This window comes from Diadema setosum, chromosome 1 (genome assembly GCF_964275005.1).
Source record: "Diadema setosum chromosome 1, eeDiaSeto1, whole genome shotgun sequence".
Taxonomy (NCBI): domain Eukaryota; kingdom Metazoa; phylum Echinodermata; class Echinoidea; order Diadematoida; family Diadematidae; genus Diadema; species Diadema setosum.
Genome location: NC_092685.1, coordinates 35,137,905 through 35,402,216, shown reverse-complemented (window position 1 = coordinate 35,402,216; position 264,312 = coordinate 35,137,905). Strand labels below are relative to the sequence as shown.

General features: G+C 38.3%; 3 protein-coding genes across 3 annotated transcripts; all 3 read right to left on the bottom strand.

The window, feature by feature from the left end:
* Window positions 1-8,500: 8,500 nt before the first annotated feature.
* LOC140235714 (ubiquitin carboxyl-terminal hydrolase 34-like) lies at window positions 8,501-113,821 on the bottom strand. Its single transcript, XM_072315729.1, has 77 exons — window positions 113,761-113,821; window positions 102,323-102,398; window positions 97,021-97,591; window positions 95,711-95,761; window positions 93,360-93,509; window positions 89,958-90,025; window positions 89,065-89,257; window positions 81,373-81,431; window positions 80,799-80,877; window positions 80,015-80,233; window positions 79,432-79,600; window positions 78,471-78,589; window positions 76,622-77,415; window positions 74,186-74,553; window positions 73,341-73,471; window positions 72,756-72,883; window positions 71,101-71,190; window positions 70,184-70,282; window positions 69,737-69,819; window positions 68,922-69,076; window positions 68,418-68,531; window positions 67,406-67,505; window positions 66,739-66,901; window positions 66,093-66,219; window positions 65,561-65,866; window positions 65,007-65,195; window positions 64,203-64,331; window positions 63,324-63,584; window positions 62,727-62,792; window positions 62,089-62,163; window positions 60,416-60,502; window positions 59,452-59,670; window positions 58,923-59,031; window positions 58,223-58,347; window positions 57,316-57,456; window positions 56,528-56,724; window positions 55,125-55,245; window positions 52,368-52,551; window positions 50,171-50,334; window positions 49,514-49,726; window positions 48,663-48,719; window positions 47,583-47,660; window positions 46,895-46,989; window positions 46,231-46,400; window positions 45,528-45,751; window positions 44,681-44,734; window positions 43,783-43,917; window positions 42,752-42,892; window positions 40,926-41,039; window positions 40,329-40,409; window positions 39,594-39,676; window positions 36,237-36,318; window positions 35,691-35,777; window positions 35,111-35,185; window positions 34,001-34,195; window positions 32,985-33,089; window positions 32,428-32,472; window positions 31,789-31,887; window positions 31,041-31,185; window positions 29,693-29,790; window positions 29,100-29,181; window positions 26,925-27,010; window positions 24,159-24,242; window positions 23,475-23,581; window positions 22,577-22,754; window positions 21,629-21,783; window positions 20,963-21,041; window positions 19,807-19,933; window positions 18,181-18,288; window positions 17,298-17,405; window positions 15,792-15,916; window positions 15,272-15,395; window positions 14,301-14,380; window positions 13,852-13,995; window positions 13,017-13,151; window positions 11,674-12,064; window positions 8,501-10,587 (listed from the first exon to the last, which is right to left on the bottom strand). Exons 1-77 carry the CDS (start codon window positions 113,819-113,821, stop codon window positions 10,094-10,096), a joined length of 11,523 nt encoding a protein of 3,840 aa, XP_072171830.1. The 3' UTR covers window positions 8,501-10,093.
* A 21,632-nt stretch (window positions 113,822-135,453) lies between these two features.
* LOC140229976 (GTP-binding protein 2-like) lies at window positions 135,454-165,305 on the bottom strand. The gene is made up of 12 exons (XM_072310176.1): window positions 165,115-165,305; window positions 161,071-161,097; window positions 151,185-151,369; window positions 150,049-150,160; window positions 149,167-149,364; window positions 147,731-147,917; window positions 147,016-147,232; window positions 145,937-146,072; window positions 141,970-142,028; window positions 140,060-140,228; window positions 137,856-138,017; window positions 135,454-136,065 (listed from the first exon to the last, which is right to left on the bottom strand). The coding sequence occupies exons 1-12, from the start codon at window positions 165,202-165,204 to the stop codon at window positions 135,907-135,909; spliced, it is 1,701 nt and encodes a 566-aa protein (XP_072166277.1). The 5' UTR covers window positions 165,205-165,305; the 3' UTR covers window positions 135,454-135,906.
* A 10,471-nt stretch (window positions 165,306-175,776) lies between these two features.
* On the bottom strand, window positions 175,777-240,505 carry LOC140235722 (uncharacterized). Its single transcript, XM_072315737.1, has 24 exons — window positions 240,391-240,505; window positions 227,988-228,155; window positions 218,254-218,340; window positions 217,621-217,770; window positions 217,169-217,213; window positions 212,316-212,483; window positions 207,833-207,955; window positions 205,876-206,028; window positions 199,468-199,609; window positions 198,471-198,631; window positions 197,662-197,927; window positions 194,028-194,202; window positions 192,717-192,836; window positions 191,140-191,271; window positions 188,640-188,801; window positions 187,821-187,880; window positions 186,994-187,080; window positions 184,426-184,619; window positions 183,457-183,661; window positions 181,621-181,813; window positions 179,791-179,876; window positions 178,403-178,504; window positions 177,718-177,761; window positions 175,777-176,643 (listed from the first exon to the last, which is right to left on the bottom strand). The coding sequence occupies exons 2-24, from the start codon at window positions 228,138-228,140 to the stop codon at window positions 176,526-176,528; spliced, it is 3,126 nt and encodes a 1,041-aa protein (XP_072171838.1). The 5' UTR covers window positions 228,141-228,155; window positions 240,391-240,505; the 3' UTR covers window positions 175,777-176,525.
* Between the last annotated feature and the right edge of the window lie 23,807 nt (window positions 240,506-264,312).

The following is a 264,312-nucleotide window of genomic DNA, read 5'->3' as shown; positions in this document are numbered from 1 at the left end:
AGCTGAAAATGTTGTGAATGCAATAATTTCTATCTAGCACAATCACCATGTAAAGCACAATTTTCCCTTTTCTGTGGTAACAAGGTCTAAGTTCTGATGAAATTTTGTATGATTCATATAATTTGATACTGTGCATGATCAATTTGTGGCATTACTGCATATCACAGTTACTATGCGAGCTGAAATTTTCGCGAATTGCTAAATGGAGGACACTTTCGCGTGTTGTTAATTTCGCGGTTGCAAGGGTATTGAACTTGGCTATTCGCGCGTTATTTTCGCATGTTGTTATTTTCGCGGTTCAAAGGCGATTCGTGAAATTTGCGAAAATAAAACCACCACGAAAATTTCAGCTCGTACAGTACTTAATACACGTGTGCCATACTCGTGTCTTCATATTCTGCTATTGTCAAGGCAATTTCAGTAAAGTTACAACACTGTGTCATTATGGCAACATTTACAGTGAAACTTTGTTATAGAATACCACAGTGTGATGCCGTAGCCAGTGCTTTACACTAACTTTTTTTTTTCTCCCGGTGGCCCATTCAGGCCACTAAAATCAATCTGAAAGTTGAGTGGCCCCAAAGGAGAAAGGTAGTTGGCCAAAATGAATAAAAATATTAAATCCATTTCGAATCTTATGTAACAGATCGGGCCACCAAAGGATAGCCCGTTTGAAAATTTGGTAGCCCGACATGAATTTTTAGTGGCTTCTGGCCATCAGGCCACCGCTAATGTTAAGCCCAATCATAGCCATTCATTACTATGGAAACTGGTTCTACACAGCCTCATCTAACCGAAGTGTTTATGCTTGCACCTGATTCCAACCTGAGCAAGAACAAAAGGGTATGACGTCACTTTAGCAGTGGTCAGTTACAACAAAACCCTTTTCAAAACAACATATTTTGCAGGTCCCCAACTCTGTTCATTTCTTTGTTTTCTATTCTGATAGAATGTGAAAACTGATCTAACAAGGTAATTGTCATAGTCTTTACGTCATGGTTATAACAAGGTTCCTCAGTACTGTTACTCGACCTGGCACAATGGATACTACCTCAACTTACTGACCACACCCAGATTACATCTTACGTGTGGGAAGAATTGATTTATCACTTTGAAACATTAGATATTGGACAGAGACTTGTTCTAAGATATCTATTAAGTAAGTGTGTGATTTATTGTAAATATTGTGATTACATACCATTGTACATTTTGTATATTTGATCTGATTATGTCAATTTCATTGTGAAATAAATTTTGTATTCTGTGCAGTTTTATGCATAAACACATTTTAAGTACATGTCATTATGTCAGGCAAGACATATTTTACAAATTTCCGTCAAGCTGGGCAGTACTGCTTGGCTCTTTTTTTACAGGACTGTGACTTGTGAAATGATGAAACAATATCTTTGTGGAACATTTAGCCGAAAATTGGCATGTGTACATATGCTTGTAGTCATGGTTCTGGGGGGTGTTGCAAGAAAGTTGCAATCAATTGCAAATAATTGCTAATTTTGAAACAACCATTTTGATTGGCTCAGGGTCTGTCCTATTAAGAAGACATACATGCCACAATGATTTTGATTGGCCAGTGACAATCAGTTGCAAGTTGCGTTTAAACGCAAAGTTTCTAGCAACGGGGCCCAGTTCATAAAGTGGACATGCAGTTGTAATTTGTAAAGTTTGCAAATCTCATGGCAACAAAGGAAATGTTCAGGGCAATTGTTTTGGACCAATTTCTTGCCATGCTCACATTTACTTTAGGTATCTATTTGTCATGAAATGTGAATTTTACAAGGACCAATGATTTTGTCTTTGAAACATGCAGAAGGTACAAGTGGCCAGTCACCCAAAACATGTTATTAAGAGCAGGTGCTTTTACCCGTGTGGTTTCAAATGGTAGAATTAAATGCGACTGGATCCCCCCCCCCCCCCTATAGGGCTTGTCTATTGATGTCAAAGTTCTGTCAAAACCAAGTACGTCACATTGTACTTCTAATTTTCATCTATATGGCAATGTTGTGGAAATTAAGTATCTTACCTTTTTTTCACAGAAGTACGTGTATTGCAATTTACACTAACATCTTTGATCTTGCAAATAAAAGTTTGGACACAACATTTCCCATTGAATGTGTTCATGCCAGTGTCCATGCATTTGTGATTGCTAGTGTATATTGTCCTAGCACAGGTTAAAACTATTGATAAATCAAAAATGGAAGAAACATTTGATCCTGTTGCAATAAAGCGAGTTTATTCAATATACACATTTCATCTCAACACATATTCAAGAATGGCATGTGCAGTGCTTGTCAGTGTGCATACAGTATGGCCAAAAAAAAAAAAAAAAAGTTCAAGATCCCCTTAGGGAAATATATTACAAGGTTTCCAACACTAGACAGAGCTGCTGACTATTGGCATGGCAGATACTCAATACTTAATCCTTTGAAACGCTGCAGAATCTCCTTAAAAAACACTCTTCCCTCACTCAAGATACATGTACTTACTACAATGTAGTTAGGTGTTCGCAAGCAGTTTATGATTCAACACGTAACATCCACACTGCCATGCTACCACCTGTGCTTCAATAGATATTTGTGCTATTAAATGAGCTAGTGCTACGAGTGGCTTACCACTCTTAGCAATAGAATACATTTAGATAGCTGAACAATACTTGGTTGAAAGTCATTAGGGCATTTGGTGTAAATTTAGTGTCATGTTTGCCTCTCCACATGCTATACAACTTAAAATAATCACATAACATCCCAATAACATTCCAGTTGTTCAGACAATGGAAATTCAAAGCTCTTCTAAACAGGCAACATTACATCATCTCTATTATCACATACTGTATACGCCATACATTTCGCGAGTCTAAATTTTTGCGAATCAGGAATTCCCGACGATTTCGCAAGAAGTTAAATTCGCAATCGTGGAGTCCTGTACTGAACGGAGTTCCGTACACGCGTATGTCACATTCACATCGAGATCAGAGTCAATATTTTCGCGGGTCCTTAATTTTGCAAATAGCACCTGACTCGCGAAATTTGCGAAAATAAAAACCTCGCGAAATATTTGGCGTATACAGTATTGTCACCGTGATCGATAAGGAATATAACCAAAGGGTAGATTTCATTGATACAGGGACCTCAAACAATGACATATAAAATCTTGTGGCAATCATAAGAGGATGGTAACTTGCTGTACCAAAACTTGGTATCTGTAATGTTACAAAAAATTGTCAGAAGTTTAGCCAACAGATTTCTATCTCTACTTGCATAGTTACATTGCTGATGAAGTAAAAGAAATTGTTTTTTTTTTTTTTTAATCACGACAAACCTGGATGGCAAAATATCCCAAAGGTCACATTGCATTCTTTAGACCTTCACTTGCAGTTATTTCAATTTTTCCTAAAAGCAATTACTCTGTCCAACACTCCACAAAGGTTCCCACCCTTGCAAACAAACAGTGCAAGCTAAATGCAATCAAAAGTATATATTCTGCAAGGATTAGTGGGCTGGAAAGAGATGACACCTAGAATAAAACTGAAAGCTCAATGGATAATACATTGCTTCAAGTAGGGTGACTCCTTACACTGCATCTTTACATATTTTATATGCCATATCAGGGCTACATACAAGGGCCTCCCATACTTGTCAGTCTCCATACCCTAGTGCCTCTGTCTGTCCTCCGCCCAATTACACTGAATGGCTCGACTCCATTTAGCCATAGAGAGTACAGAATTCATTTTTCACATGCATTGCAGAAATAATACTGTAGACCTGTACTTCCACATTTGCAAGGAGTGAGGCTGTATGAAGACTAATAAACACAGTGAAAGTTATCTGACAGTACAAGGGGTTTCCTGTGAAGTAATACAAGTGTAGTACACAACTCATGATGTGTGTGACAGTTTCACACTTTGATTCACATTAGTCATTACCTCTAATAACCCCTGATATACAGAGAGTGGTAGCAATCTAACTACCTAGGTATATCTTATTTCATTCCCTTGTTTTGCCTTAAATACAAACTAAAAGTTCATTTACCTGGTACATTAGCATATCTGAAACTGGCGCCAAACACATGTGCAAGGTGTGAGGAAGACATAGAAAACTAAACCAGGTTTATGCTTTGCATGGCAGTAAATTTTGGAAACTCATTATACAACTGTCAAATAGATTCGGCCCACAGTAGTAGGGAAATATGCATGCATAAATTCCATTTTAACTCACTTCTCGTATCAATAACAGTGTAATAACTCACTTTGTGGTGCTTGAAAACTCGGTTGGGAATGAGTCTAGAGAACACATCTATACGCAGGATGTTGTACAAAGACCAGAAACCTTTGACCATGTTTAAAAAGTACAAAACAAACCACCTCTTTCCATCCGCACTTGTGATTTGGGTCAAAGGAGAAGGTAAATCTTTGTCTATACAAGCCCAGATCCTGTTCTGCTTGCTCACTTAACTCAACGGCTTTATACATCTGGTTCTCTAGCAGCACAATGCACAAACATGCCTAAGTAGAAAATACTCTGCAGAGCGACATGCAAACTGAAGACATTTTGAAAGCAGCATACATACACCCAAAGCTTGTATCGATGTGCTTTGAGTTATTTCGGGGCCTGGAATGTTGCACTATTAACCTTCAAAAGAACATAGATATTACTTGACATGAACGTCAAAAAGCAATTCTCTCACTCTGCACTGTACAGGTCCCCACAATGAGCTTCTGTATAACAATGTCTGACTGCAAAATGTTATCTGAACAGAGAGATACACCTGAAGCATTGAATCACTCCAGTGGTTGCCATCATCATTTTCAACATCAATTGTAATGCTTATCTAGTACATGATAGTGTGAGCATAAAATGGAGATACCTACATATTGAACGCAAACTTCATAGTGGTTCACAACTCGCCACAATTGTTCACAGAAAAGCTCATGTTCAGGTGAAATATACAGAGCACAATCTTAATCTTACACATCTGATACAGTCATACGGACAACAACAACAACAAAGACATGATCATTTGAGCTTATCCAAGCATTATCATACATTTCCTGCTCAAGTTTTCCATTGCCATACATGACCCACCAACCAGAGGAGAGGACGAAACACACATCCCTCCAATGTAACACAGATACTCTCTAAGGCACATTAAACTTATGCATTGCAACCATCTGTGACTCTAGTCTTGGACACAGACATTCACCTTAAAAATTCACACATGTAGGCAAATACAACTGATGTATCAGCAAAACAATGCAACTCTCATAAAGATGTGTTGTAAAAAATAAATGACAAAAAACCCCCTCAAAAACAATAATACTATCCTCCATGCAGTGGTGTCATATGATGAATGCTTCTCACGATTTTGTAGGCATTTCAAAGATGGCAACTTGCCTGTCTGCATTGGGGGCTTGGAGTCAATTTCACCTGCACACCTAACTAATTAGGTGAGCTCAGCAAAGCCATGCTATTGCTTACCAAAGTCACCACACATCACCTACTTGTTCTCATACCAGGTGATATAATACCCTTTACCATCGGGCAACAGATTCCTACACTATCTAGTCTTCTTTTCTTGAACAGGAGAAAATGACATGGATGCCAACTGGCTACATGGAGAGAGCAGAAAAGTGTATCTTATGTAGGGCCATGCTGGACTGTGTGATTGCAAGGCTACATTATATGGCCCATCTTTCTGGGGCCCGTTGCATAAAACTCCAACCGGATTTTTTTCCGGTTGAAATCACAAAATTCCGGTTGGAAGCTCCCAACCAGAGTTTTTATGCAACGGATTTTACATTCTTATGTTAGCAACCTTAAAAAATTCAGGTTGGGCAAATCCCAACCTGAATTTTTTAAGGTTGCTAAAAAAGTTTTATGCAACGGGACCCTGGTCGCAATGTAGCATCAACTATTCTGACCCACCCTTGGGGCTTTATACTAGTATCAAGAGCATCATTTGCATCATTTAGTACTATAACAACACAACTATGAGGACTTAATCTTCATCAGTCTTCCAGTGGCAAACATACAACCTTAAAGTCACTTGAATGCCCTCTTTTGCACCCCCATTTTTTTCCCTTGTCAATATAAATGGGGGGGGGGGGGTGGGTTACCCTATCACTTCTGATCTAGAGAAGATTTTAAAAGATTTAGAAGAAGCTGAAAATTTAAAAAGTTTACTTGGAATAGACAAAGGACGATGAATGATTGTAATAACTTACTCAAGTTTTTGGATAAGGTGAGCTAAAAATAAAGGGAGACACGCACTTTTTACTTTCTGTGCATTTTCTGAGACAACCTTCAGAAATATACTGTGCACAAAATTTCCCAGTTTTCCCAAATATTTACTATGTTTATTGATTTTGACTTACTGCATTTCCACATCTGTCTTGAGTATATTTTCTTTCTTTAAACTGTGCTACAAAGTAAGGTATTTTCGCAGCGTGAAATTCATGCCAATTGGAGCCGACAGTCTCTCACACTGGGTGAAATTTTCACAAATGGCCACTAGCATTCAATGAATATAGCATAGACAAGAACTTTCGTGTGCTTTTTAACTTTGCAAATCTTGGCTCTCACAAAGTTCGAGCAATCAAAATGCACACAAATGTTTCGTGTTTTACAGTATATCTGGTATTTAGATTTGTTACCATTTCTGTAGTAAATTTTCGTGAATACAGAGGAACAAACAATGTATGACTGGAGTGCTGGGAGTCTGGAAAATTCAAAAGTACAATTCAGAATAGTTGATACATGGCATTTATATCAGTCTTTTTATGATTCATACACCAGATTAGAATCTACACTACTAGTCTATGAGATGAACTCATTTGTGTTATATGTAAACTAGCTGCTCCCTCCTACATTTTACAATGGCTGGGCAATATGAATTGTGATTAGGTGGCTGAGAATCCATGTGGCACTGTTGAATTACATTGTACATACACGTCATTTTACCTCTGACCACAACTGACATGACAATTTACTAGCTTTCATGCTGTTTTGGTGTATGAACATCTTTCATAGAAATGCCATTTATGTTTGACCAAAGTTTTCTTTGATAGCTGGCCTAGCATATGCAGTGCAGACTGTAAAAATGATGCATCAAAAAAACATGGAGAGATTTGGCTTTTAAAATGCTTTAGTGCTGCATACCTTCAAAACTGGGAATAGGGACAAAAGGACTCACTGGATGATGGAAAAATAAATAAACAGAAATGAGAACCAAACACTGGAAAGAATTTAATGACACACTTACAGTTAAGGATTGAGCATGCCTCGCACATGTTTCAGGCCACTAAGAACATCAGCAGATTATAGCAGTACTTTTTTTTTTCCAGCGGGTTCAGCCATTTGCATATTTGCATTTGATGTAACGAATCATTCAAGTTTGGATACCATGCAGAGAAAAAATAAAATAAACCGAAACAGAAAAGCCACACCTTTCTTACTGCACTGGATACAATGTACATTACAAAGAAACATGTCACACTAAAAAAAGTCAAATGGAGCATCTGAGTCAGAGACCAAAACAGGAAAAGAAAACAAAACACATTGAGATTTGACAGAAAACTTTCCATTTGAGTTGTGTAATGATACATCACATACAGTGTACAAGCCTGATATCCACTATAACATTGTGCTGACAACAGAGAGCTGTAGCAGTCATCATGTAGACAAAAGGCTGTTACTAATCACAGGCAACAGCAAGGTGGAAGTGTGCATGCGATATCTCAGCTGTTAATCGTTAATGGCAATGTCTTGTGCTATATGGCTCAAAACTTTTACACAAGATCAAGCTGTCCAGCCTTTTCACAGTTTGAATGTGCCAATCAAGCAAACTAGAGATTTACAAAACATTGATCACATTAAAATCTTAGCACCACAGTGGATATTTCACAACAGCAAAGAACTACTAAACAAAGCCAATGGCGCACTGTCATGGTTATTTGACTGATGATGTATACTTATATATCATGGCATTAGCATAGCACACTTGCGATCCCAGCTTCTACTTGAAGTACAATACCCTCAACAACAGTTAAGTTAAGGTGACTGCAATCTTAGGCTGCGTTCACATAGAAGTATTCGGTATTCGCTATTCGCTATTCGGGCACCGAGTACACCATCACCCGCACCGTCAACTCACCATCCCATGCAGTGAGGATTTCTTCCTCCTACATCCCAGCAAATCTTATTAACAATTTCTAAACTGCATCAGAATGACAGTCTACATGCTTATTTTTGCTAAAGGGCAAATCCAGACCAAAATTGTCATTATTTCATAAACGAGAGACGGTATACGCTGCAAGAAAATCGAACAAGCTCGATTCCCACTTTGCTATACTATTCGCAGCTATTCGGTACTTTCGAATAGTGCCCTCTTATGTGAACCGGTGTGAGGAAATCCTATCGTTCGATTCAAGCTATTCGCGTGCCCTCGAAAACGAGCCCCGAATACCCGAATAGTATACTTCTATGTGAACGCAGCCTAATGTACACCCAATATTGAAAGGATATCTTGTCACCAGCTTACTTAATAAACATCTACAGGCAGATCTAGTATCACAAGCAGAGTTTTCAGCTTAACATTACATACTGCTTTTTCACTCATCGTGTTATGATAGAAATAAAGTAATCCTGGATACATATTTTGTTTATGATTGTCACTTACTTTCTTAAAAATTCACACAAACAAAATAGGGCCTTATTCATGTCCAATGTGACATTTATCTATCCTGTACTAACTTTTTCATATCTTGTCTCCAGATATGTACATTAAGAAAGTTTGGAATGTGTAGCTTGTTTTACCCTAATTTGTTTCAACTCAAAAAATGAATGGAAAGGAGTAATTGAAACTGGGTCATTGGTTCTTCACAGTGTTACATACATGCAGTAACCTTTCAGATCTCAAAAATTTTCTGTATTGTTCCAGTTGCATAATGATAATAATATAGTCCCATAAAACAAGGGCAAACTTTTCAGTGATAGCATTTTTCTTCAAGAAGGCCATGTCATCATTATAACTGCAATGATTACCAGGTAATTCTTAATATGTGTAAGTAATGAAGGATGCTTCGGGTACGAAATCTTGTCAAAGGATGAGGGCACCAGGCGGGATTTGAACCCAGAAACTCTTGCTTGCCAGACCACACACTAGTCCACTTACCACAGGTCTCTCACTGCACTTGAGACCCTCACAGATTGTTTGGGCAAAGAAACAACGTCACTAAGCACACTGGTGAATTAATTGAAGTAAATCAATAGGAATTCACACGCTCAATGTTGGCAGCTTACTGATCTGCAATAGCGGTATTGAGAGAAAAACTAAATCAAGGTGTTTGGACAGTGGACTGATGACCACTTGGACATGTTGCTGCACTTCACCAACGACATTACTTTACCAAGCACTGATTGACTGAATAATCTGTGTACATCATGCAATCATTGACGCAGAAAAAACTGTCCTTGAATGGTATTATAAACTACTTCTTTTTTTCCAATAAATCAAAGCCATGTTATCATAAAATGTCCATACATTTCTCTCTCTCTCTCTCTCTCTCTCAATTTTGTTTTGTTTATTTTAAACCACAGCAGAATAAAATCATCCCCACTTAATCTGTAAATACGGATCAGAAGGTATACATTGACTTTCAATTGTACAGCAACCAACAGCATATTGCAATAGTGTTGGCTGGTCAAACATTGCCCCAAAAAAAGAAGAGAATTTGACAAATAAAAATGAAACAAACAGGTGCACACAGCTGATTTGACATTTATTCCAAGACATCTAGCATTCCATAAGAGGAATGGTGAGTCAGCTTACATGTTCTCCTTATGGATATGGAACACTGACTGACCAAACACAGCACCTGGGAGTATTTCCATCACATCTACAAGTTGTATGTAGCATTCTCAAAGATCCTCATGTTCAGAACATTTCTGCTGCATTCGTCAAACAGCATCACAGAGTAGAATATGCTCAAACACAGACAAAGTACACTTTCTTGCTTGCATTGTGGAGTTATGAAATGCTGTCTGCTGCTGTGACCAAGTCATGCAGACCTGGTGAGGTACTGCTATGATTTTTCCAGGAGGCTAATCAACATCTCCAGACTCTTGATGAGAGCACCAATCTGGTCTTGTTTCCTCCCCTTCTGTCCCACCAGCCTCGAGTCCTTCGTAGCCAGTATCGACTGGACACCGGCCTTACCACCGGGGGATGACGATGAGTGGTCCGGAAGTTCTGTTGGAGAGCGGGGCGAAAGAAGGGGAAGGGAGGGGTTCAGACTCTGCTCCTCCCCCTCTTCTTTGTCCAGGGGTGGACACACTACACTGTCATCCTTTTTGTCCTCAGGAGCAGCTTCCTGGACAGGTCTGTTAGTTTTCCGCCCCCTCTCTTCTTTGATGGTGCCAGATTTGGGCTTAGGGCAGTCGTTTCCTTTAGCATCTTTTTCAGAAGTCCTGTGAACTCTTGTTTTGACACGGTCCTCCTGTGCTCTTTGAGATGTTTTGACTGCCTCTTGACTGGATTCCTGGCTTAACCGTCTTCTCTTACTTGGGATACCTTCATCTATCAAAACACATAACATTAACCATAACACAAATCATAACATCATAATAATGATCAGTACAAATTTTACCATCACTACGCTAGCCACGTAAAGTGTCAAGAGCACTATTTTTCTTCATCACTACACAATGCCACATACTTGATTTTGTCAAGGCAAAGAGAATAATCTTGACATATTTTCTTCATTTTCTTTTGTCTTGCAGTGAATTTACATCCACTGCCATAATACATAATATTTCAGACAAGGCAACAATTTTTGCTCTAAACTTATCATGTTCACCACACTCTAAGCTTTAAAAATTGTTAATGAGATTTCACACAACAGTTTAATTGCATGATTAGATACTGAAAAGACGGTAATTCCAAATTATGACAATCTTTACCTCATCATATGCACACAATTATTCAGTTTTACACAAAACTGCTCGCATTAACACTTTTCTTCTTTATCCTTTAAGTCACAATGACGCACTGGGTTGATACTGCTTGCCAAGTATATCTTATCATCTGAGGCAAACCACTAGGGGTCATCATTCACCTGTTTTCTGGTGTGTGTGCATGTGCATGTGTGGTAGACCACTTTAACAGGTTGCACCCTACACTCTGTTTGGAAGTGAAGAGGGATCTTTGATGTGTGTGAGTTGAGACTCCCTATAAATAGGACCTCCATTTTCTGCCCTTTCCAGGGGACAGTGAGTTTCCCTCTAATTAGCTGGGAGGGTATTTTCACACACCTCCTTGCTCAGCTGTACTCATAGAGATTCAAACCCAAGCTGTTCTAATGCAAGGGAAAAGTGCTACCGACTGAGCAGTCTCAACTCACACTTTCTTGGTCTACAAGAGAAATGGTCAAGTCTGCTGATATCTATTTATTGTAGAATCATGAGTTCCACTACAAAAGTGATAACTCTGGATAATTATTATACTGTGACAGAAAGTAAACTATTTGAGATGAAATGTGAGAATTGTCCATCAACCCTCTTTGTTAGAAAAAAAAAAGGTTATCAATAATGCTCATTGGTTTTTCAATATATAAGAATACAGTATAAATGGTAAGAAGTATGGTTAACTAAATTGCACACATACCTGTGTCTTTTTCTTCCTGGTGAGGATCCTTTTTCTCATCTTCTACACATTCTTGCATCTTTCCTTCCTTCTGTCCATCCCCTCTTCCTTCTTTACCGTGCTGTGCCTTTCCTTTCCTTCTGGACAGCTTCCCACCATCTCCCTTCATTGTCTTGGCAACCTCTGGTCCAGCATCCTCCTCCACCTCAAACTCCTCAGATGATGAGGAGGAACAAGAAGAGGAAGAGGAGGAGGAGGGTGTCCGGTTCTTCTTGGGCGGTGGTCGCTGCCTCGAAAGGCTCGGCTGGTGTCTCTTGCACACCTCCTGGATGTGCTTGAGGGCTGGCAGGAGGGCAGGATTCAGCTGCTGGGGTTGGACTGAAGAGAACATCTGGAGGAGGGCTCTCAGATCCTGCAGAGAGGGGGTAAGCAGCAAGGTGTAATGCTTACTCCCTGCAAGCAACTTCTTCTTGTGATATGGATATCATAACGGGCATGACAAACTCATATTCCCTGGAAATCCTGCTTCTGCTTTACAAAAACTATGAACAAAGGTAACTGGAAAAATGGCAGACTCTCTTTCTTTACAGTTTATTAAAGCAGTCAAATTATACAGGGTCAATATGACTCTCACTCTGAGAAGACAAAGTCTGTGGAGCACTATAAAAATGAATGTTACTAGTACAGAGTATATAAAAGGAACTATTGTTTCACCACATATAAGTTTTTATAGCAAACTGGTTCTTAATTTTCATTATACTGCATGTGTTCCTCAATAAACATTTCAAGAGTTGTATGTACTTTCTATTACCTGGGCTGCATGCATTATTCTTTGTGTATGTCTGGGTGCCAACAGATATTCTGTCAACATTGGTTTTATCAGATGTGAGATCCACACTTTTCTTCATAGGAAAGCAGACTTAATGTCCCGAATTCACGAAGGTAGTACAAATGAAACCATGGTTTAAACCATAGACAAAAACCATGGAGCGCCAAGTGTCTCACAGAATATTTCGTTACGAAATCGGTCATTTCATCAATGAAATGATTGTTTTGTAACGAAATGACAACATTTTGTAACTAAATGAATATTTCGTCCACGAAATGATAATTTCGTTAACGAAACGGTCATTTTGTCGACGAAATGACCAATTTCGTAACGAAATATTCCGTGTGTCTCTTGGCGCTCCACGGTTTTTGTCCATGGTTTAAACCATGGTTTCATTTGTACCACCTTCGTGAATTCGGGCCAATGGGTGTTAAACCTCACCAATGAGTGTGTTGCCATGGCTACAAAATGACACTCTCAGTACAATTCAACATTTGCACACTGCCGCAGAAGTTATCTATCAGTTAGCACTTACCCCGTTGAGTTTGTGAGCTGCAATGGTTAACTGGTGTCTGTCATATCTATCTACATCGTCTCTCTCCGCCATCACACTGTTGCATATTGTCTTGACTACCGTGTCCCAGTTATTGCACAGTACATGTTGGTATACCTGCAATGTTCAGTCAAACAATTGGGTCATATTATTTTCTCATTTATAGTTTTTTTTTTTTTTCCTTACTGCAATTGCACACCCAAGATTTAAGTTGAGACAGTATTTTCTGTACATTCTACAGTCAGAGAAGACAGACATTTTCCCCTTAAATGTGATCAGGGTAGAAAATAAATAATAGAGCAAATCATGAGTAGAGAGAAAAAAATTGGAAAGAGAGCCAATACAGTTCCTTATGATTATTTTGACAGGTAGTGAAGAACTTCCACAGTATTTAGTTAAACCCTAAATTTGCTGTGTTTTAATATCATGTAGCTCAATGAAAAAAAAAAAAACAAGAAACATAATCTATATATATGCTTCAAGTATAACATGATGCATGTAAGCACAATAGACAAATGCAAGAAGTGGTGTATAGTATGAGTTTAGAAATGGTATTCTTCCAAGCCTCCCTCACTTCACTTGAGAGACATACTACAGTGGACTCCAGTTATAACGAAGTCCTCAGGACCAGCAGTTTTCTTTCGTTATATCGAAATTTTAGTATAACCTAACAAATCAACAATAAAAATACATAGAGTGGATAATGTTGCGGCCCGAGTTTTTACTTCGTTGTAAGCGGAATTTCGTTATAACCGTGTTCATTATAACGGGAGTGCACTGTATGCACCAAACAGCACAGTGTGATGTCATTACGTACCCTTGGGAAGAAGATACACAGGAAGGAGGTGACGTGTTGGTTGTTGAGAAACGTGCGTTCATCCAGGAGGATGCTCTCTATGTAGTCATGGAAGGACTGCATGCTGCACAGCAGCTGTATAGGGTCTCCACCCTGTGACATACACTGGAATGGGAGGTAGGGAAAGGGGGAAATCCCTTTCTGGTAAATATTACACTGCTAATAGACAACTTGTTAATTTCTACAGTCATTCTCTCAACTGTCGATTGCATTTAGTAGGTATTACTAAGTAAATTAATAAAATACTGAAAAGAAATTAAATAGTTTCATTATTAGAAATCTATTGACATTTTCAATACCACAGAAAATAAAGAGAGTACATTATTTTCATTGGCAAGTACAAACAGGCATGATTAACAGATTATACATATTTTTTAAAAGTTTCCAAATAATTGGTGATGTTACCACACCTGTGTGTTGTAGATTGTCTTCCAGTATTTGGCAAACCAGTCCAGTTGTAGAGGAATTCCTTCATAGGCTACCAGCACACCTAGTAAAGAGAAAATACATCGGTCATTAATAGATTTGTCACAGTACTGATACACAGTCAATCTTGGTGCAGTCCCTTGATGATATTTGTACTTAATATTCCACACGTTTTGCTCCGTTGCAATGAGTGTCTGTTTACGTGTATTAGGTTTTGGGTCCTCGCTGCATGCTTGCCGTTGCACAGTTTATATACAGGCCGAGTGACCTCACCGAGTGTATTCAAAGTCAATTCTTTAGAGTCCTTGATCTTGTCGCCATTATCCCCTGGCAATGTTTCATTGTGGTAAAAAAAAAAAAAAAGTGTTATGGTTGGCAGCATGTAAAGACTTTTCAACTCTAATATTAAGGACTCTCTGTCTTATCTCTCACATTGGGCAAAAACCCTCTGTTTGAACATGAGGATTGCTTTTTTACTTGACTTCAATTGTGATTTCTTGAACCTGAAAATTATTATATCTTAGGGGAGTTTCCTGACATACTCTTTTATCGTATCACATCATCATCATCATAGTGACTGCTGCATGCGTATGTCAAGATATGCACTCTTGCCATATTGCGCCTGCTCCACTGAGGTGAACTTGGATATGACAAAAGGGTGTACATACATTTTAAACTGTCTCTCTTTTATTTCTACAATAGTCTTTCTGGATTTGTTTTGAGGGGCAAACCTGTACTGAATATCACTGAATATTCGTTCCAATGTCAACAACTTTTTGCAATCATAAACTGATTGAACGAAGAGTAGATTTTCAATTTCGATTATCTACGAATGCCCTTTTACAAAGATACAACCCTTTTAGTATCATGGCTGAGGAATGAATTATATCAGGAATGCAACAAGAGGGGACTAAATCAATGAATCAGAAGCTGACACTCTGGCTGCCAAACTTACTGAGTCCCACCACATCCTCCGTCAGCATCTTCTGTTGCAGGGCTGCATAGCACAGAGCCTCGATCAGGTTGTGGTATGGTCCAAAGAAGTCAAGCAGGGCTTGGTCATACTCTCGGTCTGCACCCTGAGGATTGAATTCAGTAAGAAGATTGTCAGATATGATGGTTGTTATGATTCTGAAGACCACTGACACACATCGGCAGGGATTGAAAGCTAATGTGGGACTGGAATCTAACCTGTTCCCAAGAAGGTTCTGAAATCTCCAGAGGTTCAGAGGTTCCCTTTGGTAATGACTTCTTGATGCTACCAATCCATTAACATTGATTAACTCAATGGTTACAAACTGCATCCTCAAAAAAAAAAAAAAACAAAACAAAAACAAAAACAAAAACACCACCAACAACAACAACCCTGAATATCACTGTCACTGCAAAGTACAAGATAGTTCATTTCTGTTGCCTCCTGAAAAACAGCATATAGTCAAAGGTGAAAGGTGACATTACTCTTGAACTACTCTTACATGAGATGTTTCAAGCTGACTCGGGTGCAAAAACATCTGGAGCTCAGGATGAGGTGCTCTAAGTGTGGCCTTGTTGAGGAGTGGTTTGGGCATTCGGCGAGGGAAGTATGGACCAGATGAAATAACTGGCAATAGATCACAATGATAAATACCAACTATATCATATTGTTTCTTTTCAATAAAAAATTCCACATTTCTTTTTTTCAGGAAAAGATATAATTTCCTAGAGCAAATGTGATCATTTTCACTTCATAACATCACAAGAATTGGATAAAGGTTGTTTCAGCTTCATTTACAGGACGGACAGAAACATAGAAACACAATTTCAAAAGTTCCTGTATCCATTTCACTGAACGGTGCTATGTAAGTTTGTTGATAGCTTCTGCCCGAGGACTTTGGAAATCAGGCTAATTTACCACAAGAATAGTCTCCATTGTAAATGTTGAAGAGAGAGAGACGGACTATTTCCATCAAAAGATTCCAGTGTGACAATGATCTCAAGCTCAGTTGAGTTGAATGAAATATCAAAAAGTTTCCAAAGTTACCTCAGACGAGTAGTAAATAGTGCAGTGTGATAAATCCTATGATTTAGGTTCCCTGTCATCAATGAGTGCAATTAGGCCAAAAAAAAAAAAAGGTTGTATTGGCGTAACATGAGATTTTCAAATAGGGTCGGTCGGGCGGATTTTTATATTAATTTCTTTTTTTTGCTACTTGCATTTTACGTGTATAACTCGTGGTCAGTAAACAGTTACAACTGCTGCACCGTATGTGCTGTGTTCATCTATTCTACAAATCATTTATGAGGCCGATATTACTCGAATTATACCCCTTCACAGAATTTAAAGATGTTGAAATCCCTATCCTGAATGTTTTCACTTCATATTTTACTATTTTGACTTAGATAAGATAGATGCAAATTGACCCATATGTACTATCTTTTCATCGCACACGGCGATCTCTATTACAGTCCCACATATACAGATTCGTGTAACACAAGAAACCTATGGCAAAACTGTGCACAATATATTGCAGTCTGAATGCTAAGTATACACTGTATAAATCTTGATAGAGTACGCGTCCGTGTTGGAAACAGATGACGTACTGATCAAGCGAGGCTATGCGAGGCACTAGCGAGATCTCTCCCTCGTACATCCGATATCCCCAGAGCCGTTTCCACTTCCGGGTTTTTTGCGATCGCGATCGCAGTCAAGAAGATACTTGATATCGATAGCAAATTAAATAATAAAAAAACATAGGGTTGTCGGAATTTTTAGGGTCGGGCGGGTTACGCCAATACAACAAATTTTTTTTTTTGGCCTTAATTGTGAGGATAATATCAGGTGCCAGCTCTCTGTCCAGCCACATGATGAACACAAGCAACGCTAACAACAACCTAACACTAACACACATGGTCTCGGCTTACATCTTATGACAGGCCATGTAACAAGAGATTATCTGTAATATCAAGTGAGACTTCAAGAGAAAGACCTGCTGTAGACTTACTGGATATGTTGGACTGTTGCTGGAATTGTCGATGTGTGTGGTGCATCATGGGAACTACTCGCTGGATGAAGTCATGGGGATAGAGAACCACCATGCTGTGTAGGACACCTGCAGTAATAACAAAACCAACACAAACTACCAGCATAAGGCCCTGGAATTCATAACTACTGTATACATGTATTAAAAGAAACACTACAAATAGTACACAAAAATACAAAGTGTAGGACAATCATGAACAAGCCTCTAACTGATTCATATTTGCTACTGATGACATTTTGAATGCCACAGTTGACTGATGCAATTTCACATTTCAGTACAACAAGTAGCAACAGAAAGGTAAGTACATTATATTGCAATGAAGCGGGATATATCATATGTTTTTTTTTTTTTTTTTTTTGGTGGTTTTTTTTTTTCCAGACGTCTTTGGGGTCCATTACATTTGGATGTTAGTAGTTATCAGAAGAATACTAAATATGCTGTAACTATGGTCCAGCCAAAAGAAGAACCAATCAGCTGTGAGTACCTAACTTGCTTCCATGGTAACAATTATTGCTATTTTAAATGAGTACATACATCTTTGGAAAACATGATTTGCTCATAATGGTGGTCTAATCTGCATCATCATCAAGTCAAAATGAGAACCAGATCGTCAACAATGAGAACTAGATTTTCAAAAAAACAAAAACTCATGAAATTCTATTTGAAAAACAGTCTTTACATCACACTTTTCATATTTCACATCAGTTACATATTGCTCTCTCATATCTCAAACTCTGGTCATTTCTACTGCATATTATTATCATGAGTTTTCACAACGTGGAATTTGACATTGATAATGCACACTTGCTCATAGATTTAATCAAAACAGAGACTGTAATCTCACCAAGACATTCTGCTCTGACATTGTCTGGAGTGTAGGCATTGAGGAGTGTCAGCAGCTTGAGGGCAAAGTCCATCCTTTCCTGGAATTGATGCAGGGAATGCTTCACATCTGATAGGTAAATACACAAACCAACACAAAGCTACGTTCATCATGACTTTATTATTGGCAGAGTCACAATCAATCTAGACACACTTGTGCAGTTATATCTCACATGGATTTAGTTTCAGACTGGATTTGTACTTGATGGTGTTTGTGTGGCTTTATGTCAAAGGTGTGTTCATTCACTTGATTACTGTAATTATTTTTTTAAATTACAACTTAAGGGTATTCCTGTATGATAAATAAGCGGATTTGGGTCACAGGTCTAGCTAAACATTATAATACAGCTGATATTCAAATGGTATTACACAGGAAAAAGTTTGCATGGACAATATTATTTTGATGCAATATTTGGTACTCTGGGGTACCAAATGAAAAGTTGCCATTTTGTTGAATCATTTTTTTTTTTCAGCACTGTAACCTGGGTTACCAAAAATGTGTAAAAATAATTCTTAGTATTATTATGCACAAAAATGTTTTCGTGTTTGTGATTACGCAACAATTAATGCATGCAAATAATAACTTCTTTTTTTCTCATTTACATGCTCTGTTGTACTCTTCGCTGTTTAAAAGTTGACATGGAAGGAAAATCGGCATTGCGATCGTTATCACCATGCCAATTCATGCCGGCGCTGATGATAAGAAAATAGTGGCCATGACAACATTGTACAACTGTATGATAATGGACATGAGATGGCGCTACACAATGCCGTACAATGGTGTACGGTGAGACGAATCATTTTAGGCCCTTGCAAACTTATCTAAAAAGAAGAAACCAACGCAGATATACACAAGGCATAACAGTTTTGTGTACCGTAACCTACATGAGGATGTCAGACAGGAATACTCCTGAACAATCTTTTCCCCAATTTCACCTTCAGCTTCAGATGACATGAATTGATTTCTGAACTATTACAAGCCTTATCTGAGTGCAGCTGGTTTTAAAACCCTGAAAGCATGAGGATCCTCTAATGGTGACTTTACTGACATGCTTTCACTGTGTTTGCACAGACCTGAACACACTGTCTAGTGCTTCAGCTGTGTCAGTTAAGTGTCAATACTGACTGACTCCTTCAGCGTTGATAGGTTTCTGGGATGATTTTGTTGTGATGCTGGTTGAGCTGTAGTATTAACATTGACTCCTCCTGAGTCACCAGATTTCAGCAATTATCTCTTTGCTGCAATACAGCTAGAACTGTGTCAGTTAGTGTGGTTTCAGCACTACAGCACTACGATGTGAAGATTTCTACAGTAATCTCTATGCTGCCATTGAGTTTTTACAATAGTAGCATAATATCAATACTTCCTCCTTCAGTGTCAATAGATTTCTGCAACACTCTCCCTTCTGTGATATAACCCAGCTGTGAGATATAGTGCGGTGTTGACACCGACTCCAACAACATCGACGGGTATAGATACAGCTATAATAGGCTGTGACTGTACAGTGTTCACACTGATTGCTGCATTGAGTAGAATTCTACACTGGTCTCTTTGTTGCATGTATGCGAGTGCAGGTTTGACACTGACCTTTGCAGTCCTGATGCTGGATGGCAACTTGAAGTACAGCGTTGGTAGTAGACAGGAGTTCCACCAGCTCACAGGCCACATGGCAGGCAGTGGCCTCATGGTACATCATGTGTAAGGTGAAGAATGCCTATAGAGAATAACATTGCAGACATCATTCATTTATGGTACAGCTTTAGTGCTCCCTCAGATGGAGACAAGAACATCACTCATGTTGGGCACAGCTACAGTCTTGTACAAAGGATGACCATGTAAATGTCATTCATGTCTGGTATAGTTATTGTTGAACTTAAAGATTATGTGAGGATTACCATAGTCTGTATACAAAAGGTCACTGCCATTTGTGTCTTGTATTATCATTGAAATCTTGGGCTTTTATTGGGGCAATACATTTCATGAAAGGGAAAACAACCTAACATTATAACTGAAATTAATTTTGATTATTGACATTTTGAGTGATTCCTTCTGGTCTGAAGTACTTTGTTCCACATATTCTAATTATTCAGTAAGAGTCCATGGAAATCAAAATAATAACCTTGAGAAGGCCCCACAGCATCCAACACTTTTAAATACACAATATCCATGATGCTATGTATATGATGATATTGTGTTTTGCAGTAAATAACAACCCATCTTGGTAAAAAAAACAACATGTAGTATAGCTGGCCTTACTGTTTCTTAGAAACTTGCACAGGGTACAATTGATTTTGAAATACATATCCATTTTAACCTTGAATAGCAGTTATTTTTTCAATTATCAATCATTATCTGATGCATTCCTATGAATGACAGATAATACTGGTTTTACTCATGCATCCAAAATTTTGTTTACCTGTACCAAGCCATAGCATCAAAGGACAATTCTTGAATAAAATATCAGCTGTTCTGCTGCTATCTCAACCCTTTGTATGCCTTGAGTGCCAATTGGCACAGAAAACCCCAAAGCATTGTAAACATTTTCAAAAGTCCCTGGCAAGGAGGGGTTAGAAGTGAGATACTTATGAAACAGTTCCAGGATGGATTCTCTACTTTAGCCTAGCTAGGTACTACTGTATTGATGGAACACCGCTCACTTATTGGAAGATCTATATGTGTTTTCTACCACAGGTAATGGTCACAGCACTATGGTTTGCAGGTCTGGGTTGATAGTAATACTCACGTCAGCCAGCCTACTGAGACCCTGCTTGCTCAACACCACCATACGGTCTTCATCGTTCTCTAGCAACAACCTGAAGGCACTGGATGGGTTAAAGACAACAGTGGATTTGATCTTAGTGATGGAGGTGCATGTATTTCTGTAAAGAGAGTACATTTTCATCTTGTTGTCATACACTGATGACACTGAAACATGGCAATAACAGGACTAACACTCCTTGGGGAAAAGACATAAGGTATTTGAAGCCAAAACGATGCCATCAGACTATAATAGAGATGGAACTGCAGTTAATTTCCCTACACTATCCCTAAACTTACTTGCAAAAGCACACCAAGTATGTACACTTTTGAGATTACAGACCTAATGAATGCAGTTGGTTTAATATTCTAATACCTTTGCACAATAGTATGTTTTTGTTTTTGTTTTTCCAAACATTGACTGGTTGATTAATATGATAAGATTTATAGGGTTAGAAAATAAAAATGCTCACCATAGATTGTATGACATTAGAGGGAAATTAACTGCCATGGCAGATGTCTGTGTTTTCCCGGCACCCTGAAGTTTTAAATATATCAGTATTAAATTGAGGGATACTACCCTCAAATATTCCTGTCATGACATGCTTGCAAGAAGACAAGCAAGGAGCAAAACTCTCTGCCTTGGGCCTACCTGATGAGTGTGGTCCAACATGAGCTCCTTTCTAGACACTCTAGATAGCAGAGCAGTGTCATCTTTTTGAAGTCAGCAATCTGCTCCTCCTCATCATCACAATCTCCTCTCCTCGTCACAAAGAGCTTCATCATACGAAACAGCTCCTCAACAACCTTTGGGGAACATACAAATATATGGATATAAAATATCTCCTACTGTTGCAATGCAAGTGCAAATAAGTCTCTGTTTGTTTTTGGTTCTCAGAATATTGTCAATACCATTTTGCTCCCTTATTACATATAAACATCCTGTTGCTGTTGAAAACTTCACAATCATTTTATCCTGACAGAGTCTTCGACACTTCTAAGCAACTGGCTACACAAGTTATCATCTAAGCAGAAGTCATGAGCGATGAGCATGTGTGTATAAAGGAGAAACAAGCAAGGGCTCTACCACTAAAAATTACTGGTGGCTAGACTTTTGAATACACTTCCATATTGACTTTTAATAAAATCAATAAAGATATGCAGCCCATAGGCTACACACAAGACACCACCCAAAATATGGCCCGAGACACATAAAGGGTGGAAAAATGGGGGCAGCATCATCACAGACAAAAAGTTCTAAGTTAAATTAGTGATTAGAAATTCATAATTTCTCAGTAGAGATAACATAGAAATGGTGTTCAAATTGAAAATCAAATGAGATTAGGGAGTTATAGATATGAAACTATTGGTACCAGGATTTTTTCCAACATTCTCAAGGATTTTGACAAATATTTCACTTGCATATTTCAGGGCATATAAGGCACACATACATACGTTACAAAGAGTGGTATCTGACGATTGCAGATTGGCACAACCAACAAACATTATCCTGAGGAAGCAGGTTTGTTTGTGATTTTGTTTTTATTGGTTTGTTGAACAAGAAAAGTGAAGTCTCCAAATGGCCTTGAGCTGGTCTCACCATGGGGTACTGGTTGGCATGAGGAGTCAGGTACTTGAAGGCCCACTGCATGTTTTGGTGAACGGACAGCATCCTGGCAAACTGTGGACTCTGGTGGCAGCAGAGTCGCAGAAGGCCATAGTAGGCTGGCAGCATGATGCGGTTGAAGACCACTACTTCTTGGTCATCATGGTCAGCTCTGGGGAAGGCAAAATGACATCATGTAACTACCATACATCATCTGACTCCAGTATCAGAAACACACTCTTACGTTCTCAATAATTCAATTCTTAGGCATGAATGTTCTGCTTTGCATCAAGCCATATCATGTAACCTTGCTGAAAGAAACTTAAATCCTTTGCTCCAGTGCCAGAAACAGCACAAGGTAGTATTCACTGGATTGATTACATACCATAGTTTCAATTAATATGAGCCATTCATAATGTTAAAGTCTTGGAAGAAGTTTTGGGAGCATTCTCATAACTCAGACAGTAGATAGAACTGCAATGACAGGGGTCCAATGAATTCATATTCTACAAGAGTGCACAATTTTAGAAGTGTGCTACCTCTCAAATGAATGATCCCAACAAACCAGAGGATACCAAAAGTTACTCATATTCATACCTTATGGTACTAAAACAACAAAGAAAGAAAGCACACCCACAGTTCACTCTAAATTAGAGAAACTTTATAGGTTGTTTATGAAAAAATCAACAACATATTTTCTTCTTCTACACTTTCTCTCTTCAATGGTAAGGAGAGGTTACGACAGACACTTCTGAATACTTCTGATGATACACTGAAATACATCAATGTGAGGCAAGTCAGATCAATCCAAAAAGAAGATTTTTTAGTGTTTGCATTTAAGAAATTGATTTTATACGTTGTGATTTTACTCCAATGTGTCTGATTGTCTTACAGGATGTAGTTGTATGGGATGTGCTTCATGACCAGGGGATTGGTGATGATCAGATCCACATTCTCAGGGTAGTCCACACAAGCGTTATACCAGAACTGGAGCAGGGCCTGTGTCAGACAGAGGGTTGCAAATAATCCAGCAGGGTGATCACACAGCACAACATTAAAGAGTCTCTACCATCAACTGAAACCAATTTTTATAATCGCTGTTTTAAAAGAGGAAAATCATATGACAAAGTGGTTGCATGTGATTGAAGTATAAAATTTGAAATATCAAGCACAGACATAATGTACCAGATGATGCATTTCCAAAGGTTAATTTTAATGTACCAATGCTGGTCATCTAAATAAAAATTCATTCTTTAAACACTCACACTGAAACCCCAGGAGTCAGACAAAGAAGGAGCCATATTTCTGCTTACATAAAGAAGTAAATACAATTACAAGTGTTCCACTACTTTCATTTTCAGATAGCTACACAGACCACTGTGTTTTGTACCCCAAAATTAAAATTTGATACTCTTCATACTCAACAAAGTAGGCAAAATATGAAAAAAAAAAAGGAATTACACTCTGCATGTCAATTTCTGCACTCCAGTGTCAACTTTTACTGTGCCAGTTTTAACTTTGTGGTATTTAGCTTTGGCACTGTGTTCTATTCAGCTTATGTAATGAAAGCACTAACCTGCTTGTTGTGATTGCAAGAGATGGGAGGTTCTGACAGTTTGGGCTGGTACAGGTTCCACAGATCCATGAAGTGGGCTGCAAACTAAGAGAATACAAGCAAAGGATGGCAAAAAGGACATGTAAATGTATAACATTGGATTGTACATACAATCATTAAAAACCATGTTGCCATAAAAAAAAAAAAAAAATACATGCTTTTTTTGCTGTTGCTGATGTAGGTCTTCCCTTACCTAACTACAAAATCATGCATTGAGCTTTGCAGTATGACACACAAATGTACTGCTGCTTTGCATGACTCACTGCTACAAACATTGCTATAAATGACGCCTTTTGACAGTTACAGTCCCCACTGACAAGCATGGCATGCTTCTTAAATTGTGCAAATCATAGGCGTGAATTTCTGTTCCACATCCAATATCACATGTGGCCCATCTTAAAATCTACATACAATATGGATGTGCCAACATGGTTATCACACCTTCTCTGTGATTCTGATTCGAGAAGTGACTTTGTGTAATGGTACGCAAGTTTGGCATATTTGTCTAAACACGAACTGAATCATTCTTTCTACCTGAAATCACATTCATGATTTCCATGATAATGATATTTGTGCATGACAGGCAAAATGGAATAAATACAGTTCTTATGATAAAATTAACTACATCCTATGCAACAAACAAATACTGTCATAAAATAGCCATGTTATTTCAACGCATCACGTGGCATTCAACTTTTTCCATGCACTACCCAGGAGTGCAGACATTGAGCAAAATAAGTGATATACCACTCTCGTGATATCACGTTGTTATGCGTACGACAAGCAGAAATAAAAACTTTTGTTCTTAATTGGATATTTGTGAGGGTGAACTGGCCTAGATTTAGACCTAAATTACACCAAAAAAATGGTGAATAGTAAGTTGTTTCATGTGTCCATGGACGAGGGACTCGCTGACCTAGTGGGCAAGATGGATAGAAACAACACTAAGAAGACATTAAAATTGGCACAAGAAAAATCACTTGGATTTGCAAAGTATTCGGGACAAATTTGGAAAGCCTGACCGACCCGTCTTTGAGCAAATTTTATGCCAGGAACCGAACGGAGGATGGGACAAATTATAAGAAAAGAACTATGCAGACTCTAAAATACGGAGTTCAGCGTCATTATTTGGATGAGTCTGACCTGGATATTACAGACAAAGTGAAATTTTGCACATTTAAGGCCACATTGGTAAACTTGAAAAAAGAAGGTAAGGGTCACATTCAACATAAGCCTGTAATCAGCCGAACGGACATGAAATTGATGCAGAACTCTGAGGAACTGGACATGACATCACCACAAGGGCTACAAAATAAAGTTTTCTTGGATATCATGACCTATTTTTGTAACTGTAGAACGGAAAACAGTCGTGGGATGAAACCTGATGATTTATAGAGACAGACGTCGACACTAGCCTTACTTACATGAGAAAGAAAGACTGTATTACAAAAGATAACAGAGAGGATCAGGATGAAGTGTCAAACAGTCGCAGGAAGCATGCGATTCTGAATGATAATTCATGCCCCACAATGGCATTCCACACTTTTGTCAGTAAATTATAAAACCCCAGCTGCCCCTGACTCTGGCAAAGGCCAAAACCTAAAGCTCTGACTGATGGTTCTTCTTGGTATCTTAACAGCCTACTTGGAGTTGATACTATCGGAAACAAGCTCAAGTTGATATCTCATAATGCTGGATGAAGCCAAGTCTATACAAATCACTCGCTTTGAACTATAAATGCATTGGACAGCATGGGGTTCAAGGCTCGAGACATTATGAGCGTAAGTGGTCACAAGATTGAAACAAGCCTAAAACACTATAGCCGCAGAAGCGACACAACAAAAAGAGAAATGAGCGGTATCCTCGGCCAACAGCTCTACTGTGAAGGCAGGACCACAACCACTTCTACTACTAGTTCTACATCTCCTTCCGAGAGCAAAACCAGATCTTTGACACTGAGTAGCATCAAGACCAGTTGTGTGACCGAGACCACATATAATTAAGAAACTGGCTTATGGCAACATTCCTGGTCCATCTTTCCAGCCACAGTCAAGTATTAGAATCAGTTCATCGCAAATTCATCAGCAACAAAGCATCCATAAGCATGTCCATTTCCATGCTGGATGAAACGTTTATATCCACAAGTAACTTTCACCATCACACTCAACTGTAAATACGTGCACATTCCACGAATGTAAATGCATTTTTGTGTTTTAAATTGGAGCGCTTTATATTCATAACTTGTTTGGATTTCAACTAGATCTAGATCCAATTGGAGGTGTTCAGGGGTTATACGGATTTATGCTCGAGCTTGCAGCAAAATCATGAAATGTGGAATCCCATGGACCATGGACCCTTTGGTAAGTAAGAAAAGCTTATTTGTCATTATAAAATTATCAATTCAAAGTTTGTGTATCATTTATCATGTATTTGACATAACATTAGACTGCCATTTCTTTTCATTTGTTATTCATCAAAACTTGACGTGTGACTATCTTATAAAAGAAAAAGTGAACTTGTCCTGCTGTGTGACAATGTACGTGTAGTGTTCACTCGGTATCTTTAGATGGTGTGCACTGCATACTCGCCTGGCAGCTTGTACCCAAAGGTAGCAACAATCTAAAGAAACCTCACGTGCACTGCAATTACATTATCGCACGCCATGTCGTGCAGTATTTCTATAATATCTCCACAAAATGATGAGAGCCATTAGCAGAATATACTCACCTTCCTTTTCTCAGACCTGGATATCAAACAGCGGTTGAGCACAGCAAAGTAGGCAACGAGCTTGGAGGTTCCATGGGCTGTCACATCTGTGTCAAAAAAAGTAAGGAATCATGAATCTCTTTGGTCATATGGAACAATCTCAGCAGACAGAACATGGCTCCATTTGTCTAGAATATCTAACTCAGTCTTACTCAACATGTATAAACACATCTACGGGATTTCTATTAACTCCTTACAGTACCTTCCTTATTAAAAGCATTATGTGATTCAAATACATGTAAATATGGTTAGAAAGTAATTGAGGTCTGCACACTCTACAAATATCATATACACTAGAAAGACATTTACAATTTAGATACAGGCACAAACATATCTACATGATTTCTAGTGACTCTTTGCAATACCCTCTTCCAAGTACTGTGTAATCCACAGACTTACACATGAAAAAAAAAAATAATTGGGCTCTGCACACACTACAAATATCACATACACACTTAACATATTTAAAATTCAGACTATCTCCTGTCAATCTTCACTACCTGATGCCAACTGAAATATACAACCAATATAGAATTGTACCACATGAAGGAACAAATGTGACCCGCGACAACGGTTTCAGGCAAAAGTCGCAAGAGCAAATTCCCTCCTAGGCGGAGTACAAAGATTTTGACCATTATTTTTGTCGATTTTGGGTTTTTCCAGAATTTGAATCTTTGATATGTTTTCTACATCTACACTAAATTTCACAGCATAACACTAAGTTTTTCCTACCGAAAATGAAATTTTAAACACCCTATGTTGGATCGCACTCGTCAGTTTCGATCTTCTTTCGAACGCCACGCCACTATGCCCAGTGTTGCTACGGAGCGGCATCTCACGTGCGATTGGCTGATGCGTCGCACACATTTACATAGTTCGGCTTTCGGAGATACGCCTCGCAGCGTGTCAGAAATGTTTTGTCCACACATGCACGCTCTATTGTTGTTGCTACAATAGATACCAGTACGCTCGGTCTTTAGTGTAAGCTCTTTGTTTGGCTTTCTATCCGAACTTTTCTACCGCAATGTTCGACAACGGAAGTGAAACAAAAGGTGAACAGCAACACTAAGCAGCACTAACTTAACGTGAAAATAGATACAATAGGGAACATGATTTAAGCATATCAGAGTGGCAAATTGCCACACAAATCGTGCAGCATACGATCTGAAACTGACTTGTTAATTGTGCCTGCAGTAAATATGACAGCAGGTTGACTCAAAAAGATAGCAGAAAAGAGAAAAGGTGTGGTCATAAATGACATGTATTCAAATGATACACTGTCGTAAACGTCAAAATTGCACCAAACTAAGTAAAGTCGTGTTTTTTTTTGTTTGTTTGTTTGCTCGCTTGTTTACCACACAATCATATGTAACATATGTACAGCTTTAAAAAAAAAAATACAGGAAGCATGACCCTTTTCATCTTTCTGCCTTCGAAAGGGTCCCAATGATGAAATTTACAAGACAAATCAACGGCGCTATAAAAACGTGATTTGTAAAGATGTGGATACGAATGTGCTACCCGCTCCCGTGACGTATACACACAGGCACAGTGTGTGGATGCCATTGAATAATACGTGCACCATACACACGTAACCAGCAGCTTGTAATTATCGTATCCGCCATCTTGAAAGACGTACTGGTAAACACACCCGAGCGAAACGCATTGTGCATTCGGCTCCATACGCTGAGTTTCGAGGAAGGTGCCCGGGAAATTTGACTCTCTCAGTGAGCCAATCAGAAGCCGCTGTGGTTGCTAGAGGCAGAGCTTAATCTCGATTGGCACCATCGTATGGATGGGTGATTCTCACTCCGCATCGCCGCTGGGCATTGTCTTCGAGCATGAGGGGAATCTTCAAAGCCCGTTTTCTCGCAATTTTGTCAGGCTAACAAATCAAAAAGTGCATTATATTTCGCTTTACATGACCACTCACAGTACCGGAGAATACAAGTATTTTATATCAATGTAAAGCTTAGAAAATGAGCAAGGTGATTCAATGAAAAAATGAATTTTCAAAATTCCCGACTTTTGCCTGAAACCGTTGTCGCCGGTCACAAATGTTCCTTGTAAAATTGGTTTACAATTATTGTAAATGTACATGGCATCAGAGCAATGTCGTGACTGCAGCTGTCTTACCAACATAGTGCTTGGCTCTTGGAAGTAGGGAAAGAAGGAGTGCATAGATCTGGTGGAGGACCAGAAGTGCCTCAGGTGCCAGCTGTGTGGGGAGAGAAGAGATGAGAGACTCATAGATGAAAATACTCTGTCAGAGAACATATCCACACATTTGATTGAGTCATATCTATTACCACTCACTCCTACTGCACAATACAAGAAACCTCCTAAAACATCACTGTATTCAGTTATTCCACACAGGTGAGAGTATTATCAAAATTAAATGCAATCTTGCCGGTTGTAGAGATGTCATGGTGTATCCACTCGAGATAGACAAACAAACAGAAAATATGTTGCCAATAGCATCCCTAATAAAGAGGGAAACACAGTAAAAACAGCTGAATGTCATCATCAGGGAAACACACGGTACTGACGTCATCTTTCACAAACACAATGTATCACTGCTTAGGACTATATGCCTACACCATACATTAAAACATAGCTAAACAATTTTAAATGTATTTGTAACCTGCCATGCCTCCTAGTGTTGGAATAGTCATGGCAGCAGAAGTCAAATGTGAGAATTATGTAGTGTTGGATGGTTGGTGACTTACCCTGATCTCTCTCTGTGGGCTGTGCAGGGACCTGGCTGACCGGAAGGACTGGCGGAAGTGAGGGTCAGGCACCAGGGAGATGAGAAGGAAGGCAGCAGCTGTTGGTAAAGACAGTATAAAGTTTGATTTACAGTTTTGCGGTTGTCTTGTCAGCTAATAACGTAGTCATATTCACAAGCTTTGTATCATCATTTGAAAATCCATTCAAAAACTAGAAAAACATTCTGAGAGCGCAGACCTCCGCCAAGCAGCTACTTTCCACCGATGATCTTGCTCTTCCCAAAGAGATTTTTCTCCTCTCCAACCCTGGGGAAAAGCTCTTTGGGCTCTTCTATAGAGGTCAGTGATTTCCATCCAGAGGTATACATGCTGAAAAATTGCCCGATTTCCCAATATAGAAGCCTTTGTTACGTCATAAACCCTCAGCTGTGCAGCGCGCCTCGCCCTAGCAGAGAGTGGAGCGCGCAGCTTGACCTCCCAAGTTCATTGACCCTACCTGCCAAAAATATCAAAAATCCTTCATAAATTCCCCAAAAATTCTTGGATCACTACCAAAATTTAATCATCTGTTTCTTGTGTCATTCTCTACCTTTCCTGTAAGTTTCATCCAAACCCATTAACTACTTTTTGAGTTATTTTGCACATGGGCAAACAAACTAACTAACAAATAAACCAATGGTAACGAAAACATAACCTCCCCCCTTGGCGGAGGTAATGAGGAGGAAACTTAAATGATGCCATTAATTGAAGTGAAAATTATGGAAAATTTTTCTCAGTCTATTTGAAAATCTCCATGAGCAAACTTTGAATTCAATTTCCTGTCTCCCTTTTGTAAATTCCTAGAACACACATGAGCAGCTGCAATATAAATGGGGCATCTGCTTGTCATTTGTTTGTCCTTTAAAGTGATTGGGGGAACATTTGTCACATTGTGGCAAACAATTTTACACACCACCCTAAAAAGTGCGTAGTGTCTTTTCTGAACACCTTTATAAAACTTCTCCAATTACTGGTTTGTCGTATGGAAATTTTGCCTCATCCAGTACTTAACACACTACCATTCTTCCATTTCTCAGTAGTCTCAGAAGAAGGTGAATCCCTACTGGTAATGTATTAGCAAGGTTTGAAGTGCCTTGTCAGTAAAGACTCAAACTAACACTCCCATGACAAGGTATGAATTGACAAACCAAACCTATAAAGGGAAGGGAGATTGAATCATTGAAAGAAAGTGAAATAATGTCTTCATGCAAAGCTGAAACAGATTAGGTGAGCGGAATCAAGCCCCTGAATATCTAACTGGTCATCACAAACACTGTTGCATTAGAATGGGCAGTACATCGCAACTTACAGTTTCTGACTCGGTTGTTTTGGTGTATGAGGAAGGTCTCTACCCATCTGTCAATGTGGTGCAGCACCCAGTTGTGGGCAAGCTTGTTCCTGGGCACTTGGGCTGCAAGCCAGTCTAGTACCTGCTGGGGGTTGTACTCAGAGATCTACAGACACGGAGAAAACAACAAAATCATTTCAGTCAAAACAATAAACTTGAACTTGAGTGCAAATATAACTGTATAATAGTGTTGTGACATTATAAAATAACCAGTTAATATAACAATAATGAAATAAAAGCGTGTGCCACTTTTCTTATAGCACCATTAGATTTTTACTGTACTGTATAAGCCACTTGAATAGTTTCACTAAGGGTCTAAAAACAGGAACTGAAGGACCTTATACAAATCTTTAGGAGGAAATTTCAGTTCCTCCTAAAGCAGGAACTGAAGGACCTAATACAAAATTTGATATTTTGTTGTTTTTGACCATCACTCTACAACTCAAAATTTGTCATTTATTTGACATACTTGAAGATCTGTGATCTTCATAAAAAAACACCATTAAAAATTCCCTTTCAATTTTCTTTTTCAAAGCTGAGAGTGTGAACTGTGATATCAAGAGTTCAAATTCACCCAGCACACAGATAGAGAATGAAACTCTTTGTTGGCTTTAATACAACATACACTGCATGAAGTCTATCGTACGTAGGTAAATCGCAAATACAGACTATACACTGGCCAAGGAAGCCATGCCTCAAACAGACTTACATCCCAGATCCTCTGGAGGATGATGGGTGTGAAGGAGGTGCAACCTGGAGGCACTGGTTCCACCAACAGGGAGAGCATCTTGAAGAATGGGATGCCAGCCTGTAACATGGGAGGGACGAATGTTGTGCCAATATAAATATTACTCATTTATGAACAGAGGTGAGCTTGATATCAGCCACACTGTTGCTTCTTCTGGCACAGTCCTCATTTTTGGCATAAAGCTTGTTCCAGCAAAAGCATTAAAAAAAAAAAAAATGTTTCAGAAAGTTGCAGTGCATACTCTAAAAAAGATGTACTGTCATTCAAAAATGAAAAAGCGACTAGTTTTTTGGAATTAACCATTCTATGTCTACAGCATGACAAAATCAATTACAGATTCTCATTGGCAATTTTTGTCCAATCAAAATAGACGTGATAAGAACTTAGCTGCAAATTATTATATAATGGTGAAATGAAAACAATGAAAACCTGACTAACTTACACGACCTTAACAAACATAAAAAATACAATTTTTTTCTTTTTTAAAGGATTTATGATCACATTTTCTGCTTCAAGCTTTTAACAAAGGTGGCAATGCTAACTACTGTACGATTGTAGGTTTACATGTACAGACATGACTGCATTCCTTGTAAAACTCACCTCTGGACTAAGCTTGCTGATGGCATTGAATATCATGGCAATGATCTGGAATGAAAAGATTGAGTAACACAAAACCAAAGCTGAAATGCTAGTGCTCATTCAGATGGTTTCAAATGTAATGGCTACATACATAAAGAGAACCACATCATATGTATTCCACGTTAAAATCATGCACACTTAACACTCACATGGCTAAGGTATTTAAAGTACCCATACAACCAAATAAAAATCTCATGACACACCAAAAATAACAGCACTCTGAAAGTGGTAATTTTCTTCTCGAGCCATTCATTTTAGTAAATTCAGTGGTAAAATGAGTACATGAAGGTAACTCTATCTTCCTGTATGAGGCTGAACTTCAGTTCTCATCGCTCATTGTTGGTTGTGGCAAAAAAGTTAATTTCAGTCAACGCTATATCATCAACACAATTAAATTTATACATTGTACTACGTTTAGTTGCAATAGATGACTGTTCTGAGCATATCTGAAAGTGAACATTTTTCAAAGTGCTGAGCATAGGCTTGTGAATGCCTGTCAAAACGTGCCCAGATAGTACCTGTTCCGGAAGCTTTGGCGGGAACCTTGTCAGCCGCAGGATGAGGTTTCTCGTCTGCTGGAGGTTGATGTTGTCTCGGATTTGTTGGAAGAGGAAGGGGAAGCCCTAGAATAAAATCAAAGGTGTCAAAACAATCATGATTCTAAGGCCCATTGTTTTCTCATGCAATGAAACAAACACCTACTAGGGTTCCATGGTCACTGATATCATAGAACTGTGCATGCATCATTCAAAAACAATCCCAGATCTAGATTATGATCAATTCACTGCCAAATCTAATCACCTATGGTTTTTACCAGAACAGATTTATCATGAAAATTTCATCAAATTTCATCAATAACTTTCTGAGTCTTAAAGGGACTGTACAGTACTGGTTGAGGTGGGGATTCATGTTTTGAACATTCCTAAGTGAGATAAGTGAGATACTGAAAAGCCTCTTATGAAATATGAAAGAGCATGTAATTTTAAGAAGGATTCAACGTTTATTTAATGAAAATTGGTTTTCAAATGGCTGAGATATCCAAAAAAGTGCTAATAATAAAAGGCGACATGCCACAACTTTATTAGGATCTCTTTGTTTCACCTTGTTTTTGGATATCTCAGCCATTTCAAAACCGATTTTCATCTAATAAACTTTTGATACCCCTTAGAACTGCATGCTCTTTGAGTGATTTCTGAATATCTCGCAAAACGTTAAAAGCTAAATCCTCACCTCGACCAGAACTGTACACATCCTTTAACCTCAACATACAGACCAACAAACAAATCATGTGTCAGCAAAATGTATAACCTTCTTGGCAGAGGCAATAACAAATCTCTACTTGGTGGAAATAAGTTTGCCAGTTTGCTGCATTGCAGGAAATTAGCTTTTATGTCATGCACTCAAAAGGTATCTAGCTGTCAAACAAATACTGTAGTGAATAAAACATACGTATATATACAACACACACACACACATACTTACGTATAAAAACCATAGAGCATTCATTCATCTGTAAACAGATTGAACCACATACCTTTCCGCCAACCAAGACATTGTAGTCGTTTGGGGACAACAGAAGCCTCCTGTCTGTGCGAGACGACTCCACCAAGTATGCAATGAGGGAAATCATCTTCTCCAGTGATGTAGGTTTGTATTTGTCCTCTGTCAGCGAAATGACGTCATCGTCATCATCTTCGTCATCATTCTCATCATCTGAGATCACCTCCACCTGTTGACATGTATAGTACAATGCTTTAATAATAAGATGTTTTTCCTATTATCATCTACATAGGATGTTTTAGCAGCACATTAAAAATGCATATTGTTGTCGGCTCAATTTTTGCCGTTCAATATGAGAGCATATTGAACGAAACACATAGGCTAACGTATTAATTCCCCATGGGCTACCGTTGTTACTGGCCATTCAAGAATACACCGTATTTTGTCTCGTCTGTTGCGCGAACGCTTCCTGAGTGCGCAAACGCTTACTACTAGTGCGCGCAATTTTGTTACAATTCACAAGCGCGCAAATGTCTTGCTAGGTGCTTGCTTCATGAGCAGTTTTAGGGGCTTCCCCTTTTCAGCACTAGGATGGGACTGCTGAGTCAACTTCAAAGACGAGTAGAAGTAGGGCTACGGTATTTTTGTGCAGTACATGCTTTCTCTACATAATTGGAGATGATAATAATTATATCGTATGGCATTAATTCATGGAATACCAGGGAATATTGCACTCATCTTTGATTCGTGCAATATTGGCCCTAACTAGTGCAATATTCCCTGGTATCCCATTCATAGCCATCCAACATAATATAAATATTGGCTTTGGTGTCCGTTATTCAAGGGTTCAACAATATCAAGATGTGATATCTTACAGACTGCAAAACGTCTTTATGTACAATGAAAAAAATCAGAAGTGTCTGTAAAGTTGTTTGAGCTCAACGACAACTTAATTTATCAACAAATTTATCTTGGGGGGATTTACTGTTTTTGGTGTGTGTTTTTTTCATGCACACATGTGAGGAAATAAGCCATCTATCTAATATGTTGCTAAATATTGCATATGATGTCATGTTACCATGGCACTTGGGATGAGCATTTCCTTCTCTTTGATTTCACCCAAAATGAATACCAGAATACTCACATAGTCAGCTGCCTTTGTGCCCAGATAGAAGTTGGCCATGATAGATATAGCTTCTATGGTGGTCAGAAACTGTGCCTGCATACAATAAAGTTGGAGGAAATGGTCATGAATACAGACAAACCCCTTTTATTTTTTCACCACACAACATGAAATCAGAATTCATCTGAATGTGACGAAAGTGCACTGTCAATACATGTACATCACTGAAGTAACCTTTGTAAGCTCATACAAGATATGTACCATATCTCTAAGTGAAGTAAATGTTCCCATGCACCAAAATATCATTATAGTGTGTGATGACAGTCTTGCTTTTGTTTCACTGTTGTATGAGCCATTCACTGAAGTCATATATTTGCAATGAAATTTCCAATTGCACACAAAAGGAAAGGAACTACAGGTAAGATTCAAATGATCCAATATCTGATAACAGTGCATTGTTTTACTCAGCATTGATCAAATGTTTGTTTTTTTTTAAGTTTATTCTCCACAATATTTTACTACATTTAGAGATGAATGATATGATAACCAAATTATTTGTTCACTTGATAGAGATAAAGAGTAATCTAAGCAGGAATCTTACCTCATCTTCACCAATTTTGGCGAAGTCATAGAGCACAGAGAAGTACTCTGTAAGGTGTTTGCACTGTGGTCTCACTCCCATGGAAATCTGCAGAAACAATGTCATATGATGTTATACATCTGATTTTACTTTGCACTCCCCAGTTTCAACTTTGCTACCCTGCTCATAAACAAATCTTTAGCATGACACAAAAGGTTATGACTCGTCCATCATGTGCTACTGAGAGTACATACTATGTAATTGTTTGTTGTTGTTTTTTTGTCACACTGCATGTCAGCAAATATCAGCACATCTATTATATATGACACAGCTCCAGTCTGCAAAAGGTTTATTAGCTTTCACAAATTATTTCATATACATGTAATCATCATGAAGAGTATATTTAGATTTTGATGACTCAGCATTTTAGACTCACTCATCAAGGTGGAGACAGAAATCTGACGTTTTTCATCCAAGAAATACCAACGGTGATCAAATCCCTGTTTCTATCTAGGTGGTTTTACCAAGGTGGCAACTACTGAAACATCACACGAGGCACTGACTTACTATGGACAGCAGTTTCTTGATGAACCTTGTCACACAGGAGACGTTTCCAATCTCTTCAGGTTGAATCTCACGTTCATCGTGACTGCAAGAAAAAAGGTCAATTTGACTTACTTTAAGGTTTGTACAGTAAAGAATGTCCTGAAGATACAGAAAGATATTGCTTCTTGGAAGTTCTGATAAACGCTGTCAAACGCTTCAATCTCATAATGTATACCATGTTTAAGCAAATTACTGTGTTCTGCACAGTCCTATTTATTACACTCATGCCAGGACATGAGATTTCTTCTGATTGGTCCATACTACATGTTTGGTGGAATGTTTTATATATATCTATTTTTTTTTTTTTTTTTTTTTTTTTTTTACTTTTTCTGGTTTATTAATTGTATCACAAATGAAAAATAAAAGCACACAGAGAATAATTGATGCATAATCACACATTACTAGTCTTGTACTACTATGACAGTCGAGAATGCTTATTTGTTAAAGTTTGCATTGACAGCTTTCCTTGACAACACTTCCAAATAGACGAGACAAGATTTTACAAGACTTCAGACAAAAGACAAGAATACACTCAAACACAATCATCAATACCAAAAATGGCAGCCCTCAGAGATCAAAATGTATCAAATGCAGAATAAAACTAGAAATGTCGCTATGGCGACTGATGCCTCCGCCATAATGCATGATTCTCCCAATAGGCGTATAGTACAATGTCTTCACAATGTGTGATCCATGACAGTTTCACATAACTGCCAAATATTGAAATGACATGTTTGTCAGAAATGTCTTGAACTGGGTTTGCTATAATTTTCTAAGAGTGCAGGTACACATATTTGGGGAATTTTGGGGAAGTTTATGCATTGAGTAATTTCCAAGGTATGAAGAAAGAGTGTGATGATGGTACAAAATAGATTTTTTTTTTTTTTTTTTTTTTTTTTTGGGGGGGGGGGCATTGAAACCTGGCCTTTGACCCTTAACCTTTGACCTTCTGGCTGGAAATTTCCCGGAGAATCTCCATTAGGTAATGCATGTATTAAGTTTTGAAACTAATAATACAAGCATTGCATATACTAGTATATGAGGGAAATAGTAAAATTTTGAGGAGTTGACCTTGACCTTTGACCCCTGACTATTGACCCATGACCCCTAAATTCCCTAGATAATCCCTGCCAGACAGTACATGCATATGTACCAAATTCCACGAAGATACATTGAACCATTTGCAAGACAAGGAAAAGTAGAAATTACGCGGTGCGTAATATATGTCCCCGCCGGAAGTAGCATTTAGTAGCAAAATGTACAATATAGGTAAAAAGATCAAGGTCAAAGGTCAAAGAAGTCAAAGGTCAAAATTCTATGTAGAAGTTTTGAAGCCCTCACCTAGTGCCATCACATAAAGCAAACAGAATCGAAATCGGGTTAGAAATGGCGAAGGAGTAGCATTTTGTAGCCAATGTACAATATAGGTAAAAAATCAAGGTCAAAGGTCAAAGAAGTCAAAGGACAAAATTCTGTGTAGAAGTTTTGAAGCCCTCACCTAGTGCCATCACATAAAGCAAACGGAATCGAAATCGGGTTAGAAATGGCGAAGGAGTAGCATTTAATAGCAAAATGTTCAATACAGGTCAAAAATCAAGGTCAGAGGTCAAAGAAGTCAAAGGTCAAAATTCTGTGTAGAAGTTTTGAAGCCCTCACCAAGTGCCATCACTTAAAGCAAACGGAATTGAAATCGGGTTACAAATGGCGAAGGAGTAGCATTTTGTAGCAAAATGTACAATTTAGGTCAAAAATCAAGGTCAAAGGTCAAAGAAGTCAAAGGTCAAAATTCTGTGTAGAAGTTTTGAAGCCCTCACCTAGTGCCATTATATAAAGCAAACGGAATCGAAATCGGGTTAGAAATGGCGAAGGAGTAGCATTTTGTAGCCAATGTACAATATAGGCAAAAAATCAAGGTCAAAGGTCAAAGAAGTCAAAGGTCAAAATTCTGTGTAGAAGTTTTGAAGCCCTCACCTAGTGCCATCATATAAAGCAAACGGAATCAAAATCGGGTTAGAAATGGCGAAGGAGTAGCATTTTGAAGCAAAATGTACAATATAGGTCAAAGGTCAAGGTCAAAGGTCACAACTGAAATTCTTTATAGAAGTTTCAAAGCTCCCATGTAGTGCTATCATATAAAGCAAACAGAATCAAAATCGGGTTAGAAATGGCGAAGGAGTAGCATTTTGAACATTTTGATCACACACGGACGCACAGACGGACACACGGACGCACAGACGGACACACGGACGCACGGACGGACACACGGACGCACGGACGCACGGACGGACACACGGACACACGGACACACACACGTACGGAGCCCGTTTCATAGTCCCCTGCTCGAACTCGTTCGGCGGGGACAAAAAGTGATATTGCAACATTTTCACCTAACCTTTGACCTTTTGACCTTTGACCTTATGACATGAAACTCTCTGGAGAATCTTTACGCAGTAGTACATGTCCACACCAAGTTTCAAGAAAATACCTTTGGGCATTGCATAGATATGGGGGAAATTGCAACATTTGTAGCATTTGACCTTGACCTTTTGACCTTTGACCTCTTGCCAATGTCACTAAAATCTACTCAACTAATTGTCCCATCATACATCATCCTTGGACCAAGTTTGGTGAAAGCTGCTTCATCCAGTTTTGAGTTATCACGTAAACAGATAAATTTTAGGATTTGACCTTGATCTTTGACCTTTGACCTCTGTCCGATTTCACTGAAAAACTAATCAAGTAATTGTCCCATCATACATCATCCTCCAACAAAGTTTGGTGAAATTTGCTCCATCCAGTCTTGAGTTATCGCGTAAACAGATACAATTTCATGATTTGACCTTGACCTTTGACCATTGACCTTTAGCCGATTTCACCCAAAATCTAATCAAATAATTGCCCCATCATACTTCATACTTGGACCAAGTTTGGTAAAATTCCAGTAAATATTACTCAAGTTATCGCGTAAACGAAAGCGGACGGACGTACGGACGTACGGACGGACGGACGGACAACCCGAAAACATAATGCCTCCGGCACCACTTCGTGGCGGAGGCATAATTACATATTGAAATTGAACATTTGAAGTCAAACACTGTCAGTTTCTATCCAATTCGCTGATTCGTTTAACAATAATACCTTGTACTTCATAAGAATGTTCAATGCCCCTAAAAGTTATTCTACTTTGGCATTTGATTTCAGCCATGCATGATACAGAATGATTCAGTATTGTCTGTATGGGGTTCAGCTCCCTTTCCCGGGATGATTAGCCACATAATACCAATAATTTTCCAGCCTCTTTTCCAACTCAAGACTCACCCCTCGATGACTGCATGCAGGTAGAGTGGAGCATGTTTTTCTCTCAGCTGTCTGATGACATGGATGCACAGTCTCTGGAACAGCTGCAGATGAAATCAACCAGCATCATATTTAGGAGGCATGCATTGAGTCACTGCTTGCTTTACATTCAGTTTATAAATCAAAGGAGCTATTTGAAAACATTGTTACTGAGTAAAACAAAGTTAAAGCACATTCAGAAAACTTTGCTGATTTGAAGTTTTAATTTTCTTCATATTGACTGCCTATGTATCTGCTTCAATATGATCAAACTTCCATATATATACCACAGAATTACTGACAAGTATTGATCTACATGTTCATATAAATGTGGATAAAACATTAATTCAATTTGCCTCAATTTGTTTTTATGTTGGCATCTACAATGTTCATTACACTAAATTGTCAACAAATATTTAGTCCAGTCATTCATGGAAGGCAAAGTGACAACAAATATCCACCCATTCTAAAAATTTCTATTAGATCTGTGGTACAAAGTGCAATAAACAGCGAGGTTTATTGGACTCATGGCACTCCATACAGGAGTGGACTAACTGAAGATGACTTTCACTTAGTTTCTCTAAATATAACCAGTAACATGGATAGATCAAGAGCTTCTGAGAGCTGGGTGTGTTGGATATCACCTCCACGGGGAATTATCACACCTCGATAGCTAAAGCTCAAAACACAAAGGAGGAGTGGAAGGGAGGACACTACCTGTCTACACGTCTGAATGGGACACTTGATCAGGATCTGTTGTGGCCACCAGTCATCTGTGGCCATGTAGTCAAGGAACCACTGCAAACAAACAAATATGTTTCAGGTCACTTTTTTTTTATTCAGAGCTAAACAATTATCTTGACTCTGGCAGATAGGCTGTACCATACCTATCATGCACCATTTCTTACACTCCAGCTTATTGTGGCTTTAGACTATGTTGTCCAACCAGATGATCACACTAGACACTACAGACTCCTATTCCATTAACCTCAATTTGAATTGCTACTCCGTGGGATTGCACTGTTTCATTGCTAATCTAATAATTCATTTGCAGAGCCATAGAGAGAGACAAGACAATACAACTCGATACACTAATATCAAGAAATTTGGTCACATTCAATGTCTTCAGTAAAGGTAAAGTAACAGCATATACCATACATGTGCTAAATGTACCTCAAAGTACTGCTATTATTTGATAATCCCAAGTTCCACTTTCATCACCACAATCCCCTGACAAAGACTATGTATAAGGAGGTATTGTACGAGTGAAAGTTTGTATTTCCATCCAGGAGTGATAGAAAGACAGCTAATTACCTCACAAGCGAGAGTACAGGTGTGGAACTGGTTGGTCATGAGCTCCATCCACTGTTTGGTGTTTGGTTTCTCCTTCGAGTGAATGAGTGTCTCCAGCATGAATGATGTTGTCAGCTGATGGCAGAAGCACAAATGGATACTTTGACTCATTGGATTTTGTATTATCAAAATTATAAATGTCATTTCATTCAGACGCAGGAGGGCACAACAAACACAACAGTTCTACAGCTTGACACTATTAACCCTATTCTAACTGGGGGGGGGGGGGGGGGTCAAATTGACCCCCCTCGACATTTCGCGCCATGATTCCGCAACACGCAAAGATTTTGCCGCGGCATTTTGTGACTTTTTTCATTGAAGTCTCCCGCATATTTTGAGACCAAATTTGCGACGTCCAGGTACACCGTTCTGAAGTTACGCAATGTTTTGCATATGCATGTCAACCCAAAAACAGCTCAAATTCATGATTTTGTGTGCAAATCCAATGCAAATTGTGTTTTTTTGTTTAATTGATATGAATTAGATTATTTCAACTTTTAACCATTGAAATTAATCAATTCTAATGTAGATCAGCTTGGAAAAGTGCCTGCAACAAATTTTGGCAAAAAAACAATAGAAAACAAAAGGTTGAAAAAACAATAAAATAAATAAGAAATTAACAAAACAATACAAAACAAAAGAAACTGACTTTGATTGCGCTATTTTTTTATAAGAAAATTGTTCGATATGTCTTGAGGAACTCTGACACAAAAATTTAGCAATCCTTCAATCTTTTTAATGGAGTTATAGGTGAAAATATGATTTCATGCATTAATTTGCATAATTAATTTATTAAAAAATATAAAATCAATTTTTTTCTATTGTATGACCATATAATCTTGTAGTTGACATCCAGCTCTATGTACAGGCAAAATTTTGCGGCGATCGCGCGATTGGCGGCCGAGATCTGAAGGGGGGGTCAAATTGACCCCCCCCCCCCCCGGTAAAAACTTGGTCTCAAATAGCCCAGTTAGAATAAGGTTAATGATTGAATACACATGTGATATCTCATTGTCATGGTGTCCATAAGTTATATATAATCATAAGGCAAATCAGTGAATACACAGACGGTCTACCAGACAGCAGGCAAATGATCAAGACTCAGCCAAAAAAGATGTCCTCAATGAAATTTCAGATTTACCAGACCAGGGCCCTGTTTTATGAAGAGTTATAATTGATTGTATAGTTGATTTCTATGGTAAGTCTGTGGCAGCCTGTGTGGTCAGGGAAATTTATAATCGATTATATCTTTTGATAAAACGGGGCCCAGATTTGTCACCAACTTCTGACAAAAGGAAAATCTCTTGGTGGAGATTTGAAGCCTAGTTGATTGTTGATGTTGAGTTTTATTGATAAAATAGAGTGTCTTTGTGTGGACCACTGTTGCTGCCAGTGGGTCCAAATCAGAAACCTCAAGATGGAGGAATAGTAGTTTTATTCACTCAACCACAATGGTCTATCAACTTAGTACAGCTGTAATAGAAGTCATTTGTATTCTCCCCTCTCAGAATTTTTTTTTTCTTTGACAAAATGAAAGTGATACGGAAAAGAAAACATTAATCCCAACGTCTGGTATGGTCAGCTGACCTCTATGTGGGACAACATCACAGAAGAAATTTTTTGGTTTTTGTATTTTTATTTATTTATTTTTTTTAAATATCAAAGGCAGCACAGCAATACGAGTCTTAACCAAGATTTGTATGTTGTTGTTTTTTTCTAAATTATGAAATACATGATCTTTTGGACAGAATCTGTGAGAAAATAAAATCTTCGGTGCAAAGACGCACCTTTGAGGCGATGACTTGGACGTCCTGAGGGTCAGGGAGAGTGGCCGGCAGGAAGTTGCAGACCTGCCACATGAAGTTCATGTAGTTGAGGTCAAAGATGTAGCTATCCTGCAGGTACCTGGTGTTGTCCTCCCAGATCCACTGTTATCACAGGAGAGAATACTCATAGTCACTTCAAGAAAATATGATTTTCTTCAAGGATTGTTGGGACAAAACAGTTTGCAGAGTTTAGGTGCTAGCTCAGGTAGCTTTATGGGTGGGAGGAATTGTAAAGTGAGATTCAAATTAAGCCATACTGGTTGCAGAGCAACAGAGGGGCTAAGAAAACTAGATACTACATACCAGCAGTGCCAAGGTAAACACGGAATTAATATATGCATGGATTTCTTTGACTACCACTTCATGAACTAATTCTGCTTCTGAAAGTGTTTTACTGCCCATGAGAAAATCAAATCTATTACCAAACAAAGTTTTGCTGGATTTCAAATGAATATACTTTGCAGAGACTTGCAAATGAGTAGAAAATAGGAGAAATTCCAATATCAAATGCCAGGGCAGCCACTGAAATTTACTATTTCAAGGAGGAAGCAGATAATTTGATCAAAAAGAATATAACACAACTAATATATAAAATGAAAATCTGACGATAATAATCTGATGATAATAATAAAATACAGTTACAATATGGCAAAGATATATATGCATATCTTCAAATAGACAGAAATAGAGCATAAAACTACCTCTCCCACTTACCATTGTAACTGGTCATTGTGTATGTATGTCTTTTCACTTGCATATCTTGCCATTCAAAGCTATCTATAAGAGACTTGTGCATTTATATCTGGTATTTATATTATGATCTAAATTGGGCACAAATATTAATATTTCTAGGAACCAGATGCGCGGTATTGTAACACATCTCCCCTGGAAAATTTCATTTACACTGCTACATTTTCACTTTCAGTTATCGCTGCACTGAGCTGATGAATCTAGCATGACTCTGACTAGAGAGTTTGGCAAAGTTTCCTCACCTCAGATATTTCTTTGGGCAACTCAGTGGCAGTTTTTTCTGCAGTCTCCATGGCAAACGATATCCTTCTCTTCTCCCTTGATTTGTCATTGTCTGGTTCACACTGCTTGTAAAACAGCATGTATGCACTGTGTGTCTGTTTAAAAAAAGAGGACAAAAGGTGGACATAGACATTAGTGCCAATAAAATCTAGTGACACCATCCATTACTGCTGTACAGAGCACATACATGTATTATGCAAAATAAAGCCTGAAAGCAATGGTACCAACGAAAGAACATACCCTAGATTGCAGACACTTTCACACATCACTATCTTGCAATTACTCAGAGCATGAACATCACATTCTGCCATAACTGAATGATTACGCTTACTAACTGCATTCCATTATTTCAATCATGTTTTGTGCATTTAATCCATATTCACACAAGACATGGATGTATTATACATCTCCTACTCAGGGCGGTGATGTGGCTCAGCCTGTCTGCCTCACAATCCAAATGACTCTGCTTTGACTCCCACCGAATCTAGATGAGCAACGTTGTGTATAATCATACCCATTGTGTATAATCATACCGTCCCCTCTCATAAGAGGCAAAACACTCTGTTCCTTGGACAAGACATTAAATGGAGGTCCTGTGTGTGTGAGTTAGTCACAGATTGTGCTTATGTAAGATCCCACTTCATTTATTCATCTCAAGGAGCTTGGTGCAAACCTGGTGAAGTGGTCCAACCACCAACCCACACAAGAAATTGGGTGAATGTTGTCAACCCCTCACGGTTTGCCCCTGTTGACTACCAACAGTCAGTATATGGCATCCAGCAGGCACATTGTGCCATACGAAACAGAAGACTGCTCACTTAGGTATCGACAATGTAAAGTACTTATATGACAAATTACCTTTTCAAAGGAAAAATCCATGTACTTGTCTGTGACAGAATCGTACGTCTTGGTCTGAGGAAAAAAGGAAGATACTGAAGTCAGTACAAAAGAGAACCTACCACACTGTACTTTATCACAAACTAGAAATATTTCTAGAAGTAATGGAATCAATCTTTTCCATGGATGGACAATAACATAGCCATTAAGCTTCTAACACCATAGCAATAAGCTGTAAGCGCTTATGCATACCCAACCTACTATTTTCAACCTGACACTTGCAAATGATGGGGAAAATCACAATACTTGCTCCAGGCTCTAATACAAAATCACTTCATGTCACTCCAGACTGTCATTAGATTAGGGAGTTGTTTTGGAAGAACAAAGTCAACTACCATGTGATGAGATGCCAGCAAAGAAAAAAAAAAAATGGTCAGTGCAGATCAGAAACTTATAGTGGTCAATATGAAGTGAAAAAGGTAAACATTCATGTCTACAAAAACTTGTGTAACTGACAGAAGCATATTTCATACTGACTTTAATCTTTATGATGTTCCTTGGTAATTCTGTGAAACACTTCTCTCTACTTCTTCACTCTAATAATTTTCCATGAAAATAAATGAAATGCAACAGATTCAAAGAAGAAGGAATTATCTTTATGTGGTTCCACTATAACCACACAAAGAGCAACTCCCTCACCTGTTCTAACCCTACCCCCCCCCCCTCATAAGAACAATCATCCCAAGGAGACAAAAACTTTAATGCAAATATTAACATTTCACGAGAGACATGACAGAAATTCTTTGAACACTGTCTTCACAATGACCTTCCTGCTTTGAGGTCAAGCAAGATGAGCTGCAGTACTCACCGTCATCTCTCCCCCATAGCACTCAGCAGGCAGCTGTTTGGGGTCAAAGGGCTTGACCTCAGCATCATTGAACATGAACCATCGATCCTCCTCCTGGTCTCTATTGATGCGGTCCTGGATGAAGCTGTAGTAGTGACCGCCATCTGCTGTCCCTGTGTGCACAGTGACTCCTATCAGGTCATACAAGTAGCTCTGGTGCTGACCACCACTGCCAGATGGTGTATCTGAATATACAAGGGGTGCACATCACAGAAAGGATTTTGGGCAAATTTTATACTATTCAAATACAGTGACTTTAGACCAAAGCCATGTAGAGGGAAATGCATTCCATATATCAGCATTCGCAAACAGTGGAAACATGTGGCATGATGATTATCAATATTCCATGAAAAACCCACACACCTGTAATGTTTCACCTAATTGCCCAGTAATCCAATTCACAATAGAAATAAGAATGTAACTCAAGGAATTTGAAAAAAAAAAAAAACACTTATATTAAACAGTGCCAGATGTTGTTCAGTATGTCACAACATACAAAATAGATTTCTGTATTTCACACTTTAAATTCAAATCAACTCAAATTGGAGTCATAACTTGAGGGCACAAAAACTACAGACACACAGTGTCATTTCTTCATGTTTAACCGACAGTGTTACTGGCAGTCTTATATTTCAGAGGATTCATCTTGTCAGATTCTGCTCACCCGTTCCCCGACCCTTGTTGATAAGAATCTCCTCGGTGTAGCCTGACATGTCCAGTTGCCTTGGGAATGAGAAGTGAGTGTTGACCTTCTCCTTCATCATGGTGACCATGTTGAAGGTGTAGCGCATGGTGTTGAAGGACAGGATCTTGGGTAATGTCTTGAAGCAGGCCCTGGGCACAGAGTTAGATAGCAGCACATGAGGACAAGTTTGTAAATACACCAAGGCATTACTCTCCTAGATCTACTAAAGCTGGCATGACACTTATTTACTCTTATTTTACTTCAATGAAATGTAGCTCCGTCTCTATAGCTATGATTCTGAGAGGGAAATGTATTGGTATCATACATATTCACTTTACATGTCGACAATTAGAGAAAGGCCTACGTATTGAGATTAGCAAGAAATAGTTGCTCTATTTGTAGATATGGAAGTGCAGGTCATATGATTAGGTTTCAACTGTATCTATTATAAGGAAATCATGTCACGCCTTCATTAGAAATTAACAATGGGTGCTCTGTCAAGTAAAGGATCCTGTGTGATATTGAGTAACAACTGACAGACAAAAAACAAAAAAACAAAAACAAAAACAAAAACTAATTTCACGGGGATTATGCAAACATCACACAAGTACTGTAAGATCACTGTTCTGGGCTTCACACTCACCTCTTCTCAGCCCTGACTTTCTTCCCACACTGGGAGCATGTGTACATGTTGTCACCTTCTAGTGTATCCTTCACTGTCACCTCATCTAGGGATTCCTGATGGTAGGGTATGTACAATGAACAGTGGAGCATTAACCCTCTAGGCACAACTACATAAGAATACTACAAACACCTCAATGAACTTGCCAATAGTAGAGACAGGGTTATTGGAAGTGTAACAAATAAAAGGAATGTCCATGTATTCCTGGGTTAAACATCTCAATATCAGAACAGCAAGTTCATTCTAGGTACAATGTTTCCTTTGCAAGCAAGAAATTGATCACAAGTTTGTGATTTCATCGGTCACATACATGAGCAGCATCATACAAATCATTTGAAGTAGCCAATGAGTGCAAGACATTGTCAAGATGACGAGCCATAGATTTCCTCTTTCATTGTGCTCTTTTATCAACACTTTACTCACGAAAACAATGATCAAAGAATTCAAAAAATGTTTCCAACAGGTATCTCACACTTTAGATAATACTGGCAGAAGCAGACACACTACATGAGGGTTGCTGAATCCCTGGCACCCAACCTTTTTATACAGCACACAAACAGATGCAGACTTTGTACACCAAAAGCCCACTCTACAGATAATGCTGATATGTCCTTTGCAACAGATTGGAGTCAGTTGTCCTCACACTTACATAAAGATTCTTCATGTCGGCGACCTGACATCTGACTGTGAAGAACTCTTCCGTCGTCTGGCTTACATGAGGGCAGTCCTGAGTGGAGACAAAGTGGCAGGTATTGCAGTAGCCATCAAACAGGCTGCCATTGTTTACAGTAGTATAGTAGACTTGGAAAGAACATCAAGCTGTTCTTGGTGCAATGAAAATTCTTTCATGTACTACTACAAGATTATTACAGGACAGACCATATTGCTGAAACACAAATACATATATTGCAAACAAAATATAATGCTAGAAATTTTTCCTGACAAGGATTAGGTATGCTAGCAGCTTGTTAGATAAAGTAGTGAGAAATACACACAAACCACATTCCAAGTAATGAAATATGCTTGGTAAAAATGGGGTAAAAAGGACGGCTCTATACTATGCCTCTAGAGAAATATAGCAATAAAGTTTAATAAACCAGCCTGTTGTTAAGCAATTACCTTTGCACTTGTTTGATGAAAACAGATTTTTACTGATTAAAGGGGCTGTACAGTACTGGTCAAGGTGCGGATTCATGCTTTGAACATTCCTAAGTGAGATAATGAGATACCTCCTATGAAATATGAAAGAGCATGCAATTTTAAGAAGAATTCAACGTTTATTTGATGAAAATCGGCTGCCAAATGGCTGAGATATCCAAAAAAGTGCTAATAATAAAAGGCGACATGCCACAACTTTATTAGGATTTCTTTGTTTCACCTTGTTTTTGGATATCTCGGCCATTTCAAAACTGATTTTCATCGAATAAACTTTTGATACCCCTTAGAACCACATGCTCTTTGACATCCCATACAGTGGTTTCTGAATATCTCGCAAAACGTTGAAAGCTAAATCCTCACCTCGACCAGAACTGTACACACCCTTTAAGGACAGGTTTTCACAAAAACCTTTAATCATAATAGTGACAACATTCTATGAAGGAATTAACAAGTGCTGGCATGAACAAACACCTGAGAATACATGCAAGAAGGCATGCACTTTTTTTGTTTTGAAGTAAGATATCATAGGAAAAAAAAAAATCCATACAACCATGTGAGAGTGATTACTTACAAGTGACACCACGTTATTGGTAAGCTCTCCTTTGAACAAAGTGCTGACTGTTTCTTTCTGCAAAAGAAAATAATTATGAACAACACCAAGAATAAATGAGAAAATATTTGTTTCCAAACATGACATGAATGACATATTTGCATGAACATGAACTGGGAATATTTACTTGCACCTCTGTTGACAAAATAACATACATGACTCAATTTGACAGAGTCCCCAGTATCATAAATTACGCATTAGAGAGAAAAAAAAGGACTCAAGGATAGATGTGTGAAGAACTACAATGATCATAACGTGGATGTGACTATCAATAATCCATCACATACAGCCTACCAGTACATTTTCTTAAACATGCAATGTGATCCAAATATTGATTGAAGTACAATTTAAGTCTCAATCTATGACAGCACCCACTGCTACATGGTTCTGACATTAATGCAGATAAGAGGTGCAGTACCTGGGGTATATCATTATGCCCCTTTACCATGACTGCATTTGTTTATTTACCAGTAATAGTTATGTCGTGTATGTCTTATTGTTCTTGAAACTTGATGTTTAGTATCTATGATGATATTGTTGGATTTGATGTTCATTCTAGACCCATAGACAAACAGTCATATGCAACAGGCCTGCTGAGAATGGGAATAAAACTGTCTCCATCCCATACTATAAAATGTTTCTTGTCATGCAGTTTGCAGAAATGAAATGAATACACAAAATTGACACTAATACATAGACTCTACATGTTCATACTATGTCCTTTCAAGGGGCTAATTTGGAGAAAAAAAAAAGACCATGCCTTTTTATCACTGCATAGTAAACACTACCAGTAAACTAGCTACTTAACTCACCAGCTTGGGAGTAATCTCCTCCATCTTGCTGATGAGGTCCGTGAAGAACTCTGTCATGTCCTTCTGTTCAGCCGTGTTAAGAGGTTGCTTGTCCATGGTGTAGACACGGCAGAAGCTGCGGGGGTTGTAGGCCTTGCGCTCACTCTCCTGCAAGTAGGCAAACATGCGCTGGGTCTCACTCAGCACACTAGCATGCTTGCTGGCCTCGCTCACCTGGTGTGGGGGAGGGGGAGGAGGGTAGATGGAGACTGAATACATGGACACTCGGTGAATGCTGCAGTTAGCAATGGAAACTCAGTACAAAAAGGCCTCAAGGATCACAAAATTTCCTACAGTTCAGGAAGTATTTGGGTAAATCAGCAATCAAAACACCATGATGAAAAAAGAATCAGTGGGCTCCAAAAAAGGAGATTGTTATAGCAGATTATCAAACTTCTACTGTAATATAAGACTCGCTTTATCAGTTGTCTGCAAAAATCACCTGACATTGCAGCATGACTGCTATAGTATGAGGTAGTAGAAACCTAAGCATGAATGGAACACTGGAATGCCTAGACAGAGGCACACTCCTGTTATTATTATCATGAATATAGCAGCATTACTTTGGTTGTATCTGTTGCCCGGCATACAATATGTAGTCCTGCCTTCTTGCATTACCTTTGCCTCCAGAATAGGTGCTCTAGCCTCTGGCATCATGAAGAGCTGCTGCATGCATGAAGCCATGTAACAGGTGGCACCCAGGTTGGTAAGGCCAACGTAGCCACACATGGCACGCCGGTCTTCCTGGGGCCAGTACTCCCAAGGGTACGGTGGATGAGTGCCTGGTGGAGATGGGAGAAAAGAACAGGCCAGCAACAATGTCATATCTCCTTCATGAGGACCACACAATTGCCTGACATTACATTGTTCATGACCAGTGTAAGGTAAACATGCTGATTTCAGTGTAGAGTGTACCTTAACTAGTAAGATTTACAAGGTGTTGATATTTTTATAAGCAAATTACATACAAATCAAAATAAGTCACATACCCAGTGCTGGGAAAGAAATTATCATGACCTGTGTGAGATAAACACCCAACATCTTCTATGAATAGAAGACTTAACCAGACTTAACCCTAAAAAGGCCGAGGGGGTTTGAATCAAAACCCCCCTCCACATTTTTCGTGACTACATTAGTGTATTCTGTCGCACGAAATTTTTTGACCGCGCCGTTCGCTGACTTTTTACTTTCAAGTCTCGTGCATCTTTTGACACCATTTTCGCAAAAATCGTGCATACCGTTACGACGCTGCACGACCTTTTATACATGCCAGTCAGACCAAAAATGGCTCAAAAATTTGATTTTGTGTGTAAAGTCTATGCAAATGGAGTTTTCTCACCTTATTCATAAAGATATGATTATTTTCACTTTCATAGGCTGAAATCAATTAATTTTAGCATAATTATGCTTGAAAAAGGTTCTGTCATAAATTTTGCGAAAAAAATAAAACAAATGGTCGAAAAACAAAAAAATACATAAGACACTCATAAAACAATAAAATACATAAGAAATTTAGTTTGATACCGGATTTTTTTTTTCAAGTACATTGTTAGGAATGCTACAAAGAATGTTATCACCAAAAATTAGGATTCTAGGAGCTTTACTTTCTGATTTCGAGCAAAATGTATGATTTTATGCATATATTAGCATAATTAATTAGTATAATGAAAATTTCTATTTCTTTTTGTATAATGTGGTAGATTACGCCACAGGTAATGCATGTGCCAATTTTCATGATGACTGCACGATCGACGGCCGATGTACACTTGTCAGTAGAATTAACCCACTGAGGACGAGTCCCGAGTATTCTTAGGCAAGTGTCTATGGAAAATGCGTGTCAGCAAAATTAGCCCATCCTCAACAGGTTAACATACAAATGATGCACAAGTCAGAGTGGATCGGTAAGAAATGAATGCGCAAGTTTAAAGGGGATGGCTAGTAACTGATCAGTGGGAATCAGTGGGAATGCTGGGGGATGATTGTTCCAATTTTTGTGGGATTCATTTAAGAGTATACTATATATCTATTGTTTTGTGAAAATTATTTGCTTCAGAATGGTCTCATATTCAAGTAATGTGCAGTTTCATGGTTCCAGGCTAGCATGCCTGTACAGTGACGGGGCATTAAACTGCACATTACTTGAATATGAGACCGTTCTGAAGCAAATATTTTTCACACAACAATAGATATATAATGTACTCTTAAATGAATCCCACAAGAATGGGAACAATCATCCCCCAGCATCCAACTGATTCCCACTGATCAGTTACTAGCCATCCCCTTTAACTTTGGAACTGTTTAAACCCACTCGCTGCACTCGTGGGTTTTAGACTGTTTTCAAAGTTAAACGAGAGCATCCAATTCTCACTGATCCATGAATTAGGCCTGTGCGTCATCTGTTTTATAAATGGGCCAGTAACTTCATAAAATTCAACCTTTTTCCCTATCATGTGTCTAGTACACCTACAACACTATACACAGCTTGAGCCATGCACTTCAGATTTTATCAAATGCATAGCTCAGTGTAGATCAGTAAATATCAATGCATGATAACTGATTAATCAAGATTGCAGAGATTCTAAAGCCCATTTTATAAAATCCATTGATATAACAAAATTCAAAGTAAAAACAGTTAACACTAGTTCTTCCAGTATGTAAATATGCAAAGTTGTTGATACATGAGCATGGCTTTCCTGTCATTGTTACAGTGGTATTGATGGCATTATTGTTGTTATTGGTGGTGGAAGTGGCATTTATGGTGGTGGGGGTCATGGTTGCTGTTGTACTTGTGAAGAAGCATATGTGTTGGGCTTACTGGGAGCATGCTGCTGAAACATGAGTTTGTGGAGGAGGATGTAGTTTGCCTGGCACTCCCTGGCCAGCTCCAGCAAGAGGTCAAACCCCGCTAAGCGACTCGTTCTTGACTTGCACTTGGGAAGATTTTTGTGACCAGGCGTTGGCAGGGCAAACAGACAGTCAAATATTGACTTCACAAATACCTGGTGCCAGAATAAACAAAAGATTTAATCATGTCATGAAAAGCAAAAGAAATTGCACATGGTAACATGATAATAAAAAAAAAACTAGAAATGTCGCTACAGCGACTGGTTATACCCCCGCCAAACAACATTTCATAAGCTTTGGTCAAAACAACATTTCATAAGCTTTGGTCAAAACAACATTTCATAAGCTTTGGTCAAAAAACTGAGGAAGTAATTAAATCCGCAAGATCTTTCCTTGATCTTCTGCCATTAATATGCCGTTACCATGGCAACGTACTTTCGGGTACTGTCGAAAAATGCGTCTTGCACATCTACAACCAAAGGCACACATCTGTACCAAGTTTCATGGAAATTGGGCAAAAACTGAGGAAGTAGTTTGCAACACAAAATTTTCCATCATTTTGGCTCATAATATGTGAGCTGTTACCATGGCAACATACTTTTTGTCACTGTCAAGAAATGTGTCATGCTGACCTATATCCTAAGACAAACATTCAATATGAATTCCATGAGAATTGGAAGAACACTGATGAAGCAGTTTTGCCATGAAGCATTTTGCCCTATATTTTACCAATAACATGCCGTTACCATGGCAACGCACACTTTTTGCCACTGCGGAAATATGTGTCTTGCACATTAACATATTCAGATGAACATCTGTACCTAATTTCATAAAAATTGATCAAAAACTGTGGGAGGAGTTCGCGACGCAAGATTTGTACCCATTTTTGCCCATAATATGCCGTTACCATGGCAACGTACTTTTGGGTACTGTCAAAAAATATGTCTTGCACATCTACAACCCAAGGCACACATCTGTGCCAAGTTTTATGGGAATCGGTTGAAAACTGAGGAAGTATTTCACGACGCAAGATTTGCAACGGACCGACCGACCGACCGCCCGACCGACAGCCCGACCGCCCGACCGTCCGCTGATTCCTATATACCCCCTTCAAACCTTGTTGGCGGGGGTATAAAAAAAAAGAAATCATCCTACCATATATTTGAAATATGTGCATGTAAAAGAGAATACACTTGTGAAATTTCACCTCTGACACATTCAAACACTTGCCCTACTGTTACAGGCAAATTAATTACCATGATATGTAGTGGTAGGCATAAACATTCTCCACAATGTGAAGTTTGTCACAAAGACACATATGTCTAGACTTCTATAATCTATGGTTGGCATAATACAAGTCAAAGGGTCTACAAACTTACTTGTAGTTTGTATGTAATTGTGGATGTAATTCTTGTTAAAAGTTGCAGCTGTAAAGAAGTGAACTTGGGGCATGTTGCATGTTGTTGAAACATAACTTTTCACATGGATGCTGTTAAAGCCCAGTCACACAGCGCTTTACAGCTTAATCATGGCCAAAACACGTCAAAAAGTGGTCTCCCGTGAAGCAGACGATGTTGTTCGCGTTGATGTCCAGTTTAAGATGAGCTACGGTTGATTTATAGACGTGGCAGGACGCAGGGAAAAATCGGAACGGCGTCGGACGCGGTAAAAAGTTTTGAACTGCTAAAAATTTTATTCCGCGGACAACCATGGGCGACACGTGGTAAAGACGTGCAACACACGTGAAACACACATGATAATTTGTGTTCCGGCAGTGATTAAAACTTGGGGAGACGCGGTAAGACGCGAAAGTTTAGCGGTCTGTCACGGGCAGAGCACAGCCAAACCAAAATTGACCAAAAAATTACCACTTACGACCACGTCCACCAGATTTTCATTACATTTTGTACGCCATTTGGACGTGGAGTCCTGTGTGACCGGGGCTTTACTTAGAACACTTGCCACAATAGTTCATAAAGATAAATAAAGTTGAACACAATGCACTTCTGAAAGAAGCACAGTAAGTCATCTTTCCTACATGGCCCTGATGTGGTGGGGAGGTATCTTTGTGTACCAATCAAGCCTTCTGATAGGACTTTTTTTTTCTTTCTTTTTTTCATGTCAACCTTGGGCACTGGCTTATTGTAACTGTCCATAAGAGCATTCAATGTTTCAATATCATCATTGATATCATAATCTTTGCTGGATTAAAAACAAGAGGGAATGGAAAATTGAAAATTATTGAAATAGCTCTACTAATCAATTCAATCATCTTTACAGATATATTGAAAAATTATAACAAGTTTACACAACAAAAGTGAGTAAAACAAAATTCAACATTTTAAAGTCAGTCAATACTACCATAACTGTGATGGCATGAAGGAAAAATATAAGCATAATATAGACTAGTTCTATAAATATGCTATACATACAGCATTGAATTACTAGATTGCTTCTGAAATTCTTACCAATATGTAAAGAAATGTGACGCAAAATCATACTTATCTAATATTCTATCAACAACAAAAAATCAGAATTATACAGATACTATATTTGTTGAAATATACATTAAAAAAAATAAATTATTGTGAACATTTGCAGACAGAGCTAAGTGATCTAAATGGAAATCTCCATAAATAAGGTATGATAAATACAGCAAATGTACCACGTATGTAAAGAAATAGTGCAAAATGAGCTACATGTATCAATTAACGAAGAAACAACCCACCTGTCCACCCTCACTGAACTTAAATGGTGGATTGTGTTTGACTGCTGCAGTGCATAACTTGAGCAGTCCAGCTAAAGCCAAGTCTTCTACAGTGTTGTGCCTGCCCTCCAGAATTGGACGACTGTCAAAGAATAACCACAACGGAAATACCAAATGTTATCTGAGTAGTGTACACCCAAGCTATAGAATATAAAAAGCTGCTCTCTTAACTCTTTATGTGCCATGGTGGAAACCCCTGTGTGCCACATTATTCTGAGACACCAACGTAGTCATGCTTTGAGAAATCATTCTGCTTTTCAAGTTTATGTAACTTCCACAGATTTTTGTTAAGCTGGACATGCAGTAAGTAAAATTGTACAGAAAATGTCAAGCTATGATTTGTTGTAAATTGTATGACAAATCAATGATTGTTTTTCTTTGAAATGACCAGTAGCTACATTACTGTAAAGACGTGACTTTTGCACAAAAAACAGTGTCAAAAACGAAGAATTTACACGCACATCTGTTAGGGAACACCGCTTGATAGTCAATCACCAAATAAAATGCAAGCTATGTGTGAGATGAACGGAAGTACGAGAAAGGCTTTCATTGTACTGCGACATTTGGCGATTTATCGATCGGTTTGGGCGGGTTTGTGGGTTTGAGCAGAATATGCGAAGTTGGCATGCCGTCGACTGAGTCAGACGTGCGAACGTGGCACATAAAGAGTTAAATACAAACTGAACATTACCCTGTGGCTATTAATTGCATCAATCTGCTTCCAACATGTTTTGCAATTATCTATAAATCATACAAACATCTTTTGATTACCAAAGTACTGCAATATTTGAAATGCAAACATCAACTGGAATGACTTCTTATTCCATTAACCCTTCATTTGACCAAGGTAATTTGATTTGTATACCATACTGACCATCCCAACATGTGGTTCCGAAAAGTTTGGTCTTTTTCTTTGAATTGCAGCATACATACACTAACTTTACACAAAGAAATTATGGTATATATCTATTTTCTGGAGTTGACTGCATATACAATCCCTCAATGACTAAAAAAAGATAAATCAAAAGAATGTACTTAATATAAAAACCCAGATAAATGTGTGACTAAAATGAAGATTAATCAAGGTTTATCAAAGGAACAGAACAAATTTCCTTTTAGCAATAAGATATTTTCTCCCTATTGGTATGATTTCTTCCAGTAAACATTGGTAATATCGCTGAAAACATTTGTGTAAATCAAATATCTCTGCTGGTTGTTGTTGTTGGTTTTTTTTTGTTTTTTGTTTTTAAATTACATCAGTAACACAAGAAAAACTGAAAATAAGATGTAGGACAAAACACAACCCCTTGGACCCAGTCTACCCTAAATTACTCAAGCATCATCCTATTGCTATGATAACTCACTTCTCAATTTGTTGAGCTAGATGCCTGGTAAAGGAGTCCAGCTGTGCATTGACCTTTTCGGGGTCAATGCTGCACACACTGGTCGAACCTGCCTGGGGGCTGTCTCCCTGCCAGTGGAGGTTGTCCATCAAGAGGCATAGCAACCAGAAGTAATCACGGCAGCTTGGGATGCTGTCATCACACCCTTTGTCACCGCCCTGTGGTGGACAGACAAGACATTATTTAGTGAAAGCTGATAAACATTACAACTAGTGACTCAGCTGTTGACAACCCTTTAAGCCTTCTTTCAGTTCCTTCATACAAAGATATTGTCAGTGTAAGAGAAGAAATTTTTCCCCAAATCATTTTTTCCCCCTGAATAATGACAATAATAATAAAAACAATAATAATAATAATAATAATAATAATAATAATAATAATAATAATAATAATAATAATAATAATAATAATAATAATAATAATAATAATAATAATAATAATAATAATAATAATAATAATAATAATAAAATAATGATAATAATAACAACAACAACAACAACAATAATAATAATAATTGCATTTACATGTTGCTTTATGTAGGTGTTTCTAAGCATTTAAGAGAATCTAAGCTATTCCTCATATGCTAAAATCGACAAGAATGTCTATAACAAAAGTCCATGAGATCATATGACAAAGGCCAAGTACGCCAGAGTAAGTTATGTGGTTCATGACACAAGATATCAGAGAAGACATTCTACATCGAAAAAGACTTTGTGTGTTGATCATCATTCAGCAGACTCCCTACATACCCTCTTTGGCTGGATGTTGAGCGCTGTGTCCAGAGAAGTAAAGAGACTTTTGAGGAGAGACCAGAGAAAGTGCTGGCAAGATAGACCCAGCCCCTCACACAGTCTGAACAGGCCATCACACACCTCACGTCGGATGTACAACTGCAAGAGTTTTTTGTCAAAGGAGAAAAATGGCTGAAATCCAAACCAGAACTACCTTGGGTCAAAGAGTTAGGAATTATTAAATCTGTAGCTTCCCTTCCCTCTAAAAACCAGTCTAAAATTGGGATAAGCTTTATTATTATCATCAATATTACTTTTATTAAAATCTATACTGTTAACGTTATGATGATGGTGATGTAGATCATGATCATAACAACTGGTCTACACTTTTCTATTGCATATTTAGATGCATTTGGATTTCCATTATTTCTCTAATGTGTTTATTTGTGGAAACATCAAAGTACACACGTAACTTGTGATAGGTGCCTTTATTTGTCATTAGTTATGTTACACTTCACAGGCATCAAATTGAAAATCAGTGTGAGCAGTTTGATGACTTAGGATCTATTCATCTGTCGCCAGACTATGACTATTCAATGACCATTCCTGAACACTTTCATAATGACTGTAGTATGAGACTTCTTTCATTTCTGTGACTGGCAAAGTTGACTTAGATTAAATTGCTAAATATGACAATTACATTTCTAACAATTTCTTCTCCACGACAATATTTGCATACTATAAACAACGTATACTGGTAATCCATTCATACTTAGAGAACATCCTCTTTACTATTCTATTTCAATTGTAAAGAGTGCCCAGCAGGAGCATGGACAGTAATTCAGTTGTTAATCATCAATGCTACAAGTATGAGAGATGTCTCAAAACTACAGAGTATTGCAAAAGACCTATGTCTTGAACCTACCTCGTTGGTCTGCAGCACCAATCTCTGCAACCATTGGTCAAGCTTGCTGTATTGACCTATGGCCATCTTGACCTCTGGGTCACTCGACGCCCAGGACACCAACAACTTCATGGCATAGTGTACAACTGGAAATAAAAAGAAATAATGAAATGGTTAGCCATTTATTCGAATTGCAGGTTGACAATGACTCCTACAAATTGCAAGCTTTTAGCCAACTTTCCTTCTGAGTGCATTGTAAACACAATACTTATCATGCACGTAAGATTGAATATAAGATTGTTTTAGATAGATTTCATTCATAGGAAATTTCAGTGACTTTTGTGCTTCAGAACAATTTTCTCCATATGTACTTGATAAACCTTAAATCCATAAGACCTTCACATAGGATATTACTGTACCCAAGAAACCTCCAATAAGTCAAATGCAAATATCTTCAGAACCACCATTCAAAATATAAAGACATAAGCATTTCTCTTCTGATGCATTTACACACATGACAAATAAACAGAGGCTAACATGAATCTAAACTTTGTTCACTGTGAGATTTCCTAAAAGCCTTAAAACAATTACGTGATCTTGACCTTCTTATCAGACCTAAAAATCACATATCTAACCAGGTACAAGGCTGTCACACATATTTTATCCCATCAGCCTGCCCCCATTTCAGAATGAGAGTGATAATAAGAGAGAGTGTGTTTACCCCAGTAGCCAGCCTGCATACGTGTTGAGTCTCCTGGGAAGGCAGCCTTGTAGAGCACACTCATCAGCCTCTCCAGAACGCCAGGCTGCGACAACAGGTCCTGCATGATCTGATGTTGCAGAAGAATACAACCTTTAATATTAAGACTATGGATCGACAAAACATACCCTTTACTCTCATCAAATAAGATCAACAAAATAAAAAAATCTCAGAAGTGGTTGGATTTAAGAAGAAGCTGCACGAATGAATTGGACCCACAACAAGAAAAACTGCTCAGTTATCCTGTAAGATATAACTTTGTAGACTCCCTTTCAAATAACTCCACTTGATTCTACTAAAATGTAAACACACAAAAACACAAATAAATAAATAACAGGGTCAAATTAAGAGGAGATATTATCTATCTCATGGCCAAACAAATAAGCAGTTTGCTATGATAGATTTAAAAGAGAGAGAGAGAGAGACAGACAGATAGACAGATGATTGCAGTACATAAATTGTGATAAAATGAGATGGGATGTCATCTTACTGCTGAGAATCGGACCATCAGCCGACCGGAGTCTGTGCTATCCCTCCTAGATCTGGCAGTTCTGGCCCTCTTTCGTGGCACCTCCTCCCCGGATGATGACGATGACGAGGGTGGCTCATCAAAAACCTCATCAATGTCCCCACTTGTTTCACAAAGGGCCTCCTCAGAGGCAAACTCATTGATCAACTTCAGCACCGATGCAAGACACTCCTGCTGCCACTAGATATGATCATAATAAAATCAAGGATATTCAATAGATGATCTTCAAGTTCCTTGTGTTGTTACCACTGTTCAAGGACAAACATTCTTTTTCTAAAAAGCAGCAGCAGTTGCTCTTTCTTGTGAACTTTCTCATGATTAAGTGGAGTTGGACATTTTGAACTTTTAAAAACTTATACCTCTTTCATTTTGGTGTGTGTAAGAAATTTTTGGTCATGGCCATGTCAACACTGGTATCTCTTTCTCACTAAAGCCAAGTGTTTCTTGGAACAAACTCCTCACATGCTCTTTATATCAAACTGACATTTTTCTTTTAAAAGCAAATTTTGCATGAGTGATTTGACATGTCTTCAAAGCTGTACGAGAACAATGACTGAAATACATCTTCTTTTTTTATGATTGAGATGTATCTTCAGTAGAGTAACAGAAAGAAAGAATGCCTTATGATTGAAGACAGAGGGGATGAACACCAGTGTCAGTATGTATCTTCCTGTCAAAAATGGATGTATCACACAAGCAACTTTTCTTAATCACCAGACTATCATACCTGTTTAACCATACCCACTGGACAACATACTCATACCAATGACTTAATGACATTTACACAGTGGTAGCAATCTTACAATTCCTTTGATTTTGCATAATTTTTTCCCTTATCTCTTGCTTTTAAGTCAATTTCTCTACTCAGAAATAACTCTTTCTTTATATTTATGCTACACATAAAGCATATTCTAGGAGGACTTACAAAGTTCCACTGTTGGTCATCTCTAGTCTCCAGACAGGCTGACATAAAGATGCCAAAGAGATGCTTTAAGCCGCCGCAGCTGATAAACTGTAAACAGCCAGACAAACAGAAAATAAGAATTGGGACATTCTTACACAATAACACTGGAAATACAAAAAAAAAAATAAATAAATAAATAAAATAAAAAATAAAAATGAATAACATAATTTGTGGAACATAGTATAAATGCAACAATTTTAGTTTTAGCTATCATCATGCACATTTTTTTTATGATGAAATGATAGAGAATGCTTCCTATGCATTAATTCATGATAAAATTATCAAAATGATTGATTAACTTGATTAGTTTTCTTTATTTATTAAAAAAGATCTAGAAGTCACAAAAGTAGCTAGTTTCAGAGCTATTTCTCCTGATGGCAAAAGCAAATAGACATCTGACATAATGATATAGAGTATAATCATAGCTCTGTGTAGTACAGCTATCCAGATTGCAAACATTTTCCTCATTATGGGAAAAAAATAATACATTGAAAAAGACCTAAGCTTCTTCGGGAAACATTTTGCATCTGAAGTATATACCACTAGTGAGACATAGAATGAACTGCAAATGCTTAGACTGGTCCTACTGTGGGACAAGGATCTTCAGTTCTGTGCATCTGAAATTCTATAAAAGCGGGGAATTTGTGCAAGTAAGTTTTTACACTCCAACAAATATGAACAATTCTAACTTAACCCTAACTAGGCCGGGCTATTTAGGTAGTTGATAGAGCCGGGGGGGCCTCCCAGGCCCCCCCTCCAGATCTCGGCCGTCGACCGCGCGATCGCGACGAAAATTGGCACACACATTGCCTATGATGTAATCTAAAATACCATGAAGTTAATTTTTCAAAAAATTATCATTTATGCTAAATTATGCTAATTTATGCATAATGATGCATGAAATCAGACTATTTAGTATAAATCACAAAATAAAGCTCAAAACAGGCACATTTTTTGTGTAAATATTCTTTTTAGTGTCCTTAGCAAATGTAATGAAAAAAAATTGTGATATCAGAAAAAATTCTTAAGTATTTTATTGTTTTTTTGAATTTCTTATGTATTTCTTTGTTTTTCGACTTTATGTTTTTCATTGTTTTTTCGATAAAATTTGTTCGCGACATCGCTCCAAACAAGAAAATATGTTATTCATTGATTTTAATCAATAAAACACCCAAATAATTATGCTTTTATGAAATTTGCCTGCAAGCACAGTTTGCATTGAAATTGTACACGAATTCACGTTTTTGAGCAATTTTTGGTCTGACATGTATGTACATATTTATGCGTAACTTCGGAACCGCGCGCCCGGGCGTCGCAAATTTGGTGTCAAAAGATGCGCGAGACTTGAAAGAAAAAAGTCATGAAACGTCGCGGCGATAGCTTTTTGCGATTGCGATACATCGCGCGGAACGTCGAGGGGGGGCCTCGGAGGCCCCCCCCCCCCCGGCCTAGTTAGGGTTAATCTAAAATTAATTTTGGTGCCTTTTGATACATCAATTGTGATGATATTGATTCATACAGGCAAATCACAGTAAAAAAAATAATTTGTAAATTTCTATTCTCATGCTGGCATTCCATAGAGCACAATTATTCTACATTCACTGTAGTGTAGGCAGGTTAGATACTTATTTTACCATTGCACTCCATGATCTGTGACTCAACAGGTCCACTTCTGTGTCCATCTCACTCAGGTGTGTATCACTCTTACTCTGCAGCAGACAACAAACATATCACAAATAGTCCCTGACTTTTTCCAAGGAAAGGATAATTCGTTGAAATATATGGCTCTATTTACTATGTGAAGAAAGTCACAATTTGGTCACCACCTCAAGCTAATAGATTTCAATGAGAGATGCAAGAAAGTGTTATTAAAAGATCTTACATGAAGAATACATCAATCATTAATGAACTAACCTGTATCAATGAGCTGTATCAAATGTGTATGGCTGAACAGTGAGATCCTATAATATTCAACACCATATGCCTGAGTACATTTTAAAATGTGTAGCGCCTTAAAAACCATACCAACCAACATATATCTTGCCTCATTCCATAGAAAATTCAAACTTGTAGCCTAGTTAAGATCTGGGCTTTGTTTCTTACATTTGGATCCTTTTGAGCTGGAAATTTCCTGTGAGAGGTGCTTAAACATACAAATCAAAGCTATCCTTTGTTTGTATGCATCTAACCAGCAGTGCCTTTTATCATTCAGGAATACTGTCAGGAAATAGATGTGAGCTTAGAGAGAATTGTATACATCCTATGTCAATACCTTCTTGGATTTCAACACTCCCACCTCATTGGTACCCAGCATATGATCACCGGAAACAAGACATGCCTGACGAAAAGAAAACAGAGAACAAATAAAAAGTGTAACACACAAATGCTCACTATCTACTCATCTAAGAGACGATGGCAGAACATTACTGACACTTTTGATCAATTCATTAAATCGAGGCAGTAAAAATACAAGTACTGTCCATGCCATTTTTGTTTTTGTTTTTAATCGGGCTTGTATGACAACATTGAGTGAACAATTGTTTGATCAAGAACCAGAGACAGAATTACAAGTATGCATCATTCCTATTCAAGAGAAAAGTCAATGCTTTTCCTGCCTCTGAGACAATATATAATGCATATATGCCATGAGAAGCAACATTTTTACAAATTGTTATCTTGGTAAATATCTGTAGGCTTACAAAATTTTGAAAAATAAAAACAGCACAAACTATAAGGCTTATACAAAAATTGTTTCAGACACAGCAATCCAAGGTGAAAAACATACATAAATTAAAAAGTATATTATCAAAGAAACCTCATTAGCTAAATTTGATAGGTATTTGCCAGAGAGCTGGGACAATATACTCACCGTAGATTTACTCCGTTGCTTCTTGGCTGGCTGTCCCAAGGCCTCAATGATTTGTAGAGAATAGAGCAGTTTGTGGGGCTTGTTCTCTGTCAGCAGCTTAGCCCAGTCCACACTGACAGGGGCAACCTCAGCAGCAGAGTTTGTGTCTGATGATTTTGGATCCTTCACTTTACTCATCATGGATGATGATGATGATAACACTTCCCTAGAATCTCCTGACTTATGTTTGCTGACCTCTCGTTTCACTTTCAATGCAGGGAGCTTAAAGCAAAAGAAAAATTAAATAGCAAATAATTACTCTACAACTTCCTCTGGCTTTTTCCTCTTGATTTTCTTTGTAAATTTCATTTCGATTTCACTTCATTCTTCTTCACAGAGTGGGAAATAATCTTTTCACTCCATTTCAAATTCCTTGTAGATGTTGATGTAACACTTTTTGTTCAGATACCAGGCACTGGTTAAGATATTAGTACTCACTACATGAAATTTCAGGGTACGTTCGTTTCATGACAAAATTGGTTCAACAGAATCATTTATTAGAGACTATTTCTCTGAAATCCATTGCTGACTGGAACAGGGTGGTCATGTATTAACTCTGTGGGGACTTACCAAATCTTAGAGGCAACAGGTTAATCTCATACAGAAACAACATGCATATCCTGGCAAGTGGCAACAATTTTTTTTTCCTACTCAACAGATAAGAAGGTAAGGGTGTTTCCATCAACTCTTCATGCTAAATATCATGTCATGCTCTATATCATGTTATGGAAAAGTGTCAATCCACTACTCGCCAAAAGAGCCAAAGTAAATTTGAATATGTGAAATTATGATTTCCCAGAGACAAGAGATGGTATATTTTCCGCTGTGTAGACTGTATACCTTATCAGCTGGTAATGTTTTGAACCCATTCAGCACATCTGGACTTGTGGGAAGCAGCATTAGAAGATCCCAAACATTTCTGGACAGCATCTGTGCTCGGCTGACCAAATCTCTCTGTGCTTCTTCCTCCTGTGGAGAAAAGACAAAAGATGAATGCAATTTTCTATGGTATCTACAATTGAAAAAAAAAAATCTTACAGAACACCTTTCATTTTGCGAAAGAGATTATGGAGTCTGCATAGTCCTGCAAACAAAAAGCTAGAAATGAACAAAGGATATAGAATATAAATTTTATGCAATCCCATCATTATATATGCTATTTTTCAGGCAATTCTTCTTTTCTTCTTTTTTTTTTGGAATAATACAAAGTTTATAAAGGCATGTGTGAAAAATTATTGTTTGGTTGTCACATTACATTTCATTCAGGTGCTGCTAGTGTATGGCACACAACTGGTCTTACTTCATTTATTCATTCATTTATTGTACATCTTTAATAATAAAAGGTTAACAATTCCTTAAATACACATCACAGTGTTAAGTGTCCAGCTTTTCATCTAGCTAGAGTTCATTCACCTGCTGCGAGTGTGTGATGGAAACAAACGTGATTCTCATAATATTTAGAGACCATTTGAATTGTTAAATTGCAAAGCATCATTGTGAAAACTCATTGGCATTTGGTCACAACTGACTTTTTTCCAGCTGCAGGCTTGCTGGTCACAAAACTGGCTTAAAATATATAAACAACACTGACAACAAGGTATCAATTTCACCCCTGAAATACAGAAGGTCTCCATGAGAACTGACCAGCTGGTCATCACACTTGAGTTCATTAAGCTGCTGTAGTAAGTTGAAAAGGCAGCCAAAGTGGGGTTCTTCCAGTAGGAGCATCATGGGTAGCTTCTCTCTTGGGGGTGGTGGCAGACACGACGCTGGCTGGTCAGCCCCCTCTCGTTTCCTCTCCCTCCTTATTGCTCCAAAGGACACAAAAACCAGCTGGAATGTCAATCAGAGAAGGCAATAAGCAACATTTTTGTAATTTAATAATTCTTTGAAGGTAATGGTGTAGTCAACATTTGCTACTTTAAAAGCCATGGAAATCTGTAAGAGGATGTCTTAATAACAAGAGGTAATCTAATCAAACTATGGATAGCAGAAAGATTTTCAAAGGGAATCAATGTTTTCATAACAGTTGGCAGCGCTGTAGTAATGACTATAAAACACACAGTACATTTTATCAGAAACTGGGGGAGGGACAATATTCATGGAGATACACATTCAAGCAAGCCATGTCCACAAACTAACTCAGATTTAAAAGTTATAACTGCCTGATTTAACAAGCCTGATGTTGCCTCACTAACCCTAGCATCATTGAAACTCATCTCCTTCAGGGTTTTCTCATCGAGGTCTGGTATGAGTTCGTGCCCAGCAGAGATCATCCTAACTGGGCCAGGTATCATCGGCAGGGAGGAAGACGAGGAGGAGGAGGATGTCGATGTTCCTTGCTCGTCACCGGTACCCTTCTCCTCCGGTGCTGTAGCTGCATACAAAGCACTAAGCTGTGCATTGCCCTCTGGAGACTGCTGCTGAAGAATTTTGCTGCAGACGTGGGTTACCTCGGCACGGAGGTCAGCGACAAGATCCGAGAGGTTCATTTCCAGTGTGAACTATGGGCAAGAGTATGGATCACACAAACAGGCACTGAAAAGAAGGCACGCGCGAGACAGCTTTTGTTAAAGGACAGAATTCACTCTTTGAAGAATCCTATCAAACTGTTATCACCAAATGTGAATCCAAGACACATATGCAAACCTCTGTTACAGCATCTTTGTATTTCTTATCAAGTTCATGAAAGATATTGTATCTGGCTAAACTTTGAGAACCTCTTCTCACCTTGTCTTGCATGGATGCAATCTGGCAGATAACCCTGATGGTCGCTGACTGACCGTCCAGCAGGTGCTTCTGATGACTGGTGATCCCACATCCTTCAAGCTGCCACTGGCGCAGATGATAGGCATACCTGCAAGGGAAGCATATCAGACCTCTTGATTTTATGTTTTGGCTTCAATTTTTTCACAGCACGAAGTCAAAGGGGGGAACAATTCCAGCCCTAGAAGAAAGCTGGCACTACAGGATATTCACTCCAGTACAAAGAATTTTACGCAGTAGAGGTTGGGGATGCCACTAGCAATTATCATTGCTGTTTTAAGTCTCTCTTTGCAGGTACACACAACTCTACTGGCATGTAATTTTCATGGAATGAGCAGTAAAAAAAATTGGGAGCATAAAGTAAAATTGATATCACAGTTAGAAGTGCGTTATTAGAAGTCATCTTGAAACAGAGCTTGTAGCCAAACTTCCCGGTAGTCATGGGCTACCGGGTACAGCTTGATAGACACCTATAACTAGATATCACCATAAATTTTTAATATCACAATCAGTTGTCAGTTCAAATTTGGACACAGTCTTGTGTCCTAAGTCTTTGATCACAGTCATGGTTCAACATTTTGCATATATGCATGCTCAAAGAATATCACACCTTTTCCGGAATGCCTCCAGGTGAGTTTTGAGAAGAATGAGTCCCCTCTGGAGGATGAGCAAGCTGGCATCCCGAGACAAGCTGAGGTCTGCTGAAGCCTGAGACAGACTTTCCATGCAGCGCTCAATGAATTCCTCTTCCTTCTCAAGAGAGCCATTTCCTGCTGTAATACCAGATTGGAAACACATAAACAGTTTCAACAGGGAATTTGTCAACAGAGTAATCTTTGTCATTACTCATCATTGTCATCATCATCATCATCATCATCATCAACAACTTTGATGCATTTTCCAACATCACAGTCACTACCATCATTGTGAATTTCATCAAGATAAAATCAGGATCATAATCTCTGGTATTACTGTTAGCAGCAGCAGGGACTCTATCACTGTTATCATTGATGACAGCTCCATCAATATCCACTTCTTTCAATTCTCTTTACTACTTTTTCATTTTATCACTCATCATTTTTATTTGTATCTTTATACTTTTCAGAGGTCATAGAATTACACTACATAATTATTATCATGTTCTTCCCTTACACAGAGAGAGAAAAAAACAGTACATTCTAGGACAGTACATGATATATGCCATGCACTGATAATGTAAAATTGAGAAATTACAATATGACATTTTGTAATAGGAATATGAGCATTATATATCTCACCATTGATGTAGTAGGAGTTGATGTACTGTATAGCTGAAAGACTGACATCAGTGTTCTTTGCTCTCAGAGCTATCTTCCACAGGTGATCAATGCCTGGCATCTGTGATAGAAATGGCAGATAGAAGCATCTTGAAACACTAACTTCCTTGAAAAATGCCACACTCTAACAAACCTTTCTTACTGCAAACTGAAATGCCAGGGATTAGGCAGCAGCATCGCATCCCAAATCCCTGATTTTGATAGGTTGTAGCTGACACGTTGGGCTATTGTAATATGCCCTCTGCTGTTTTTGTTGGATATTAGGCTTAAGTTTAAAGTTTGACTGACATTGAAATCTAAGCTGCGTATTAGGGAGACTTTGTGCAATACGCATCCTGTATGGGTGTAACCTGTAGCTTACTATCTGCAAGATACATTTTCCAGCTTTGATTCCCTGCTCTTTGACAAACATCTAAAAAATTGCACGGCCAATCATCTCCCATCACAGATTAAACATATCACCTAATTTGTCAGTCTTGCCAAATTTCTCAGTCTGGAGTGTTGACAAATTTCTCAGTTAGAGTTGCTCATTGGCACATTGCATTGTCCCATACATGAGTATAGTATACGTGATGGTTAAGCAGGTGATTTGCTGGGTTGGAAAAACTATGACTTGGTTGTGGTGCCACATACACCTCCCCCGAAATATCCTGCATCATTTCTGTTACAAATTGTGCGGTCTTATTGCCAGCAAATACGGTATGCAAAGGGATCTGTTTATAAAAGAATATACCATATGGCATTGTCATACATAGTTTTGTCATCTTGCTGATCCATGTTTTTTAGCATATACCACACACTGGGAATTAAAACATAATTGAAGAAAACTTGTGCACACAACCACTTCAATCCCATGTGAGATTTGACTCACAACCTTGCCACAGAGGGCTAAATGCCATATTTAAGACCAAATACATCTATATCAAATACTTCATGCCAAGACCACATCAAGAGATGGGAAACCATGCTTTACCTCTACAGGAGGACTGTTGTATGAGGAGGAGCTGGCTAGTCTGGCCAGACTGCACAGCTGTTGGAAGAGGTTTAGGCCAGTCATGCTGATACTCTCTGGTTCTAGCTGTGGCATCTGTGCAAATATAAACAATATAAAAATTTCAGATATTCGTGATCATTTTACTAACTAATGACTCATAAATCCATTGTTTTCACAGTACAAAGAAAGCATTTTTTGCTTATTAGTTCTTTGTTTACAGTCATATTTCCAATGTTCACTTAAGCCTGTTTCTGCCTTTGCATGGCAAGCAGGGGGTGACATGTTGGTGAATCACTGGCTTGATTTTCCCACTTGTGGTATTTAAAAGATTCCATATCCAAACTTATACAACTTGAAGAAACAGAAGTCTGTTTACTACAGAATGGACACATTTCAATCAAACGACTATCATTCATGCAATGCACCACAATACACATGAGCATAATTTCCTTTGTTTTGGAAAAAGAGCAAATCAAATGTCACCTTGTGGAAGAAGATATGCTTGAAGTTCTCAAGGCCCAAGGCATGTTGATCTTTGTTATTGGCTTGTTGCAGAAACCAGTTGAGTGCTTCGTCAGAACAGTCTGGATCTAAGGCTAGGCATGACCACAATGTGTCAACCTGGTCAAGGGTCAATCCTGGGAGTAGGAACAAAAAACACAAGAAATATCTACAAATATCATGCACAAAGAAATACAGAACCACTTCAACATTCCATATTTTATGACACTTGAATGAATTGTGAAAAAATCAAAGACACTCTCCAGATGCATAACATACCAATTCAAAGATTTCACATGAACATTAACAAATTCACTGACATCCTAATGATGATTAAAATTACATATTAAACAAAATAAATAAACACACTGTATTAATTTTCTCTTTTCTCCATCTTTTCTCCATAGAAAAACTTCAACATTCCGTAATTTAGGATATTTGAATGAATTGTGAACATATCACAGACATCTTTCCAGATGCATAATATATCAATGCAAATATTTCACATGAACATGGAAAAATTCACTGACATCGGTAATGATGATTCAAATTACATATTAAAGAAAATGAATAAACACACTGTAATCGTCTTCTCTTTTCTAAATGTTTTTCTATATAACATGGAAATTATATTGCAAAGTGAAACAGAGGCATAAAAACCATAAACACACTCTAAAAGCTCACACACAGCATACACTGGACAACAGAATCACATTGCAAAATGTAAGTCAATGGTCAGTGTACACCTTAGCGTACAATAGGCCCATGCCCATACTCAGTCTACACTCTAAACTCACTGAAGTGATCTGGGGACCCTCCTGTTGAGAACACACATGTCAGGAACTGGAGTCTTGTTTGGATCTCCATTTTGTGACTGTAGCTATAGATAAATGGGAAACCAAGAGCAAAAAATCAGGGGGGGGGGGTGGTTATGAAGATATTCTCAAAGCCACTGTTACAGAAGACTCAAAATCCTTTAAAGAGAGAGAATACAAACATGCATCTTGATCTACTAGGTCATGGAATTGACATATATTAAACACAAAGATGTACAATACAGATACCAGATAGACAACACAAACAAATGAGTAACCATTTTATGACAACTTAGCAGTTAGCATGAATTACTTGTTTACCTGAAAAAAAAATAAATAAAACAGGTTAGGCAGTACAAACTGCTGAGATAATTGCACATGATAAGATATCAGTCAGTGTTAGTGGCAGTGCTGCACGAATTGACTTACAGCTGTTTGTCTGGCTTCTTGGCCAGTCGGACTTGCCCCGTGTAGTGAAGAAGGTCAGCAAAGAAGAGGCTCATCATCCCAAGCTCCCGTTCAGCCCACCTGGCAAGGAAACAGGGAAAGAAGTAACCAAAAGTCTCCTTTTTTCCTCTCCTCTCTGAAACACAAAAACTTCTAATATTCATAGCAATCATCAACACTATCCAATAGGTGCCAAATACAAAATACTTGGGAAACACATAAAGGTACATGCATGTCCTCACCAAAGTGCATCTACGCAGTTACAATAGAAGAATACATTTCCTAATTCTATGTAAATCAACTTCACTCTGAACTATACAAGATGAGCACCTTAAACCTGAAAATGATTCCACCTTCAAATTACGCTTTCAGGTAATATAACATTAAACTTTAAAAATGGTGCAACATAAACAAGTCATTCACAAACGCCATTGGACATTTTTGGAAGGAAGGACTAATGACTAGATAACTGCCAGAAATGACATTCTTGGGGGGATAAAGACAGAAATAGGGAGCTTTAGATTTTAGACGCGCGGACGTTCAAAGGAAAAAAACATGTTCTGAGCGTGCGCAGTAGCGCGCGTAAAGTCAATCTATTTTTAGCTTGCGTCGCCTGAGTTTTTCACTACGCGTACTGGGCTATTTTCACGTCCGCACAGTTTGCCACGTAGAGAGCTTCTTCATGCACTAATCATATGGGGGCGCGATTTTATTTTTTATACGTTGCGTCCCAGCGTAATCTAAAGCTACTTTTCCACACGACGCAGGGAGAGGAGAACGTCCAGCGCAAGCATCGGCTCAAACGTCCGCGCGTCAAAATCTAAAGCTCCCTAATGACATTCTTTGGGGGATAAAGACAGAATTTACGCCAGAGGGCTCAGATTGGAGTATTAACTCACATGGTAATCCAGTGAGTGTTGTAGTTGTTGCGGTATTGCTGGAAGGATGCAAAGAGCTTGGGGATCAGTCGCAGGGACACCACCACAGACCTGGAAAGAGAACACAAAATTAACTTTTGAAAAATGATTCAACAGTAATAGCCATCAATGAACATACCATAATACATGTTAAAATATCCAGGCAACATCTACAACAATCATAAGACTATAAATGTCGCTATGGTGACTGGTATGCCTCCGCCATAATGCATGATACTCTTAATAATAATAGGACTAGATAGTACATGTGGACAATGTGTGATTACATTTTCACAATATTGACAAAATATTAAAAGGACAAGCTTGTCACAAATGTGTTGAATGTTCACCTTCCTTGACCTAGGTTTAATTGGATGAATAGGAGAGCATGTATTTGGGGATTTAAGGACTTAAACTTGACTTTGACCCATTCATATGTTTATGCATAGAGTAATTTTCAAGGTATGGAGAAAAAGTGCAATTTCTGTATTGAATAGTAAATTGTTACCATTTTCATCTGGCCTGTGACCCTAAAATTCATAAGATAATCACTGTCAGGCAGAACATGCATATATATGTAGTAAGTTTCAAGATAACTTGAGCCACTTCCGAGATATGGAGGAAAAAGTTAGTTCAGCGCTTTCACTTGATCTTTTGACCTTTGAGGCAAAAAAAAAGAAAAGAAAAAAAACTTTCCAGAGAATCTCTATTAGGTTATATATGCATACACCAAGTGTAAAAAAAAAATAATCCTGCTGGCATTACATAAACATGAGGGAAATAGTAAAATTTTGAAGTGTTGCTCTTGACCTTTGACCCCTGACCTTTGACCCCATGAACCCTAAATTGTCTAGATAATCACTGCCAGTCAGTACATGTATATATACTATGTTCCATGAAGATACCTTGTACAATTTCCAAGGTACGGAGAAAAAAGTGAAGTTTTACTATTTTTACTTGACCTTTTGACCTTTGACCTCATGACCCCAAACTTTCATCAGATAATCTTAATTGGGTAATACATGTATACATTAAGTTTCAAGAAAATATCTTCAGGCATTGCATAGATATGGTGGAAATAGTGAATTTTATGTATTTGACCTTGACCTTTTGACCTTTGACCTTGAGCATGTGCACCCAAAAGTTGATAAGGCACAACTTCACCCCCTAATACACATACATGCCAAGTTTCATAAGGATACCTCAAAAGGTTTTTTAGTTACGCTGTCCACAAAATTCATTGCGGACGGACGGAAGGACGGACAGACGGAAGGACGGACAGACAACCCGAAAACATAATGCCTCCAGCACCACTTCATGGCGGAGGCATAAAAACTGAAGATTTGAGCAAAGCACTTACGTTTTAATCAATTTCTGAAATGTTACTTGATATTGCCTGACCTGCGGATCATAAATCATGAGTCTATTTAATACTAACATGCAGAAAATTAACAACACATTTCATTTGCAAACATGCACACAACACACCTCAGTTTTTGGTGAACTATATAGTTACTTAATTAATCATTTCATAGCAATTACAATGTCACACAGAAATGCCAAGGATCCAAACCAAATAGGTGTCAGTTCTCTACAAAGAGTCTTTACACCCTTCCTACGTGATGGCAATGACTGACCTGTGCTGTTTGAGGTTCTCTAGGCAGCCTTCCACAAATTTCATTCGGATTTCTCGCTCTGGAAAGACACAGACCAAGGAACACAGCAGCTTCTCTGCCTCTGAGGACAGTCCTTCACTGAGATGAACCTGACAGACACACATAAAAAATAACAAACACAAACATAAATGTGCAACACTCTTTTTTTAGTACAGTTTACACAATGTGAAATTTTACAACTACTAGAATCTGATACAGCAAAAATATATTAGTACAGGCTGACATGAAATTCACATCAGTGTCCCTACAGGTTAGAAACTACCAGAACAGAAAACTAAATGAAAAGCAAAAAAAAAAAAAAAAAAAAAAAAACAGAAATCAGCCCCTGGCTGCGCTTAGCCATTGGCTGAAGTTGTGTGATATAAGAGGCAGATCTGTGCACAATCACCACATCTAAAAGTTGAGGACTCCTGTGAAAAGTACCACTGAGATGACAGCTTTTCATCACGCTGTCCACGGTAACTTTATCAGCTACCGACTGTTCTTCAACATGGTCATACTGATGTGTATTTACAGAAAAATATGTTGGCACCAATGAAGACTCACAGCACTTTCATCCTGCACCAGGTCCCATAGGAGTGTATGTGCTTTTTTGCACACATCCTCAAACTTGAAGTCTCCAAAGGGTATCACGTGACCCTCCTCATCTTCCTCCTCCCGCTGTGTCGAACATGAACCTGGAAGGGGGCAAATCCAAGGCATATCAGTTAGACTGGTATGATGATTATATGCTCAAATCTGAGTTCAGGATTTCGTATCAAAACAATAGCAAGAATGATTTATGATATGCAGATAGCACCATGTAACATCATAACAATCCTGTCAACTGCCTGACATCTCAATCTCACTACTTTTACTATCAGAAATACAATGAGCTTAATCATGCACTTGAACATGTGAGAATGTCATGAATGACAAGACTTCAATTAAAAAAAGAAAAAAAAAAGGTCCTTTAACCAAAATCGTTATCATGCTCATATGAACACTGAACAAGATATTCTATATGTAGCACCAATTATGACATCATGTTCTAAATATTGTTTCTGTCTACAGTTAAACAGGCTTACTCTGCTCATGTTTATACTCTATGTGACACAAAATTAGTACTAGTGCCATTCAGGGGTCTAATGGGTGGAGGCACTGACAAATTAAGCCAACATCCTACATTATGTGAACTACACGCTCAAGCTTTTAATGGTGCTGGAGATAGTAATATCTATTAATTTTCTCCTGCATCTTTTGCTACATAAAGAAAACTAAATGGAATTAGAGGATGCAAACATGTACACAGTCCTTTCCTTGATGGACCTTTACTGAGTTACTTGAGCAAACCCTAAAGAAACGATTAGATGTAACTACACTATCTTCAAGGCTGAGAAAGAAAGACCTACTGGAAAGCCTGCTTCTCTGAACTGGAGACACATTGGCAATAGGTCGTGGCCTGCCCTTCACTTGTGGCTGCAGGCGGTGTGGATGATGGTGATGGTGGTGGTGATGGTGGTGGTGATGATGAGTGTGGTGGGAATGGTCAGGGTGCTGATCAAATTGGCTGAGCTGAGCACTCAGTTGTGCCAACGCGTCCTCGCACACCGAACTGGACTCATCCTCTTCATCCTCCCCATCAAAGTCAGCCATGTTCTTGTCGGACTTGGCACTGGCCTGGGAGCTGCTGCAGCTGCCTCCTCCTTCCTCATCATCATCCTCATCTTCCTCATCATGGTGGTGTTGATGCGGGTAGATGAGATTCATCATCATGGGTCTAGAGGCACCAGAAGTGAAGGAGCAAAATGCATCGTTAAGTCTAACACCAACACCTAATATAACTTATGAATACCAATCAACTGCAATAATTAAGGATTATCTTCTATCAAAACTAGAATTATCACTGAAGGTGATTAATACCCCCGCCCTTAGTGTTGCTTTATAGTATGTGATGTCATGAGGGCAATGACGTTAATACAAAGTTTGTGCATTTGTCGAATTGGAAACAGAATAATTTTAGTTTACTGTACAATTACAGAGTTGACACCGAGTATAAAACTTACAGCAAATGGAAACATGCTTTCCCCCAGCATCACTACACTTAAAGAGCATCATACACACCAAATTTGACCTTCATAGCTTGAATGGTTTATTTTGATACAAAAATGAGTGGTTACCACGGCAACACATTTTCCTTAAACTAATACATTGGTGTCTTCCAAAACTACACTTCTAGATCATGATACATACTAAATTTGACTTTCATTGCTTGAATGATGGAAAAGTTATTCGATCTGCAAGGTTTTGGTAAAATTGTGGTTACCATGGCAACGGTCTGTGTGACAAACACAAAAATTATGTGTTCCACATCTATACCTCAGGGCTATAATGCCTACCAAATTTGGTTTCAATTGCTTGAAAACTGTGGAAGAAGTTCACTCCACAGGATTAAAAAAAAACAAACATGTGGTTACCATGGCTACGCATTGTCCGATACAAATATAAAGGACATTTTGCAAAGCTAGACTTCATAAATTAAATGGTTCAATTTGATACAAAAATGAGTGGTTACCATGGCAACACATTTTTCTTATATTAACACATTGGTGTCTTGCATAACTACACCTCCTGATCATCATACATACTAAATTTGACCTTAATTGCTTGAATGATGTGGAAGTTATTCAATCCACAAGGTTTTGGTAAAATTATGGTTACCATGGCAACACTTTGTCTGACAAATACAAAAATTATGTGTTCCGCATCTATGCCTCAAGGCCATAATGCCTACCAAATTTGATTTCAATTGCTTCAAAACTGTGGAAGTTGTTCACTCCACAAGATTTCGAAGAAAACCTGCGGTTACCATGGCAACGCTTTGTCAAGTATAAACACAAAGAGTGTCTTGCATAACTACACCTATAGATCACCATAGATATCAATTTTGAAATTGATTGGTTAAATACTATGGAAGTTATTCAATCCACAAGGTTTTGGTAAAATTATGGTTACCATGGCAACGCATTGTCCGACAAACACAAAAAATATGTCTTGCACATCTATACCTCAATATCATCATTTACCCTAAGTTTCATTGAACTTGCTTCAAAACTGTAGGAGCCCGACCGCTCAACCGCCCGCCCACCCGCCCGACCAACATCGTGGTGATTCCTATACCGCCTTCACACTATGTGTCGAAATGTCGCGAACACAATCGGGAACGAACCGTGATTTCAGACTTATCCTGTCTCCGAAGCAACTTCTTCCAAGTGAGTACGTAGGCACTAGGCCTACTACCACTACTAGTAAGTTGCGCGTGCACGTACTGTGCTGTGGAGTCACCCGCAAACTTCACCCACGCGGCCACGTCACGTCTCGCATGCCAGTAAGGGTCCTATTTCTGCAGATTTTTTTCATTTATTGTCGTGCGAACAACACATGGCAGCTTCGCAGCAACAACCAATAGTCGTATTAACAGGAATTTCTTAAGAATGGAGAAATTTCAAATCATATTAAAGCTGTAATTCAAGTTGAGAAAACAGGAAGTACATGTAGAATACAGTCGGTTGTGTGTGTAAATAGCATTAGTCATATATCACGCCCGTACGAACGGAAGTGACTTTGCTACCGAACTATCCCATAATGCACCGTAAATGATACTTAAATCAACATCCGGGTACTTTTTACGTCATTGGCGATAGCGAGAATTACGCACAATACACTGTTTTGTACAAGAATTGTAATTGTCAGAATTGCCTATTAGAATGCATACAGAGGCATTTGAACAATTGTTAACCATCAATAACTATAAAAATGATTTGCTTGCATTGCAGGAATTTGTCTACCTTCTGATAGGTCTTGGTCTCTGCAGGAACCTTGGACAGTCATAGATCTCTACATCCACACCACTCTGTCCATGGAAGTATTCCTCAGAATTGTGTGAGTCTCTTGGAGACAGTCCATGAGTTTCTGACTCTGGTGACTCATCAATGGTAGGCAGCTTGCCCCTAACCACAGCCTCATGGGCCAGCTTGACAGGGCTGGTGTTTAACTCACTTGGTGAGAGCACTAATTCTCGCTGGACTTTCCTGTACTCCATGCTTGGGCTGGAGTCTGAGCTGTCACCCCCTTGCTCTCCTCCAATGTCCCCATGGTGCTGCGGTTCCTTCCCATGTCTCAAGGTCCGAGTCAGCTGTTTCAAGACTTCTCGTTGCCTGTGCACCTCTTCCCTCCTTGACACTGCACTCTCCCTTTCACCAATCTCCATGTCACTACCATTGCTCACATCCTCATAGTCACTCCCTAACTGCACCCCCTTGTCCTCGTAGCTGCCCTCTGAGGCATCGCTACCACTGTCTGTCTGATCTGGGCTTGTAGCCATGGCTTCATTTTCAGAGTCTATGCTGTCGGAATCATCTTGATCTGAAGCGCAGAGGGACGAGGAGTGACGGGAAGTTTTGTGGTGGCCACGACATAAGGCCACATCACTCTCTGATCGCCAGGACTCGGCATGGCTTGCCTTGGAGCTGTGCGAGTGGACTGACCGATGGTCATCAGGGTCATGGTGGCACAGAACTTCAGACGATGCATGGTCCTCAAGGTGAGTTGGATCTAAACCTACCACATCAAGGTGCTCCTCCTGTAAAAGGAAATATAAAAGAATATCTCTACGCTCTGTTTCGTACTTCTTGACATTGACTGCACTGCAATGAATGATTACACTGAGTCATTGGGTAGCCAATGTAAAGAAGATGCAGGTAAGGTTCATCAATATTTTACTCTGGTCTGGACAAGTTACTAGTGTCAAATTGACCACTACAAACAAAGATATCTGCTGTAGCATTAATACAAGGTGCGTGTAATTTTCAAATAAATTTAAGTACCTATTCAAAATGAGCATGACCTCTACCAAGTGATCAGCAATACACGAAAACAACATTGTGGCTGAACATGAAAACATCAGGCAAGATGAGTGTAGTGGTGTGATCCGAAATCTGTAAGTGACACATGTTCTCAACTATACATCTACATAAAATGAAACCAAAATAGATGTGATGCTCACACCATAATCTACCTCTCTTCACTGTTCAACTGGTTTCAGTGGCAATATACATGACAGGTATGCAAGGGACACTGATTCTCACAACCCGAACACCAAAATTCTGAAACCTAACAGACTGACTTAAAATACAAATGTGGATTTACTGAAGGCAGCAATATTAGAAAACATAAGTGAAAGTTTGAGGAGATTTCTATGCTTCATAATGTCATTATGGAGAATATACAAAAATAAAAATAAAATAAAATATATATTCACTTTTCTAGCATAAGGAAAGAGCACTTGACTTACCTCTTTCAGCAAGCAAGGGGAATAATATTACCCATAACATTGTGCCTGTATCACGTTGTGTACGTTTCATGAAAAATCAGATCTTGTGGAATTCACCCTATATTTTCTTTACATTGTTGTCCAAATGACATCAGGAAGTGTAGCAGTCTCCTTATCCAGCAATGACAGCACCAAAACATGAGAAAAATCATAACTTTTGAATCAATTAATGCCCAATTTTCCTTAAACTTTCCCTGTTGTGTTCCACTAATATTGCAGCTTTTACTCAATCCACACTGATATTTGAGTTTGGTTTCCTAATGTGAAGAACTTATGTCACACTCATGTATCATATCTATCCATACCTCCTCAGCACGCTGCTCACAGTGCAAGCAGCGATGGCACCCCCCTTCCTGGTCTTCCCTAATGCCAGGAATGTCCAGAGATCTGCTGTTATTTCGGTTGCTTCCAATGGATAGCGGAACTGAAAATACAAACATCCAACTCAACATTAGGATTTAGAGCAGCAGGTAACATGGTCATGCTTATGACAGATCCCATTTTACTATTTATCCACTGTGTCTGCTCATTGCATTATCATTTTATTATGTCTCTCAAGCACCTTCACTATTACTAATCTTTGAAGGTGCAGGGCCCTGTTTTATGAAGAGTTAAAATTGATTTTAAAGTTGATTTCAACTGTAAGTCTATGGCAGACTGTGTGGTAAGGAAATTTAAAATCGATTTTATCTTTTGATAAAACGGGGCCCAGTTCTGCTAACAATGAACTCAATCTATGTACAGTAATACATATAACAGTAAAAGATTTCTTTACATTTATTTACTATGGATTCCAATAATCATGATCATCTAGTTGCCAGACTTTTGGCAAAATTTTGAAACATATCATAGTTTACTCAGGAAAGGTTTGCATAAAATTGACTAATAGGTACCCAAAAAAGAAACTTTCCTAAAATGTTAACATATAAAATTTGACTTTTAAGCTCAAGGGTACATGAAATTTAACCATGACGTGAACTACAGAGTGTATTTCTTTTGATGGAGAAAAATATGAAATTAGGGCATTTCATATATAAATGTCTAGCTGAAAAATGTTTTGAATGACAACATGGTAACATTAACCAGAATCGTTTAGTGATGGCCATTTTGCGTGAAAAATTGTAAACATTTTCTCACTTTGCATTAGTTTGTTTTCAGCCACTTTGTTTTATATCATCTGCATACACAGATCTTCAGGAGAGGATGTTTCCTTTAAAGTTTAAGGGAGATATGGGTTATGTCATTATGTCAAAGACATGCACTGACCTCTGCCCTTCTCTAGACTGGACTTGAGGAGAGGGAAGTCTTGACTGCTGGGAGACATCTGGACCGGAGGTAGCAGCCTGCGAGGATGGGTGGTGGTGGCTGCCATGGTCCGAGTGGACAGGGCATTGTCCCACACGCACTTGGTGATGACTTGAGACAGGTAGAGCGTCTGGGCAAAGCAGCAAACACACATCAGAGTTATGAAGACTCTTTTGATCAGCAAGAAAATCTGACGAATCTCACTGCCATCACACAAGACAACTGTTTGTATCAAGCACCACTCTTTCCCTTTTTCTCCATTCTATTTTTATATATACGTCTATACAACTCTTTACACACATAATCGGACTGACATTCCTGGTTTGGTAATAAACAAAATATATCACAAGAAAATGGCAGCCAGACTGAATGAGCAAGAAGCTTCACAGTGATAATATAAGTGCATATTCACAAACAACTACTACAGAAAGAAGAGACCATGACTAACATGATATCTAGGAACTGTTCGTCGTTGTTCTTTTTCTACACATACTGACACCAAGCCAATGCATTCTGTCAGCCTCCTCTTCTGGTGGGATCTTACCTGTTCTGTGTGCTCTGAGGGGTGGAGCTTAGCCACTAGTTGCATGAGGTGGAGGAGCGGGCGAGACTCCAGATGTTTAATGAGGTGGGGGAAAAGGTCGTGGACGTAGCGACCCGAGTGCTTGAGTTGGGCTGCTGCCCACACGGTATCCAGCTGCTTTAGGGTGAGGGCGCCATCACTTGCCAGGAAGTTGAGTATCACCTGACACTGCTTGATGATCTGGAGTAAAGAGAAAGTGAAAAATCAATATACTTCAACAAGCCTCTTTGAACGTACACTTTGCACTCAGAAGCTAAATCTCAAAGGTATAATGTCAAAACTATCACCTAAGAAAAGAGCAAATTGAATCACAGTTCTTGCACAATTTCTTTTGGCATAAAGAGACCATACCAAAGATTAAGAGCATGTGAATTTTTAATCCCCATTTGGATGATCACATTCTGGACACTGTCTTGTAACAGAGGGACTGTTGTTCACTTACAAATTGAACATTGTTGTCATTATCGAAATTCTTTGAAACTTGGTAAATGTGACACAAATTAATTACAAATGGTGCAAAAGCAGCTCATCCTAAGGACATAGTTCATTGCAAGCAAACTCTTTCTTGGCCCTACAAACTTTAAGCTGACAATCCTGAACAAGACAATTCAAATCTGATGAGACATTCTTTTTTTCTCATCCCCTACCTTATTTGCATGGAAATGTGGATGAATTAGAACCAATGTTTAAATAAGAAATTAAGTAAATCATGCTATGACACTCTAGAATCACTCCAGGTACTCACCTCAACATGCATATTGGGTCCAAATATGTGTTCCACTATTTCCTTTTCTAGTAGCCATTTTGTCAGCTCAGATCCCATACTGTTACAGAGAGATAGAAAATTTGCAGTGTGAAGAGTATCATCTAATTTATTGATAGAGGAATAAAGAAAATGGTTTGCTTATATGCACAATTCACATAATACAGTGACAAACTGTGACTTTGATAATTAACATCAAGTACTTTCAGAAAAACTTGCAACATGACTGTAACTCCAAAAATCATTATCATTCATATGATTGCATAAATTCCATACTTTGAGATGAAACTGTATTCACGCTACTACACAATGCAAATTCTACGAACAAAATCTTAAAAACAATTAAATCAATAAATTCTTCTTTACTTCTTGACTGAAGACTGAATAACTTGTAATTTAGTGATAAATCAAAAGTTTGGCTTAACATAAATATAGCTATGTGTCTAAAATACAATGACACCAATATGTTTAATACTAGGTGAATATTTGGCAACTGTAACATAATTTAATCCACAAATAAATGCAGCGGGTTACACATGTTGCCCATCATACTCACTTTTCATCATCAGTTACTGATTCATTGTGGTACACTTCGTTGAACATGTGGATTTGATTCTATATATGAAAACAATTTTATGGCAAAGAAATATCAATGAATACAGTTGACAAATACTAAGCATCATCCTAAAGAAAGGTTCATCATTTCACTACATTTACAAACTGTAATAAAAAAAAAAAAATAATCACTTAAGCATAGCGATCATCTTCATCATGGCATCCCCCCCCCCCCCAAAAAAAATAAAAAAATAAAAAAATCTAATGAATTCAAGTAAATGTTTATAAACAAACAACAAAGCAACTTCTCACCAAGTTAACATGAAAATCAGCAACATTAATGCAACATCATGTTCACTCACTCTACATTCTTAAAGTGTGGGGGTGCAGGAAAGCCCTTGAGCATGATGTCAAAGGCAAATATTTTTTAATTGAAGTTATTCTGAATGAAATAAAGGTGACATATCACTCAGCAAAATTCATAAATGTCAAAAGCAAGTTCATTTCTAAATGTGCAAATACACTGTACATCATCTGACTGGGTTCTAGGTAACAAGAGTTCAATGCCTCTTGCTATGTACTTGTCCCTTGCTTTGTGCACAAAAAAGATTGCAATATCTTTACAAGAGACTTCCACTAGAGAGGTGTCTACTTCCACTAGAGAGGTGTCTACCCTGTCTTGTCAGATGCACAAGATCATTCTGTTGTTGGTAAACCATGAACAAAGTCACATAAAGATGTGTCATATGGGTAATGTCATAACCAACAAAACCAAAGCCAATTACTACGCAAGCAATGTTGCATTCTCAAACACCAACTGGGCATTTTAATTGTTAACTTACTGATAAGAAAATGGTTCTAATGTCTTCAAAATTTGGTTTGACTTCACTAAAACTATCACCAAACTAGAATTATCACTGAAGGTGATTAATACCCCCGCTCCTAGTGTTGCATTATAGTATGTGATGTCATGAGGGCAATCATACAAATAAAATGTGACCACAGTTGCTTGAGTGCTATGGTAATGGTTGGTTCCACAAGGTTTTGGTAAAAAGTGTGGTTACCATGGCAACGCATTGTCTGATACAAACACAAGGGACATTTTGCATAACTACACTTAAAGACCATCATACACACCAAATTTGACTTCATAGCTTGAATGGTTTATTTTGATACAAAAATGAGTGGTTACCATGGCAACACATTTTCCTTGTACTAACACATTGGTGTCTTGTAAAACTACACTTCTAGATCATGATACATACTAAATTTGACTTTAATTGCTTGAATGATGGAAAAGTTATTTGATCTGCAAGGTTTTGGTAAAATTGTGGTTACCATGGCAACGGTTTGTGTGACAAACACAAAAATTATGTGTTCCACATCTATACCTCAGGGGCATAATGCCTACCAAATTTGGTTTCAATTGCTTGAAAACTGTGGAAGATGTTCACTCCACAGGATTTTAAAAAAAAAATGTGGTTACCATGGCAACCCATTGTCCTATACAAATACAAAGGACATTTTGCAAAACTACACTTAAAGAGCATCATACACACCAAATTTCACCTTCATAGATTAAATGGTTCAATTTGATACAAAAATGAGTGGCTACCATGGCAACACATTTTTCTTATATTAACACATTGGTATCTTGCATAACTACACCTCCCGATCATCATACATACCGGTACTAAATTTATACTACACTTCTAGATCATGATACATACTAAATTTGACTTTAATTGCTTGAATGATGGAAAAGTTATTTGATCTGCAAGGTTTTGGTAAAATTATGGTTACCATGGCAATGCTTTGTCTGACAAACACAAAAATTATGTGTTCCACATTTATGCCTCAAGGCCATAATGCCTATCAAATTTGATTTCAATTGCTTCAAAACTGTGCAAGTTGTTCACTCCACAGGATTTGAAGAAAACATGTAGTTACCATGGCAACGCTTTGTCAAGTACAAACACAAAGTGTGTCTTGCATAACCACACCTATAGATCATCATAGATACCAATTTTGAAATTGATTGGTTAAATACTATGGAAGTTATTCAATCCACAAGGTCTTGGTAAAATTATGGTTACCATGGCAACGCATTGTCTGACAAACACAAACTAGAAATGTCGCTACGGCAACTGATGCCTCCGCCATAATGCATGATTCTCCCAATAGGTGTATAGTACAATGTCTTGACAATGTGTGATGACAGTTTCACATAACTGGCAAAATATCGAAATAACAGGTTTGTCAGAAATATCTTGAATGTTCACTTTCCACGAACTGGGTTTGCTATAATTGTCTATTAAAGAGTGCAGGTACACATATTTGGGGAATTGGAAATTTTTACTTGACTTCTGACTGACCTTATTATAAGTTTATGCATTGAGTATAATTTTCAAGGTATGAAGAAAGAGTGTAATTACAGTACAAAATATTTTTTTCCCATTTAAGGACGTTCCTCAGTTAAAGTGAAATCCATGTCATTTTCTTGAAACTTTCCATACCGTAACTTTGACCCATCCGAAGCCCAAATATGTAAATAAAACCGTAGGTTCATGTGCTTGTTTTTCTTCTACGAGACTTTGAAGAATATAACTTATCTGCCGTCCTGTACCAAAATGATAGTGTTACAGGATCAAGACAACGATTGGCGACAAAATCTGCAATGACAAACTTAAATCCCCATAATTCTTTTAAAATCCACGTTATTTTCTCCAAATTTGCAAGAATTGCAGGAAAGGGTACCCAAAACGAGGAAAAGGTTTTAAAGTTAGGGTTTACACTCTCATTCTTGAGCAAGCAGCGCCCTCACGCGGCAGAAAACACCGAAATCTCTCAAATCCTTCTCATCGACGTTTTCTGTTAGGGGTGAGCAAAAGGACAAGGTTCATAAATCTTATGCTGTACATTCACAACCCATGTCATTTTCACAAAACTTTACCAAATTGTAGACAGAGGCTTACTTATTCCAGAAAAACAATCAAAAGTTGGGGTTCATGTGCTCGTTTTTGTGCTAGCAGCGCCCCTATGCGACATATTATATCATCGTAAGTCCCCAAAATCTGGTCAGGAACCTATGCAGGGATGCCCTGACAGGGTGGGTTCATAAAACTTATGCTGTACATTCAAAACCCATGTCAAATTCATGAAAATTGACCAAATTGTAGAAAAAGGCTTACTAATACCAGAAAAATAATCAAAAGTGGGGGTTCATGTGCTCGTTTTTGTGCTAGCAGCGCCCCCACGCGACATAAGACCCCAAAATCTGGTTAGGAACCTATCCAGAGTAGCCCTAACAGGGTGGGTTCATAAATCTCATGCTGTACATTCAAAACCCATGTCATTTTCACGAAACTTAGCCAAATTATAGAAAAAGGCTTACTAATTCCAGAAAAATAATTGAAAGTTGGGGTTCATGTGCTCGTTTTTGTGCTAGCAGCGCCCCCATGCGACATAAATTCATCGTAAGTCCCCAAAATCTGGTCAAGAACCCATGCAGGGATACCCTGACAAGGTGGGTTCATAAAACTTATGCTAGCTGTTCATGCCAAACCCATGTCATTTTCACGAAACTTTGCCAAATTATAGAAGAAGGCTTACTAATTCCAGAAAAACAATAAAAGGTGGGAGTTCATGTCCTAACTTTTGTGCTGGCAGCATCCCCAGATGATAGAAATCACCTCACCGGACCCCAAAATCTGGTTATAAACCTCTCGTGGGTGTCCTGATTATAGGTGGGGTTCGTGAATGTCATGCTGTACATTCAAAACCCATGTCATTTTTACGAAACTTTATCAAGAAGGGTTATTTAATGCAGAACAATTGTAAAAAATGGGGGTTCATGTGCTTGTTTTAGTGCTAGCAGAGTCTCCTTGCGACAGAAATCATCGTATTTACCCCCAAATCTGGTCAGGAACCAATGCAGGGTTATACCCTGCTAAGTTGCATGAATCTCATGCGGTTCACTCGAAACCCCATTTTCTTAAAAAAAAAACAACAACAACAACAAACAAACAAACACACAAACAAACAAAAAACGTGTCACAATTGCAGTGATATGGTGAAAAATATTCAGAAAAAAAGGTCCATGTGCGTTTTTGTTATATTTCCCTTACACAGCCATAATGATATCATGTGGATGCAAGCGTAGAAAACTCCATATTATTGACATGCACGCTTGTTTGCTTTACCCACTTGCTGTAACCATGTACAGAAAGTGATAATGGAGGAAGAAGAATAAATATAAGGAAATGGGAGTTTTGGCATTAGTCTGACGGTCCTCCAAAGGAAAACCAAATCTTAATACAATGACGTTGATTGTAGATTGTATGTGTTGGTTGTTGCAGTGGTTGGTAAAGTGCGTGTTGTAAGCTATAAATATGTACCTTGCCCCCCCCCCCCCCACCATCTGTTACACCAGATTTGGTAATAAAAAAAAAATAATATATGAATGGTGAAAGTGATGAATAGTCTTGTTTGATAACACTTTCGTGACCTTGTATTTTGTAACCAAGAATAAAAAAAAACAATATTTGGTATTACATGTACTAGTAATGACAGGTTAAGATCTAATTTAGACTGATTTTTAACAGAGATACTCAGATTGTTTTAGCTGCTAGACCTAAAGATGAAATGTGTGTCATATGCTTGTTTTGTTGTTGTTTTAAACACCTAGTCAAATAGAGTAGTGAGCTTTAGACCCCGACTAGGGCCTATAGGCCCTTGGTACCTAGCACTCGACTTTACCATGTTGATGACCGCATAATGAACTTCATGTCATAAAACAGATCTATGGATTGAAAATGGAAACAGCTCTGTTCCACTTCCAAGCTTCGCGATTCCGTCAATCAGTGTTGTGCTACAATGACCATGTATATGCGGCTCGGACCGCTGATCTTTGCGTAGTATGTCCAGATTATAACGCGTACAGTCGGCACGCGAGCCGAACGAGGCCGCCCAGCGCGGCTGCCCGGCGCGGCCGCGGTGGGGAACTGTCGGGTATCCGTACGTGCACGTGCCACACTCTAGCTCCATCTACTAGCAGCTGCTCGGCTCAGCTAGCTCAGCTCATCACTCGACTCGTGCGTGCGCTTCTACGCTCTTTGTTACGTCACTGACACCTGCGCAGCTAGGATGCGCACAAACTCAACTGAGGAACGTCCTTAAACCTGACTTTTGACCCTTAACCTTTGACCTTTGACCTTCTGGCTGGAAATTTCCAAGAGAATCTCCATCAAGTAATACATGTACATATATTTAACACTTTTAAAACTAATAATGCAATCATTGCATATACTAGTATACATGTATGAGGGAAATACAGTAGTAACATTTTGAGGAGTTGACCTTGACCTTTGAACCCCTGACTATTGACCCATGACCCCTAAATTCCCTAGGTAATCCCTGCCAGTCAGTACATGCATATGGGCAATTCCGCGGTTAGTAACGTTACATTTGAACAAATTTAGATATTTGTTTTTACCACTAAATTACCATTTATTCATTTCAAGTCAAAATTATGTCAAAAACATGTTCATTCTTCCCAGGTTTATGATACAGAAAAGAATGAACACAATCCAAGAAATATTAGAATTGCTATAACAATTTAAAGGGCTGGTTAGTAACGTTACGAAAAAAGGACATGACAAAAAAATCAATGTCTTGTAACAAAAAGTGTGCAAAAATTCAAGTTACTTCAAACAAAGTGTTGCATTAATTTCAATTATTGCATCATGACAAATGTTCATGCAAATTTTTTTAGCAGTTCGACCGATAATGTTTTAGCTAGACCCCCAAAAGCATGGTTAGTAACGTTACGGTTAGTAACGTTACATTTGTCCGGAGTAATTCCGCAGGTCATTTCACCCTTTTGTAATTGACAAAATGTCACATGACTTCTGGAGTATTTACATGTATTCATCTTTTACCCTTTAGCAAAACTTTGAGGAAAAAATTTCAAAGGAACCCACTGTAATTTGCATTTAAGTGAATTTCAGCGTCCCCAGTCCCACATGTACATTTTAAATGATGGTTTTAGATCTCGCAAAATCAATAAATACGAAAAATAAAATCTACTGAATTTGAAAGACCCTAATGATTGGTGAACATCCATGGTATTAGTTGATACCTAGATCAAAGGGTAAGATAAAGAGGCACATTTCTTTTATCCATGTCATGTCCACCTAACTGCGGAATTGCCCATATGTACCATGTTCCATGAAGATACATTGAACCATTTGCGAGAAAAGTGATATTGCAACATTTTCACCTAACCTTTGACCTTATGACATGAAACTCTCTCTGGAGAATCCTTACGCAGTAGTACATGTCTACACTAAGTTTCAAGAAAATAACTGCGGGCATTGCATAGATATGGGGGAAATAGCAACATTTTTAGCATTTGACCTTGACCTTTTGACCTTTGACCTCTTGTCAATGTCACTAGAATCTACTCAACTAATTGTCCCATCATACATCATCCTTGGACCAAGTTTGGTGAAAGCTGCTTCATCTAGTTTTGAGTTATCACATAAACAGATAAATTTTAGGATTTGACCTTGATCTTTGACCTTTGACCTCTGTCCGATTTCACTGAAAAACTAATCAAGTAATTGTCCCATCATACATCATCCTCCAACAAAGTTTGGTGAAATTTGCTCCATACAGTCTTGAGTTATCGCGTAAACGGGTAAAATTTCATGATTTGACCTTGACCTTAGACCTTTAGCCGATTTCACCCAAAATCTTATCAAATCGTTGCCCCATCATACTTCATACTTGGACCAAGTTTGGTAAAATTCCAGTAAATATTACTCAAGTTATCGCGTAAACGAAAGCGGACGGACGTACAGACGTACGTACGGACGGACGGACAACCCGAAAACATAATGCCTCCGGCACCACTTCGTGGCGGAGGCATAAAAACACGTCTTGCACATCTATATCTCAATATCATCATTTGCCCTAAGTTTCATTTAAATTGCTTCAAAGCTGTAGAAGGAGTTCGCGACACAAAATTTTGCAACAGACCACCCGCCCGCCCACCCGACCAACCGACTGACCGCCTGACTGACCGACTGCCCGACCGCCATCATGGTGATTCCTATATACCCCCTTCACACTAAGTGTGGCGGGGGTATAATGATTATTTTTCTTGCACTGCTTTCATTAAACATAATGGAAGGGTGAAACTTCCTTCAAATGGACCAACGGAAAAGACACAAATTAAAGTATAATTTTCACTTGTCACATCCAATACATGCAAAGTCTGTAAGATGTTATACAAAATCACTGGGAAGAGATCATTTCATGAAGCTTCACTTGTCATGACAAGACGAAAGAAAACTTGTAGGAAATGTGTTGTTAACATTGATTCATCAAATCACTATTGGACCAGATCATGGGAATCAAACTGCTGGAACATTTCCTACCAAGAAAATTCTTTTTTTTTCTTTTTTTTTTATACAATTCTTTTACTATTTGCTATTGAAATACCATGTCACATAAAATCCAACAATCATTCAGAACTTGTATGCATTTCTCAGTATATTTGTTTCTCTACTGTATTTTTCATTTGGCTACAAGGCCCAACATCAAATTTTACACCATATTAAGCAATAAATGCCACTGATAAAAGGAATTAATTTGGGGCAGGTACAGCTATGAGACAAGAGTGACCCACCGTGATTTGGCCCAGTCCAGTTAGCCTCATGGTGAGTGTGGCAGAGGTGAAAAACTTGAAGGCTAGCTCCAGGCTGTCCTGATCGAAACAGAGAGGCCCCTCCACCGGTTCCTTGATGGCACTCCACATCATGTCAGCCATATGCCTCGCTCCGTTCCCCCTTAGCTCCTTGTCTGGCAGCTTACACAGATATCTGTATTTATGACCACATGGCAAAATTAAGTTTGAGGAGTGATGAAGCGAAAAGAGAGTCAAAACTGATTGTAAACTAAAATGTAGATATGTCCCATTATCAAAAATTCAGGTACAATAAAACAAGAAATACCATATGATATCCATGTTTTGGGACAACCTTAGACACATTGGGATGCCACTAACCCCACACTGACAGTTATTGCTTCTGCCATGATAGGAGGTTATGTTGGTAATCAATCAACCATGTTTGTTGGTTGGTTGGTTTGTTCATCTGTGTACAAAATAACTCAAAAAGTTGTGAATGGATTTGGATGAAACTTACAGGAAAGATTGAGAATGACACAAGGAACAGACGAATAAATTTATTCAGTGGTTTAAGATTTCTAAAACAAAACTCTCCTGAAAAGACCTGATGTAATTCATATGCAGTCCTTTCTTGGCAGCACTTCACAGTACAGACAAAAGGTATCATCTTGCTACTGGTCAGTACTGCAGTACACATGTGGCTCACCTTTCATGTTAAATCACAGAGTTATGCTTTGTGTGATGCCATTTATATGGCATGTTACCAATTCTTTGCCAGTTTGGAATGTGTTACACTAAAGTATTGAAATCTCTTCATTGTGCTGAAAATTATGACTGATTTGTGATGGATCCTACAGTGATGCAAAACAGACAACATCTTCTCAAGGACTCACCGTATTATATGAGTTCTCAGAGGAACAACAAACTGCATGATGGCATGAAGGTGAAGCCACATCCGCAGCTGGAGATGCAAAGAAAGATTATTTAAATATGAAGAAGAAGATGCAGAAATGTTAGATACACACCTGAAAACATTTGAGATTCATGTATTTTACACATCTGAATGATAACAAGAAAACCTACAAAAATTCTCGACATATTTTTTTTTAGGAGGAAGAGATGTTTGCAGTGAAACCATGTGTATGTAGTCCATGAGAGGGCTGTTGTTTGGCACCAGAATGAGGAGAGTGAAAGAGGGAAGCAACATAGGGAGAGTTTAAGGAAGGAAAACAGTGATAGTCAATGGGCGGCCTGCGGTGAGCTAGAAGTTGAGGTTGTACCAATGATGTTGGGAAAACAGAAGACAAGAGACAGTTGCATGAAAGAATAGAGTGAAATCAACAGAGTTTGAAGTTAGTGGGAGGAGAAAAACTCAGATATGAGAAGTGATGAAGATGTGAAATTTCGAACGATATAATATTATTATGAGTAAATAAGTGTGGAAAAGACAAATATAAATTAAAAGTATATTCCTGACAAGGATTCCTGTGGAAGAGGGAATGTGGAAGAGAAGAGAATAAAGTAAAAATGTAGTCCTGAATGGGAGAGATGAATTGAGAAATCAATTCCTGTAAACAACTGTAGAGTGGTGATGTGGTTCTGAAAAGGACTGTTGGGTTGTGAGGAAAGTGGGAATAGAAAGAAGAAGGAAAGAGGTAAGTCGAAGAGAAGTGAGACTAAGAAAAAGAAGTGACGGGCTGTGAAAACAACAAAGCAAAAGCTCTAGAAATCTAATAACCACGTTATTTTAAGTACTTGACGTTTTGGGCAGAATGGCTGTCCTTCACCAGAAGTAAGGTGTAACCTAAGAGGAGGCAAGTTATGTATGGAAGGAGCGGAGTTAGGAGACCACTGGCCACAGCAGGCGAGGCAGGGATGTTGGAGTGGGTAGTGGTGCATTGTGATTGTTGACAAGATCCTGATGGTTCATTGTTGTTGGTGCGCATTGATTGTTGAGTAGATCTGGGAGTGCGTCCGTGAAGATCAGTTCAGGTGCTGGTGGGATGTGGGTGGAATATTGAACCAGGAGTAGATCTGCATCCACCCCAGCTTCCAAGAGTCCCCAAGAGGTTCTCCTTGCTACAAAACAGCCAAACAACTCTTGCACATCCTACAGCCACTACTTGGCAACACAGAACATGACATCCATGATTCAAACATTTAATTGTCATTCTCTCTCTCTAATGCCACCATCAACCCTACAGGCACTCTGGTCAGCTTGACTATCAAATCATTCTTCACCAGCAACGAAGCCTGCAACACCATCAAACATCTCATCAATGGTGTGACTCTTTCATCCAGAACCTAGCTCACACCACAACAGATACATGACCACCTCCTCACGTTTCAATTCTACCTCCTTTTGATGGAAAGATACACATGACAAACAACAAGGCGCAGCTATGGGCTTTAATCTCTCACCAATCATATGCCAAAAATATACCTGGAGCACTTCAAAACCCATACGCTAGCCATAGCACAACAAAAACCCTCACCCGAGCTCTTGCATGTGGACGACATGTTCATCATCTGCAATCACATCATCAGCGACTACAATCAACAATTACCCTGAACACAAGATCAACACATGAATTCCCTCTGCAAGCCAAACAACATAACAGCAAACAAACGGCCCATTACAATGATAACGCTTCCCTACCTTGGTGCCTGCATTCATAGAAAGACACATTCCCCAAACACAAAAACCAGGTGTCTAATGCATCATTTGCAAATGTGAGAAAGAATTCAACAGATCAGAGAAGCCATAGAAATTCATACACACTATATACTGTATAAGCTGTTATTTTCGCAAGGGCTTTATTTTCGCGAATTTTGCAAATCACAGTTGGATCGCGAATTTAACAACACACGAAAATGTCGCCAGACGCTAGAGTAATAATACATTTAAATTGGCGTAGGTGTCAATTCGCGAAAACATCTCGTGAAAAAGTCTGTGACCTCCTCATTCGCAAAAATAACAGTGTATACAGTAGCTACACAAGAAACGGGACTTCACATTATTATATCTGATATCTGGCTTCCTTTCATCAATAAACCATCCAACAATATCACTCTCTCTCAACAGAACATTCCTCCCCCATATCATGCTTCTCATATTCCTCATTGCCCTCCTCCTTGCCCTCACCACCCACTAGCAACTACACCCATTGCTGGTTCCAGAAGACACCCCCACCAACACCAATCATCCACAGCACCCACATCCCCATCTACTCCTGGTTGCACATTCTGCCCACATCTCATCTTAACACCTGACCTAATCCTCTCGGATACACTCCCTATTTATTTAACAATCAATGCTCCCCAACAACAATGAAACATCTGGATCATTATTTCTTCACACCTTCATTTCTCTTCATCATTTCGCTCTCTTATCTCCATGATTTTCCAACCTTCTTCTCCCTCTCTTCCCTCCTTCCTGGTTCATCTTTCTCCTCTCGCTGACTTCGGAACCCTTTGCCTGATTCTCACTCTATTCCTCTTTACAACTGACCCTGTCTCCTATTCTCCCATCTCCATTAGTGCTACCTCAACTTCCAGCCCATCACTGCCCTTCGACTGTCACTAATTGCCTTCCTTACACTCTCCCTATGTGGCTTCCCTCCTTCACTCTCTTCTTTCTAGTCTTCTCCTGCCAAACAACAGACTACATAAACATGGTTTTGCCACAAACCTCTCTTCCTCATTTACAGCACCATGCAAACTTCTTCTTTTTTTTTTCTTTTTTTTTTCAAAGCCACTGGCTTTCATTGCAAAGCCTTTGCATATCAAATCAATCCAACATCTTATACATATCATTCACAATCTGTCACAATATTTGCTACCATATTCTCTGCAGACCTTATTCACTTGGACAGCTCAGTAGACCTGTTTTAGCAGGATAATGCATAGTAAGATAGAAAAACTGTGACTCATCAATGAGCCATAAAACTACAAGGTTTTGAGGAAACACCACAGCACATGCTATCTATAATTCCTTATTCTAAATCAGTAACAACTACTTCCCACAAGATGATAACAAAAGACGAGACTATCAAATCAGACGTGAAAAACATGAAGATTAAAACTTGATATCTTTTCAATTTCTCAATTGCATTAAACAAGCTAATACCAATTCATAGTTTTGAAAAGCTAATCTGGAAGAATAATCTAAAAAAAAAAAAAAAAATCATGATGACTGCCATAAGGAGTAAAACGAAACTAGGAAGTAAGTTTGAGCACTGATAATATACATATTTAACTAAAAGAGAAGAAAGAATCTGACAAGAGACACTCACATTGGTGACAACAGTAAACATGGCATGCGCAGACGAGAAAGGCAGACTCTGTGGGGTGGAGCGCTGGAAACATTGCCTCATCACCACTAAGCCGTTGCTGTCACAGAAAAAGCATACGTTTCTCAGCAGGTGCAGGCTAACATCCAGGTCCTGTGAGGAAGACAAGACAACTGGCCTCCAGTTTGTGCATCTCTACGCACATGTCAATTCTTTACTTTTCAATCATTTTAAGGCATTTCAAAGAGAGATACGGGCCCTGTTGCATAAAAGCTGAGATCAAACATAACTCAAAAAATTAAACATAAGTCTGTGAATACTCAGTTCTGATTGGCTGATACCTGGCTTATGTTTGATTGCATCTTTTAATGCACCAGGGCCCAGATATCTGTAAGTGAACTTCATACAGAAGCATATGTACATGTACACATATGATATTCACTTATTCATTCACTTATTCATCTATATTGACATTTATTGGTTGGTCAAGGTATATTTAACTTTCAGGTACATTTTAACAGCAAATAATAATTGTAACAACAACAACAAAAAAGCTGCTGAAAATTGCTGATCGAATAGTGGTGAGCCAATGGAGGGTCAGTGATGATCCCAATGAACATGGGGGCAACCTGTAAAGGATAAGGATGAATAGGGAAGCAACATCAAACAATATAAGGAAGAACAGAGGGATAAAGAATAGCATAGAGTGAAATAGCATTTGTTGGTTGACTCTCACTTTCATTTAGTTGTCTCTTCTTGGTACACCATGTTAGGGCTCGCTGCTTGTTAAGCCCCCATCACCAATCCCCCCCCCCCCCCCAATGCTGCTGCTATTTCACTTTTTTCCTATTCTTTATCCATCTGTTGTTCCTATCTTGTTTGATGTTGCCTCCCTATTCATCCTCATCATTCACAGGTTGCCCCCATGATCATTGGGATCATCACTGACCCTCCTCTGCTTTTTGTCTGTCCACCCTCCTGCTTTAATCCTCCTCCCTTACTTGTTGGACTCCTTGCCAATGACTTCCAACCTATTCCTTTTGTTTTCTTTGTTCTGTGTTCCTAGCCTTCCCCTGACTGTTCTGGTTGTGTGTAGTCCTGATGTGATTGCTTTCCCTGCCTGTCTGTCATTTTGCCTCTGACAAAGATTCTGCTAGGATCGAAAGCTCAGACCCATTTTGACTCCAGTATTAACAATTATCACAAACACAAAGAAGAATGGGATATATATATATCATCTATATATGGGGATTGGACAGTTTTCTGGACACATCACAATAAACACAATATCAGGTATTAGCCTTCTCATTATGACAGGCCTGGAGCATATTCTAAACAGAGATTTGCAAATACTTTGAACATGCTCAGAAAGAACCGATCAGCCTTGAGGAGTTATATTCTTGCTGTAGTAATTGCAGTTATTGCAACAAATTTTTCTTTGCAAAAGGTCTCACGAAATTAAACCTACAATTCATCTCCTTGATCCAATCATACATTTGGTCATTGACAGGGGCAGTGCATAACAAAACATGCAAGTGATGATTACTTTGATGAAAAGACAATTTACCAGTCATGACTTTAACCCTAAAAAGACTGGGCTATTTTGATGCCTCGTAGGACTGGGGGGGGGGGCTCATTGGGCCCCCCCCCCCCAAGATCTCGGCTGTTGACCGCGTGATCGCAGGGAAAATTGGCACACGCGTCACCCACAAGGTAATCTATAAAACTGAATAGGTAATGATTTCACAATTATTCAAATTTATTTTTAATAAATTAATTATGGTCAAGGTACTCTTTGTAGGATTCTTATTGAATCTATATTAAAAAAAACAGCGGTATCAAATTTTTTTCTCATGTATTTTATTGCTTTTAAAATTTCTTGAATGTATTTCTTTGTTTTCGACTTTTTGTTTTTTATTGTTTTTTTTTTCAGTGGAAATCATCGGCGAAATTATTCTGATCATAAACAACATGAAATTAATTGATTTTGATCGGTAAAAGTGAAAATAATGATACATTAATGAATTTTGGTGAGAAACAGAATTTGCATTGGATTTGTACATGAAATCATGAGCAATTTCGGGTCTGACATGCACTTACAAAATATTGCGTAACTTCAGATCCGCGTACCCGGGCGTCGCGAATTTGGTCTCAAAAGTTGCGCAAGACTTAAAAGAACAAAGTCATAAAACGGCACAGCGCGAGATTTTTACGTTACAGATATATCATGAAAAATGTCGAGGGGGGGCCAAAAAGCCCCCCCCCCCATCTTTTTAGGGTTAAACTAGTGAATTGTACAGGTTAGGTGTATGACTTCATTGAAACAGCTCTGTGATTTCTGTGATTTTACTTACATTAGTGTCACAGTAGTTCCCAAGTGCTTCCGATTCTTGTGATGACAATTCCTAATTGAAATCAAGAACAGACAAAGTGATCCTAAATCTTCAATCTGCCACCCTAATCTACCTGTTCATAGTTTGTCCACCATGACAAGCAGGTACATTTCAGGTATCAGAACTGTATTTCATCACAAAAGACTATGGTATTTTTACCTACATGTAGCTAAGACAATCTCCAACATTGTGTGAATTGGGCAGAAACTTGTGATGCAGTGTGCCTCACTTGCAGTTTAATGTATCACACTGTTATCAAAGGGTAAAGACCAGTAAAGCATGACTATCAATTCTTTGGGACAATGAATATGCAGCAATGCAGGATCATAGTAAAATAAAGTTTTTACAATCTCAATATGTGTCATCAAGCACAGATATCAATATGGGCACACTGAATGCTCCAAAATGAAATCAACACTGATTTCACTACTTCTCATGATCTGGCAGGTAACATTAGCATCTAAACATATAAGTTATTAACATATATCCTGAGCGAGTCTTTTAATGAATTCTTTTAAAGTGTGCTTTGGAATCTTGTAAAAATTCAGTATCAAATTCAGCAAGAAATCAGTTTTTCTGCTCTTCAATTTCATTTGTCTGCCTATCACTTAAAACTACAAATATCCTTTGCCACGCAACAGAAGTGCATCCCGCAGGTTGGCAAACTACGACCGTTAAAAGTATATCATGATGGACCTGTACACACACACACACACACACACACACCAAAAAAAAAAAAAAAAAAAAAAAAAGGTCAAAAGTGTGGACAGTACAGTGTATACAAGTCAGCAACCTAAATATGACCTTTGGTCCTAGAAAAGACTTGAAATACTAGGGGCAGCATCACCAAAAACAAAACAAAACAAAACACTAGAAGTCTATGTATTAAACACCTGACTACAAAATTTTAGCTTTTTGGCATCACCAGAAACAACAGAGGTCTAAATTTAAGCATGATGCACATTAACACATGTTATGAAGAAAACCTACCCAGAAATGGGCATGGTAGAGAACACTCAAGATATATTTACAAATGGTGGCTGCCTCTGACCATGTAAAAGGCAGAACATTGTGCAGCATCACCAAAAATAATAGGAGTTCAGATTGATTTGACAATGCTAAACCTCCATACAAAACTTGATGTGATGTGGTGGTGGAGTAATACTGCTGAATTTAAAGTATCTTCCAGTACATGTACCAGGGAATACAATAAAGCATCATGTGTCTGAAACATGTATATCACATTTGTAACTTGAGACCTTCACACTTACATCTGTGACACCGTGATAGTACTGTTTATGTGCTGAATACAGTGGGAACGTCATGTGAAAAACTTTGGCAACCAGAAGCAGCAATCGCTCCTTCTCCTCCTGTGTCCAATAGTCCTCCTCTGCTATTGGCGGCATCTCCCCACCTTTTTTCTCTGCCCTCTTCTCTGATCCCCTGCTGTCATCACTCTCATCTCCTTCCTTCTCTTGTGCAGTCACTGTTTTCTTGCTTTCAGCCGGTGAACATGTAGACTCTGTTCCTTCCACTTTGGCATCACTTTGGCTTTTCTTGTCTTTCCTCGATGTGCTCGATACAAGTTCCTTTGATTCAGTACTTCTACCATCTGAAACACTCTCTTCCTTGGATTCCTTGTCATCCTTGGAGGAAGATGTGGTGATCTCTTGGTCATTGGTTTTATCATTCCCATCTCGCCGTTTCTCCTTCTCAGTCTCTTCTCTTTCTCTTGCTTGGTGCCACGAGGATATGATGTTGATGGCCAGGCGCAGGACTAGCTGAACAAGACTGTTCAGCTGCTCAAAGTTTTTGTATTCCTTGAACACGCAATTGCACTGCCTGTGAATGTCAATAGATGGAGAAAAAGAAAGAGAGAGAGAAGATATTAAGAACAAGGAATATCAAAAAGTGATGGAAGCAAATGTCACTAAAGAGGGCTTATCTATAGCAATCTCATGTACTTTAAAGACACAAAATCTAAAATGTTAAGTTTATCTTGCATTAGTCAAAATATCTGCATACCATGTTTCATCCACATTGCTGAAAAAAAGAGCTAAAGCAGTTCACTCCACATGATTTTTGCAAGAGATTAATGGACCAATTGACCTCAGACCAACTATGGGTACACTGAAATAGTACATTCCTTTCATATTTTCATGGTGCAGGAATTTCAAGACAGTCTTCATCAAATTGCATAATTTCTAATTCCACAATGTAACAAAAGCTTGGGGGGGGGGGGGGAGAGGGGGATCTGCTCCACTCTTCTCCAACCCCCCCCCCCCCCAAACAAATGCAGCTGACCAAGGAGAGGGAAAACATACACTGCTTGACTGCTTTCACACAGGCGTTTACCAAATTGTCTATTCTTTGTTCACTAGTGAAAAGATTCTTGTTTGGGCGCATTGAAGACTCTCAGAGAATTGCGGGAGGAATGGGTACGAGGACAAGTCCACCTTCATATACATTTAAGGATTGAGAGAATGCAGCAATATTAGCAGAACACATCAGTGAAAGTTTGAGGAAAATCGGACAATCCTTTCAAAAGTTATGAATTTTTTCGGATCGTCTGATTTTCCTCAAACTTTCACTGATGTGTGCTACTAATATTGCTGCATTCTCTCAATCCTAATGTATATGAAGGTGGACTTGTCCTTTAACATTGGGCCCTAAAGTTCATTGACCCCTGCCTGTGAGCTTTGACCTTGAGGTGACCTTCATATATGATAAAATGTGAAACTTTGTATGACCCCTCTTCCCTCAAAGTTTGATTGCAATTGAAGCCCAGAGTACAGAGTTATTGAAGTTTTTGTAGCGTTACGGACAGACGACGGACGGACAGACGACGGACGGTCAGACGCCGCAGGCGATCTCTTAGTCTCCCCTCACCTCCAGAGGGCTCGACAAAAATGGAAATATGTTGAATTTTCTTTATTCTTCCTTTATATCGTTGTACACATGTGACATCACAAGCTATAGTAGTCTTTTCATCCAGCCTTGACTGAGCAGAAACTTAAAAAATACATAACTTTAGAACAAATTGTCCGATTTTCAAACTCTCACTTATGTGTTCTACTAATATTGCTGCATTCACTCAACTCACATGTCTATGAAGGTGAACATGTCCTTTAGATTAAGACTCCTGTTATAATGAAGTCCCTGGGACCGGTATGTTTTCTTTTCTTATATCAAAATTTTGTTACAGCCCAACAGTAAAGTATGTTTAAAAGATAAGTAATCATTCCTGTTGCGACAGAGTGCCTATTTGCAGCAGGGGCCATTTATTTGTTGATGAAAAGACTCAATCTGGTGTGAGAGTATCCTCACTTCCTTAAACACTTACAAGTAACTCCTGCTTTTGTTCTGAAGTGGGACTAAGCACACTTGACACTCGTTGACGGTTTTATTGATGAATGAAACTGCCCCTGCCATGAATAGGCACCCTGTCACAAAGAGCGTGTTTCTACTGAGCGATGAAAATTCGAGGTGATGCCGGCCGATGCGTGGTAATTCATGGTGATACGTGGTGATGCGTGGTGATGCGAGGTGACACCTCAAATTTTTCCTCAGTAGAAACAGATTGGGTAGTGGCTGATGCGCGGTGATGCGTGGTGCTCCGTCGTCCACCTATTGAGGTGGTCGATGCGGGGTGATGCGAGGGACGATTCTCAGTAGAAACACACCGGGTAGCGAAATTCGCTGTGTACCGGACGTCTAGAATTTCGCCCCGCGCTTTTCAAACGGTTCATCGTGTACACTGCGACCGTATTTTCACACGCATCATGCTTTGTACCAACTCGCTTGTGTATAGGCCCTACATGTGAATCAATTGCGTGCATTCATCGTCTATTGTTCGCGTGATTGAACAGCCTATTGCATGGATCATTTCATCTTTCACCTCATGAAATATTCTGTCCATTGCACTCATAAACATTCATTATTTGTATACCATCCCCTGTTCCATTTTCCTTGTTCAGCGTGTAGACATTCTCTCATTCTCTCCTTTTCTTTCTTTCCTTCCATTCTTTTTATCTATTCTGGCAAGTTGTGTCATGTTGTTGTGTTTCTTCTGTTTTGTCCCGTCCTGTCTTATATCATATTTGTGACAAGTGTTTGTAAATAAGTAATTCATAAGTTTCATGAGTGGTTCACAATATACAAGCTTTGCTTTTTAGTAGACCTCTCTATTCTTTTTTTTTTCAACTGAAGCATGACTTTGTATTACTTTTTTTGCCAGTATGCGCTCTTACGTTTATCGATATCATTTATCTATTGCAAAGGCAAATGTTTTTATTTATGATATAATACTATACCTGATTTATATTGTGTTATGTTTTGTTGGAAAAAAGAAGAATGAAAATAAATGAATTGAATTGAATTGAATTGAATTGAACTCAATTCATGTCTTGATGCCGATGTCTGAGCGGCTGATATGAGTAAGGCAAGAAGAAACAGGTTGTCTCTGGTTGGCGCCATCTTCGTATTGTTTACCTTCCCAAAAGGCAGTGCGCGCGTGACCCGATCTGTGACCTGAAAATATGTGACTTCAGGAATCACCGCATTTGCACGTCACCTTTGCATCACCGCGTATTTTATCGCTCAGTAGAAACAGCTCGAGTGGTCATAAAATACGAGGTGCTGCGTTGGACAAAATTCGTGGCGATGCGAGGGATGCGAGGTGCTCTCAGTAGGAGCACGCTCAAACAGGGACAATTACTCTTGATGATAATTTTGGTACCTGACTTTTCACTTTGTTGTGATGAGAATTTTGTTATAACCGTATTTGTCATAACGGGAGTACACTGTACCAATATCATTTCAGCAAGGAAAGTCTGTCAAGGTAGTTCACTACATGTGAATAAGGCTATGATTTTATAGAATCACTAGACTTCCAAAATTCTCTTGACATGCTATGTAGTTACGTACCCAACATTAAAACAGATGCCCCAAGAGTACAAGGTATACATTTTGCGCACTCATGTTCGAATTTCCTATTCAAATTTGTTTAAAACACAGAAATTTTGTCTTCTGCAGCATTCACTACACAATCATCACTTCATAACTGGTTTTCACAGTTTCTAAGCAATGTACAAAGTGCCTATTGATTTAGTTTGCATATAATCAGTAAGTCTTGTTATACACTGACTCATGTCTATTTTTCTTCCAATCACTGCTCAGATGCATTATACAATTGTAGATGTACTTGTACACACTCTATTATTTCTAAGTATTAGAATGGTAGGCAAAACAAATCAATGCAAGTGATTATATCTCATTTGACTCTCATGGTAGTTTTCTGATGATTTTCTACTTGCTTGTGCTGTAATTCCATGTAAAGTTGTATGTATCAGTGAGTGTTTAGGTTTGTTTTTGTATTTTAATGTTGTTAACTAAACATGGGTGCTTTCCATGAATTCCATGAACTTTGTTTTCATGATTAAAATCAAAGAAAGAGGAGAGTCAAGTGTCCTTTTATTATGCAAGAAAAGTGAAAATATGTTGAATTTTCTTTATATTTTCATGGTATTGCTCTACGCATGTGACATCATACACTGTAGTAGTCCTCTCATCCAGCAGTGACTGCGAAGATACTTTAAAAATTCATGACTTTTGAACCGATTGTCCATTTTCCCCAACTTTCACTGATGTGTTCTACTAATATTGATGCATTCACTCAATCCACATATGAAGGTGGACTTGTCCTTTAACTCATGTAGCGTTCACTACAGTTCAGACTGTCCAGAATACTACCACCATTATACAATCGTAGCAGACATACCAAGTTTCATGCACGAGGCATGAGACTCATGCCTCAGGGGTTGTTTTCACGCTAAAACACCCGACAAGATTTTTCTTACGCCTCACAGAAAAACAAGTGAACCCAAAACATGGATTTCAAACCACCAAACAAGCCACACGCTGGGATTCTTTTTAAAAATCAGCGTAAGTCAAAATATTAAATTCATGTATGTACCAGATTGCACGATTTACAGCTTATAGCTCCTTTGGGTGGGGGAACACCCCACTCCCCCACACTGCTCCATCACTTTACTTCCTCAAGCTTCACAGTCACAAAATCTCATACCTAGCTGCTCTCTGACCTTGGCATCTCTGCTCTAGCTGCTGTTGGTGGTTTAAATGCAATATTCACAATAACAAAGAATATCCATATAATTATTGAATCTTATTTGACAAGTACATGCACATGTGTGTGAAAGTGCTACTGACAATTATCTTCCAGAGAAAAAAAAAGGCAAAGATTGTGCAAGCCTGAATGTCACACAACAACATCACAGCCACAAGATGTATCATGTATCTTATCAAGGCCTTTCTAACATTTCCTTTAATCAAAGGAACAACAATTTGCTATGTACATAACAATACATTTGAATTTTCTTTTTGATGCATGTTTGGTACATACAGGTCCAGATTGTCAGTTGGACACCGATAGATATTGCACAGTGAAGTATCATTCCACTTAATGAATCAACCTCTATCAAAATGAATGAACAGAGGATAGTGTATTGTAGGTGATAATGAAGTGTTTGACGTACATTGTAACATTGTACATACCTGTGAAGGAAGGCCTGTGTGTAGTTGTACAGGATCCATACATGTTCTTTCTGTAAATCAATCTTTTCTTGAGTACCTGGTTGGGGAAAAAATAACACCACAGCATAAAAATTGGAGCATATAGGATTCTTTCAATACCGGAAAAACTGCAGCTTAAAGAGCAAAGCTATCAATTAAAACACTTTGTTTACAAGATCACATAGTATATACATATGTAGGTTATTATACTCTATACATCTTAGCAAATATGGAATGTGTAGGACCCATATTGGTGTTGAGAAATGCTTACAGGCTCTGTATAATTGTACACAGTGTCTGTCAATACAGGCACATTGTAGTACCTTTAGTTTGCTACGATTCAGTTCTCCTCATCGCATTTAATCAAAATGCATTGTAAAAAGTCAAATGGCTGCGGCGCTAACTAATATCCAAAGCAATGTGTTGACAAAGCTGTGCTCGTGCACAGCACAGGCTGTAGACATGTGATAGTACATGAAAAATACAGAGTGCTACGCTACATGTATCTCTATCTCCAAACTACAGTCGAACTACCTGTCTATGTATAGCGGCCACAGACCCATATGGACCCGCAGCTGAGTCGATAATTCAGCACGTTTTTCCGCTTTGCAGCCGAGCCTGTCATTCATGGCTAGCGTTCAGTCACTGCTACTTCTACATTCACCCGCCATTCAGTCATAGTAATGCGACTTAATAGTGAAAATTTTGCTTGAAGTAGGCCTACGCATGCTACTGATGTACTGTGCAACAACTCGATCAATACCGGCATTGTTCAATACATGAAGCATGTATCCGTATACTACACATACATGTATGCATACAATCCATGTAAACGATGCACACAAAATGTCCGATAACCCGTCTATGGCAGCCACCTGTCTATAACAGCCACTCTTTTTGTCTCCCTTGGGTGGCCACTATTGACAGGTTTGACTGTACCATAGTTTTGTAGATTTTCGCAGCAATTGTTACATGTTGAGAAAAGAAATATCAAGTTATAAGCTCTGAAAATGCATTTCGATTGTGAAGTAACAATGTTTTAATCGTGATGAGAAGGGACAAAGTAGATGCCATTATGGCATACATGCTCTAACCGCGCCTGCTACACAGTAACTCAGCACTACCGGAAGTGCACATGTGAATACCGAAAGTGTGACCCTGATTGACCTACATGCGTGTTGTGCATTGGTGCATAAATCACCTCATACACTTGCACATACAGTTGTAGTGTACGGCCAGCATACAGATCCAACAGCTGGCAAAGAAATGTTTACATTTAGGGCCTATATGCAACTGGGAGAACTGGTCAACAATGAGACAATCAGAGACAATCTGAGACAATCCTCATATGCTGGAATCATATGAATTCCTGTTTTGCTTCATATCATATTTCATATCACATTTCACAAGGGCTTGTATATTAAAAAAAAAAAAAAACCACAACATTTGTATCAAAAATGCAGAGCTGCTCTGAATCTAACATGATGTTGTCAGCAAATCTTAAAAACTCAAGTCCATACTCAAGTTCATGCTCTTTACTGATTTTAACAGACACAGACTTTGCACGAAGCACAGGTGTAACAATGTATGTTGTGATTTGTAATTTTTGTACACTATCCTCACAAAGTACTTTTTTTTCTCTCTGCGCAAAGGCTCTGTTGCACAACTGCACAAATGCACCCATTCCATGCTGACACACAAATTGTATTGGTAATCACACACACACACACATGCATATATGGACACACATCAATAAGCATGTGCACACATTCAGTATATTCGTGTGCACACATACAGTACATTCGTGTACACACACACACACACACACACACACACACCACACACACACACATGCATACACAAACACACACATCATACACTGTATGTCATCACATGCTCAGCAGGGGACATCTCTACTGTGGGATTCATGTTTAGCCATACACACCCCATTTATGAAATGACTAGTACAAGGGTACCCTCTTCTCATTCCACTGAGAACCTAGGACATGTACTTAAAGGGACTGTACAGTACTGGTTGAGGTGGGGATTCATGTTTTGAACATTCCTAAGTGAGATAATGAGAAACCTCTCATGAAATATGAAAGAGCATGCAATTTTAAGAAGGATTCAACGTTTATTTGATGAAAATCGACTTTCAAATGGCTGAGATATCCAAAAAAGTGATAATAATAAAAGGCGACAGGCCACGCTTTTATTAGGATCTCTTTGTTTCACCTTGTTTTTGGATATCTCAGCCATTTCAAAACCGATTTTCATCAGATAAACTTTTGATAACCCATAGAATTGCAAGCTCTTTGACATCTCATAGAGTGGTTTCTGAATATCTCGCAAAAAGTTAAAAGCTAAATACTCACCTCGACCAGAATTGTATACACCCTTTAAACCTTGTTCTCTTAGTGGGCGTGGCCATTTTGTGCGTACCCAAGCCCCCAAAATTTGCATAAACGTTTTCTTTCAATTTCCTATTTTATTCTTTCCATGGTTGTTGTCTGTCAAGATTACTACAGCCAATGAAATTCCCTATCACCCCTACTTTAATGAATATTCATATATGAATAAGCATATGAGTATGCATTTATATGAAATGTCCGGGCATATCACGAAACTGATTTTAAAAAATACAATTTTTTGGCTTTTGAACTTGACCATCACAAAATAGAAATTGTGACGGATATTATGTAATATTTGTAAGCTTTTGGCAAATCTGTTATCATTTTTTATACTAATTTTTACTTTTAAGAAAAATTTTATGGTGATAAATATGGATGTGTTTATGACGTAGGTCAAGAGTTTGAGTTCGATAGAGTTTAGAGAGAAAGGATCAAAGTCAGAGCTAAAAACGCTACTTTTTGCATTAGTAGAATGAAAAGAGTGCTCACAAAAGGATAGGAAAGGTGCATGACTTTTCATAGTTGACACACTATGTTATGTTGCTATTTATATTAAATCTAGGTCCTAAAGCAATCATTAAAATGCTTGTTTCGTTTCATTGGACGTGTATAAGCAAATGGCATTCGAGTAAACTTGGATCAGTGAGCCGCTGAACAACATTTCTTAGCAGTTGCTGCGTGTCACATTGCCGTGTCCGTAGGCCTGCGCTTTTAGTCCCACCTTGTTAAAACGCGCACTCACGGACAAGGACCAAGTTGCCCATATTAACGTTACGTACCTATTCTATCTATGGTAATTTGCATGGAATGCAGAAGTAAATGATGGTGATTGCATGTGGTTGTTAAATGGTCAGTTCCAAGTAGAATATTGATTGCAACTCACTTGAAAATGCTTAGTGGATTCTAACTACACAAGCATTGAGTTAGAAGTTGGGGGAATCAAGAAAATGCAGGTCTAACGTTAGGTTCTAGGCACCTGACTGTTGATTTATGAGACTCTCATAATGGCTGTAAAGTCATTATGGAGCGTAGAACTTTTAGTTTGCAGTTTGCTAGGAAGCGACAGTAAACGGTATCATGATTTTGTGGTCTGTGTCAGTGTGTGATTAGTACTAGCTGCTACAGTGGTAGACGCTAGATCTCTAATCAGCTACGTACCATACATACAGTGATTTAGGTTTATGAAGTTCTATGCATTTGGAATAGAGGCTAAATCTGGAAATGTAATGTTAAGTTTGACATATTTGTGAATTATGTCAGAGAAAAAAAAAAGAACATCACAATAATTATTTTGAAGTGTCACAGCTCAGTGGGGCAATTAACTACTATATAAGGCAGTTACATTATAGGTAAGAAGTTCAACATATATTCAATTTTACTTGCATGGTGTATTTCTATTTGCGTATACCTGGATATGTATTGTATATTCATGTATTTCTTTATTAATCTTCACATTCAGGGTTATGGTTCCATTCATTTTTGTATGGTAGTCCTTCCCCCTTAGCAGGAATAAATCCCTACCATCTACTAAGCCATCAAAGAATTATGGAAAGTCTGCCCCTGCATGTTATCCTTGATTCCCTCATAATTTGCATGTTATTACAATTAACTAATTATGGCCATATGACCATTCAATGAATGAGGGAATTGCAGCAATAACCATCGACCAATATAACTCAAGCCATATCAATGAATTATGGAAAATCTGCCCCAGTTTTCTGATTCCCTCATAATCTTGCAGCTTCATATGACCAAATATGATAACATAATGTGGCTATTCAATGGGTTGTCACTGGCTGGCAGTGGGTTTGCTTTGCTACACCATGGCCTGCGTAGGCCTACAGTAGCACTAAAAAAAAAAATCAGAATCTAGCTGGATAATTGGTCTCGAACCAAGCCTAAATCCAGGTTTACGACAGACTGAAGTAATTTGTGTTTATGATTATTCAGTTCAGTTTCTTTTCTTAAATGAAGCACCCTTTTAGTCAGTCAACCTCTGTGGGTGGGGCCCCTGTTCGATCCAGCTGGTTAGCTACGCGGGCGGGCAGCGCCGGCGCGGCCCGCCTGGGCCGGCCTGCCAGCGCACGGCCGGCCTGCCAGCGCACAGCCGGCCATGTACACAACCAACCCAACACGTCGAAGTGGCACAATGCATGCAAAACAAATGGTGATTACGCCTGTCCTTGGCTCCCCCATCCACACGGTACTGCTAATTTAACTCTCTCCAACTTTACAGAAAAAACTCTAACGATCACAAGATCTTCACCAGTCAGTCAGGAAACCCCTCAAAATCACATGAAACACACTCAAAATCACAGAAAAAATTAAGAAATATGCTAAAATGTAATTTATATTGAATGAACTTTTTTGGTGTAATTATCGTGAAAGCGCATCAGCCTTTGCCCTGTCCGATCTGAAGTACCGAGTTCCGTCGTAAGTTGCGTTGGCATTATTGCATTATGTGAGGCTATACTTTTATCATATTGACGAAAAAGACCTTAGAAATTGATTTGTCCATGGGATTCTTCCTGACACTCCTTTCAAATTTGTGAATTCGGGTGATTTCTGTGACTTGATGTTAGATTAAGTTTTTGCCTTGGTGATCGGCGATTTAAATCGAAGCGCGACACCAACATCTAGAGCGCGAAAGGCAAGGAAATGGCAGCCTACACAAACAGAACACACGCTGTCCAATGCGTTAAAAGTACGTGAGGAAGGCTGAATGCATCAGTGATGGACACATGGTCCATGACTGCTGCAGACACACTGAACTTCAAATGCACCTTGTTCCAGCCTGTATGTGCACTGTGGAAAATGCTCATTGTTGCCATTCACACTGTAGCACATCAATAAGCAATGAACATTCACATTGTATACATCCCTCTCACTTGTTGGGGCTTACTGAAAACCCAGAAATACTGTGGCATGAAACTTCCGTGAATTAGAGCCAAAGGCCTTTTTCCACAGCATGGCTCTGGCATTCAATACACTATGTACATGTACACAAACACTTTACTTTTGTGAATCTTGTCTTTTCAGGAAATTCGACAAAGTTTCTGGTTTTAGAGTATCCCTCACAATGTCCACCAAAGTCCATCGAAAGATGCTACCTGATATCAAGTCCATGTCACATACTGTATTTTCGCCTACAATGTAATTTGGTGAGAGTGTGATGACAATATATGATATTAGCTTCCTTTCTCATAGAGACTTTCATCGAATATCCCATACATTTTCCTATTGCTGTATGACAAATTATATAGGCCTACTTGGAGAATTATGGGTGTTCAGAATAAAGACTGCTGCAGACTGGCAAGATTTTATGCCTATCATAAAACAGTCAACATATAATGAGACTGGGCTCTCATATTCAGTAGCAAAAGACTAGAAATATTACACATTACATGTATAATACCTTGATCATTAAACATGGTGTTGTATGGGAAATGCATACAATGTACATTTTGTAGGCCCCTACAAACTTTGGAGGGTTTGCAAGTTACACATGACATTGTACTGCCTACATGCAAAGCATCATCCATACAAGATGCTGAAAGATTATCAAAAATTTTAATTTCTTGTTCATAAATACAGGTATCAACTTCCATTTTGAAGACGGTGTGGGAAAATATCTTTGATTATCAACGCTGTACAGTACAGCCATTTACAAATATGAACTTTGATCTACTGAATTAAGATCAAAGGATGAATTTCTCAATAATGTGTTAATTTTTGAAGAAGTATTCAACAGTGGAACACATCTACCATGTTAAGTATATAATCACTACCAAATAATTACAGAATTTGTCAATTACTGTATTACATGTACATGCCATATATTTAGTGAGTCTAAATATTTGTGAATCGGGACTTCAAGACGATTTCGCAAGTGGTTAATTTCGTGATTGTGGAGTACAGTAGTCAATGAAGAAATGTATACGTGACCAAAACAGCTTGAATACACACCATAACATAATTTTTGTGATGTAGCAAATACTTTAGGCTTGGAATTGTATGCAAGGGTTCATGGTAATGTCCCTGCATAAGGGCTCACGCATGCAAATGTATGTAAATTTAACATGCATCGCTGTCACATGGCATTCGCAGAGACTCCAACCCAAAGCACCTTCTGATCTGGAGATTCTCCCGCCTGAAACCCCTAGCAAACGGGAGACTCCAACTTGATGTGTGCGAAGCGCGAAGTTCCTAGGGTTCTAGATGCCCTCTTGTGTTATCTAAGGCTTATTTTTTCAACACACGATAGAGATAAGTAAGAAATCCTTTCCAACGGGAGGCAAAGAGCCAGGGCGGGAGAAATCAAATCAAACGGGAGAACGGGAGATTTTGCAATTAAATGTGTTTTCGGCGGGAGATCTCCCGTCGAAAACGGGAGAGTTGGAGTCTCTGCATTCGCGGCGCGAAGCTGGATTGCATGTGCACGCTGTGTGTGTATACTAGTACATAGTATGTGCGTGCTGTACTTGTTGCCTACTGCAGAGCGATTCTCATCTATTCTGCATGATTCTGATTGACATACATGGACACAATCACAATCATGGATTTGTACCGGTCAGATGAATTACTGTATCCATGCAAACAGACCTTGGGAGTTGTCTTTTTATTACCAAAATTACAAAAGGATGATGGCTATATTTGCAGGTCTGCCAACATTCCAACATCCAAATCAGGGAGATTCCACACAGCAATCATGGAGATATCTGCGTGTTACTACATGCATTTCAGTGGGCGAAAAAAATGCCCAAATCAGGGAGATTATAATATTCTCTTGTTCAGACATGAACAGATTTTTGCATTTTCAGGGAGACTCCTGCAGAATCAGGGAGACTTGGCAGTTCTGTATTTGTTCAAGGCAGTGTATACAGCCACACATGTGAATGTATCCAAAGCCAGAGTGGCCAGCTGGATACTGCCACATCAACACAGAGTGTGATGCTCATAATACACCATCATGTATCGATATGATGAAAATAACCTACTTTTTCTTACATTCTAGATGACTTTTTTTTTCCTTTGAATGGATACTCCTTAATTCTCATTGTCTTTTCTCATTTTTTTATTCCGGTCTTGTCACAAACGTTGGTCTGCATGTTTTCTAGAGGTAGAGCTTGGTTCCTATCCAAAACGGCAAACATAAAGACCCGAGTATTGATCAATTCCGATTTCAACGGCCCAGACATACGCTGTACGCACACAGTACAAGCATGTCCTAGGTTATCTTTCAGAGAATACAAGATGTATGCATGCACTTTGCATTTGGGATATACACACACTTATTGGCGATTACGTGTTGTGAATTGTGCAAAGTATAAGTACCAGGTACAGGTATCATATTAGGGTGTTGGATCGTGCGCTACCAACATAAAGACAACTATACATGCCCAATCTGATACCACACAAATCCCATAGGGCACAATAAAAACAAATGGTGTGCTCATTTTGACATGCAATTTTGAGATAGATTTCGCCTTTATGGTCACTAACTATTCAAATCCTAACAAATTTGGTATCATCATGAAATAAGAAGTGTGTCTCCATATTCTATTATACACTCATAAATTACTCTGTCAGTATATCCTCATATCTCAGCATCTGCTTAGGTACTTGAACCAGCAGGTGGAATGCAAGTAGGGATAGGATATGCTGAATCTGATGGTGCGATCAGTTTTTCGCTAGCTCGATGTCTTGGACTGGGTATAATGCCTCGAAATCACCCCTTACCATTATTTTTGGACTGCAGCCAACGTTTTAGACGTGGCTTTGTATGAAAGGGTCCATGGTAACTTTCACACTTGGGGACTCATGCATATTTGAATTTAACACGCAACACCGTCACGACATTCATGGCGCGAAGCTGGTTTAGGTGTGCATGCTGTGTGTTTTGTGTATGTGTGTAAATACGTGAATGCGACAGTGGTGCTATACAATATCATATACACATTGATTCTCATTACCATTTACACTGGTCAATCACCTGACCGACAAGTATGTCTAATTCCGCGAAAAACTTCTCATTTATAATAATGACATTTGCTGGGTCAGTTTTTCGCTTCTTAGACAGACACCAGTGATACATACGCTATTGCGACGGTTTTCAACCGTTCTGGTTAACGCAACTTCAACCAAGTTCCCCCCCCCCGGCATAAAAATGGTTATTATTATTTTTTCCAGCTTGGTTTTCAAACCAATCTGGAAAAAAATATATACAGGATTAATCAGTAAACATTTTGACTCACCTCTTCCACTGTTTCCTCCTGTTTTCTGGTTGTTTCCTCCACTTCTTTGCAGCGATCCCCAATTCATCGCTGCCTTCTTTTGAAAAATGACCGCACGAACGTCTATGGCAAGCCAAATGCTCCATACAATCACTACATCGGTACACTTACGTTTATTGACTAAAGTACTAGTAAGTTGTTCGAGCGCTAAATTTAATTTTGTAATATTGTGAATGTACTCTCAGTTTTGACAAAACCAATAAAAAGAAAATCATGACGCGAAAAAATGAACTCGGAAGTTTCAATTCGAAGGCGGTGATGAATTGGGGAGCGCTGCAAAGAAGTGGAGGAAACAACCAGAAAACAGGAGGAAACAGTGGAAGAGGTGAGTAGAGGTGAGTGCGTAGCACGCGAGCGCACGGCGCAGAATGTCGCGCATGTTGATGCACGGACATATGGGGCCGAATAATGAGTACAGGGGGCCGAACGATGGTAGCAGCGCAAGCGTTCGGATCATGCACTCTATTTTGCTTCCGCTGTTTATGATGTCGAACATTGGGCCACTTGCTTTAAATTCATTTCATTTTGCATTAGATTCTATCACACCACTCAATAACTATGCACAACCCACGATCAACTATCCCCCGTTGAAAGCTGCGAAAAGATAGCCGGGCCGCTGATTGGCTGATCGCCCGGCCGTCCGCTTCCCTGCACAGCGCAGTGTGCGAGATTTACTACTCCGTGGATCGGTGTGGTGTACACAATGCGTTGCACTCAAAATGCGTGCTTGCCTTCATGTTACGTGGCGCTTTAATGGCGGCGACCTCGTTGAAGAGCTCCCGTCAGTACACAACGCTACACAAACCATACAATATGGCGACTAATTCGCATTGGTGTTGAGCTTCTTATGTGTGTCGCTCCACACCCGTATACGTCACTACAGTGTACCATACATATCGCATGTATTGATACACACACACCAACGAACACATCGACAACTTTACAAATTCACACCTTAAAATCATGTAAAAATATGACTTATCAAATCTCAAACATAACGATAGCTTCACTGAATATATGGTTACACCGAAGGAGGAAAATATTTTGCCAAAAATCAAAAATTTGATGTAAATATGCCGAGTTTGGTATCAAACTGTTCGGCCGATCGCGCTGGAAATCGTCGCATACGTTATGACATTGTGGGAAAATATGTAAATGACGGGAGTAAAGAGCCAATGATGATACAGCTTTGGTGTAGCTCCTGATTCATGAATGAAAAATGACGTCATTGTGATGCGTGCGAGGGCAGTAGCGAATTGCGCATGCGCGGTGTTCAGGGCACAAGCCATCGTGCAACCCTGTTGCTGTAAATTTAATTACACTTAGAGTAACTGCGTCACTATGCGGCCGTGCAGCCGTTCGCGGCAGGTACAACATACACGGTAATATACAGCTAAACACAGCATTGCACTGTTACATGCACACTACACATACTAACACACTAGCAATCAACAAAAACCAACCAATAAAATGGGCACGATCTCTGACGAAAGTGAAATTTTCTCACCTAAATGACAATACATCGCATCCAAAATGAAATTTTCGGTACTTCTTAACATAACAGTTAAGAAACAATGGTCCAAGAAACTGGATTTTTTGTCGTTTTCTCGATGTTCATGGATTTTGAAAACATATCCTCACTTAAAATAGAATTTTCGCGAGCCGATGTGGGCCGCCATTTTTTTTCGGAAAGTGGAGTTACCATCGAAAAAAAAATGAGAAAAACACGAGAAAGACATCAACAACACCGCCAGCATTGCGATCTTGTTTGCGGCCAATGCATGTGCGCACGCTATTTTCACGTGCTTTCGCAATGGGAATTGGCGCTTACGCAATGTTCGCGAGACATGTGAAGGCGGTCAGCTGAAGATCGCGGAGCACGCGCGTATTGCATAGGGATTGTACATCGTGCCGCAAGCAGAAATACTACGTCGCATATCGCCCATATCGGCGAAAATTGTGCCGGGTTTTGCCCAGGTAAATCATGAAAACTGCGTTGGTCAGTGGTAAATTTCTTTCATGAAAACAATTGCGTTAATGAATAATCTTGTCTATGATATATGAAATGGTTGAAAATAATTTGCCTGATTTGTTTACAAGTTGGAAAAACCCTAAACAATGCTTAAACTGCCGCAAACGGGATATTTTACTCTAGACTACAGAAGTCGTGCTTCGTGTACGGCGTCTGGTCGGGCTGACAACTACCTACCCACTCCATTCGCTCGATAAATGTTAACCAATGGTAACACTATAGTACACAGAGCTAGCTTCTAGAGGATCAGTCAGCAACCATCCATGATGACCATGGGCAGATGGCATTTTATTTTTTATGAGCTAAATCAAGCAAGTAAACTTAGCGATCTAGACTGTTCTAGGACCTAAATCACAATTAGCACGTTATAGCACGTTAGATTATACCACAAGATCCCTTTTTCTCATTATCCCTAGAAAGATCAAGTCCAAAGTCTGCAAAGAAAAATAATATTTTATGCTCTGCAGGGAGGGAATGCCAGCACTTCTGTATTCTGTAGATTACGTCCAACTAATTTCCACATGTGGGACTATGATCGTGACTACATGCACATCCATGTATCTCGGACTTACTGACATCGTGTGTTTGCATTGATCCACGAAAATTTACGCAAATCATACATTATTGTGCACGTTATATTTTGTACCATAAAATAAGCTGATAATCAATGACTGATAAACTTACTTGATTCTAGCAGCTTTAGAATATCTCCACAATAACAATCAGCACTATTGTCGCCCGCCATTTTGATCAAGTCATTGTCATGGTTATTTCGTTATTTTTAAAATTTGATACTACAAAATGCGTAAAACTGTATCTTCAAATACGTTAAAAATAATAATATCTTGATACCTGATTTTAAATTTCTGTTAAACTATAGAATTTGGCAGAGAAAGAATAAATCTCAGAAAACATCCTGCAAATATCTTTTTCCCACCACATGGCCCTCAAGCTCGGAGAGCAACTGGGACACTGTGGGATGGTTGCACTGCCAATGCAGACAATAACTCATATTTCCATATAGAACGATACAGTATTTACACTATTCTAACAATCACGATATTTATAAACGTGGCAATCAGGGCCGTCCTACGGACATGGTTTGACATCTTATGTGGTGCTGAGAGATTTTAAAAAAAAAGAAAAAAAAAAAGATATTGCCAATGGTGACGAACTAAGTGTTTGTGTATATTTCGGCAACGGACTGACGGACTATATAAAAGTAGGCCCTACGGTCTTTTCTCTTGTCATTTTTTTGTGAAGGTGTGTGTGTGTGTGTTGCTCAAGACCTGTGCGCACCCATATTTTCTCTTAATTGTTTATCTTTTTCATTTGGTCTCCATTGTTTTTGTTTTTGTTTTGTTTTTTCTGTAAGTGATGTCTGAATAGTTCGTTATCTCGTAGAGTGAGCAAGGTCTTATCTAGTGTTTTAATTGGCAGTTCATCAATTTAACAAATGTTATGCGTCTAAACTAGTATACAATATAAAACACAGAAAGCTAGTGTGGTGCTAAACGGACTTATGACACGGGCATACTAGTACAATGATTATGAAAGATCATTATGCCTAGGCCTGCCGCTGGCCAAAAAGAAAAAAAAAATCGAAAAAGACAAATGATGGAAAAAAAAACAAACAAACACATTTCTACCTGTAGATTGACAGTCGACATATCGACACGTGCATATATATATATATATAGAGAGAGAGAGAGACGATGAAGACAAACAAGTTGACATAATGCATTAGAATCCAACTTCATTTATTTGTAAACCAAATTTTCGACCCTTGCACGGATCTTGTTTGTCTTCATCGTCTTCATGCTCTTATTCCAACACGCGGATAATAATACCATTATATATATATATATATATATATATATATATATATATATATATATATATATATATATATATATATATATATATATATATATATATAATGTACGAACCCCTCACACTCACCCTCCGGACACCACACACACCACACACAAGCAAATCCCCACGCCCTAAAGGTAACTATTGTGCTTCAATTTATGTTGGTTTATGTATTACCGCTGGTATTACCTATACATTGTACTAAACTACTACTACAACTGTATTTTTTCACCGCAAGTGTATGTGATAATACTACCTTTCCGTTGGAGCGAATGTAATATTGCTGCCCATGTTTCTTTTGCTTTGTTTGCTTTGTTTTCTGTTCTTGGTTTTGTTTTTGTTCTGTTGTCTGCCTTATTCTGTTGAAATGTATGCGAATTGGTGTCACTGCCTGTATTCCGTTTGATTGGCTTCTTGTTATTACTGTTTCTATTTCTATTTCTGTTCAAATGCATGCAAATTGGTTGCTATTTTGCTTTATGTTATGTCTCATCAAGCCCTTGAAAAAGGCTAGTGAAATAGCCGAAAGCTCGGGGAATAAAGGCAAGACTGAACACCACTGCAACGTCTATACTGCAAGTTTTCCTTCCGTCTCACATATATATATATATATATATATATATATATATATATATATATATATATATATATATATATATATAACAAAAACAAAAACAAACAAACAAACAAATCATGAAACAAACAACATCAAACAAACAAGGTAAAACAAAAGGAAACTCTCCCGGCCCCAAACGCAAAAATACGAATGCGTAATAGTAGTGAGCGCGGCGGGCATACTGTGCGATATTATGTAAATAAACAAATGCGATACAAAAGAAAAAATGTCATTTTTTACAGTTTTTCTGCCTCTGTGTGGGTCCCTGATAAAAGCTATCTGTTGTTGTATTCCCAAACAATGCGCTGACTTAAAATTAAGTTACTTGACGTAGTTTGTTTTAATTTGTGATTATTCTATGTATAATGCAGTTTAAAAAAAGGAGAGAATAAAAAGGAAACTAAATCCTGAGCCTTGTGATCGAGTATGTGTACCAGTAACAACGGGAATGAGCTTGTCCAATGGAAAATTTCATATTCCATACAACAAGGCTTGACGATATATACCTTTTATTTTCATCATCAAACGAGTCCATTTTTGGTGTCCCGACAATGACATTTACAGTGGACCCAAAAATAAAAACAGAAAATGAAATGATTTCATAATACATCTAATTGATACAATAAACCGTGATAGGTCACAGCTGTGACTATAATTACAAGTAAAAAAGAAAGACCATTGATAGCCAGTTAAATCATTTGAAAAATAAAAACAATCGTAAATCATAATGATTGATAAACAGGTGTAGTATGAAAAAAAAAAATCAAAAGTATGAAAAATATATAGGCCTACCCCTTCCAGACCATTTCCGAAAGTAAAAATCTTTTTGTTCTTAGTCTTTTAATAGTTTGTAGTGACTTATAATGTATCAGCCATTATGAAGAAAAGTCAGTCTTCTCCTTGCCTATACTGCATTGTTATAATCTATCAGCTATTTACCTATATCACGGTCAACATCATCCTTCTTGGATTTGTGCTGCTGAAAACTGTTCCAGTCATCGCCTCTTTCATATTGATGATTTCGTGGTAATGAATGTGAAGGAGTGCAAGAGACGTTAGTCGAGTTCATGGCCGGATGCAGAAATATCTTATGGGGTGCAGAAATATGTTTAATGTTTTCGGGAACACGCAAGCGGGGGACGGGGGGGGGGGGGGGGAATCCCCTCCCACGCGAGGTATGATGATAGACATATCAGCCCGGGCTCATCCCACGAGACCGACACCCACGAAATCATCACAGCCCATGATCAATGAGTTCGACATTGAGAAAAGGTCCATGAGTCACACAGCCCAAGAGTCATAAAGATGAGTTCGGCATTATACAGGTAAAAACAGCTCACGAGTTCGACATAATATACAACACGGGGCATAATGTGTCGGTCTCGGGGCCTTGTTTTGCTTGTGTCGAATTCATGGGCTGTAAGACTCGTGAGCTATATGAATTTAAAATCGTATATGCGGTATGACTCGTGAGCTGTATGACTTGTGGGCTGTATGATTCGTAGTTGTCGAACTCGTGACGTGCATGCACACACAACCCACACGCATATACACATGACCGTGCGCAGGAAAAGTAACAGGCCTTTTTTTGTTTTTTGTTTTTTCTGAAGAGCGGTAATTACCATGTTATGTTCAATAGAGTGGGGGTAGGGGTGGGGAGGACATCCCGCGTGGGAGATTTTGCGTTTTTAGAAGTGAAATTCAACGATGTGGTGCACACTTTTGGAGGAAATGTTAAAAATATTTTCAACCAAAAGGTAAGAAAAGTTGATATTCAAGTAGGGGTGTTGTTCAGCATTCTTTATTATATCAATAAACAATGTAACATATAAAGCCTAGGTTGTGTCCTGGATTGAACAGGAGGCACAAGGCAAAGACAAAGGACAATACAGAAAAACATGTAAATACATCATGCATTGTAAAAAAAAACACACACACACTCAATTACAGTTACGTACTCACAAACAAATTTACCAAAGATACATTTATACACAAACAAATTAAAATATACAATACATAATTATATTTCACTTCAAAACATACCTTATTATCAAAATAATACAACTTCATCTCATTCTATTATTTTCATTTCTTTACGTTTTATATAAATCGTTCTCCTATATCTACATTAGAATATGAATGGCTTTATTGTGGTGGTAAGCACCCGGAAGCACAGGCATTTCATTTCATTTTATCTATTTTATTTTCATTTTCAACAAAGAATATTATGTATGTGTAGTGTACAATACATCGTGCCAAAACCGTGGTAGTTTTTTTTTTTTCTTTTTAAAAAGTGTACACTTTTTAGTAGAATTGTCCGTATGGATCGATACCGAGCGAGAGGATACGGGGGGGGGGGGGGGGGTAATCCATCTGCTCCCACACGAGAGAGCTTTTGCGTTGTTTTTAGAACTGAAATTCAGTGATCGTGCTTGTGCACACTTTAGTTGAATATCTGAAATATTGACAAACCTAAAGAGTACGAAGTCTATGGAGGGAGACCAAGCAGGAGAATGAGGGAGGGGTATCCCTTCTATAATAATTATGTGGGAGCTACACCTTTTGCGTTTTAGAACTTAATTGCAACGATAGAGTGCACATTTTGGTGGAATATTAGGAAATATCCCTCCCACACGAGGGAATTGTAGATTTAGATTGAAATGTAATAGTTTCGTACACATTTTTGATGGAATATTTGGAAAATCCCCCCCCCCCCCAAAAAAAAAGTGTTATGATAAAACCTATAGGAAGTCCGAGCGGGGAGGGTTTGGAAAAGCATTTCCCCTCATGCAGCCCCGACTCCATCAAATAAAATAGATGGGTTAAATAGACCCGCAAAATGACATAGACCCTGGTTGTTCCGTTTATTTAACAGAGAAGGTGGAAGAATGATGTCCAAATAATCACTACATGTCCTTTATACATTACGTCGGAAATTTTTACAACAATTTAATAAAGATATGACGAAAATGGGCAAGAAAAACACACGAGGCCTAACCTATGAGGTTTCACGGTCAGGTGTTGAGCTTGCTTTATAACTTTTTTGACAATGATATTTGCTATTGAATGAAAAGTTTTTGTTGCATATAACATCATGCTGTTCATAATGCGTGTCATGATAATGGAAAGAAGGTAAAGTTATACGTATCCGGCAATTACCCCCAGAGGCAATTACCCCCCGGCTAAATACTGGTTAGTGGTAAGGTTAGAGTTAAGATAAGGGTTAGGGTTGGGTTTAGTGTTAGGAGTTTGGGTTATGGTTAGGATTAGTTTCAGGATTACGATTAGGATTAGGGACAGGGGAAGGGTCTGGGGTAATTGCCCAGGGGGTAATTGCCCTAGACCCAAAGTTATAACATGTTTTTCCATTAAGCTGGTGATAAGGTATAAGCCTAAAATCAGCCTATGATCATGACGTTATCACTCTCCCATCTTCTTTGTTCTTTTCTCTCGACCCTATTCTTCTCCCCCTCCATCTCCCTCTCTCGATCCCCCCCCCTCTCTCTCTCTCTCTCTCTCTCCCTCTCCCCCCCCCCCCTCTCTCTCTCTTCCCTCTCTCTCTCTTTATAGGCTGAAAAGTGGTAAGGTCAATACCGTATCACCGTAGCGGCTCCGACAGGGCCCGATGCCAATCACCAAGGAATTCATAATTTCACCTAGTACCTTGTGCCCCCTAAAGAGTTCAGGGCATGCTATATATCCTACAACGGCAAAAATCTAGGCCTAGATTAAAAAAATAATACTGCTAATATGATGATGATGATTAAAACTATTGTAGTTATTTTTGTCATTTATTTTGTCGTAACTATTTACTACGCAACCTATCATATCAAGGGAGTTCGTAAGGATTTTGATTTTTTTTTATTTTTTCAATTTGAAAATGTAATCTAAAAATATAAAAAAAAGTAGCCAGACCGGGGACCGCCAGAAATAGATGCCGGGCCGCACATAATCATTCAAGAAAAATTTGTATGCTTAGGTGGCCAAATCAAAAACGGGTGCGTGTAATTGTCTTTTTGTGTTTTTCTCATCCACTGGAGTGTGTGTGTGTGTGTGGGGGGGGGGGGGGGCGGAGGGGATGTCTTTCGGCTCAGTGCTTGATGATAACTGCATGCATTTCAGCTCAATATAGCTGCGGCTGCCATCCATGATTACCGATCGCTGCTAATTTTCACTGCCAAACTACCAACTGCTTTTACTACCAAATTCGGACTATTTGTTCTCACGGCCAAATTTCACGACAAATCTTAAATGTATTAAAATAACGTGTAGTAGAAATAAGTATGCCGTTAAAAACTAATATTTCATGAATAGGTGATGTTATGTGATACTTATGCCTTAATTTTACATTGAATAATCAATATCACTAGTAGTCTCAGTGAATTCAGTCACAGTATGTGCTATTTGAAGCCCTTTGTTATAGCTGGCAATGTTCATAATCATTTTGGTTTTATAATTATGTTGATGTTTTATAACAGTATTTCACATTAAAATGTTATATAGCATTAAATTATAGCATACATTATTGTACTTGGGTATTTGGATTTGAGCTCAAAATAGCACAGAAGATGAAAGGCAGAGTCATATTCTACCATTATGTGATAAATTGATCATATAAATTCTTACATTTTCTATGAGCAAACCAGGAAATTAACCTTGATTATTACACTGAACGGCTGCAGTTGTACAATACATCTTGAAAAAAAAATCTAAGAAAATTAGATATTCTTTCAGAACGAAAAATATCTTTACCGATACACATAAACTAAATGGTAAGAAATAGGCTCATTTTGAGAAGCATCTAAAATATAAAGTAAAATTCCATGCGTGGATGGATGTTGATAAGTGAAATGTGTGGGCGTGAAGCGAGTTATGTATACAATATACAGTGTACTTGATTGTGTGCCTGTTTCGTGTGTGTGCATATGTGCACAGCAATCATGGGGGGCAAGGATTTGGAAGGGAGCCCTCACGTTCCCACCTGGGTTCTTTCTCTGCCAACTAGATCACAAAATGAAACCATCGCTAATACATGTGTATATGTATGTGTGTGTGTGTGTGTGTGTGTGTGTGTGTGTGTGTGTGTGTGTATATATATATATATATATATATATATATATATATATATATATATATATATATATATATATAGAGGTGTAACAGAGGAATGACTGCTGGCAGACGTTGCAGTATGTTCACTCTAAGTCTCCCGGGCTTTCGACCTAAATACCAGTCTTCTTCAAGGGCTTGGGACGTAAACAAAAAAGCAAAAAAGCAACCAACTTGCAAATATTTGAACAGAATAAGGCAAAAACAAGGTAAACTAGAAAAAGCCAAAAGAAAATTAAAGGGAACACGGACAGCAACATGACATTCACTATAACAGAGCAGCAATATTATGACATACATTGGCAGTGAAAATAATGGAACAGTAGGATAGCATAGTATAAATAAACAATTAACAGCGGTAATGATTGCAATGAAATCATACGAAATACATTTCATTGAATAAATGGTAGTTACTGTATTTCCATTCTTCTAATGGTCTGATTTCTCTTACTAATACTAGTAATGTGGTTTTAGAGCAAAAGTTATGTGTCAGCGAGTTCATGGGAGAATGGCCAGTGTTTAAGGAAATAGAAAATATTGTGTGTCAGTGGATATTCGTGTATGAACAGTATTCTAATGAGCAAATGTGAGCTATCTTGTAAACAGTGTTGGTGTAAAGTGTGCATTCGATCTAAAAGTATTGAAGTTTGAGCTTTGCTTTGTATGTGTTTAGTGTATGGATGGGGCATCACTTGTGTATTCTTGCATTTTGCTTGAATAGTAAAAATAATATCGTTAAAGGGACTGTACAGTACTGGTTGAAGTGGGGGTTCAGGTTTATAACATTCCTAAGTGAGATAATGAGAAACCTCTTATGAAATATGAAAGAGCATGTAATTTTAAGAAGGATTCAACGTTTATTTGATGAAAATTGGTTTTTAAATGGCTGAGATATCCAAAAAAGTGATGATAATAAAAGGCGACAGGCCACACCTTTTATTAGGATCTCTTTGTTTCACCTTGTTTTTGGATATCTCAGCCATTTCAAAACCGATTTTCAACAAATAAACTTTTGATACCCCTTAGAATTGCATGCTCTTTGACATCTCATAGAGTGGTTTCTGAATATTTCGCAAAACGTTAAAAGCTAAATCCTCACCTCAACCAGCAATTTTTCTCTGCTTCTCTCTCCTCCACAATCTCCCTCTTTCCGCTTTGATCTCTCCGTCTTTCCCATTCTTTCTCCTCCTCTCTCTGTGGGTCATTGATCCTTTCCACTGGCTCTCCTCAATGTAGGGCTATTATTTCAACAAACTATCTATAAATGATGATTTGCGAGCCTCTGTTCGCCAGAGTGTCTGACGGCGGATACAAATTCTTAATATTGAAACAAACATTAATTTTCTCCAGTGGCTCGTCAACGGACACCACCTTACGTCCACTCGTCTTCTTAGGCTGCCGCTGTAATGTACATAAATAAGGCCGCCCATAAATGATATCAAAACAAGGTAATCGCTTGTCAGCACTGCATGACCACTGCTTCATAACCTTCTTTGACCCCCTTGTTTTCCTGCCTGATACCAGAGAGGCGAGTCACCTCTCTGCTGTTCTACATGTATGAATACCAATTGCTCCTTGTGTGAAGATCCAAGAGTTGTGTCACAATTCCATCCAGTTACTCGCTCCGACAACTCGCCTCGATGCAGAGCCTCTAATAAAACCTCAACAATACAATGTACGCCCGGAGTGCCTGAAGTCTCGTTTTTCTATACAGTACGTGTATTCTACTTTAATTAGTGAGTAGGTGTTGCTGTGGAGTGTATAATTGCAGACCTGCAATACGAATATACAAACACACTCACATCTATCCTCACTGAAAGGCTTTTAGCCTCGGCGATAAACCATGGTACATGTATTCTTACACAATTCATAACAGGAAAGCCAACTTGCATTACCTATCCATCCTATCTTTTGAACTTCATTTACGACCACATACTAGAATACTTGGCGTCCGCAATTCCTATTCAACGAGTAAGGAGACACATACAGGTGTATCAAATTATTCACGATTCTGCACTTAAAAACAAAAATGTATACCTGCAGGTTGTTATATCTTTAATTTTTGTATAAAGACAAAATGACCAGAACTTTCTAATGGTCAAAAAGCACTTTGATTTACAAAGGTATGATATCTCATTATTGGCATCGCAGGATACCTATTGTTTGATTAACAAGGACTCAGTATTTAAACATGAAAATTGCAACCTGCAGTTATGTATCATACCATAAATAATTGTGTACAGCAAAATACCCAAGATTTCAAGGCAAAGGTTGTCATTTCAGCTTTTAAAAGTGACCCTATCATCTTGACTGGTCAAAAGCATATGCTGAAAACTGGCTATCATAAGATGAGTAGTTTGACATACAAGTTATAGCTATCAAAATTTGACCCATTGATCTCACTTTGACCCCTACAAATTGCTAAAATATTGAAGATTAATAAGCTAGCTCTGTAAAGTATCAAAAGGGAAGCCCGTTGAACATTTTCAAACTTTTGATTAAGCAGAACAGTTATGAAATTTTCCTAATCGTGTAGTTTTGTTGTAAGCACCATAAAGAGGTGCAAAGTGTGCATTTGTGAGTGTGAATTAGAATCAAATACATTGTAGCTTGCATACTTGCCAACATTTTCATTTGAGAAAGCGGCAGAATCCAGGATGCATATGCGAGCAGCGCTAGCTTGAATGCTAATGAAATCTTTCAAAAGCGGTTGTCTACCGCCAAATGCGGTAGAGTTGGCAAGTATTAGCTTGATATGGGTGTATTGTGACTGGCAAAGATCAACACAGGCATACAACTCTGTGATCAAAATTTTATTTTTGTTGTACATAAGAAAGGAGATTTGTATTTTGAACAGCCAGCTGCCACAGAGCACATGTTGACTACTGTTTAACCATTAAGACACCGCCATTACAATTTCTTGCTTACAATCAATTGGCAAATGATACAATGTACACTCTTAAAAAACAACATTGGAGACATACTTTTGAAAAATTCACAGGAATAGGAACTCCTCTGTATTTGTGGTTTTCTTATATCAGCAGCTAAGTCAATGAAAAAAACAAAACACACACACACACACAACAAACACACACTTTTCCAGGACAAAAGAAAACAATTTGTGAAGTCAGGTCTCTAAAAGTTTCAACTGTTATTGGTACATTTATTTGATGCGAGGACTACCGGTTCTTCAATTAGTGGTATCATTATCTACTTTCCAGGGGATCCTGCAAATTACCCAAAATGGTCAATGTGTTACTTAAATTGGGCATTCTGAACTCGATGTGTAAAATGCTAACAATATTGCATGTGTAATAGCTTTGTGCACTAGTTGGAATCAACAAGCCAAGACTGCACATGCTCATACCCCTTTGCAGGTTGTAAATGTATATGATCAATCAAGCGCGCCGGAACACTTCTGGTTTTGGGGGGGCAAAATCTCAGCGGGGGCACATTGTGACGATGTGAGATCCTCGGCGCGGGAGCGAAGCGAGTGAGCGGGGGGGGGGGGGGGTGGGGGTGGAAAGGGGGATACCCCCCACACACACACACACACACACACTCACTGTAGGGAGCTTTTGTAAAACAGGGTACAAAAGTCGCGTTTATAGACCATTTAAAAGCAAATTTCTAAGGAATTAAACATAGTGAAATATAATCAGTGCGAAGGACTATGATTATAGGAGGGTGTGGGAGGGGGGATACCCCCTCCCACGGTAGGGACTTTTTGTAAAAACAGAGTATAAAAGTCGCGTTTATAGAGAATTTAAAGCAAATTTCTAGGGAATTAACATATTGAAAAAAATAACTTGGAAGGACCATGATCTTAACATACGGGGGCATATTATGTGATGGTGTGAGATCCTCGTCGAGGGAGCGAAGCGACCGAGCGGGGGAGGGTGTGGGAGGGGGTATCCCCCTCCCACGGTAGGGACTTTTTGTAAAAACAGACTATAAAAGTCGCTTTTATAGAGCATTTCAAATTAAATTTCTGAGTAAAAGAATAGTAAAAGAAATCACTGCGAAGGACTATGATAATAACTTATGAAAACTTTTCATTGTACTTTAAGTACGGGCAGAACGAGCGAGCCACTTTCACTTTGCAATTTATCTGAATTCATTAAAAGCTTAAACGTGATCGCATCGTTCGAACAATAAAACATATTCTTATACTGCTAGAAAGCAAAGAAGAAAATGAAAAATGTAAGATTTACTAAAGGTATATTTCAGCGGGCACACTCGAGGACACGAGGCTACCATCTATACACTAAATTTACTCATAAGTTACTATTAATGTATAGATACAATAATGTATGTTATTAGTGTATTATAATTTTCGCCCCGTAAGGGGCGAAAATTTTTGCATTTTCAGTTATGAAATTACAACATTTAGACAAGAAATATGCCTTTATTGTTCATTTTGGTCTTTAAATAAGTGATTAATTATTTGTTACAGGGGGCACTTTGGGGGGGCAAAAACTCGTTTTGCCCCCCCAACATTTTGTTTAGGGGGGGGGGGGGGGGCAAGTGCCACCCCTGCCCCCCCCCCCCCCCCCCCCGCTTCCGGCGCCCTTGTGATCAATCTGTAAACTGCTACTTTTAACACTTTTAATTGAATACAATCACTATTATAAACACATACATGTGAAGAAAGCACAATTTATTGCTGGAATACAGGAAAATCCTGTTATAATGAGGTCACTGCGATACTGGGACCACCAAATTTATCTTGTTTTAATGGATACAGCATTGTAAATGTCCTACGAAAGAGACCAGCCTAAATACAGCAATGGAAAATCAGGACCGCCCAATACACCATATTAAAAGTGGTACCTTGTTGCAAGTCATCGGTTGAGAATGATATGGGCGTTAAATTGTCACTAAACCCATAGTGTTCATTAACACCCTTCTCATTCTCAGCAGACAAAGTGAGCTTGTTTTAATGGAGTTTCCCTTTATTTGAAATCAGATATTAACATGTTAACAATATTCATTCCTAAGACCAGAGCTAGATTTAGCTGTCCACCAGAAGTCCTAGGTATACAGACTATCAGGGGGACACACAATACAGTTGAACAAAGATGAAAGAAACAGTCACTTGCTGCTTAGGGTTGAACAACTTACCCAGATATGAAAAAAAAAATATCCTAAAATATCAGTCTGGAATAGCTACACTCTCTGTACACTTATGGAAGCAGTACACCTTTCATGGTTTGTGCCTTTTTTGTACGTACCATTTACTAATTGTTTTATACAGTACTTAAGACATTAACAGCCACGGTCAACGCCAAGTCCCGTATGTTCCTCAGAAAACCAAGTTTGATGAAAAGCCTATGTAAGTACTGTCCATGGTTGTCAAGTGATTAAATTGTGTTACCCAGTCTGTTCAACCACATTTGCACACTTTCAAGCAAAAAACTCGAGTGTTGTGTAAATAACTGTATCAGATATCAAAATCATGTATATCCTCTGTTAGTGGTAGGAAGATTCCGTTGAAAATCCTGTACCACAAGGTTAAGATACGACATCATAGATGAGGCTTTCAGGGAATGGCACGAAATTGACAATTGAGGGTATTTAGTCATATGCCACTGATTTTCCTTGTTTGGAATACATGTAGTCAGACGACCATGGAGTTGAGACGATAAAGTGATCCTATTTTGTTGACCCCAACCTTATTAAACCATGCTGAACATGATGTTAGCATTGTCTCAAACTGGGCCAATACAAGCTGTGTCCTAATTGATCATTTGTCATCAGTGCAGTCATGGTCTGTTGCTAACATCAAGTTCAATAATGATCTTCAGGATGAGTGATGTGCAGGTAGACCTCGAAACGCTGGTGAGCCATCTAGTGTGAGAGAGCTGGAGATGGAAGATGTTCAGGATGTCAATCCTGATGACTTCGCGAGTCAGTGTGAAAGTCACACCATTTCCACATCTTCTGCCACGTTGAGAATGATGGCCAGGAAGGCAGCTTAGGTAGCTGAAGCAGATGCTATGGAAGAGCGACAAGAACTAGAACTCAAGGAGTTTCAACTTATACAACGTAAGTTGAGGTTGCCTATGAAGACCAAGCTGCGAGTTGCTGAAGCCAAGGAACATATATACCTAAATTATGAGAACAAGAAGTCGGGATTCAGCTTTCCTGTGAAAGCAGAGGATAAAACTTTGCAGTACCCATCTGATAATGCAGCAACAAGAACCCCAGAGACTGTTATACCCAACAAGTCAGATCCTGTTGCAGTGAGTTCTGAATTATCAGGGTCTAGGCATGATCAACGGCCAATGATATCTGCAAATCAGTCTGCGGGGAATGACAACTCAGATTAAGTCAGTCTGATGAAGCACAGTCAGATGCGGCAGTAACATCCCCTGCAAACAATGCAATTCCCTAAAGCAAACTGACTTGTTTTGATGGAAATCTGCCGGGATTTGGGGAGTTTTGGCAGAGTTTTGACAGAGTTTTTGGCAGAGTTTTGAAGACAGTGTTGACTCTACTCTGGTCAAGGACAGGAAAAAAGCTAACAAGACTCTTGCACTACCGTAAGGGAGAGCCAAAAAGGATGCTTAGTCCATGCCTGTTGATGTCACCATCCCAAGGTTACTCTGCGGCAAAGTGCCTGTTGCAGGAGAGATTTGGAGATCTAGTTGTGATTACAGAGGCATAGATGAAATCATCTGGAAAGAACATAGGCCCTCAAGACAGGAACGCTATACAAGAGTTGGTAGATGAAATGAGTGTCTGTTGGATGTCTTTCCAAGCCATCGGTTTTAGCATGAACTCTCGCCTCAAAAGGTTCTTCTCCCAATTGCTGAACATCTGCCTTTCCACATGAAGGGGAAGTGGCTGAACAGAGTGAGAGCAATTCCGCATCAGCAGAGAATTCCTGGGTTTGAAGATATGATATACAAGTATTTAGTGCAAGAAGCAGCACAAGAGGTAAATGACCCAGTCTTCAGTGCAGTAACGTCTGGTAAGAGTGAGCAATGTAAATCTTCTGGTAGTGGAAAATCCAATAACTCCTCCACTACTTCCAGTGCTAAGCCTGCTAAACCAGGGTGTTACCAATGCAAGGGCAACCACTGTGAGCAATTGAAGGACTCATCCCCAAAAGATAGATTGCGGATTGCAAGAAAAAAGCAAATATGTTTCAACTGTTTGAGACCAGGCCACATGAAAGGGGAATGTAAGAGCAAGAGGACTGCTCTGTGGATGGTTGCTCACATAAATATAAAAAAGCTACTGCATATCTCTAAAGCAGTTAGTGACAAGAAGAATGAGGGTGACACACAGAATGACAGTGTGGAAGCAGAAGCCTCTTGTAGTTCCACAGGCGCCAGCAGGAAGAGTGTACTCCCAATAGTACCTGTTAGGGTGAAGGCAGAAGGCTGCCAGAAAATGCTGTGGACTTAAGCATTACTAGACTCAAGATCCACAAGTAGGTTTTGCCTGACAAGGTTGGCGAGGAGACTTGGAGCAGAGGACGTCGAGGAGAAGCTGTTGTCAACGACCCTTACACATAATGAAAGTGTTGTTTACACAGAAGCTGTAAGTCTGGTCGTGGACACTGAAGACAACATCAAGCAGGTCAAGATACCATGTGTGAATACAAGGGACAACATCAACATCAAAGGTGTGCACATGGCTAAAACTGACCCACCTTTAGAGGATTGACATCCCTAGAGCAACTGAAGAGGAAGTGGGTCTATTATAGGTCAGGATGTGCCAGAAGCCTTGCTGCCTCTACAAGTAAGATGAGGAGAAAAAGGACCATATGCAATCAGATTGTGCCTCGGATGGTCACTGCATGATCCAATCAGTTCACCATGTGGAAAGAATGTTCCGGTTTATGTTACAAACACCTTCATTGAAGAAGATGTCTGCATCAAGAGACAGTTAGAGATATTCTGGAAGCTCGCGAACCCTGATCCTCTCATGGAGGAAAGAGGAATGTCAAGGAATGATGTGAAGGTCTTGGCAGACTGGAAGCAGGGCATCTTCACGCAGGACGGTCATTATCAGTTCCCTATCCCTTTCAAGAAGAGACCTCCAGATCTCCAGAACAACCAATGGCTGGCAGAAATGAGACTATAAAGTCTTGGAAGGGAGCTTTATCAAAGTCAAGGTTTCCTCCCAAAGTATTCAGAGGGCATGGCAGGGCTTCTGGAAAAGGGGTATGCGGAGGAAGTAGATAAGGATAGTAAAGGTGAATGTGAGTGGTATTTGCCACATCAACCAGTTCTTCACCCTCAAAACCTAGTAAAGTGAGGATCGTTTTCAACTGTGCATTGGCATGGAAAGGTGTATTGCTGAAGGACGTGGTTTATCAGGAACCAGATCTTATTAACAAGCTGATCGGGTGCTGTTGAGATTCAGATCAGCTGCAGTGGCCCTGATGGTGCACATTGAAGCGATGTTTCATCAAGTTAGAGTGCCAGTAGCAGACCGAACTGTATTGAGATTCCTGTGGTGGCCAGGTGGTGATATTAAAGAAAATCCTCCTATTTACAGAATGTGCGTCCACTTGTTTGAGGGAACTTGGAGCCCTAGTGTTTGTAGCTATGCACTCCGCAGGATGATTATTTGGTTGCTGTGCCTCATGAAGATGCTGCAGTTAGGATAGCAGATGAGCTAATGAATCTGTTCAAGAAAGGAGGCTTCAGGTCATCAAAGTGGATAAGCAACAGAACCAAGGTGCTTCAATTCATACCAGTTCAGAGTTAAAGGCTTGGATTTGATGAAGCAGCCACTACCAGTTAAGAGAGCCCTAGGGATCAACTGGGAGTACAGGAGTACAACCCGAGTCCTGATATATTATTTTTCATTGATGTAGTCATGGTCTGTCCCCAACACCCTCGCAAGTATGAAAGTATACAAATGTATAATTGTGTCAGCAGTAATGATACTTTCAGGAACACTCATGTGCTGAATATAGCATGACCATTCAGAGAACAACAATGTGTCTCAATGTGCCCATCTTCCTCCTTCATGTACAAAATACATGATTCTGCACAGGCTTTCATACTCTCTGCTAAAAGAAAAAAACCCACAAAAAATATCACAATACATAAAATGCCACAGGGAGCTCAGTTAAAAGTGAACTACAAATGAACACACACACACACACACACACACACACACACACGCACGCGCACACACACGCACGCGCGCGCGCGCACACACACACTCAAAGATCTAGTTGCAACACCTCACATTTCATATATTTGTCATTATGACTGTCAACATGTCACAGTGAAATAAAAAGAATAAATGCTCAGACAATTTAAAACATGCGTGCTTCATCAAAATTCAATAAGTATTGCATGAAATTGGGAAAGCAAGAAAAAGGCAGTATCAATACATATCTATGCAACAGCATAATCATTCTCTCTGTTTGTTCACTGCACACTGGGCACTTTGACCCCACTTCCAGGAAGTAAAATTTGCTACAAGCAATGTGTCAACTGTGTACACCACTTTGTTTAGAACATTTACAAATAACTTTCGCTACTAACTTTGCTATACAATTGGATATCGATAGCTATATCATAAATCACACAGTAATCTGGATAAGGCAATATTTCATATTATCATTCAACTTTGAGGTTTTTTAAATCACTGTCCAGATATGCAGTGTGACCAAGTACAATGGTCAATCCTTATTTTTTTTTTTTGTATCCATCATAATGTTCCTATGCTGAAGCAGAACATTTCAAAACCCCATAACAGGACACATTGTGTCATAAAGATAGCTACATTAAAATGTCAAATCAGTTCTGATGTCTTCCTCCCCTAATTAATCTCTTGTCAAAGAAAAATACAGGAATAGAGTGAACATTAAAAGCGTCGCAGTAACATGTATTGTGATAGTTGACTAATCATGTTGACGAATCTGTACATGTATCTGCATTGGGTCTTGTCTGGGAGACAAAACTTGAACGCTATCAGCCTTTCATCTTCATTAAGGATGTGTTCAAACTTAATATCTAAAGAGAGAAAAATTTGAAACAACACAAACAACAACAGTATCACATCACGTAAAACTTTGGTAAAACTTGGATAAAAACTGTAAATGATGTGATCTGTTGCAGCATTTTCACTACTTCTTGTACTTTTTCATATGACAATAAAATCAAGTGAATTGGTTACAATTGTATGTGAAATGATACTAATTTCTTACCTCTTAACCCGTTGAGGATGGTTTGATTTTGCTATAACACGCATTTCCCATAGACACTTGCCCGAGTATACTCGGGACTCGTCCTCAATGGGTTAAGAAAATGCTAAATTGCTTAAAACAATGTGCTTACATTCACCTTCATCAACATCAACATTCTCTTTGGGGTAAATTCACAATTACACATTATGCATGAATTTTGAAGACTTGCATATTATGGTAGCCTGAATGCAACTGAACTTCAAGAAGAAGAGAGATTTGACTGGAGATAATTTAAGCCTCAAAGCATACTAACAATAAAATCTGCTAAGACTGAGAAGGTCAGCACTGCAAATGGCAATATGTAAGATCCAGTGCTACTGGTGTCACACAAACAAGTATAAATATCTATTCTATTTACACAATCATACATGATAAAAGGTCGTTAAAATATTACTAGTCAATATGTACATAAAACTGAATATCTGTCAGAATATTTACAAAGAGGTATTGGTTTATCTGGTTTATCATATATATACAAATACAACTGCATGATTTATTTGCAGGGAACAAACGTCATCTACAGATCTACAATTTTAATTCTAGATCATAAATATATATCGATACATGTGTCTGTCCAGGCACACAGGATCTAGCAGATCCACTCACACCACAATATCATAGCACTGATACATTGGACGTTTACCTAGCAATGAAAGGTCAATCATTGTTTTCCTGTTTTCAGATGGTCCAATGGAATTGGCATAATGAGCAGGGTGGGAATTCACAATAGTGTGCCACCAAATGGCTTGTAGAATTATCTGACAAATGACACAAGACTAGGAAAAAGCCAGCTTGGCTTGTGCAATTAAAGAACAAGTTCACCTTCATAAACATAAGGATTGAGAGAATGTAGCAATATTAGTAGAACACATCATAGAAAGGTTGAGGAAAATCGGACAATCCGTTCAAAAGTTATGAATTTTTGAAGTTTTTGTACAGTAACCGCTGGATGAGAAGACTACTGCAGTGTATGATGTCACACGCGTACAATATAAAGAAAATATAAAGAGAATTTCACAAAATTTCATCTATTGAAAAAAGTACACATTCCTTGACTCGTTACCAACATATGTTATGGGTAATATTATTCCCCCTGTCTTTAGAAAGAGGCAAGTCAAGTGCTCTTTTATTATGTGAAAAAAGTGAAAATATGTTGAATTTTCTTTACATTTTCTTTATACTGTTGTACGCATATGACATCACAAGCTGTAGTAGTCTCCCCATCCAGCGGTTCCTACACAAAAATTTAAAAAATTCATAACTTTTGCATCAATTGTCCAATTTTCCTCAAATTTTCACTGATGTGTTCTACTAATATTGCTGCATTCTCTCAATCCTTACGTTTATGAAGGTGAACTTGTCCTTTAAATATACAATCTTCAAGAAGCTATGAGGCAAATGAAACTTTGTAACCTCCAGCTTATCTCTTTTAAGCTGTCTGACACACACAAGTACGAAAATGACATACAGAATTTATACCAGCACTTCTATCATTACTTTGAATTGCACTGTATTATCTGTACAATACTTTCTGCGCCTTCATACACAGAGGGAGAAACCTCCACAATTTATGCCAAATATTACAGAAGAGTCTTGAATAAAAACTATATCATATAAGTCACATAGTATATCTGTGCCACCCTTCTAGACACCATCAATCATTTAGCAAATAAAATTAACACACATTTCTTTTCTAGCAAATTGAACAAATGAAGAGAAATAAGGTACCAGTAGAAGAACAACTTGTACAGGGGTCAAAACACATAGCTGTGCTTAACCCTAACTGCACTGGGGGGGGGGGGGGGGAGGGGGTTGGGAGGCCCCCCCCCCCTCCATACTTTTGGCGATTGCATCACAACCGCTGGAAATTTCGGATTCTCGCTTAATGACTTTTTCCCCTGAAGTTTTGCGCACATTTTGATACCACATTTGTCCATATCGGACCTAACTAGGGGGTGTTATGGGCCAATTAGTATGCACATGTCATTAAAATGGCTAATCGCTGCATATATTTGTGTACAGTTACATACTGTCAATAGACCATGGCTTGCATTACTTTATAAATTTTGCTCAGGAATTGGTTTTCCACTTGGTTCATGCTTCTATATTGTTCTGAAATAAATTGGGCAAAGTTTAGAAACAATGATATACATAAGGAATATAAAACAATAGAAAACATAATACAAACAATTCAAAACATAACAAAAGTTGTTTTTTTCTTTTTTTCTCTCTCTCTGAGGGGGAAATTGAGTTTTTATCCATATAGATGATTCAAATAACTCTTATCCTTCCACATGATTTACTGGGCACTCTTAGAAAACAATAAAATACATAACAAATGTAAACAGTAAAAACAAAAGAAATAAAAACATTGGAAAAACAAAAGAATAACAGTGATATTTTCACTTTTTGAAACAAAAAACATGATTCTGTAAAGGCAATTTCAAAAATGTTTTATGAGTATGGCAAATAACTTGTTTCATTTTTCTCACATTTCTATACTTTTTGTATTCATTGATTTTTCTTATATTTTGCACGCAAAATCACATATAAGCTAATTCTTATTTAAAAAATCATAAATTTACATAAATTTGCATAAATTATACATCAAGTTTACAATATCAGGGACATTAGCATACAGTTGAAAAGTATGGTAGTGCCCATGGTCCTGTAAAAGGATAATTTTACTTCCAGTTTCATTTTAGTACATCATACACTTCAAAAGTATGCAAAAATTCATAAGTAGTAAATTTGCATATTAATAGTTTATGCAAATCTGCTGTACTTAGATAGATAAGAATTGATTTATTTCACATTTGGGAAACATTATTCTTCATTATTACACAGTTTTCATGTAATTTTGTACTTGTTTAGGCTGAAATTATGAAAATATCCCCCAAATGCATAAAATATGTATTATGAATAATTAATTAGCTAATTATGCAAAAAAAATGCATAATTGATTAAAATAAATTACACCATCAGATTCAGCACGCAAAGATCTATCAGTATGCAAATTTTCAATTTTATCGGACATTGCGTTTCCAAGATCAATGGGGGGGGGGGGGCCTCCCAGGCCCCCCCAGTATTTTCATGGAGCCAAATAGCCCAGTACAGTAAGGGTTAAAGGTGGGTTCCCACTGCCAATTACATCTACTCGATCAAACCCGAATAGCCTATTTTGGCCTGGTTGGGCTCGCTCGGCAACGCCAAATGGGGTCGATCTACCTTAATCGGCATTGGTCTGGCTTCCTGCACAATTTTTTTTTTTTTACATTTTAAAAATTGTCCTGTAGGAAGCTGGAACAATGCCAATCAGGGTAGACCAACTACTATCACCCCCGATCGCCCTTGCCGAGCGAGCCCGACCAGACCAAAACAATCTGGTCAGGCTTGATTGGATAAATCTGATCAGCAGTGGGAACCACCATTAGTTAACACCAAGACAAAGCTGCACACTACATCTATGATCATGAGGCTTGGTAGACAAGACATGACAATAATGACCATAATACTACCTTTTTCCCCTTAAATTTGCAGCACCATCAACATCGCTTGGCACAAAGATACAAAATACTGACAACCTTGCATTCATTGAACACATATGAAGCAAAAAATCTACCCATTCAGCTTAGGATTGACATCCCTGCTTGTGGAATATGCACAAAGGAAATCTCATGAATGTATCAAGGCTGTATGGGTCATCTACCTATGGAGTATTTTGACTAATAGGCAAGGCTGACTACATGATCAACATGTCATAGTAAAAATGAGCCACAATATAAATAGTGCACAATTTCAAATGCACAGTACTGGATTACATGCATAAAAAACACATAATCAGCCCCAGAGCAAATCAACTTTACCAATGCAAAAGTCTGAGCTTTAATTTCATCATTAGGATTGATGTAATGAAAGAGTAAACAGTTTAGAATAATGCCCTGAAGAGCATGCCCCATTTCTTACAACCACTCGAAAAATGCAATGCCACACAATGGAAGTGTATTCCTTGGATCGTGTAGCCAAAAGGGTTCTAAGAATATACCACCATGGATCTACATATAAAAGAAAAAAAAAAATTAGTCAAAATGTGTGGTCAGTAGAGTGTATAATAATATACATATGAGTCAGCAAACCAAGAACTGTAAAACCAGAAACATTCGCAGTATAAAACTGTCACTAACTGTCATACGACCGGTATTCAATGCGTTTTGCAGACGATATGTTTCGGGCGTACCTTCACAAATTATGGCTCCTTGCGAAATTTGCCATAGTTTCATCACACGACATTTCTGTTCTTACAGTATGACCTTTGACCATATAAAAGATGGAACACTGAGGGTAGCATCATCACAAAACAACAGGAGTTTTGACAACAGGAATTCGACAAAAACCGCTGTACAAAATCTGATAAAGAATCCATCAGCAATGTGGCAAGTAGAGCGCACACAAGCAGATCCTTTAAAAAAACAAAAAAATCCTTCCCCCCCCCCCCCCCCCCCCCCTTGTTATAGAACTGAAGCAAGGAAAGGGCCCTAGAAGATAGGCTGCTAGATTTTATGATACACCTCTATCCAGAATTTTAACAAAATTCTGTCAAGGAAACGTGGCCAGCATCGCACACATAATTGTGACGCAGTGGCAGAATTGGCAGCGTAACACTGCTGAATCCAAAGTATCTTCTGCTCAATACATGTTGTGGAGGACACAATGAAATTTATAATCGATAATGTTGACTCTCTGTGTAAGATTTCACAATTATGGCACACAACCATGCACTCTAATTATGCATGTCATACAGTGCTAAATCAACAAAACAGAAGTCATGTTACACAATACTACTTACTACAATTCATCATCCCAGCTCTCATTACCATTGACTGGTACACATTGTGCTACCATATTGGAAGGATATTCTTCTTTTATTTTTCTTTTTTAATGCTTTTGTTCATCATCTACGGCAATTCTGAATTGTGGCATGACCAGATTTCTATGTTTCTGCCAGTCATCACCGTTCTACTGCTGCTATTGAGAATACTCTGGTCACCTGTCCCAACCCTTTGGCACTGCCTTCCCTGAACAGGATCCTGGCTCCTTCCCTGATGTACTCTGACTGCTTCACAAAGCGGAACTTGACTAGGGCCTGCTCATTTGTCTTCACAGATGTCTGCATACAATTGTAAATGGGAAATGACCAACACATACAGACATGAAACTGAATTGAATCTGCCATCATCTCACTATATTGAACATTTGCAAAGTGACAACCCATTTGATCCATTATGTTCATATTTGAATTTTTTCTGGTGTAACCATCATGTGCTGATAATTGAGTTTAAAATAAAAGGCAATATTTTCATATGAATGAATTTTAATTGCATAGGGAAAATAACTCATCTCGAATTTACACAAACTTTGCATACATGTAAGCATTACATGTATTGGTTAAGATACTGAAAGGACAAATTTGCCCTCACATTGTGATCTCTGTACATTTTTGTTGATTTCACTAGATCTTCAACTGCAGTTAATGATTAATCTCTGGTATATAAGTAAAATTTTTACAAAAGTATCTTGAATATCCTTTTCCAGAATCTTATTGACACCTACATGTATCTAACCAAGTACCATACACTTGTATTCTTTTTAGCTGCACTCTTATTTGTGCAGGAAAGTAAGGAGTGCCATATCTTCTTGGCTTGTGTATTTTTTTTTTTTGTCTCATAGTCATCTACTATTCCTCCTATGTGGATGAAATGTGCAAACTATAAAATGGTCAAAATTTTCAATAGTATATATATATATATATATATATATATATATATATATATATATATATATATATATATATATTGGTATTATGATGCTTACCATTTTTTCTCAGTTCAACATCTTACTTGGAAAGGTTATTGCACTGAGTTCACTCAAGAAAAATACTAGTTTTGTATACAGACATATTATCTACAAAATATAATATGGAGAAACTATACTTCCACAGACCAGTCACACCAGAATATTCTACACACAACTAGAAAAATAACTCCTCCCTTTAACACATTGAGGACATGCTTACTTTGCTACAACATGCATTTCCCACGGACACTTGCCCGAGTAAAAATGGGACTTGTCTTAACAGGTTGATAGCCAAAATGCCATGACTGTGGAATAAAAAAAGCTTGGCACAAAATAATTTGGCAGGGATATTTCTACACTTATTAACCAACTTCTGTTAAGTCTGGCATGATTAAGCACTCATTAAAGACAAAATGGTCACTTTTGAAAAGTCAAAAAGTCATTTTGGGGGCCTGTGAAACACTTTGTTTCTGGTGAATGTTTAAGGGCTGCTGTTTCATCGTCTGTTGATTGACCCCCTTGTGTCATATAAACAGCAGATTTTTGCATTTCTTGCTCCATCTTTACAGTGTGCTTACTCAACCACAATATGACTCCCTTTTGTGTTCAGACATATGCTCGCCTGCTACATGCCGTTAACAATACTTGGTGTAAATTCTTTCATTAAAGTGAATGAATTCTGCAGTCATAGGAGGGTTGAATAGAGCCATTTCCCCCTTTGACTGCACTCTATTGACCATCAAAAAAATATAAAAAAAATAATAAAATAAAGTATAAAACATGAAAGTGCCAGGATAGGTATGAGAGGGTCAAGGGATGGATGATAAAACATCAGCACTTAAACATTCATCAGAATCTGAATTTTTTACGAACCCCTAAAGATAAATCTTGTGACTTTGGAAAAGTGAGCATTTTGACACTTATGTATGCTCATTCATGCATGACAGGACAGATCACTCTCATTTTCACAAAAAGAGTTAGTCAATACATGTAGGAATTTCTCAAAACAAGGGTACCCTATTTTGATTAAGGGGGAGTTACTTTTTGTTGTGTGAATAAATGTATTGTAAAGTGACGATATATAGTCACATAAGTGACACTTACCTTATCCATATCACATATAATTGCATTCTGACAGACGTTGCCTATATGGACCGTTGCCTGATAACCTCGGCTCACTGAGGCAGTGTGATATAAGATGCATATATCAGCTTCAAACTCCAGGCATGGGGATGGTTTTAGCTTTTCACTCACTAGGACCATTCCCTGGTGAAAAAAACAACAGACAAAAAAAAAAATACATGTAATGATACATAGAGGTTCAAGACATGTAGCCATTCTTGAGTGCTGTAAACATCCCACTTCAAGAAGGCTCTGAGGTCAACTTGCTTTAAAATGCATTACTTTATGTGACCCTGCATCACAAAAACCAACAAAAAGTCGCCAGACATGGATTTTTAGCTGAGAGCAGATTCTTAAAGAGCAGGCTCTAAGCTTTAAAATAATGTATAACTCAACTCAAATGGACTCTCCTAACCTATCTAAATACTAGAAATAAAGCACACACTCTGGAAAAGTGTGAACTGAGAAAGGAGGCTCTGAAGTACAGGGTCTATTCAAGCGCTTAATCTTTACCAAGCCGTGCTAGCTGTGCAATGAAAGGGACAAAACACAGGAAGTAGATCAATGGAGCAACAACAATGAAGGGATTATCAGATTAAGCTGAAATTAAACATGTTCTATCAGCGCATTCTGTCCATGATTATTGCCAACTTTCAAAGCAGTAGAGTTACTCTGTCAAAAGTGAAGAGTGTGTAAAGGATTTCAAGAAATGAAAAGGGGACTCTAAGACATATCTGATCATTCTATTCTCCCCAAAAATGGGTTGTAGAAAAACTGCGGAAAACACACTTTCCTATTCATGTTATGATCATAAACTTACAAATACTGTAGAAGAAGGATAGCTCTTTCAGAAAACACGAAAAACTCAAGATTGACTTGGTTGACCCATTTCACCTTTTTGGAGTCTTCAGGTAAAATCAAGGGGTGTGACTTTTTGTTTGTTTTGTGATGCACGGTCACATATACAGTTAACTCTTAACGTGCCATGGTCGCCAAACGGCGACCTTAGTCCTGACGTGCCATGGTCGCCAATCAAAGAGGGTCAGCTTTCGTTCGTCGGTCAAGTCTTTCATCCTTTTGTTCTGGTAAACGTCACTAATCATCCCCACGCTAGCATAGGAATTGCGCGCGGACAAAGGCCTGCTGATTTCAATAGAGTACCCCCCCCCCCCCCAATTATCAAACTTTTTGTGTGCATTACCTACATGTACATGCATTATCGTAGTATACAACTATAGGTACTTACATGTACATGTATGGGTGCGGTATGCACACGTGTGTTTCATGCATTGAACAATGCTGGTGTTGACTGAGGTGTTGCACAGTAGCTGGTGTACAGCATGCAAGCTTTTCACTAGTTCATACACAATAACTGAATGAAGGGTGAATGCCGCGGTGAACAATAGCCATGAATGACCGGCACAGTTGCAAAGCAGAAAAGCACAATAGGGCTTGGCTGCAGATCCAATATGGGTCTTTGGCCACTGGGTTGGCCACAGGTTAAAATCTACTGCAGGAGACAAAATTGGTGGTCGCTGGCAGCATTAGACAGGTGGCCGCTATACACAGGGTCTTTAACAGGATTTTTCTCTCAGGGGGATATTTCAGTGGCCGCATATGGCTGGTGGCTGCTATAGACAGGTGGCTGCTAGGGCAGGTCAGATTGTATATATACAAGTATGTACATAGATACACACACAAACACAGACACACACATGTATACATGGGTCAAGAGGGACAAAGTAGTGATGAAATTCTGTCGAAAATTTGTTGTAAACATGCATGGGCAATAGACAGCATAGCACAAAATGAATGATCCAGTGGCAATAGCAAAATTTCACAGAAAATACTTTCACAGAGTGCAACATAAGCTGATACTACAATATTACTGTGAACATCAATATTTTCGCATGATTAATTTTTCGCGCTCGCATCTCAAATATATATTCGCAGGTTCTTGAAGTTGCGCTGCGCAACTGTCAACCCATTCAAAATGTACAGAGAAAATTGTGAAGATATTTTTGCGGGTTTTAGAAATTGAGCTAGCCAAAAGTAGCGCGAAATACGCGAAAAATTAATTTACCGCCGAAATTTCGGCATTCACAGTACCTACAATGCTGTGCCTATGACATAATATAATATCATAGACTCAACATATTTTGCAAGAATTGGATGTTATACTGCACCTTTCTTATGGGTATGTCAATTTCTCCCAGGGCAAGGGTGGCTGCCTGTCCAGCTCTAACCACTCTGCTTGCTGACCTATTCCTATGAATGCTCTGAATGGTCACTTTGCTGAATGTTCCTTCTTCATTTGGTCCCAACAGCAGGGAGTCCTGTTCTTTGATGATTCCTCTGCAAAATTGTGATGTATAAAAACAATACACATAAAATATATAGAGAACAACAGAAAACAGGCAATGCTTGTATACATTGCATTTGTAGCTGAATCTCTATCTGTACGTATGATGTAGTCACAGACTACAATCAAACTAAATATTGGATGAAATTTGAGGTTGACATAATAACTAAACACCACATGCTAAGTATGATTAAAATGTGTTTCATAATTCTCCAATGGGTATCTCACATGAACAGTCACATAAAGTGACAAGAGCATATGACATACATCCCAAAAAGAATAACCACTTGTACTGTTGATTTTTTTTAAAAGTAGTTAAATTGCATACAAGAGGCAACATAAGAGACATAACAAAAGAAAAATACAACTAAAGAGCATTACATTTAAAGAACAATTTCTGAAAAAAACAATCTAAGAAAGATTACATACAGATACATAAGTAGTTCTGTCAAAATGTTATGGTTTATCTATCAGAACTAAGGAGCAATTCCACACCACTTTGAGTGGATTTACTGTACGAGCTGAAATTTTCGCCCTGGTTTTATTTTCGCGAATTTCGCGAATTGCCTTTGAACCGCGAAAATGTCCTCCTAGTAGCAATTCGCGAAAATATCTGTACGCGAAAATTTCAGCTCGTACAGTAATAAGTGGAGTAAAATTACTCACATAAAATAACAGAATTTTCATCAACATTGAATAAGGGAAGGGGAAGGCTTAGAAACTTGAAAGTTTCACAGCTAACATACAGATTGGAAAGGTGATGTCATTACCTCACAACATCTCCCATTGGCTAGTATAAACAAAATATTATCAAAGTCATATATTGTGAATATGTGTTTGCAAACATTTGTGATGTGGGAAACTTCAAAATTTCCATAGGGTCCAACTTGATAAAATTTTTACCATTCTGTTCACCTGAGTTTTCTCCTTACAATACAATACAATACAATATTAGTATTTCTATAGCGCTCTTACAAATAGTACAAATGTATCACAGCGCTTCACAAATCCATCTTTCACTCGGGAGGTAGGAGAACAGAAAGATAGGGAAAAAAATACAACAAACAAGGAGAGAAAGAAAAAAAAAGTACATAATGAATCAATCAGTTATTGAAAAGGAAAGTCTTCAACGACTTCTGGAAAACTGACAGAGATGGTGATTCCCTGATACTTTGAGGGAGCTGATTCCATAGGCGTGGGGCAGCTGCTGAGAAGGATCTGTCTCCTGTCCGAGTGAGAGTCCTAGGGACAGACAGCCGGGTTGGGTCTTGGCCTGACCGCATTCCTTGTCTTTTAGATTGGTGACGTGAAAGTAGACTCATGAGGTAAGATGGAGCACAATTCTGAAGACATTTGTACGTGATTGACAGGATTTTGTAGATGATTCGCTTTTGCACAGGGAGCCAGTGTAATTGCTGAAGAAGAGGAGAGGCATGGTCACGCTTCTTGGCTAGAAAAACCAGCTTTGCAGCACGGTTTTGAGCACGTTGAAGGCGCTGGACATTACTTGAAGAAGTACCTGACAGCATGGAGTTTGCATAGTCTATTCTTGAGGTAACGAGAGCTCTCACAGCATGCTCACAAGCTTTTTTATCGAGGAAAGGCCTGATACGTGCAATATTTGAGAGATGAAAATGAAGCGAACTCCTTAACAATAAACACTAACTTGAACAGGGTGTGAGCTTGTGCCTAACAAGTCAATATTGGTGAGAAAAAAAAAATAGTTTTTGGTACCTGTACAAAGTGCCTCCAACCACTCGTCCAACATTAGGAACACTATAGACTTCATCAACCTGAGAAGACAAGGGGATTAAAAACAAAAGCATAATCAACATGTTTCACTACCATGATTGCTGTCCTGCTTTCAACTTTCTAATCAACTGTCAAATGAAAGAGAATGTCCTTGAACATACAATACAGAGGGTAATCAAAGACAAGGCAACAAAAAAGAATAAACAATAATAGTGCTCTCATCGTTGAAAAGTTGATAAATATCTGCTTGGTAATGAAATCTACAGAAAATTCAGTTATTTGGACATTTTACGAGAATTGATCTGTTCATATATCAACTATTTAAATTCCCGAATCTCAAAGGTAACTTACGACTAGAGTTCAAGACTGAAAAACGGGAGAAGTGTCATGGTAAAGTGAGTACTACTACTATATCGGAGTTTTGTAGTGTGTGACAAACTGTTTGCCCCTCATACTTCCACTTATGTTGGAGGTCTTATGCTATGGCTCAGCTACGACAGATGGTGAAGAGGCTGTCGTCATTTTTAAAAAATAAGATGTGTGTTGAAAATGGATGTCCACATGAGAGTAGAAAGAAATCAAGGGTTGATTATCACAAAGCCCTGAAAAGAATACTGAATGATTCTGAATCAATAAAAAGTGATAAAATTGCTGTGGCTTTTGCAAAAGGTAATTTGCAAAATTTGTGGAGAGAGGAAAAAAATGTAACAGTTCTAAGAATGTGAAAAGATATCCAAACGTAGTTGATGGAAAACAGGGGAAGGAGGATATTGCTGAAATGTTTGCACATGAATTTGAGAATCTGTATACCGGTAATAGTGTTTCTTTCGATGAAAGGGAAATGTCTATTCTCAAAGATAACATTGACAGTTTACTGTTGTTGTTGTTGTTGTTATATTATGTGTACTTAATGCTGTATTTTGATTTAATATTTTTTTCTGTATTAATGTGCATAGAAGTGCTATGTATGTGTCATTTATCATTACTATTATCATCATTATTATATTATTATTATTATCATCATTATTATTATTATTATTACTATTACAGAGAGCTACATCATTTATGCACAAGTGATCTACAGTTTGGGTTTAAAGAGGGGATATCCATGAGTATGTGCACAAGTATGGTTAAAGAAACAGTTTCATATTTTGGTCATGATAAGAGTTATGTTTATGATCTTGTGCAGGATGCCAGCAAAGCCTCTGACAGAGTCAACTTTGTCAGATTATTTGAAATCATGTTACACAAAGGGGTGTGGCCAATGTTCTGTAAGTTGTTGCTGAATATGTATCTAGACCAGAAGATCAGACTCAGATGGAATGGAGTTCACTCTGATTTTTTATACTTTCTAATGAAGTTAAACAAGGTGGGATATCATCTCCATGCAGTTATGTCTGTATATTGACGGGCTTCTGCATCAATTGCAGGCACTTGGTAAAGGATGTTACACGGGTCAAATGTTTACTGGTGCTTTTTCATATGCTGACAATTTGATCATCTATCCCCAAATGTCTCAGCTCTGAAAGAAATGATTACTATTTGTCAGAAGTATGCTTTTCAATTTGATTTGAAGTTTAATAGTGATAAAAGTCAGCTCATTATATTCAAATGTGATGGAAAAGAAGTTGCAGATCCCAGGCTAACAACGGAGAGTATGTAAACATAGACAAAATATGTCATCTTGGTCTATTATTTCAAACGATATCATGCATGCTGACCTGTCTAAACTTAATGGTGATTTTAACCATCAGTGTAATATTTTACTGAGTAGTTTTCAATATGCCAAGTGTGATATACGTCATGTTCTTTTTCAAAAATTTTGCTGTAGCTTTTATGGCTCTCAGTTATGCCAATTATATGACTGCTCATTAGATGCATTATATAGACATTGGAGAATTGCAGTTAGAAGAGTGTGGAAAATTCCATGGCAGACATATAATGTATTCTTGCCTTTGTTATCTGAAATGATGAGCCCTGAATTATGGTTCCATAAAAGGTGTTTGAATCTATAACAAAATCTTTAAACACCAAGAATCAGATAGTCTCCTATATAACAGGAATGAGTAGATTTGGTGCATATTCCGTACTAGGCGGTAATTTGAGATTACTGAATAGCAGGTACTCCTTAAATAAAAAACATGAAGATAAAAGAAAAATGGAATATATCATGTGGTGAAATGGCTGATGCCAAAGGAATGTTGAGCAAATAAGGGAATTGATACGTATGAGGGACTACAAAGAATTCTCTATTTAAGTTATCAAGAATGTCATGAGTTGATTTCTTATCTGTGTCTACATTAATTTGGCATAGCTGGAATGGAATACAGCCAGGGAGAAGGTGGTTTTACTGTTCACATTATTATACAGTATGTACAGCTGTAGCTGCAATTTTACTTCACATTATCATGACTGTTCAAGGGACAGATGTGGAATTTTATGCCCATGTCATGCTGCATGTATTTATACATGTACGTGCACGTTGTAATGATGGGTGTGTGTGTCTGTGTGTGTGAGAGCAACTGTGTATGTATTAGCAAGGAGGTTGAAGAGATGGAGTAACAACAGAGTTATTCCCTTTGATCTATGTTCGAAGCCGCCGCTCAAAAATATTTGAAGCATGTGGCAAACAGGATCTGCCGCGCCGATACGAAGACAATTGACTCATGTCTCATTGCATAATCACCAGCCACTTTCAAAGGAAGATATGTCTTTGTGATGGTAATTACTTTTCGCTATCCCTTCTTATAAAAGGTAGGTAGTACAGACACGAGTATGCGCGAACAGAAATTGAGGAAAAAATGCTGAAATGAAGATGAAAATTACTCGACTGGGCATACGCGGGCACTAATCTGATATATCTATCAATAAAGAATTATACTTGAAGATTATTACATATTAGTTTCATTTGGGCAAATTAAGTCGAAAAGTTATAAAACCAGCTTTCCAGGATGGTACAGTTTTAAACATTTTCACATAATACAGCTCTGATTTACACTTTTGCGCAATTTTCTGAACGGAATTGACTTTTGTTTTACATGCTTTATTATTAAGTGAAATTTCATTTCATTTAATAAATAAATAAGCAAAATATGGCCAACATTATGATAACGTTCAAAATGAATCTTCAGATTGCTCAGCAAGACGGCGGCTTGGAACATCGATCTTCAAAGTATAAGTGCACCTGTGGAATTCTTTTGTACATCAATAGAAATCTGACAACTGTTTGAATAATTACAGCCAGTTGGAACTCCATGTACAAAACCTCCTTGGTATTAGAATGTACATGTATGTATCTATTTGTATGGTAGTACTCTTTGAAAATGGTATGCGTGTTTGTGAGTGCGCACATGCGAGCATGTGTATGTGTGTGTGTGTGCATATCATGTGGGCCGACGTCGGTGTGGCACATGGCTATACAGTAGATGTTGGAGTGCCCGGCTGTGATATGGATGTGTGCGCCTCTTCCCTGAACAGTCACGGTAGGCATGGGTAGGGAAGAGGTGGGGGATGGCAGGTTTGAAATACTGAAATACTGAACTCTGTTTATCCTAAAATTGTAAATAACAAAAATACTGTGGATGTCTGTTGCATCTCCCTGAAGGTATGTTTAATGTATGTGTGTGTGTGTTTTTATACATCATGTTTGTACTTGTGTATTTGCTTGTTCTTACAAAATATTTTATTGTATAAAATATGTGCTTTTTATGAGTATAATAATAAGAATAATACAAATCTATGAGGTAGTCGGAACCAGCCCCTGACTTGCGTCACTGTGACATTCAGACTTTAAATATCATATTGAAAAGCAAATTCAAAGGGATGGGGAGTTAACAAGTGAGAGCTATCATTTGTAACCTAAAATCATAGGTTATTTCTGTGATGGTACTTGAGAACTCTCTTGATTCTCTGATGGCTATTACAGACATCAACAGCAAAATGGTCTGACCTGATACTCTGTCAGTTCCTGAGTGAGCTTTTCTTGCTCAGCTGACGTGTGGGCTGGGGAGAGGACATAGAGAAACTTCTTAAGGGTATCCATGTTGACCCCAGTGACACTGGATACAGTGAAGATTGGACAAATGCTGAAGTGGACAAACAGACAGAAAGGAAAATAAGGTCAAATGTGACATTGCTTCATCTTGTAAAACACACCAATTAAACACATACACACAAAGTAATTCCTCTATGCATTACTTGAAATAACATGACCATCACTTACAGTACACACAATCTTGTATAAAGACAAATAGCTCAAGCACAAATTTGCTTTATATTGTGTTACACTCAAATGGGCACAAAGTCATTCTTTGATTCATTATCAAGTGAGATATAACAAGATAATATAATAATTGACTCAAGGAACATATCTTTATGTATTACAGATCACTATTTGTCTGAAAATGACAATTTGCACAGTCCCCTTGTGGAAAAATTAAGTCTTTTAAGATTACATGGTAAGTTCTGGTTTTCTTACAGCTTCAATATTGAAGTAAAGTCTGTGGCAAATTGATATGACCTTCACATTTATTAACTCATTTTCACCTGCATGAACTAAGTTTTTACTTCCACTAGGCCAATGTTTGTTTGTTTTGTTTTTGTTTTTGTTTTTTGCCAAATGCTTCATTTCTAACATCTTATCTATGTTCTTTGAAAAAATCTAGAGCAGTAAGATTTCCTGTCACTTTTCATCCTTGTTCCTAGTCTGATCTTTTTTTTTTTCAAATATTTCAAGAGTTTTCTCAACTACAACTTATCTACAAACTTTGTCTTTAACTTTGGATATTTCAGTCATTTTAGAACAATTAAATTTTGTCATGCACTGTTTAACTCATTAAAAAACTGTTAAAGTCTAGATATGTGTCTTATTCATCTGACCTTCAACTGCTATGATCCAAGATCACAATACACTCTTCATAAATTATAATGGCAGCAAGATAGAATGAACCTCTTTGAGTGTTTCCTAAAATTGACCCAAGAAGACAGATAAGAGAGATCTCCCGAACAGCAGTTCCAGTAGTTACTAACTTGGAACTGTTGAAGTTTATGGCTGCTGTGACGGCATCATCCTCTGTCATGACCTGGAAGGGGACCTTACTGCAGCCAGGACCAGTCAGTAGTCTGTTCAGTTGTGAGATGGTGCGCTGGCAGACAGCAGGAGGACAGATGTCCATCTTGCTGACCACCAGAAAGATGGGCACCTGTAGGGCCATGGCTAGACCTAGATGTTCCCTGGTTGTTCCAGCTAGGATGGTAAATCCACATCATACTTTGATTCAGGATGCTAATTTTGGACAGTTCAAAACTGGGAAATATGGCTTGCACACCAGCAATTGAAATAGCCATACATTCAGTGATGGTGGTAAACATTCAGTTTCCAGAAAAATACACCGTATATAGCATTCAAAGAAAACTATTGAAATACAAATGATTCTTACAGGTTTTTATTGTTGTTGCTGTTGTTGTTGTTTTTTTAAGTTCTATATGCTATAAGCTATTTTTTAATTTTTTTTTTTTGTCTGATTTTTTGATTGATTGAAAAGACAATTTTACTTGATATCTGAAACATGTTCACCAGGTTCAAAATGGGAGGAGTTAGATAAAGAATTATCATCTATGCAGAATACTTTTTACATGGAAAATAGAGCAGTACAACCAACATCAGGTTATAAACCACACAAATATTACAGCAGTCAATGATTTGTCTGTTTCAAGATTTTGGAAACAAATGCAAAACATTCACCTATTCCTGTACTGGCGCTGACCACTAGCATGGCAAAGTCTGGAGAGTAACCCATAAGGCCAAAGATGGTGGTCTTGATGTACTTCTGATGTCCAGCCAGGTCAAGGAGAGTGATAAGTTTGGATGCATTCTCACAAATCTCCTCTGCTGTTAAACACCCTTGTTGAGCATCACAGTAGTTTATTACCTGCATTGATCATGATTTTGTGTAAGCAAAGCGATATTAACATGAAAGTCAGTTCATGCCATATTAAAACATTTTTCTAATGACTATCAAATTTAGATATGTAGATATGTAGATATATCAAGAGATACCAACACCTATCCCTGTCCCCTTAATCTTTTTTTTTTTTTTTCATTTTCGTCCATCTAAATTACATTAATGATTTAACCTCTGTTTACATCTATTTATTTATTCATTTTTTTTTTGGGGGGGGGTCCACATCATGCCGGTTACATTAAAATGTAGGGCGCACACACACACACACACACATACACACACAAACTGCCAAATTCACATGATTATATTTTATATTCTTTGTTCACCCATTGTCCCCCTCATCAACCCCTACACATTAGAGGGAAGGACATGGATGGCCTTAGAAATCCTTGATTATTGATTGCTAGCAACAATAGAAGTTTTCTTTGTGACCTTTTCCCTACCAATGGATGACTGCATTGTTTGTATAGAAATATCCACTATTCAATTCTGCCTTCCTCTTGCATCACTTTCCACATTGACATCCGCACAAACTGAATTGGTGAGTGTTAAGCACAGCAAAACTGTGTGCTTAATCTAAACAATACTGCTGTTTTCCAATCTTCCAAAAAATATAGCACAAGAAGATGACAAGTGAATAAACACCACACCAAAGTGATATTCCATTGTAAGATTTGTTAGTTTTACACTTTGCTTGAATATGGTACAAGTCTCTGCTTTAAATAACAAGCTTCTGTCCTCTCCTTCCAAAAATATACTTAGCCTCACTTATCTCCAATACACAGAAGTATTCCTCATCTAAAATCAAAGCAAATGTGCTGTCGTAATGCATTCTACACTACTATAAAAGTGGATATTTTCGCCCGACTAATTTTTCGCGCTCATCGGGATAAGAAGAGTTTTCGCGTGTTTTTAATTCCACGGAAACCAGACCTGAACTACTGAAACATATGGCAGGCAAAAATATTTGTTTGCTTTTATTTTCGCGCTAGTATCTGGTTGCGCAAAATGCGCAAAAATTTCAGCGCCGCGAAAATTTCCACTTTTTACAGTATCAGACTTTTCAGAAGAACAGTTGTCTTGAGGGGATCAACATATTTGAAACAGTAAGTATTCTATATACATCACAAGTTTAATCCAACCAATGACTAATGTTTGTAATTGAAAAGTTGTACTAATATGGGATGTGTTGAAGTTTTGTAGGATGCAGTCATACCTTCCCCCTGCTGTTGAATCCAAGCATCTCATGACTTATGCTAGAGGTCCTCCCCGTCTGTATCTCATGTAAATGGCGGAACAAGTTAAGTCTTGCCCTTCCCCTGCCGTTGTCCAGTTCTCCCTGGGTCAGCACTCCAAGTAGGGTACTCTTGCCTGCCTCAACATTGCCTAGTACTGCTATCCGAAGGTCTATGAACTAAAGTACATACAGAGGGAAGAAAGTTAATTCAATTTGGGGGGCTTTGTATGTAAATAAAGAACACTTTCTACTACTCCTTTAAACAACACGACAGAGCTGAATATATCTGAAACTGTTTGTTTTTAACCACGAGCAGCTAAACATGAAAAAAACAAAAACAACACCAGAAAGAAGTTTCAGACAGCACTAGGTAGAACCATGTCACATGCAAAAGTTTAATAGAAGAATACAAAGGACACACGGAGGTCTCACAGAGGATGAAGGAAATAACTATTAGTTATTTCTTCTTAAGCACTTTTACAGGAAACTGATCAGAGCGCTGTTACAACAAAAACAACAAACATTTATCTTAATTATGATGGATACAGTTTGGCTTTGATCTCTTTTTTTTTTTAAGTTTCTTCTGTATCACATAGGCAGAGTTGTTGTGGTAGAGTGTTCCAGATAACTGATCCAGTGAGAGAATGAGCTAAAAAGATGGATATGTATAGGAGTTAGAAGGAAAGAAGATGACAAGAGCAACAATGAAAAACAAGAAATATAGGATAAACGAGAAGCTTTAGTAAGGAGAAGGAAAGACAAAGGAAATGAAAAGAGAAATAGATAGAGATGGAAAAGAAAAGGAAAAAAATGAAGAAGGACAGGTAGAGGGAGAAAGGAAAAAGCCAAAGAAAGTGTCACCTGCTGATCATCGGGAACTCGTCTGACAAGGACTTCACAAGCTTTCTTCTCCACCTCTGCTTCTTCACAGTCAACACATCGTTCCCTCAGAATGGTTGTGGTAGCACCCAGCCTAAAATACATGCAGATCATGGTCAAAAACAAGGCAAGTGCCATAATGTGTCTCGCCCATTCGCGTACAAGAAATTGTACGCGAATGGGATATAACAGATAATAAAAAGAGATATAACAGATAAAGAGATATAAAAGGGTAAAAATTTATGGCAAAAAAGAAACGTGCCATAAAAACTTATCATTGGGCCCTTAAAGTTCGTTGACCCCTGCCTTTGACCTTGTGGTGACCATCCACTCCCCAAGGGACATCTACCATCCAAGTTTGGTCACAAACGGACCTATGGATCAAAAGTTATGACCCATAATAGAAACGCGCCATAAAAACTTAACATTGGGCTCTAAAAGTTCGTTGACTCATGCTTGTGACCTTTGACCTTGTGGTGACCATCCACTCCCCAAGAGACATCTACCATCCAAGTTTAGTCACAAATGGAGTTATGGATCAAAAGTTATGACCCATAATAGAAACGCGCCATGAAAACTTAACATTGGGCCCTAAAGTTCATTGACCCCTGCCTGTGAGCTTTGACCTTGAGGTGACCTTCATATATGGTAAAATGTGAAACTTTGTATGACCCCTCATCCCTCGAAGTTTGATTTCAATTGAAGCCCAGAGTAAAGAGTTATTGAAGTTTTTGTAGCGTTACGGACAGACGATGGACAGACGGACAGACGACGGACGGACAGACGCCGCAGGCGATCCCTTGGTCTCCCCTCACCTCCAGTGGGCTCGACAAAAAACGACTATGCCAAACTGTCAGCACATCTTTCTCTCGTGCATATTACTCTATGATGGGGGAAAATATTGTAACCACATCATTTCTATGTTTGCTTTGCAACATTCTTGAAGAATTTTAATACAAAATCCAAACCGTTTTGAATGACAAGTGAAGAATGTGTACTCATATGACATTGCTGTAGGCTTAGGAAGAGCACCCACAGCACTGTCTACCAGTTTTGTAACAGGTATTACTAAATGCTCTGCATGTCAACATTTAATAATTTTCCATCTCTTTTCCTACCGGTTAGCCATCTTGTTGAGGGTGTCCAGAGATGCTTCCAGCTCCTCCTGAGTGAGGCCAGCCAACATCCCATTGTCCTCTACTCCAATCTCATAGATGGCCTCTCCTTGTCCTTCACGTAACCTCCATTTCATCTGGGTCACTAGGTGCTCAAAGCGGGTTTTAGAGGGGTTCACCAACTTAAGCTAGGAACAAGACAGGTGAGAGTAAAGTGAGCTCCACTCATGTTATGAATACAACAATCAACTAGGGTCTTAGCTGTTACAGGTAGTACTCTACTACTTGTCAGTCCAAAGAAAAAAGAAAAAAAAAGGGAGAACCCACTACACCTACACCATAACCCTTCCAACTAAAGCCAAACGAAGCCAAACAAAACAAAACCCAAGTCTCACAAACTGAAAGCTCTTGAATCTTTTAGACATGGCAAAAAATGAGGAAGAAAAGTTACCTGTTAACTTCAGTTTTGTTGCATACAATTATGAAACATTACTCCATCTTCTCTGAAGTGCATTTGCGGCATACTTTTAGTTTGTGTTTATGTATGGACACAGTTCAGTGAGTTCATAACATTTTAACTGTTACTATGTATCTTTTGCATTATAGTCAGGTCGCTTAGTGAAATTACCGTTACACGGCGGATAAAAGCACCAAATTTGGAGAGATGACCCCTCAGGACCTACTCATTGATATTTGAGTAGGAGCCCTCTGCAAAATTTTTATTTTCATTTCATTTCATGGAATTCAAGATTGGGTTCATGTTTTCCAGCTCCATGTAAAATGAAAAAAAGTACCACAAATGTGAACCTCGATTTCGTTACTTTACTCTCTCAGATACATAAATACGGTGTTATTTTCCCGACATGAAATGTTCGTGACTTGGAGCCGACGGTCTTTTTCGCAGCATGAAACTTCCGCAAATTGCCACTGGCATCAAAAGCATTGTTTAGAATCGCGCGCATTTTGATTTTGCGATATCAGCTCCTCGCGAAATTTGCGAAAGTTTCATTTCCGCGAAATTTTCTGCAAAATGAAATTCAGCATTTATACCATGAAAATAAAAATTTTGCAGAGGGCTCCTACTCAAATGTCAATGAGTAGGTCCTGAGGAGTCATCTCTCCAAATTTGGTGCTTTTATCCGCCGTGTAACGGTAATCTCAAAATTTGACGTTAAGCGACCTGACTATTATTGGTGAGCAGCAGTCCATGAATCTGACTGTCATTTAGAATAAACATTATGCTTATCTGCTATATTAGTGCCCAGTCACTAAATTTTTATAACATCAAATAATTGGTGTTATAATTCAATAGGTTTGTGAGCAGAAAAAAGACTGAACGCACACCAACATTATGTGGGACAGCCAATGTGACTACATTAAATTTTAGACTTAAAAAAAAAAAAAGCCCTAAGCTCTTCAGGAATGGGGGGGGGGGTGGAGGATTTGTTGCTGTTTTTCTTTTTAAAAAGGGTCAAGTCTATGCAAAGAACAATCTTCTGTTTATTGTGTATCAATCAGAGCTATTATTCATGCAGAAGTTAGATGTACATTTTAGGAAGATAAAGTTCAATAATAGTGATTCTGTCCAATTGGGTGAAAAATGCAATTGTGGTATCTAAACCATTAATTATTGATCACAGTTTGTGGCATGAGAACATAAAGTTCTGATAATAATTAGCTCTGTCTCAAGGAAAAAGTCTTACTGGGGAACAAAAATCGATTCACTGACAATGTCTGCAGCTAGCATTAACTCATTAAGGATGGGCTGATTTTGCTACGTGTAACACACATTTGCCATAGATGCCCGCCAAAGTATACATGCAACTAGTCTTCAATGGGTTAACAGAACAATTAAACACCATGTTTAAGTTGGCTTTAGAGAGGGATTGTAAGCACAAATCAAATTTCACACTGTTTCGATTTTTCAAAAGATATAAACCCTTACCCTCTAGTATTAAACATTCGTCTTCCACTACACATACATAGTTATGATGAAATAACTTGACAACCATAGCAGTTTGAGAGCACTTCTTGGCCAAAATCGTTTCCAACCTAATACATTGTATACTAGTGTAACATTGTGGTTTTTGCTAAAACAAAAGGAAAGAAAGATTTCTGAGAATCAAAACCCTACGTCATTCAGGGAAGTCCAATCCTTCCGGTCACATTCTCCACTTTTACTTGCCAAATTTGGGCTAGGACCCCGTTTACAGTGCGGGGCTGGGCCGAGCCGCGGCCGAGCCGCGGCCAAGCCCAGCCTCATTTGCGGGGCCGAGCCCCGCAATTTTGTCCGTTTACACTGCCGGGCTTGGCCGCGCTTTTGATTCAAACCTTTCAATATTTTGTCGTAGTGGCGCTCTGCTTGTAAACAAACGCAATTTGGTATAGCCTGGTTTTTCAGACTCTTTGCCAACTGGATTCCGTGGCGACGAAGTCGCTGTTCGGGCAAAGGCCTTTGCCGAAGGAAAAATCCTTTGCAGGACAAAACCACCTTAACCTATACTAGTTTTCGACGTTGAGGGGGTTAACATCGTGAATAGCAAAATAGTACGGGCAGAGTGTCTGGAAGCCAGACTAAAATTGGCCGCGCATTTGGCCCAGTTTGCGTTTACACCAGGAAGAGGCCGGGCTCGGCCGTGGCCAAGCCGCGGCCGAGACCACCTCCAGAGCGTGGCCAAATGCGCGGCCAATTTTGGCCTCGCATTTGGCCTTTTGCGCGTTTACACTGAAATGAAGGAGAGCCTCGCACTGTAAACGGGGTCCTAATGTCCACTCTCTGCTCTCCTTGGGTCAAGCTATGACCTCACAGCCCTCCACCCAAACAAAGTGGCAGTAAAAGTGACATAGGACTGTGCGTCAGTGGATTGGAATTTAAAGTTAAAATATATCTTTGGAAAGGGTCCTAAACCCAATAAACAGAGAAGTTTTCCTCTCCTCACTTCATATTGGGATCTTTGACAACGGGAAAGCATCGAGATATTGTGCAGCAGAATTCGCGAGAGTCAGCTATCTTCGTCTCCGGCAGGGGTAAGTTATCTTCTTTGTCAAGCTTAAACTGTGAAGTCTAGTTCGAGTCTAGTATGTTGTCCATATAGTGTTAGGATTATCTATGAGCTGCTACTCGTGCTATAGATCAGTGATAACATTGCTGCTATTTCAAATTGAGTTGAAATAGGGGTCCTCTGTTATGTTGAACAGAGTGATGCGAGTGTGCGTGGGCACATCATGAGATTTCATTATCGTTCATATATAACTGGCTTCTGAAATGTATGGCTCAAACCTGCCTCAGACTCAGATTGGTTGATATGACATTGTTTATCGATTATCAAGCTCCTACATCATGTGAGTGGACGTTGAGTTAAGTTGAGTTGACAAATAGGAAGAACTTGCTGGAAAAGCTGGTTAATTTGACAATTTGAAGATGTATGTTCATTGCTGCTTTCACAACATCTTGATTGGTGACATTGTGTGTGTGACGACATTGCGGAGTAAACACTCGTGAATGTAATATTCTAGTCATATTGGTGTATGCAATAGATAGGATACCCCCCTCTCTCTCTTCCTTTCCCTATTTCCATATCTTGCCTACTGAAGATGATAAGAGTGTTTAACGGTATGAGGCCCAGTATTGAATGTATACTGTTGGTTCTTTGAACGAATTGAATCTTGCTTTATTATGTTGAGTTAAAGAGAATATTGGATAGTAATATCGGTTATTGCTGACTGAGTTGCAATCATGCTAACTTCTTTACATGTGGTATCTGTTAACTACTTGTACATTTGCCAATAATTCTGCTTTAGATGCATTATTCTGATATATGTGACTACTTGCTCAATTAGTGAGATATCTATGAACTTCGAGAGCATTGTAGAACAATTCATTCTAGCCAGAAACAATGTGACATCAAAATTCTAGAAAACACAGCAAATTCATTTTAACCTAGTGAACAGACTTTGGACCTAAGGTCATTCAATCCTCTCTGGTCAGTGAGAGGGCATTCTTGACACATTTATGACCTAGGCGCTTTCACATGAAACACCTGTTAGAAACCACTAGCGCTACAGTTAAGCCAATATAAACGCTTTCACATCGGAGTCTGTACCAGAACCTTCTGACATAAAGTTAACTCTTTGGACTGTATAGAGAAACCTAATGCGAATTAGATATTTGTTACTGTGTACTTATAACGGAAGAGCTATAATCATGCAGTTGAAACAAATACTCGATGAGCATAGCGTGAATTATCAGCAATTACCTATTCACTGTTGAAATGTCAATAATCAACGACTAGGTGCCAATTACAAGATGCAGTAATTATACTAAGAATGCCGATATACATGTAAATGCGGCATTTGGAGAAGCATCACGATTAAGAATGAACACAACTGAATTAAGACTGTGTATGCTATGTTAACAAACCTCATTGCCTAATGCCAAATGTATTCAATGATAATACAAATGTACTCATTATCCCTTGTACGTAATGTTTACATCTTTCAGGGTCGGTTCAGTTATGAGCAGAACCTGCGAATACAAAAGAACATCAGTAACCAACATTGCGAGTTCCGGCTCCATTTGTTGCTCGTTACACTAGTATGATAATGATATGCAGATGTCATAACTAGGAAACGGGACAGCTAGCATGCATCGACTGAGCTAAATGTGTACAGCTTTCCTTGTGAAATCGCACATGAAAGATGTTACTGGGAGGATTAATTTTTGCAAATTAAAACGCAGTTTTAGTGTGATGTATTTTCAGATTTCTACAGGTTGGTTTAGGAAATTATAGCTTTGGAAAGGTACACTGTCCCTCCATGCCATGACCATTGACCTTGTGGTGACCATCCACTCCCCAAGAGACATCTACCATCCAAGTTTGGTCACAAATGGAGTTATGGATCAAAAGTTATGACCCATAATAGAAATGCGCCATAAAAACTTAACACTGGGCTCTAAAAGTTCGTTGACCCCTGCTTGTGACCTTTGACCTTGTGGTGACCATCCACTCCCCAAGGGACATCTACTATCCAAGTTTGGTCACAAATGGAGTTATGGATCAAAAGTTATGACCCATAATAGAAATGCGCCATAAAAACTTAACATTGGGCTCTAAAAGTTCATTGACCCCTTCCTGTGAGCTTTGACCTTGAGGTGACCCTCATATATGGAAAAATGTGAAACTTTGTATGACCCCTCATCCCTCAAAGTTTTATTGCAATTGAAGCCCAGAGTAAAGAGTTGTTGAAGTTTTTGTAGCGTTACGGACAGATGACGGACGGACGGACGGACGGACGGACAGACGACGGACGGACAGACGCCACAGGCGATCCCTTATATCCCTTTCATAAACTCATCCTCCAATTATCCGCCTAAGAATTATGCGGACATTTCAATAAAAAATGCGTTCACAAACTCTGAAAATTATCCGCATTATTTTTACGAGCGCCCGTCCTGAAAAAGGCGGATAATCGTCATGGTGACTGCATACGTCCCTCCTGCGGGAAAGACAGGTGACGTTTTGACCGCACCCCGGCAATTATCCGCATAACTTTGGATTTGCGTTCACAAACTCCAAATCTGGTCCCGATGCTGCTATTATGCGGATAATAGAAGGGTCGAAAAAAGCGGATAATTCTTCCCCCGCTCCGATTTTACGACCAAATGATGCGGATATTATCCGCATAATTGAGTTTATGAAAGGGGTATTAGTCTCCCCTCACCTCCGGTGGGCTTGACAAAAACAACTCACTGGCATCTTTAATCTTGTGTTGGAATGGACTGGCCTCTCCATATACATACAATTTCTGAGAGCTATCCAGAGAAACATATTTTTCTCCCTTGGCTTGCCTGCTGTGACGTTCACTACACCTCAGCTTCCTGCCAGCTGATATATTTGGGCAATTCCACGGTATGTAGGACACAGATGCTGAAAATTCAAAATGATATTTGTTTCAAACACCATACATTTTCAGACAATACTTGAGTTGAAGTTTTAAGAATCATTATGTTTTTCAATAAAAGCGGCCATTTTGATTTTCAAAATGGCTGCCAAAATATGCCTATAACTCAGTGGTAAGAAAGAGTGTTTTGTCACATAATTTACCCTCTGTATATCCACTTTACTATCCCTCTAAACAACAATCTTTTATATGCATGCAGTTACCAGACTAGTCTTTTACCACATGATAGAAAGAAAAAGCTGGTTGCTTTAAAGAATTTCATAAAACCTTTTAATTAGTTTGACAATGATGGATGTAACGTCAGTTACCAAAAACAAGGAATTTTTAACTTTATTCATCAAAGAAAGTGAGCTGTATGATGTAACTTAGGATTTCTAATGTATGCCCATATGCCTTCCTTTCAATACCAGAAAATAAGGAAACTTGGCATACTGGAGAATCAAATGAACACATCAAAATGTGTAACGTCAGTTACCGAAACGTCATATACCAGTATGTAACGTCAGTTACCATGACAGTAATTATAACTTAGGCAAATTTTTTGACTTTAGGCCATTTCAATACATCTGGGAAGTCAAAGGTTATCAACAAAGAGCAGCAATCCCTTTGATAGGGAATGATGTCTCATCACCATGGTACACTGTATGTCCACGGATACATTTTTTTTTGTTCACTTAATCTTATCTATTTATTTATCATATTTTTTCTTTGGTGGGGGGGGGGGGGGCTTGAGCTTTTGATTTTCGGCTCGGCACAAGTTTACGGTTAAATCATCTGGAAGTTTAGGTTTACCACATGCAATATATATGCACTCAAATTACTATACAGTACTCACTGTCCTACGGGATGATAAAGCTACCAAATTTGTAGGCCTAATCAATGATGTGGTTGCGTGGTAACCACCTTTTTCTATTAAAAAGCTTGTGTACAGCTGTATACCAACAGTTTTACAATCTTTACTAATGACTACTTTTGCAAGCATTTTTCTTTTTTTTCTGGAAGCTTAGTGGAGTTTCTACCACAAGACAAATGCAGGAACAGAAATATATTTCTTCGCTTGCACTTAAATGTGTGGTTTAGTTAATATGGCACATCTTGAAATCGTACATAAGCAGGCCTGACATAAGGCATGTACTGTCATTACTGTTTGAAACTAACACTGATGTTGCTCAGAGTGAGAGGTGATTCTTGGGTAAAATAAAAAACTGTTCATATTTGTTGATTACTTTATTTCATTCATGCAGGGACATTTTTGTAATACATTATAATTATGAACAGGAAGATTTGTTTATATTCATTGATCTTAGAATTCTTTCGGTGCAAAGTCCTATTTCTTGGTATCTGGGATGTATTTGCAAGCCTTGATATACCAGTGAAAAGGAAAAGAAAAACAATTACATTCCTTCAAGAAAGGAATAAACAAATAATGCCCTTTTGACCAAAAAAAGCATGTTTCTTCTTCACAGAAAAAATATTAAAAGTGTAACACTATTCATTTAAATCATTATTGATAATGGAGATCATTTTTTTTTTTATTTGTGGCCCTAACAATGCCTTGAGGGAGAAGGAGTAAAATAAAGAATAGAACCACAGTAGATTTCATACATATTTATGAATATTTTTGTTTGTATGTGTTTTTTCCCCATGACCTGAAAGATATATATATTTTGTCACACACAAAAACATCTGTGTTTTGTGTAGTACTGCAGGGCATTATGGGTGGGGTACTCTAGATAGAAACTTTCCTGTTCATCAAAAAAAAAAAAACACAAAAAAAACCTTAGTTATGTCAATATTTATACTTGGAACTGCTGAATCTAAATGGCTCTGTGTAATCATAACTGTTGAATAAGCATTCAATCTTAAGACAAATGTCAAGAAATGTCGTCTGGTGCATTTACATTATTTTTGCTCAACTGTGCTATGGCGTGGGGGGGGGGGAGCTTGCCCTCTAAGGGCCCCACCCCATTTTTGTCTTTAGATTTTGTTTTAATTTGTTAAAGTAAATGCCTGGGATTGTTACTGGTATACTGCAGCAGTATAATAACCTGTTAAATAAATTAGTTCTTTGTAAACCCCATAGCAAAAGTATGTGTAACGTCAGTTACGTAACGTCAGTTACTGACATGTTTACCTTTAAGTTTTCATAAAACATAAAGAAAATGGACTAATGTTTCATTTCATTTGGGTATTTATAATTGATGAACCAAGGTATGATTCCATAACAAACAAATCACTATGAAAGGTCAGAATTATAAAATATAACAAAACTATTCCTAATCATGATTTTCTATGTGTAAACCCTATGGCAAATGTAAGCGTAACGTCAGTTACGTAACGTCAGTTACCGTCATGCCTTCACTGAAATTGGCATGGCGCTAAAAGGAAATATCTAAAGTGCACATTATTTTGCACACCTGTTCCTAAGAACCTAGGTATATTGCCATATTAAACACATAAAGTTTAGAAGTCAGGGACATGAGATATTTCCATTTAAATCTACACCATAATTTCCCATGTCCTTTTTCCGTAACGTCAGTTACCGACACATTTTCACTTGCTATGTGATAAGAAATGCAGTTTGTGAAAAAAACTTTCCACCTATTTCTTCATTCCCATGAACTCATTCATCAATGCTAATTACAAGCCCCGGGTGCTTTCATTCACAGAACTACAACATAAACAATTTTATGAAAATCCTTACGCGTAACGTCAGTTACCGTGGAATTGCCCATTTGTTATGACAAGTGCTCTACAGCTGATACTTGTGCAGTGCTATTGTTTTGGAGAGGTATCCTGTCCACTGCTGTCAGCATAAGATCTATGGCTTATCACTTGATCTGTATGTGTACAGTGCATTGATGGCATTGCATTTTGTATCATCAAAGGTCATGCATCGCATACATCTCACACAGTTCAGCACAATATCAGGTTACACCAAAACAAATGACTTGAAGAGTGGTGCAGTGTACACCATCACACAATATGCACTGAAAACATCCAAAGGTAAATCCTACAAGAGAAAGTATTGATAATGGTGTCATGCTGAACATCACCTGGTGTTTGTGTAAAATAGGCCTATAGGGCACATATTACAAGATCACCCATTCCTTGGCAAGACAGCGAAGCACTGTCATGTTCTATCATTTGCAACAAAGGATGACATAAAACACAAAACAACAAATTGCCATTGCTCTACTAAACTTTACAGATTACAGAATGCTAATACAATGTACATGTATGTAGACCTCTTACTCACTATGGCAAAGCATTGCTAAAGAATACTCAATGGTAAACCATACCATGAGTTCACACAACAAATACAGTTTTTTTGTAAGGTTCATCCATCGTCTATGACTAATCACAAGATCCAAATTTTGTCATGTCAACATTGTGACATCCCTTACTCAAACTTCCCTCTTTTTGATATATACCCGGATATCTACATGCATAGATGGAGCTGAAAAAAGATGCTTTTATGTGTTTAAAAAGAAAAGGAATCGACATTTCAGTACAATACAGTCTTATAGTTTTCAATACTAACTCTGAAAATCAGGAAATTGTACAAAATTATCTGTGATTATGGACTACAAGTTCACACGATTTGCCACTGGCAGCATGACTCGGTCTAGGCACAAGGTGATTCATCTTAATATGGGTGCTATAAATATCAGAGCAAGGCATGTTCATGAGAAAAGAAGCACTTTGTTAATCACTCAATTCTGTTGCAACTATCATTTGCAATTATTGTATTTTTGTATTTCACTTCCTCTATTTTGTCTAGTTCCTGTATCAACTGGTATAAGAAAAAAAGATAGCATTTTAAATGTCAATCAAAATCATTCATCCACTTTTAACCTCTAAGACTATGAACAAGTGTATGTGTTGTCAATTCAAGGAAATAAATTGTGTCCAATTCAGATCTCACCTTGTACTCAATGTTTCCTTCTGCAGCCTGTTCAAAATAAAGAAAACAGAGTAATGTTATGAATCACATGGGTAACTCCCTGTTAAAGGGTGTGTACAGTTCTGGTCGAGGTGAGGATTTAGCATTTTGTCTGTGAGAAAATCAATAAAAAAATATGCTGTAAAGTTCATATGCATTGTGAATATGCTCATTTTAAGGCATTATGGCTACTTCTAGAATCAGGTCATGGTCAAACGATGTGGATATGATTTTAGATACTATTTGGAGCTTAAAATAGAACAAAAATGGAAGATGATTTGCAACTATCAGCTAAGGCATTATTAATAATCAAATGTCAGATGCAAGTTGGTAAAAACATCATGAATATTTGAAATTTGAACGATTATCAATTTTATGTTTTTCAGCTGTATTTTCAACGTCATTATCATGTTCCACATATCAGTTCATACCAGATCCTCTAAATACTTGTTACAGACTACCAATACTACAAATACAACCATTCTCAGGCATTCTGTCTGAGAGAAAATTGATTTTGAAATATGGTATAAATCTTATGTGTTGGGAATATGCTAATATTATAGAATTTACAGCTATTTTCAGAACAATGTCAAGGTCAAAAGATCTGGAGATGACTTGAAATATTATTTGTAGCTTGAAATAGAATAAAAATGGAGCATGATTTGCAGTTTTCAGCTTAAAGTCACCATTAATATAGAAAGGGCACACAACTAAAAATCAATGTAAACACACTTTAACACCATTATGGTTACAGAAAATTGATCGATTGTTTTTTTGTGATTTTCAGCTGCATTTTCAAGGTCATTGCCAATAAGACTCAACGATTTGTGATGTACAATTGTATACCCTTTTGGTACTACTTACAGACTATCATCCCAGAAGATACCATTGTGTCTTGGCACTTCATCTCTTATTTATCACAATTTGAAATGTGCTTAAAATCTCACATGTCATTTTACATTAATTTTTAGATGTTTATGACCATTTTTTAATGCATAAACCAGCTATTAAACATTTCTGAAACCAAATTTTTTTCATAACCCATGAAAATATAGGTAAATGTCTATCAATACACAAAAATTGGTGTCGCTCCTCGATGGGACTAGTGGTGATTTGTGACCTTGAACTTGGCAACTTTTTGAAAAAATCCAACTGTGAGGGCGCCCTATGAGAAAACGATGCATACTTTTTGGCCGTGTTTTGGTAGGTCTGTAGAACAAGTAAGAGTCTTTAAATATGCATAATATTGGGTTCTAAGCTAATTGAATTTTGAAGTTATCAGCTTCCAAACATGCACCCAAAAATGTTAGCTTTGACGCTTAACACCATTTTTGGTGACCTCTTGCGCAATAGCGGAAAGTCATATCCGCGCCATAATATTATGCGCATGTTAGGATCATAAAGTTCTTCCAGTTTACAGAAAATGAGCAATGTAACTCATCTAACTTGGCTGCAGCAGTCAATCAAAAATAGCAAATTTTATTTAAACTCGATTGTTCGACCACGCATTGGTTGCTAAGGGAGGCTGTATCTTAGCAACCGTTTGCCCTTGGGGCAAAATATTTCAGAATCTTCCGTCAGACATTTGGTGCGAGTTTAAAGAAAATCGAAGGGGGTCGGGTTAACAGCATTGGTTGATTTGACGTGGATTGACCCAGGGGGGTATCCCCCCCCCCCCCCCCCAAACACCCTTCCTGCGTTCGGTCACTTTTTTTTTTCTTTGTCGTCACAAGGATGCTGATGGGGATGCTTCAAATTTCAACCGATCCCTGTAAACTGTTGTCACTCTTCTGCGATCTGATAGACTGGGATAGATAGGGGACCAGATCATGATCTAGTGGAACAGGGGCTGAAGTTCATCATTCAAAGGTGGTATTTCTATATGTTATTCAAATATGAAAGGTATTCCATTTTCCTTTTTGTATTTCACAAACAAACAATCCTGGTATTTTCATGATTAAATATGGGGCCTAATAATGTTGAGCTTAGTGTTTTTCCTCTAAGAGTGCTCTAAATATAAAATGCAAATTTTGAACATGATTTCTTTTTCAAGACCTTTTTTTTAATACTAGCTTCCACTCATCCCCTACCCCAGTCTGTTGCTTTAATTTTGCTTCATCTTCACAAGGCAAGGATGTTGTTGGGATCCCTACTACGCTTTTGCTTCTCTTTCCCTATCTCAATCTAACATTACGACATAGAATTAATTTACACTTCTACCAGACCAGCACAGCTCAGGTAGGTATGAGGTCACTGCACTGCCACTATATTAAATAGATTCTATCCCTCGTTTGCTTTTTGTGGTGAATAGGTTCTAGGAGAGTTTATCGTATCACCGGATCCTTTTTTTTTTTTTTTTGTGGCTCTGAATTCCGTACTCAGAGGACGAAATTTCCACCAAAAATAGCACGAGTTATTCACACAGTCCTGAAAATTACAAATTCAGTAAAATTATGAAAATCATTCACTCCGATTTTAGGAAAATAGACTTCAAATATACCCCTCTCCAAACAGTTGTCTTTTGCGCAGTGTAAAATCGCATTGTAATTCCAGACACAATTTTCGTAATGAAATAATCAACGTCTTTCGCACCATGTCCTTGCACCAGAATCACAATTCATCCCATGAAACACCGTATACATTCTTACCGAGCAGACAACAAAGAAAAAATCGGCATATGAGGTTCAAATTTCGTAGTTTACGGTAAAATGTCTATCTTGAACATTTCGTACAGTTCACGCAATAGAAAAATCGACAACTTCTATTTTACGTGCTTTGTCTATGGGAGCGTGAGTGATGAGTTGCGGGCCCCTTCCTTAGCGCACAACTAATGCATCGTTTGTGTTGTGTTTGAGGACGATTGCTGCAAATTTCCGGTATCGATCAGTGAACTTGTGGTTCTATTGGAATCTTCAGCGTTTTTGCTGTATGTGAGTGGGATTTCATAGAATTTCAGTGACGAAATGTGATTAAAACATGCATAAATATTAACTATAATAAGGTGCGGGTCACTAAACTTTATAAACCCAAGGTAAAATGTGAATTCCTTCGCATTTTTACATTCTTAATTTTTCTTCTTCTTCTATAATCTTCAAAGGGCTATAAACTGCAGCCTATCACGAAGATGAATACAACTTGTGTGCACGATGAGAGGAGGGGTGTGGGCTTAATCACAAGGTGTGATTTTAAGGTGGGTCATTAAGAGCTCCTTGAACTGCTCAGGTGAGACTGCACAAACTACAGAGCTTGGAAGTTTGTTCCACTCAGGTATGGATCTCTGGGCAAATGCAAATTTGTCGGTGTTGCCCCTGGGGCGGTACAGGATATGTTTGGAAGCACATGTCGTGATTTTTCCTAGTTTTAGACGAGTTGATTGTGAAAAATGTATCTGGATGAATTGCAACGAAGTCGTCCATGATTCTGTACATGATTTTTTGTCGCGTTTTTTTGCGATTTCGGTCTACACAATGCTCTGTGAGCATTGGTGAGGCTCATCAGTCTATCAAATTAATAGTCTCATGCATATTGAATGTCATTGGTACACAAAATGAAAATGTGCGTGTCCGAAATTACCATGCTGTCCGGTAATAAAACCATATCTGTATTTTACGTTGCACCGGTATTTAAGAAATAACGTAGGGTCTAAACATTTATCGCTTGACATGCACTGAAATTTCTCATGATGGTTTTAGCAGTTTACACTAATTACACTTCATTAACGGTTGATTAATGTTAGGTGTACGTGGTAGGCCTAACGTTAAACTGTTGGTTACAATCACTGTGCTTCCCAGACCAGCCCCATTAAATTTGCAGGTCTAGAAATCTAACGTTAGACAGACTTTCTTGTAATTTGTATATTGATACAATGGGCGCTAGAGCGCCGATACAATGTATTCTTATGCGAGTTACCAATACATATCAATTATCATTAGGGCCTACTAATGAATGTTAGATTGATGTCTGTTACCAGTCTGTATGTAGCCTTGCCTTGTCTACAATCTACATGAATGAAACGAACTGGCTTACTTCGGGCGGCAGATTGCTCATGGAGCAGGCTGAGACTTCTACTTTATCCTGACTGCACATGAAGTCCGATAAATTCCAGCTGATGTCCATAGTTCTACAATAAACAACTCAATCACAGGAAATGCAGAACTTTGGCTACGTGGGCCTGCGCCCATGAAGTGGAGCTGGAGAACCCCGGAGCCGGAAAATCAGCTGTCCAACTGGCGTCTTTCGTCTTCGCGGGCTGGTGCTTTTGGCTGGCTACATGGGATGGGATGTTCACACGTATTATACACACACACACGTACACTCAATGCAGCAGGGTCTTCGCAACGATACGCTGTGTTTGTCGCGGCCGCCGAAGTCGCTAGTCGGGCATACAGTACACACTACGAGCTAGCTGAACGGGGTTTGTGAGGACTCCACTCAACAAAACACAACAATAAACAGCAGCAATGACTGGTGTGATTCGCCGGCAGGAGGCGGGAGGCGGGGCCGGCCCCGGCTCCCTGACTTGACGGCCGGCGGTCGGTGTTACTGGCGATTTCATCATTCTCCTCATTATCTGTGATTGATTGAATTCGTAAACTACTGCCCTTGTCATAAAATACTGGAGCAGCTAGGTAGCATCAACTTTCTATCTGTGGCGCAATAATGGGATTATACTAACTAGTTCTACATGTTCAGGGGCGTCACCAGAAAATGTCAGTACAGTTTTCTTTTTAAGTTCAATTTTTAACATGAAATTACGGGCTAAATCGTTATAATGAAATTTTGATTCTGTTTGCACCGCTGGGTCTTTAAGAATTAAACAACATATAAAAAAAATAAGAAACCGGTACAATGCCCTGACGGCCAGCGGTCGGTGTTACTGGCGATTTCATCATTCTACTCATTATCTGTGATTGATCGAATGCGTTTTGACACTACATGTAACCTGCGAGATTCTTTTGTTTATTGGATTTATTGGTGCCTGTATCATCATGTAGTATATACACTATAGTGGTACGTTAAACCAGGGAGGTGCTAGAGAAGGAGAGACAACTACTGCTCTCCTTAGACGTAAGTCATGCGTTCAACTACAGGTGTTACCCATGTGCTTTGACAAAAGAGAGCATCAATAATCGGGACTAGCGCTCTCACATCTAGTTAGAAATACTTGCCCCTACTGCAATTCGCTCTCTCTTTCAACATGATGCTGTTTGATGGCAACAATGAATTTATGTACCTTGAATTGGAGTGGCGAATCAAAATGCAGTGTAAAACTGACAATTTTAACAGCAAATAGTTTAAAAGCACGCTGGAACACGCTTTAGCGGAGTACTTTATTTGAAAGATCAAAATATCCCAGATTAAAAGATAGAAAACTAACATGCGGAAATGTGCGCATTATAGAAAAATATGAGGTTTTTTTAAGAGGGTCTATTATTTTAATTTCATTTCGATATGCGCATTACGTAGAAACTGGAAATACACGTTTATGATATTGAATTCTTTCCTACACTATTCTAAATAAATTCGTGTATTTCATTTCAAATTTTACGGTGAAATAAAGCTTGTAACAGTTAATTCAACGAAAGGTGAAATGCGTTCTTTGTCTCTGAACTTTGTCTTGCAGCTAGAGCGGTGCCGAGCATGACTTCAAAGCGTAGTGGAATGCTAGACATCCCATTGTGATGCCTTGAAGCCAGACATGTGTTTGCATGAATTACGAAGAGTTGCCACTCCACCTGTAACACCTCCCTGGTTAAACATAGTGGAAAAAATACTGTAAAGGACTATGATTATAACATATGGGGGGGGGGGGGGGTGACGGTGTGAGATCCTCGGCAAGGGAGGGTGTGGGAGGGGGATGCCCCCTCCCACGGTAGGGACTTTTTGTAAAAACAGAGTATAAAAGTCGCGTTTATAGGGCATTTTAAATCAAATCAATTTCTAGGGAATTAAACATCATAAAAAAATCACTGTGAAGGACTATGACTATAACATATGGGGGTACATTATGTGACGGTGTGAGATCCTCGGCGAGGGAGTGAAGCGACCGTGCGGGGGAGGGGGACACTCCCTCCCACGGTAGGGGCTTTTTGTAAAACCAGAGTACAAAAGTCGCATTTGTAGAGCATTTTAAAAGCAAATTTCTCGGGTATTAAACAGTAAAAAAAACAAACAAAAAACAACAATTGCTGACAAGAGTCCCATTAACACACAGGTCCTTGGTTTCCACCATAGATGCGTATGTGTGTATGTGTGTGGGGAGGGGTGTGTGTGTGTGTGTTTTAAATGGAGTGCATGTTGAGAACTAGGAAAAGGAGTTACCACAGACAACATAGAAATCAATCACTTACGAACATTGACATAACGCATAATAAAAAGTTTTGTACTAGCCAAAATATACTGCATCAATAAGACAACCATTGATTTTGAAACTCTTATTTATAATACTTCAGGCAATAAATATATTTACAAGATATCACCATCAAATGACATTTGCATGTGATATGTACAAAATACTGAATAAAATATTTAAAGATACACACATTTGTACACATGGAAGATTGATTTATGTGTTAAAGCTCATATATACCAGTTATGTCAAATATAAATGCCTACTTGAAATGTGTGGCTATATTTCTATTTATCAAATTTACTCGTGGGTAAGTTATCACATAACCCATCACAAACACCTGGGGCCCGTTTCATAAACTTGTCATCAGTGACAAGTTGTCATAGATGTGACAAGCTACAGAAATCCTTGCATCTGATTGGCTGAGAGCAAATTTGTCATAGAAATATGGCAGTTGTCACTAATAACAAGTTTTATGAAACGGGCCCCTGATCTATGAATTCATTGGTCCATCATTTTAATTACATCAAAGTCAGATGTATAAAATACCTCGATTGAAAGGCATCAGTGGACTATCGTAAGTAAAAATGTAAAAATAGTTGCTATGTTTTTACAAATATTGTGTGAATTATTAGATAATATACCTTATATTTATATTCCCCCCCCCCCCCAATTGTTGAACCATGACATACTCTGATGGAACATTTTCAGTCATTGCCAAAGGAGGAAGGAAAGATGCTCGAAAACTGGTCTCCTAAACCCTTCCGAGATCATTGGTTCAGAATTCCATTTTATATACCACACAATGTACAATATTAAATGGGTTAGTCAAATACCGGTTAGTGATTGGCTAAACACAGTCGTGTGATGGAGGCACATTGGTTATGTTTGCCCATGGGCAGAACATTTTTGTAATGTTCTCCCATGGGCAGAACATTTTTGTAATGTTCTCCCATGGGCAGAACATTTTTGTAATGTTCTCCCATGGGAAAACATTTTCACATAACAAATGACAAACGATACCAAACGATCATATTTTTCACGCAATCGATATGATAAATTTGCCTATCCCATACAATGTGAAAAAGCAGATGAACGATTATTGTAATGCATACAAAAGTGTGATTTGAAGGACCCGCGTGCACAGTGAATTTGACTAACCCATATGAAATAACAGATGATGACTTTTGTTGTCGGGAACATGTACCAAACGTTCCACCCTGAGGGTTTGAAATGCTATTTCGGGAGGCTATAAGTCCCTCGACTTTGTCTCGGGACTTATAACCTCCCTCAATAGCATTTCAAATCCTTAGGATGGAACATTCAGTATGTTCCCTCCCCCGCCAGTCATCATCTATATAATGTACTTGCCAGTGGTAATGGCAAGAGTCAAACCCTCGAACATATGCATATATGACTCTGATGTATATAGACCACTTTTTCTTTGCATACATGTAATTGTAGTTCCCAGTGAAACATACAGCATCAAAACAGACATTCAGTGTTCCGTATAGTTTCTGCTCTATTTAAACACACCCAGAGAACAGCACAGTATTTTTACAAATATTACGGTCCCAGAACAAAGTCTGCATTTTTACACAATCACACAGTCAACCCCAGCACATTGCTCATGTAAATTATGGGGAGGCTAATTTACAGGATGGAATGCTTAACCCTATTTTAACTGGGCTATTTGAGACCAAGTTTTTACGGGGGGGGGGGGGGGGGGGGAAATTGGGTTGGGGGGGTGTTCAATTTGACCCCCCCCCCTTCAGATCTCGGCTGCCGATCGCGCAATTGCCACAAAATTTTGCCTGAAGATAGAGCCGGATGTCAACTACAAGATTACATGGTCATACAATAAAAAAAATATTGGCTTTCTATTTTTAGTAAATTAATGCAAATCTATGCATGAATCATATTTTCACCTATAACTCCATTAAAATGACAGAAGGATCGCGAAATTTTTGTGTCAGAGTTCCTCAAGACACATCAAACAATTTTCTTTAAAAAAAATAGCAAAATCAAAATCAATTTCTTTTGCTTTTTATTGTTTTGTTAATTTCTTATGTATTTTATTGGTTTTTCGACCTTTTGTTTTCTATTATTTTTTGGCCAAAATTTGTTGTGGGCACTTTTCCAAACTTATCTACATTAGAATTGATTAATTTCTATGGTTAAAAGTTGAAATAATCTAATTTATATCAATTTAACAAAAAAACACAATTTGCATTGGATTTGCACACGATATAATGAATTTGAGCCGTTTTTGGGTTGACATGCATACGCAAAACATTATGTAACTTCAGAACAGTGTACCTGGACGTCGCACATTTGGTCTCAAAATATGCGGAAGACTTCAATGAAAAAATTCATGAAATGACGCGGCAAAATCATTGCGCGTTGCGGAATCGTGGCGCGAAGCATCGAGGGGGGGTCAAATTGACCACCCCCCCCCCCCAGTTGGAATAGGGTTAATGCATTATGAGACTAAATTAGAATGTACAAAAACAGATTGCACAATACAAAATATGAATTTATCACAATCTAAATTTTGCAAACATGCAATCTAGGTTTCAGTGCATGGCCATGTACTTCATTTCACAGTAATACTATTTCATGACACTGTGACTATGATTAGAAAAGATGTTAATAATCATGACACTGAATTCATGCGAAAGGTACAGAGACTGCACAATTTTGTAGCATTGCATTAAAGTTTTCTCTTTCATTTATGTTACATCAATGATTCAAATATATATCACAAGTGTGGAATGTTTCAAGTATGAAGATGAATACTTAATGAGACAAAGAACAGACACTTTGATCAAATGATGTGCATGTCAGACAATGGATTTCTGCTGCCACATGTAAAAAAAAAAAAAAACAACAACTAAAAAACAAAAACAACTCTAATGTGTTACATAAATATTCCAACATATTTTCAATTGCGGAATTAAATGCATTTTGCATTTTGTACAAAGGAGCAAGGCAGATGATGACACTTAAACTTATTCCCATACTTGAAATACACATAAATTTGTAAATTATTGCATTGGAAGACAGAACAAGATAATGAATTAGCAGTGTAAATATCATACCAGCCATTTTTTTTTTTTCAATAGCTGTAAACTTTTCATAAATCCTCTAACCCTATGGCCCAAATCTTTGTGCAGTACTGCATTGATATATATATATCTAGTTTCATTGAATTAATGTATTGAGTAATCTCAAAGGTATGGAGAAAAAGGGAAGTTTCAGCATTAAATAGTAGTAAAATTTTAGCACTTTATCTGACTTTTGACCCTTCACAACCAAAATTATATTTTATGAAAAAAGAAGAAGGTGTCAATTTCATCATAATCATATGACCTTTGATTACTCAGCAAAAATAACTTCATATCCCATGTAGCTCGTTTTCTTGAATGTACATTGTAATTCTATTTACTGTTTCTGCATTACACATACTGGTGACAATGAATAAAGATAGAAGTGCTAATTTGTCATGAGCATTCACAAGAGAAGTGAAAGATGTGGACACTATTTAGTCCAGGCGCAGGGACCCAGGAAAAATGACTTCGTTCAACCCACCCCGCAGAAAAGGTTTGACTGCATAGGGTGGTCGGTTAGACTCTCTGGAAAACCCCTAGGTAGTATGTGATTCGAAATTGTGGTATCAATAAAATTTTACAGGCCATTTTAGTTGCGACATGACCATATTGTTCGAAAAAGAGTCTGCGCATGTCAAGACTACTACACGCACCACGAGCACTGCTACAGGCGCCAGTGCCAGTGGTGCGTGTAGTAGTCTTAGCGCACGCAGACTTTTTCCTCGGCAAACAAGGGTTTTTGCCTGCAAACTCACTAGCTGGGGTCAGTGTAGTTTAGTTTCTAGTCATTTTTATTTCGTATTTATTTCTTCCGAGTTGCAGCAAGCCGAGTGAGGTTGCATACCAAGCAATTGTGACCCCAAACCGTTCGGGCGTCGCAATCACTTTGTATGCGCCTTCGCTCGGCTTAGCACAATAAAGTGGGCTTCTACACATGCGCAAGCTGCAACTCGGAGAGATGAAAACGAAATAAAAACGACTAGAAACTAGACTGGGATCGGTTACGGCTGGTACTGAAAATTACAACATAATCACAGTTTTTTACAGTTATTTCATGAATAATTCATCAAAACACCGTAAAACCATATATATATATGTTGCTAGAGATGTCAGCAAAACAATGGGATACATTGTAAGTTAAAATATTGTGCATGGTTACCATGGTAACCAGATGTATACAGGTGACTGATAATCCAAAAAATGCCTCCAACTGCTGCAAACTTTGGTATTTTTTGTTCAGTTTTTTTTTTTTTTTTTGTAGATAGATGAATTAAAAACAAACATTTCTATTGATTATTGTTTTAAAAAAAGTTTTTTTCCTGTTGCCATGGCAACCAGTAATATCCAATCAGGATTCAGCTGTCAATACTTAAGAACTGATGCCCATATTTTATTTTACTTTTATATTAAAAGTGACAATTATAAATTGAGAATTACCGTTTACGTAACGTATACATTGACAACCTTGATGAATGGCTGCCATCTTGATTTTGTGTGTGTGTGTTATTTTTGTCACAAAGTATGACACATTAGCAAATTTGACGCCAAATTTCAAGCTTCTATCTCTTTTTGAAAGATACTTTCTGTTCAATCTTATCTCTTAACAATCTACTTTTAAATGATAGCGACCAGCGTCACCCACCACTTGTCATGAAAAGTAGAGGCCGTGTCACACCAGCCTTGCGTGCGACTTGCAAAGAACAATTTTGACTACCCGGAGGTCCCTGTAGATATCCGCACATGACAGTACCTAGCATGTATCTCAAAAGTAGTCGCCCGGAGGTGCGCACGTATATTTTTTTACCCGCAACCGAGTTTAGGCCCTGTCACACCTTTCCGGGCAAACTACTCGGGCTTGTTACGTGTAGGGATTTTCTAGCATACCGGACATTCCTGAGGGCGGAAAAGGATTTGTGCGAGTCAGCGCATGTGTGTTACTTGCTGGACGCGTTATACTTGCGAGTATACTGTGTGACCTTTGTACCAGTGGCGTGGGGGCTGACAACTTAGTGAAGGAATTCCTCTAATGGAATGGCTGAAATCTCACAGAATTTCATTATCTTGGCTGCATACGGGACTGCGAAGTACCTGCGTGGGAATTGCCTGGGAAGTACTGCCGCTAAGGGTCTCCTACTGGCGTTCTGCGTGGACCTCTACGGGCATTCCCGCGACTCACCCGGAAAAAGTTTTGGTCATGCTCAAAACTTGGCTGCAGTTAAATCGGACTTGCGTGAGCACCTCTGGGCAACTACGCGCTAGATACTCTCAGGTGCGGACCAACTGCGGAGAGCTCCGGGGAGTAAATTTGTTTCCCCGCCAGTCAAGCCGCAGAAGTTCCCCCGTACGGTATGACAAGGCATGAATGAAAATTGCAAACACTCTTGTTCGCCCGCTGAAAATCTTCTACGTGCTGGAAACTACCTCCTCGCCACAAGCCCGCGTTATGGTGTGACACGGCCTTAAAGACGTACTGTCACATCCAAGCCTTGCGTGCGACTGGCGAAGAAGAATTTTTGCTACACGGAGGTCCCCGCAGATAACCCGCACATGACAGCACCTAGTATGTATCTCGCCCGTTTAGTAATCCAGAGTTACGTAGTCAAGTTCTATTTACCCGCAATCAATTTGAGGCCCTGCCACACCTTTCCGGGCAACCTACGCAGGCAGTTTACGAGTGGGGATTTTCCAGGACGCAGGAGATTTTATTTTATTTTTTTTTAATTTATATATTTTTTTTTTTTGCGGGCGGAAAAGGCTTAGGTTAGGTTTGGGCGAGTGTCGCGTGTGTCCATCATGCTGAATCTGTGCTACTTAAGCTTGGTTGATTTGCATATAAGAATCTACGGGCAACTTACGTACTTCAAGCAGGCCAACTGCTTGTGACTGCTTGAGGCAGCTACGGGCCTCCTACTTGTGTTCTGCGTGGACCTCTGCAGGCAATCCCCGCGACTCACTCGGAAAAAAGTTTTGCATGGACATGCTCAAAACTTGGCTGCGGGTAAATCGGACTAGCATGCGCACCTCCGGGCAACTACGGGCGAGAAACGTGGTGAGCATACTGTCAGATGCGGACCTTCTGCAAGGAATTCCGGGTAGCAATTTTTTTTCCCCCACAAGTGAACCCGCAAGGCTTCCCCAGGCACGGTTTGACAAGGCCTTGAGTATGCTCAAAACTTGTTCCATGTGAGTCGCGTTTGCCCGCAGAGGTACACGCAGAACACAAGTAGGAGGTCCCAAGTGGTAGCACCTCGCAGGCAGCTCCCACGCAGGTACTTTGCAGTCGCCCGTATGTCGCTCGTAACTGAAAACGATTCGATTTCGAAGCTGTCACGCAAGTCACACGGAATACACGCAAGTACCAGGTAAGTAGCACGCATCTACCAGGTAAGACGCAAGTTCGGAATTCGCCAACATCCTTCTCCGCCCGCAGAAAATTTTTCTGCTTGCTGGAAAATCCATACTCGTTACAAGCCGGCGTAGCTTACCCGGAAAGGTGTGATAGGGTCTTCAGTTTTCATGCACAAACCCTTTTTTGGTCTAAGAAAGTCTGCGCCAAGACTACTACACGCACCACCGGCACTGTACGTCCCGTAGAGCTTCCTGCAAGTGCTAGTGGTGCGTCTAGTAGTCTTGAGATGCGCAGACTTTTTTACGTTTTTGCCAACTAAAAACAATGAAAAATGGCCTGTAAAATTTTATTGATACCACAATTTCGACTCACATACTACCTGGGGGTGTTCCTGGAGGTCCCATCTACCACTCTGTGTGGGCAAACCTTTTCTGCGGGGTGGGTTGAACGAACTCCTTAATTAAGGCCCGTACAGGAATTAGCGCCTTGACTAATTCTTTGTGAGGTGACATCATTCCATTTTTGTTTTGTTTTTTCTTGGCCAGGAGGGTTCCCCATCACTTTCTTTCAATTTCGGAAACATCCATACAAATAATATAAAGGTGCATGAATAATTCAGATTCTCTAATTGGCTTTTACTTTTGATTTGGTAGATGAATCTTTCAATGACATGTTGCATATGTGGAAAGTCTACAAAGGTCTGTTCTGATATGTTGCAATAACACATAGCTTTCCCATTAAACAAGGTAAAAAACCTATAAAGAAAAAGGTCAACACACAATAATAATGATGATAACAGCTAATATTCATTTAGTACCTCTTCCACTGGACAATAACAAATCCCCCCCCCAAAAAAAAAAAAAAATAAATAAATAGAATAAAATAAAACAAAATAAAATAAATAAAATAAAATAAAATAAAAAACAAAAAATAACTAAAAGTAATAGAAGACATCCATACAATACTTCAGAGAGTTATGGGTCTTAAGTTGTGGGTCCTAATTTATGAAGTTTTTACAACAGCAAAGAATACAGACAGGTTTCAAATTCCAGCACCTTTCATACTGCCATTATCATTAAAAAACAACAACAACAACAACAACATCAACAAAAACAGCCAGTGCACAAAGTTTACATCATCTCTGAATCAGAAAGACAGAGTCTGCTAGCCTTTTTGTACTTCCCACATTTATGAGACCCTCTGCAGGCATGTCACGCAGAAATGTCTATATTCTAAGGCGATATTAATGATAAGCTGTCAATGCTTTTAAAAAGTATCTAAATGTCAGTAAATACATTCCCTATTAAAAGTACCTGCAGTCATGCACAAAGTAGACCAATATAAATCATCAGAATTAGTTGCTGCAAGCATTCTCAGACTGCAAACAACTGTCCAATTCACAGCTGTGTCCGAGGAACTATACTACTATCCATCAAAGTGGGACATACAGACAGGCAGACAGAAAACAAATACATGCACTTCACTAGACATGGGTTGATCTGTTAGCAATAAAGCTAGTATGATGATAATTGTGTGCAAGTCTCAGCCTCTTTCTCTCACACAAATGGATGAACACACTTTATTCACACAAGCTGAACAGTAAAGAGATTTGATTGTGCATAGAATGATATATTACTGAATATGTTAACACATATATAATGTTCGAAACCTGTTGTCATTGTTATGTCTGAAATCAGCTTTCTTGGACCCATAGAGAAAGGTAAGAGAATATATAGAAATACATGTATTCTTTTAAGTATGAACAACAACAATCTATGTTTACAAATTAAAATAGATATTCACAGACAGATCATCAATTTGATTTTGAATGCAATTTGTGCTACAAGTTCGTGCTTGAGGTACTTGAGTGATGGCATTTCTGTAATACTGATGTGTTGAGCAAATGGAAATCTTGAGAAAGTCAACAGTAACAGCAACGGCTAATGGCATTACCAGAATCAATGCTGGATGAGGCTGACATGAAATCAATGGGATAGACATTGACTTTGACAGGTTTAAAATTGAAAGTGCACAGCAGACTCCTTAAATGGGAGTCATGCACAAGGCAAACATTCAAAAGTGACTGTGGGCAGGAGACAAGAGAACAGTACAGCAATGCCAGAACAAGGGAAGAATCAATCCCGAGGAAATGTGGAAGACTATTGTAAGGAAGCTAGAAATGCTGTAGGATAACATGAGATGCACACATCAGCATCGTAATTACAATTGTCTGTATAAATCCAACACAAAAATAACACAGAGGTGGCCTGTCGGGGTAATGGTAGGCACTTAAAATCCAACACATAAATAACACAGAGGTGGCCTGTCGGGGTACCGGTAGGCACTTAAAATCAAACACATAAATAATACAGAGGTGGCCTGTCGGGGTACCGGTAGGCACTCAAAATCAAACACAAAAATAACACAGAGGTGGCCTGTAGAGGTACTGGTAGGCACTTGTAACATGCAGGTCCAATGACATGTAAAGTGCATAGAGAAGAATCATTCATGGAGTGATTCAGAGACGGGATGTCTTGGAATGCTGGTGGTCACTAGGACCTGTCACTTGAAGAGATAGAATCACACACCAGTATCAAGATAAGCACGAGGGAGTTAATGATCTAAGTCATCATAAATGATTATCTCCTCTGGCTGAAGTCACACTGCGATCTCTCCTTGGAGGAGAACTGTAGAGAGTTTTTGAATCATTCAGCTGTTGGTGTAGGTGGGCCACTGTACTCTGGTACCTGCAATCAGGAAAGGGAAATGGTGAGTGGAAGAGTAGTAATAATGCCAAAATTTTCATGGAAGAATGAGGAGAGGTGAAAGTGCAGAGTAGACACCACTGAAGAGCTATGGACAAGGCTCCAATTACGTCATCAAGCCATGGCTCAAATTGCTGATGGGCAAAAAACTGCATATGGAGGGCCCCCGCATGCGTGGGCAAGCACGTAAGGGTTACATCCCACGTCTCATCATTGCATACGAGCTAGAGCTTTGCGCTTAAAGGGGATGGCTAGTAACTGATCAGTGGGAATCAGTGGGAATGTTGGGGGATGATTGTTGCAATCTTTGTGGGATTCATTTAAGAGTACATTATATATCTATTGTTGTGTGAAAATTATTTGCTTCAGAATGGCCTCATCTTCAAGTAATGTGCAGTTCAATGTTTCCAGGTTAGCATGCCTGTACAGTGTCGGGGCAATTGTTAACGGGCCGTTAACGATCACCCCGACATCAGTTACTAGCCATCCCCTTTAACGCAGACGTGATTTGTTTTTGCCCCTCAGGCAATGCATTTTTTGACATCATGGAACCTCATCTGTATGAGATACTTGACCTCTCTCAAAGAAAAAAAAAAAAACTACACAAACAAAAATTTTGTAATTTGTGAGACGTATCTAAGTATCTCTCCATAGTATTGTGGCACATGTATTGTACAAGTCAGTTGATGCACAATTCACAAATATTTTCATAGCAACTTTATGCATCTTCACACAGTAATGCATCCAAAAAGGTAACTACCCAACTTCATACCTGATGAACCAATAACTAAGATAACACTGTGTAACATATCACTCATTTAGAAAATTATATATCAATGATATTCATGAAGAAGCAAACAATAAACATGCATTTCCTTACCTGCCATACAAGAACTGTTATTGGACTCAAAGCATAAAATCATGAAATGAAGCAAGTTTCCTATGTGACAATGTCAGAAGTGGAACCTAAAATGTACAGCAGGAATACCTGAAAGCAAGTATTAATAGATCTTAGTAAGTTTCCACGCATGTCTCGACCACGTTATTTGGCATTACCTGTTGTACTTTTCTTCAATGCGCTGACGTTCTCTCTCCAGCTCCTGTGAACACAAACAAATCTCATACTTGATCTACATCCCCAAATGCTCTAAGTGTGGTGCTTCAAGACCAGTAACACAACAAACTACACTCTTAGACAGAGTGACAGTCAGTGAAAGAGTAATAACTGTGAACTTTCTTTTTCTATATAAAGATATCTACTCATTGCATCTTTTTTCTTCTATTTTTTTTTTAATAAACAAAATGGGAAGAATAAAAATGGAACAAACGCTGTACAGTTCAGGGGATCATGATCTAAATTTTGCTGATTTACTCATTCCCTGTACATGATATCTCCAGGCAAGACAGACTGCTATGTATTATCTTCTGATGACAAATATATACTCAGTAATATATGTTAACTAGAAAAATCACGTAAGAATTATCTGAGATTACAGCTGAAAGTCTGACAATGATTATGACAATAAGCAATTGATAGCACATGATAGCCTGCCACCTTTGGCTCAGCCTTTTAAATATGCTCCAAATTTCATTGAATCTGAAATTGGAATCAAATACATCAAAATCCAATGAAATCAAAGTAATTTGATCAGTCTATTGGAGTTATACATGTCACACATTCATGATGGACAGCTGATGAATACTAACTCTTCATTAGCTACGGATACATAACAAGGCATACCTTAAGCCTGTCAAAGGATGCTTTGGGTGATGGTGGTGATGGAGGGGGAAACCGATCAGGTTCTCTCAGTGCCTCAAATGAGCTCTCCACTATCCTTGTACCCTGTGCAGAGACCAAGGTCACATTAAACATTCATGCTCTGACACCCAGGTCATATCGAATGCTTATTAAATTTGTTACAACAGTATCTACAAAAGGAGATACCAGGAAGCTATGATTCTAATTTTGCATTTACTTCTGTTTATATACACATAATCACGTATGTACATCTGGGGAAAGTTTGATTATAGGCTCTGAGGTGTTTCCATGGTGTATGGTTGTTGTGTGCCATAACTCTTTCAGCAATGAAACTTCCATCTTCTGGCAGGAGGAAACTAGATATATCGCTACGGCTACTGATATGCCTCTGCCATAATGCATGGTTCTCCTAATAGGTCTATAGTACAATGTCTTGACAATGTGTGATGACAGTTTCACACAATTGGCAAAATATTAAAATGACAGGTTTGACACAAATGTGCTGAATGTTCACTTTCCTAGAACTAGGTTCAATTGGATGAATGATTAAAATGTCAGAGTGCAGGTATTTGGGGAACTGATGATTTTTACTTGACTTTTGACCCTTTTATAAGTTTATGCATTGAGTAATTTTCAAGGTATTGAGAAAAAGTATAATTTCAGTATCAAATGGGAAAATAGCATTATCTAAACCTGGCCTTTGACCTTTGACCTCACAGTTCCAAAGAGAATCACTGTTAGGTTGAACATGCATAAATATGTAAGTTTCATGATGATACCTTGAGTTACTTTCGAGATATGGAGGAAAAAGTACAATCTAGCACTTTCACTTGACCTTTTACCTTTTGACCTTTGACCTTTTGGCAAGAAACTTCCCCAAAAATATATATTGGGTAATACATGCCATACATCAAGTTAAAAAAAAACAACCTTCAGGCATATTGCATTTTAAGGAAAGTAGTGATATTTTGAGGAGTTGACCTTGCCTTTGACCCCCTGACCTTTGACCCATGATCCCCAACTTCCCTAGATAATCACTGCCCATCGGTACAAGCATATATACTAAGTTCCATGAAGATACCTTGAACCATTTGCGAGATATGGAGAAAAACATGAAATTTCTTTTTTTTTTCACAAAATAACCTGTGACCTTTGACCCTGTGACCCTAAAATCCACACACAGTATTATCCCCCAAGGATATACCCTCATACCAAGTTTGATGTAAAACCACGGTTCTTGAGATATCGACAAAAACAAAATGGGACGGACGGACGTACGGACGGACGGACGACCCGAAAACATAATGCCTCCGGTCACTTCGTTGCGGAGGCATAAAAAAGAATGTCCCATTGTACAATCATATACTCACTGCTCTGATATGGTCTTCCATGTTTTCTACTTGCTTCTCCAGTGACTTCACTGTGTGAGCCCGTTCCAGGTTTTGCAGATGTAAATCTAAAATAAAAAATAAGAACAGCAGAGGAGATAGTATGCAGAAGTGTTATCATAATCTCCATAGAAACAATAATTTCTATTCAACGTATCCCATCATGTAAATCTAGCAAAGATGTCTGTGTGATTCAATTAATTACACATTTTGTTCTCTATTTGCTGATTGGCATGGACATCTCGAAAGAGATGGCCAAATAAGGGTTACCTATACTCCAAATCCCGATCCTATCATTATGATCGTCCTGTTAGACTAAGTCATTGTTTTCCCAGAATGAACTATATCTAAGTAACGCAATGTCAACATTAGGGGATGAAGCATATACTGATAAAGGAAAAAGTAAATCATAACCAAGTGCCTGGGTTAGTTAGAACATTTGGCCAGAGTGCAGCTGCTTATTTGTACAATGCTGCAGCTGAAAATGTAAAAGGTGATGGGAACTAAAAGGAGGTGATGAAGGAAAAAGTGATGACATATGTTGCCAACCGCTGAACATTATGCAAATGTCATTGGAAATAACAGGTAGAAGTGGGGTAAAATTTCACATTGCAAAATTGAGTAATTCACACCTCATGGTATAGAACAGTGGAAATATATACTCCGTTAAACCAATTCCACTATGTGTCTTAACGAAATCTTAGCCAAAGAAATACGAAATGCAGTTTCACTACATCTTTTTATTTTAAGTTGTTGACATATACCAGGGTACCTCCTTAAATGTCTTTTTTTACTGCAAGAAATTGGCTCACTTTAGGAAGAGTTGATTACACTGGTTAGTTCATGCCTGATGGAAGATACTCTCACAGTACCATTCTATGAAACTATTGAATGCCACAGAGTAATATAACCCCCCCCCCCCAAAAAAAAAAAAAAAAAAATAAATAAATAAATAAAATAAAATAAAATAAATAAATAAATAAAATATCCAGAAAAGTAATCTTGGAACAAAAATGTTTCAAGACAGGACTCAAGTATTTTGGGAAAATGCATTCCATATAATGCATATGGGTTTCAGTGAGCTCCATAAATACGGAGCATGTACAGCAATGCTCTTGCACCACAAGAGGAGTAAACACTATGCCAGTGCCAGCAGATCCGTAATATTTTGTTAACCCGTTCCTCCCGCAATTCTCAGAGAGCCTTCAATTCCCTAAAACAAGATTTTCTTTGCAGGTCGACGGAGAATGGACAGGTTAGTAATCCGCCTGAGTGAAAGCAGTCAAGTGGTACATGTACATGTATCTCCTTTGCACGGTCAACTACATGTGCCACTGAACAATGAAAATACTGATCAATCACTAGATATGAATACAGCATGCACAGACGGGCTCAAAATCTCTTTTGTTCTACACAAAGTAGGCACCTGAATGAGGTCAGCGAAAGCGAATTTCTACTGAGCTCAGCCGTGATTGCTATGTACATCTTCATGCGAGTTCTACATCAAAATAAGCTTGCACGACATTGGAAAAAAAGGCAAATAATACTGTGATACACATGATTTTCATACAGAAAGAAAACTGATATTGAGGCATGAAACTCTTATCTTTCTATCAAAGCCATTTTACTGGGCAGCATACCACAAATAAACATGAATTTAGGCCACAAATGCAGGCACTCTTGTCTACATTTTGGAAACCTGGTATACCAGGTTCTGGTACATCAGTTGATGCCATGGGAACCTGGTATACCAGGTTCCCATAAGGAAGGAGTTAACATACTTACTCTGATTCTGTGAAACATCTTGCTTACCTTCCTTCTCTCTCTGGAGACCCCGTAGGAGGTCTTCTGTTACATCTAGCTTGGTTTCGTATGCCACTCTATTGGCCAGTTGCTGTTTCTTTATGTCATCAACCTCGGATCGGCTGCGGTTCAGGTTCTCAGCAAGCCTAAGTCGCTTGTCGGCCTGTCTGCGGACTTCCTCTTGGAGCCAGTACAGTTTGCTCTGGAAAAGAGATGAAACAGTTTGGTCTAATCCATTTTGAGACTGCTATTAAATGACATACTGTAGTGAAATTTTATATTTGAATTATTTGAACTAAAAGTCTCTTTTCACCATGAAATCTTGAAGTTCGAGTCCATGTCCAGTAATAATAGTTAACTCTGACAAGGCAATTTATCTTCATTGGCAAGACTATCCCAGGAGAATTAAAGCCGTAGGTTCTGTGCTTTGAATTGATAATAACAATACTGAAAAGATGGGAGAAAGTGCTAGAATCATCTACACTTCACCTTTCAGCAATTTCCACCATTTGCTCAAATTTGACCACGATATGAGGCACTTACTACAATTTATCATGGAAGATAGGTTTCTTTTAACGGTTAATTCAAAATTGCATAGAAGCAAATTATGAGCCACCGAGAGCAAGTTAAGGAGTATTGTAAAAGTGGATATTTTCGCGCGACTAATTTTTCGTGCTTGGCCGGGTAAGAAGGGTTTCGCGTGCTTATAATTCCGCGGAATCAATACATCACACACAGGAACATATGGCAAAAATATTTGTGTGCTTTTATTTTCATGGTACTGTCTGGTTGCGCGAAATGTGCGGAAATTTCCACACCGCGAAAATTTCCACTTTTACAGTAAGCATCAGTGAAAAACAAAAACAGCACTGACTTCAGTTCTCTCACTCTCAATTGTTAATTTGTAGACCATAGAAAGGTCACATGTGAGATGCAAAATCTGGTAAAAAACAAAACAAAACAAGAAAACAAGGCAACCTCCAAGTGATGCCCTGCACGCATATTGCAATTTGTGATTTTACTGTTTCTCCATGTAGGTTCAGTAATCTTTTGACCTTTGACCTTGTCCATCTAACCAATATTCAAACTTGACCAGCATCTCTAGGTGATGTACATGTGGTGTAAGTTTTGTGGACATAGCACAAAGCTGTGGAAAGTTATTGAGAACACACTCTGTATGACACTCATACCATGGAAAGTTCATTGATATTTTGACCTTTGACCTTGTCAGGATTCACCAGATATTCGAACTTGATCGGCATCTTAAGGTGATGTAAACGTGGTGTGAATTTGGCGGTGACAGCTTGAATCTACAGAAAGTAATTGTGAGTACACCACAATACTATGTTTACAGTGCTAATCAGGTAAGATTCATGGACCATTTGACCTTTGAACTTGTCAGACTTCACCCATTCTTAAACATGACTGACATCTTTAGGTTATGTACCTATGGTGTGAGTTTGGTGGTCATAGCTCAAATCCATGGAAAGTTATTGAGAGTACACCACTATACGGTGTGTGTAGTGCTTTTCAGGGAAAGTTCATTGACATTTTGACCTTTGAACTTGTGGGACTTCACCCATATATGAATGTGACCGGTATCTTCAGGTTATGTACCTGTGGTGTGAGTTTGTTGGTCATACCTTAAATCTATGGAAAGTTAGAGAGAGCACACCAAATTGTTGATAATGCCGATGCCGACAACATCGATGAAGGAAAAGCAAAGCCTATGTTTCGCTTCTGCTATGCAGGCAAAAAAAGAAAAAAAAAGGTATGCCATGGGAAAGGGCTCAACCTGAAATCTATGCTATTCCAACAGCAATCACCTCCTTATTGTAAGCTCACCTTGAGATCATGCAGCATTGTCTCATGGGATTCATGTGGGCGAGAGAATGGCTGCAGGGTCTCACTGTCCAGGCTACTTTCGCTGACCAAGCCAACCAGGATGTCCACCTCTCTGACCAGTGCCCTCAGGGCATCCTCATGATCCAGTCTCAGGTCTTGGATGGTTAGCTCTGCCCTCTGCAGGTGCTTTTCCATGGCTGAGGCTCTGGGGAAATGATTGAACAAGCAAAAGTCATTAAACACAATAAAAATGCAGGGTTTAGTGGCTAAGAAGCGCTGAACTCCTAATGAAGACTGGAATTACACCTATGACATAGAACAAACACTTCTACAAGAAAAAAAAGTTTTCCACATGACATATTTTGAGAGAGTTATAACTACTCTGAGAAGATTCATATCTAAACAATCATGATTTTTTTAAATATGACATGTACAGCACTAACACGATCGACAATTTTGATGTATATATTATTGTTTTCTTAACTGTTGTCATATAATTATTTTATCAATAAAGACTGAATTACACAAAAACAACAATAAAAAAAACATGATCGACAATTAGCTCAGAGCATATACACAGTCCAAACATATACACATGGATTACATGTAACCACCTACAGACAAATATTCACATTAAGACTATACTAGTACTTAAACCTGAAGCCCATCTTGCACAGGTAGATTGAAGTCTAATGCATTACCACAGTAAACTGTCACCTTCATACCTTGGTGAAACTATGTTTCTTGTCTTCTATCTATGATGGCCTTTAACACATCTGCTAAACAACGTCTTAGAGCTAAGTTCTGCAAAGAGCATCATATGTCTGGAGCAACTAGACATTCAGAACTCACCTACATATTTAATGCTCTCAATATCAAACCCTGAATATATAAAAAAAAAAAAAAAAAAAAAAAAACTTTTTCAGTTATAGTGAACCTGTTTTCTCTATGGTAGTGTCAATGGCTAACCTGTTATCACCAACTTCCACAAGCTGTGTCTGCTCCTCAAACCCTGCCCGCATTCGGTCGTAGTTCCTTTTCAATTTGATGTTTTCGTCGTCCAGGAAGCGAAGTTCCTCCCTCACTTTTTCTGCTTCACTTTTAGTTCGGTCTATTTGACGTCGCAAGGATTTTGCAGATGATCTGGACTCAGCTAACTCGATCTGATGGAATAAAACACACATGCATACAGCAGACAAGGGGAGCAATTACAGTATGTGTGGTAAGGAAGTCTGTATAAGCTATTTAGGCTGTTTCAGGGGGAGGACATGGCTTTGGCTTTATGGATTGAAGCAAACAAAAACAGGTGGAAAAATTATGGTAATTCTTCTCATATCAGCTTCTCAACTGAATCTCCACACAATCAGAAAGAGAATTATTAACAAAAATCATTTCTAATATTAACTTCAATTTCATAAAACATGTACTTTTTATTAAGGGCATGTCCAAATTCATCTTCAGCTAATAATGGCAATACGTATATCATTTTAAAGCCAAACCTCAAAAGTTTAAGGTTCAAATGATTCTTTTTTTTTTTCCCCTTTTTTTTAATCCTTTAATCTTTTTTTATGATTTAATGAGGAAATTGATAGATTTGATATCATTGAAAGTTCTAATCTTCGGTACAGCTGTACACAACCAGACAGAATTGAGGAATAAATCAAAACGAGTGAAAGGAATGGACCTTTTAAGGGAATAAAACAAAGGCAAAAAGTTGGTACAGTAGCTCAATGTAGAGGTCAACCTATGCTAAACAGAAAAATAGGGAGGAATGACAAAGTGAATCCACAACTGAAAACATGTTTGTCATTTTGCTCCTGGCAAAGATTCTCTTAGGATCAAAAGCTTAGGCCCATTTCGACTCCAAATTTGTAATTACCACTAGACCAATAAAATCAGTAAAAAACTAGAAATGTCGCTACAGCGACTGGTTATACCCCCGCCAAACAACATTTCATAAGCTTTGGTCAAAACAACATTTCATAAGCTTTGGTCAAAACAACATTTCATAAGCTTTGGTCAAAACAACATTTCATAAGCTTTGGTCAAAAAACTGAGGAAGTAGTTAAATCCGCAAGATCTTTCCTTGATCTTCTGCCATTAATATGCCGTTACCATGGCAACGTACTTTCGGGTACTGTCCAAAAAAGCGTCTTGCACATCTACAACCAAAGGCACACATCTGTACCAAGTTTCATGGAAATTGGGCAAAAACTGAGGAAGTAGTTTGCAACACAAAATTTTCCATCATTTTGACTCATAATATGTGAGCTGTTACCATGGCAACATACTTTTTGTCACTGTCAAGAAATATGTCATGCTGACCTATATCCTAAGACAAACATTCAATATGAATTCCATGAGAATTGGAAGAACACTGATGAAGCAGTTTTGCCATGAAGCATTTTGCCCTATATTTTACCAATAACATGCCGTTACCATGGCAACGCACTTTTTGCCACTGCGGAAATATGTGTCTTGCACATTAACATATTCAGATGAACATCTGTACCTAACTTCATAAAAATTGATCAAAAACTGTGGGAGGAGTTCGCGACGCAAGATTTGTACCCATTTTTGCCCATAATATGCCGTTACCATGGCAACGTACTTTTGGGTACTGTCAAAAAATACGTCTTGCACATCTACAACCCAAGGCACACATCTGTGCCAAGTTTTATGGGAATTGGTTGAAAACTGAGGAAGTAGTTCGCGACGCAAGATTTGCAACGGACCGACCGCCCGACCGTCCGCTGATTCCTATATACCCCCTTCAAACTTCGTTTGGCGGGGGTATAAAAAAAAAAAAATTGGTCATTATCACATAGTTTAAAGTTGTCTCTACAGCAAATCAAAGTATAGGTACTAGGACTCTCACACCCTTTCAAATTCAGAGAATTTTGAGGACAAACTTAGTTTTTTTAAAATGTGGTATTTTCTGGTCTCGTACGTTACAGAGCACATAAATTGCAATATTTCCTAATTAAAGCAGTGTTCATAATTGATAACATCTCTACATGGGCCGGCCCAAAGTAGCTACTAACTATCAAAACAAAGCCCCATAAATATTAATATGTCTACATGGAATGCTTGTGTAACGTCTCTGAGTGTCCCATACATCACATTTCAAACACCTTGGACCTGCCTCAAATGTTCAGACCAATACTATGTAATTGTTGCTATATTTCCATATTCTTTGTTTCCATGCAGAATAGCCTCACCTTGAGGAGTGCAAAATGCAGTAAACCTTTAAATCTAAAACTTGTCTAAGTTATTCCAACTTCTGGTATGGCTGCCACAATGCCTTGTAATGCCATGATGATGTCATAGTCAAAGGGGAAAACCTCGATCAGCAACTGGAATTGACACAATCCTTATCATTGCCCTCTATCGCACACATAAGTGATAGGTTGGTGGACCAACGTCAACAAGGATATAATGGAAACAAACAAGACACTAAATATGGAATATAGATGTTTCCACAGGCCTATAAAGAGAATTTTTTTTCTTTGTAAGCATGAAGTTTTCACAGTCTACCTTCAGTGCTTGAATCTCCGCCTCTAATTCAGCTCTCTCACGTTTCTGCTTCAGCACTACGTCCTGAACTGTTTTCTTCTCGTTGACCTGTGCAAGTACAATTTAAACATAGACTTTGCTTGTAATGCCCACATTCATAATGCCTATACCTGTAATTCTGCATGTGTTGGCAAAGTTGCAGATACAATAATGGAAATGGCATGTGGCAAAACCTGGCAAACTATCAGGGCAAATATTGCTTTGTTCTTATTCAATGTCTGCAGGCATATCTGAAAAATAATGTTACTGTTATGTGGGTGTAGATATTGCATTGCCTTTGTCATCTGCACCTCCAACTTAGTTCATAGTTTTTAGGCTTTCTGCTTTCTGAATTCTGCACTTGTTTACTCCTGTTACAGTCACAGATAAAATCGTCGGTTGAGAATGAGAAGGGCGTTAAGTTGCCACTAAACCCATAGTGTTCAAGACCACTTAACGCCCTTCTCATTCTCAACAGACGAAATACAAACACAGTGAAAGATACAAGCTGATCGAGGAATAGATAATTTCATGACATCAGCAACCATGGTGAACATTGTAACCCACATGAAAATTACAATCAGCACAGGTTTATAGTTATTGTGTGAAATGTGAGCATACTTGTGCCTCTCACACAAAATGCATCTTCAGGAGATTTGACTATTTCTTTTATTTAATATTTACTATTTCTGGAGTGTAGAGCAGAATATCATATTTCCAGTGACATGATAAAGTACAGGAATATTACTTTAACACGTAGATTTACAACAAATCAAGGTCAATACTACTTGTTATCTAAGGTATCATACCTTGGCATTCTCTATCTCAGTGTGAAGTTTTTCGGTCAGCGCAGCATTGAAATCTTGGACCTACATGTATAGGAGAAGAGGCAAAGTTCTCACAACACTGATGAAACAGTACAAGATTACTTTCAGAGCAACAGACTATTTCAAAGCTTACTCATCCTAGATATCAGCTGCTTAATTGTACTTTACATGAATGTTAAGATATTTTTCAAAATGCATACTGGTACAGTGAACCTTTCTTTTCTGTGTTATACTTTTGATGCTAAGCGTGTGAATATTGAATTTGTTTCCAGGATATCTTCTAAAACAATTAAACAGATAGGTGTTACTTCCTGTTCAGAATATTCACTGGTAATCTTCTCTTTATGCATAATCCTATTCCTGATTATATAATTATTCTCATTGTTGCCAGCAATATCATTGTCATCACTACTACAGTGATGACAATAAAGATGATGATTGCTATAGTCACTGTTGGAATTTATTATCATTGTCATTTGCCCCAAAAAAAAAATAGTTGTCATTTCATCACAGTCATCAATACAATCTTCATTACATGGGAAGGAATATCATATCCTCATTTCTGAAAAAAAAGGAAGTTTCTATTCTTCACTGCCACATTACTGCTGACATTTATGAGATCTACAGATGACTTCCACAACCTTGGAGTAGAACAGCCCCATGTCTAATAAAGCTGGATAAACAATAGAAAGACATTGATTCTGACAAAGGAAGGCAAATTTCTGCTTGCTGCTGCATGTTGCAATGAGTACATCATTGGTGAAACAGATTGGGTAGCCCAAATCCACAACTTTCCAGTACCTCTTTGAACTTTGCATCCAGTCTGGCTAGGTCCTGCTTCACATTCTGTTTCTCCTCCTCAGCAACTGCTAACTGCCTGCTTGCCTCCTTCCTCTCCATGGCTAGCTCTGATAACCGAGCCGACAGGTCAGCATTCTGCTTTGATGTATCACGTAGCTCCCTCTGGCAGGTGGATGAAAGATTAGGGCATGAAGCATCAATCAGCAACCGCCTTATTATGCCAAAGGTCATGTGTGCATCAGATTAGGCTAATCATTGCGTAACGCTCGTGATTATGATAGTGCAGTTAGCAATGGATTACAGACCTCTCAAAGAAATTAGTGGCTACATACTACAAGAAATTTGAAAATTTTCATGAAATATCCTTGTCTGGAAATAAATAAAATACAAGAAATTACATCTTTCTCTCCAAAACATTCTAGAGTTTATAAGTTAGTAGTGATGACTTGAGCTACATTGCTAAATTATTGACATGGTGTTGTTGTTTTTTAAGTACACTCTTGAGATTTCACCACTGTAGCTAATTTGTGTATGTGATTGTGACAGCTATTACTGCTTAATGGAATGTGTTTTCTCTCTTAATTGATGTAATTTTGTAATTTGGCTCAACTTCTCATAATGAATGTCATTACCATATTTCCAACATCCAATTTCAACACAACTGTGAACAAAAGTTGAAGCTGCATAAAATTATGTAATGAATATTTCCAAATATTTCATACAAGCTTTCATACAACTGATGCAAGGAAGTACATGTATCACTCATAGGCAAGGTCTCCTCATGTATACTCACTTCATAAAAGGCTGCATTTGCTTTTTAATAGCAATTGTCACTTTTCATACTCAATAGATGCAATATCATAATTCCAGGATCATGAGAGCACCTGACCTAGTTCTAGTGGAAGGTATCAAAATCAATATTTGCCTTCATCATTTCAATAGCTGGTCACTTATCAATATTGCTGTAATATTCCAACATTGCAACTGTTGCAGATTTCACATCTGAAGAGGAAAACACGCACCAACATCTTAAAAATTCATAACTTTTTGAACAGCTGGTCCGAGTTTACTCATACTTTTAACGTTTCCACTATCTTTTTTTTTTTCTTCTTTTTTTTTTGCATTCACTGACTCTACATAATGTTTGGTAAAACTTCCCCTTCAAACTCAATTTGCACATAACTCCCTCAAAAGTTGTGAAGTTGTTGTGCCAATACAACATTCTACCTTTGAGAAGACAGGCAAGGTTATAGGTCATTTATCCTTTATCATATTGAATATCTCCCACTAAGCAGGTTCTGTGAATCAAAGAGATAGCTGCATGCTGCACAGGAGGAGGGACATGGCAGCTCTGATAAGGTTTAAAGAAATGATGGTGTTCATTTCCTGATAGCTTCGCTCTATCATCTCTTGTGATATATACAAAAAATACAAAGAGAGCTATGCCTGCCCCAATATCCTCAAGTCATGACTAAAGTGTTATGTTTGTAGGAATGCAAATAAGTTAGTTCTACTTGAGCATCTTGTCCTCAAATGCTGATTTCCTTGTCCTGCCTGCTCCCCCCCCCAAAAAAAAAAAAAAAAAAAAATAGAAATTATAACATATCAAAGAATATTTCAGAAAACTTTCAACCACATTTTTGTCTGCAGTTTCTGCACACCATGCTATCCTGCTGACTAATGGTTGGAGATATCCATTTCCATACTACTATAAAACAATTGTATCATAAATATATGCAGCACAGAAGACTGCAAACACAGAATCTGCCACACGTAGCATAATTCTCTCTTTTTTAGTGTTATCTTTAACATTCTCTTCTTCTTCTAGCATATGGCAAAATGTGCCTGGTTGATACCATTTGCTAACTATTGCTAGTCACCTTGGACGAACCACAAGGGGTCGGCATCATTCGCCCATTTTCTTGTGTGGGTGGGTAGGTGGATCACTTCATTGGATTGGAACCCTGCTCTTTGTGATGAAGGAAAAGAGCGATGAATGAATGAAGTGGGATCTTTTACATGTGTGAGTCATGGGTAACACATATACAGAACCTCCATTTAATGTCCTTTTCAAGGGACAGAGTGTTTTGCCTCTTACTAGAGGGGATGGGATGCTTGCACACAACATTGCTCAGTAAGACTTGGGGATCGAACCCGGTATCCTTAGATATGAGGGCAGACGCACTACTGGCTAAGCCATATCACTGCCCCTGTCTTTAATGTAGCTGGATTACGGGTGCACGCCACAGTGCCCGGCAACATTCTCTTGAAATCTGAAGATGGCATGACAATGGTTTGCACCAATTGTAGAAAATGATTAACAGGTCTTATGTGCTGCCAAAACTGTGTCAAGGCAGCTTCATGGTGTATATGGAGACAGGAATGATTTACTACATAAGTCTGGGGAGGTGCAGTGGAAGGGGTACTGGACAGGGTACCATCACAAATGACAGTATGAGATGAGGTGCATGAGTAAAGCGTGAATGTGGGCGGGACTCACCTGGGCTCTCTGGCTGCGCTCCTCAGCCTGCTGGAGTGATCTTCGACACGAGTCTAGCTCCTGCTCCAGTTTAATCTTGTCTTCACACAGCACCCGATGCCGTGCTTGTTCACTAGCCATGTCTCCATTCAGCTGCACATATACAAATGAAGAATGCTGGTCATCAAGTGTATCTTTATGTGATCCTTAAAAGACAAACTCATGCACTATGTTACCTAGCATTACAGGGAAAAATTAGCTGGCTTTCTGATTATTGCATCCGTTAAATATCAATCTCACAGGAGGGTCAATGACATCAGAAAGATCAGAAATGGACATATGTCATCTTCTTAAGTTGCATTCATCTCTTTCCCCCTCTTAACTCTGATTACCTGAAATCATTATTTGGTGTCAAGTGTTTTAATAGACAAATGATATTGTCAGTCAAACTCAATTTGTTGCTGCAAATATTTTAGTTGTTTAACACTTTAAATACACATATTTGCATTTTTCTTTTCCTTTTCTATCTAAAATCTGCACAGGAAAGTTATGTCAGAAACAATCAAAAGATATTATCTCAGAATTGTGATGACTTAGTAGGCAGCTCTTACTACAAGAAGTGCAAGATTTTCTTTCTAGCACTTAAAGACATTTCATGTGATAATGTGCTATATATACAATATTGTTAATTATTATTATTATTATTAACCCTATTCTAACTGGGGGGGTCAAATTGACCCCCCTCGACATTTCGCGCCACGATTCCGTAACGTGAAAAGATGGCGCCGCGTCATTTCAAGACTTTTTTTCATTGAAGTCTCCCGCATATTTTGAGACCAAATTTGCGACGTCTGGGTACACCGTTCCAAAGTTACGTAATAATTTGCATATGCATATCAACCCACAAACGGCTCAAATCCACGATATCGTGTGCAAATCCAATGCAATTTGTACTTTTTTGTTAAATTGATATAAATCAGATTATTTCCACTTTTAATCATTGAAAGTAATCAATTCTAATGCAGATAAGCTTGAAAAAGAAAACAAAAGGTCAAAAAATAATAAAATACATAGGAAATTTACAAAATTAAAAAACAAAAAAAATTGATTTTAATTGTGCAGTTTTTTTTTGCAAGAAAATTGTTTAATGTGTCTTAAGGAATTCTTAAACAAAAATTTAGCAATCCTTTAGTCTCTTTAATGGAGTTACAGGTGAAAATATGAATTTCATGCATAAATTTACATAATTAATATACTAAAAATAGAAAATCAATATTTTTCTATTGTATGACCATGTAATCTTGTAGTCGACATCCAGCTCTATGTTCAGGCAAAATTTTGCGGCGATCGCGCGATTGAAGGGGGGGGGGGGGGGGGTCAAATTGACCCCCCCCCCCCCCCCCCCCCAGTAAAAACTTGGCCTCAAATAGCCCAGTTAGAATAGGGTTAAGATTAACACCAAATAGAAAATGTGAAAGTACTGATTATTGATCTATGTACAGTATGTTAGCCTCATGGCATGAAGTATTTTTGTGGAACAGGAGATAGCTATCACACAGATTCCCGTGAATTTTGAGTGCAAAACAGAGCCCTCATACCCTGTCTGTGAGATTCCTAGTATCTTTTAGCTCCTGCTCCAGCCTCAAACATGTTGATTTCAGCTCATTGACCTCAATATCTCTCAGTCGCAGCTGCTCATCTTGTTGAGCAAAGCGCTCCTGTTGGGAAAAAGGAAATGAAATAGATTGATGATCAAATGTAGTTACCAATACACTAACGGATCAGATCAGTCGTCTTGCTTTTATGGAATTCTTTTCAACAGGTTACATCACACTACCTCTGACTACAAGAAATTTAATGAATTAATCAAACTTTGATTTTCTTTGCACCCCAGCAGGTGGGCTGATAGTGTTGACTTTTCACCTGAATGTTCCATAGAAGCCTTTAGTGAAATGGTGAGATGGAATCCTCACAAGACTCTATTCTGATGTAATCAGCAAAATATCTTTTCAGAAGTGGATGCAGATGTCATTTTCTCAGTGCTGTCTTGTTATGTTAATTTCGAAATTGACTAAGAGTGAAATTTGGTGCTTTCTTTGTCAGATTTTTCATACCTGTGCAGTGAACATAAACTGCATGTGCAATTTCTTTAATTTGTATATGTTCCATTTGCCAAGAAAATAAAATATTTGATCACATAGTAAATTCATAATATATTTCCTGACATATTGCCTGGCATAACAAGGACTCACAGTTATTAACACATGGTATCCAAATCTGTAAACTTGACTTTTACTTATCTTAGGTAGGGGAAATATTCTGAAAGATAATCTACTCAGTGTAGAGTGCATGGGTAACTAGAGGTGTGAATTTCAAACTAATGAAGACTGACACTGTTGCAAAGGCCGAATTGTCTCTGAACATTTAAGAACTGCAAATCAACAATTTAATATGAATATACCACAAAGCTCTTGACCAGGATGTCACGCGATGCGAACACACCAGAATCACAGTCCAAATATACCATGAAGCTTATCTAAAATTTAATCACTCATACATACATGTGCCAAGTTTCATTTGGATACCCTCAATGGTTTTTAAGTTGCGCTGTCTTACAAAATTGATTACAGATGGATGGAAGAACAAACAAAAAGATGGACGGAAGGATGGACGGGCAACCTGAAAACAAAATGCCTCCTGCGACAGTTCGTGGCAGAGGCATAAAAACAGTGATACTAAATTATCGTCGGTTGAGAATGATAAGGGCGTTAAGTGACCACAAAACCCATAGTGTTCGAGAAGACTTAAAGCCCTTCTCATTCTCAACAGACGATATGGTGTTGACATATCACAGGGCCCCTAAAATCAACATCTCAAAAGAAGGAAGAACTAGTTGCGAGAATGCCTACCAGGATATCAGACAATTCCCGCTGGAGAGTGTCCATCTTGTGAGCAGTGTTGGTCTTCTGTGAGTGAAGTGCCTCATTCTCCCTCAGGAGCTCCTCTATCCTGATCCCTTGCTGGGAGGAGGTATGCTTGCTGGCCTCCAGATCTTGCTCCAGACTCTTGCATTTTGTCTTTAACCTAAAGAAAATATAAAAATCAATAGATGGCTGCTATCATCATCTCTGAAGCTGGATGAAGACAGTGTACACAGCATGCCACCCAACCTACGGAAACAACAACGACAACATGCACGCTAATAGAGAAGCAAGTCCATTTTACACTTATCACTATGGGTTGCCAATGATCGGATTCAATGTGATTGCTCAGTCTGCTTACACTAGCTCTCACAGCTGTCAGAAAGTCGATCACATAGGAGAAACATTGACCTTGTGCTATCTGTTACCACTATCATCATGCAACTATCTTGATTCTGCACCTGTTTGGGCTGCAACCTTAGCACCCTCACACTGGCAGATAATCAAAAGTCTGTCCACATATTTTTTTTTTTTTAATCATGTAGCCATTTTATTGTTGTTGTTTTTTTGTGCTGAGATTTTATGACTTGTTGGTGCTGAATGCTCAAAGAAATTGGGAAGGCTGGGAGTAGCAAAAAGCAAAAAAAGTCCCTCTAAGCAGGGTGCCCGATTTGCGATGACATACACAATACACTCAAGGCATCAACAGTACATACTAGTACTAGTACACAAGTGCTCATACATGCATATATACATTGTACGCACCACCCCACTGTACATTATACCACTCCTCTACAATGATCTCACACCACTGTAGAGAAATCGCAATTGAGTTCTTCTGTCACCATTTCATTAATGAAAAATTGAGCAAAGAAAATGGGATCCCATTTTCTACACTCAATTTATCACTAAAAATAATGTTCATATTGGTCAGTTTGCCTTTTGTTTTGATTTATAGCATATCCCAAAAGCTGCATCACTTCAATGCTCCCTCACATTTGGATTAATCCAAAGTTGATTTACATCCTTCGGGTCTATATCAGGTTAGTGTGTGTGTGTATGTGTGTCCGCGCGCGTGTGTGTGACCAGGGAGGTGAGAGGAAAAGGAGTGGGCACTGGATTAGTGTCTTTTGAACCATCCTCGGAGCCGCACTCCCCAAGAGACCACTCCACTAACTAGATTACTGCCGCTTGGCCGCACAGTGCACATGCGCAATCCTTGTCAACAGGCTGGTGGGTCTCACCCCTCCCTGGCTAGTCCAGATACTGGACGATTTTTATCATCCGCAGTCCCCACACACTCGGCACCCACCCAATGCGCCCAACCGCTGATTGCGACACTCCACCAATTGGTACTCCCGTCAGGAGGGGTGAATTGTGCATTTACAGTGTACATACAGACACCATCAACATACGTCCGTACACACGCGGGCATACTACGAATACAGTCCAGGAAGTGGACTACTCCCTGGCCAGAACTTAGATTACTCCACGTGGTACTGGTGGGTGGTGTATACTGGTGCATTACCCATTGCTGTGCCTGCAAACAACACTGGTGCATTGTGATGTGCAGTGAACTGGTTGCATGGTCACATTTTGAATTTTGCAGCTAGTATTTAAAGTATTATAACTTATATGCATTTACATGTCCATGTACTATAAGATTTCTTGGGAACAATGTACTTTGCATGTTATATGGTGAAATAACTTTTACATGAAATGGAAACAAATTATGATTAGCAGCACCAATAATAATATACTGATTGTAAGAATATGAAGGAAACATGAACAGCTGAGTAGTGGAACACAGGCCCTATAATGATGTCTGATGATGATAATAATTTTAATACCAAGCTAGCACAGAAAATACCAACCACAACAGCAACAACCATCATAAAGATACCCATTCAGCTTTCAAATAAGAATAAAACAAAAACAGAAAGACAGACAAAAAAAGCGCCATGGTGAATATCTTATCAGGCATACAGTGATACAGGACATGTGAGATTGTTCAGCTCTCACTGAACTCTCACATGTTTTCACCATACACCAGGCAAGGAGGCAAGTTATTTCACCAAGATTAGGTCCTATAGTAGTCTCCATCATGACCACTCTGTTGTAGATTCGAGCCCTCCTGCCTCAATATATCCCCAGCATACAACAAACAAACATTCAAATAGTGTTTTCACCCCCTGGAGAACTAAAATTGCTCACAAAAATATGTTAGTGGGACCAGAAAAAACATGTCTTGCCGGATGTATGCAAGTTTCCCAAAAAATATGACAAGAGAACCAACACGAGCGAACAATGAAGTGATACATCAGACTAAAGAAAAACCCCAACATCTGCTGATCTACAGGTGAATTTCGTCAGCACTAGTCAGGATTTACACTTGACATTGCGTCGTAATTTGATTAAGACAAGAGCAAAACAATGGCTATTGTTAAACAGTTACATTGTCAAAACTCAACTTCTTCTTGGCCGATTTTCAAAATTTTTGTATCTATCGAGAGCTGAATTCTTAGACTAGCAGGTCCCAAGAGTATATGCTGTGTGAGCCTGCATAAAGAATGTAAAACCCTCATACAAGTCCTTGTGAACACACACAAGTCAACTGGCCTGTCCATACTCCTAACGATAGAGGGCCAAATCACCGCGGCCCCGAGGATCGAACATCAAAGAGCAGTGATAACGATCAGACTGACCTCGTTACGTAAGAGGTCGTTTACTTGTTCGTTGGGGCACTGATCCCTTGTAATCCTGTGTTGAGTGATAGGGAAAACCCTGAGGGCAGAGTGCCCACTCCTTTTTGTCTCACCTCCCTGGTGTGACACACACACACACTACAGTAACTTCTGACCACATGAGCACTAAGAATTAAGGGTTTCTGGAACAAACATTGCACCAGGGCTTTCTGTAGCTCAGTCTGTAGAGCACCAGACTAGCAATCCGGAGGTTTCGCATTTGAATCCTGATGGAATCCCACTTTCTTTGCTCAACATTTCATTAATGAATTACATTCATTTCTGGTCAGTTTCCCTTTGTTTACATTAATTACCTTTTTTTTAATGCAAAAGACGTGCATCAAAAATTGTAAACTTTCTTTCAAAAACGGGCCTTCTTAATTTTGTCCTCACATGCCTAACTGATGTATGTCAGAGGGTTTATACCCACCATCACAAGTCTTTTTTTCTTTTCTTTTTTTTTCTTCCTGCATGTCAGCCAATTTGTCACGAGAATCGGCAGCAACAGACCTTTTTTTCCCCCCTTCTTTTCCCTTGTCAGCCGATTTGGTGAGAGAATTGTCATCAGGTCAAAACCCTCAGCATAAAGATAGATCTGCCCTTGATAACAATTGATAAAAAAAAAATGAATGTATGATTGTGAAATTCCAGTGCTGATTCAGCTTGAGTTACTTGATATGCATGCCATATCTAATCTTCTGCCATCATTCAGTTTGGGTTTCTTATATTAATCTAATTGTACACACCAGACCTTTATGCTAAGCCTATGCATGACATTTACATACATTAAGCAAATTATATCAACAAATATGCAGGTCTGGAAAGAGGGACCTCTGTATTTGTAATTCATGGCCATAACACACCAAGCACATACTCACTGTTTAGCCATATTGTAGACCTTCCTTTGCTTTTCTTCCTTCCTTGTCTGGTTCTCCAGCAGCAATCTCTCGCTCTCTTTGGCCTGCTCATGAAAGGCCTTGCTCTCAGAGGTCTTCTGCTGAAGACGTGCCTGCAGACTCTCTAGCTGTGACAGTGCCAGCTTCCGCTGCCTTTCACTCTCTGCCAGATCATCAGTGGCATCCCTCAGCTGGGAGAGCAACTGTGCCTGGCTTTTGTCCTTGCCGTCAAGTTCCTTGTTCAAAGTCTGTAGATGGGAGTGAATGTAGAAAAATTAACATAAAACATTGAACTCATTCTATTAAAGGCAGATGTTTGTCTCATGAATCTGCCCTGTCCTAAATAGAAATCCCACTGCATATCTAACTATAACAAAGTCAAACATGCAGAAGTGTGAAAGATTTATGGAACAGGAAAAAAACAACAACTAAGTTATACCATTTTGAATTCTTGTAGGTTGCCAAGAAACAGTGACATCTCTTACAAAAGAAATCCCCACTGCTAAGTTATTGTAACTCTAGATTGCTTTGATGCAGATGACATCCCTTCTTCTTTTCTTCTCCTTGTTTCATATAAAAAAAATAATAGAAAAAAAAACCAGGAGAAAGGCAATCTGGTAATGAGTAGCATGCATGTGAGGAGGAGATTCCCCATATAATATCCTCTATTCAATGAAGTAGTCAACTTTGACAAGAAGTGGAGTTTCTCTAAATTCAGTTCCTGTGTTATAGAATCTGAAGATTAGTGTTAATTGGACCAAATCAAACTGATGCATGAAGGAAATGCTCACATCTATGTGCTGGGATAGCTGTTCCCGCTGCCGGTGGCTTTGCTCAAGCTCCCTGCGCTGGCCCTCAAACTCCCTCAAGCTGCTAGCCTGGCTCAGCTGGGCTCGCAGACTCTGGATCTCTTGCTCCAGCTTGCCTGTCTCTCTCTGATTCTCTGCTTCAGCTGCTGGTTGGGGGAAAGGGAAGTTACAGGCCACCGTGTTTAAAAAATATAGCTTGCATCTCATACATTGAAGCAGCAGGATAGCATGAACAAAAGACACCAATTGCATAACATTCCAACTTGCAAGACATTTGAAGTAAAACTTTCTTTGGGATATGGCTTAAGACACTTGAATTCCTATCAGATATCAATTTGAGTTGAGAGATGCATTTGGAAACCAGATTTATAAATAATGTTTGGTGTCTTAACATAAGGAAAAGAGAGCAAATCTTTCAACCCATGACAGGTTAGCATTATTTTAAATCAAGTGAGTGAAAACATTCAACCATTTTTGCTAGTGCTCTCTCATTCCATAAAGGTCTTCTGAAGCCAGGGTTATGCCTTGTTCAATTTGCATGTGACATTTCCTTACGTCTAACTGGAAAGAGAGTGGCACTTGGTAAAGAACATACATTTCTCCAAAGTATCTTTTTGACCCTTTTTCACAGCATATTCCTTCCTAAGGCATTGACATACAATGTAGGTTGTGCTCAATAAAAAGAAGTGAATCATAAATGTTGCCTTGGCATGTTGCAGTGTTGTAGGTGTGGACACAGGTCTTGATTACCATCAGTGAACGCTGAGACAGAACCAGCCTACCACGGGCCTTTTGCCATTGCACCTCAACCTCAAGTTATTGACAAACTCCTGTAACAGCCAATAGGCAATCATGAATCTTCAACACGAGCGTATGCTGGGATATAGGACAAGGTTGAAAAGAGAACAACACCATTCTAATGTCGGCAATTTATGCCAAGATAGTCAGTGCATATCATCAAATGGGAAAGCAAAGGTACCTTGTTTTGCTCTTCTCTGTCTCTCGTGCCTTGAAGGAGGAACTTCATCCTCAATGAAAGAGTCCTTCAGACTTGTCAGTTCGGTTTTCAGCTGATGCCTGTCCTCATTAGATCTGCTCAGGTCCCTTCTTAAAGAATCCACCTGCAAATAGATCATGATAGATGATACAGGTTTGTTTGTTTCTCAAAAAAATAAACAAACAAACAAACTAAGAAATAAACAAAAACAGTCAGAATATCCACCTTTTATTCCTGAAGAGCCCTTTCCATTCAGAGGTGGATAGGTAGAACATTACATGATGATCAATCGTGCCTTGGCAATTGTATTTCTCAACAAGCTGCATGCGATTCACTCTCATGCAGAAGATTGATGGATACTGATATGGCCCAGTTTGTCGATTATCGTCAGCAATCATAGAACAGTGAGTGGTAACCATGATCAGATATGTTCTCAGACTGAAATACTGTTGACATATCTTGTTGACTAATATTTTGCACTTTCGATGCTTCCCAACTGAAATTGTGTTGTCACAGCACCATTTCACACAATGCTCATGGCATACTGTACATATGTGTCATTTCAAAGCAAATATAAACAGCTTTTGCAGGCATATGGAAACTCTGATTTATCTTGAACAATGTAGTAGCAAAATGGCATCAAACACATTACATTTATAACTTTGTCTGTGAAAAGTGATTTTTTTCAAAGTCATCTTTACTGACACAAAAGTTAAATCAACCAGAAGCATAATAGCTGTAAATAAGCATTGATCATTTACACACTTCTAACAAGAAAATAATGCTATGCTTCACAATAGCACACGATAAGTAACAAATGAAAAGCCAACTCAAGTACCATGCGCAAAATAAAGATGAAATATTACATACATGTATTTGTTTTATGACGTAGATGTGAGACAAATAGAAGCTGACACTATAGTAGGGATGCATTATCCATCAGACAGAAGCAACCATTAAAGTGTCATATTCAAAGCTACCTTTTTAACTGTTACTGCTCATCTTCCTTTAAAATTTCATTCAGAAATCATGTTCAGCTGTTTTCAGGTCTTCAGACATCAGTGGAGAACTTTCTATCTACTGATATTATGAGAACAAAGGGTGAGTCTCTTATCAATGAGACACAACCAGTCACCTGTCTGTCTAAAATATGCTTCTACATCTGACTATGCATGAATCAAGAGCCTGTATAGAACAGAGATAAAACCAAAGTCGATGCACTCGCCCTGCCACACACACCCATCCTGAAGTGAACCTTGTTCTTGCTTGTATCTTCCTCACTTTCCCACTGATTTCTGAGCCCCTATCCAGGATGATAACAATGTGGCAGAGCAAGGTACAGTGATGGTGGGAGGGGAGCCAGATACATGGCCAGCAGTATCTTGCAGATAGGAGATTCTCACATGATTCTCACGATTTACTATAGATACAACAGGCCACCTGTCTGTCTCAAGTATGCTACACCAGTACAGATGTTAGGAGGCATGACTTTCTCATTTACTAGGCAGTGCATGTGTGGCATGATGTCACAGCCAAAAGGGCTACCCTTGAGGAGGCCTCTCCAGCTAGGACACATCCTTTAAGTAATGCGAGATAAAGGAGTTAGTTGTTTGCCAATATGCAGCCTCCTATGTCTCCCCCGTAGGCATTCCATTGAACAGTCCCAAAGACAAGCGAACAAAGCCTGTGTGTCAGGGCACGCTGGGTTGCTACTGGTGACAGCATGGTGGGTTCAACTGTCTTTATCATGACCACAATCCAATTTGAAATCATGTCTATTGAGGCAGGAGCAAAGAGTTCCCTAGTTAAGACGAAAAACTGTTCCTCTTCATGCTGGTACTGTGTGTACGACATGTATTGCTGATTACTTAAACTGGAACTTCCAGAATCCTAAAAGCAGCTAATAATACTAGTACCTCTAGTAATAGCTGAGAAAATACAAAACATGAATATTGTACTTTTGCAAGCCCATTGCGGCAAAAAACTAGAAATGTCGCTGGTTATACCCCCGCCAAACAACATTTTATAAGCTTTGGTCAAAACAACATTTCATAAGCTTTGGTCAAAAAACTGAGGAAGTAGTTAAATCCGCAAGATCTTTCCTTGATCTTCTGCCATTAATATGCCGTTACCATGGCAACGTACTTTCGGGTACTGTCGAAAAATGCGTCTTGCACATCTACAACCAAAGGCACACATCTGTACCAAGTTTCATGGAAATTGGGTAAAAACTGAGGAAGTAGTTTGCAACACAAAATTTTCCATCATTTTGGCTCATAATATGTGAGCGTGTTACCATGGCAACATACTTTTTGTAACTGTCAAGAAATGTGTCATGCTGACCTATATCCCAAGACAAACATTCAATATGAATTCCATGAGAATTGGAAGAACACTGATGAAGTAGTTTTGCCATGAAGCATTTTGCCCTATATTTTGCCATGAAGCATTTTGCCCTATATTTTACCAATAACATGCTGTTACCATGGCAACGCACTTTTTGCCACTGCGGAAATATGTGTCTTGCACATTAACATATTCAGATGAACATCTGTACCTAATTTCATAAAAATTGATCAAAAACTGTGGGAGGAGTTCGCGACGCAAGATTTGTACCCATTTTTGCCCATAATATGCCGTTACCATGGCAACGTACTTTTGGGTACTGTCAAAAAATACGTCTTGCACATCTACAACCCAAGGCACACATCTGTGCCAAGTTTTATGGGAATCGGTCGAAAACTGAGGAAGTAGTTCGCGACGCAAGATTTGCAACGGACCGACCGCCCGACCGCCCGACCGTCCGCTGATTCCTATATACCCCCTTCAAACTTCGTTTGGCGGGGGTATAAAAAAAAAAAATGAATACAAGAGAATGTTAACCCTCATTCTGCGCACCTATCTAAGTGCTTTCATAGTGGAATAATGTCTATGATTTCATGTGGTCTACATACTTTCCAAGTGGCCTATGTGTATGTGCATCAGTTCTAATGTACTTTCATATGTAACAAGGAAAAGTAGAAATTATGCGGTGCGTAATATATGTCCCCGCCGGAAGTAGCATTTTGTAGCAAAATGTACAATATAGGTAAAAAATCAAGGTCAAAGGTCAAAGAAGTCAAAGGTCAAAATTCTGTGAAGAAGTTTTGAAGCCCTCACCTAGTGCCATCACATAAAGCAAACGGAATCGAAATCGGGTTAGAAATGGCGAAGGAGTAGCATTTTGTAGCCAATGTACAATATAGATAAAAAAATCAAGGTCAAAGGTCAATGAAGTCAAAGGTCAAAATTCTGTGCAGAAGTTTTGAAGCCCTCACCTGTGTAGTGCCATCACATAAAGCAAACGGAAGCGAAATCGTGTTAGAAATGGCGAAGGAGTAGCATTTTGTAGCAAAATGTACAATACAGGTCAAAAATCAAGGTCAAAGGTCAAAGAAGTCAAAGGTCAAAATTCTGTGTAGAAGTTTTGAAGCCCTCACCTAATGCCACCACATAAAGCAAACGGAATCAAAATCGGGTTAGAAATGGCAAAGGAGTAGCATTTTGTAGCAAAATGTACAATATAGGTCAAAGGTCAAGGTCAAAGGTCACATCTGAAATTCTGTGTAGAGTTTCAAAGCTACCATGTAGTGCTATATCATATAAAGCAAACAGAATCAAAATTGGCTCATAAATGACAGAGAAGTAGCAAATTGAACATTTTGATCACACACGAACGCACACACACATACACACGGACACACATACACACACACACACACATGGACACACACACGTACGGAGCCCGTTTCATAGTCCCCTGCTCGAACTCGTTCGGCGGGGACAATATTAATGCCACGCATATCAATGCCCAGTGTTAGAAGGGTCAAGTAGTGACATGTTTTAATTTCTGCTTGTGAACTGTTCATCATGATACATGTATCATCATCACATCACCCAGCTGTCTCAGCCCACCCCTGTTCATGTAACTATGCAAACGACACTCCAGCCGCAGCAACAGCATCAGCAAGTCGAATTTCGGCTGTTTACCTTCTGCTTCAGTTTTAAATCATCATTCTATCAAATATCCGTCATCACTGTATGAATTTGAGGATCATAAGTCAATATCATCTCCTTCCTTCCTCCTCAACGTTGGTTCCACTTAGAAACTCGGATCAAGAACGTTGTCTACCATTCTCCTTAAAATAATAGTTTTGGGTTCGAGCTACATTGCACAAACTGTGTAGGAAGCAAGGCGCACAATAGCCTTTGGCTGGCAGAGAGCTTAGGCCACTTGTGTGATATCACTGAAATCTGGCCAGCATTTCTGGTGAAAGTATGTCATTCGAGGATTCACAATTTTGCTGAATCTTGTTCAGAATTGCAATTCAGGATTTCAGGATTGCATTTAGTAACCAAAAAATGGGGATATCTAGGTGTGAAATTTCCTGTGTAAACATACCAATTTTGACAGAGATAAAAAGCATTGAGGTTAAAGGTAGGGGATACCTTTTACAGACCTCCCCAAATGCAGCAAAACATTAAATATGAACCTCAGGGGACTTGTTTAGGCCACTGCTGAGAAATTTGGAAGTCAACAGTTATCTACAATTTGAATAATGCACAAAACTCAACTACTCAGTAGTTCTGTGTGTCAGCCACACTTAACCCTAAAAAGACTGGGCTATTTTGGTAGCTCGAAAGACTGGGGGGGGGGGGGGGGCCTAAAGGGCCCCCCCTTAAGATCTCGGCCGTGGATCGCGCGATCGCCGCGGAAATTTGCACAATGGTAGTGTGCGATGTAATCTACAAGATCGTATATTTAAATTTTCCAAAATAGTCTTCTTTTATTTTATTTTGATTAATTATGCTAATTTATGCGAGAAATCAGACTTTTTTATCTAAATCAGTAAATAAAGCTCCAAAAGTGCTCATTTTTGGTCTAGATATTCTTTGTAGCATTCTTAGCAAATGTACTTGAAAAAAATTCGGTATCAAAATTAATTCCTAATTTATTTTATTGTTTTATGAATTTCTTATGTATTTCTTTGTTTTTTCGACCTTTTGTTTTTGTTGTTTTTTTCAGCAAAATTTGTGGCAGACCCTTTTTGAAGCATAATACTACTAAAACAAATTGATTTTAGCCATTGAGAGTAAAAATAAGCATATTTATATGAACCATATGATAAAACTCAATTTGTATTGACTTTGTACACAAAATCGCATTTTTGAGCCATTTTCGGTCTCACGTGCATGTACAAAATGTTATGTAACTTCAGAACCGTACCCCCAGGCGTCACAAATTTGGTGTCAAAATGTGCGGGAAACTCGAAAGAAAAAAGTCACAGAGCATCGCGGCGAGAGCATTGCGTGTTGCTGAGTAATCGCGCGAAATGTCGAGGGGGGAGGGCCTTTTAGGCCCCCCCCAGTCTTTTTAGGGTTAAGCCTTTTTGTTGCAGTCTTCTGTATCTTTTATCTATAAACACAAATCTAAAAGTATAAGAGCTGATGTAATAACATATAGAGTGTGTGGCAAGAATGTATATGGAAATGTTTGTAAGTTTTGATGAACTTTCTTCACAAAATATACATGATGGACACACATGCAGTGCATGGGTCTGCAAAGGTACATGTAGCCTAGTAATGTACTGGAATTTAAGGTGAGCCCCGAAAAACATTCAATTCAAAATCTAACGGTCAATAAAAATGTACTAAATGTTACCTTCCACTTTCAATACTTTATGGGAGTTTCTAAAATGATACTCTCTTCAACATAACACTGTATTTATACAACTCTGAGTCTTCATTTAAGGCATGCAAATGGGATTCCCTACTTTTAAAGTGCACACACTAGGCACCAGACTCTGTCCTCCTTCATGGCTCAGTGGTTTGCTAGTAGTTGGGGGAAAATCTCTATTGCCTTCATACACGTAGTTCTCTGTTGTTGTTGTTTTTTTTTTCAATAAAGCCTGGCCTCCGAATAAGTCGCATCTCCATGCATTCTTGACGAACATGGCACTGTACTGCAAATAATACATGTAGGGTTCCTCTATGTCAGCCTGAGGCGACAGCCATCAGGGACACAGTCTTTGTCATTAGGTACTGCAGGGAAGCTTTCGCCAAGACTGCACGTCGGGCTCAAGCACCTTCTGGAGGTGGATTTTAATTGATAAAGTTGGCAAATAAAAATCAACTTTTTACAGAGGAAAAACACATGTAAGGCTATGGATGTGAATTGGGACTTATCATTTTCATAGACTTAACTGACTATTTGACATAGGTATGTGCAATCCACTTATGCAGAGTTGACTGTATCTTAGGAACAGAAAGAGACACAGTATGTATGGCAATGTAGAGGGTCTGGTGCAGCTATACTTTCTGATGCTGGAATCAGTTCTAGCGTATGCATACCTGCTGCTGCAAAGCTGCTGTACTGCCCTCGGATCGATCCAACTTTGCCCTGGTCCTCTCCAGATCAGATGCCAGTTTCTGCCGCTGCGTCTCCACTTCCAGGAACCTGGACCTGAGCTGACGATCCTCCTCACGACTTGCATTCAGAACAGTCTGCCATGGCCACAAAACATGTAGAAGAAAAAAAAAAAAAGGTGGGGGGTTTAGTGTGTGCCACAGACATATTCCACATATATATTTCACTTTTTAATATTTGACAAGGTCAGCTGCATACACAATACTGACAATTATTACAGATTAATAAAAGAATTCAAGAGACCAATATTGGAATAAAATTCTATTTTCTATTACAGTTGAGTCATATGATAATGATTAGTAACTGTGACATGGAGATGGTGATGAAAAATATACAGAATTCTTGAGCTACACTTCATCAAAAATGCCATAAAGGCAATATATATGGTAGTCATAGCATCTACCACAGCAAAGATGCAGACATTCTGAGTGGTGCTGACTGGCTCTTCTTTTTTTGTTAGCCACAACTACATGAATTATGTCATTTACTTGGGCAAACTAATGTGCAATACCTAGTAGTATCTTCTTTTTTCTGTTCTTTTTTTCTTCTTTTTTAAATGAAGTTTGTGTTCACTATATAATGTCAAAAATTGTTTTCCCCCTAATCATTATTATTAAACTTCAAAAGATGGTGATGTATTGGTTGCCAGCACATGGTTCTTGTCTGTGTCACTGTATGGGTCTTTTTGTTCATCATTCATGGGGAGGAAAGACAGTGACAGGGAAATCAAAAGAAGAAATCACCTGCTTACCAAGCTGTCTTTAACATCAGCATCAGTAATCATCATTGCTATCGCAAATCAAATCATTTGAACCTTTGATGAACATTCAAAACTGCTATCATCATCACCATGCACTTAGAAACATCAGCATTAAGCGCTATACAAGTGGTATTCATCATCATTATCATTATCATTACCACTCGAGCTAAACGCCTCAGCAAAGAAGTCAAAGAAAGTAACAAAACTCCATGGTTGCTAGACAAAAATGCTACTACAAATAGCACACAGAAAAGGAACAAAACTTCCTTGAAAACACAGCATCTAAATGGACAAATCACTGATACAAAAAGTTTACACGACACTCTTGAAAGAATAGCTGTACCTCGAAATGTAAAAGGAAAGGGCGGAGTGATATACTGTACGAGCTGAAATTTTCGTGTACAGATATTTTCGCGAATTGCTACTAGGAGAACATTTTCACGTGTTGTCAATTTCGCGGTTGCGAGGTCTAACTGTGCTTATCTGTTCGCACGTTGTTATTTTCGCGTGTTGTTATTTTCGCGGTTCAAAGGCGATTCGCGAAATTCGCGAAAATTTCAGCTCGTACAGTACATATACAGAAATCTTCCCAAATGAGGTGTGAGAAAGGACTGCAGTGAAGAGAAGTGAAAAATTAAATTAATTTGGTATATATTTCCCTGCAATGTTGTTTGTAAATCATGTTAGCAACATGGAAATATGCAAGTTGTGCTCAGTCTAGGGAATGGTGCATTCCAATGTCTTTTGTTAAGCATATCTGTACTTATTAGCAATGACTGACAGATGATGCCACAGACAGAATCTTGGTTTTGCAGTTTTTTGGAGGCTTTTAATATTTTTTTTTCTTTTTGTGATCATATCTTAGTAATCTAAAGAAAAATAATAGAGAAATTATCAGAATATATATGGCACATATCTAAATATATTCATTTGATCATATAAGTGATGTTGAGAGTATCATGAATGAACACAAAGTCAACATGCATTTGTATTATATAGTTCCTTTAAGTTCTCCAATCAAATTGGCTCATCATAAGAAATGATTTTCCTAGTGCAAAGTGCCTATTTGGTCATGCATCTGACTGAAATCTGCTATAGTGATGCTCCTCTGTAGTGATCACCTCTCTTATTTCTGCTCTGATCTGGTCTCTGTCACGGGTCTCATACTTCCTGCTGGAGGACTCCCGCTGGGAACGTAGCTCCTCCTGAATGTCCCTCAGTCTCCTTTCCACATGGTCCGATGGCTAGACCAGAAGATGAATAGAAGATAAGAGTAAGTACTTAAAGCATGATAGATGCCGTTTACATGGGAAATGGGCAGGGGAGTTGGGTGAGCTGGGAGACAAAGTGTTAGTCAGCATGAATTGAGTTATCTATCTCTTGCACATGTAAATTAATCCAGCAATCAGGTCATAGGATCGCACTGCAAAAATAAACAGCACTTTCAGTATATTCAAGCTTTCATTGGTTAGTACATTCAAAAACTTTGTTGCTGGTGGTCTGTCTGTTTGTATTAAAGTGGGCAAGTGTATCTTTCTACCACTATAACTTGATGATCAGCATGAAACTTGGCATACCTCCTAAAGTGTGCTGCACCAAGGTGAACCAAATTCAAATCAATTTCTGCATTGAAACATTGTTTTGGTCCACAGTTCAAACAATAAACTAATATCCCTTTCATAAACTCAATTATACAGTCATAAAACTGGGTGCTGCTGGAGTTTAGGCATCACGAAATGATTCTGGAGAAGTTGAGGAGGCTGTAAAGGGCCAGCAATGCCTAAGCGATGCCCTGTTGACTTCCTGCCGGTCCATTTTACATCAAAATTTGGCAAAATTGGGGGATCTTCTCCATGCGTCGCTCAGTCAGTGACCCACCGACAACCAAACGATTTCCATCCGGCCATTGGCCAATTTTTAAGACATTGCTCGGTGACCAGCTGGTGATCGGCAGTGTCCCATAGGCATACCAGCGGCAGCTTGCCGGTCTCTGCCAGAAATTTCTCATGAGCAACCTGGGCATATATGTGACTGCCTCTTGGCCATTAATATCAATGCTTTTGCTCTGCATTTGACAGGTCAACAAAGTCTACAATAACAGTGATTCTATCTCAATGACTAGGACAGTGAGATCCACAAGCCCAGCTCTTTGCTCGGTTGAGGGAGTGTTTAAAGGCCCCCTCACACCTGAGCGAATTGCCTGAAATATGACTTGCGATGGCTGGCGAAAGGCATTTTTGGAAAAATCGTTTCCAATGGTAATTGATAGTAAATTATATTTACCCTTCATGTTTGGGTTCGTACACCTTCTGAACTAACAGTTGCGATCATTCAAATTTGCACGGGACTTTTGAACATGTTTAAAATTTCCTGACGAATTGAAAAATCGTCTGTCATTTGCATCTCTTATTTGGTCTGCGGTAATCGTTCGTTTATCGTTCGTGTGCTATTGTCCACATAGTCCCTCATCGTGCTTTTGCCAAGGTGGACCGATCTCGAAAGAACTCTAAACGAAGCAACACGATGACTAAATATGACTTGCGCATAGAAACGAAGATACTATGACAAACATATTTTCGCTTGCCATCTTCTATGCGAAGGGAAACTAAGATTGACTTTTACTAAATTTGAAAGGCGATGCATACACGAAGGCAAGTCTAAGAGATACTATGACAAACTATGGATTGCGGAGTGATACGAATACGAGCGAATGACCTGACGAAAAAATTGGCAAATGCTGAGCTGCTCTCTGTGACCAGCCACTCACCACGCTACTCATATATAAACATTCCACCCGAAAGTTTCAAAGTTTCTTCACAAAAATGGAAGATGCAGCCCGCCTCAGAGTCCAGTATTTACTCGCAATGGCTCAGAATGAAGTTATACATCAGCAGCTGAACCTACACCAGTTCATCAGAGGCCGCTTCAGATGGAGATGAGGCTTCAAACAACGTCGTATCTGGAGAAGGACGTGGCTGAACCCTGCCAGAAGAAGGGCTTTCGGAATCTACGACCAGCTGTTGGTTGAGCTCCAAAGAGAAGACCCTTCGACTTTCAAGAAATTTCTCTTCATGCCCCCTGAACTCTACGATGAAATCCTGGAGAGGGTCAGAGGAAGAATCAGGATCGAGGCAGTACACCTGGTACAGGGAGCCGCTGGAAGAAGGTCTCAAGTTGGCAGCTACTCTCCGTCATCTTGTGTCCGGCACCAAGTACTCCGACATGCAGTATGGGTGGAGGGTGCCTGAAAACACCCTATCTGTAGTGGTCAGGGAAGTGTGTCAGGCCATATGTGACGAGTATGCAGATGAAGTCATTGCAGCCCCTTCAACCCCGATGGATGGAGACAACTTGCTGGTGGATTCTACAAGCGGTGGAATTTTCCCCACTGTGTGGCAGCTATTGATGGCAAGCATGTGGCCATCAGAAAGCCTCCTCTGTCTGGATCGCTATACTACAACTACAAGGGCTTTTTAGTATAATCCTGTTGGCTATAGTGGACAGTGACTACAAATTTGTCTGGTGCGATGTTGGTGGTAGGTATGATACAATAGGGGAAAGGGGGTAGGTCGAGTCAATCTAGGGGTACATCAGATTAATTTTATTATCACCTCACCTCCATTGTTACTGTTTCAATATTTATTTTTTGCTAAAATGATAGCAATTGGGGCAATTCATCTCAGTTTTTGCTTGATACCCTTTTTTTCTTCTTCAAAAATGTGCTTTAAGAATAATTATTAATGTTGGATATTTATTTCACACAAATGATCTTTTGTGTAGGAGCAAATCTCTGAAATTGATTGATTTGTTTCATTATAATGTTCGTATTTTTATGCATAAATTTTCAATTGATGAGGTTCCTGACATTTTTGCACATATTTTCATAAGAAATAACTCTCTTCATATCTACCCATATCTCTTCCTTTCATGTTGTGTGGATGATTTCTCTGGCCGCACTGAAATCTTGACGGACCTGGTTGCTTTTATACTCCCCGAGGAGCGCACACAACACGTACGAGAAGGCCTGATCTATTCTTTCGTTTTCGTTTCCAATTGCACGCCATATCAAACCATTGCTCATTGTTCGTTCGTCTAATCGGGTCATATCAACCCTTCGCTCGCCCTCGGCCTCAATTTACTCAAAGAATTGAACCGAAAATTGTTATCCTTCGCATGTCATATTTATCCTTCGCTTACCGTTCGTTAATCATATTTGACTTTAGTTTATAATCGGATGTTTTGAAGGCAACTGTATTTGAAATCATTGAATTTGCGCACATTTCGTGCGTTTTTCCCATTCGTTCCCCAACATTCGCTCAGGTGTGAGGGGGCTTTAAAGCCTGTTGTCATTGCATTTTTGTTCTGGCTCCCCTTCCCCCTCTAGTCACTTGTTATTCATGGTCTTTTGTCATTTTTATTCAATGAAAACCATAGGGAAAAAGCAGGGGCTACCTGACAACTTCATTCAGAAACGTAGCTTATTAGAGTAGAAGCTCATCTGTATTGGAAATTCACCTGAAATTGGTGTTACACTTTTGATCTTAATGAAAGATATTTATCCCCAAAAGTTTAACACCAATTTCAGCAGAAATGTAGCTGTTTTTCTTGTGGTATGTACTAAGCAATGCTTCATACATGGCCAGGCAGACATTGCTGAAAATCAAGCAGGCGCCGCCCAGACACCGGTCTGTTTTGAACTCACCAACCAGTGACCAATTGATCCGTCAGCAGCAACCAAGCGGCAACTGCTTGGCAGCCGTTAATCTAGCAATTTAACTTTTTTTTGCCTAAATCGTTCAACAGCGATCACTCGATTAGGTTGGTAACCGGGCAGTTGCTGCCAAGGCACAAATTATATTTTGGCCAGCGAGTGGGAAGGCATAGCTGGAACTTTAACTCTGCAGTAAAACTTCAGCAGCATCTGGGCGATGCCCTGAAAAATGGTGGTGCCTGGGTGAAATTGGCTAATAATATGTCAGCTGGCCACCAAGTAAGCTGACTTTTTGGTTGTGACCATAGCCTTAGACATTAGATTTTCCTTCCTTCTGGTTTGCTTTCAGGTAAGATTTGAAGTACCCGGTATTCATCAGTGGATGGTGGTCAATGAGCCTTGTTGTCACATTGAATGACCGGTCACCATAAAAGCCTCATAAAGCTGATGAATATTGATTCCTGATTTTGGCACTTTATAATTCTCCAAAACCTGGACTTCCACTCAAGTATAATTTGTCCCACTTAATTACTTGTACCAAAAACCCACAACAAAAATAGTATGAAAATCTTCTGCCACATAAATAGTGTTGTGGGAAAAGAATGTATGGAAATGCACAGGACATAAGGCATTCAGATACAACGGGTCAATTCAAAACTCTATAGCAACATGCTTTAGAGAAAAACAAAAAATGCATGTTTATATTCATGAAAGAAATAATTCTTGGTCTTTCAGACAGGGGGCAGTTTGGACTATACACTTTCTACATTTTTCCAAACTTAAGTGTATATGACTTCATCAGGTTGATGGGTGATGTATTTCAATCTTTTTATTTACTCCTCCATTTATCTGTCTCTTTATCTATCCGATGTATCTATCTCTATCTCTATTACCCTGCTTTCTTCTCGTTGGCTGCGTTTCATGGAGTCAGAGAGATCTAGGAGAATCCTGCGGTTGTCTGTGTCCAGCTGGGTCCTCTGTCTACGCTCCTGTTGGAGCTCTGCTGCAAGCTTGGTCTGGTCTCTGCTCAGATCCCGCAGGTCCCGGTGGATATCATGGATCTGTCACAATCATCAGGGTAGATAAAAACAAAAACAACAAAACAAAAACAAAATAACAACTTGTGAGAGCATTCACGTGAAATTGAACTTGCACACACACGCACGCACATATGTGCAGTGTATACACCTAGGTATATAAAACAAGAGGCCCGGGGGTCTCGCGCTCACCTGGGTATCGCAAGTTCAGCTTTCAGGCATTCTTGCAAATTACTGTATACGCTGAATATTTCGCGAATTTCGCGAGTCAGGTGCTATTTGTGAAATTAATGACACGCGAAACTAGAATTATCACTGAAGGTGATTAATACCCCCGCCCTTAGTGTTGCTTTATAGTATGTGATGTCATGAGGGCAATGACGTTGATACCAAGTTTGTGCACTTGTCGAATTGGAAACAGAATAATTTTAGTTTACTGTACAATTACAGAGTTGACACCGAGTATAAAACTTACAGCAAATGGAAACATGCTTTCCCCCAGCATCTCTACACTTAAAGACCATCATACACACCAAATTTGACCTTCATAGCTTGAATGGTTTATTTTGATACAAAAATGAGTGGTTACCACGGCAACACATTTTCCTTAAACTAACACATTGGTGTCTTGCAATTATACACTTCTAGATCATGATACATACTAAATTTGAATTTAATTGCTTGAATGACAGAAAAGTTATTCGATCTGCAAGGTTTTGGTAAAATTGTGGTTACCATGGCAACGGTTTGTGTGACAAACACAAAAATTATGTGTTCCACATCTATACCTCAGGGCCATAATGCCTACCAAATTTGGTTTCAATTGTTTGAAAACTGTGGAAGAAGTTCACTCCACAGGATTTAAAAAAAAAAAAAAATGTGGTTACCATGGCAACGCATTGTCCGATACAATAACAAAGGACATTTTGCAAAACTACACTTAAAGAGCATCATACACACCAAATTTCACCTTCATAGATTAAATGGTTCAATTTCATACAAAAATGAGTGGTTACCATGGCAACACATTTTTCTTATATTAACACATTCGTGTCTTGCATAACTATGCCTCCCAATCATCATACACACTAAATTTGACCTTAATTGCTTCAATGATGTGGAAGTTATTCAATCCACAAGGTTTTGGTAAAATTACGGTTACCACGGCAACGCTTTGTCCGACAAACACAAAAATTATGTGTTCCACATGTATGTCTCAAGGCCATAATGCCTACCAAATTTGATTTCAATTGCTTCAAAACTGTGGAAGTTGTTCACTCCACAAGATTTCGAAGAAAACATGCGGTTACCATGGCAACGCTTTGTCAAGTACAAACACAAAGAGTGTCTTGCATAACTACACCTATAGATCATCATAAACACCAATTTTGAAATTGATTGCTTAAATACTATGGAAGTTATTCGATCCACAAGGTTTTGGTAAAATTATGGTTACCATGGCAACGCATTGTCCAACAAACACAAAAAACATGTCTTGCACATCTATTCCTCAATATCATCATTTACCCTAAAGTTTCATTTAGATTGCTTCAAAACTGTAGGAGTTCGCAATGCAAGATTTTGCAACAGACCGACCGACCGACCAACCGCCCGCCCGACCGCCCGCCAGCCCGCCCGACCAACATCATGGTGATTCCTATATACCCCCTTCACACTACGTGTGGCGGGGGTATAAATATTGACTCTGATCACAATGTGGATGTGACATACGTGTGTACATTTCTCCATTCAGTACAGGACTCCGCCATCGCAAATTTATCCACTCGCGAAATCGTCGGGCATTCCCGATTCGCGAAAATTTAGACTTGCGAAATATATGGCGTATACAGTACTACCCTAGAACATTGCAAATTTGGGGGCAGCTTTGAGGGCTTCTATAGGGGCATGATGCCATTTGCATATTCCATCACACTGGTAAAATACCTGCCAAGTACACTGTATTAAGAAAAACAAAAAGACTTACGTGTAAGAATAGCCTTCCCCTACCCCCCATTCGATCCTAGCCTAACATCTGGATCTACTATATATATATATATATATATATATATATATATATATATATATATAATATATAAATAACCTTGAAAGTGCACTCACCAATGTATTTACTCAGAGTATTTCCAGTTTTATACAATATCTTGTTTTTGTCTTGTTTTTGTTTGTTGATGTTTGGTCTTTCTTCTTTCTTTCTTTTTTTTTTTTTGGGGGGGGGGGGGAAATAGGGGGTTCTGGGGTCCTTGCATTAATATTGTCACCCTAGTGATAATGTCATGGGTTTGGTGACAAATTTGACTATGCGTTTTCAAGAAGATTAAGGAAATGTGTTGGCCCCAACATATCTTGAACATGAAACTTGAAACTACTATCATCAACGTACTATCTCATAGCATGAACTTGTATGTTTATTTGACTCAAATTTTTGGTGTCCTACACCTTCTTCAGGAGTCTTGCAGGCACCCTTGCAGGCTATTACCTCTGAACAACATATCAAACTTTGGGGACATGGCGCACACTTGTATACTCTATCACACTGGCTATAATACTTGCCAAGTTTTGAAAAAAAAAATATGATCATGCATTTCTCAAAAAAATAAGATCAAAATGTGACTAGAAATGTCGCTATGGCGACTGGTATGCCTCCGCCATAATGCATGATTCTCCTAATAGGTCTAGATAGTACAAGTGGACAATGTGTGATTACATTTTCACAAAATTGGCAAAATATTAAAATGACAAGTTTGTCACAAATTGTGTTGAATGTTCACCTTCCTTGACCTAGGTTTAATGGGATGAATAGGAGAGCATGTATTTGGGGATTTAAGGACTTTAACTTGACTTTGACCCATTCATACATTTATGCATTAAGTAATTTTCAAGGTACCAGTATGGAGAAAAAGTGCAATTTCTGTATTGAATAGTAAATTGTTACCATTTTCATCTGGCCTTTGACCCTAAAATTCATAAGATAATCACTTTCAGGTAGAACATGCATAAATATGTAGTAAGTTTCAAGATAACTTGAGCCACTTCCCAGATATGGAGGAAAAAGTTAGTTCAGCACTTTCACTTGATCTTTGACCTTTTGACCTTTGAGGCAAAAAAAAAAAGAAGAAAAAAAAACTTTCTAGAGAATTTCTATTAGGTTACACATGCATACACCAAGTGTAAAAAAAAAATAATCCTGCTGCCATTGCATAAACATGAGGGAAATAGTAAAATTTTGAAGGGTTGCACTTGACCTTTAACCCCTGACCTTTGACCCCATGAACCCTACATTCTCTAGATAATTACTGCCAATCAGTACATGTATATACTATGTTCCATGAAGATACCTTGAACAATTTTCCAAGGTACAGAGAAAAAAAAAGAAGTTTTAATGTTTTTACTTGACCTTCTGACCTTTGACCTCATGACCCAAACTTTCATCAGAGAATCTTAATTGGGTAATACATGTATACACTACGTTTCAAGAAAATATCTTCAGGCATTGCATAGATATGGTGGAAATAGTGAAATTTATGTATTTGACCTTGACCTTTGACCTTGAGCATGTGCACCCAAAAGTTGATAGGCACAACTTCACCCCCTAATACACATGTACATGCCAAGTTTCATTAGGATACCTCAACAGGTTTTGATAGTTACCTTGGCCACAAAATTCATTACGGACGGATGGAAGGACGGACGGACGGACAACCCGACAACCCGAAAACATAATGCCTCCGGCACCACTTCATGGCGGAGGCATAAAAACTGGTCCACAATTTGGCCCAGGGTGGCAACCCCTGAATCTGGCATACACAAGCTTGAAAGTACACTCACTGCATGCATCTCATACTTAAGCAGAGCATTTCTTGTTTTAAAGAAGATAAATGCAGCTGAAGCTGTACTCAAATACTTACTTTAGATAGCATTTTGGCTCCACATTAATTTCTGGTTTAATAGAAGAAGATTTTGAAAGATTCTGTAATTAGGGATTCTAGGACCCCTGGGTGCCCAGGTGAGGCATGGTGCCCATTTGTGCAAATATAAGCTATCACCCTAGCAATACAATACATTGAACTTGCCAAGTTTGGTGCAAATTTGACCATGTCTTTGCAATAAAATGAAACTGAGAAAATTGCGCCTCAAACTGGTCCCCCTCCCCCGACAAGGCCTCAAGTGGGTACCCAGGATCTGCCATGAAGAAACATGAAACTACAGCCATCAAAGTACTTATTCACAGAAAAGAAAATCTTTTAAAGACCTTAATTTCCAGGCATTGGGGAACCCAATGGGAAGAGGCATGGTGCTCATTTGAACAAGTTGAGATCCCATCACCCCTGGGATGATACTGCCAAGTTTAGTGAAAATCTGTCATGGGCTCTTCAAGAAGAAGCTGGATGTGTAAAAAGCATGATGCACACCACACGATGAATGATAGTAATAGCTCACTTGAGCCTTTGGCTCAGGTGAGCTAAACAAAAATTTGCAAAGAAATAGAAACAGACAATTTCTAATAACAAACTGTCTAGTAAAGAAGTAGAAATAGACACAAAAATGAAATGATATTGATTGCTATTTAACCTTGTTGAGACAGAAATATGAAACACAATGTATTATACATTTTATATGTACTGTATGTAGAAAGGGAAATCATGCCATGAAATCTTAATGCATTGCCATGGTAACAAATGAGCCAGCCTCACCTCATCAACATCACGGCTGAATCTCACCGATGGTCGCAGTCTTCTCTGTGAGAAAAACACATGAAATAAAAGAATTCAGATGGCACTCTTCATTTGAATCAGTAAAGTTATATTCACTTTATATGACTTAGTATTTGAGGTTGATCTATGGTCATCTTCATGTTATGCATACATTCAATACAAACAACAACACACACACTCAGGTAATAGTAATTATTAAATAAGTGAATTTATACTATAGCACAATTTGTTGTGGGGGAAAATACTGAAGTGTAATTTTTTTGCAAGATTTCATGAGAGTCATGATACTCAGTACTTTCCTGTTGGCAAAATGTATAGTGTAATAGCAAGCCACACCAGAATGCACTATCAAAAATGATACAAAAAGCAACATATGCAAATATTCAATATACACAGTATGCTGTGAAATGCAGAAAAAAACAGTTTCTCACAGTATATATTTCAGATGCAGTCCTCCTGTGCCGGGCTTCTCTTCCACTCCGTAGCTCACTTGCTGACATTGTGTCTGACTCGTACCTTGACAGCCTCTCAGTGTGATTGTGGTCACGTTGCTGATTGGCAGTACTAAGGTTTTCTCGAAGCTATATATGTCAAAGAATGAGAGAATACTGCATCCATCCATCAATAAGATACCATTATTTGCAAGCCAAAATGTACTGTTTGCTAAGCACCTTGATCTCTTTATAATCTATTTCTACATTTTGTCATTGCTCTACATTAATCTACAGAATAAGCTCTTCTTGAAACATTCACAAAGTAAAATATGCATTCAATTCAATATTTTCAGAACATTAGCAAATGTTTATCATTATGTACACTAACTGATGTGCAAATATAGTAATGCCATGCAATACAGTATACAATGTACAATTTGTATGACTTGATTTAAAGCAACCATACACAATTGATAACAAAGATATTGCATGCAGGGCAATGTTTGAACCTGATATTTTCCAACACAGATCCTGCAGGGATTAACTTTTCGACAACTGTAGAGTCTTTCCAGTTTTTCCAGTAAGGCAACTAAATTTGAACATGGAAAACATAAGTAAAAAGAGTTTTACCCTTTCTATTGCATCTGTTTGCCTGCTGTTAGCATCTCTGTATTGATTTAGCAGGTCACCAACCTCCAGGAGATTCTTGTTAGTGTCCTGTAGCAATTTGGAAGATTTTAGTACATAATCAATCGTTTTTATGGATAACCACACCTGAATGAAATGATAAATATCATGTCCAAATTAGTATCATGCGCTTATTTCACTGTCTCTATGCAATGACAGTGCTCACATGATAATTGGGAACTAATAGTGGGAAAACCAATCAAATGCAATAAAATTCAATGTAACAAACTTTTTACATGTTATTTCCACCACTTCATCGGAACATATTTTGGCTAAAAACATGTCCATTGTATGTTATTCATGTCTACTTGGCACTATAACTGCTGACTACTAGTAAATCCACAAAAATTATTGCAGGGATTTCATTCCCATACCAGAAGTTATTTTCTAACCACTACCAGACAGTGTTGATTGCAAGGTCTAGACATTTGCTGTGGGTCAGTAGGACGTACACTGTAGGTTGTGGGAGTCAACTACACAGAAGGGTGGAATGGTGCTGACGGTCATTTCGAGTGCCATCTGCTTCTACTCATACATACACTTCAGTGCAGGTACATTTGCATGGAGAGTCACCTTCCCCACATGCAGTGCACTCTCTTCTGCTGTGCTTCTGTGTATGGATGTGTTTGAGTATGTTTATAGATGTGTGTCTGTGTGTGTGACAGACAGAGAAAGAGGGATGATCACGAATAGAAAATCAAAAAAGAGAATGTGTCTGTCCCTAAATTTCACGTTGCACATGTTGTTCTCTTGAATGGTGTAAAGGTAAACACATTCAAGTTAAAAGGGTAATACCATTTCTAGGCATCAGCAGGGTATTAGGCATCCTGACTTGATATGTATTATTAACTATGGAGAGGATTATTTTGGGAACAAACATAATGAATTATAAAGGTTTGTTTCACTGATGCATCACCCACCTACTATGTGCACGAGACCTCTGTGTCATTTTTGCGTCATTGCCATGGATACTAAAAAGTAAAATAAATGCACATGGTTCAGTAAAAATGCTCATGTATTATTGGGTTTTATGCTGGGTGATTTGCATGGGCCAAAACCAGCCACCACTTAAAGGTCCAGTTTACCTTTGGGAGCAGTGATTTCAAAAATGTTCAATATATCACATTTGATGCATATGTGTAGGTCTGCTGTATCATAAAACATCCTACCATATTAAATATTTGCACTGAAACCTAAAATATAAGGAGATATCAGGGTTTTTCTTCATAAACCGTAACTGTATACGGTTTAGTCTGGAAACATCTTTATTATAACTATTGTTCACATTTTGTGTATTTAACAACACTTAACATCGATTATACGGATTCAACTTTTGACAGTGGTCGTTTCTATCCCTAACTCACATTTTAGAACTATTTTAAAGCACTAAAATGGGTTTTTGTTTCATCTGCAAATGGTAAATTATGCCTTTAAGTGGATCCTTGCTTAACCTTTCATGTGATCACACACTTAGCTTAACCAAGGAAGTACTAGGCGACTTGGCAAGCTTCTCAATTAGCATTCCAGAATCGATTACAACCTAAAGTTAACAAGGCCACCCAGGAGAAGCAATGTGCCCTAGTCTAACAGGAAGGCCCTAGTGACATAATTAATAGGAATCAGGGAGATTAGGTAATCTCTATGATGACAATCATGCAGTTTCATAACATGACATGTCTGGTGAATATGGAGAATAAAGCACAGAACTTCTAGGTTAGAGGGAAAATCTGAACCAGTTCAGGGTTAGTCTTGAGAAGAAAGGGCAAAATTTTATAAGCACAACAACTAAAAACTTGATCAAAGTCAGATAAAATGTACAGAAGATGAAATTGTACGATATCACAAATTTTTGCAGAATGGTTCTTGAACAGCTGATATGAACATGCAAATGAATGAGCTGATGATGTCATCACCTCACAATTTTTCATTGATCATGTACAACAACAAAATGACAAAAATTCAAAATTTCTGCTATACAAGTGTAACACATAGTGCTATTCCTGGCTGAATTGCTTCAAAATACTGTAATTGATACGTCAGATATATGAGGAGTTTAGTCTGGGGCATGATTGCATTGGAACAAAACAACTAAAAATTTCAAGATTTTGTGTGCAAACCACATGGCAAGATGTGAGGAGATGACATCATCTAACTCACTCTTTTGCATGTATACTCATATTGACTAACACACAATACCAAACCGACTATGTACAGAATATGTCCATGATTTTTTTTTATTTTTATTATGGCTATTACTACAACACTGCTTATCAATATCAGTGAAGGGCAATTTTTTAATCAGTTGCAATTCATATGGGTCAATCCACGTCAAATCAACCAATTTTCAGAGAATTTGTAACCCGATCCCCTTCAATTTTCTTTAAACTTGCACCAAATGTGCCCCCAAGTGTCTGACGGAAGATTCTGAAATATTTTGCCCCAAGGTCAAACAGTTGCTAAGATACGGCCTCCATTAGCAACCAATGCATGGCCGAACAACCGTGTTTAAATAAAATTCGCTATTTTTGATTGACTGCTGCAGCCAAGTTAGATGAGATCCATTGCTCATTTTCTGCAAATTGGAAGAACTTTATGATCCTAACATGCACAATATATTATGGCGCAGATCTGACAATCTGTTATTGCGCAAGAGGTCACCGAAAATGGTGTTAAGCGTTAGAGTTAATGTTTTTCGGTACATGTTTGAAACTAATAACTTCAAAATTAGATTAGCTTAGAACCCAATAATATGCGTATTTAGAGACTCTCACTTGCTCTACACATCTACCGAAAATCGGCCAAAAAGTATTTTAAATTTTGATATTAAATAACATTGATAACTTGTGATAGTCTTTGGATGCCAGCATCAAAATATGGCATATTGCACTATTTCATGATGCAATGGAGCAAAATAGAACTGTAGATATTAAAGGTAGAGTTTCATTGATCAAATGTCAAAATGCATTATGAAATGAACAGAGTGACTTTTTGGGAGAAACACTTCAGCAATAATTTCATTGCAGCATGCATTCAACTGGGTAGCCTATGGGCTATGACTCTTTACAAAATCACTGTTACAAAATTGCTGTTATCTGCCAAGGGTATGGCCTATCATAATGTATTATTGTGTACTGTATATTTGAATAAAGTCTACTGATTTTACAAATGACCCTGAGAATTGATATCTAGCCCTCCATATCCCAATCTTTTTTCATCTCTTGCAAAGAAAAAAGAAACAATGCAATTTCTGACTGGTTTTACTACTGAAAAAAAAAATTACAAATTGCCATTCATTGCCCTTTAATTGAACATCAGTATATTACATAACCTTATGACGGTTCATAACTCTGGAATCTGGCAAATTTGATTTAGTGTTGTAAGAATTTTAATCAATTCAAAAGACTTAATGAAATATAATCCTGTCATTGACTTGAAGACTCAGTGTAATTCTTGTGATTTATAATCAAAATTTCTTCTTGTCATACAGTGTAAGCATGATTTTGCCTGCTGATGCTACTTTGTCAATCAAACTTTCATTACTTCTGTACACTGTTACCAAGGGATCACAAAGTCCTTGCTTTGAGTTGTTTGTGATTCCTCCACTAAAATTTGTATGTTATCTGTCTGTATGTAATCACATGAAATTAAAAAACGAGCCGTTATTTTGCGACAGTCACCACTGCAGTTCTCATCTAAATTGACGTTCTAATGATCGGATATGAGTTATACAAATGTAATGCTCTCTTAGAAGCATCATACTGACTAGTAGTTTCACTCTGTGAAATACACCTAAAACAGGAACATCCTGTTGGTTTTAAGTGCCTTACATAGAAGGAAATGAAATGAATCCAACTCAGTTGAACAGAAATATTATGGTAAAACACAGTCCTCATTGATGAATAAGCTATTGCAATGATAAAGGACATTATTACTGGTGATACTACATCAGTATTTTTGTTGTTGTCATGTACAACGTATTGGCACCAATAGTGTACATATCGCTGTAATTCGTTATCTTTTTTTGCTATATCAATGCGCTTAGAAATGCCAGTATTAAGTGAGCTATGTGTTATCTTCTATCATTATTATTATTATTATTATTATTATTATTATTATTATTATTATTATTATTATTATCATTATCATTATTATTATCACTATTATTATCATCATTATTATTATTATCATTATTTTCAGTACTGCACTGATGCACGATAAATGTGAAATCATGATTTCTTCTTTCTAAATCTTTAATGTAAAAAAAATAAGAGTTTGCAAGTCAATATACATGAAATACCTGCCCAATATAAACTGACCGAGGCATTTAAGCATTGATCTCTGCATGTGTGTTAATCAAACTGTTGCATTCCTATAAGTGTACAAGTGAATAATGTAATCAAATTGCCCTGGACCTTCATTTGCTGCCTTTGTAGGATTGTCTTTTCTCCCGGGAATAGTCTCTACTTCACCATCAGAAACATTTGCATTTCTAACAAGCTGAGGGGTGTAATTGCACAATGACTGTGAGCTATAATGAATCATTCCCTCCTTACCTCTAGGTCTCTAAAATGTTTCCAGTACGCTCCTACAAGCCTTTGTACACACATTAAGCTGTACAATACTCCTTCCTAAGTGTTTGTTGCTTGATATACAGTATTGTGGCAATGACAAAGCCCATGCTAAGCAGTGACCATGTTTGTTGCCTCTTTCACACACACACACACACACACACACACACATACAAGATAAATAAATAAAAATAGAAATAGATACACATGATAGTTTTGTACCTTGCTTATACCTCTCTACTCTAAAACAAGATATACTGGTAGCATATTTTATAAAGGGACAGAAATAAAATATGCACAGTAAGTCTACTACACGTGTAGATTTTTTTCCCTTTTTTTTATCAGGGACTGCACCAAATGAAAGAGATCCACAGTGTATTTTATTTAAGCCTTGAAAAAGTGTGATCTTTCCGTACACGTTAAATCATAAATGCCATGATAGCATACAATGTGTTCCATATGATCTGGATGCATGTAACACCTGTGAGCAGGTCAGCCTTCAGAAAATTACTGGCTGACATACTGTACTGTTTTAGGTTATTCATTACACATGTACATGTACACATTCTAGGGAAAAGTTATATTTAATTCCTATTATCCCCTGCTGTCATTGTAGGACTTACATTGTATATAAAATATACTATCAAAAAAACTATAATAGCATATGTATACACATAACTGGATATTATTCATAGCATATTTGGCGAGCCTTATATAGGATGCATTCTTGTTTTCTTCACCTTCTCTTGAACAATTTACAATGTAGAACCAACTGTGTGTATTGCCCTCATTTCATTCATTTCTGCACTTCGCATAAAGTGAGTCTGAAATAAAACAGCCAGTAAAAAAAAAAAAACGACGACAACAGAAAAGTACTCTTCCATTTTTATTGTCATGTACAGCCAACAAGAATGGCTCATTGATAACTTGTACAACCTGTACGTTTTCCGCCTAATTTCATCAGATTTGCATTCGATTTAACGATCATATTATTCAATTTCAACCGAATTTGAATGATTACCGAGACCAACCTTCAAAAATTTAACCAGTTCATTCAATTTAATTTCACCAGCATTCTAGTAATTTCTATATCATGATTTTCTCACATGAACGTGTAAGAAGCACATTCAAATTCAAATTGCATGCGAAATGCTTTCAATTTCACATCAGCACTGCTGCGATGAATGTTAAGGAATTCAAATTAACAAAAAGGCAAGCATTTACAGCATTTGGGCAGTGTTTTTTTATAACTGCTTACAATGTTCTCTGTAGTACAAAGTAACTCATCTGTCTGAACAAATAATGTTAACTTAATGTACTTTGAATTGGGACCTTTGACTTATACTGAAATTTCTCATTCCTCCGACAAACCATCAGTGACAACTTTCATACACATAACATGCATGCATCCTACATTCCCTTATATATGCATGACTTTGGTGGCTGAGCTCAGATTTGGTGGATCAGATACGTATATAATCCTGAAAATGGACAGAATAGTAGCTGCTGAAGTATTTGATGACAGCAACAGCAAGATTTTAAATCAAACTGTTGATATACTCTTGGAAAAAACAAACAAAAAAACAAAAAAACACAGGTTTACATGCTACAGCCGGGTCAAGAAAGGTAAACAATTGACCAAGGGAAGGGATTTAAAATGTTAACCCGTTGAGGATGGTTTGATTTGCTACAACACACATTTCCCATAGACACCTGCCTGAGTATACTCGGGACTCGTCCTCACAGGGTTAATACGATTCTGGATGTGTCAAAAATTGAGGGATATGACCATTCTGTAAGTGTTTAAATATTCATATTGTTTATAATGAATAAAGTAAAACTGGAAGAAAGATTAGGAAAAAGAGTAATACAGAAAATAAGATTGAAACTAACTGATTGAATGAAACTTTGAAATAAAGATGAAATCATCTTATCTAAAAGTAAAAAATGGAAAATGTGATGTGTATTATACATGTATGCGGTATGAATCACATATATCAGAGCTTGTTTATGTTGATTGAAGCTTTGAATGTTTAAAGTTTGAAGCTGTGTGCCTACACTGTATAAATGAAATTGAAATTGGTACTTGGGATGACATTTAACGTCTGTCCAGCTGACACGAAATTGAATGCTAACTTTTTAAACTTTTAAAATGGATTTCTCTCTAAATTGAATGACAATCAAAAAGGAATGAGTTATTGACATGAAAACAAATTTGAATGATCTAAGCCTTAAAATGAACCATGAGGGTAGAGCATTGATGAAAATCCATTGAATTAAAATAAGATGAAATTGGGAGGAAATAAAAAACCTATAATAACCTTCACAAATACACATGTACCATTCAACTACATGATACACACTACCTATTGATCTTCTTTTTTTTTTCAAATTTTGAAGAGCTCAACCGTGCTCCAAAATTTCTGTGTTTTTGTTGTTGACTGCTGTGATAAAGGAACCACGTTAAAGTACCAGATATGTGGAATGATGAAATGTGTCTTGGCAGTGCATAGTTACTAGAGGATCCTCAACCCTTTTTCAGGATGTGTGCATGTGACACGCAAGCAGACACTTCTAACACACTTGGAAAGCTTCTGCACACACAATGTACACAGTTCCAGTGCTTTTAAACAGCAGAGCTTGCTGAGGGGGGGGGGGGGGGGGGGGGGGAATGAAAATAATTGTTATACATATGCTGACCAATGGCAGCACATCCTAGTGCCATTACTAATTCTATTTATCAATATTTTGCCCTGGGGCACGCCTGCATGTTTTCTTTGTTCAACGGCAGGGATTCGATATTTCTTTCATCTTGGCTGGCTACAATTCAGCACCACCGACTCGCTCTCTAAGATTGTGGCAGTGACACACAGAAATCATTCTCACATTCCAGGAATGTATTGATTGACTGGATTTTTTTTTTCTCTCTCCCTTTTCACAAAAATGGAATTGGGAGTGAACTCCCTGCAAAATTACACACATCAGTATTGGGTACGACTCTACTGAGAAAAGCATGTAACATACACACTCAATATACACAAAATTTATGTATATAACTAGACAGATAGATACATGTAGACAGACAGACTGAGAAAAATAAAGACAATCGTATATAAGATGTATAGTATGCACCTGTGGCAAAGAATGCGAGCATTAAGATTGGTATGATGGACGGTGTACCTTTATACAGTAATATGATTGGATTCATACCTTATCAAGTATAACTTGCAGCATCGGTACAAACAAACAATGTAAGCTGTGTTGTTGGTATAGCCCAATGGGATTTTAAAACCAAATTTCCCTTTCATTTCAACTCAACGCACAAAGGACTGGATACAGAGCTGCAATAAAAATGTCAACACAAATTGAACAATATAAATATTTTTACAGAATGATTGTCAGATCATTAGTGAACAAATAATGCAAATTACACAGGGCGCTGGTAAGAATTATCCAACAGATTTTTGGAACACACGAGGCAAAGCGGAGTGTGTTTTGGACTCAAAAGTTGCAGAGGGTTGACAACACCATCGCGATCAAATAATGTGCATGATTTGTTTTATAAAATGGTAACATGATTTACAAGGCCAGCATCAGCTCCAAGTTAACTGACCTACACACATAATTGCAATGACAACTGTAATAGACAGGCAATGCTACTGAGCGCAGACAAAGCAGTCTTCGTACCAGTCACTAATGCATGGTGAAGATTTCAGTTGGGCCTTCAGACAAAATAAAAGACTGGTCAGTGATAGCTCTCAGCCAATAACTTGATGTAAGGACCTTATCACCATCATCTTATAATATACATCATCCATCCACATGCTACCTGTTATAAAAAAGTTCTTAGTCCCTATGACAGTCAAGGTGTTCATGATGCTTTCAGAGTGGAGGTACACTGTCAATCTTATGTCAAAAAATTACACCAATTAGTTTAGCAGATATGGGTACAGGTATGAATTGAAGTAGCATGAATATGTGTAATATGTGTATATCACCAGAGAGGTGCGCAAGAGATGTCCTTCTAGCACTCTTTTGACACAATCAGAACAGAAAATTGATACTGAATGAAAGAGACTGAGGTTGGATGACACAAAACAACAAACTCTTGCAATCATCTAAAATTGTCTCGGTGCAGTACGAGGATATTTTATGCATTTGACATTCAAGATCAAATTTCATGACCAATTTCTATTTTGCAAGCAAATATGAGAATGCTGCAGACAAATATCTCTTTTTTATTTCAAAAGGGTTGTAACCATATCTTTCATGTAAAATTTAATAATATGTAATTGTATCCTTCACATCATGTGATAATTTGAATAAATGGAGAAATGCAGAAATAAATGGAGAGATATCATATGTACATTTGTGTATTACTGTATGCATGATCACATATATATGTACTGTAAGTGCCTGTGAATGAATAGATTAAGAGATAGATTTGTAATTTATGTCTCGATACATGTACACACTGTACTACTTTGTACATGTTTGCAGGGCTACCAACAGTTCCATATTAAAGGGTGTGTACAGTTCTGGTCGAGGTGAGGATTTAGCTCTTAACGTTTTGCGAGATATTCAGAAACCACTCTATGAGATGTCAAAGAGCATGCAGTTCTAAAGGGTATCAAAAGTTTATTCGACGGAAATTGGTTTTGAAATGGCTGAGATATCCAAAAACAAGGTGAAACAAAGAAATCCTAATAAAGTTGTGGCATGTCGCCTTTTATTATTAGCACTTTTTTTGATATCTCAGCCATTTGAAAACCAATTTTCATCAAATAAATGTTGAATCCTTCTTAAAGTTACATGCTCTTTCATATTTCATAAGAGGCTTTTCATTATCTCACTTAGGAATGTTCAAAACATGAATCCCCATCTCAACCAGTACTGTACAGTCCCTTTAAAGTCAGGAAGAATCCAAAGAGCAATCATAATGGCAGTGCAAAATAATACCTAAATCAGGGAGGCTTTTATCTCTGATGTCAAGACATGAAGAGAAATTTAAGCTTTGGGGGAGACTTTGCAGCTTTGTACTTCCACACAGATACTATAGCTAGATGACTGTACACAAAATAAATCCCAGAAAATTTATATCAACCTTACCCTGAGCGATGATGTCAAAGAGTCCAGCCTGTTTGGAACATCAGATCTAGATGAGGACCTGGATCTTCCCCGCTGAGATAGCTGGACCCTTTGTCGCCCACTCATAACACTTCCTGTTTCGGACTCTCCATATCCATCACTTTCTGTTGACATTTTGTATAGCGATGCCTGGAAAACGATAACATTAAAGACTGTTTTTACATCGGAGTCTATACTTTAACTCCATCAAAGGCTTAAAGTGAGAGTAGCCAACATTAACTGCATCGAAGTGCTATCATGAGAGCTGCTCGACTACTGCTGTGGTAATTGCAAATATGAGAAGTTGCTATCAAATATCATAATATATTTTGTGTTGGCATAAGGTTCAGATATTTAATGATACACATGCTGTGACACTCATTTATCACTCAGTATAAGTAAGCTACAGTAGGTTACTCAATGCTGCACACTGGCACTGGTCCGACATTCCCTGACCAGTAAAAATCACCATTGGACCAGTAATTTTTTCAAGAAATAGCCTAGTAAAAAGTGGAAAAACTGAGTACCTACTGGTCCAACAGACCGGTACAACCTGTCTGTCGGACCAGTAGAGAACTTAGGTTGTAGTGTGTAGCCCTGGGTTACTGCTCATTGTTGCACAAGTTGCTCTCCATTTAGTATTGCTTGGATACTAAATATTATACATGATTTACCATCTACAGTACATCATTTCAATTGATTGTTCATAAAGGGAAAAACAGCACATACAGTATAACATGTCATGTCATGATTGAATAAAACATATATATTATTTATTTATATATATGTAAATATATATATATATATATATATATATATATATATATATATTTATATATGGGCCGTGACACGAGAAAAGGGTCCTTAGGGCATTAAATACTGAAAATTATTTTTCACCTCCACATTGTAGGAGGAACTCTGACGTATTTATATATGCAGGCCTCTTTCTAAAATTCCACTCCTAAATGCCCCAATTACGACATTAAAAAATCATGTTTTGTCCAAATCCTGTCGCCTTTTGATGCGTCTATGCATGTGTGCACAGTTAGTTAGTTGATCTCTTTTTGTGTGTATTGCTTTGTCAAACTTCCGCGCCGTTTTGTGGCGTTTGCGCGCAGCAGCTCTAAGGGCCCTTTTCTTACGTCATGGCCCATATATATGCTGCACATACATCATTTGAAAGAGAAGCATCAAAGTGCCTGATTTGGGTGAACCATGGATTAAGGCACTGGATAAAAGTACCAGGTACTGTCACTGACGCAGACGGACGGACGGACGACGGACGGACAGACGCCGCAGGCGATCCCTTAGACCCCGTTTACACCGCCTGACCACTTTCAGGCCAGCCCAGGGCCGGCCCAGGGCCAGCCCAAATTGCGGTTCTCGGTGTGCGATTACACTGAGAATTTGGGCCGGCCTATATATAAATATTCTGACGGTAGCGGCGCTCTGCATGTGAACAATGATTTCATTGGAGCGCGCCGGCGGGAAATGTGTATTGTGTACGTATGCAATTCTGTGAACTGAATACCTGAGGATATAATGACTATTTTGTCCGACACAGAGCATGGATTTTGGGATAATTCAAATCACAAATAACGTCACATCACTGCCACTACCCAACAAAAATCAATTTCACATTTTCTCACCATTCTTACCTATGCACAAATTTTCTGGAGTGAGGAAAAAAATTACAGAGATGAAGCATTGTGAGACATTGCAGGACAGAATTCTCCGCTCCTTCAAGACAAGATAAGACAAGACAAGACAGCATGCACGATATAAGCACTCATAACATTACGCAATTAAGTCGAGATCGCTGCAGAAAGGAAGCGGAACTCGCATTTGGTACCGCATTTGGGCCAGCGTGCGTTTACACCGAGAAAAGGTCGGCCCAGGGCCGGCCCGACACAACCTCCGGAGCTTGTCTAAATGCAGGTCCAAATTTGGTGCCGCATTTGGGCCAGCGTGCGTTTACACCGACTTTTAGGGCGGCCCAAAAGTCGGTGTAAACAGGCTCTTAGTCTCCCCTTACCTCCGGTGGGCTCGACAAAAAGTGGGTCCCACCTTTTATTAGGATTGCTCTGTTTGGGGTATCTCACCCATTTCAAAATGAAAAACAATAATATCCTGCAAATACAAGGCAATAAAAAAGTCCCAGTACACAATGTCAAGCACAGTTATTTGATGTAGAACTGTACATTTATAACAGCCATAATGATGCCACTACTAGGAAAAGTACAGTAATTGTATGCCTCTTGTCTGATTGTCTAATCACGAAGAATGGATGGGGACAGAGAGACCTCCAAGGTTTTATTTTCCTTGTCTGCAATCTCAACAAAACAAAGACACACATGAACATATTTCACTTTATTTCTACATCATGTTAATTATGAGCAATGCAAATAAACTTGATTCTATCATGTTAATAATTATGGTAATAGTAAATTGATAACATTTTGTCTTAGATACAACAACCTAGAGTGTCATGTTTGAGCATACAGTACTGTATTTTGTTTATTTATCAAATCACTGCCATAATGATCCAGATGGCCATCAGTCCTGACATCATCCAGGATAAGTGAGGTTAGACTGCTTTATTGCACTTGACTTTGAGAGCCCAGATAATGTGGATACAGTGCTTCACAAATTATGATTATTATATCATTAACAATGGTGTGAAATTACAATTTAAAACTACTGTAAAATCATCATGTACAATCTGAAATCTGTAAGTGAAATTCTGGCTTGAAAAGTACAATTGCTACCATGCACAGAATTGTGCATGCAACTATTAGAGAAGAGAAATGACACTGATCAACAGCAATGCCACTCTATTGATGACTGCTCTTTTGCAGGCCTGGTCAGTAACCAATAATCAATTCAGACAAAGCATTCAACTCTGTTCATGATGATACTACAAAATGCTGCCTGGCGTTACACATACCAGGGAGATGAGTCGTCTCAACTCCCTGCACATACTAAATTTTCCATCAAGACCGGAACACTTGAATGCCATGAAAACAAAGACCTTGACTGCAGCAGGTTAACAGACCGATAGTGGGATAAGCTCACATTATTTTAGATGACACTGAAATTTACAGCCAGAGCCCTTTCCAAAAGAAAAAAAAAAATGCAGTTACAAGTGCTGTACTATCAGTTTGCCTTTATCGCTTAAGTGATGCATGAACAATCAGGGAAAAGTGCACTTTATGTAATAACTGCACTTTAGTGCAGCTAGGTTGTGTGAAAATTAATGAAAGTGTATTTCACTTAATTCTAGAGAGCCAGGGGGGGGGGGGGGAGGGGATACTTACACAAGGAAATTATTTTCCTCTTGTAACAAATCCACATCAATTGGAGGTGCATCGTACTTAATACTGTTTATAGAGCACTGTTCAAACAGCTACAAACATAATTTGATATAACAAATTCATCTATGGTTTTGATTTCTGTGAAGAATCCCCCCCCCCAAAAAAAAAAATAATAATTTAAATAAATAAAAAAAAATGACTAGAAATATTGCTATGGTGACTGGTTTGCCTCCATCATACTGCATTATTCTCCCATACACATGCTGATAAAAAAAACCCCTGAAATGACATGTTGGAAAGTTTGATTGCACAGTTTAGTGTTTATAAAAAGTGTACATTCCTTGAACAACATTTCATATGGATGGCTGAATTGTTTCAGGAAACAAATATTCAGGAATTTCAGCATTTTCACTTGAACTTTAAATCTCTGACCTCATGGCCCACATTTTTTTTCCTCAAATAATCACTAACTGGTAATTCCACTTGCACTATGTTCAAAACATGGGGAATATAGGGACATTTTAACTTTATCACTCAGCATTTGACCAGATGACCTACATTGTAAATCTTTCCTTGTGCAGTATTGCATTCAACACCTACAAAACTGTGTGTATGCACTGAGTGATTTTTAATGTAATGTACATTGTACATGTACGAAGAAAATAAAGCAATTTCAGCATCAAATGGCTGATTTTTTTTTAAATTCTAACCTGACTTTTCACCCTTGATCTTTGACCTATGACCCCAAAATTCTTACGAGAATCATCTTCAGGCAGTACATGCATATTCCTGAAGATAACTTGTGCCATTTCAAGATATGGAGAAAAAGTAAAATTTTAGCATTTTTACTGGACTTTTGATCTTTGGCCCAAAACCTTTCATTGAGAATCTTTACCAAGTAATACTCGTATTATGTATGTACACTAAATTTAATACCATCAGGGATCGCAGAGATATGGGAAAATAGTGAAATTTTACGAATTTGACCTTGACCTTTGACTTTGAGCATGTATGCCCAAAATATGATGGGCACAGCTTTGTCCACTCATACGTACGTATACATTTGGCAAGTTTCATTTGGATACCTCAAAAGGTTCTTAAGTTATGCTGTCCTTAAAATCGATTACAATATGGACGGAAGGATGGAAGGATGGACAGACAGAAAGACAAATATAATGCCTCCAGCGACACTTCGCAGTTGAGGCATATATAAAGTTGATTGAGTCAACAGAATTTATTGTTTGTATAAATTTTGGATGCAAATTTTGTTGTTGTGCATTAATGATGCACATACGTTTGATGCTTATTGCTTCTTATGAATCGGGTCCACTCACGACTGTACATCAATACTGTAAAGGGAGCTTCTGTTTATTACATAACGGAGAGTTTAGCAGCTATGCTCATACAACTAGACTAGATCATCTCATCACTTTAATAGCGCTTTTGTACTGACAAAGAAATGAAACACAACAACAACAACAACAAAAATGTTTGCATCTTCCCCTTGTTATCCTGCCTCAGAATTCCATCTACGCCTAAATATTGGTATACATTCAAAACTGATCAAGATACCGGTACAATGTACATGTACATACGGTGTATGCATGTACCATCATTGCAGCTATTCTGCAGTGTGTATCAAAAAAAAAGAAAGAAAAGGTAATCCAACTTCAGGTACTATTCTTCAAAAACACAAGAATTTCAAAAGTCATGTACTTAGCATATCATGAAAGAGCAACTTTTTTCTTTCCATTGATACCAATTTTAGTTGTCAGATCACACTCATTGATGAGAAAATTGTTCTTAAATAATACAATGCAAAAATACACTTTTTCCAACTTCCAGGGCTGCGTTCATTATCTTTCCCCTGTTTAAACGGCTTTCAAAAGCCATTTCCAAAGCCCTTTCCAAAGCCGTTTCAAAAGTCCTTTAGAAACGGCTTCCAAAATAGTTGCGTTTATCAACTCTTTGCAAACACGATAACTGGCCTGTCACTGAACAGCTGCATTGCGCAATTCCACCCGAGGAGAAGAGGTCATATAAGGCGTGCATGGTTTGTAACTGCAGTACAAAGCCGTATCAAAACAGCTTTGCATTTATATCGCTTCAAAGGTTTTAGAAGTAGAAACAGGTTTCTGGAAACCTGTTTAGGAAACCTGTTTGGGAAAGCACAATTTGCAGCTTTTGAAAAGGCTTTCCGAAAAGGCTGACAGCTTTGCGTTTATCATCTCGTAAAAATTCCCTGAAGCCGTTGGAAAACCTGTTTCTGCCGAGAAAAAGAGTTGATAAATGCACCCCAGATCTTGCAAACAGACACTAACCCAAGTTCATGCTGTCAACAGAGGAGGTCTTTTCGCTAAGTTTTATGCATAGCACCTGGAGTATGTGAGGCATCTGTGGAATTTTCCCTATTCATTCGCCTTTTTTTCAGTCAAATGAATTATTCATTAGATGCCTTACATACCAGATTGATTGAACATTACAAAAGTGACCAACATGACCATGTGCTGTGAAATGCAGATGTCATTTTTGTCAACATGCCACATGTTTTCATGTTGTGAATGGGTGCATTAAAGCATATGGACATGTGCTTACATGCAAAAATCACAAAATGGTTCAGCTTACAACTGAGCAGAGAGTTTTTGTTGTACAGTGTAACTAAGTTCCATGAGACTGGGAGTCTGCAACAGACTCATTAGGCTTTCAGGGAACACTTTCCCAATCGAAAACCACCATCATTAAAGACAATCTCGGCAAATGTTAGAAAGTACGAAGAGCATGGTACCAGCCTAAATCACAACAAGGAGAATTCTGGGAGAAAACGGACTTGAAGATCTACAGAACATTGAAGCAGTGAGGCAGCAGCTCCAGCAACATCCAAGGGGAACAAGTTCGAGGAGAAATGGATTGGAATTACCTTCGGCAACTTTCATTCGCATCACAAGACTGGACTTGCATTATGCACCATTACAGGTTACACATCAGACATCAACTGACTGAACGTGATTTCCCCAGAAGACTTGATTTCTGCAGATGGTTCATAGCCCGCACGGACGGAAATGCAAATTTCTGGCAGAATCTTAGAATCGGTGATGAGATGGTGATGAGGAATGGATGGCAAGGTAAACTTACATAATGTCATTGAATATGCCCCTGCATGACACCCCCCCCCCCCCCCCCCCCCCCGAGGGAAACTTGGATGTGAATATGAACAGAGCAAAATTGACTGTGTGGGTTGGTCTTTGTGGGAGCGGCCAGGTTATTGGACCCTTTTTCTTCCAAAGGAACGTGAATGGTAAGATTTGGTCTTCAAATGCTCAACGAAGACATGGTACCGCAACTGGAGGAACACTTTGAGCAACAGGCTCGCAGCACATTCAGAAGACTCTGGTGGGTTCAGGGTGGCGCACCGGCTCATTGTCTTGTTGCAATCCGCACTCGTCTAAGAGAACTCTTTGGAGAAAGAGTTATCACCCTCAACCATGAAACTGAATGGCCACCGAGATCACCAGACCCCATATCTTGTGATTGTTTCCTCTGGGGCCACTGAAAGAACAAGATGTATGCAACTCCTCCTCGTAATCTCCAGGAACTGCAAGGATGCATTCGCGACAAAGTTACTGCCTTACGCAACAAACCGGATATGGTGAGGAGATCCGTTCAAGACATGGTACGTCGCTGCGAGCTACTATAGTATGTGTTGAAAGGGAAGGTGGCCATGCGGAAGGCTATGGACCATAAAAGGTAAGAGGAAACCCTCAACTCAAACCTGCTGTCGTGCAAGCTGGCCGGTTTATTTGACCAATTTCATTGACGAGTCTCATGCATTTCAGTGAGACACTGAATGCTCGAATTCCCATATGATAATGCTCAAACTTGGAAAAATGGCAATTTATCATTGTTGACTTTAAAGTTAATATGCTCAGTCATGCATGACATTTTTCAACACAATTGGGTATCAATGGAAAGAGGAAGAGTTCCTCTTTCCTCACAGCCACAATTGCGCTCTCCATAGTTGACAATTATAAAAAGGAAGGCCTCAAAATTTGGATTACCTTTTTTTTTGATATGCACTGTAGTGTTTGCAAAAATCATCACTCAAGTTTCATTTGAGTTGATATCTTTATGATCTCTTTGGATTCACCTTCATACAGTGACATTACAATTAGTGCTTCAAAGCATTGGCCACTTAGATGAATACAGTAAATTTATAGACTATCTTGGAAGTATTTTTTATGCATCCATGCAAGGTACAATGTAGCTGGTACTGGGTGCATCCAGGGGCCAGCGATAAATTGATCTGTTTGTGGCATGATTGCATTAAATGATGTAGCATTACAGGGCTTCATCCTGGCAAAGACATTGTACAAATATTGTCCTTTTGTGGAGGTGGTAGGAATTTTTTAAATGAAAATAAGGGAGTGGCGATTTATCATGTAGCAAACCAATATCATTGCCTGGTGTTACCCTTATAAAGTGTAACCCAAGTTCGGCTGTAAATGATAAATCTTTTATCAAACTGTAGAGACTGTTAGATCTTTCTTCAAAATTGAATTTACAATAATACAGTAATTGAATCTTAAGTTTCGCACACCAGTTATGCATTTTACCCAATTACACATGGTGATATCATCATAATTTTGTGACCAATTTGCACAAAAAACCAACATAAATGTAAATAATATCTAAATTTAAATTTTGGTGTACAATCTAGCAAACCTCTCCATCCCCTTCCCTCTTTAAATAGACTGCATGTTTTTTCTTTTCCATGTAATATCGAAAAGGAAATTTGGTAGAGATTTGTGCTCACATTAATGGGTAAATTGTGAGGTGATGACATGATCATCTAACCATGTAATGTCCATAAAATAAAAAAAATAAAAATACAGCTGCAAACAGGGTACAATTGACTAAATCATCACATGTGCATAAAGTTCAATATTGGTCATCAGAACTTTGCCCATGTCAGAAAAACAGCATGCAACAGATAATTTGTTGCAGCAGAGCATTTTGTACAACACCCCATGGACACATGCTTGGCCACAGGAAGCTGTATTTCCAGTGATTCTGGTGCACTTTGGTTTTCTGAAATATTGAAATATATGGATATGGAAGTAAATTAGCACCACCCTACATTACACAGTGGTAGAAAAACATGCCAGAGGTTGATCTTGATTTGATGGTGGCATTCTGGTAGGTCTTAAGGTTTAATTTGAAATCAATGGAAGGTGCTTGTCATAATAATATGGGAAGGGTAGGCAGTATTCCAAAGTTTAGGGACCATCAAGTATGAAAAACATGATACCCCAATTGATCTGATGTATCTGAGGTGAAATTTGTGAGTTAGCGAAGTGGAGATTTTAGTGATGGTTGGTAAAAATGAAGGTATCTTGAAGGTAAAGAAGGGGTGTATCTATATGCCCCTCCTTACCTTCAAGAGTGGTTATATGAATGTATAGGGTGTATTTATCATCATCATTTTATGGAAGTTAATAAAAAAAAGACAAAGCAAACAAATTGAAAGAGGTAACAACATAATAAACATACATTGTAACAGAAACATTACATTACAGTACAGTACATCAACTTGTATGTTGCCAAGGATAAGACCGAAGAGGTATAAATGACCATGCAGGGCAAATAAAAATTAGACGTGAGATAGACTTAGAGGATTCCTAAAAAAGAAAAAAAGAAAAAAAAAGTACAACACATTAAACAGTTCTGTTTGGATCTCATCTCAGAATAGGCCCCTTCCCCACAAAAAAACAACAACAAACATACAAGCAAACAATGAATGAATGTCAGAACTTAAAATTTATCTCATGACAGTACACAAGGAGACTACTTATAGTAGTCCATCTGAACAGCTTCAGAGTTCAAACTTCAAAGTTAGAACACATTTGTCTATTTACGGTTTTTGTGGAGACCAGCAAATAATATCAATAGAAACATATTCTACAGTTCGAGGTTCTTGTCTTGGCAAGAGTACCTTGTGCACCTCTAATTTTGCTATAGATCTACCACTCTACAATGCCCCACTGTTGTTAGCTTATAAAATGCACAAATACACGCTGTCCCAACCACTTGCCAAATGGGTGTACTTTGTTGTACATGTGTACATTTGCGCATACAAGTAAAGAAGGTAGTGTGGCATGGAAAAATAAGTATGAGGAATTCTCTCCCTTGTCTTTTCAGTGCTAACTACAGTGTTGTAGATCTAGACTTCTATTCTCAAGTTTGCATCATCAACAACCATGCACTTTGGGGGCCTAGATCATCGGTACAAAATTGTACCTCAATCTGCGTCTGCCAAGAAGGTGATATCCCTTGAACCACCATGCACTGAGCAGCTGGCGAGCTTCTCTTGTTGAATGGAATGCCATTTGACAAGGTCGCACCGCCTCACACTGGGATCTTGACAATTTAGCCTGCGATGTCTGAGTTTCAACAAAAAACTGAGTGATGTCACATGTCGTTGCTCTACATTGAAGGATTTACTACAAGGTTAACTCTTTTTTACAACTTGCTTGGTCGGGCAAGCAGATTTTCAAACTGTTGAAGAACACTTGCCCGAACAGTGATTTTACTTGCCTGAGAAGAAAACTCAGAAATATAAGAAATTTATGTAGAAAATCAATTGTAAGACAGTCAATCTCGTGAACTTGATAAAATACTATCATTCGAATAAAGAGCACACGCGGATTCACACGCTTATTCACATTGGAGTAAACAAACTTGGTTCAATCGAGTGTTGGTGTTGCATTGCATTGGGGCTTCTTCTTGAAAGTATTGGAAAGTTGCTGAAATGAAATTAAAGTGCATTGCATCACTATCTAAAACAGTCATTATCTTTGGGCTTCTGTATGGTTGTCTTCGGCTGCATGAAATTGAAAGAAGGTGACTTCAAAACTTTTTGCTTGCCAAATTTGGGCAAGCATTTTATACTATAGCCTCATTGTTCCAAAACACTTACCAGACTTTGATTTTCACTTGCCCAGGGCAATTGGGCAAAATATTTTACATAATGGTTTTTAAGCCTACCTCACACTGTGTGATTTCTTGCGATACATATTACAATGTCACATCATGGAAGATTGCCAGTTGGCTTGGGATATTATCATAATTTCAAATCATATGGAGGTTTGCCACTGTCGAGTTGTGTTGAGTTCCATGACCCTGCTCATGCCCACATGGAAGGAAGGGCATTTAGGCTGCGTTTATCAAACTCAATCTAGAGAGAATCACGCTTCAAAATGCGTTTGGAATGACATTTGCGAACATGGTGTGAAACATAATTGTCGGGGTGCCATGTTTATAATGTATCTAACCATCATCAAATTGTGATTCAGGTGTTGTCACTGCGCATCTGCTTTGCGCAGTTCAACCCGGGAAGAAGAGGTCAACTGAGGCTTATGTTGTCACATGCAGGTTGTACAATGTATACTGCATAGAAGTTGACCTTGCTTGGCAGTTCTGAGATATAAATGCGTTTCAAAACAGCATTGCGTTTATCTACTTTCAGAAAGGCGATCATAGTCTCAAACATGTTTTTCCAAATGTCCTTTGAATGGTGTTTCAAAACGGCATTTCTAAACGCGTTTGAAAACATGGTTTGTATTTATCAATCGCCCGAAAATGCCTCAAACACGTTTAAGATCATGATTCTGCCTCAGAAATATTTTTATTATTATTTTTGCTAGATCTAGAATCTAGACCTTTCTATTTACAGCTCTGTAAAGTAAATTTAAATCTAAATGTTCAAAACAACAGGACTTCAACCTAGCTCTGCCTCTAACAACTTTAGCTAGCTAGAGAGAGTCTTGACCGAAAGATCGGTCTGTATCTGGCCGTCGGGGAAATGTTCCGCGGAGACTGCGTCTGGCTTCACGGATCCCCTCCTCATATGTCTACGGAGGAAAGCGATAACGTCAAAAAAATAAAAGACTCCTTCGGACAGATGGATCTTTCTGTCCAACGGTTATAACGTTAACTCTAACGTTAGAGAGAGTCTAACAGTTTTTTAGATCTCATAGAGTTTAATTGAGACTCTCGTCTCTCGTCCTTATCTAACTACACGCAGCCGCGACAAAACGCGGCTACACCTCTATTCCTTCGCAGACGTTGTCATTTTTCAGTGTGGTTGTGCGACTCCTTCATGAATATCTTTATTAATCGTGGAAAACTAAAATACAAGGAATTATCGTAATCTCTGATAATCATTCAATAATCGATATGCGATTTTTTGTTTAATTACGTCAAAAACTCACCGAAATCTGTGGCTGAAATCAGGTCTGTAAACGTCCTTATTGCTTCACTCCTCATCTGCGTGTAATTATGAATGACATTCACTCTCGTATGCTACAAAATAGGTAGTCGGAGAGGCGCCCTCTAGCTCTCCGACTACCTACGACCTACGTTGTACGTTGTAGTATACGAGAGTGAATGCCATTCAAATAACACGCAGATGAGGAGTGAAGCAATAAGGACGTTTACAGACCTGATTTCAGCCACAGATTTCGGTGAGTTTTTGACGTAATTAAAGAAAAAATCGCATACCGATTATTGAATGATTATCATAGATTACGATAATTCCTTGTATTTTAGTTTTCCACGATTAATAAAGATATTCATGAAGGAGTCGCACAACCACACTGAAAAATGACAACGTCTGCGAAGGAATAGAGGTGTAGCCGCGTTTTGTCGCGGCTACGTGTAGTTAGTCCTTATCCTACCTACTTGTAGATGAGTCTATCTTATCTGTAAGGAGAAAATCTGGTCATGCTGGCTGGTCGCAGTAAATTGCGCGATTCTGCAATTCCTGCAATACAACCAGTGTCCTTACTATGAACAGAGAAAGCCAGTCCTCGGTTCTGGAACACGCGAATAGTAGTAGGTGGGATCAATGCCGCTGGGACCGTAAAAAACAAATCGCCATGCTATTTATGATGGACGCGGACGGCGACGGCTAACGACACTGTCAACAGTACTGTATACATGCATGCTGTGCCTGTGGACATTTTGGGTAAATCGTTGCAGAGAACGTAAAACACGGTTAAATGAAATGCTATTACCTTGATAGGCAGCTCATCGTTCTTCGAAAATGACTGATTCCGGTCCCTGGCACAGTTTCTCAGGATGATTAAAGTGAAAAATGCTTCCACCACCCAGATTTCTAGCTGAGTGCTGGATCAGTCACGCGTCAGGTGCGTCCCTCCGATCCCATGGCCCACTTGCACTACTGCACTACTCAAATCGGCCGCTTTTACCGGTCATTTGTGAATTCTATTCTAAGAGCTGAACCGTGATTGGCTCAAATGGCTGTTGTTGATCCATGCATCACCATTGTACAAGTGAATGGAATCACTAATGTGAATGGGGTACAATGTGGTGGGGGGGGGGGGGGCTACTTCAGAACAGCTTTTTGAAGTAACTAAGAGCTAAGTTTGCAGCTGGCCTCTTCTTTTTTTTTTTTTTTTTTCAAACTTTCTCCCTCAGTAGGTTACTCAGTACATGTATTATCCTTCCCTTACGAAGATGGCAAGTGTTAGGCCTACTTTATATACTACAAGGGGCCGCTTTTGGCTCTTTAAAAAAAAAAGGAAAATTACATCGTTTCCCGTCAAAGGGGTTACCATTGACCCTTGAGCACCCATGCCTAAAAAAAAAAAAGGGGGGGGGGTGGGAGGAGGAGAAGAAGAAGAAAGTTCCCGATGCAATTACCCGATACCATTAGAACAATTGTAACTCTAACTGTGCAGTTGCAGAACGAGCAAATTGAGGATCGAGGGGTATGAAAATGACTATATACAACTAAAGGAATGTAATCATAATGTAATAATAAAAGCCTCGAATGCTACATAGACTCCTATATTTCGCTCCAGAGAATACAAAGAGGCATTGAAAAGGAGCATAATTATCACCACGATAGGCCATCGTTTTTATGTCTGTTCTGTACCTGTCAAGATGGGCTGCAAAGCAGAGGTGCCTGATATGCATGTGTATGTAGTGGCGATATTGGGGGCGATACATAAAAACACAGAAAATACAAGTGGCCCTGTTAGTGTATCTGAAAAAAAACCCACTTTTTTTCAGGTTCAGGTTAAAGGGCGTTTACTTCTAGCAAATCCACTGTATAATAAGTATAGGCCTACAAGTAACATGAGGTCAATAATTATGTTTGGGGCACATCTCTATTAGTGCCTACAAGAAATTTGTGACGAGTGTGCCTTCAACATAAATTAGTAGGCCTACTAGTTTTTCATTCCAAAATATGCAGTATCATATATTATAGAAATACAAAACCGAGGTAAGGACAAGGACAAAGACAGAAACATAACAGAAACAGTGAATGAAAAATCACGCCACAACGGGCTACAAAAACTTTGGTTTGTTTTTTTCTTGTGCTTAGTCGCTAATAGTTTGTCGTATAAAAAGACACATCATGCAAGGCATCATCGTGATACTTGCCACCACTCTGATCACTGCCGTTCATTTTGTCAATGACGTTGAGCACTATAAACCCCCATAGTTAACACCGTCAAGACTCAAACGCGGAACAAAAGGTGAAAAGTACCATGACTTGACCATAATAAGACCTGTTTTATGCGCCTTAAGAGCCCTCAATCCCATACCAATCACAAGATATTATATATATATATATAATAAATAATATATATTTTATTGATAGTGTACTTATTAGTGAAAAGAAATCCACCAAGTTCTTAGGTGTTATTTTGGATCTAACTTTGACTTGGAATGAACATATTCAAAAAATATGTACTTCGATTTCATAGGTGATTGGTATTTATACTTTATAGGTTGAAACCAATTTTGACAAAGAACGTTCTTTTAATTTTGTACAATTCTTTCGTTTTACCACATATCAATTATTGTGATATTATATGGGGCAAGTGTAATAAATAAAAAATTGATTGTTATTTCTTATTTCATTTGCAGAAAAAAAAAACAGTCCGAATTTGTACACATTCACCTTATTTAGCCCATACCGATCCTCTATTTAAATAACTGAAAATATTAAAAGTGAATGATTTTCATATTTATCAATCAATCATCACTTTTTTTAAAGCAAACATGAAAAAAAAACACATTATATCAAATTATGGGGATTAGCTGATATCTGACTAATGTAACCAAATACAAAATAGATTAATTTTGATGTTTTGATACCTCCCCAACCCCCACCCTCCCCAGTCTCCTCACATCAAACTATATTCAATAAACATATATTTATTTCAGTTTTGTATCTTAAAAGGTACCTATAGTACCGCGCGCCTGTTGGGCTCATTCACTTGCACCAGCACTCACCTCACTCACCTCATTCTCTGTATTTATAGTGTCTATACAACTTTTGTCGTCGCAATGTAATGCCAGAATGACTCTGTTTTTTTTTTCTTTTGTTTTCGATAGGTATACATGATGTATGTTTCGCCCATTTTTTTTTCATCTCTTTTAAGGCTGTCGTATCTTCAAGCCATATGCTTATTCGACGACAGTCTTCTGCATTCACACTCCCAATACATGCGTCATAATTCAGTCAGATTTTGATTCACTATATATCCCGAGAGTATACTCTTATTCTTTTCTTCAATCTGTACACGTATATCTCAGTTATGTTGTAACGGAATTAAGCAGAAATAAATCAAATCAAATCAAATCAATCAATCAATGTTCGGATGTACACACTGTATGTTTTATTGTCTTGAATATAAAAAGAAATGACTGTGTTTCATTTGTAATATGTATTCAACGCAGAAAATTCCCAATAAATTCATTTAAATTGAATTAAATTGAACATTTTTTTGAATAATTAGCCATTTTTATTATCCCTGCACATTCTATCTTCTTCCTTTTTTTTTTTTTTAAAGAGAAAGTGTGTATAATATCGTTGAGTTTTCTACTAAGACTTCAAAAGCTTCATCATTGGAGGGGGATGCCCCATGTACATTACATATTGTTTGTGCTGGAACCATATCAATATTTATCAATATGATATCATTAGAATGATACAAAAGGAATGAGACCAGAATCGAGAGAGGGTGGTGTAAATTATGCAGATGTATTTTTCAGAGTGTATTGCGTTAGAATATAATCCCTTGTACTAGCTTTAGAGGAAAACAATGACATTTGTGCTTCGAGGGAGTCGGGTGAGGCATTCCATAATGTTTTTGGTCATGGAAGCTTTGCCTGTTTTGGCAGGGGTTTATGAATCTTTAGACTCATCAGACTTTGGAAATTCAGTTTGTTGTATTCACTTGTCATCAGAAGAAACAGAAAAGGTCATACCTTTTCAAGAAGAAAGTTGGACAAAAACTTGCTTTTGCTGGGCTAAGATTATACTGACTCGGTAGAAGGAAATGCAGCTAAGAACTTTGTCAAGCAATTTGGCATTGATCTCAACACATCAACACAAGTGTACGTCTTTCTCTCGTGAAAGGAAAAGGACTGCTGGGTGCCGTGCCATTGTGGCTGTTATCTGAAGTTCGCCATGTTTGGAAACTCCAAAGAGCAGAATCAAAAAAGAGGAAATACGAAGAGAGTGAAGATATATAGCTTGAAACTGCTCAGTGAAACTAAACGTTTTTAAACTGATGTGTGGCTAGATCTATGTATGTTACATACTCAAGAATTAAAAAAAAAGTGTTCTTGAATGTAACAATGTCAATGTGAAAGATAAAGGAAACCGCAAATACGCCAATTTCAGCCTTTTTTATGCCTCCGCGTGAAGGGTGCCACAGGCATTATTTCTGTGTGGAATATCTATTTTTATATTTTTGGGATGACCCCTACGTGTATCTCCAGTTAAGTATCTCATCATACTTTCCCATTTGACTTTGAAGACCTTGTGCACTGTTTTGCCTGTGTTGTGAAAGGCTTTGATGTTGAGGTATATATACACTGGACAGCAAAAGAAAGTACCCACTTCTGTCAAAGGCTGCACACAAAAATTCACCACCTAGATATAAACAATTTTTGTAGACAGGTATGCTGCAATATCCATTAGTAATCACACACCCAATAGCAAGTGATTATCTTTATTACAAAGAAAAAAAATAACATGCACAGCATCTTGGTCACTGAATCAAAAGTCACAAAATGTAACAGAATGAGCCTTACAAGCCTTACAAGACGTGGCATGATTTTCCTGAAGGAAGCTTGCTTAGACCAGAGTAAAGTAATGTTCAGTTTAAAGAGCTAACTGATTTTATTCTGAGAATTAGCATAATCAGGAAGGATAGCATCCCTAAATACAGAATACACTCATTAACATCATTTTGACAGAACAGGTGTTCACTTTGACATATTGGTTGTTTAAAAATGTTATCCATTCAGTGGCCATTTTTGTATGGTGGAAAGTGCTGTTGTATGGTACTTTTGATTCAATGACCAAGATGCTGTGCATGTCAAGTTCTTCTTTGTTATAAAGACATTCACTTGCTTATTTCCATGTGATAAGTTAGGGGCATTGTAGCACACCTGTGTACAAAAATTGTATATTTCTAGGAGGTGAATTTTTGTGTGCGGCCTTTGACAGAAGTGGGTACTTTCTTTTGCTGTCCAGTGTATATATGTTGATACACACACACACACACACACACACACACACACACACACATATATGTGTATATATATATATATATATAAATATATATATATATATATATATATATATATATATATAGAGAGAGAGAGAGAGAGAGAGAGAGAGAGAGGCAGACAGTCAGACAGAGACTGTGTGCTTGATTAGTTATTTTCGTTGTTTTTTTGAATGATAAGAGATCATGTCAGCTGGTGATATGATTATGATTCCAATTTGTCATTAAATGACCAAGATCTGAGTATACAGTTCATTACAATATACAAACCCTGGATGATGTGTGGATGTGGGAAAGGTTTAATTCAGCGCTTAATTCGCAGACCAATTATAAGCACTGTAGTTTACACAAACATGCTTGCATAAAGTCATTTACTTTGTGTCATTAAACACTAATATGAAAACATGCAGCTTCATGATTCGGAAACCTCACTGAGTATTTTGTTTTCAGTGATCCAAATACAGAGACCAACCAAGAAAGAAGAAATTACTATATCTTGCATCAATTAATTAACTTTACATAATCAAGCACAAATCGTACAATCATGCAGTTAACTGATTTAGTAACATTTATATTTGGAATCAGCACCCCAAATTACCCCACTGTACAAATTTTCATGTTTTCAAATATGAAGATTCACTTTGAAAGAACAAAAATACCATATTTTGCATAAATTAATCAAATTTGCATGAGCAAGCTCTGATACCAAGTTCACATGCAGACTGATGGTTTTTCACCATTCATAAATGAACTCAGCACCCCAAATAACCCCACTGTACAAATTTTCATTGGTCCAAAAACATGATACCATGATGAAATACAAATAATAGGATGTTTTGCATAGAATAATTGAAATCTGCATAATTAAGCTATTATCATAAAAGCGTGCACATTTCTGATTAAATAATGTTCACATGTGGACTCAGCACCCAGATATTATCCTACTATGCAAATTTTCAGTGATCCAAATGCAGACCCACCAGTAAAAAAAAAAAAAAAAAAAGGTGGGGAAATGTCATATTTTGCATAAATTAGTTAAATTTGCATAATTCAGCACTGATATCTTTAGAACGTGGCAACATTCATATTTGGATTCAGCACCCAAAATTACTCTGAGACTCACATTTACAGGTGGTGCCTAAATGCGGACTACGAAACTCAAAAACTAGGCTGATTTTTCCATGTCATCCCATGGTCTAATAGTACTATACAAATCTTTGGTCTAATGGACCAAGAGATTTAAAAACGTTATGTCCGAGTTCGAGTCGATAAGGAATGCTTCTACTTTTCAAAGTAAAATAATCCTGAATGGGGAATGAGCTTTCAAAACTAACAGGAATTTCAGGAATGTGATCCCAGGATTTGACCAATGTTTCTATGATTTTCAAAATATCTTATAATCCCCTTTTTAAATTTCTCGAAAGTCCAGAAAGAGAGAGAGAGAGAGAGAGAGAAAAGAACAACCCGTTTGAACAGAAATATACCCGGGTGATGTCAAATATAACCCCTTTCTGTTTTGTTAAAGGGAAGGTAAACCCAAAGAGCAATGTGGATTGAGTGAAAGCAGCAACATTAGTAGAACACATCAGTGAAAGTTTGAGAAAAATCGGACAATCGATGCAAAAGTTATGAATTTTTAAAGTTTTGGTGTTGGAACTGCTGGATGAGGAGAGTACTAGAGGATATGACGTATGAGTGGACAACAATACAAAGAAAATATAAAGGATATTCAACAAAAATTCACTTTTCTAGAATTATGAAAGAGCAGTGGACCAACCGCTTTCAGAAAGCAGGGGGAATAATCGCTACCCTTAACATATGTCAATATCAAGTTGATGGAATTTGTAATTTTCATGAAAAATGGATTTTTGTAGTATTTTCTTTATATTTTCTTGATATTGTAGTCCACTCATACGTCATAACCTCTAGTAGTCTCCTCATCCAGCGGTTCCAACACCAAAACTTTAAATATTCATAACTTTTGCATCGATTGTCCGATTTTCTTCAAACTTTCACTCATGTGTTCTACTAATGTTGCTGCTTTCACTCAATCCACATTGTTCTTGGGGTTTATCTTCCCTTTAACAATTCACGGGCCGGATTTCGTCGAGTGATAATAGGCCCTACCCAGTTACAGGAGATTTAGCGAACACGGGAACCTTCCGACCCTGGAGTTGGGGGGGGGGGTTCAGTTCTTTGAAGGCAATCAGTATATCCATTTGAAAACTTCAACAACATCAATAACGAAAAAAAAAAAAAAAAACCTCAATTGACTGGATAGAAACAAAATGTGAACATCGTATTCTGACTGTTGTTCGGAGATGAGATGATTATCGATCTGAGTACGTATTTCCGTCAGTGCTGCAAGTACGAGCCGGCGTTTAAAAATGGTTCGGAGCAGCTGAAATGGGGGAACTTCATTAGCACTGGATGCCAAACCTTGGCTTTGTCAATTGAATGCTTCTCTTATCCCCTGCTCGAATGACAACGAAGAGAGCAACACCTAAAGGAAGAAAAAAATAATTTGAAACATACTGCATGCATACCCGGTATGTTATAGGCAATCCTTATTAAATTGCCCATATACCACCACTGACCACAGTGTAGCTATGTTTTTTAATGTATTTATGCAAGCATTTTATACTACGAGAATATCGGTCACAATAGGCAGAGCAAGCGACGGATGAACCATGGACCTTCTATACACATGGGCTAATAACGAACAAGGCCTTTAGGTGTGAATTTCCTTTAATTGTCTCTCTCTCTACAAACGAAATTTGTAAGATCGCAACTGCTAATCTGCCCGGGAAGCAGTAGATGACATGCAGGTTCGAGTCCCGTGGTTCTTTTTTTTTTCCCGACATGTTTGTTCAATTACAGATCAGCAGTTGCGATCCTACAAATTTCATTTGTAGAGGGAGACAAATTCAAGAAAATTCATACCTCAACCTTCACCCCTCTGCTTGATATTCTCTTGCATTCAAAGAAGGCCTTTCTTTGATCCCATCATCACCACCTCCACCTGATTATGTACATCTTAACAAGTACATTCAGGACAATGACGGTTGTATGATCGTGCATCATCACTGACGAAAGAACCGTTTCCCTCATTTTGGTCTTATTTGGCTGAGGTGCTGTAGAACCCACAAATGTCAAAATCGTCCACTAATGTCAAAATTACCACAAATGTCATAACACGTCAACCACAATTAATGTCAAAATCTGATTAACCACAAATGTCATAACACGTCGACCATAATGTCAAAACTCATTGCTTGCATTAAAATAATGAAAAAATAGCGAATCAGACGACAATTTGATCAACGTTTGTTTGTCTGTCTGTCTGTTTATTGGGATAAACTTGGTGGGTGAATGGAGGTTGATCCCAGAATTACCCACAAATGTCACAACGCGTCAGAATTATCCGCAGTTGGCCCGCACCTGACAGTACCTAGGACGTATCTCGCACGTAGTTGTCCGGAAGTGCGCACGCAAGTCCGATTTACCCGCAGCCAAGTTATGAGCATGACCAAAACTTTTTTTCCGGGTGAGTCGCGGGACTTGCCCGCAGAGGTCCACGCAGAACACCAGTAGGAGGCCCGTAGCTGCCGCAAGTCACAGGCAGTTGACCCTTCTGCGGGCGAGGAGCGATCTATACGAACAAATTGCATGCATGCTGAGGGTCAGTTACTGCCTTTACTGCTTGTTCTGCCTGGACTTCTGCGAGCAATCCCCGCGACTCATCGGAAAAAGTGTTGGTCATGCTCAAAACTTGGCTGCGGGTAAATCGGACTTGCGTGCGCACTTCCGGGCAACTACGGGCGAGATATGTGCAAGGTAGGCCGTACAGTCAGGTGCGGGCCAACTTCGGGGAGCTCCGGGTAGCAAAAAAAAAAAAAAAAAAAAAAAAAAAAAAAAAAAAAAAAAAAAAAAAAAGATCCTCTCAAATCAACCCGCAAGGCTTCCCCAGACACGGTGTGGCAAGGCCTTGAGCATGCTCAAAACTTGTTCCGGGTGAGTCGCGGGGGTTTGCCCACATAAAGAAAGGGGTACACGCAGAACACCAGTAGGAGACCCTTAGCGGCAGTACGGCCTACCTCGGAGGTGATGAGATCAAAACAGGAAAGCATGTTTAAAAAGTTTTTGTGATACTTCTGACATAAACGTACATGCGTATAATGGATGATAGTTCCTAAATTTCTGCTATGAAAGGTTCGGCGTTGTCTGAGAGATCAAGGCAATAGTGTGAATGAATTTGAAACAAATTAAACGCCTCTCTGCGGTGCTACTGCTGAGCTTTTGACGGCACAAAACCTTCATGAAAGAAAAAGACTAGCTTGACTTGTGTAACTATTCTTTTTTTAAACTGACTTGCTCATGACAAACAATAAGACAGATTGAAAAGAAAAACGTGTCAACCTCATTAAATGATACGAAATCACTGTTCTGTGCATGTAAACCAAAAGAGGAGATGAGCAAAGGTCAAAGAATTATTACTTTAATCAAGGGAAACATGAAAAAAGTTTAACATAAACGAACTTTTTTTGGGGGATATTGCTAAGGTAAATTTTTGCAGTTGTCAGTTTAATCAAATGATTCCCTTAGAGGGCTAGTGAAAACATAGACGAAGATGATGAACTGCACATATTGTTATGGAAGTGAATGATTAAAGAAAAACGGAGATATTAAAATGATACTGCATTGTCAGCTCGAGGATTGTCTTGGTGCCTGGTCACAGGGGGCGGCGCAGCCGTGGGGGCCGTGGCACCATACAAAGGAATACATAAGGTGTCATCACTTTGGGCCCCCAACACTTTTTTCAACCCGGAAGTACGTAAGAGGCACTACAATGGGAGGGGAGAGATGAGCTGAGGACCTTTTTTTTTTTTTTGTTTTGCTTGTTAGCTGAAGAAACCCGGAAGTGGGCCAACTTTTGAAAACAGTGCGCCGGCCCTGGGTCACACTGCGAAAACTGGTCGCCCAACGCCAGCAACCAAAAATTGCTGGAGACTATCGACAATCAATTGGCGACTAAACCCCGAAACCCCGATCGGCGACTGGTTGCAGACCGGTTACCGACCGCTTGACGACCACTTGCCGACTGTTTGTAAACCATTTGGAGATAGAATGGCGAACGTTTTGCTAAAAAAACAAAACAAAAACAAACAAACAAACAAAGAAACAAACAAACAAATATAAAAAACATCTCTCCCAAAAAAATCAAACAAACAACTGATGATGAATATGCCACTGCTCGCAAAAAAAAAAAAAAAAAAAGTTTGCAAGTGGTCTGTAACGGATTAATAATTAAGACCACTAGCCGATTGGTTGCTGATGTTCGTTTAGCGCTCAGCAAAAATTTAATGATTGCTCTCTCTCTCTCTCCCATCCAGTCTCATGCAGAAGCATGTAAGATCGCTTGGTCATGTGAATACGGCTGCCGTCACTGGCATACTGTGATCCTCCTCGTCTCTTCCCTTTACCTTTATATTCCCTTAGGCATGTCCTAAGTATTGTGAAGACCGCTGTGTGAGGTCAGGAAACGGTTGACTGCATCAAACACTTACAATACCCATCACAAAAGCAATCTAGAACAAGCTTTTTAGAAGGGATCTAGGGCAATAGGGTCTATGTCGATATTCAATTAGAGGAGAAAACAGTCTTTCGTGAGTGGAAGCTGAAAGTAAATATTTGCCCGTAATACGTGGAAAGGCATTGGACTGGTTTTGTTTAATAGATACTTTATTTTTTGCAAATCAACAAATCAATCAGCAAATCAATATACATAAGGCACATGATCATGAACATGTGGGAAATATACAAAATAAATTCAAAACAGAGTCGTTTGACTTGCGTAAACAAAGATATAAAAGGTAATTAATGATACAATATACAGTATGCATGTCTATGCAGCGGGGATTACAACAATTATAATTATGGAGCGATAATGGAGAGTGCCGCCATTGTAAGCATAGCTTGAAAAGATGGCCGGCCAGAGGAAAGAGTAGGGACGTATACTAGTTTCGTAATAATACAATACAATACAATACAAATTCTGCTGCGAAGATAGCAGGGGAAAATAAACGTGATGGTGGTGGATGTGCGTGCAAGTGCTAGAAAGTGCAGAAGGGCAGATATGCTGGAATGTAGAATAATCGAATTGGTTTGCTGGAAGAGGGAACGATATGCGATGTTGCTATTGGGAGACCAACATTAATCATATGAATTATTTGTTTTTAATTTGTATTTGAAGTATACTGTAATAAAATGTGCTTCTTTGATTTTGCTTTAAATGAAAACAAGGAGGCACACTGTTTCAACTCCTCAGGAAGAGTGTTCCATGTATCCGGACCGTGATGTCTAATCGATTTTTGAGCAAGTAAAAGCTTTGGATTACTTCAATGAAAATCATGGGAACGACGGGTTGGGTATGAATGAATATGGTCATTGGTTACTAAGGCATTATGAAAAAATGGTAATAAATTTCGAGTGTGTTTATACATGAATATAGCAGTTAGATATATATGTATGTCATGGGCTTTTAAAGCTTTTAGGCGATGAAATATAGGATCGGTGTGAGCCAAAAAATTTGAGTGTGTGCATATACGAAGAGCCTTTTTCTGAAGAATAAAAATTGTATTTAATTTACTTTTGCTACAGTTGCCCCATACAATATTGCAATACATTACATATGGTAAAAATAAAGTATTATATAACATTATTAAAGTTTGATCATTAATCAAATACTTTATTCTCCTCAAAACACCAGTTGTTTTAGATATTGCTGTAGTAATATTCTGCACATGAGTATTCCAAGTTAAATTGCTATCTAGGGTCACTCCTAGAAACTTGGTTGAATGTTTCTCAGCAATGTTTATACCATCAATATAAATACTTTTAGGAAGGGTGGGTTGGGATTGAAGAGTATGGAAATGTATAAAACATGTTTTATCAATATTCAATGAAAGCTTGTTACTTCTAAACCATTTCGAAATATTACCTAACTCCATATTAAGTGTATCAACCAGTGTTGCAATATCCTTATGACAGTAAAAAAAAACGTTAGTGTCGTCTGTAAATAAGATGAAGTTCAAACGAGGGGAGCATTTGGTGATGTCATTAATGTAAATCAAAAAAAGTAGGGGCCCGAGGATAGATCCCTGAGGAACACCACATGACACGTTAGAGTATAATGAGTGACTAGATTTAAATGCAACATATTGTTTGCGATGACTTAGATAACTTCTGAACCATGACAAAGTAATCCCTCTCACGCCATAATTCTGTAATTTTCCAAGTAAAATGTCATGATCAATAGTGTCAAATGCCTTACTAAGATCCATAAACACTCCAATCATATCTTCTTTTTAAGTAAGCGCATCAATGATATTATCGACAGATTTGATTATAGCATAATCGGTAGAAAATCCTTTCCTAAAACCAAACTGATTCGTATTCAATGTATCATTTTCAATCATAAACGAGTAAAGACGCTTGTAAACTACTTTTTCTAAGATTTTCGATAAAACAGGCAACAATGAGATGGGTCTATAATTTTTCACCATTAATGGATTTTCTCTTTTATAAATGGGGATAACTTTGGCGATTTTAAAAGAATCTGGATACTTGCCATTAAGGAGGGATAGATTGAATATATGGGTGAGAGGGGCTGCTAGGGGGTAAATTATCTTTTTCAACAAATTCACCCTCAAATTATCGGGCCCACAGGATTTACTACATTTCAAAAATCGAACAATATCAATAATTTCAGATTCATTAACTGGAGTAAAAAACAAAGAATTTTGATTATTTTCAGGTAAATATTCTTTATAATTTTTGATATCATTTATGAGAATAGATGCTGCTAAAGAAGGACCAACATTAACAAAAAAAAATATCAAAAATATTTGCAATTTGGTCAGGATTAGTGATGACATTATCATTATGAGTAATACTATCAGGACATTCCATAGGTTTCTTTTTGAGTATTTCATTAACAGTCCGCCAAAGAGCACTTTTATCATCCTTGTTAGATTTGAGTTTATTTGAAATATATGATTTACGTGAAACTCGAATTAAAGTAGTTAATTTATTTCTATATATTTTATACCTTTTCACATTTTCAGGAGTGGGTTTTCTCAGAGATATCTTATAAAGACGGTTTCGAGTAAGAATGGAATGTATAAGACCTTGAGTAATCCAGAGTTGCCGGGCTCTTTTCCTTCCATTTCTCTTGGTAGTTAAAGGAATATGTTTGTCATAATAATCTAATAATTTTTGTTAAAAAATTTCATAAGAAGAATCAACGTCTTGGAGTTCAAAGACGTCATCCCATTGTTCTTCAAATAAATCTTGATTCAATGAATCAATATTTTGTGGTGTTTCATTTCTACACATTTTCAAGTATTGTTTGGGTTGGCGGCGTATTGGGGTTGTTACAGATTTGTCTTTAATCATAAAAATCGGTAGATGATCAGATATGTCTGAATAAAGAATGCCGTTCGTGTAGGTTTCAGTAATGACATTAGACAGTATATTATCTATCAATGTTTTACTATGGGTGTTATTGTTTATTCTGGTGGGTTTATTGATGTGGGGATGCAGTGAGTTGGAAAGTAATATGTCATGAAAATGGGTGGGTTGTAATAAATCTATATTGTAATCTCCCATCAAAAAAATTGATTTTCTCTCTCCAAGAATTTCATTAGCACACTGATCGAAATTGTCAAAAAAAGATTGAATATCATTTTGCGGAGGACGGTAAATGGTACCAACTATAATATTTTTCTCATTGTCATTTAAAATTTCAATAAATAAGCTTTCTGCCCCTTGAATATGCAAATCAGTTCGAATTCTGAACTTAATTTGATTATTAACATACATGGCAACCCCACCTCCAATTCCACACTTTCTGTCATTACGAATAAAATTGTAATTGTCAATGCCAAACAGGTCCGGGGAATTGGAGTGCAACCATGATTCGGTAATTCCTATAACGGAAAATGGAAAATCATTGAGAGAATTTAGAAATAATTCAAACAATTCAAAGTTTCTATTCAAACTCCTTGAATTAAGATGAATTAAACTAAAATTAGCACAAATCTGATTTGCCTTATTGACAAAAAATTGACTGTTAAATTCATTAATAGTGAAATACTGACTTGTGTGGTTGACTAGCTGTTGGTCATCTATTCCAAAATCAGAATCCATTTACAATGAGTAACATTACGTGATCGCAGCATATCATGGTGCAACGGGAAGTGTAGTGCACATCGTATACACGGGGTGTATACGATGAGGTGCATCGGTGCATCGGTTCAGGAGCTATCTAACCGACAGGAAACAGTTTGTTGATATTAACGTCTTTAGTTCTAGCTTGAAACATATATCTTGCGGGGGCCCTCAATTATCTCTTTTGTTATTCTTTATACAAATGATTTCAAAAGTTAATCCTTTGTTTTATCCTTCCTTCTGTTTGCCGATGATTCCTACATATTCTTTTCACATCGAAACCCAACAGTCCTTTTATAATATACGGAACAGATACTCAAAGTCAGTTCAAAAGTGGATTCAAGCAAACAAGTTATTTTTCAATGTAAGCAAAACTAATCATATACTATTAATTAATTCTTTCACTCATTTGCCGGGTGATATAAAGGTGAATAATTATTGTTAAGTTAAAATTTAATCTTCCAATTTTTTTAGGTCTTTGTATTGACCATGATTTATCGTGGAAATATCACATAGATTACTTGTGTAACATGTTCACAAGAAATACTGGAATTTCAAACAAACTTAAACATTTTCCCAAGTATATTCGTTAAAAAAAAATGGTATTCCATGCTTATTTTACCGTATCTGAATTACGGTATACTATAGCCAGGGGTATTGTGAAAAATCACACATTGAGAAAATCTTTAAAAAAAAAATGGGTTATTCGTTCAGTCAACCTAGCTGGATTTTATTCTCACACTAATGATTTCTTCTTTGAAAGCATATTGCTTAAAGTTGCTGATATGTTTTTATATAACTTGCGCACAATTATGTAGCCTATCTGCCAGCAACCCGCCTGACGCATTTACGCATATGCTTCAGAAAAACTATGTAGTCCATGCTTACCCCACAGAAAATAATTGTTTTCACCTGATCCAAACTCTGGAATGATCTTCCCACAGATTTAAACCAATGTTCTTCTCTAATCATTGTTTTACTTTGTTTGGATGTCTCACAAACAATTTTGTGGTATAAAAACCGTTAGTTATGTTCATCATGATTACCATTGTTATCATAGGAGATAGCTATGATTATCATTATTACTATTACTATTGACAACGATATCAGTGCCAACACTGATATCCATAAGTAACATTCGACAAGTTTAGATCATTCTCACGGACGACTGAAAAAAATGCACTGTTATAATTATGTACGTATTACATTAAGAAAGTATTCGTCCTTCCTGTAGGACACCTGCAAAAGTACGGTTTAAAATATGTCTGTCTATATTTGAATATCTAAACTCCATTACCCGGTATCGTGCCATCTGCTCTCAGATGGAATAATGAGAACATACGGCTGTCAATTTTTTTGCCCATTATTGATAACGTTTATCACAATTGATTAGAATTTGCTGAACTCGAATGTGAATTTTGATTGATTGAGAAAGGACGATTAACTTTAAATTTAACATAGGGCGAAGAATATTTTTCTCCTTACAAGAATTAACCCGCCATGAATATTTTCTGATTATTCAAGACACCAAATAAAGCACACGTGATTTATGATGATCAAGGAAAACTCGTTACTGTTTCTTCTTCTTCTTCTTTTTTTCGAACAAAAACTCAAATCAATGCTACGATGCAATGATTATAAGTTGCCCGACTAGAAACCTGTAATTACTTTATCCTCTCTTGATACATGGCTGACCATTAAGTGTACCTTTACCTCTGATTTCAGCGTTTATTATTATGCTGTCATATAATAATTACATTAGTTCTCATACTTTGAATTCGTTATGAAATGATGGTAGATAATCTTTATGCTCGTATACTTGTGTACTCAGTCAGCTTTCTCATCACTGAATCCTTATGCTCTTCCTTTTCTTCGTTTTCTTTCTTTCTTTCTCTCTCTCTCTCTTTCACTTCCCCTTTCCTTTGTTCCTTTTTATTTTCGTTTTCTTACAGTTATGTCATCAGTACTTTGTGTCCTATCTCCATTGCACATGGTATTGTTTCCTGGAATTCCAGCTACAGCTTTGCTTTTGCAGTTCCTCCATATTTCACATCTTATGTAGATATCTCTTACACTGACACACTTTCTAGTCATGATCCACTGTACGGTATATTATATTTGTATCTTGTTTGTTAGTCATTTTTTAATATGTATTACATAAATATGAAGTGAAATATGAAAATAAATGTGTTGAGCTGTCCATCGAGTAGGCGATTGTAAGACCGATGTAGTTTTAATAATTAGATATCAAAATAAGTTGTTACGAAAAGCGATGGATCCGACAACAACAACAAGATGGCATATCACGGATCGTGACACAAAGAGAGGCACAGCCCCTATTTTGCAACATTCTTACCTATATGATTATGTGTACAAAATGCATATTTTTATCCACGGTACCATATATGTATGTATGTATGTATATATATATATATATATATATATATATATATATATATACATATATATATGGGTGTTCCTCTCTTAAAGGGATGGTATAGTATTAGTAGAGATGAAAATGAAATAGTATAGAGCATACCACTCTAAGAGGAATTCAAATTTTATTTGAGGGAAATCGGTTTTGGAATGGCTGAGACATCCAAATATAGTAAAATAAAGCGATCATAATAAAAGGTGGGTCCTTTTTTCTTTGTTAGGATCACTATGTTTTGGATATCTCAGCCATTTCAAAACCAGTTTTCACCAAATAAATGTTGAACTCCTCTTAAAATTACATGCTCTTTCATATTTCAAAATAGGTTTCTCATTATCTCGCCAAAAATGTTAGAAACCTGAACTTAGTTATGAAACAAAACTATACGGCCCTCCTGGTTCTAGATAAAGCTACTTGTTGAGTAGCCAAAACGCTTATAGTTGCTATAGGGGTTTGCACTGCACTGCTCGGAGACACAATTAACACTGGGTTAATGACACAGGTTCACACACACATTCAACCGTACTCGTAGTATAAAACATACAAGTTAAATGTGATACATTGCATGCATATGTATATGTATATATATATATATAATACAAAGGCCTATGTCCAATGTTGGTGTTATTGTATATGGCTCATCTCGTATTGTGTGACTTTTTCTTACTACCGTCATCAGCGCAGTGAATTAATTTCTTAATGGATTAGATTTTACGCTGTACAGCAAATTATTGACACTTTCCATATGACCTTGTCTCTGCTTCTCTCGTAGTTAGGCTTTAATATTTTTTTCCTTTACTTCTTGAAAGTGTACAAATACCCTGAGTATTGTGTATATATCATTTGTAGAATATGTCACTCCGATTTTAATTTCTTGGGGTTTAAATGTACATTTTAAAGAGTATACAAAAGCAAAAACGACTTGAAATAGATTAGTTGATCACCCGATTTTTTTTTTCAATTGAACGATCGCGCTATCGATATATTTTTTCCCATTTTTTCCAAATACGTCTTGAACGATAGTGACATGGAATGCGTGCCCGCGATCAGTTAACCGATCGACATTGAATCTCGATATTATTCGATGCATTCGTATGAATCTCAATTAAAGAGTTCGTAGAGATTCTTAGGTGGGTCATTGTCACTTCCGGCCTTCTTACGAAGTTCGTACAGAAGCCGTTTCATTCGGAAGAACAACTTATAACCTTCTTGAGAAACGACGTGATTTTCGGTTATACAATGGACTTTATAGTTCATACGGGTTTGTTTTTTGTTTTTTTGTTTTTTGTTGTTGTTGCAAGAATGCCTTGAGTTTTTATCATGTCATACTTACGACCCTTATTATGTAATACTTACGGGCATCTTACGATTTTGTTGTCGCAAGGTAGTCGTACGTGCAGTTAACGGCATTCTCAACTCATTCGTAACAAGATCTCACGAATTTTTGTTTGTCAGGTTGCAAAAAAAAAAAAAGCGCTGCCGTGTACTGCATGTCGAAAATTCTATGACTGTTTAAAAGTTGATAGTGTCAATATGAAACTAGTGCTAAGGAGACTACAACTGTAGCTGCAGCTCTCCAATTCTCTCTCCATCTTCCTCATCTCTTTCTCTTCTTTTTTCTCGCCACCCTACAAAATCTATAAAAACCTTGCGTGTTTCTTACGCTGTTCCTACGACGTTCGCATCTCGGCTGCCTAACGAAAATGGGGTTTCGTTTCAATATGGGAAAAAATCTTGGACAAGACCATCAACTAGTTACGAAAGGATTAAGAAACGCTGGTTTCGTACTGCCTTCTTAAGATCTTACGAAACAGTTTAAACATCGTTCTTACGACTTTCGTAGTAGTTCGAAAAGGCATTTGTGACCAACTTTTACTTTAATGTGAATAAGGACGAAAGTCAATTTTGTGGTATAAAAACCGTTTACTATGTTCATCATGATTACCATTGTTATCATAGGAGATAGCTATGATTATCATTATTACTATTACTATTGACAACGATATCAGTGCCAACACCCATATCCTATATGTTAATATTCGAAAGTTTGGATCATTCTCACGGACGACTGACAAAATACACTGTTATAATTATGTACGTATATCATTAAGAAAGTATTCGTCCTTCCTGTAGGACACCTGCAAAAGTACGGTTTAAAATATGTCTGTCTATATTTGAATATCTGAACTCCCATTGAACTCCATTACCCGGTATCGTGCCATCTGCTCTCAGGTGGAGTAATGAGAACATACGGCTGTCAATTTTTTTGCCCATTATTGATAACGTTTATCACAATTGATTAGAATTTGCTGAACTCGAATGTGAAATAAAATTTGATTGATTGAGAAAGGACGATTAACTTTAAATTTAACATAGGGGGAAGAATATTGTTTTCCTTACAAGAATTAACCCGCCAGGAATATTTTCTGATTATTCAAGACACCAAATAAAGCACACGTGATTCATGATGATCAAGGAAAACTCGTTACTGTCTCTTCTTCTTCTTCTTTTTTTCTGCCTGACTTCATCAAACTGTCAATAGCTGTCATTCCTCTACTCTCACATTTCTCCGAAATCACTACCACACGGGAACGTCGAGATGATTTGGGCAGATTAAGTGCAAAATATTTCCGTCATTTCATATTTTGCAATCCATCTCCTGTGTTATCACTTGAAATTCAATTCGGGCAACAACCCCGTGCAGTGCCATCGAATTCAAAACTCGATCTGAGGACCTCGTGATTTTCGAATTCTCTTCCCTTCTGTTCGTCTTGGGCAAATAGCATCAGCTTGTCAGCGGGCGTCTTCCCTAAGCCGACGGTTTCAAGGGGAAGAAAATGTGTGTTGAACTGGGTCAATTTAAAATGATCGATACAGAGCGGGGAATGTATGCATTGACGATGCGATTCTGGAAGAAAATAACGGTGTCACTTAACGTTCAGCAGGCACTGCTATGTAGCTCTCCTCGGGCGTGTATACACACATTAAACTGGCTAAAGACAGCCAGAAGTGTGTTGAAACCCTCATGAAATTGTCTCCGTACGCAGCAGCAGAGGCCACATGCGACCATGCATTTTCCTTAGCAGACGAGATGCGTTAGGTGACTTTATATCATCCACATGTTATTATAATTGCTCTTTTTTTGGGGGGGGGGGGAGGGGAGGGCAATGGTATTGCTATGGGTTACCACACCACCTCCCTCCGAACAACACACACTCACACAAAATCCGTACACACAACATTCGAAATATTCGGGGTTTTTTTCGAATTTGACCGCGTCAACTCAGGCCTCAGTAGTATCCTTTCTTTTTGCTCTCCCTCCGCCTCTTCCCCTCCTCTCTCCAACTCCACCCGTGCACTGCCCTCTTCCACGCCAGCTCTTCCTTTAAAACAAAACAAAACAAAACAAGTATCACAAGATAATTATGGTATACGTATTTGTACCATTGTACTCCCATATTACTACCATGGAAGCGTCACATAAATTATCACGGGGCAGTACCATATAATATTTTTAACATCCATTAACATGGTACAAGCTACTGTAAATGTACCATGCATGATGTGATACTACCATGAAAGTACCACATAAATACCATGCGTCCGATGAGGTACTGAGTGAAAAGTACCTCCAACGTAGAGTACTTCCATGGTACTCCGTAATAGTAGGAGCTTCTTCTATTTGCATGGTATTAATGTGGTATTGGTACCATGTCTGCATGGTACTTTCATGGTACTTGTACCACAAAATGTAGCACACTAACACATAATGCACGATAGCACTCATTTTATGCAAGATTCCAAATATTCTTTGGGTGTGGTACTTATCTCCAAGCTTTATGCATGAAATCCGTGTATTTCACAGAACATTTTTGTTTTATATCATCACTACATTTACCGGCTCTCCCTCTCACTCTCTCTCTCTCTTTCCTCTCTCTTTCCCTCCTCTCTCCCATGCCTCTTCTCTCTCCCCACTCTCTGCCTTCACGGCTTTCTTCCTCCTTTCTCCTTCGTTGTTTCCCAAACTGCGCCATGTTCCCCGTGTGTGGTTGACTCAGACAATCTATCAATCTCTAACTCAATCTATATTACCATCGTTTACAGATGGCATTTCGCTCTCAGAATGAGACATAGACCCACTGTTCGACTGTTTTGCCTTTCCAGTGCATGCCTTCATGTTATGACTTCATATGACTTTGTGATCCGTCATGTGCATAAAGTCTATGCGTTGTTCAACCGACACTGTTGAATGTCAAACACGTGATGTTAAAAATCCTTTGGATATAGGGGCAAACGCTCGCCAACATCAACGTCACAGAGGTATCCAGATTCTACCCATGCAGTCAGCTAGTGTCGAAATTGCTCTTTTGAATATAGGTTATTAAAAGTAACGTATGATTACGTCGTATGCAGAAATTGTTGAACTATCAGTCACTGAATAATATACAACTCATCAGTGAGGGCATTGGTGCACAAGGCAATTTTGCATGGTTGGAACAGTGTAATACGCCCAAGGCGATAGCCGATTTCCTGTAGACCGTTTCGAAGGTATCGAGTGAGAGTAATTATACTAAAGCCGAGCAAAATGATGTGCATTTTTATCATTTTTTTAAAATGATGAATCAGATCCCTGTTGTCGAAAGGATTTCAAATGTAGGCGTTTTAATTCCACGGCAGCCAGTTTCTCGAGTAAATAAACAATGAAATCTCGCTCTGTCACCATCGCGACGTGAAAGTGCTAATGACGGGTCATTATACTTTACTTATGACCCGTCATAAGCAAAGTTATGTGTTCGGCAAAATAAATGCATGGTCACATGTCTACGCTCTCAACTATTTGTTTGATTAGGATCTGCTTCACCATTTTACAACATGATAAATGCGAATCCTTACATTGATAAAATTTCTTATTTAAGTAACAAATAACAAAGTACCTGCACCGGGATGGTGCTCAACATCAAGCCAGTGGTCTATACGACCGAAAGCCACATGGGCGCGGCACTGCATTTACTCGTATGCGTCTATTTATTTGAGTTACTACTCAATGTCAGAGAATATCATCGTCAGTGAAGCGGTGATATTACATGTCAAGCGTTGTATATCAAAATAATCTTCATTGTGACCCTATCCACATAAGAGTAAATAGCCACAACGGTTGTTTTTTTTTTCAAGAACAAGACAAAACACAACTAAACAAAACATAACGCATAGTTAAAACGGTAAAATCATTAGTTAACAAGCATTTAATTCGGTGTAGCTGTGTTACTGACAAAAATATTTATCATGTATCATAATCTTATAGTTTCTCTTTTACTTCAGTTGCGATGCTTCAATCTCTGTTTAGCATGACCAGATACTCCTTATGATAATCTGTTGCTAAAAGTGCAGCACCACTGTGGGATGTGTATTATAGGGTAATTTCTTAATTGGATTCGCATGAACGACAGATGTGCAAAATATGTAGATGGAAAGGGGACGCTTTCTATACATGCGCAGAAGTACACTATTGTGATCAGGACAGAAATATACTCGTCTTTTTAGGACCATTATAGACTATCCATAGTTTTCCAGTATTATGACCATCATATGGATGTAAATGTGCTGAAATTCTCATACGCTAACTATGTTTGTTTTGTATCTTGTTGTTGTTAGTTTTGTGTACCCAGTCATTGCATGTTTTAAAGGAAAATAAAAGCCTTCCAAAACAATTTATTGTACGAAATAACCACCGGCGATGGGATTTTATGTATTATTCCCTGACAAAAATGAATAGCCAAACACAGTTTATGCTGAAACTTCATCATTTCAAAGGTGGCTTGATAATTGAGAAATAATCTTAACGGAAATTTCTCCAGTCAAAGCGATTCCTGGAGTGCTGCGACGAAAATAAGACCGCTAATGTAACATATAGTTCATCATTAGTCTATGCACTAAATTGAGAGGTGAAACAATCGAATGCTTTACGCCCAGGTTGGTCTTTCCCCGTGTCTCGCAGGTAAGGTTCTATAGGGAACACTGTGACTGCAGATAACAAAGCACCCTCGAACAGTTGCAACGCTTGCATAATTCTCGGAATTACAAGTGGGAATAATATTGATTAATATTTTTTTTTGTAAATACATACATACATACATACATACATACATACATACAATATGTAGAGACAGTGTGTGTAAACACGAGAAGCGTGGCATTTGACAAAAAAAAAAAAAAAAAATCTTTCCTGTCTGAAGGTATGATGCATATAGACTACTAGCAATAAGTAGGTCCTACTGTTTCAAGTTATACAGAAGTGTTTGAGGAACGATTGTACATCATCTGTTATGTTGACCTGGTGAAAAGCGAGTCTGAAATGTACTAGTATCATATTTATTGTACACTTCGTGGCAATTTATAACCTGGTGCATTGCATGCGTGTCTCTTACCGCCACGAATATGATGTAGAAGGGGATCAACTAGGGAGACAGAATCTGGTGGCATAGAAAATAAAAATGCGAACGCATTCGCTCAGTGGCTCGGTGACGAGCATCAATATAGTAATATTCACCTCTTTAGCCTTGAAACTCCGAGTCATCCAAGTATAAGCACGTTCACGTGTTCACCAGATGAAGTCGCCATGGAAACATGCTTATTGTGCATCCCTCACTCTCAAATTCAGGGAAACATACCAACAGTATGCGTTGTATCAAGAATGTACACACTGCGTCCGACACACGCACACACGGACAGACAGACAGACAGACAGACACACACACACACACACACACACACACACACACACACACAGAGCAATAATAAGTGAATGAATTTAACTGAGATTAAATTAACTGAGATGGTGTTTTGGGCATGGCATGGGTTATGATCATCATAATTCGATTGTATTTTATCTATTTTATGACAGTACGTGCAGGACACTAATAATACCTGATACGTTAATTAGCACCATTGTTTGATATGATTACCTCAGTTTAAGCATTCTTTCTCGATCTCCGTTTGCATTTCTTTCTATTTCTATACTTTTCTTCTGTTTTTGTATTGTAATTAGTACAAAATGTACTCAAAAGAATGATCCTTTTTGTTGCGAATGAAAACCTGCTGGTCAGAGTTATTCAACGTTTCCTTTCATGGCAGCCTTTGCTGGCATATTTCAATTGGGGATCAATACAATACATTGTTGTTGTGTTGTACATTAATTATCATACGTTGCGGAATGAAAATGATGCTTATTATGATAATGATAAAGATAACATCCACACAGAAACATTTTTGGAAAAAAATATATACACTCAGCAAGAAAAAAGAAGAAAATGAACGCCTTTTCGAGTATGTATTTTTTATAGAATTTTTGGCTAAATGTTAATGTATTATACACCATATGAAATGTAATTTAATTGGCTATCAACTTGGTAAGTCAATAAAGAGGGAAACTTTACGCATGAGTGAATACCTTTGTTTTTCTCTTCCAAGGCACAAAAGTAAAAATTGCAAAAATGAACAAGTTGTCATTCATGCGTAAATGCTCTTTCAATAAGAACAAATGTCAAATATTATAACACAATGAAAACCATGAATTCAGTTACAAAAATATACCTGTGATCTTTATAATATTTTTGATGCCCAAAAGATCAAATAAAGGTTAAATATAATGGAGGAAAATGAAAAATTTTCTGTCAAATCCAAATTCAAATGAAATGAGACAAGAGGCAATAGTAACA

What these genes read in the sequence shown, in the direction of transcription:
- LOC140229976 (XM_072310176.1), bottom strand. Translation starts at nt 165,204, where the DNA reads ATGGACATCAGCTGGAATTTATCGGACTTCATGTGCAGTCAGGATAAA. An exon ending in CAGCGCCAGTACAGGAATAG is followed by an intron (nt 147,233 to 147,730) that starts GTGAATGTTTTG and finishes TTACCATCCTAG; the next exon opens with CTGGAACAACCAGGGAACAT. An exon ending in TTGACATACCCATAAGAAAG is followed by an intron (nt 138,018 to 140,059) that starts GTGCAGTATAAC and finishes TTTTTTCACCAG; the next exon opens with GGAATGGTCCTAGTGAGTGA.
- LOC140235722 (XM_072315737.1), bottom strand. Translation starts at nt 228,140, where the DNA reads ATGTCAACAGAAAGTGATGGATATGGAGAGTCCGAAACAGGAAGTGTT. An exon ending in ACAGAGAAGAGCAAAACAAG is followed by an intron (nt 198,632 to 199,467) that starts GTACCTTTGCTT and finishes CCCAACCAGCAG; the next exon opens with CTGAAGCAGAGAATCAGAGA. An exon ending in TGGAAGACCATATCAGAGCA is followed by an intron (nt 178,505 to 179,790) that starts GTGAGTATATGA and finishes GTCTCTGCACAG; the next exon opens with GGTACAAGGATAGTGGAGAG.
- LOC140235714 (XM_072315729.1), bottom strand. Translation starts at nt 113,821, where the DNA reads ATGGCGGGCGACAATAGTGCTGATTGTTATTGTGGAGATATTCTAAAG. An exon ending in CTGCATGCAGTCATCGAGGG is followed by an intron (nt 36,319 to 39,593) that starts GTGAGTCTTGAG and finishes TTTTTCTTGCAG; the next exon opens with TCACGATGAACGTGAGATTC. An exon ending in GCAACAGTCCAACATATCCA is followed by an intron (nt 15,917 to 17,297) that starts GTAAGTCTACAG and finishes ATCTATTGCCAG; the next exon opens with TTATTTCATCTGGTCCATAC.